Raw genomic sequence first — 235,616 nt, forward strand, 5'->3', positions numbered from 1 at the left:
TGTTCTGCAGGCTGGGATCTGCGAAGGTGCGCGAAGGTGACTCGTGGGCACTGTGGGGCTGCGGCCGCGCGCAGGCGCACTGGGGCCCGCCCGCCGGCCGGTCCCGGGGTACAAAGAAGCGTCGGGGAGTAGCGGGTATCCTGGAGGTTTCGGGGGCCGCCTGGGGTTCCCTCCCGCCTCGCTCCGGGAGGCTGCTACAGTCATTTCCCACCCGGCGTTTGAGGCTTACTAATCTCCCCCGACTTCGCTTTGCCGTGGTTGCAGGGCCCGGGTAGATACCCTGTGTTTCGGAGTTTAATTCTGGCGCTGGCCAGACGGGGCCGGCTCCGCCCCCTCCGCTCCTCCGCCCCGCCCCTCCTCCGAGCTCCGGGAGCCTGGCTGAGCCTGCGAGCCGCCGGCCCGGCGCGGCAGGTTGGGAGGAGCGCTTGGAGGTAAGTGGGTAGGGGGTCTACGCTGCGCTCTTTTCACCGGCGCGGTGGGCGCGGGAGCGCCCAGGCCCCCATCTCTGCCCTGGGTCGGCCTCAGCCCCGCCAGGCAAACTTGGCGCGCGCCGGGGGCGCACGGCGGCCGTGGCGGGGGCGGAGAGCAGCCCCGCGGACTCCCTCGCACTCCTTTCCCTCGGCGGCTTCGGAGCGGGACTAGGGACTGGGTCATCTGTGTCTGGCGCGCGCTGCGGCCGCGGGACTCGGCCTGTGTGGAAGGGGAGCGCGGCGCACCGGTCTCGAGGCAGCGGGAAAGTCCGGCCCCTGGCCGGGGCGCACTCCCTTTGGTGCCCCCAAGCCCTTTAATTGGCTCGGGACGGTGCGACTGATTCTCTCGGAGACGTCTCCCCTTGAGTTCTCGGCCACAGGAGGGACTGGCGGTCGGCCCCTTTATCCCTCTGTCCCAGAGCAGCAGGTGGCCTCGAATCGCTCTCAGCCAACTCGGAGATTACTCGGGCCAGGGTTGGAGGGGCCGGGAGGTGGGGGAGGGGTGTGGGAACTTTGGGCCTCCGGGGCTCGCGGAACCCGGTAGGGACAGCGTGGGCTTTTGGAGGATCCGCAGCAAGACGAGGGAAGGGGCGAGTGCCCTTAAGCGGACTTGGTCCCTGAACACCCCCCCTGCCCAACATGCCACTCAGGCAAACACGCAGGGAATGCTGCGCTCAGGGCAGCTGCCGCCTCCTCTTGACCGTTCATCCCCTGCACCTGGATCTCCGTGGCACTTTCGGAGGCAACGCCTCACGGTGAGTCCTGCCGGTCAGCCAGAGCTGTGCTGCTCCGGGGGGACTTGGTAGGTGCTTTGGCCGAGTGAGCATGAAAAACAATCTATGGCGTCCCCCAGCGCTCGCTCTCTGCACATTGTTTCCACGGAGGTTCATCTTGTATTCAATATTAATGAAATAGTGTATCAGAAACAGGATGCCAAACTAACAGGAAGGTTAATGATCCAGATCTATAATTATGCAGTTTCTTGCCTCACCTTCATCCCCCCGCGCCCCCCCCCCCCCCGCCCCACCTCTGAGCTGGATTGAAATCAGGGCCGGTGTTCTCATTTTTCACTCATGAGTTTATTCAATTTGATTTTAATTTTTAATTTTTTTTAGTTTTATTAATTTGAGAGAGAGAGAGAGAGAGAGATTGATCGATCTGTTCCATCTATGCACGCACTCACGGGTTGACCCGTGTATGATCCCTGACGGGAACGAACCCCCAGCCTTGGCATCAGGTCGTTCCAATCATCGGAGCTACGCGGCCAGGGCTCCACTTGAGTTTTAGGTGGTATTTAGCATTTTACCTGGTAGTTGTTCCTTTCATCTAACTTTTTCTAAAAAAGTTGGGCGTTGGGCACTCTTCCACCTTTAATTTATTTTAAAAAGAGATATAATAAACATGCCATACATTTACCCTTTTAAAATGTGCAATTCAGTGGTTTTTTAAAATCATATTCACAAAGTTACTCAGTCATCATTACTACCTAATTCCAGACATTTCCAAGAAGATACCCCATACCCATTACCAGTTACCCATTAGTAGTCACTCGCCATTTCCCCCTCCCCCAGCCTAGTACGCCTTCATTTTAAGGTGAAATTTTCCCAAGATAGGGATTTAAAAACTCAGAAATTATTAACTTCAATCCTTTTCCATTTAATAAATTTGGGAGAAGGTGCTGCTGCTGAGGCACTGGAAGAAAAATTAAGTATGGGCAGACCTATGTTAAGATTAAAATGTCTAAGGATGTAAGAGAAGCCATTTCCTAAGACATTTTAATCTTGATACACAAATTAGGAATGTGATTTATCTTCATAGGGTACGGGGGTGCTTTGGGACACTCTTTCTGCACTCTAGATTTGCCGAGTCTGCAAATTATTCTAGTTGAAGTTCTGCCTCAGCAAGAGTGAGTTCTTCGCGGGGGAGGGAGGGTATGTTTGCATTTGCATTGTGGAGGAGGAAGATGTTAGAGGGGAAAAAAAGACTGTAGATTTAAAAATAGTTTTGTTTTAAATCATCGAAAATGGCCCCAAATAAAGAAATTACAAACAAATGGCCACTAAAATCAATGGCATTCAGGCCTTAGGTTCATTTCGTGAGTATCAACATCTGCTCACATTTAGTCACATGAACTCAGCTGCTCACGTATTAATCCCTAGTCCAGGGGGAGGAGGATGGGAACGGGTCTAGCTGAAGGAAGTTAAAGGAATTAGGGAAGGGGTAGGAGGAGGGCTGAAAGGGGAGTGTTTGTGGGAGCTGAGGTCTGTTAAAATGGAGTAGCTGTAGGATGAGCAGATTCAGAAGCAGCAAAAGGGGTCTCAGTGAAAAATTAACAGATAAATTTACACAGGCATTTGTTGGATTATTTGTGCGTGTTTTTAAAATCACATTTTAGTGAGCAGAGTTGAAGCTAGGTAAATTACGCAACAACCACCACACTTGTCTTCTGCTCTCCAATCAAATAAAGAAGCCAACTTGGTTTCAAATGTTACAGGAAATTTTATGCCTCTAGTGTGGGTGGCTTGGCATATGCCATCTTTTTTTTATTTGAAGTAATTAAAAACATTGAAATATACACTGACAAATTTTTACAAAATGAGGGTAAGCTTATAACTAGCACAAAGATCAAGAAACAGAACATTGCCTTATTGCAGAAGGCCCCTCAGGCTCTTTTCCCATCATCATCTCTCCCGAAGGGCTAATCTGACCGAAGGGCTAATCTGACTGTAGATTAGTTTTGCCTGTTTTCGTGCTCAGTCTACATGGGATCAGTGGGATCGTGGAGTGAGTGCGTATGTGCGTATCTTGTTTTTTTCCTCAACATTGCCTGTTAGATTTAGCCATGTTGTTGTATGTGGCTATAGTTTAATCATTATCATTGCTGGTCAATATTCCATTGTGTAATTATACCCTGATTTATTTATCCATTCTACGGTTGATGGGAATTTGAGTCATTACTAAATTTTGTCAATGTTGAATTGTGTGACTGTGAACATTCCAGTACATGTCTTGATACACATGTAGACATGTACATGTTTGTATTGGGTATGTACTCGGCAGTGGAATTGCTGAGTTCTAAACTAGTGTTCAGTTTAGAAGATATTGCTAAACAGATTGCAAAGTAATTGTATAGTTTATACTTCGACTAGGGGTGTATGAGATCCCTGTCCTATCCTTTTTTTAAACTGCAGAAGCAGTAGACTTACAAGGAATTTGGCAAGTGAGCAAAAGGTGACCCATGCTAACCCATCTCAGCAGACTGATTATTTCCATTGTGTTCAATTCCAGTGCTTTTCTGTGTCCGTTCATATTTTTATGTAGTCATAATCCTAATAGTCAATTTTGAATCTTGGTTATATCCTGATACTGTATCTTTCTTAAAAAAGATTTTATTTATTTCTAGAGAGAGGGGAAGGGAGAGAAAAAGAAAGGGAAACATTGGTGTGAGAGGGAAACATCAGTGTTGGAGAGAAACATTGATTGGTTGGTTGTCTCTCGCACGCCCCGAACTGGGGAGCTGGCCGACAGCCCAGGCATGTGCCCTGACTGGGCATCCATCTGGCGACTTTTCAAACTGGTGACCTTTTCAATTTATGTGACAACGCCCAACCCACTGAGCCACATCAATCAGGGCTTGATACTGTATTTTAATGTTGCTCCTGTCTCCATGACTTTTTAATTCGTGTATAGGTCCATAGTCACATTCATTTAATAGTCTACCTAACATTGCAAATGTGTTAAATTTTGTAGTTTCACTGGTATACAGGGTGGAATAAAAAAGTAGGTTTATAGCTGTGAGAGCGTGAACTAGTTTTTCTCGTATTATTTATTAATTATTGTATTTCCTATACGAACAACTGTAAACCTACTTTTGCCCCATCCTGTATATTTCTGCAGGAGCCATCTTTGTATATATAGTTTTTCCACTTCTTTTGGATTACTTCATAAACTAGAGAGTTTCCTTTTGACAAATCCGGATCCTTATTATTAAACTGCTACCTGCAGAATGAAGTTCTCCATGAATCTAGTATAGAATTCATTAAAGAAATCTTAAATTGTTAATATGTTACTTTAAAAAGGTGTTTCATTAGTTTAACTTGCAAATTTTCAAAATAATGGTGAGGTTGACTGTGATATCTTCTTGATAAATAGCGAAAATATAATTTTTGTTGTAATTTCATTTACCAATCATGTAGTAGTTTGCTTTCTAGGATAGTTATTTGCAAAGTTACTGAGCTAGGAGCTTTAGGAGATATAAGAAGGATCATACCATTAAGTAGTTTATGGTTTAGAAATTCTGTATAAAAATTAATAATACCACCTAGGTAGAATTCTTATATGAGAACAAAGGAGTATTTAGTTCAGTTAACAGATGCTGAGTGTTTATATAAGTTCTGAGTCACTAACAAGGTCTTTTTTGCCCGGTTGGTTAGGATTTGCTTCCATAAATAATAAGACTTGAGCTTTAAAGAGGTCTTAAGAAAATGGCTTGGGGGTGGGGGGTGCAGGTATCTCTGAAGGAAAAGAGACCACTGAGCCATCTCACGGTGGGGGAGATGAAGGCCCACAGGCCGCTCTGGCCAATGGGGATGATGCTGCCTCCTTACCATTCTTTGTCTGGAAGGTGTTGAAAATAAGCAAACTAATATAAAGGAAGAAAAAATGTTTAGAGCAAAGAGCCTCACAGAGTTCCTAGCAAGTGGGGAGACAGAAAGAGAATTGTAGTAGGAGTCAGAAGGATGAAAATAGCTGATATAAATGGCTCATTCTGAAATGTAGGGGTTGGAGAAATTAATGCTCATTAGAGAGATTTGTGTGATATTTAGGGACATTGAGCCTTGAAAACTGTACAGGTGGAAATTAAATGGCATTAGTGTTGAGGCTGTAGTTCTGAAGAAGCAAGGTGGTCCCGCAGAGCTCAGCGTATAGTGAGTGTGGTCAGTCACCTGCTTAGATACCCAGGTGAATGGCGATTTGAGATTGTACCTTTACTCAGTGGCTTGTGACTGCTGAATGAGCCTGGTGATCTTTGTCGACATGTAGCTCTGGACCCAGACTGACTAGTTTGAATCTAAGTTCTGCTGCTTGGTATGTGGTCTTGGTATAGTTACTGAACTTCTCTGTGCCTCAACTTTCCATCTCTAAAGTGGGCATATAAAATCACCCCCCTCCTGGGAATATTGTGAGGATGAAATGAATTAAAACTCATGGAGTACTTAGAAGACTGCCTGATACACAGTAAGTGCTAAATTTGTTTTCTTTAGTTTTTAAATAATTCCTTTTTTCCAGCTTTATTGAAGTATATTTAACAAAATTGTAAGATATTTAAAGTTTACATCATGATGATTTGATATATGTATACACCGTGAAAGAATTCCTCTCATCTAGTTAATTAACACATCATCACTATATTTTGTATGTGTTAGAACACTTAAGTTCTGTCTTAGCTAATTTCAGTTTTACAATACAGTGTTACTGAATTTCTGAAGTCATATCTGCACATCATAAGAATTCAATAAACAAAGAAGGATTTAAAATGAAAACTGAAGCATAATCATTTTTCTCTGATCCCAGTTCAGAGTATAGTCTCTTTTCAAGTGTCTTAACCGATGACTGTTTGTTTGTTTATTTTAGTTCTTCTTGTGGTTATCATTAAACAAGTTACCTTGAAATTTCATGGCCTACATGATTGTTTCATGGTATGATGGATTCTGTGGCTCTGGGATCCAGGTGGGGCTTGGCTGTGTGCTTCTGCTTCATATGATGTTGACTGGGGTCACTGCGGCACTGAGCCACCATGGTGAGTGGGCTGGTCTGGAGGGTCCAAGAAGGCTTTGCTGCCATGTTGCATGCCTTGGCTAGAAGGCTGGGCTCAGTGTTGACTGTTGGCCAGAGCACCTACGTATGATAACATAAGCATGGTGGTCCTAGATAGTCAGACTACTTACATGTCTACCAGATTTCTTCCATGTACAGTCGTGCTCCACTTAACGATGGGGATACATTCTAAGACGTGTGTCACTGGGCGATTTCGTTGTGCAAACGTCAAAGAGTGTACCTGCACAAACCTAGGTGGATAGCCTACTACACACCTAGGCTGTATGGCTACTGCTCCTGGGCTACAAACACCTGTATAGCAGGTTACTGTTACAAATCATGAGATTAAATCAAGCACAAGAGAAAGTGATACAACCAAGAGATAAAGTAAACCTCAGGTGTATGAGGCTACTGCTGGTGTAATCTGGCATAGTTATGAAGACCACCCAAATTAAGGAGGGCAATCTGCTTTACCCAAAGTCACTGATTAAAATGTTAATCTCATCTCGAAACACCCTTCCTGTTGACACGAACAATTAAGTCAAGCAATGAGCCTCTCAAGTGAGCCAGTTGGAAGCTTCGTGACCTTTTATGACCTTGCCTCAGAAGTTACTTAACTTCCCTTTTACTATTGGGTGGAGCAGGCACAAAGCCTGTTCGGCCTCAAGGAGAGGGACGTAGACCCACCACTTGACTGGAGGAATGGCAGAGAATTTGCCGCCTTCATTTTAAACCACCAGTGTATACTACTTGATTTTGTAAATTTGACAATAGCTTTTAACTCTCTAAGGAGGGAGGGAATTTATATCACATCTCACCTCTCTTTGCTTCCTCTCCCCTCTGCCTCCCAATGTCCTCTTATTTTTATCTTATTATTTTTAGTTCTCTTTTTTTAGTTACCTTTATAATTATAAATAAAGCATGTCATGCTTGGCAGGGCCATGGAGAGGAGGAAAACTAAGGTTTGCTGGGGCGTGTGTTTGGAAGGGGCCGTGAGGGAGAACACAGAGCGGCCTGGAGTAAGGGAAGCCCGGCTGTGGGCGTCCTAATGCAACACCGCAGCCACTAGACGCGTGAATTGCCTGTGAGCGGGTCCTCTGTGGGAGCATAGCAGGCCACTTAATCCGACAGTTTTTATTTTCTCTCCTTGGCTTTCAAAGTCAGATACCTGTTTGCCTTTTCCAGTCTTGGGCTTTGCATGTAAAGTATGGATGCTGGGAGCAAGTGCTGTTCTCAGCGATGAAGAATCTTAAAACAGATAACCTGTCAGAAATAAGTATTCTCATGCTTTTTTCATTACAGAAGCAATCAGTTAATTGGAAACAGTTATATATTTCAAACAGTGTCGGGAGGCCTGAAGCTCTGTTTTTTTTAAATTCATTTAGTTAATGGAATTGAGCAATGGGGCTTAGTTTAACTCTCAGAAGACATACTAATCCCTTTTTATAATTATCTGATCCCCTGAGAAGCACACAAGGACCTCTGTTCATGTTGGTTTAACATTTTTTTAAAGAGACAAATAGTTTATTTGGGAACAAGGAGTGAAAAAAAGAATTCTTAATTCCTTTTCCCTCTTCTGGTGACTGAACTGTGAGAGTCAAATGGATAGCAACACAAAAGAATTCTGTTGGAATCTTCTTTTTTTTGAGTTTTAAAATCTATTTTATGAATGAAGAGCTACATTATGAATCAAAATCCATGGGAAATTTTCCAACATACACATAAAAGGAAGTAAAGAGACACAATGAAGGTAGACCACAAAGAGGCTCAGAAATAACTTAAAATTTCTTCTTAAAACATTATCAAAATTTGTAACCAATATGCACGTCCATACATACAAAAATCCTAGACTAATGGAAGAAGCATAATTCAGACAATTTCCTCACTGTTTGCTCAGAATTCCTATTGTATCTTTTAAAGAAAGATTTTACTTATTTATTTTTAGAGAGGGGGAACGATGGGAGAGAGGGAGAGAAACATCCACGTGCTAGAGAAACATTGTTTGGTTGCCTCTTGGATGCACCTAACTGGGGACCCGGCCCGCAACCCGGGCATGGGCCTGACCAGGCATGGAACCAGCGACCTTTTGGTTTGTGGACAATGCCCAACCCACTGAGCCACACCAGTTAGGGCTACGTTCCATACTCTTCATGTTTCAAATGATCCAAGAAAACATTTCAAGGTATTATAGACTTAACACCTGTAAGTCCATTATTTACAAAGTTTAAACTTGTATTTGTTCCAGCACTGAAAACTAGATAAAAACTCACTGTTTTGAACTCATCTGTTCAAGATCTGTAACATCTGGCAAGTCCTTGATCTTCTGTGGAAATGCAAAAGGGGATGAAGGAAGGGGACAAGGGACATCTATGAACATGGCCTCATCATCGTGAGCGGCCTTGGCCTGTTCTTCAAATAGCTGCCACATGGGGTCATTCAGCTCTTGTAGGTGTTGCATATTTCCTTCTTCATGGCAAATGGTTCAAAGAGCTCAGTCAGACCCTTTTCAGAGTGATGCCATTTTGCCAAAGGGCTCTTTATCTAGAGTTGGTCACAGATTAACATAGGATTGATGTGTATCACTTCCAAGCTTCTCACGGAGCCTTGCTGTGGTCCCAGGAATAGAGCATTCATCAGCTTTTGCCACACAGATATCATCAAGAATTTTGTTCATTTCTTCAGTTTCAAAGAGTTAATTTCTGGCAGCGTCTCCCCCAGGGCTTGCTTAAGCTCTTTTATCATGCTGACTCTCCAGAACGGTAGGGCGAAGTCACCCTCCTAGGCTTGGCCTTCCTGGCCCTCTGGGTGGTCGGTGACCTTGTAACTGCCTGACCTGTGCTCCACCATCCCTAAAATCCTCCGTGACTTCTGTGAGATCATGGTAGTCTGCGTAGGCCATGTAGAACTCACGGATGCTGAGCTCAGAATTGTGAATCCGATCAATTCCTTTATCCCAGAACTGGCGTCCAGTTTCCTAAACCCAGACAGTGGCACCAACCGCCAGCGTCTTGTGGTAGAGTTCTGGAGCAATTTTCATGTGTTAAGTTCAGGTCCAGCTCGTTATGGTAGGTGATAGAAGGCTTGGCCTCCTAGGATGATGTTCATCATGGGGTGATGTTCTCTAGGAATCCCAGTACCTCCAAGAAACTTCTTATCTATGTGATGATCTCAGAGTGGATGATAAAATTTTGCCTCACGAAGTCATTCAGGATCCAGTCTAAGTGTCTCTGATGGTGTGTGTTTACATTTATTGTGTATTGTAGATAAAGGTTCTTTTGATATTTTATGGAATTTTTGGCTTGATTAGAAGCAAAGAATGTACATTTTTGATATCTACGTAGATTTTTGGTTAACTATTCAAGACTTCTTTTGGTAATTCTGACTGCTTTCCCCTTTGACCTTGGGGAAAACATGAACAAATAATTAGAGCAAAAGTAGAAATCAGACTTGAATTCATTCATCCTCATTCATTCTCTCTTTCTCCCCCACCCCCTTTCTCTCATATTCTTCTCAACAGACCTGCTTGTTTCTATTTAAAAACTGATTAGAAGAGGCCCCCTTTAGGGGCAGTGATTGTTCATATTCTGTGATGCTACAACTCACTTTTCTGCCAAACACTCCATCCCCAAGATAGAGCCACTGGGCCAAGCTTAATGATCTTTGTAACCCCCCTTTCACTCACTGCTCTTGCCCAAAGGCTCTCCTTTGAACGTTAAGAAATTACTTTTGTCAATTTTTTATTTTATATGTGTCGTATCACAGAATGTATACTCTTTCGTGTTTGGCTTTTCTCACTCCATGCTAATGTTTTTAAGATTGTTCCATGTTGTTTTATGTGGCTGCGGTTTGTCATTTCAGACGTTCGTTCGCTGCTATATTGTATTCCTTTGTGTGACTATTCTACTGTTTATCCATCCTACTGGAGATGCACGTTAGGTTGTTTCCAGTTTTGGACCAATATGAACAGTGCTGTCATGAACACATTTGTACATGTTTTCTGGTGCACATATGTTGACATTTATATTGGAAATGTATTTGGTAGTGGAATTGTTGGGCCACACAGTTCAGCTGTAGTAGAGTCTGCCAAAGAGGTTTTATTAATTTATATTTCCAACAGTGGTATGTGAGTTTCAGTTGCTCCATATTCTAGCCAATACTTACTATCTGTTGTCTTATTTTATTAGCCAATTGGGTAAATGTGTGTTACCGAATTCTTCAGACTAATGAAAATGGGCACCTCAAAAAAAAAAAGGCTTATATTTTTTATTTTATAGCATAGTGAAATCGAAAGGCTAGACCAGTTAAAGGAATTCTTATGGAGACTAAATATCAGTTTTTAAGTTGGTCTAGCTTTTCTGTTTCTCCATTGCTGTAAAATTCATTCTCTGTGGGTTTTTTTTTTTTTCTTTTAATCTGGCGGGAGATGCATCTCAAGAGACTTACTAATAGAAGTCAAAAGAACAGAAGTTTGTGAATAAACTCTACTGGTTCTGAGAACCGGTATTCAGTATATTTGAAGACTGAAATTCTGCTCATGCTGTCTCACTCTTTCAACCTGTCCGACTCGTTAGTCTATTGATTTTTTTTTTTTTTTTTTTGCCATTCGCTGTGATATTTTTAGGTGGGAATTGGTCTGAGTCATGCTCTGCAGTTGGGCAGGAGTTAACTTTCCACATAAAAAATATAAAAGAAAATTTGAGTTCTTGGTGCCTAATTTTTAAAAGGAAAAAAAAAAGAAAGGTGGCTGTCACCACAGGGATAAGTGGGACACTGACACTTTGGTGGCAGTCCTCCAAATTTTTGCCATTTCTGAAATGAATAGTTTTTATGAAACATAAGGTTTGGTGTGCTTGAGTTTGTTCTGGTTTATTTCCTGTTGGCCCTTTGAAATTTCACCCTTCAGCTTCCATGGAGGGCACTTATTTTATCTTCTCAGTTGTTTCCTTTTGAGGATTGTTCGGCTGCTTTAAGGATGCAGACTAGTTTACTCCTTGTTCCGGGTAAACGTTCCATCTTCCCGTGAATATTATTAGAGGTTCTGCTGATCAAGGGATAGACACTGTTGGCCTTACATACCTTTAAGATACCTGTGGGACTGGGTCACCTCTTGGGGGCAGGGTGAAATCCTGGATGGCACACCCCAAGTGTCTTTGGGGAATCGGGCTTCTGACCTTGAGGACCGGGTAGGATTTCTCTGCCTCTAGAACCACCACACTGGGATCTCCATTCAGAATTATAATCCAGGAGTGCAAGAGGAGTTTGCTGAATCCCTATCAAGGAGAGGCGTTTGGGAGAGACATTACTGAAATGTATTTAACGGCAGCTCAAAGTTGCTTAGTCCCTGCGGGGTTTCAGTAACAGTTTGGAGAAGCGATTCAATTAGTTACTGATACTAAAGTTTTGTCCATTTGAAAGAGGGTTTTTTTTGTTTTTTTTTTAAATATTGAGGGAATTTAGGGTCGTGTGAAAATATTTGTGTCCTCATAAGGTTTTACTGTGGGGGAAGGGGGGCCGTCGTGCCTGCAGAGTGGGGTCTGAGAACCGTTCCCCGCGCCGGGACGGCCGCAGTGTGGGCGGGAGGCGCAGGGCAGAGGCTGGAGGCAGAGCGGGGGCTCTGGGGAGGGGTCGCCAGGTGGGAGGCGAGGGGCTGGGTTATGCTTGGAGGGGTTAAAAAACAGTTGTTGCATGAATATGTATAATTTCACCAGTAGCGTACTAAAGCTGCCACAGCTACGTGAAGGGACAGATTCATCCGTTGTCATAGCGGTTTAGGTGCCTGCTGCTCGGTAACCTACCCTGAAGGTGATCGGGAATCCCACGCTTCTGTCAGCTAAAGTGTAAACACTTGGTTATAAAGAGATTTGTCCTTATAGGATCCGACCCCGCCTGCTGGGTGTCTGTCCGAGTTGGGCGCCTGTTCTCCACCCATCTTCTGCAGTCACACCTTTTCTTGCCTGTGAGCTTCAAGCCATGAGGGTACTATAAGTTATCCTCCCCAAATTCAGTAGGTTCTTTTTTTTTTTTTAGGAGATTTTTAATCAATTTTTAGCCTAAGAGAGAAAGAGAACTGTTTCCTTCCTTCCTTCCTTCCTTCCTTCCTTTCCTGGTGGGGGCGGAGAGGTGTGGGGTTGCCAGTCTTGGGAGACAAATCTGGATGCTCTTGGAAACCAGGAAAGCCTCATTGGAAGGCCTTCGTTTTCCTGTCCTGGACTTCCATGTGCTCATGTAGCTTTTCCACGCCTCCCAGAGAACCAAAGCATCTGTCACTCACACACAGTGCCCGTGTGTCCGGGCTCAGGTCTGCTTGTCACTGGGAAGGGTGTGCCAGTGGTTCACCTCTTGAAGTCAAGAATGAGTGAGAAGACCTTTAGCACTCTTAGCCCATAATGCTTCGGTGAAGTATTTGCTTTAGTACAATAGAAAAAAAACTGTCACTTTTTTCCTGCTCTGTCAACTTTCCTTGCAAAAGGAGGAAATACTGTTTAAGGGACTTGAAGTTTATATGGTTTAATCAATCATTTTCTTTCAAAGAAAAAAGTGTTGTGACTCTCTGGCCTCACATCCAATTTGATCAAATAACTATGTTCACCTGTTTGCCTGATCCGAGTCCTTACTCACATGTGTCTGTATTGAAGCCGACGTCCAAGGCCAGGTTTGGGGGTGCCCAGTCCATGGAAACTGCTTCATTCTGAGCGCCTCTTTTTCCTCTGCTTGAACCTCATTGACCTAGAAGAGCTTTTTCTTTTCCATTTCTTCCCCATTTTTTACCTTTATTTTTGCTCTGGTCATTTTGAGGGGAGGAGGTTCAGTATAGGGCAGTGGGTAGACTCTTGGGCTCTCTAGAGTCTCAACTCTACTGCTTCCTGCCGGCTGTGTTTCCTTTGCCTCTGTTGGTCTGAAAAGAAACATTAATATCATTAAACCATTATGTTTGTATCTTAGTGTGTTTGGGGGGGGGGCGGTGTAGAGATAGTGGAATGGGGAGAGCAAGGAGGGAAGATAAAGAAACATCCAGGATATAGTATTTCCTGACCATAAAACTCCCTGGGAGGATAAATTTTAAAGAGCTGCCTTGTTTTCTTCTATGGCCAGAGGAGCAGAGAAAGGGCTGTTATCTTAGGTAGCCCACAGTGGATGGAGGAAGAACCCTGGGAGCACAGGAAAGGGCAAAGGTGGGCTCAGGGACCTGGGGCCAGGGGAAACCCCAGCTCCGTGAAGTGCCACCAGCCTTCTCCCTTCTCCTCAGGAGGATCAATGAGGTAATAGATGTGTGAGCCTTACCCACATTTTGTTGAAATCTGGTCACTCCTGAGAAGCTTGTTGTTCCTCCTGCTGCCCCAGACCAAGGAAACTTTCACTGGTTGTTTAGAATAATGGGATCCTGGTAATTGCTGGGAGGTTGTTGAGCTGTTGGGTACTTGTCTCTGGGGGAACATCTCTTCTGGGAAATACTCTGTGGGACTGCCGGTTATGTTGAGCTGTGCTGGAAGCATGCTACGGGACTTACAGGGGCTGCTGTTGCAAACTATTCACCATTTATAACAATGCTTCCAGGGTGTAGTGCATAAATACGGATGATTATTGTTAAGTTGGTGAGTCCTTGTATCTGAAGCTTTGGGGAGTGAGGATAGGAACATTTTACTTACAGTCCAAGGCAATGCAAAGGCTGGGTCCCATATAGTTCACTTTCCTTAAATCAGAGACTTACAGATGAAGTATATAGACCAAATGTCTAGACTAAGAGAATTGAGTCTATTTCTCACAGCAACATGTACTATTTTGCCTATTCTCCAGTTCATTACAATTAAGAACTTTTATTCAGTAGTATGAATTAAGAGTGAAAAGGTAAATCACAAAGTAGAATATATTTGTCACCCATATATCCAATAGGCAACTTGTACGGAATCTGTAGAGAACATCTTCAAGCCAAAAAAACACACAAAAAAACCCTAGTTTTAAAAAGAGAAAAAATCATCAGGAAAATGCAAATTAAAAACTACTATAAAACACCAATACATACTCACACAAATGCTAAAATTAACAACAACAGAATAACCAAACATTAATGGATATACAGAAAAGCTCAAACTCTCATACACTGGTGGTAGAAGTATAAATTGATTTAACTTTGGATAGCTATTTGGATATCATTAATACATTATGTTTATAATGGAATAATAGACACATATTAGAAACAACCCAAATACCCATGAACGGGTAAGTAAATAAATTGTGGTATAATTATGTAATGAAACGACACCAAATTGCAATAAAAAAGAACAAAGTGTTGCTACACAGAACAACATGATGAATCTCATAGATATTACATTGAGTGAAAGAAGTGAGAGACAAGTGTGTATGTTATATGATTTCACTTATATGAAGCTAAAAAGAGGCAAAAAATTAGGAGTGGGCACACGCCTGAACAGGGCAGGCGGTGGAGCAAGGGCTGTGGTTCCTGGGAGGCCCGGGGCCTCCGGGGTCCTGGTCAGGCTCCCTGCCTTTGGTCGAGTTGCTGATGATGTAGATATGTTCATTTTAAAAATTCATTATGATAAATATTTAAGATGTATGTGTTTTACTATATGTATGCTATTTCTTAATTTAGAAAGTTTGCTAAGATCAAGCATAAAATAAATAAACCAATAAGGCTTATTGGCTGCAAAAAAACCCCAAACCATTTAAACTGGCTTAAACAAATTAGCATCAACAATAAGGAATTTGTTGGAAGGAACCTAGTGAAACCCAAGACCATTAGAGCCCAGCCAGTCCTCCTGGGTATTTGGGGAGTTAGGGCCTAAGTTACGGTTTCCTTGGGGCACACATGGTGTCCTATCTCCAGCATTTGCACAATTCCTTGACTTTTCTCTAGAGACCATCTTTCTCTGCTCCCATTCTCCTGTGGTAGAAAATGGCAGCCCAGCCCTTGCTTATTGGGACTTCCCATTTCAAGCCTATTTCCTTTTCTTATTGTAATTAACTCTTTCTAGCCCTTTCTCCCTCCCTGTTGGTTGGCTTAGCCTGTGCTTCCTTTTTCCCCCTGTGGTCCAGTCAGCTGCCTCCAGGAGGCTGCAATCAATGTAGGAAACAGAGCAACCAAGGTTAAGAATGGACGGGTTTTTCTAGAAAGGGAAATGTGTGTGAGAAAAAAATGGTTGCCATCTTAGAATGTGTTCTTCTACTGAATGTCTGCTTCTCCCATATTTCCCAGCTAGTATTTGGAGCAGAGGGGGAAGAAAGTCCCCAGAAATTCTTTGAACCCTACCAACCACATCAGACTCAAATGCCTGCTTCCAGACAGGACACTCCGGCAGCCCTACCCTAAGAGTCTCCCTGAGTTCTGGTTTTACCAAGATCCACCCAAAACTTGCCTTGCAGAGGGAGCTGTTGTTACCTTGTACCATTTTGGGATTATGGAACAATTGCCAAACTACATGATGAGGACACACATGCTGGGTATTAACTTTGTTGCAAATCATAGGAAATACTGTTCCTAACTTGATTGAAATTTTGCAGTGCAAATAGCCTTTTTGAGACCTGTGGGCTTGCTGAGGCTTGTAGAGAGAACCAAGGGCTTCAGATTCAGGACTTCTCAAGGCAGAGTATACAGTATTATCTCCCTCCCAGGCTCTTGGGTAAACTGTAGATTTACAGTTTACAAGGTCTGTAAACCTTGACTTAGGTTATGCCTCTATGGGACTTCTTAGCATCACCCTTTACCTTTGACTTGGCACCTTTTCACTGTGCCTTTTTTTTTCATTTGTTTCCTCCAAATTAAATTCTCACCACAGCCCCTGGATAAAACAACCTTTCAGCTTAGTCTTAGTAAGTTTCTAAATTTCTCTGGACTTCCAGCTCGTGAAGACCTCATCACAAGTTTGCAAGATGTGGTGTTGAATATTTTTCCTTCAGAAACTAAGTTTCAAATGAATTTACATTTGTCATTAGAGTATCTATGAAAGGAGGCTTATCTCTGGGCATTGTTTCTCCTTGGCTTCTAAGAAAAAAATTGAGAGTTCTAGTAGTTTTATCAAGATCTGTTTTAATCGATCATTGGAAAAACTATTTGTATCAGGTCTTATTGGTAAGATTTCCAGGCAGGGACTGATACTAAAAAGCTAACATGAACCTAGATTTTGGGGGGGAATGATTTCTACACCCCATAAAATCCCAGGCAATTACGTTTCCTTGTTTTGCTAGGACACGACTATGCAGGTTAAGTTTATAACCTTGATTCTTATTTTATCCCCCTATCAGTTAGAGATTAATTAATTACAAGACTGTGGAAGGGTGAGCTATTGAACTTTACCATCTTGATCCTACCATTGTTCTCACGAAGGTCTTCTAAAGGTCAGTAACTTAGGGTTTCCCCTTCTCCCAAAACACAGTGTTTATGAGGCAAAAACTTGAATTAGAAGAAGGCAGATGTTATTTTCAGGTTATTATATTTGTTATGTAGACGGCTAGCCTGAAAATTCACGGGCAGTAAGACCTGTATGTCCGTCTACCTTCATTAGGCTGCTTGCTCTAGGTGTTAATCATTTCACTGAGCGTCAAAACATTTTAAAAAATAAAGTGTTGGTCTCATTTCTCAGTTTAGATGCTCAGTGGCTTAAAACAACATATTTTAATTTCTTGTTCCCATTACATGCCAGCTGTGGCTCGGCTTCGAGGGTGGTCTTTACTCTCGGTCAAGACCAAATGGGTCACCCTCGTCTGGGATATAACCTCATGGCAGTAAGAAAGGGCAAGAAAGGAAATGACCAATTGCTGAAGCAAGTCATATGGCTGAACCTACCGACACTGAAGTAGGGAAGTGGAATTAGTTCTTCCATCTGGAGACATTCTGTCACATGGCAACCGAGGCGTAATCCTCTTATGGGGAGGGCAGCAAGTAATTGAAACAATGTAATCTACCGCAAGGGCAGACTATATTTAATTCAGAGAGGTTTAATGGCCTGTATGTGGATGCAGAAACAGTTTTTAGAATTGATTAAATCTGTATTTCAGGGTTTATTTTGAAAAGGTTATGCTTCAGAAATCTGCCTAGGTATGGAGAACAGGGTCTAATTTTTGTATACAGGACTGATTAATTTTTTATGATCTGGAAAGCTGTACCCAGTTTGGTAACTTTCCACTCATTGTTTCTCAGAGGTCTAGAGCTGTATTTTAATTAAGAAATTATTCTTACTGCCTTCTTGACTTGTAGTTCTTGATTTTTCATGTATTACTGCTATCTCATTAGTCATTATTTTTTGTTTAATTCCTTGATTAATATGGTCTTGGCTCCAATTGAAGGCAGATGATTCTGTCAAGAGATAGGTAGAGAAATGGGGGCTTTTGGTGAAAGTAAAATTTTTTAGGGCCTAGTAAATATGTCCTGGTATTCTTCTTTCAAAAGTGAAATTACTGAGCTATTGCTAATATCCTTACTGGGAAGTTTCTGTGTTATCATTTAAAAATTAAAAAGTCAGAATCTCTTAAAGAAGGATAACAAATTATAATTACACTTACTGGGAGATGTAGTACTTCAGTGCCTTGATCGACCATTCACTACCTACATGTTGGGTCGATTCAGGACTCTTGTGTGTGTGGGAAGGGATCTTGGCCATTCCCACACGGTCCCCCTCACAACTTTTTGCAGGAATTGGGGGTTATCGGTTGAGTCAGGAGTCTTGGGTAGGTTCTGTATTTTTATGTGAATGTTGACATTTCTGCTTGGCTGCCTTTTACAGTAGCTGGACCAGCCCTCAGTTGGTGACGTTGAGCGCTGCACTCTGGGTTCTTCCCGAGCACTTGACCTGCCCCAGCTATTACTGAAAACTTGTTCTGGAGAAATAGTGTTAATTCACAAAATTCTAAAGGATTTTACACACTAGTTCCATCAAAATATTGGGTACATGGGACACTGTACTTGCCTTTCCCTCTACTTTCTTCTGAGTTAGTATGTATGGTGTCCTCAGTTTACATTATTGAGGGATTGGAAATGGTTTAAGAAACAGTCACAGGAAACTCATGCTTCGTGATCCCTTTTGTGTCTCAGCAGCCCCTGTTTTGAAGAATCATTAGAAAAGTTGCTCTTGGCCTCGGTAACAGGCAATGCTGGGATGTTTCTTGAGAAAATATTTGATTGGTTGAACAGTGTGAATCTTGTAAGAAATGGTGATTTCCATATGGCCAAATTTATATTCCACTATTAAACAGCCATGTTGAATTCTACAATAGTCATTTTTGCTTAGCTAACTTAGGCCTCATTTACTATTCCATTGTATTTTTCCCTTGTTCTAAATGTAATCATTTTTTTTCTGTTTTTAAAATTAAGGTAAATATAGTTCAATTTAATTTTAAAACTTGCCTGAAACCCTTTTTGGAACAAGGTTAGATATAAATATATATATTGGAGCATCTGAGAATTTTAAGAGGGTCCTGCTCATCTTAAGTATGGAGAGAGAGAGAGAGAGAGAGAGAGAGAGAGAGAGAGAGAGAGAATGAACACTATGTAACACTCCTTTATGCGCTCTCCTTATCTGCTTTGTTGTGTGCTGGGTGGGGGGGACACTGGGTTCTCTGTTCTCTTTATTCAGACTCAGGGCAAGAGCCTCCTTCTGAGCCCTTTGGCTAATGAGGAGAGGACGGCTGCTGTGCACAAGTACCTGCTCTCCAGGCCTAGGACCGAGGGTGGGATTGAACTGGCAGAAGGCGAATGCTGTAATGGGCACTTCTTCAGGGCAGATCAGGAGAGGACTGCATACTCACTTTTGGATTTGGAGATGGTATTTCCCAGTGAGCTACTTTGGCATAAAACCCAGCTTACTCTGCAAACGCATGTGCTTCTCTGGCCGGCGATGAGTGCCTGCCTGTGCTCTCCTGACCTCCAGCCTTTGACCTGCCCTGGCTTTCCCTTCACTACCCTCCCTTGGTGCTGACAGCTTGTAATCAAGCCAGAATTGACCAGAAGCTAAAGTTCTGGACCATTGTGCAGTAGCTTCCCACAGAAGCATCTTCCCTGAACTTTGCCGTGATATTGTTCCTTTTGCTCTTATTGATGGATACTATAAAGCATGATCATACTAACTTTTTCTATACCTGCTGGTCCTCCTTGCTCACAGGCAGCTCCTTCTTGGTTCCCTTTTCTGATTACCCATCTCCTTGGGTTCGGAGGGCCTCAGGTCTCAGCCCTTGTTTTGTTTCTTTTCTGTAGACACTCCCTTGGTGACCTCCTCCCATCCCATGGCTTTGGTTATTTTCAGTTTGGGTCCGGTTATTCTCACATTGACTCCCCCAGCCCTGACTCCTGACTTCTTTTCCCAACTTCATGCCTACATGTCCACTTGCTCCTTGTATTTCCATCTGAACGTCTGACAGCCGCCTCAAACTCAACGTGGCCAAGACAATTTGTGCTTTTCCCCCTGTGTCATTCTTTCCAGGTTTCCCTGTCTTCTTGGATGGAAAACCCGAAAGCTGTGTGTTCATCTTCACTCTCCTTCCTCTCATACTCCACCTTCATTCTGGTAACAGATCATGTTGCCGATGCCTTAGAAATAATATCCAAATTCCGTCCCCTTCTCTCCCCCACCTCCTTCCCGCTGCTACCTTCCTCTCTACCTGGATAACTGCAATAGCCTCATAATTGGTTTCCCTGCCTCAGTCCTTGCAGTGCATTCTCAGCAATGGTCCTTTAAAAACATAAGTCAGATGGTGGACTTCTCTGCTCAAACCCTCTGTTGGCGTCCTGTTTCCATAAGAGGAAAGAGTTTTTTTTACCATGAACTCCATGGCTTTCTTGACCTGGTCCCTTAGTTACTCTCTGACTTCCTGTCCTCGCCCCCTGCTCCCTCTTCCCACTCTCGTGTTTGGCCTCCTGCTGTTCAGCAAATGTGCCTGTGCTTCCCTTTAGGGCCCTGGCACTGGGTGCTTCCTCTGTCTGAAGCAGACCTCTCCTCTCCCTGCTTAGGCATGCTCAGTCCTTACCGAGGTGCCGTCGGCTCAGTACCTTACAATTCAGAACTATAACCTGCATTCTCCTGCTACTTCTGACCTCCCTTATCTAGCCCTTCCTTTTCTTTTGTCCCATAGTATAACAATACAGTATGATTTACATATTACGTTTAATGTCCATCTACTCCAGTAGGCCGTGGGCTTCCCCAGGACAGAGACCTTTATCTGGTTTGTCCCTTTATCTGGTTTGTCCCTTTATCGTGTTTGTTGGCCGATACTTAACCTGTTCCTAGGGCAGAGCCTGAGAAGATAGAAGGCACTTAATAGATATTTGTTTTTGAATGAACTGCTGATAAGGATTCACCATCCCGCCTTCAGAATCCCCCTTGTGAGAAAGTATGTGTGTTTCAGTTCACTGTTAGGAAAACATTTATTTCCCTGATGAACAAGGACATTTTATTTTATTTTTTCCCCAGTTATCAAAGTTGTGTAAGTTGTATTTCCATTTTTGCTTTGGCGACCAGGATGCCGAAAGCTCTTTTATGCTCAGTTGTGATAGTAACTCTTTGCTTCAATCTGTAGGTAAACTAATACAACCCTTACCCTCCTTTCCCCTCTCCCCAGCCTTCACTTGATTTAAACTTGTTCTGTAGTTATTTTTGTTTATATTTTGACAGTATCTGTGCCTTTTAATTGTTAAACTTTTAAAGTAACCTTTGGAACTGAATGGTTATAAGAATTCAAAACCATTTTCCAAAGAGAAGTAGTTTATGAAAGAGAATTGTTTGTCTTACTAGCTTATAGCTGGTTTTCTTTTGAACTTAAGGCAGGTCAGCACCATTGTTTCAGGTAGTATGCAACTTACTAGTTTGATCAGTGTTCTGAAACAGGAATTTTGGGTATGCATCTCTCTCTAGGCTTTTATTTGATTAAATCACACTTAGGCAAACATTAATGTACTTGTAAACTATCTTTGTCAGTCCCACAGTCTTGCTTTTTTAAACCCAAGAACCCTAATTTTGAACAGAATATCCTTAGAAGAATTTCTTGCCACTGTTCAATAAAAGGAGTTGTTGGCTAAAACCCAAAAGGATTAAATTAATGGTAGGTTTTCAGTCTGAACACATAAGAATTGAAATCCTACTGCGTGCTTTTCAGATGGGTCATTTGAGGGGGTATTCAAAGCCAAATGCTCAAATGTCTTCCCAGAACTTTAATTTTGCTTGAAGTTTTTGGAGAACTCTCTTGAATTTGAACAGACTTCTGTCACCCAGATTACAAATATCTGTAGAATTTCCCATTTCTGAGCTGGCCAAATTTGAGTTAAGGACTAGTGAATGGCGGGCCTTTATTGGAGCCCGATGGAGGAGAGGAAGCGGCACAGGGTTCTGCCCGCCCCCTGCTCCCGCGGCGGCTGCTCGGCCCCTGGAAGTGGAATTGGGGATTTCTCAGTGACTCCTTAGAAACTGCACAGCTAGTTTACCAGCAAATTCAATTTGTCACCTGAAGGATCAGTGATTTTAGTCTGTTCTTTAGATTGCCAAAAGCCATGGGTTTTTATAAATTACTTCAGTTTTCTGTTCACCCAGCTTTAAATTAAGTTCTGCATTCCAAGCCACACAGATCTCTAACTCCACTCCTCGCAAGAATACAAACACAAATGTACTAGGAATTTTGTTTGTGTTGAGGACACAAACGTATCGGGGATTTTGATTTTATTTTGTGATCTTAGTTATTTTAAAATTATAAAAATGATCAAGTTCATGAGAAAATTAGAAATCCTGCACTCTTTGAGGACTATGACTATCCTAGCATGTGCCTGAGGCATTTATCCAACAAAATGAGTCAGTGTCATGAACAAAGGAGCATCCCCGAAAGGAGTCAGCCACTCACCCATGTTTATGTCTTTCCACAGTGCCAGGTTCATTAGGAGACCTTCCCAGTGAGCCAGTAGGGTCACGCACAGGTCACACTGAGGGGGAGCTGGCATGATAGAAGAGAGCAAAGCAAGCATCCTGTGCGAAGTCCCAGTCATTGGAGGCATCCACAGGTGGAGAGGCAGGCGTTAGTCTCAAGCCAGGCGTCTGCAGCAGCAGCACGTGTCTGGTGGAGTGGAAGCCCAGCAGGGCTCCGAACATGAACCCTGGTACAGCCAAGTGTGAACATGGGGTGGTCAGAGCTCTGAGTTCTTAGAGCCCATGACAGGTGCTGGTCTCACTCATATCGGTGTCCAGATGGGATCTTTATCTGAGTGTCCAGACTTGTGGTTTTGGGTGTTCCGGGTCCTTCCAAGCATGTTCCTGTTATAGCCCGTTAGCTCAGTCTTGACATAGCACTTGACGTAACTCTCATGGTTGACAGTGACTCCATATTGGATTCTCGAAAGTATTCAAAAAGTCCATTTTGCTCTTATTCCATACAGTTATCAAGGTCCCCCATCCACAAGTGGTAGTAGCTGGTGGTCAGTACTAGCAGCAGTCGACCTAAAAACCACAGGCTGTTCCTAGATGCTGTTTGAAGTATGGGTTTTATTACTGTGCTATGCAAATTAGCCCATCATTGATTCTCAGGTATGGAAAACCTTGAATATCAATTCTGTGAGAAATTTTAACAATGTTTTTATGTGTTTGTATCCTTTAAAACATCAAGTTGTTCTACAGCATTTGTAAATGAAAACAGTAGCTTCTGCCCACCTCTTCCCACCTCGGATTCCTTCTCCTTACCAGTATCTACTTATAAATCATTTATCTCCTAATGTTGTTGAACTAGAAGAAAAGGCCGGCATGTGACTGGTTTTGACCTGTGGAAATGCAATAATTTGATAAAACATACTTATAATGATCATTTTTTGATTTTTAAAAATCCAGATTTGGGTAGTTACTGTGTTCATACTGTGGACGATGAGACTATAACTCATAACTTCTCCCAGCACTTTTCTCAGATTCTTCTAATGTGCCGTTTTTTGTTTGATTAAGATGGAAAGTTTATGTTGTTGTGACTGTGGAAGTAATTCACAGCTGAGACATGTAATTTGAATATTTTCTTCCTCATGAGCTTGTTCTCACCCAGAGGTAATAATTTGGTATGTTAGCCTTACATGCCTTTCAGTGATTCACCCTCAAATTGAAGCCTAACCCTAAAACCCCAGGGTGGTTATCTGTTTGATTGGTTCCCAGAGGTTCCCTCATTTCTCTCCTGGATCCCCTGGTGTTCTTTTCCTCATGGCCTCTCTTGGTCTATTACCTTGGAAAAGGGCGTTGACCAGCAGCTTCTGAGAGAGGTTACGTGGGATAGACAGTTTTTGAGATTTGGCGTGTTTAAAGTGTCTCCCCTTTCCTCCGCAATAGTTGAGTGAAGTATATACACTTTTAGGTTGGAAATCCTTTCCCCATAGGAATTTGAAAAGATTCCTTAACATTTTCCCATCTTCTCTTTAAAAGCTTTTAGGGTCTTGTCTTTGCCCCAAGGCTTCAGATTGGTCTGTTTTCATTGATTTTTCTGGGTACAGAGAGATCCTAATCTAGAAATTTATGTTTTTTAGTTATCGAAAAACTTCTTGAATTATCTTTGATACTTTCTCTCTTTTCTCTAGATTGAATTCCTTTTTTCAAGCGTTGATCCTTCTGGAGCAATCCTCTGATTTTCTTACCTTTTTCTCTTGTATTTTCTAGGTTGTGGTCTTTCTATTCTATTTTCTGGTGAATTTCTTTAGCTTTAGTTACAGTTATTTTGCTGAATTAAAAATAATCTTCAAATGGATAATACATGGCTCAAATTGAAAAGATTTTAAAAGGCAAAATAAAAAGACTCTTACTTCCTGCTACAAGCTACCATATTCCTTCCTCAGAGGCAATCAGTGCTCTTTTCCAGAGAGATACTCTGTTCTTGTATAAAAAAGTATGGGTGTGTATTATTATATTCTTCCCTCTTTAAAATCACAAATAATAACATACTTTACATATTGTTATGCACCCTGCTTTTTTTCATGTAACCATACTTCTTGAGACTTCTCTACACAGGTACAGTTTTTCCTTGATTTTTATAGTTTTAAACAACAGCATAGTACTTCTTTTTACAGATATTCCATATTTTGTTGAATCAGTTTCCACTTGATTTTACCATTTGCAGCAGCACTGCCAGGGAGCACTGTGTCCACACATTATTTTGCTTACATATGATAAAACCCTAAATGTGGAATTAATGGGTGAAAGGCTCTGTGCTCTCGTTCTTATAACAGGTACCACCCCAAGTGTCTTCCATAGAAGCTGTGCTAATATGTATACTCTTACCAGCAAGGTACAGAAGTACCTGTCACTCTGCATCCTTGCCAACATGGGATGTTAGGAAACTTTTAATCTCTGCCAATCTGATAAGTGAAAAATGGTATCTCATGTGGTTTTAATTTGCATTTCTCATAGGAGGTTGAGCATCTTTTGATGAATTTGTAAAAGCCTTTCTGTGAACTGTTGGGCTATTAGTTATCAAGTTTTGTCACTTTATATATAAGGAAATAAGCCCTTATCTATGATGAGAATTGGAGTTGTTCCCAGCTTATTGTTCATCTTTTGACTTAGATTATGTTGTATTTCTCCATGTAGACAAATTAATCAGCTGCTTCTTAAAAAAAAAAAATCCTCACCTGAGGACATTTTTTTTTTCATTGCTTTTTAGACAGAGAGAGGGAGAGAGAAACATCGATGCAAGAGAGAAGCATCGATTGGTTGCCTCCCTGTACATGCCCAGATCGGGTATTGTACGTTCCTGCGCTGGAGGCAGAACCTGCAACCTCGGTATGTGCCCTGAACAGGAATTGAACCTGCAATCTTTTGATTATGGGACAATGCTCCAACGCACTGGGCCACACCGACCAGGGCCACCAGCTGCTTATTTTAAGGCCTTTGAATTTAATGCCGTGAAGAGAGGAAGGCCTTCCTCCCTCTAAAATTATTTTTTTAATCATCGAGGGTTTCTTCTGATACTTCTTTGGTTTCAATTTTTATATTTAAATTATTAAGCCATGTTAAATTAATTTTAGTAAGTAGGCATACCAGTTTACTTTTTTAGAGATGGCTGCTGGTTCTCTCAACCATTTATTTAATAATTCATTTATCCCTTTTGATTGGAAAGGCCACCTTTATCATATACAAATACCACAGGCTTGTGCTTCCATTTCTTGACTTCTGTGTTCTGTTGATCTGCCTATCCATGTTTTGACTGTAATACTGTTGTAATTGTTAAGGGTTTTGTAACATGTTTTAGTGTTAGGATCAGGTTTTTATTTTATTGTTGATGTTGATATTAACCACAAATTTCATGGTGACATTTAAAAATGAATTATTCAGAAGTTAAGAAAACCAATCTGCATTTTATGTAATGAAGTACGCTGACCTAGGTTGGTATAGGTCAGAGTTTTCTAACTCAAGGCTTACTAGTTATTTTTCCAATGAGGGGGAAACAAGATGCCAAAACAGAGGTAAGAAGTACTTAATTATTCACTTTGGGGATTAAGATTGGCTTACAAATCAGACTTTGACCTTGTGGGAGGAAAAAAAATGATTAAATAGGTCAATAATTGCAAAGCAAAACTCTTCTGTTTGAGAGTAGGATGAAGAGACTCAATTGCGGGGACTCTGCGTCACCTGAGCCGCAGCTCTTGGCCCGCCCTCAGGTGATGAGAGCAGCATCAGTAGTCAGCTGGAGTGTAGCCGCACTGGTGGTTTTCTCTCCGTGAAAAGCCTTTATTTGTCTGAGATGAAAAAGAGACTGCAGTGAACCACAAACCTTTTCATTCTAAACCATGACGGCCTTCTGGCATCTCTCCTCAGTGTGTTCCTCTGAAATAGCCTATAAAGTGGAAAAAACAGTAGCCACTTCTGTGTGTGTCTGTGTCTGTGTGAGCCAGACTGTTGACATATGATAATGTGACACCAAGGGAGAGAAGAGAACCTGTCTAAATGCCCACCTGGGCTCTGGTGCCCAAAATGTATGGTCATGATTGAGTCATATTGGAAACCGTTTTTCTCCTGAAGGTAATAAATTTAAACGCTTACCTGCAAAAGGCCATACCTCAGGTACCATTAAATTGGGGTTAAGGCTTTACCATATGAGTTGGGGCGGGGGATGAAAACATTCAGTCCATAACAAGACTGTGAAATACTGGATGGGAGACCTGGCCTGGTGATTCAGTTGGTTGGCATGTCATCTCATGCCCCAAAAGGTCGTGGGTTTGTTGCCTGATCAGGGTACACAGTAGGTTGAGGGTTTGATCCCTGGTTGGGATACGTACTGGAGGCATCCAGTTGATGTTTCTCTCACACATCAATGTCTCCCCGTCCCCCCATCCTTCCTCTTTCTCTAAGGCTCAAGGAGCATATCCTCAGGTGAGGATTAAAAAGGATAATAATTAAAATAATGGGTGGGCTACTCTGAGCCCCCATGGTCAGTCCTTTCCTCAGAAGCCCCTAAGGGGACTTTGGCTCCACTTAGGCATTCAGTGTATACAGATCAAAAAAGTAACTTAAGACAGAACATTAATCTTTTTTTAGGAGCTCTGGGACTAAAGCTTGTGTTTAAAGTGTTCCCAGTAGTGGTTAAAATGGATTCAAGCTCTTTCAGTGATTTTTTTCCTGGGATTTTATTTTTAGTTATTTTTAGAGAGAAGGGAAGGGAGGGAGAAAGAGAGGGAGAGAAACATCGATCAGTTGCCTCTCATACATCTCCAACTGGTGGCCGGCCCACAACCCAGCCATGTGCCCTGACTGGGAATTGGACTGGTGAGCCTTCATTTTGCAGGCTGGTGCTCAATCCACTGAGCCACACCAGCCAGGCTGTTGCAGTGATTTATTTTAAAAGGTGCCGTGGTCTCATTTCATTTTGAGAGGTTTAAAGAAAGAAACATCCATTTCAATGGTACTGTAAGATTTTTTGTTGTTTTCATTTAAACCATTTTAGTGTACAACTCAGTGGTATTAAGTACATTTACGTTGTTGTACAACTATCACTACCATCTATCTCCAGAAGTTTTTCATCTTCCCAAACAAACTCAGCACCCATTAAAAACTGTCCCCATTTCCCCCTCCCTCTAGCTCCTGGCAACCACTATTTCACTTTGTCTAATTGTTTTACTTTTAGTTTTAGATACATGATACTCAGAAGCTAAACCTTGCTCATTTGAAAATCTTCATCAGCTTCTTGGCTTGGGCATATAGCTTACTGGTTAAGCCTGGGACTAAAATGCAGTCTTACTCACTGATTTTGGAACATCTTGGAAGAGGGTAAAAGTGCCTGGGTTTAGAATACAGAAATGCACTTCCAGGTTTCTGGAGTGGACCACATTTCCTTACCAACAGTGGCATCTCAGTCAACCATGTGTTTCTTATCTCTTGGCCAGAAAACAAAACCGGAGGTTGTGGTATAATAAGCCTTGTGTACACAGCTGCCGGAGGGAGCTGAGAGGTGGCTGTGTTCTGAGGCCTGGTGGCTTGCCGCAGATAATGGGGCCTCTGGCACCATGCAGTTGCTGGTCACAACAGTTTTGGAATTGGAGTTTGTCCTGCAGTGATGGCGACCCTTTGAAGAAAAAGGCACTTGTGAATATTCACATTGCTTTGAAACCAGTGCCAGAAAGATACTGAAGCTTATTGCTAGTCAAGAGTCAGAACTGGGTGTGTGAGGCTTCTCCTGTGCAGGAACAAAAGTTGTTGAAAAAGGAGGTAATCATTAATTTCATCAGTGAAATTTATTGAGCTCCTAGGGCAATTTGGAGGAGTCCTAGCTGTTTTTAAAATCTGTCAGTAATCGTGGTACATCCTAAAAGTTCATCCCAGGTTAAGAGCATGAATTTGGGTTTAGAGTTTAGGTATGCCAGTTTTTGACTTCCGGCGTACTGTTTAACCTTTGTAAGCCTCAGTTTCCTCATCTGAGAAATGAACGCTGAGGCAGTCTGCTACTGGGTTCTTTGTGAGGAACACATCAAATAATGCACAGTCATAATGCATTTAAAGTGTCTGGCGCAGTCCAAGTACTTAATGTAGGAAACCTCTTATGCTCCTGGACAAGGCACATAAAATGGAAAATTTTATACATACCATATACGTTTTTATCCTTCAAAACACTGTTAAGATTTTCCGATCCTGAATTAGTTGACTGACTTGAATCCCAGGTAGTTTTTACTGGGTCCCATTCAGATATCTGGCCCGTCCTGGCTGAAGGTGAACACTGACCCATAGGAAGTCAGGGATAACGGGCTGGTTCTTCCAGCCCCGTCAGTCAAAACTGGGCTGCTTTTCTAGTTCCTGATAGAGTGAATGAGGCACATGCCAAGAAAGCTTTGGGCAGTCCCTACCCATTATGTTGTTTTGCTCTTCAAAAAAGGAGGCAGGAATTTGTTTTCAGTAGCTAAGTTCATTATCTGTCTCCAAGCCATACCTCCCTTTTCCATGTTTATGAAAAGCAAAACAAAATTACTAAGTGCTCACATCATCCTTTTAGAAGGATCTGGAGAATCACTAGCTGACACTCCCAGATGTACAGATTTGGGTTGAGATAAGGAGAAGAAAAGTCACCCAGTACCTTTTAGGACTCTGCTTTTTCATTCACAGGGGTTAGCACAGGTATGCAGCAGAGGGAGCACGGGAAAGGGGTGGGCGCAGGTAGGATCCAGTTTTGTTGTCTTACGCACCCCCAAAATGCATCTGCTCTGATAACTGCCTATCTGCGTTTACTTGGAAAGGGCATTGAGTAGTAAGTAGTGGGAGTGTGAAGAATGAGCCTTTAGACCTATCCAGCTGGTAGAAATTTAGAAAATGTAATGCAGAAATGTACGTTTTCCCAGCTTGTGAATCCCAAACAATGGGATTGTTGGAAGAACTCTTGAGACTTGTTCTTTTTTTGAAAGCATTATTGTGTTTAGTGGGTACATGTGCTTTGCTCATAAAAATTTATGCTTTAATCACATTGCTGGGAGGGGTGGGGGAGCTGTGGATTTTACTACCAATAGAAAGTAATGTAAGATGTGATGTGTTCTTAGGCACTAGGAGATCTTTTTTTTTTAAATGAAGGGGGAAAATACAGCTCTTAAGCAGAAAATGCTGACTGTGTTGGCAGACATGTATGTTTTATAAACATACTAGCAGGGAATGATTTAATTCTTCACCACTTGGTTTTATCTTAATCATTCCTAAGGTGATTTTCCCCTGCTCGTAGTTACGCAGCAGCCGGCTGGCTGACATTTAACTATTGACTGTTAATCCTGGGGAATGAACCACTGTAATTTATGGTCAAGTATACAGATGTAAAGAGGCAGAAAAGATATTCAAATGCTTTTAGTGCCTTTTTTTTTTTTTTTTTGTCCCATGATGTCTTCTCCCAGGAACCTCATGAAAGCACTGAAACGTTTTAAACAAGTTTTATAATAGAGGAAAAAAAAAACCCTCTCATTCTTCTTAATAGGAAAATTCTGTGAATTTCTGTAAAATTGAGCTTCGCCTGTGCAGGAACAATTGTAGTCTTTTAATTTTTGATGTGTATTGTAATTCCATGGACGGAGATGGGTGGAGGCGGGGGAGCGGGGAGGCTGAGGTAGGGCACCAGGCTGGAGAATCGATGTCTTTCTTTGGATGCCCCCGTCGCCCCCTCCTGCTGGCTTCTCGACCGTGGGACCCAGCGCATCACTTCCTGTCCAAGTTGGCACTAACAGCAGCACAATATCTCTGCCCAATGTTCTCAAAATGCAGCTGGCAAGTTTCCAGCAATAGAGTCACCCAGAGAAACAACTTGCCCTCCTTTTTTTCTTTCTCTGCAGCCTCGGGCAGCCTCCCCAGGCCTCAGTCCATTTGTCTCTTGCATTTTGGAATAGCCCCATCGAGTTCCCAAACCGTGCCTTAGATTTATATAGCAGTGGCTTTCTGAACAAGCCACCAGCTTGCTCTGTTTCCTTCTTTTATGCTTAGGCCCCAGATCTCCCTAGGGAAGACTCAGAAAATGCGTTCATATGGGAGAAAGGAAGGATATATTCCTCTCCAGTCATTTCCCCTTCTAGACTAGGTCAGAAAAAGAGCTCACGTTTGTGAGTGTCTCCTATATCTGAGGTGCTGCTAGGGTTTCCATGCATGACCTCATTAGTCCCCATAACAGTCCCATGAGGCAGTGCGAGGGTCATTCCCAAGGGAGGTTCAGAGAGGTTGCCTGCGCTGGGTCACATGCTAGGATGCAGTGGCATTCTAGAGACAGCAGCTTGACCCCCTGTAAAGTGAGGTGTACTTTATAGTAAAGCTGGGAGGGGGGAGAGTTGCCCCCCGACCACTCCTCCCCCACTTTGGGGCTTCACGTTCTTGGGGCACAGTAGTGTGGTAGAACGGAAGCGTCTGTGGGATCCTCCATTCTTGGCAGTTTAGGTATCTCCAAGATAAAACGTGTCCCCTTTACCATGCTCTTTGCTTCCTTCCGAGTCCTCCCCAGCGGCCCTCAGCGTCCATGTGTCTATTAACAGGTCTCCCCAAGGCAGTCGGGCTTTGCCTCATCCTCCTCAGAGGTCTTCCAGGCTCCCCCAGTCCAGAGCCGCTTCACAGTTCTTTGCGTTTGCTACAGCTGCACCCACTTCCAGGCACCAAAATCTGTATGTTTTTAATCACTCCTACAACAACGCCCACACATTTAATGCTTGAAATAACACAAATGTATAATCTTTTAGTTCTGTAGGTCAGAAGGTTAACACAGGACTCACTGGAATCAAATCCAGGGGTGGGCAGGGCTGGTCCTAGGAGGTAATCCCTTTCCTCATTGCTCCCAGCTTCTAGAGGCCACCTGCATCCCATGGCTCGTGACTCCGTTCCTCCATCTTCACAGCCATCGATGACAAGTTGAGTCCCTTTCATGCTTCCGATTTCTCATGCTGCTACTTCTGTCATCCATCGCTCTCTGACCACAGCCAGAAAAGGCTCTGTGTTTTTAAGGACTCGTATAATTACATTGGAACCATCTGGATAACCCAGGGAAATCTGCTCATCTCAGAGATCCTTAACCTTAATCACATCTTCAAAGTCCTTATGTAACATACTCATAGGATTGCGGGTGCTGTGTATCTGCCTGCCCGCCAGCCTGCGTGTGTTATTCTGCCTACCACATAAGGTAAGGGGTAAATACATAGCAAAATTAATCTCTGGTCTTCATTTGCACCCAGCATTCCTTTAGGCCAAGCATGTGGTTTCTAATACGACAAGCACTTTATTCAAGGCTTATCTGTTCCATCTGGCTGGACGCGCATACCTTGCAGGACAGGTGCGAGATGAGCAAGCTATGGGAAGGCTGAAAGCTCCCTCCTTCCCTCTTTTAGTGAAAACAAGGCCACTTGGGTTGTGACTCTCCTCCTTATTGTGAAATTAAGAAATAAAACTGAAACAGCAACAAAATCCTTTCATAATGGATATACTAGTGCCGAGATGTAAAACTGACCCACTTCCTAAAAGGCCCTTTCTCTTTTGAACACAAAGCTAAGCTGCATTGTAGTTTGGACTTTTTTTCATGGGAAAATCGGACCCCTCCGTGGCATTTGTTGTGTTACTGAGTAGGGTCCCTTTGGGGAGGATGGGAAGCCTCCTCTCTGCTCGCCACCTGGAATTTGATGCGGGTTCCACTCTGACAGCTGGTTAGCCTGCAAGGCCCTTACAAGTTAAATCTTGTCTCAGGAAATAATTTGCTAGAAGATCAAAGCATGGCTGGGGTAAATTAATTTTTCAACAAACCACAGGTCTGGGAGAATGTAAACCTTGTCTCTTAAGTGCTGCTGATGTCCTTGATGAACGAGTAATTTTGGGGGCTCTTTTTTCTGAGAGTGTAATTCTGCATTTGATTGCTTCATGTCTTCCTGTATTGAAAAAGAACCCTGAACACTTGTGCCTCCAATGAGGCCCTGATATAACCAGTTAATTCCATGTATCAGCACCTATCTCATTTCGAGTAACGGGTCTCTAGGGGCTTTGTGGGGAGAGGGTGAGTTTTGCCCCCTGGGGACATTTGGCAGTGCCTGAGATGTTTCTGGTTGTCGTGATCAGGGGAGGGGTGCTGCTGGCATCTAGTGGTTCGAGGCCAAGGACGCTGCTGACCACCTCCACGACAAGGTTATCCAGCCCAGATTGTCAGCAGCGCTGAGCTGAGAAGCCTTTGAAGGGGCCGTTTTCTGTTTTTCACTAATTTAGATGTGCCTTTCACAAGGCACATGGGTTTAACTTCTCCGAGGATCCATTTCTTCTCTCGCTCATCACAGCATCTTGCCTACTTTGGCTCAAACACTTAAGAATTGGGTTGATTCCCCCACCCCTCACCATTGTTAAGGAATTCATTGTTTTTTGTTGTTGTGTTTTGTTGTTGTTTTTTGTTGTCTCGGCACAGCTCTCAGGGCAGCGCTGACAGGCGCACTGTGGCCGCGTCAGCCTGGTATGGAGAGTTGGCCCTTCTGTCAGTCTCTGCCTTCTTGTCTGTCCAGCGGAGGTAATAAAGCACCCAGTTTAGGATGATTGCATGTAAGAGGGATGGTATTGCAAAGTGTCTGCGATACCCACAGAACTGATTATGAGAACTTACGCAAAGTCCAACTTTTCACCCAACCTCTTTATTAGTATTTCTATCCAGTTGTATCTATTTTGAGAACATTGATGTTTAAAAAACCCCTTGCCTTGGACCCGCCGCCCCTTGTCCTTTGGGAGAGGGTGAGTCAGCTCGGCTCCCTGTGACTTGGACTCTCCTGCCCCCAGAGCCGCTGTTCTACATCATGCTGTCAGCACCTCCGGAAAACTAGCAGAAGAGAGTTTTTACAAGGTTTTCATTTGGGAAAAAACATAAATCCAAATAATTAAAAAAGCAGTTTGATTGTTGCAGAATTTAACATTTCTGTTGTTAATTTCTGTGCCTGTCACTCTGTCCCTCACCACCTTCAAAATTCAAGTTCCAATCCTTCTCTAGAAGGAGGCTCCAGATTGTCTGTAGTTCATCCTGGTGATTTCTTCTGCATTTTACGTCTCCTAAGTACTGGTTTTCTCAGGCTGCCTTTACTAACATGCATTTGTAGACATACTGCTTAGTAAGTATAACATTTCATGTTATGTTATTTCTTCACCTTGATATTTTTCTTGAAAACTAGTTTCATGTCTCATGTGTTTTGGTACCCCCTATAGTACTGGGTGCACAGGGACATTCCATAGGCTCGGTACTTACATTTGCTACTGATGATGAGCTATAACACATTTGAATTAAGCAGTTAGATAGAGGATCAGCTAACCCTGTCTAGAGAATTAAGTAAGTTGAGAATAAAGCTGATGGGTGGAGAGGAGAGATAGCATGTGTAGTTGGGCAGTTGGGCGAATCAACAGAATAAGGGCTCTGAAAGGGAAGTATAGGCCATTATGGGCCCATAATACTGGAAACATTAGTGGGAGGTGGGGGTCAGAGAAGTTTATACTGAAACCTGTTGGGTGAGGTGGAGTTAGCCAGGTGAAGTGGCAGATTTGGGGAAGAGGCTGAGGGGGGAGAGCAACCTGTGTTTAGCACCAGAGAGAGCTTAGTGTATGACTTCCAATTGGAGGATGGAGTTGGGTATGGGGTAAGGTGTGTGTGTGTGTCGGGGGGGGGATAATAGCATAAAGGCCTGGTAAAGTATCTTAATAAATTTTATTTATTATTTATTAATGTTTAGAGAGAGAGAAACACTGATTGATTGTTCTACTTATTTATGCATTCATTGATTGATTTTTGTATGTGTCCTGACTGGGGATTGAACCCACAATGTTGGGATACTGGGATGATGCTCTAAACCAACCAACCTGCGTGGCCAGGGCCATGTTAATAAATTTTAGACTTTATCTCATAGGTGGTAGGAAATTGTTGGAGAGTTTTAAGCTGGTGAGTGACGGAATTAGAAGTTCCGGTTGGAAAGTTTCCTCTGGCTTGGGGATGTGAGGATGGCCTGAGGACTGAGGTACCTGCAGTAACACCCAGGTGAAAGAAACCATAGCCTGGGCTACGGTGCCAGGGAAGCGTGGGCAGAGTGGAGGTTTAGGATAGGATCTCTGTGAGCTGGCTGACTGGGGAGAGGGAAGTGCCTGTCAAGCGCAGTGCCCAGGCTTCTGGGAGGCCCCGCTGCTGCTCTGTGACAGGAAGCCTCAGAGGTTTTGGGGGGGAGGACGGTGAGCTTAGTTTTAGACAGACGGCATTCTAGGGTGTGCAGGATGTCAAAAGGGAAATGTGCATTTAAAGTTTAGAAAAGAGAGAAAGAGCACATTGAGTGGGTTCTGTGAGTCTCCCCCACCTTGATGATCATTGCAGCTGTGAGTAGTGAGACCACCAGGTTGGGCGTGGTGTGGAGAGTGGGACTAGGTCTCAGGGCACAACCCTGAAGAGCAGCCGGCAGAGGAGACTGAGGAGGTTGGCCAGAGAGGTCAGAGGAAACCTGTAAGTGTGCATTTCAAAGAAGGAACAGTTACCAGTGTCTAGCCCTATGGAGCCATGAGCATTGAGTCACATCTGGGGATCTGGCAGCAAGGACAGTTCCAGGGGCGTGATGGCTGCTGGGCTCAGAGTGGGGCGGGGCGGGGCAGGTGGGATGTGAGGAAGGTGCTTCTGCTGGCCTGTGTGACCCTCTGAGGGCATTAAAAAAAGGTGTGCTCCCTCTGGGTGGGCACAGCCCCCTGGGTGTATAACTTGGTGGGTGGACCGTGGATGAAATTTCAGCTCCCACACGCCACCTTAGCTGGTGCTTTTGTTTAGTGTGCAAAGTGCACCCCCATGCATGGTGGCTTAGGGTACTCAATCCAGGACAGTTTTGCTTCCTAACCCCCTGGGGATATTTGGCTCTGTCTGGAGATGTTTTCGTGGTTACAGCTGAATCAAAGAGGGTGAGTATTACTGTCACCTGGTGGGCAGAGGCCAGAGGTGCTACTGAATACTGTACGATGCACCGGGCAGCCCGCATCAAAGAACTATCCATCCCCCGATGTCAAATGTGCCAAGGTTGAGAATCGCTGGTGTAGGTGAACCTTTCAGGATCTTGGTCTGTGAAGAGGAGGGGATGGGAGGGTGGTACCTAAAGGTGAACTGGGCAACAGTGTTCTTTGATACTTTGCCACAGTTTCATTTGTGCCAGTTTTCATCTTCTTCGCCTCTCTACCACCCACATAATTCTTATTCATCAGGTTCTAGTTCTTCAACTGTTTATTCTTCTGTAGCCATTTTTACTAGCCCACACCCCCAATAATTGCCATAGTGCAAGGTAACCTTGTGTCCTAATTTCTCTTTCTGGGCCGTTTGTATACTATCTACATTTTAATACCATTGGTCAGGGAATTCTGTTTTGGCAACCAAGAGAGGGCAGAGCTTTGGCTAATCTAAAGTAGCCCACAATTCAGCGTCAGGTTGATAAGGCTTTAGAGCAGGGTCAGTCAGCCCCTGGACTGTCCAGCTTGGAGAAGAGACAGGAAGTATTCCTTGTCTTTGGAAGCAAGCCTTGCTTCTGGCTTTGGGAAGAAAAGAGTGCATACGGTTCTCACCAGATAGGGTTGCAGTAGCTCTCCCAGCATTTTGGGAACAAATCAAGTGATTATCTCAACTATGTCAAAACTGTGTTCCCAGATCCGTTGTTGTCTGAAACATTTGGGGCTGGCTGATGAGGAGGAAAAGAATTAATTAGCAGCGCCTTCTCGGGGTGTCCTTTTTCAGCCTTCTCAAATTGCAGCACGAGAGTCCCTCAGACATGCTGGCTGCTCTTTGGTAATCTGTGTTTTACACAGTACAAAACGTTGGTGGCTAAATTTGGTGAGCCCTCTAACGTGATGTGGACAGTGTCCTGGGTCCAATGAACAAGAAAACTTACTGTAACGTGTTGCAATGGGGAAGCACTTGAATTCACAGAACAGCCTTGGACAGTTCTGGGTAAGTTTGAAGAGCAAAGTTGCATTCTCTGTTTTCAAAAATATTTTATGCTGCAACAGTGGGTGAATCTGAACTCCTTGGACAAATGGAAACAAGCTTAATACTAAGTTTTGGCAAAGAGTGTGTTCAAGACAATGAGAATGTATGGGCTAATAATGGGAAGTGTCAGAATCTTAAAGTGATAGTAGCAGAGATGGTTTAAAATGAGCTGCTGGCCATACTGAATGTGAGATACGCCTTGGTTGCGGGCATGCTCTTTCTGAATAAATTGGAATGTTGTCCCATACACCAATAGGTTAGGGTTGGATTCCCAATCAGGGCACATACCTAGGCTTGTGTTTGATTCCTCCCTCCTTCCTTCTCTAAAACCAATAAACATATCTTTGGGTGAGGATTAAAAAAAAAAAAAAAAAAAGATAGGGCTGATGACAGAAATTCTCTTCCCGCGTGGTAAGTACCATTATACAAACAGTGCAAGAGGTTTTTTTTGCATATCTGTGTACATACAGCCTAACAAACTACAGCCTTGCAAAATAGTAAAACACACTGTAGCTTTTAAATTTCTGTAGTAGACTAGTCCATTTTATGAAAGAGGAAAGTGGGCAAGAAACAGGAAGTTTGGGGCTTAAAGAATGTTGATGTAAAATGTTATGTCCAATTATGGCAAAGTCTTTGATCATATAGTTAAGAAAGAGCTTGAAATCATCTCACATTTTCAAATTTTTCCCTAATCAGGACTGTGGGAAATATTGATAAACATCCTGTTTTTAAAGTGCTCCATACTATGACATTTGTAATCTTTATAACTTCAGTAGCATATGGCTCTAGTTAAGAAAACTATTTCTCATTTGTTGTTTGGTTTGGCCAAAACCTTCTATTACGTGTATTAAAATTTCTTTATTTAGTTTAGGAAAGAATATTTTTCATGGATAATTTAAGATAATTCTTATACTTTCATAATATCAATAGTCATTTTAAACCATATTGCAAGTCCCCAGTGAAAATGATTATTAAAGGTTTTTCTCACTTCAGGCCACCCAAAGAAGATATCTAGGAAAGAATCCAAACTCCTTTCTTAGCATCATTTTAGTTTTTAACTGAGGAGGGCTTTCTAAAGGTTTGTCAGTGATATACAGAGGATTCCTGATTTTGTGATTGCTGCAGGTGAACTTGGTACTTCCTCAGCAGCACATATAGATGCTCCTGTTTGCTTCCTAGGACCATTTTAACAGCAAATAGTAGAAATACATGCTAAAAATCTTTTTTAAAGAATGCAAACAAATTTATATTTATTTGAACAAATATTTGCACGTAGGTGAAAAAAATCCAACACATAGGTGTACGAGGAAATTTTTATAAACTAACATCTCCCCAACCAACTCACCATGTATTTATTTATATGTCTATGTTTGCATAGAAATTCTCTCTCTCTCTCTCTCTCTCACACACACACACACACACACACACACACACACAGTTACACCAAAATGTTAACAGTGGTAAAGTTTCTTTTGGAATTCTAGTAATTTAATTTAAATTTTTCTGATCAGGACTTTAAAACACTTTACGATAATCATGTTATATTTATGCAATAAAAATATAGAGGGGGAAGGTTAACGTAAATATATAAATGGCAGGAATTTTATAGTCTGGTTACAGACTATACATGGCATGAAAATTATAGATCATGAAAAATAAATATTTTTGTTTCAATTCCACTAATAACTGCAAAGAAGTTTTCTTTTTCCACTTATTCCATAGGAAAACAGAACGGAAAATTCACATATGCGAATTTCCACTTTTCTTCTCTCTGTTTTTATTTCTTCCCCTCTCTTATTTGATAGTCCTTTTCCCAGGCCTCTTGTTCCAGAGCCTTTTAGAGGGAGTAGAGAATGTCCCATCAAAGCCCTTTTGCAAGATCTGTCCCCTAACTTCTCCCATAGTAGGTGTAACTGCAGGCCACTTTCCTCCCTAACACCCCGCTCAGCCCTATGGGAAGAGTGCTTCACTTAGTAAACCATGATCCTGCCTCTTTCTGTGGTTGACTTAGTTTATTTTAAGGTTCTTCAGTTTATCAGTGAAGAAGATTGCCAAGGAGTTGTTCATGGCAAAATCAAACTAAACTGACAGAGGACAGACAGCTCCATGTGTTTCAAGACAGGCTCTGCTTCATGTTTAGCAGTTTTTGTTCCTTTGGATAAAAGGCTAGGCAGTCCTTAGAAAGGACTGTTTTTCCTTCCTTTTCCTATTCCAGCTCAGACAGCTGTCTCAGCACATAGCTCGATACGGGGAGCAACCGGGCTTCCACAAGCCCCATGCTGCCCTGTGGGGGTGTGAGAAGGAAGCCACCCCACTCTTCTGCCTCGGCCACCTGGCTCCATTGTTTCTTTCGCCTCCTCTTGTTCCCTGGGGTACAAGCGGCAGTGACTCCATGACTCCATGACACAGGAACTCGGAAGCTGGTGACTAAATCCCCAAGCAGGTGGCTGCCTATTGTCTGTCTGGAGGAAGCAAGCAGGGACCGCTTTCATCTTCTGATACTTCTAGCGGGCAAAACGATCCTTAATTGGGGTTGGGGGATTGCACGCACACACAGTCCGGGGGTTGGAAAGTTCCCTGGGGAAGGCCTCCTTGCTGGGTTTTCTCTGTCTTTCTCTCCACATAACTCTGAGGCCTTTGGGAGCAAGGCCTTGTTTTCTGATGTGAGAATGTCTGAATGTCAGCAGTTTTTGTAACACCGGCTTGGGTTGCAGATATTCATAATAATGAGTTCGTATTTGGAAAAAAAAAATGCAGGTGGGATAAATAGTCTGAATCTGTGGTAGATTCCGCTCAAGGCCGTAATTTTTAGTATCTTTTTAGATATCGGTAATTCTGAAGAGAAGCTCCAATCTTTAACTGGGCTCTGTGATAGCCATTAGGGTGTTTATTACCAAAAAACACTCATTATGTAATAACACGGTGCTAGTCACCTGTTCCTCCCACAGCTCTACATATGGCTGACTACAGATCTTTAACAATATATTTTTTCAGGCTGAGCGGCAAGAACAGACAGGTCGTCTTCCTAAAACACCATTGTCAGAAAGTAACCTAGAGTCCTTTATCAGATTAAGTTTCCTCAGAACTGGGAGGCAGTAGCTGTAAGCCTGGGAAGATACACAAGCGTCGTACTCGGACTCCAGGGTTGTGAGAGGCAGGGGCTTAATTGTAAGAAAAAGGCCCAGCAGTCACCCGTTCCACTTTATCCAGTTTCTTTTTCCATTCTTCCCCTGACCTGTCTATCTTTGGACTTCTTTTTCTTTAACCCTTCTTCCCCTTTTTCCAGACTCCAGGGAATTTCCTGCTCTGTGTTTAAGGGTTTCTCGAAGAGAATGCAGCTCCTGGAGTCTTGTTTACATCCAGTCCCTCTCATTTTGCCGGCCACTGTGCCTCACAACTTGACAGGGGCTGAGTGGGCGGGAAGGCTGGAGAAGAGATGAGGGGCCAGGGCAGAAAGAAAAACTGGAAATGGATAAGGACCCTGGCATGAAGGGGAATGGCTGCTCATGGTTAGTACCACGTGTGGCTCAGTATAACCAAGATTGTGATAAGAAAACCATGAAGCTTCTCCTTCTCCCCAGGGCTTTGCTCAAGTTATAATAAAAGTAGAATGATAAAGTGAGAAGGAAGGCAAGTTGGGGGGGGGGAGAGAAGGAAAACACACATTTGCATATTTTCCTCTTTATCCAGATTGACTAGATGTGGGAGAAAATAGTCATCACCCATAATGGTATTTAATACCAGACTTACTAGGTTATTTGATTTTATAAGCACAAGTCCCAGAATTTTGAATCTGAAGTTAGCTTTCTCTTTAAACTCAGAAAGTCCGAAGTTGTTTATTCAGCTTTTACCAGATTCTGTCTTCATAAACCAGAAAAAAATGTTGAAAGAATTTACTTTTTCATCTGACAATATTGCATGTCTGAAAACCTAACTGATCCAAAGGTGTGTTTACCTGAAGGACAAATAGAATTGGCTGGGTGAGGGTTGGGAGTAAATGTTCTGAGTGGTGGCCCAGCATGTGCCAAGGCCCTGAGGCAGAAACCGGGCTTTATAGCCTGCTTGAGGAACAGATGAGGATCTTTGACTGCTTAGGAGAATGGACCGGAGGACAAAAGTGGAAGCTGGAAGATTTATTAGGAAGCTCTGGGACTTGCCCAAGGTCTGTTAACTGGTGAATGAATGGCCAAGCTAGGACTTAGACCCAGGTCTGGAGTAAGGTAAGGTGTCATCTCCTCAGTGTTCGCTAATCAATATGATGTTAAACAATAATGATGATCATGTTAACGCCGAATATATGTAAAAGATTCTTAACTGACAGGTTTCTTTTGACATGGCTTATCGATCTTTTAATTATTATATAGAATGTGTGTTAAATTATCAGCTGTAAAAAGGAAGGAAAGTACTCATTTCAGTGAACCAGCAGAAACTTGAAATTTTGCCTGCCTTCTTCTTCAGCCTTGCCAAAACGTAATTTCTTTAATTCATCCAATCACATTCCTGACTAATCTGCGCAAGTCTGTACTATGCCTTGGCTTTCCCCCACAGAACAGCTTTGGGATCTTTCAAGTAAATATTTTGAAATGTTTTTTCTTGATCAGAGTGTTTGTGGTAAGATATTGTGTACACTGCTTTTATTGCATTGTAGAAGAGCTGTTTTTCAATCATGGGATCCTTTGTTAGGAATGAATGTGACTGTAATTTTGTCACCTTTTAAAAAATCATTTATTAGGTGCTTTTCTATAGAAAGTGATTTAGGTGTTTACAACCTTTATTTTCTTGAGACTTAAGGATGTTCAAAAGTATTTAAAATTGAGTAGTTTTGTTAGCTAATGAAATTACTGTTGTGGACTGAGGGCTGCTTTATGCTAGGCAGTGTGCTTTTTTAAAAAAGTGAGTATTTTTTTATTACAGTTGACATACAATATTATTAGTTTCTGGTGTACAACATAGTGATTAGACATTTATGTACCTTATGAATTGATCACCCCAGTAACTCCAGTACCCACCTGACACTATACATAGTTATTACAATATTATTGACCGTATTACCTATGCCTTACTTTACATTGCTGTGCTTATTTTTATAATTGCCAATTTGTGCTTTTTAATCCCTTCACCTTTTTCATCCATCCCTCAAACCCCCTCCCATTTGTAGACTATCAATTTGTTCTCTGTATCTGTGAGTTTATTTTATTTTAGATTTCACATATAAGAGAAATAGTATGGTGTTTGTCTTTGTCTGACTTATTTCACTTAGCATAATATCCTCTAGAGCTATTCATGTTTTCACAAATGATAAGGTTTTGTTTTTTATGGCTAATATTTCATTGTATCTATACTACCACTTTTTTATCCATTCACCTGCTAATGAACACTTAGGTTGTTTTCATATCTTGACTATGGTAAATATGCCTGCAGTGAACATAGGGGTGCAAATATGTTTTTGAGTTAGTGTTTTGGATTTCTTCAGATAAATATCCAGAAGTGGAATTGGTGGGTAATACAGTATGTTTTCAGCATGTTTGCTTTTCATGACTTCCCTCTGCTTGTAACCGAGCAAAGCGGGGCCCGTGCATGTGGCACCCTGATGCACGACCCAGTGATTGGTGTTGGAAGAAACAGGTTTTTGTTTACAGGGGTGAAACCTTGGGGGTGCTAAGAGCACTCTGGTGTGGAGCCCTTTTTTTTCCATGGATCCAGCCCTTCCCTTGCTCCCCACCAGGCTATAAGACAAAAATAAGCCCAGTAGTTCCCTGTAACCTTATTTTATGCCAGCTGTGCAAACAGTTCTCCAGTCTCTCTGGAACATACACTTATGGGCTTCAAAGTCACCATTCTGTCGCAGCAGCTTCCTCCTTCAGGACCTGGGGTACGTTATCCTCAGACTCGGTGTAATAGTCGAGAAAAGCATATGCCATGTTGCACTGGGTCATGGTGGAGTCTGGGAAGGTGCAAGTCCCACAAGAGTGGTCTCTTCTTATGTCCAAGTCCCAAGAGTCCAGATAGAGTATGGGTCTGCAAGGCGGCCGGTCAGTGTCTTGCAAGGCTGAGTCCTTGGTGGCTTCGGAGTGAGCTGGAGCGGGCACGGTCAGAGCAGCAACATGCCGTTCTCTCCCTTACCACACCAGGCTGTGTGGCCGGATCCTGGCTACAAGCTGCCTGGCTGCTACATCATGGCCCTTTGTCCTCTATACTCACTCCACCTGCATGGCTCCTGTCTCACTACTGGCAGCATGGCTGAATTCTTTCTGGTTTACAGCTCCTTCCTCACAGCTACTCTTCCTCCTTTCCTTTCCTCATTCTGCCCACATGGCTCTCCCCCATGGCGGACAGCTTTCCTACAAACTACCTAGTTGCTACATCATGGCTCTCCTACCTCATGGCTGCCCACGCTGCTTTTAAATCCTGCCCTGGAGCTTCCAGGGTGACCTCATACTCAGCTTCCTCCACCATGAACTACATTTGCCAGTTGCCCTATATGTTCTACCTTCTTTTGGCTGCCATCTTTAGTCAGGGCAAGAGTTCTTGTGACACAGGGGCTTCTGGGAAGGGTATTCACCTTCCCCAGCTATGTCACGAGTCCCTGAATACTTTCTGAAAGTCACGTAGCTATCAATTTGCCATAGTTATGCAAAGTATTTTAAGCCGTATGGTCCACTTCCCCTCCCCCCCAACCAAGGGGTATGGGGGTTTTCTGGGGACCCCCCTCGCTTTGAATCCCTTTTCATGCTGAAGATTGTACTGTATTCTCTCTTGTTTGTTATTGCTTTTGTTGCCTTTGCTTTGGCATCAGATCCAAAAAATCATCACCAAGAATGATGTCAAGGAGTTTACTGCCTACGTTTCCTTCTAGCAATTGATTATACTATAATTTCTACTTTACACTTGGGAAAACTGAGGCTTCAGGTGAACAAGTGGGTTTTCCAAGGCGGGAAGTGACAACTGAGACTTGAGCTGAGGTCTTCGTAGGGTCCTTACTCTTCATCCCCATCCAGTTCTGCTTTCAAGGTCGAGCTTCTTTTAGGCAGTTTTTGGTAGTCATTTCAAATGCTGAGAAATGGTGTAACGGAGATTGAATAAATTTGAGCATTGTAATGAAATATTTTCTTATAAACTATTTTAAGGATTTTGTTCTAGAGACCATGTTTGAGAAAAGTAGAAGCTAATTCCCAGCTTTCACATTAGCAACTCTCTTAGCCTGAACTTTTGGTAGATTCAAAATTTTCCTCTATTTGAATTTACTTTCATGGGAATATTGGAAGATCAATGAGCTATTCTTAATGGGCTTAATGTAAATTAAATCCAGACATAATGGCACTCTTAAGGAATGATCACTTTAAAAACAGCATTTATAGCTGTGGTTCTCAAACTGTAATGTTTATTGAAATCCCGGGGACTAAACTGAAACAAAATGCAGGGCCGGATCCCCAGACTGTGATTCCAGAGGTCTGGCAACGGTCTGAGACTTTACATTTCTGACAACTTCCCAGGTGCTGCTGCTGGTCTAGGGGACCACACTTCAAGAATCACTCATTATGGGGGCATTAATAAGTGCTAATGAAATTAGATGGACCAGTAGCTAGTTCTAGAGAAAACCATTTCCCAGTCTCAAACCACATCCACGACCCAAGGCAGAAATGGTGTCCTGATGTCCACCAGGGTGGAGGGTGGGACAGAGACTCCATGGAATCATTTTGACTATTGGGAAAACAGAGGGGTCACCTGCCTCCTCACCCCTCCCCACCGTGTGTGTGATGTCACGTGACTTGGATATATCAAATGTGCACATTGTTTGCCCTCCAGTGATTAAACTCTTCCACTTTGCTAGGTGTATGACAGTTGCCCTCACTGTTAAATTAAATGAATCAAATGGATAAACATCAATCAGGATTCAAAAACCAATTAGTGAGAATATTAATTCTAATGAGTTTATGGTGGAGATTGACCTTCCTCTGGGATGTTTCAGTGCCAGGAGCTTTGATGGGTTTCCCCTTCTCTCCTTGCTGTGACTGTTAGCTGCAATAATCTGAAAGTTCAGATTCCTATTTGGCTGGAAATTAAATCTTAAGTAAGCCTAAGAAATTCTTTCAGATTTGATGTGTCCAGACTTGTACTGGAATATGAAATATTTGACTTAACAAAATCTGTAGATTCCCAATGCATAAATGTTTTTGAAAATATGTTTCTCAAAATACGATTAGGAAAAAATGCCTTTGAAATGCCAAAATTACCCTTTAGTGGTGATAAAGGTGCTGACAAAACTTTCTATTAAAAAAAACAAAGAAACCCAAAACACAATTTTTAATCTTCATTATGTCATAACATCATTAACTTATTTGTAGACAAACATCACTGACCATATTTAAAGTAATCATTAAAATTTTTCAGAGCTATGCTTAAAACAACTTTTTAAATCATCATACTACTGTAATTAAAATATTACTGCAGAGTTGATCGGGGTTAAGTTGCAATTTTTCTTCTTCAAGGTCTCTTTTAGTTAGGCAAGGAAGAAATAAAAAATTTTAACAGCATTTTTAAAAGTCTTATTTTAATGAGAAAGGGAAATTTTGGAGCCACTTCTGATAATGAACCTCTAAAAAATAATTGAGACATATTATTATTTGTTATTGAGCTTATATTTAATTTTTTAATGTGTTCATGAATGGACATTGAATTGCTTCTGTAAAAAATTCCCTTGGTGGTGTGTGTGTATGTATCTGCCGCAGAGAGGAGTTCAGTGTACATTTAGTGATTCGCAACGGAGCACTTAGGAACACTGGTTTCTTAATCGTGCTCTCCTCTGATGGAGGGTTGGTTGAGTCTTAGGCTCTAGAGTTGTCGTGGCCAGCTGTCAAGTCCCTGGGCTTCCAGTTACTTGAAGTGAGCCTAACAGTATCATTAAACCATAAAGTCTCAGTTTCCACATCTGTAAAATAGGCATTAAAAATAGGTAGTATCATGTGGTTGTAGAGTACCTGGCTTAGTAAGTAATCTGATTGTTAGTTATCATTCTGATAGAATGCATGGCCATATTCATGTTCTTTTTGCAAGGAAAATAAGGATTCTGAATATGTTGAGCAATGCATATAACAACCCAGGAGACAGAGATAGTTGGTTGCTCCAGTGTCATCTACTTATATGGTATTTTAGGTTTATTTCATTTTGGTCTCTTTGATGAAATAAAATATAAACTTATACCCTAGATCATTTTAAACTTACAGTGTAATTATGGAGGTGTCATAATGTAGAAAGGCGCTAGAGAAACTAAGGTGTGGGGAATTAATTAGGTAAAATGACTGTAAGTCCCCCTGCCCCTACTGTCTACAGTGCTTCCTAATTGTGTGTTTATCAAGAGAAACTATTCCTTAGCTCAGATATTCATTCTGTGTTCAGGAACACAGGTTTGTGACTAACGTCTATGGAACTCAACCCAAAGAAATTCTTTGCATTCCAAAAATCCCTTTGCACTCTGAAAGATACCAGCCTTCCCATCTCCTCAGGATCTTTCATGAAATCATAATTTCTGTAGAAATCTGCATCTGCCTTCTTTCTTGGTTCAGGCACAGCAAGCACACCCCAGAACTCCAATAATATGAAATCACAGGCGCTTGGCTGGACAGCCACACGTCTGAGGTTTTGTCAGAGCCCTGAAAACGTGGTAGTTACAGTCTCCTCAACACCATCATCTTTCCTGATGGAGAAATGGAGCAGGTTTCCTTTTTAATAGCTGTTTTTTTTTTTTCATTACTCTATTGATCCAAAGTGGGATTTTAAAATCTAATGTCTTTTTCCATTAAGATAATTAAATCATTCATCCTATTACTTTCCTTACTCAAATTAAGCTTTTCGCTCCTTTCCTGCTAAGCTTTCTCTCCAGCTAGTGCCCTGTTTCATGACTTTCAAGCACAGTTTTAGTTTTGTTTATTTTTCCACTTTCATGGGCTAGGTTTTTAATTTAATTCTTTTAGTTGAATGAGCTCTTTCTCCTTTGCTCCAAACTCTGCTGTAGCCTCATATATGGTCTCAGCTAATGAGATGCAGTGTGGAGACCTTGTTTTCATTCTTATTGGAACAAACCACCTGCAAAAAGGCACTTTTGAGACAATTTCAAAAATTTCAATATGGACTGCGTTCTTAGTGATGAGAAAAATATAGTTAATTTTGTGAGGATTTGATTGTGACATATGGGTATGTTAAGAATCAGTGTGCTGGTCTGTTATAAATGTTTTTTTATGGGTGAGAAAGAGCTATCTTGGTTTTGCTCCAATATTCCAGCAAAAGTAGAACAAGAAAAGAAAGGGAGAGTACCTGAAAAGATTGGCAAAATGTTAATAATTGCTGAAGCTCAGTAATGGGTATATTGGATTCATTCTAGCATTTTCTCCACCTCTGTGTATATTTGATGTTTTCCATAATGTTTGAAAAACTGAAAGGAAAAATGAACGTATAGTTTCGGGATCCTACCAGGTGTTTCCAAAGGCACCTTGAATGTCAATGGGGAAAAATGTCCATGTCATCCTGAGAGTTTAAGGCAGGGAATTTTTGGCAGGTGGCTCCTAAAAAATGAGTTTCAAACAATTAGGCAAAAATGTAGGTGTGATCTGATGGCCAACTCTCTTTAATGTATAAAATTGTTGATGAAAGAGATGTAATCCTTGAGTAAGGAAGGCCAAGAAGTCACTGAGCGCCACCAGGAACTGCCTGAGGAGCTCTGTTTTGTAGAGAAACCTGTGCAAAAGGTGGTAGGATGTCAGGGAACCAATGCACAGAAGGCCAGTCTGGTGCTCTTTGCCAACTCTCAGATGGGCCAACACCACTGAAAAGCCTAGAGCAGACATTAAAAAGGGCCTCTAGGTAGAGAATAGCAAGAAAGGGTCGATTTAGGACTTGGAGTTGTTCTATAATATTGGAGACCCAGAGGTAGCAAAACTGCTTATTTTAGGAAATATGGGGAATATAGAAAATTTGAGAGGAACCCCCATGTCCCCTGATTGTTAACACAGTCGGTTCACATAATTTGTGGTAGTTTCTGTTCTGTAAAGTAACATGAACACCGAGTTAGTGAATACTGAACCACTTCTACTAGGGATTTAAGAAGGAAAAAAAAAGCTTAGATTCCTGTGAGCTTCTGGTCATAATAGTTCACCAACCTATCAAATATATACCCTTGTTTTATTGTGTGTTTCTGTTTAAAGATACCTTGGTTAGGGTGTATTGTTGATTCATTAACAATGAACTCAGGCCCTATAGCACTATAACTCATACCTGAATGAAGCTTACCTAACGTACGTGTTTTCTCTGTAAGGCACATCCTAGCCTTTTGGCACTTAGAAACACTAGGCAGTGTTTCAACACTACATTTGGGGGCTATTTTAAGCAATAAAATTACCAACAAAAAGTACACAAATGCAAACTGTGAAAAGGAGTATGAGGGCTAGAACAGAAATGCATCCCTGATCGGTGTGGCTCAGTGGGATGGACATCATGCCACAAACTGAAAGGTCGCCCATTCAATTCCCAGTCGGGCACATGCCTGGGTTGCGAGCCAGGTCCCCGGTTGGGGGCGTGCGAGAGGCAACCAGCCAGTGTTTCTCTGGTACATTGATGTCTGTCTCTGTCTCTGTCTCTCTCTCATTCCCTCTCCCTCTCCTTCTCTTCTCCTCTGTCTAAACATAAATAAAATCTTTAAAACAAGAATGCGTCAGAGTGTTGTCTTGTTTGACCGCTGCCAGGAATGTGAGCATAGGGTGACTAACATTTCCCCACTCTGCACATGTCCACTGATGGCCAGGAGTATTGATTTTGGAGTTACAAATGAATTTTAGTGACTAGGTCAATTTACAGATACAGAATCCATGATTAATGAAGATCTACTGTGTTTTTAACAAGTCTTTTTTGGGTAACTTACCCATGGCTGTTGAATATTTTGTCCAGGGACTTGTCAGCTTCTTGTAAATTATCTAGCCTGTTATTGTGCCCATTTAGAATTTCTTGCAAGTATGTTTGCAGTGGTTATTTCTTAAAATTTTTGTGCACTGCACTCAACACTTAATTATACAGTCAGCAGTATTACTCACTAGTGTGATTTGTTTCGTTTTCCCCCTAAGCTTAGAAAACTTCAGGATGATGATTTTTAATCACAAAAGGGCAAAGCAAATGTAGGTAAAAGTAGGCGGATGCCTAGGCTGGAGTAGGTGACCCACGTATGTAGGTTCTTGAATCTGAGTGGCCAGGCCCAGTTTAATCATATCTTAGGATACTTCAAAATCTTGCCAGATATAATCCATTTGAAAATGCTTTGTAAACTTAAAAATACCATCAAAAGGGTAAGGGTTAATTTGTAGGCTTCTGCTGACAATCTCAAAGGACAGGAGAAAGAACAAAAAGACTGAAAATACAGGCAAATGTTCTTCAGAAATTGAACACATTTTAGTCCTCTGAAACAGAAAATGATAGATTTTTCACATCTGGCCCAGAAAGCTTTAGGTGATTCCCTAGCAAAATTGAAGGCTTCTTAGGGTGGATATGTTTGTGACTGTCCACCACGTGCCCTATTTTTATGTTTGTTACCGCCCTTCACACATACTGTGGTCCAGCCACCTAGAGCTCTTCCCCTTGCAGGTCAGGGCTTCCCTGTCCCTGGAACTTTCTTAAAGCAGTTTTACTTTGTGTTGTAGTTAATGTGAATGTGTATCAGCTCTCTCCTTCCTGCAAGATAAGTTTCTGTCTGGCTCATCTTTTTGTCTCTCACAGACCCAGTTAAGTGTCTTCTAAATAGTTAAGTGTGAAACCATCTTGGGATGGAATAGAGGGAAGAAGGGATGGTTTGTGATTATGGAGGAAAGAGGCAGTGGTTGTAAGAAGTCAGAACGAGTTCTCCAAGGACAAGCTTTTCTGAAACTCACCTTGTTTCTTTTTTAAAATCAATTATTAATTACGAGAGTTTGAATTAATGTCACTGTTGGAGATATCAGAATCAAGCCAGGTGTCTAAGTTTTTGGGGATTCTTTTATGGATACATTGAAAAAATGTGGACTTGATTATAATAAGATAATAGGTGTGTTGCAGGTCGATCACTATTGGGTGTTGTGTAGTTACTGCCTTGGCAGTGCTATTCCCATTTTTCCATTAAAGAAGAGGGAAGTTTATGCTTAACGTTTTGGAGAGAGTGGTGGAGTGGCAGGTGCAGGGGTAGACTCTTTGCCAGGGGTGTTGGGGGGACTTGGGAAGCATAACCAGGAGCTAAGTGCCTTTGAAAGTCTCACATGTTTATACAAAGATAACTCTACTTTGTATTTTATTTATAGCATACCCATTTTTGTTTTAATATAAAGTATTTAAAGTTACCATAATAAAATGGTTTTGAGTATCCCCTCCAAAATTACTAGCTTGAGAAAATGGTCTTTGATAAAGAATAGTGGATCAAATTTGTGTCCCTCCCGGTGAAGGGAGGGAGGAAAGCTAACCAAATGGGTGTCAGAAGTCAGGACAGAAAAGGACTTCAAAACTTGACGGTGATCAACATGAGCAAATACGCAATTAAGCTCCACCGAATGCAACTTCCTTATTCCTAGGATAGAAATAAAAAGAGTTGTGTATTTGTGGAAGGGGGAGGCCTGGGTCAATAGCAGCTCATATTGAAAAGATATAAGGTCTTGGCTGCCCATCTGCCATGGCTGGCATCTCCGGTAGCGTTACTGCCACAGCGTTCCGAACAAGGAGGTGACCATCCTATTGTTTTCTGTCTTGGCCAGGCTGCCTCAGAGGGAGAGCTTGCTTTCGGTTCTGAGCAATACATTTAAGAGGGCAAACTGAGGAGGTAAATGGACGAGAAACTCTGCCCTACCAGGAATGGTTGAAAGACCTTTGGGTAGAAAAGAGAACAAACATTTCTCAGCTTCAGGGGGCAGAATTGGAACTTTCAGATAGAAGAACATTCTATGCCAATTAATTCAAGATTTTCTTCTACGTATACACATAAAATGACAATCATATATAATGTTTAGTAATTGCCTTTTTTCACCAAAAGTAACATGCATCATTTCATGTTAATATTTGTGGATTTATATTATTATTTCTAATGGCTGCATAGCCTCTCATTTTATGAATGTACACTTGTTTTGTTAAAACCATCCATAACAGGTAGTCATTTTGGTTGTTTCCAATTTCTTAATATCATCAACAACTCTACAGTGAACATTTTTGAAATACTTTCATCACTGTGTACTTGTCAAGTTATTTCTTTAGGACAAATTTTCAGAAATGGAATGACTAGGTCAAAGTTAGTCCTTTTAATTAATTAATTAATTTATTTTTAGAGAGAGGAGAAGGGAAGGAGAAAGAGAGGGAGGGAAACAAGGATGCGAGAGAGAAACATCAATCAGTTGCCTCTCTTATGTGCCCTGACTGGGAATTGAACTGGTGAACTCTCGCCTTGTGGGACAACACCCTACCGACTGAGCCACACCGGTCAGGGCTAAAATTTTTTATATTTTCAAGGGTTTTATATTTATTGCTAAACTCCCTTGCTAGCAGAACCAGATATATTGAAGAAGTTGCATTACCGCAAAGCAGACATGTTGTAGAAGGGATTTTGGCATTGGGTTGTATATTGGACAGTGATCTGAGATCCTTTCAAGAATGGCACAAACATTTTCACTAGGTGATTGTCTTATCTTGAGATGTCACATTTCAGTCTTAGTATGTCTGTGATACTGTTGTAGCAAACTAATTGTTAAAAGCCTGTAGGAAAAATAATTCAGAATATTTCTACGATCTGAAGCACTGTAGAGAGATCAGACTGATGGTTGTCAGAGGAGAGTGGGGTTGAGGGGCTGGGTGAAAAAGGTGAAAGGGTAAAGAAGTACAAATTGGTAGTCACAAAATAGTCACAGGGATATGAAGTTCAGCATAGGGAGTATCGTCAATGACATTGTAATAATGACGTATGGTGCCAGGTTGGTACTAGACTTACCACGAGCATCACTTCGTAAGTTATATAAATGTCTGACCACTATGCTGTACACCTGAAATACAAAATAATATTGACTGTCAACTGTAATTGAAAAATGAAATTTAAAGATTTTAAACATAAGTAATTATGTTTAAAAAACTGTAGAAATCAACTAGTGAAGGAAGGCATATCTCAGGCTGCCATTCCATGTTATTAGGTTAGGTTGCATGTATGATAGAAATAACAGGGTCAGGCCCCTATAGCTCAGTTGGTTAGAGTGTCATCCCAATAGGCCAGGGTTGCAGGTTCAAATCTGGTCAAGGCACATACAAGAAGCTTCCAATGAATACATAAATAAGTAGAACAACAAATCGATGTCACTGTCTCTCTCCCCCTACTTCCTCTCTCTCTCTCTCTCTCAAAAAGTAAATAAAATACAATTTTTTTAATTAAAAAATTAAACTGTAGTTCAAGAAAAAGAAAGAGGAAAAGGTCATTCAGCCCTGGGATCCCATGTAACAACTGGCAAGTTAACCATTTTATAACATCTAAGTAGAGCTTTCCCAATCTAAGTAAGTAAATTGCATATCCTACATACTCTTTGAGCTGGGTAAACTTTGCTTCTGGGGAGGACAGGAGCAGGCAGAACGCTGCTCTTGGTGCTGTTTCCAATAAAGAGCTCAAAGTGATTGAGCACATGTTTTATCCTCATGACCCAAAGCCTCACTCCACTGGACGAGGTGGTGTATTGAAATCGTCAGGGCTGGTGGTGTATTGAAATCATCGTGCTGGGTTAAGCCACACGATGTCTCAAGCCTTAACCTGTAAAAGGAGATCAATCACTATCAATAATCAATACTTCTTAAAGCGTTATTGCGAGGGTTACATAAAATGATATATAGGATAGTACTTTATAAATCTGCCAAATGCTATATGAGTATTAGCTGTCATTATCAGTGCATGGAACTTTCAGCCTTAAATCTTTCTAATGGATGAAGGAGCTAATAAGCTTCATCAAGAAAGAAACTGGATCTGATTTCTCTTGATTTGTGCTCTTAATGTTTGGTGCATATCTGCAACTCAAGAAATGTTGGTTGAATGAATGAACGAAAATATTTGTGTAATATAGGCTGATCTGGCATAGAACGTTTTTCCCCTTGAAAATGCGTGCTTCTCATCTTTGGGGAATAAGGACTGTTATTCATATCTTACAAATGGGAAACCGAGATCCATGGATTCTCAAATCACTCTGATAGCAAGTGCCTGCATTTTTGGATGATTTCTAATCAAGTACTTTCTTTGATTGTTTGAGAAGAGATAAAACAAGCTTGTACTATAGCTCTGTTGTGTAAAGCAAACTGATGAAATATTTTTTGTCAGACTTTATTATTTACTGACCATTATAGAAAATAATTTTGTTTGTTACTTTTCTGCCCTCATCAAAGTCTCTGTTGCCAGGAAGGTAATTCTGTTATCGACGTCCCTAATATGGAAACTTTGTCTGTATTTCTGTCCTTTGTGCATTGTGTTTGGTCTTAAACTGTGAATATTCTATTAACTGAGAACTCTGAATGGCCATTGTGTAACTGGAGTGATATTCTGTCAGTTCCACTCATTGTGTTTGAGAATAAATGTGCCGTTTTATTTCTGATGGGACTTCTCTCATTGCCACTAATAATATGATATTGAAAAGATAAGCCTATGAATAAACCTCATAAGTGCTTTCATTGTTGAAACAAACAGGCTTTCATTGTAGGATCACATGATTATATATATTTTTCTGTATTTTCAAATAGGAGGTAGAACCATCAATGTCTTATCCTTAGGGTTTTAGGTAAGAGTTGTCAGTAAAATTAAATCCAGAATTATGTGTGTGTGTGTGTGTGTGTGATTGTGTGTGTGTGTGTGTGTGTGTGTGTGTATATGTATATATATATGCGTGTGCTTAACTAGGGAGAGGTTCCATATTTTTTATCAGAATCTCAAACTAGTGGATGGTCCAGAAATGTTTAGGAACCACTGACCCAGCAAATTCAATTCAACCCTGGTAGGTTGCTTGATGAATAGTGGCCGTGTGTCACTAGAAAGTGATGTAAAGTACCTAGACTGGTACAGAGTACTCATAGGTGCTGAATAAATATTTGTTGGAGACCTGATGAAAGTCACAGGTTCTCTTCTTTTATCTATAACACGTTATGGTCTGTGAGCTTCTAGAAGACAGGTCTGTGTTTTACTCATTCTTTGGCATCCTGATTTCACGTCTGTCTCCCAGTGTAATGCAGTGTGTACTTTATGTGTCAAAGTAGACATCTTTAAACTTTTTTGAGTAGATGTCCCCATTTATACAAAACAGTTTGAGCACATGTCCTCAACATAGACACACAGAAGTAATATATGTGTGCATGTCTATGTTCAGGATTTGTACTCAGATTGTTTTATACTGATAATATAAAGTACACAGAATAGCAGTGTTAAACTAAAGATGAAAAGCAGTGTTTCAAAGTGTATTGATTAACATGATGGCTTCATATTAACATTAGCTAGTATTTTAAAAGGCACAATCTACTCTTCTGCTCATTCCTACTTTTGCCCTCCTCATACCTGTCCTTGCACCCACTTCTGACTTTTCGTGGCTCCTCTCCTGCATCCTGACACCCATTTTGCAGATGCCCTTACTGTTAAGCATTCTCTATGCCTACTTCAAATTCTTGAGACTCGGGATCTCATTGATCCTGTTCACCTTATGCCAGCTCAGCTCATGTCAATCTCTTTGATAAACAGTGTTGGTTTTGGCTTCTCTTGGAAAGTACTTCACTGTGGTCCCCACAGGTGGCCGGGACGAGTGGGAGACAGAGTCACTTGGCGCAAACATAGCTGCTCAGGTAGCAAGGAGTGTGGGTGGGACAGCTTTATGGAGAAGGGGCCTAGTGAGGTTGGAATGGCAACTGGCCTCACCCTATGCAAATGTCTTCGGATGTAGAAGAGACACTGAAGTCTGACTTCCTCCGTTTTTCCTTTGGATGCGTATGTCCTGTTAAAGCCCGCTAGGTAGCCCTGGATGGATGACTCAGGTGATTGGAGCCTTGTCCTGTACACCGAAATGTTGCAGGTTCGATCTCTAGTCAGGCACATGCCTGGGTTGCAGGTTCAGTCCCCTGTTGGGTTTTGTATGGGAGACGACTAATCAGTGATTCTCCTTCTCTCTCTGTCAGCCTCTCTCCCTCTCCCTCTTCCCTACCCCTTTCCTGTCTCTCTAAAAAAGAAAAGAAAAAGTCAATAAAACTTGTCCTTGGGTGAAGGTTAAAGAAAACCAACAAGAAACATAGTAAGCAAAGTTTTTGTAATTTAAATAAACCAGAGAGCTGGAGACCATTTACATCTTCCCCACCCATCCATTTACTTTCTTATCTCAATACTTCTGGGGAGAAAACAGTAGCAGGGCCATCTTTAAAGGTGTAACCCATAGTTCTTGCAGTAGGAAAGAATGGTTTCATGTTTGCTTCCATTCAGCCTTGTGCAGATAGGTTTAAAGATTTCTTGTGCAGAATACAACTAATTTAAGTCCCTTGTGCATAGAGTGGAGCCAACAAGGAAAGCTCCTGCAACATTTCCTAGTTTGGCAGTACCATATAAATGAAGCACATGTTTGGGATTGTGAAAGCTATTTATGCATCCATGGGAATGCTGTCTTTGGGAAAGCATGCTCTAAGTCCCTTGTAGAACTTCAGTGCCATATTGGCACATTTTAAAGCCTGTTGGGCACCTGGAACAATGTATGAGCTTGTCAGTACGACCTCATCGGAGTATGTTCCTGTAGTTCTAGAACTTTAAGTGGCCATGCATATTGAATTTGCAGTTAATTTTTAAAAGTGGCTCAAGACTCTCCAGCGTGAAATAAATGTATAGTCTTCTAAAGAGAGAAAGAAAGAAACCTAACATTTTATCGGGTGCCAAAGTTCAGCATTTTGTTATTTTTTGTTTTATTTAATCTTCATGCCCTAGTGAGGTAACTATGATTATTCCACTTTACAGAGAGGAAAACAAAGCTCAGAAGCTGTGATTTGGCTAAAGACATAGAACCAGCCAATCAGGTGTGAGGCAGAAGGTGGTCTTGTGTGATGATAGGTTACATTTCTGTTAGCCACCTATGGGCCAGGCATGGTGGTGAGCTTTCTAACACACATTACCTTATTCATTTTCATCACATTTAACCTCAGAAGTTTTAAAATCAGTCTCCTAAGATTGTTTTTCGACCAAGAACAAACACTATTAAAATGTTGATATATTTCCTTCCAACTAGTTACATATTTTTATATAAACTCTTCAAACTACATAACCAGTTTTCACAACTTTATTATTTCCTCACCTTAATAAACTTCATAAATGTTTAATATCTGCTGAAAAATTTAATAACAATTTAATGACAATTTAAATGTCTGGCTTTTGCTCTTGTAATAGTTGGGCAGTGAATGTATTTGTGTCCAAATCTATGGATTTTATTTTTAAACATTGTTATCTTAGTGTGTATTATTAGAAGTAAAATTATGGGGTCAGAAGTTAACATAGTATTTTTAAAACTGTAACCACTTTAAAGGCCCTTGATGCATTTTGCCAATTTGATTTCATTTAAAAATGGGACCCGTGTTCACCCCCATGGTGCGGTCGCCCCATAGCCCAGCCCCCCTGGGGGGTGGGTGGTTCTGTGCTCCTCCACCCGGCTGCAGGGCTCCCTCCTGGACCCACTCTTCTTGGGGTGTTTGTGTGACAAGGTGGTGTCATGTGTCTTCTCCACAAGAAAAGGCATTGTTACCAAGGCAAACAGGGATACTTGATACAGCTGTGTGCTCTCCAGAGCCAGAGAAAACCTTCACCAGAGGGATTGTTGACAATTGCTAGAGGTTGTGGTAATGGAGAAGTTACAAAGTGTCCGTCAGTCCGTTCCCCCGCCCCGCACCCCCCAACACATGTCAATGGATTTGTCCTAAAGTTAGAGCCCTTCTTAAATGAAAATTTTGAACACCCAACGTAGAAAAATATAATAAAATAAAAAGCCTTAGTCAGGAATGTCTTGCTTGTTCAAATTTAGTAAAGGAGATCACATGTAGTAGAGCAAGACATGATTAAAAGGCAGTAGACAGATTATTCAGAGAAGAAACAATGGGTTTATAGGAAAGTGTTTGGTCAGGACCCAGAGTTTGGTCTTAAGCTTCTTGGCTCATAAAATCACATCCTAAATTCACCTCGAGATACTCTTCCCAGTTTACCTGTGGGTGTAGGCACAGCACACCTTGGGAGCATGTGTGTTTGCATTCCACCCAGGAGGTCGCTGGGAGGACATGTCCGTTTTTCTTTCGTCAGGTATTTCAGTTTAAAACAAGTTGAAACTGGAAAGTCAATGTTTTCCCTCCACTTATACATCTCTAGCTTGTATTTGCAATTAGTAGTGGTTACAAGTACATGTATATGTGTGTCTATATATACATATGTATGTTTTAAAGGACATATATGTCAAGCAGGAATTTTTAATATGCCAGTGCATTCTTTGCCTCAGTATGTTTTTTAAAATATACCTTATTGATTGTGCTATTACAGTTGTCCCAATTTTCCCCTTTGCTCCACCTCCGTCCAGTACCCCCATTTCCTCCAGCAATACCCCCCTTAGTTCATGTCCATGGGTCATGCATATAAGTTCTTTGGCTTTTCCATTTCCCATACTGTTCTTAACATACCCCTGTCTGTTTTATACCTCCCAATTATGCTTCTTAATTCCTGCACCTTTTCCCCCATTCTCCTCCTTCCCCCTCCCAGATGATAACCATCCAAAGGAGCTCTGTACCTATGATTCTGTTTCTGTTTTGCATGTTTGCTTAGTTTGTTTTTTAGATTCAATTATTGATAGTTGTGAATTTATTGCCATTTTAATGTTCATAGTTTTTATCTTCATTTTCATATAATAATGGTTAGGTGATGATGAACTCCTTTAATTTTACTTTGTTGGGGAAGCACTTTATTTGCCTTTCCATTGTAAATGATAGCTTTGCTAGACAGAGTAATCTAGGTTGTAGGTCCAAGCTTTTCATCACTTGAATACTTCTTGCCAGTCCCTTCTAGCCTGCAAAGTTTCTTTTGAGAAATCAGCTGACGGTCTTATGGGAACTTCTTTGTAGGTAACTCTCTGCTTTAATCTTTCTGCTTTTAAGATTCTCTCTCTATCTTTAACTTTGGCATTTTAATTATGATGTGTCTTGGTGTGGTCCTCTTTGGGTCCATCTTGTTTGGGACTCTCTGTGCTTCCTGGACTTGTATGTCTATTTCCTTCACCAAATTAGGGAAGTATTCTTTCATTATTTTTTTAAATACATTTTCAATTTCTTGCTCTTTGTCTTCTTCTTCTGAAACCCCTATGATTTGGGTGTTGGTACGTTTGTAGATGTCCCAGAGGCTCCTTATCCTATTGTCACTTTTTTGAATTCCTTTTTCTTCTTGCTTTTCTGATTGAATGCTTTTTCCTTACTTATGTTCCAAATGATTGATTTGATTTCCAGCTTCATCCCCTCCACTGTTGGTTCCCTGTAGATTTTTCTTTATTTAACTTAATCTAATCTTTATTTCTGCCTGGGTTGTTTTTATACAGTTGAAGTACCCAGTGAGTTCCTTGAGCATCCTGATAAGCATGTTTTAAACTCTGCATCTAATAGGTTGCTTATCTCCATTTCATTTAGTTCTTTTTCTGGAATTTTATTCTGTTCTTTCATTTGGGCCATATTTCTTTATCTCCTCATTTTGTCAGCCTCCCTAGGTTTGTTTTCTGTGTATTAGGTAGAGCTGCTTTGAGTCTCCGTCCAAATAGCGTGGCCCGTTGTAGAAAAGCACACCTGTAAGTTTAATGGAGCAGAGCCATAGGTAATCGCCAGGGAGGGACAACCTGTGTTACCACTCGGTGGCCCTGTGTGGTCAAGGCTCAGAGAGGGGACAGTGCCGCTGCCTGGCCTCTGCAGTTTTGCCCGGGAGGAATCTTGTCTCCCTGCACTGACCCCGATGCTTACCATTTCAGATTCTCCGTGTATGCCGCTGGTGTCCTTCAGGCTGATGCCCTGGTGCTGAACCCCAGGGGAAGTGAAAATCCAAAGCCTGTTGCAGGCCCTTTAAGAGTCTCCTAAGAATCCCACAGTTTCTTCTGCCCCAACTCCCACTGGATTTTACAGCCAGAAGTTATGGGGGCTTATCTTCCTGGTGCTGGACCATCTTGTCTGGGGCTGGGATCACTCAAATTGCGAGACATCCCTCCTGATTTTTATCCACCACACATGGATGTGGGAGTGCCCGTTCCACATCTCCATGCCTCTCTGTGTCACTCCATGCTCTCAGCAGCGCCTCTGCATGCCTCTCTACTTCTCTGTGCACCTCTGCCCCTTCTACCCGTCTGGATGAATATGGCTTCTTTAAATCCTTGGTTGTCAGACTTCCGTACCGCTCGATTTTCTGATTATTCTGGGTGTTATTTGTTTTGTAGTCTAGTTGTAATTTTTTCTGTAGTTGTTTAAGGAGGCAAGGTGTGTTTACCTATTCCTCCATCTTGACCAGAAGTCTCCCTCAGTATATTTTAATTGATGAGGTAACAATGGCTGTTTCTGACAGAATGATCTTCCTATCATTCTGTCTTACTATTAGAGAATTTTTGAAATATGATTTCTTTTCGATCAGGGACATGGTAAGGTTGTATAAAGTGACAGATCTCTTTTGAACTTTTTCATCCTTTCCCATCTTGTTAAACATTACCACAGTATGCAAGGTCTGTCCAGAAGGTATCTAACCATGTAATATGAAAAACAGCCATTTCTTGAAGAAGATACAAGTAACATTGTACATAGAACAATGATACCTTAGTTCCCTTAAAAGTAGGTACCTTGGGACCTCACAGAGTTCTCCCAGTTGCCATCAGCTGCCCTGTCATATTTTCCTGAATCTCACTGACAGTCTGAAATCTCTTCCCTTTCAAAGGTGATTTTATTTATTTATTTAATTTATTTATTTTTAGACAGAGGGGGAGGGAAGGAGAGAGGGAGAGAAACATAAATGTGTGGTTGCTTCTTGCATGCCCCATACTGGGGACCTGGCCTGCAATCCAGACATGTGCCCTGACTGGGAATTGAACCGGTGACCCTTTGGTTTGCAGGCGAGCACTCAGTCCACTGAGCCACACCAGCTAGGACTCAAAGGTGATTTTGGTTTTGGGGAAAGCCAGAAGGCACCAAATCTGGACTGCTGGGGGCCTGAGTCACCTGAGTGATTTGATGTTTCTTCAGAAAACTCCACACAAGATGTGATGCATGAGCAGGCACCTTGTCATGATGAAGCTGCCAATCACCAGTGGCCCATAGTTGCGGCCTTCTGAATCATCCAAATAGTTTCCATGGAGGAATGATCAAGCTTAACACAAAATTTGATGCAGAATCACTGCTCTACTCAGTCATTTTGAATGTGACAGCCACACAGTACATATGCTCACTCAATGGGAAGGTTTTGAGGGTAACAGGGATTAGAGAAGTCAAAGACATTGTTTTCTTCTTATTTTAAAGAAAATACGAAAACGGTTGACAGTGTTTTCTAACTCACCCCTCTCCCCTCACTCCTCTCTGTCATTTGATATTTGCTTTAAAAATGCAGAGACAGGAATTAATTCCTTGTAAGAATGGTTGATGCAGAAATATCAGTCTTCCTCCGTTACAAGGTGAGGAAAATACATACACCTTTTGAGAATGTTTAATATCAGCCTGGGTTAACAATAGATGAACAATGCACTTTTTGCCTTTGTAATAGAATCTAGTTTCCATTGGAGGCTCAGAGGAGAAAGCTAGGAGTTGCTTGGAGGGGTCAGGCAGGAGGATTAATGGGACTCTGCTCATCTATCTCTGCTCTGTGCTTCCTGGGTCTTTGCCATAGTAACCTCGGTTTATCTTGATAGTGGAAGGAGTCATCTTGTTCGACAGAAGTGGGAATCTCTGATGCCTCACTAGCATCACTACCACTGGCCTTGGCCCTTGGGCTGCAGTAATTTGAGTGGCTCACCTCAAACCTGTTCCTCCTTTGGGGAAGGTGACAGAAGTTCTGTATCTGTAACATTCCATAAAGGCTAAGGAGCAGTAGGATGGTGACTGGGCAGGGCACCAGCTGTCTGTGCTGAAATCCAGAGCCCGCGCGCTGATAATTAATGAGGTTTGAGAGAACATTTCCTTGGCATACTTTATTGCTTGACCCAGCTGGCTGGGGCATCCTGGGGAAGCCGGCCTCTGTTCCTTCTCTTTCTTCCCTAGAATGACATGTGACGTTTACGTGATTGTTAATATTGAAATGAGCACCTGTGCCATTCCTTCCTCAAAAGGGAAGGAGCCTTTGTTTTGTAATTTGTTATTGAAAATACTACTACTGTCTTCTGAAAGTGTATATGTTTTTTTAAATTGAAACCTGTGTGTGTTCTGTCTTTACACACACAGTAGAATTTGATTAAATTTTTTTCACAGGAAAGAATCAATGCATCTTTTCAGATTATTTATAATTTTGAGAAGGCTAACATTTGCTAGGCTTTATCTTTTTTTTTTTAAATTTAAAGTTTTCTCCTATCTTGCCTGGTAGATGAGAGGTCTCTGGTACTTGTTTTAAATGTTACAAATTATTTTGATTCAGGAAATGAACAATATTCTAAAAGACAAGGTAGCAGCTGATAATTTGGTAGCATCTTTAAAATTACAAAGTAATGAACTCAGATTAGATTTTCAATGTTATGGGCGCAGGTATTCGCAGTTAACGTATGGAAAGTGAAAAACACAAGAGAAAGTTAGTACAGCACTTGCCTGAGGTAAGTCACATGTTTGATAACAAAAGCCACATTCTTCATCTTGTACTAAGCGCCTTCTGTATTATGCAATAAATTAATTGGAGAAGATAGTATTCCAGATAATAACAAAGGATAAGCTTAATGAATGGTTCTCAAACTATAGTGCCTGGGCCAGTACCATTCATCATCTGAAAGCTTGTTAGAAATTTAAATTTTTAGGCCTTACTGAGAATTATTGTATTAGGCTAAGGAGGACAACAATTTGTTTAAAAAAAAAAAAAAAAAAAAAGCCCTCCACAGATTTGTGATGCTCTCTAAAGTTTGAGAATCACTGGCTTTATACAATCTTCCTACAACTGTTGATGTAGTTTAAGTGCTTTGGGTTGCTGAGGGGATGCAGGGAGGAAGCAGTGGGCAGCCCCGTTGGGGCCCCCAGGACCTGACTTTTCAGGGTGCAGAGAGAAGACGGGTAAGGAATCAGGAGAGGGACTAATTTCTGAGTTGCCTCTGCTATGCCGGGAACGGGGTCTGGCTGTCCACGGCTCTCCTGCCTTCAGGCCTCTCCCCAAGTGACTGTGTGCCATTAGTGTGCTCCTTGGTGCCTCATTCATCATTTTCTCCTTGCAGTCAATACCAACAGCAGTCTGTGCCATCTCTTTTGGTTCTTTGACTGATAATCACTGACAGTTGATACTCCGTTTCATCTTGGGAGCTGTCCTTGGCCCCTGGGGCGTACAGTTTGTGTTCGTGCAGCTAGGAAGCTCCCTGCTAAACTTGGTGGGTCTTTCTGGAATAGTAATTTTGTTTCAGGCGTATGGGAGAGTGGGAGCAGGACCTTGTCTTTCTCATAAAGCATTAAATTCCCTTATCTAAGGTGAGCTCCTGCTTGCCCGTCAGATTGTTGTTTCTGTTTTATAAGGCTTTTGGTTCTCAAAATGCGGCCCCCTGATCACCAGCAGCAGAAACGGGGAACTTAGTAGAAATGCACGTTCTCAGGCTCCACTCCAGACCTACTGAATCCGAAACTCTGAAGCCAGCAACGTGTAAGCCCTTAAGATGGTTGCAGTTTATGCTGACATTGTAGAACCACTGGTTTTAGGCATGAGGAGTATGTGTGAGTGTCTCTGTGTGTTTTATCAGTACCTTTTATAAATAATTCTCTGGAAAAGTAAAGATATTTCTTATTTAAACTTTGGGGATAAAGAGCACCCTGACGTTCATTATGGCATCTTCCAAAGCACCCAACTGAGCACTGACGGACTGCTGACTGTCCTGCAGAATGTCCGCCTGCTCCCTCATCCCAGGGCACCTCCAGATGTGGTCACTTCCTCCCCAGGGAACAGAATGAGGAGAAGCACTGGAGAATACAGAACTTTCCATCCTGGGGCTCATGGTTTAAGGGGCAGAGCAAGCCAAATGGTAACCCCATCAGAGAAGAAATCATTTTCTGATCTGATCATTTAAAGGAAAAAAAAAAAAAGCATTGACCTTTGTTTTCTTTGCTTTAAGTGGAAATAGCCTTCCTACTTAATATATCTAGATAGCAAGCAAGGAAGTGTCTTTGGGTGACTGAGTGCCCTTTATTCCCTTTATAATCTCTCAAGTGTGGTCTTTTTTTTTTTTTTCAGTCTTTGCTAAGCAGTTGAGGGGGAAATAAATAATGAGTATTAGCAGCATAGTTTACATGGCTAGCAGTCAGTCAGCTATGTCTGGTTGATTTCATCCTAAAGGAGAAAAACTCTTGAGCCCTCTATACAAATGTTTAAAAATTAACATATTATTTATGTTTTCCCTGGGACCATATCACACTTTAAGAGTATATATCATTGTTGATTTTTTTAAAAAAAAAAATACATAGATGTATAAATCTAGCATTGTTACAACATTAGTGCAAGTTTTTAAAGAAAAATTAAGTATGACAATTGGAAATATCCATTACCAAGTTAGATTATTCTTTTCCATTTTAAGAAATTGTACTTGGATGTTCATGGGGAAAATTATTCCAAATCCTACTGTTACCTGTCAGAGAACTGATAGCTCTCTAGACAACTGTTTTCCCTCACCCCTGTATAATATGTAACTTTTTTTTTTTAAACGTAGGCCCAACTATGCTAAAAATTCCATCACTAAGATGACAAGCCTTTCCAAGGGGAGGGACTGAGAGCAGAGCACTCTAACTCCTGGAGTTTCACTATCATACTGTGATTTAATAAAACGTCTGCAGCTGGAACAGGAGTCAAGATGGTGAAGCTTGCACACAGCATGAATTCTAAAACGTGCTAACTGGGCAACCGGCATGTTTACGGAGGATCTGTGAATGCCTGTTCATCTAGAATTTCAGCACAGGCAGTACATAAAATATTTATACAGCAGAGTGCTGCTTCACCCCTGACAAAAGCTTCGGTTTGAGTGTATATGGTTACTACAGACAGCGCCAAGGTATAAACCGCTGAAGAACCTTTAAGGGTATTTGGAGTGTTAGAAAGTCAAGTACCTGTCATGGGGTTAAGTTTATAGTGACTGATAAAATGGCTCTGTTTCCTAAACATAAATATTTATCTCGTTGCCAGAATGGCACTTAACAGTGAAGACACATCACAGAGGAGGGAAAAGGAGAGAGTATACTAACGTGAAATTTAAAAGAATGGCCGGTGCAGAAGCTGGTCACCTGGTTTACTGTTGGAAGAGAGCGTGGAGTAGTCCCTGGGATTGCTGTTAGAAAGAAATGTTGCTAAAAACACAGCTGGGAATAATTCTGTTACCAGGTCTTTTTAACGATCAATACAAAGCTTATTTGTAAAATAAAAATATAATTATAAATTTACTAACTGTGGATCCCATTACCTTTTACCTGTAATAGAGGAATGATAACATCTGTCTAACGGGTTCATTGTAAGGTATCTTATTAAGTACTTTGTGACGACTTCCACTCATGACTTTTCCTGCATTTTCTTTGACCCTCAGAGTAGACCAGTGAAGTACTGGTATTTCCATTTTAGAGATAAAATTTTAAAAACTGAGGAAACTATTTGCAACACATAGGACAAAGTTTGTATATTGTATCCTGATACAAGGATACCTCTGTATCCTTATGGTAAGGGTCCTCTATGACTCTGATAGGCTTGAGTGGGTTTTGTTCCTTGTGGAAGCCAAAGGTTCCGGATGAATACGCCCTGTTTTCGCTATTATTAGGATACCAAGTTAATTATATCCCTGAAAGACAAAGATGTACTACAAATAAGATGACCATTCTAACAGAAAAATAAAGGACATACACAAAAAGTGCAACAAGTAAAAAATGTTCAACCTCAGATATGCTAATGAAAATGAACTTTTAAAATCTAATAGGATAGATAAAAAAATAATGAAGCCCACATACTTTCCATACATCTGACCCATGACTATTTCTAGCAAATACTTAATGGTGTGTTCGAGGATATCCATCTCACTATTATCTATATAGTCAAAAATTGTAGATGTAGATGACCTAAATGCTTCAATGGGATTTATTAAAATGGATTCTTGGACAGTCATTGAAAATAAAGGTATAGTAGACTATGAAGTGACACAATACTTCGGTCAGAATAAATGAAAAAAGCAGGTTTCAAATAATGTCAAATGATTCACTTCTAATAAAAATTATATATGCTTACACATTTGTGTATTGGGTTTATAAATGTGTCATGCATACATACCAAAGTGGAAGGAGATTTAAAAAATGCTAATATGCTTTACTTTTTAATTTCTATTTGATTTTTCTAAACTTACAGTAAAAAGCAAGCACTGCTTTGAAAGAAGAAAAAATGTTTCAAGTTATCTTTTGGATAATTTAGCATAATTTAGATTACCCACAGGTGGTAATATCTGACCTGAATCTGGACTTTTGCTCTGTTGATCAGACATATTTTAGTGTTTTTTCTTTTTTCTCTGTTAAATGAATAATTGTCATTTACCTAAAGCAGGAAAATGTAATTTAGATGTTTAGACTTGATAGCATATAGCCATTGAATAGTTCTGTAAGGTTTCTTGGAGAACAAAAATCAGGCGCACAGGGTGGTGTTGGGAGAGAGAGGCTGCAGGGTGAGCAGTCACTTATTTTTACTTGAGCTCCATGTGCATGGAGAGGTGAGGAGCAGGGAACGGTGAGACAATGTTTTTATTGGGCTGTTCAGTCAGGTAAACTTCAGGGTAGAAAAGGACCAGCGCAAACTTTTTGGCTTCCTTACCACAGTTTGTTAATTTTGTTTTGTTACTTTGTTTATTAAATTTATTGGCAATGAGACTGGTTCATAGGGTCATATAAATTTCAAGCGTATATTTTATGATACATGATCTGTGTGTTGCATTGTGTTTCGTCTCTGTTTGTCTTCAGGTTGCTCTTCCAGTTTCTCCTCAGTCCCCTGCAGTCTACATCCCGTACCAGCAGCATTGAAAATTGCCCTCAGGTGTCACCAGTGACCTCCTTACTAATTGTTAAGTCCAGTGATATCTTTTCAGTCCCCATTCACAGCATTTGACCTCACTCATCTTCCTTCAGGCTGCTGTGCCTCTCGACTCTCAAGGTTATTTTCCTCCTCCTGCAACCCCTCCCCCCACCCCATCCTCCTTTATCCGCTCTTCCTCTGTCTCCCTTCAGCCTTCACTGGGTCTTCTACTCATTTTCCTTCAAATTTTCATTTAGTCTTGAGGCGGCAACTAACTTTTTAGAGGTAAAAGTCTAGGAAACAGCCTTTCCCCACCGTGAGTCATCCCTGTTGTTGCTGGGAGTTGGGTCATAAAACGTTTTTTTGAAATTAGAACACGTTCACTTTAACACGAGATCTGCACACGCAGCGGACGTATGTGAGCCCTCCTGGCTCCACAGAGGAGCCCCTCGATTACCTGTGAGGCTCCGCCCTTGATAGTGGGAGAAGTTTCTTGTGTGAACTTGGTTGCACAACAATGGAGTGTATACCACTGAACTGTGTATTTTAAAAATGGTTAAGATGTTAAATTTTATGTTGCGTGTATTTTACCATGATAAATTTTTTTAAAGAGAAAAGACAATGGTGGAGTTAATAAGAGACTCTTAACCTCAAGACACAAAAGCTTATAAATTTCAAAAAGCATTTGCTGAGCTGATGCAAAAAATACTGGATTTGTAAAAACTCTAAAATTGTCCATGCTGAAGGGAGAAACTAACTAAAAATAATCAGCATAGTTCCGTTCCAGCTGGACAACTAAGCTGAATAAATGCAAAACAGTGGACAGTACAGTTAACCCCCACTGTGTGAGGACTAATTGTCTGAAAGGTGGGCACTGCCAGGACCACGGACTGGAGCTGCGTCTCGCCAGAAGGGGTAGGAAAAGCTGGACTTCGCACAGGGAATGGTAGGCCTGAAGGGAGAGTGTGTACATTCTTTGGAACATAAAACTTATCTGATTAAAACAGAAGGTCTTTGTTGGAAATTGGAAGAAGATAAGATAAAGTAGATCTAGACTGGAAGAACATGAAAGTTAGTAGCGGAAATTTTTTTTGTTTGCTGTTTTTTTGTTGTTGTTGTTCTTATGGAAGAGAAATGTATTACCACCATAGATAAGGAAATAGCAGAATGCTAGACTTGGAAATTAGAACAGAGAACTTCAGAGTTGGAGATAATCCTGTAAGGTGGGAATGACTATTTGTTGAGTACCTGCTGTATGTCAGGTGCAAGATCTCATAGTTTTTATTTTTACAGCAATGTTAAGGGCAGATGCTATTATTCCCATTTTATATATAACACACTGAGTTCTGAGGAAATACAATTTGGCAAGATGTGCAGAGTGCCTGGGCCAGGATCCAAGCCCAGGGAGATCTGACTTAAAGCACAGTGAGGATGGAGAACATTGAAACCAATTCTCCATTTTATAGGAAAGGGAACTGAGGCCCAGGAGAGAGGGAACCTGCTCAAGGTTATACAGGTAGTAGGATGAAAGCAATTGTTCTGTAAGAGAGAGTAGATCGGTGGCGATCTGCAGAGAGAGACCAGCTCAGAGCCTGTTGTTAGAAACAGGTAAGGGTGTCAAAGAATTTGGTAATGGTGGTGGATTGGAGTGAAAAAGAAGAGGTGGAAAGTGGTAGGACATACAAGGAAAAGTTGTGGTGGCCTGATCTTGGAATGAAGGATGATGGGGAGGGAGGGATGACTTGACAATAATCCCACGATTTTAATCCCAAGGGGCTGCCATTTAAGGAGAAAATCTTCAGTGGAGCTAGTTTTACGAGAAAAGCCAACCATGCATTTCTCAATGGAGTGGTCCGACTGAAGTAACAGATGCTCAAAGATAAAAATCGACAGTATGCATGAGCTTCTGAGGTGCATGTGCAGAACAGCAGTGGAAGGGCAAGGGAAAGGCTGTGAGGGGCCCGCCCTTTTCTTTGACGTGATGGTGAGAGAGACACCCCAAGAGCAAGCGACTTGCTTTTACCTACAGCAAAGGAGATTTGCATTTGCATGCCATCCCAGGTTGTCTTCCACTCCGGCCTGTCCCCTTCCTCTCCAACAGGAAAACGGCTTAGCTGGACGTGGACTCCTGCACTGCATGGCTGTCTCAATCAGTTCCTCTTTCCTGCAGGTCTCAAGCCTAGAAAGGAATATTTCTCCATCACATTTCCCTCAGTGAGATTCTTTTGTCTTTCAGAATGATTGTCGCTGTGCTGGATGGACTGCTGAATTATTGAATTACTTCCATCTTTTGAGCCCACTAGGAAGTTGTCCATGGAGCTGAAATATTTATTGCAGTAATTCCTGGCCATACATAATTGAGGTAAGGTATACTTTTTTCCTGCATACCTATCATGAAGTTGTCATGCCTGTCTCTTTTTACGTTGGCTTTTTAAGAGACATTAATCCATTCCTCCCCTACCTTTTGTGCTCCAGTAATCCCTCAGAGTGCTCCTAATCTGCAAATGTATATATGGGTGCAGAAAAGACATTTATAGGATGAAATATGAGCAAGCTGTTTGACTCTGTAGAATAAAGGGGAAAATGTATTACTCTTTATAAAGTCAATAAAATATCCCATTTCCATAAACACAATATGTATGCTAGAGAAAATCAATAGATTGAAAGGAGTATTATTAAGGCTACTTGGAAAAAAATGGAGATACTTAAATATTACTATATCACTGGCTTTATTCAAGTAAAGAAAATCTAGAAAGTTCAGAGAATTTAAAAGAAAAAAAAAATCTGGCGCTCCATATCCAGAGATAATCAGTGTTAAAACGGTGCTGCATCATCTGCAGTATTTGTAACAATATGTGTGTGTTAATTTGCTAGGTGTTTGGGAATGAGCAACATCACAAGCCTCGGTGCCAGGCTCTGTAGCGAGCATTTTACGTACATTAATTCTCACTACCCTGCGAGGATGGTACATTTCCTATCCCCATTTAAACATAACAGAATTGGGGTTCAGAGAAATCACATGACTTGCCCCTGCTCACGCAGCCGGTGAACCCACTCAGAACTTGAAGTAGTCAGTGACCAAAGCCTAGACCATGGGAGTTTTTTACACACTTCTTTTCCTTAACAAGACGCCTGTTTCCTTTTTGCTATAGCATCATTTTAAATGATTTCACCATGTTCACTTACGTGGGAGTGCAGTGGTTTCTCCACCCCATCTCCTTTTGTTGGACATTTATTTGTTTTTCTATATTTACTTTTAGAAATAACATTGCAATGAACATCTTTTATGCACATCCACAATTTGCCTAAGACAAAGTACTACAAGCAGCACTGTTGCATCAGTGGGCATGTGGGACTTCACTGTCGAGGTTTTGGTACACTCTGCCAATTGTCTTCTCAGAAGGGCGTAGCGGTTCATAGTCTCCCTAGCAGTATATGCCAATGCCTGATGCCCCAAGCCCTCAGCAATATTGGTAGTTAGCAATTTGGCTACTTTTTTAGCCTTTTAAAAAGATTCTAGGTGCCCTTGTTCAGGTCCATATTCTTGCCTCTAATACTCTAGAGCAGTGGTCTCCTGACTGGTTCCTTTCTCTCCACTCTAGACTTCACTTTGTCACAAAGGGAATTGTAGGACAATGGGCTCTAGAGTTTGATGGCTGGGTTCAAATCATGGCTGTACTACTCTGCCTCAATTTCCCCATCAATAAAATGATAATAAAAATCAAACCTCTCTTGTAGTGGTGCTAGATGAGAGTTGATGTAAAGTACTTTAGAATAGTCCTTGATTCTTGCTACATGCTCATTCATTGTTTGCTACCATGATTGTCTTCCAGAAGTTCATGCTCATATAATTAAAAAACCAGAGGTTACGCTTGGTTTGAATGAAATATGATTACCAAATTTGTAGAAACCAAAGCTCTGCCATTGTAGTATTGTTAGTATTAACACAGGTCACAGATAATCGTCCCTGCCTGAGTTGATGCTGAGAGGTCAAGGATAATGAATCAGGAAACAGTAGTAACAGGAATAACTAGAATGTTAAAGTGCTTTATAATCTCACAGAGCACTTTCTCTCGCATTATGGTGTCCGATCCTCACAGCACAGCTTTGAGGGAGGCGGAGCAGCAGTTATTAACCTCATTTTACAGAGGAGAAAGTTGACTGGGAGGAATTCAGTGACTTGCTCATCCCTAAGGGCACAGAAATGGTCAGTGGCAGAGTGGGGTGTGCACTCTAGGCTGGCTGGCTGTCAAGTCCACACTCTTGATGCCTCAAGACAATGATGAACCGAGGAGGTGCAGGTGTAGATACCCAGGTCTAGAAGTCTAATCTCCCTACAGTTTCTACATAGACTAATGAGGAATCAGGAATGCCTCTATAGTATTCCCCCGAATCTGCTCTTCACCTAGCAGAGTGATCTCTTTGATGTGCAGTCACGTCTTGGCACACTCCTGCCTGAGCCCACATGACATTCTCCCTACCATGGCCGGCAAGGCCAGGCATGATCTGGCTTTGCCTGCTCTCCAGCCTCACTCTGTCACTCACTCTAGAACACTATGTTCCATCCCCACTGGCCTCTTTTCAATTCAAGATACATGCCAACCTCTTTCTTGCCCCCAGGATTCTGCAGGTGCTGTTCCTTTGCTCAGAACGTGTGCCTGTGCATGTGTGTGCTTGCACACATGTGCGCACACACCTTCTTTATGGCTGACTCCTTCCCTTTCAGGGAGGCAGTTCCCAGGGAGCCCTGGAGCAGGCTGCTCGGGTTCACTTGGCTTCCTCATTTACTAGCTCTGTATCCTTGGGCAGGTTCCCGCACCTCTACCTTACCTGAAACATAAGAATTGTAATCACAATAGTACCTTTTCCAGAGTTCTTGGGAGGTCTAAGTGGGTTAATTCATGCAAAGCTCACAGAAAACTACTCTGTGCAAAGAAGTGCACATCTGTGCTTAGCTGTTATCAAGATTGTCATTTTTCAGGTGTCAGGTTAAATCTCACCTCAGTCAGAGAGCCATCCAACATTGGTTATTCTCTCCAATATTCTCTTGCTCATCCCCTGCAGCATGTCTCGGTATGCAGTTATTTTTATTTCCTTTTTCTGTTTCCTGCTCTAGCCTGTGACTCCACAGAAATGGGGACTGTGATTGTGTTGCCCACGGCTAGGTCTCTGCTGCTTAGCATATAGTGTTTCTAGAAAGAATGAACGAATATTAACCTACCACAAGATTGCAGAGAAATTCTACCTCCGTTTTCTTGCTGTAGTTTGATGGTTTCATTTCACGTTATCAAATATTTCATCGGTATGAAACCTTGTTTGAAGCGTGATTTGAGATGTGAATGAAAACTAATTTTTTCCCAAATGAGTAGCCAATTGCAGTGTTTGTAATTTCTTTTAAAGAAGGCTCAACCCAAATTACAGTCCTTTGGAACTTTGATCTTTCTTTTGCTTTTCTCTCCTTGGGCAATTCTTTTGCAAAATGTCAGTGCAGAAACTCTTCATCTAGGTGAGTCAAATTCCTCATGAGCATGTTCCCCGGTTCCCAGAAGGATACTCCTAGGGTCCGCTACCACGGCCGAGCTTTCTAAAGGAAGACCGAACGTTACCACCTCGGGACTTTTTCTCATCTGCTCAATACTTAATGCTGTAAAACCAGCCGGATATTTTAGACAATCTTATTTTAGATATTCTGTCTGTCCTTTTTCAAAAACTATTGAACCCCAGCTGGTATGGCCCAGTAGGTTGGGTGTTGTCTACAAACCTAAAGGTCCAAGGTTCCATTCCTGGTCAGGGCACATGCCTGGGTTGTGGGCCAGGTCCCTGGGTCGGGGCGTGCGAAGGGCAACTGATTGATGTTTCTTGCACATCAATGTTTCTCTCTCTCTTTCTCTTTTCTTCCTTCCCCTCTCTCTAAAAATAAATAATAAAATCTTTACAAACACTTTTAAGAAAATTCTCACCCAAGGACATTTTTTCATTGCTTGAGAGAGAGAGAGAGAGAGAGAGAGAGAGATGAGAGGTGAGAGAATCATTGATTGGTTGCCTTTTCATAGGCGCCCTGACTGGGAATCAAACCTACAACCTAGGTATGTGCCCTAACTGGGAATTGAACCTGCAGCCTTTTGGTTACTGGGTGACACTTCAACAACTGAGGCACACCAGCCAGACCCTAAATAAAAATCTTTAAAAAATGATTGAAACCTAGAAACTTCAACATTTCAATGACTATATTACTTTTCCTTAACTGCTTCTTGTGTTTAGTTGAGGGACAAAAATCCTTTGGCACAGACCATTTATTGTAGTTTGGAAAACTTGGTCACCATTCTTTTCCATATTTTAACTTTAGAAGTTAAAATTAATGACAAAAATAATACATGCCCATTGTGACACATTCTAGCCATAAAAGATATATACAGAAAAAAGGTGACTCTTGCATCTTACTTTCTGGTCAACCCCTTAATATAATCACTGCTGAGTTTATTATATATTCTTGTAGACTTTTTTGTGCTTAGTAAATATGGGGGGTGGGGCAAAAGTAGGTTTACAGTTGTGAGTATACAAAACCCAGTTTATTCTTATATTACTGTTTACTAATTATTGTATTATTTTCTATGTGAACAATTGTAAACCTACTTTTACACCACCCTGTACTATATATTATATGCTTTCCCTTTCTCTCTCTCTCTCTCTCTCTCTCTCTCTCGCGTGCTCGTCCATGCTTTTTTGGACAGTGTCATAAACCGACTTTGTTTTACACATCAGTGGGCTTTGAACATACTTGAAGCCTTTGTTTTCTGGCTGGCAGCCTCTTAGAGAGGTCACTACGTGCCATCTTCCCAGGCCTTTAGACACCAAGTCCTGCTTAGTCTGTGTGAAGCACTGGATGTAATCTTCTGGAGGGCAGGGCTCGCGCACGATCGGGAACATGGTGTAACCTGATGATGATTTTCCCACTACAGAAGAAAAAATGAAGCCTTAAAAGGGGAGCCAGTGGAACGGGAAAGAAGAAAATTCTTCTGAGTTCATGAGGGTGTACATTTAGCAAAATGTTTTTCACTGGGTGACATAAGAAGTACTTTGAGTTCCAGGGATGGCAGATGGGGTGCTCGCAGGTTATAAAATTTTTCTTAACGTTATCTCTAATCAGTCTCTTCCGCCTTTTCGTTGTTGTCACTGGTCCATGAGAACAGGAGATCACATGTGGGATGGAGCAGGGTGGAGGGCGGTGACCCCCGGGCTGTGCCCTTCACACTGGCGTGAGAAAGCCCGCAGCCGGCGGGCCGGCCGCTTCTGATCTATGGCACCGCATTCCGGAGAACTGACTGTAAGGGTTTCTGGAAGTGATGGCGGCTCTGGACTTGGCAGGATTGCCCTTGTCAGGGTTTTCACAGTGCCCACCTTATTACACTAGAGAGGCAAGTTTCATTACTTAAGGGGACAATTTACGGCAGTGCGCTTATCTCCTGGTTTAGCTCTTTATGTTTTTCTGCCTCTTAATAAAATGTGAAGTCACAAAGCAATTAAATAGTAGTGTAGTTTTCAGGCAGGAGGTGGAGAAAGGCTAACCAAAGGAAAAGGCTAACATGATTGACAGAGGCTGGCTGGAGATTTACATTGAGAATAACTCGTTCTTCAAAACTTTTCTTCATTTTCTTGTGGGAACTATGGGGTAAATCATACACCAGGAGGATGGATGATTAAAAATTGAGGAGTTATGATTTCTTTTTGACTTTGTAAGTCTTTAAATCCTCCACCTTAGCCTAGAGTTCTCATTTCAAGAACTCGATGAAATGGTGGGAACCATCCCTGCCACGGATTGAAGTGAAGCAGAAATACTATAAAATCTTAAATGGTTAATAAGCTTGGGATTATTTATATTTTGTAAAATGTCTTAAGATTCAATGAAATGAAGTAGAGAATTCATGAGTGGTTTTTTTCCCCTTTAAACTCAGATTCACAAGTGTAGATATTTTCCAATAGTCAAAAATATTGAATGGGCCTTCAACTGTTAGGTTCTAGAATTTTTAAAACAACATTAGTAATTTTTAACAATGAGGAAAAATCAGAAAGAAATTGAACATAAAAATCTAGAGACTTAGATTCCCTGTCCCTCTTCCTCCAGCCTCCTTTAACATATAAATACTTTTGATATAGCCATGTTGTATTGATGATGGCCTATTTGTTCCAATCAAGAGAATTAAATAAAGATAAGTTCTACATGTCATTTTTTTATTGCAGAAAAAATTTGATTTTAAGAAGCATTGAAAAGCTGCCTCTTGAAGTTCTTTTGTTTGTTCCCTAATAATCACATTGAAATGGGGGAAACCAATAAATTAAAATGCCATTGTTGGCACCAGTCGAGAGAAGGATTAACTAACAGTTAATTTACGGGACCCAGAAAGTAAGTGGCTAAGAGGACACTTCTTTTTCTGGTGGCTGGAAAGCACTCTGAAGGGAAGACTTAATGCCTTAGCTAAAGCACCTCTACCCGCAACTTGACCTTCACAAAAAGAACAAGAACCAGAGAATAAACTGCAGAATGATTCTGCTGTTCTTTAGGACGTGCTTCCAGATAGGCTACTCTTGAGATTTTTGCTAAGCGAATAGAAGGAAAATGTTCATTTCTAGAGCTACGTAAAATGGTAGCAAACAACTTTTATACCGAATCAGTACATCCTTTTTAGGTCCCTGCTCAGGGTCCTGTGCATGAGCCATGGCTCAGTTTCCTCAATGGGGAAGGAGAGTGTGGGACTTCTTTGAATGCCCTATTGCTTGTAGCTTGTTTGGATAGCGGGGAGAGGAATGGCAGCCAGGGCTGATGTCCGCCCTCCCAGACTCCACTCTAGGCTGCTTCTCAGGGGGTTGGGGGTGGGTCCTTTTGCTGCCCTGGGGCCAGTGCTCCTGTGCAGTCCCTGGTTTTGGATATGTTCCCTTTCCCCTGGCAGGAGTTCTTTATCCAGAGTGTTCCACGGAGAGGCATCTGGGTGCTCGGGGTGCTCATCTGCCCTGGTACCACTGCCCCCGCTTCCATGGTAAAGTAACTCAGTGAGGCCTTGGAGTTTTGGTCTTAACCTAGAGTATATTATTTCTTTTTAATTTGTACTTACCGATAATGAGATGAAATTCACATAATAAAAATTAACAGTGTAAAAATGAACAGTTCAACGACATTGAATACATTCAGTGTTAAGTAGTTGCCACCTCTGTTTAGTCCCAAAACACTGTCATTTTCCTCCAAAGAAAACCCTGCATCCATTAAACACTAGTAATTCTTGTTCCTTCCTCCAGCAGCCCCTGGCAACTACCAACCTGCTTTTGTCTCTCTGAATTTATGGTTCTGGATATCTCATTTATTGTAAATGGAATCATATGCTATGTAACTTTTTGTGTCTGGCTTCTTTTACTTAGCATGTTGTCGCATGTATTAGCCATTTTATGACAGTAGTATTCTAGTGCATGGATATGCTGTCATTTCTTTATCCATTCACCCATTTGGGCCTTTTCTACCTTTTGGTTATTGTGAATAATGCTGCTATGAACATGAGTGTATAGTACTTGAGTTCTTGTCTTCAGTTCTTTTGGGTCCGTATCTAGAGGTGAAATTGCTGTGTCATATGGTAATTCTATTTAACTTTTTTGAGAAACTGCCAAACTATTTTCCATAGGAGTGGAACAATTTACATTTCTACCAGCAATGCAGAAGGGTTCCAATTTCTCCACATTCTTGCCAACACCTGTTATTTTAACCTTTTTTAAAAAATTAAATCCATCTTTGTGAGTATGAAGTAGTATTTCATTGTGATTTTGATTGCACTTCCTCAGTGACTAATGACCTTGATCAAGTTTTCATGTGCTTACTGGCCATTTTTATATGTTCTTTGGAAAAATATCTATTCAAGTCCTTTGCTCATTTTTAATTGGGTTTGTTTTTTGTTATTGATTTGTTTCTCCCATTCTTTAGGTTGTCTTTTCACTTTCTTAATAATGCCTTTTGATGCACAAAAGTTTTTGATTTTGATGCATAAAAGTTTTTTTATTTTGATGGAAGTTCAGATGATCTATCTTTTGTTTGTTTTCACTCATGCTTTTGGTGTCATACCTAAGAATCCTTCACTGTGAACCCAAAGTTGGGAGGATTTACCCCTACGTTTTCTCTGAGAATTTCATGTACAGGGGTGGGGCAAAAAGATGTTTACAGTTGTGAGTATGCAAAACACAGTTTATTCTTGTATTATTAATTATTGTATTATTTTCCATATGAACAACTGTAAACCTCCTTTTGCCCCACCCTTTATTCAGTTTGTTCATCTACTTTGAATTAATGTTTCATATTGTGTGAGGTAGGAGTCTGACTTCATTCTTTTGTATGTGAATATCCATCCCAGCACCATTTATTGAAGAACCTGTGTTTCCTCGTTGAATGGTCTTTCTTCCCTTTTGTACAACATGATTTGGTCATATATGTGTGGGTTTACTTCTGGACTCTTAGTTCTTCTTCATTGGTCTTTATGTCTATTCTTATGCCAGTACTGTCCTCTTTCAATTACTGTAGCTTTGTGGTAAGTTTTGAAACTAGGAAATGTGAGTCCTCCAACTTTGTCCTTCAGTTACCATTTTAGCTATTCAGAGTCCATTGCAGTTTCATATGGACTCAAGGATCACTTTTCCATTTCTGCAAAAAGACTGTGGGAATTTTGATGGAGATTGCATTGAATCTCTTAGATACCGTATTTTGCCATGCATATTGTATACTCTTTTGCCTTAATTTTTGAGGGAAAAATATGGATGTGTATTATACATGGGTAGTACCTGAAATACCTTCTATCTGTTCGTGTGTTTTGTAATTATTTGTTACATAAAAGTTTTTGCACCATAATATGTTAAAAAATAAATGCCTAAAATTCCTTTATAATACAAAAATAAGTATCTAAATAAAAATAAATAACAAATTGAATTAAAAATTAAAATGAAAGCTCTTTTTTCCCTGAAAGTTCGTGCCAAAATCATAGGTGCGCATTCAACATGGAAGCGCATTATGCATGGCAAAATACGGTAATATTGCCATCTTACCAATATTAAGGTTTCTGACCATGAACATGGATGTCTTTCCGTTTATTTGGGTCTTACTTAATTTCTTTCAGCAATGTTTTGTAGTCTTCAGCGTACAGGTATTTTTCCTTTTTAATTAAGTTTATTCTTATGTATTTTATTCTTTGGATGCAGTTGTAAATGGAATTGTTTTCTTGATTTCCCTGTTAGATTGTTCATTCCTGGTGCACTGAAACACAACTGGCTATTCATTATTTTTAGTTTTTTTAAAATTTAAAATTAAAAATGTAGTCTTTACTGGTTATTTAAAAAGAAGGTAAGAAAGAACTCCACTATCCCTTCAAATGCTCCCTAGTATGGTCCCTGTTATGTTTGATATATATCCTTTTATATATTTTCTATACATATATGTTCAAACACATTTTCTTCCTTTGAGTAGAATCATAATATACTTTGTCTGTATTTTAACTTGTTTATTTTTTACTTCATTATACATTATATTTTTCTGTTTCAGCACATCTAGAATTACCTTCTTCCTCTTAACTGCTGCAGATTGTACAGATGTAGTATACTTCAAGGTTTTGTTTTGTTTTTAATGAGCGGTGAGTGCATTTTCAGCTTTTTGCTATTCTAAACAATGCAACAATTAACTATCTTGTTCCTATATCAATGTACGCTTGTGTATTTCTTTCAGGTAGTTTCCTATGAGTTACTAAGGCAAAAAATATACACATATTACCTTTTGATGGACAGCAAGAGATCTTGTTTTGTTTTGAACTGCTTATTTATGCCTGTTTATTATAGTCATAGATGCTAGCCACTATTACCTAAGAACATCACAGTGAGTAATTAAGCGCTTGGAAAAAATGGAGAAAAGAGGGTGTGTCTAACCCTTTTTATTCTCAGACAATGTGGTAGCACATATAATAATCTAAATAGAATATAGTAACAAATTCCTTTTGGGTACATTTATGAACTGTGGAAACAATGTATTTTTAAATGCATTGTTAGTCCAACTTAATATTGTTAGGTGAAGAAGAAACTAGTAGCACATAGGTGCCTCTTGGGCTTTTCTCTCTCTTTCCCTCTGTGCAGCCCACCCCGCTACTAACCTATCTTTCATTATCTCCCCCACCCCCATTGCTGGCAGTCATTCTTAAATAGCTTTGGATTTTATACCAAAAGATCTTTTGCTTGTTGACAGATTCTGTGAAATACCCAGTGTTCCAATCCGATACTATCATTATTTTGTTTTATTGCTCAGGGTGTTCCAGAATTGTTCATTGAGGCTTCCTTCAGATTGACCCCAATGCCTTTTGACGTGTTCCCATCCTTCCTCATTTTGTGGCACCCCCAGATATTTCAGGCTTATCTTTTTTCGTGCCCTAACCCTGGAATCAATAGTATTCCTCAGGCACCCTGGATCCTTTTATTGGAGAATGACATTTATAAACCAGTGTCTGTGTGTTTGGTGTGTACACCGCAACTGGGGTGCCATTGCTTCTGTCTCCCACCAGTTTTAAAGTGATCTCTTCCCTGTGAACATGAATGTAGTGGGACTGAAAGTTGCTCCTGATGCTGCTGGGTAATAAATCATTTTGATTATGCCACTTATTGCGGAGTTGTTAAAAATCAGTGCACATTGGGAGGCCTGTAGACAAATAAGTATTTTGACTAGAAATGGAATGGGTTAACTTTTTTTGCAAAGTGCTTTTATATTGAAAGACTTATGTTAGCATTCAGAGATCCCTAACATTCTTATTTTTTTGCATCGTGTTTGTAGTCCACTCCATATTTTGAGGTCATATTTTACCTCTATTTGTTATAGAAGATAAAAATCTGATGAATACCTATTAGAGTGTTTTACTCAGTGTCTAAGTACAGATTGATCATTCTATAATTAGCTAATCTTTTTTGTGTAAGTCATTATATAGCACAAAACTTGATAAATTATTTATGTCCTTATAATTTTATTTCTGCAGTTTTACAGTCAGAGGACATTGATAAAACATTTATATTACTTATAAGCATTGAGGACCTCTTTTCCTTGGAGATTCAACATAATGTTTTCGACTGCTGCTTTTAATTCTTACAAGGTAAATCTTGCCTAGATCAAATTACAGTGTGACTATTCTTTTCCTCTGTAATTTTCCGTATTTCTTATATCTCAAATTTTGGTCAGCAGTTTCTGTGATAATTAAGCATGAAGTTAAGGCATTTTATGTGTGATTGATAGGATTATAATAGTTGCAAGGTGTATATCATCTACAGTGATAATGATCTTTCTAAGCATTTTGCTCTATTTCAAAACTCATTCTTGGGTCTTGCTACCTGTTTCTTATAAACAGAGAGTCTCTTGTTCCTCTTTCAAAATATAGATGGAAGAGCAGTTTTATATCAGAAGTTAAAGACAAATCTTTTTCAAGGGCATTTTGTAAGAAATTTCCATATGCTTGCCACCGCGGTACATTTTAATTTGGGAGTGGGGTTAGGTGCAATATGGTACAAACCATGGCTGACAAATAAAGCTTGGTGTTGTAATGTTTAGAAAATGATGTTTAGAAAATCCGACCTCTAAATGCATAAATTATCTTTACCGGCAGTAAGAGACCTTGAAGGCCTTGTTTTCATAAGTAATCATTGTATGATTATTCAGAAGAATTTACTAAGTACAACTTTGTGTGTCTTGCATTGAATTTAAAAATTATAGTGTAAGAGTTGTTCCTGGAGCCTATAGATTCTAGTTATGTAGAGAGACACCACATTCACATTTAGTATTTCTTTACTTGTAATACTTCTTAAATCAATCATTATCTTCTCTTCCTTTCCCTAGTTCTAGAACAGAGATGTATTTTACTTATTAAGTATTAATGTGTGTACTATTATTAATTAAAAGAATAAATGCACTTGTTTACATTTTTCTCTTTGAAAAATTCCCAAATTATTTTGAACTTACCATGCTTGATTTTTTTAATTTAAGTTATGGTTGAGGAGGCAGGTAGAGTAGCAGTGACTCTTGATTTCAGCAAAAAGCCACCTTGTCCTATAGCATCTTGACTTTGGAGTACCAGCTTATAGATACATTAGTGTCTAAGCTAAATGTTAGAGCTAATATTCAAAGCACCAAACAAATATTGTTCTGATTATTCTCATTCTAAATAATGATGACGATGATGCTAGTAGTAACTATTTATTGAATAGGCACTGTTTGCCAGGCCTTGCATTGGATAGTTTGCAAATACCATATAATTCAGTCCTATTAGAAACCTTTTAATGTTTTAGAAATGGAACCCATGGTCAAAAGGTTAAATGGCTTACCTAAGGTTGCACAGCTAGCAAGTCAGAAAACCATCTGGATTTTGTTTGAGTTCAGTGTTCATTCCATGTAATATACCATGGCTGTCCTCATGTTACAAAGATAAGAGTGCCTTTATGATTGCCTTTCCTTCAAAGTATTTTTAAATTTGTAAAATACTTAAGAATATTTTAAAATAATTTTAAAATGTTAGTTTTGGGGGGTTCAGCTTTTGTCAGGCTTTTGGTGTCTAGATGTAAAATACTAAATATGAGGCAAGGTAATTTTGCTCCCATATGGTAAAATCGTGACTTTTCTTAAAGCTGAATATGACTTTTCTCTTGGACTTTCTTACTTTCTGTAAGTGGAAACATCAGGCTTTGGGCTGATGGCATATAATATTTAATGACAGAGAAAATAAGGCACTAAACTGACAGTATGTAGACTGTGAAGATGAGTTAGTTGTAATGGCTTTGACCTTTATTGTGAGTGCCCCTGGCTTCCGCCTGTACCCGGTGACCTTGTATGGAGTTTGAATTTAGGAAGCTCATCAAAAGGATGCAGTTGGGAACTTACCTGGGATAAATGCAAAGCCCTCCTCTAACACCTCTTCTATTTATCCTTCCTAAATCTCTAAGGTGTGAGTTTCTGTTTATACTGTGCTCATGATGAGATCTTCCTTTGAAAGAAGGGAGACTTGAGAAAAGGAGGAGAGTGGATCTTCATCTGGGATATAATTAAAAACCTGTCTTACAAGTTCTGGACAAGTAGGGTCATAGGTGTTGGGCTTTAGATGTAAAAAGGGTTTTGCTGTGATTTGGGATGATCGGGGACTTAAAAGGAGCTATCCACCTAACACAATCTGAAAACGCCCTTCTTGGGCTAAGAAGAGAAATTGTGGAGATCATAAACACAGCAATCACAAATAACTTAAATGCTGAAAGGCACTATCTGGCTCTTGAGTTTAAGTATTAATTAAAAGAATCACATGACGTTCGTGTGAGTGATGGTTAGAATATGAGACAGAAGACTAATTGTCAGAGTATTGTATTTACTGTACGGATTCTGAGGTGGATAACAAAACCACCTACTTAAAACTAATCTTTTAGAGAAAGTTCTTCTCATTGTATTAACAGACTGTTGGCAAGAAGCAATTATTCCTCTGTTTTTTGATACTACTGGGAAGTATCTTATTACCAATTTGTATCCTAAATCACACCTAAAGAAGGAACTAGAAAATGAAATAGCAGGAAAAAGGTTGTTATAATCAAATATGTGCTATTTGTAGACTCTAAACATTTGGGGGGAATTGACAAAAGTAGAACTTACTGGAGCCTGCCTCCCTGAAGTCAGACATATTGTGATATGGGATTCATCTTTTATCATTAGAATTTCCTTGTTGTAGAACATTTGGATTCATTTACCCCAGTGCAGGTTGAAAATCAAACGTTCACCGAAGGAGCATGAATTCTGCGCTTCTTTCTGTGTGTGGATATTGTGAGGGGAAGGCCCCAGAAAATAGTCAGTCATAGAATGACAGAGGCTCTCTCCTCTGCCCCCTTTTGGTTCTTATCCTTTCCTCTTTGGTTTGTTGGTGCTCTTTGCTTGGCCTAACACCCCTAGTCACTGAATCCGTTGCTCTTAACAAAACCAGGGGTACAGAGGTCAGCTTTGAGGGTAGGCTTTTTGTGAATGACTTGGTCTGATGGTTTCAGACTGGGTATGTTTCAAGGAGGTATGGAATAGCGAGTAATGCTTCTCTGAGTCCATTTTTGAGATTTGGACTTAAAACAATGCTGCATTAAAGCTCTTAAGAGGATTCCCAGCCATTGATCATTGGAGGTGCTTTTTGATGATTTCTAAGATAGTAATTTCTAAGATAGATCATTGAGAGAGAGAGAGAGAGAGAGAGAGAGAGAGCGCACACGCGCGTGTACACGTGCGTGTGTGTGTAATTACACGTTGCAGTGTATTTAATGTGTGGCCCAACACAACTCTTCTTCCAGTGGGGCACAGAGATGCCAAAAGGTTGGACAGCCCTGGTAGGCCATGACCAGGATGGGAAAGAGGAATGGTAACAGGATTAAGTTGTTTCTGTACCCCATATGGCATTTGGGGGGAACACCGGGCCCACATGTCCTGACTGCCTAATAGAATGGTTGATGGTTAAACAAGCTTTACCACACAGTGAGTTCTGGTCCTGGGTTTTAACCATTCAGCTAATTTTATCAAATTAGTGCAAGTATGATTTCCTCTTTAAAGACCATAGTGGGTAGAAAAACAACAACAACAAGTCAAACAAAACAACCCCCCCCCCCCAAACAAAAACAAAGTAGAAAACCTCAGAGGTAGAAAACCTATGGAGCTTTTTCCTGTATGTAACAGTGAATTTTATGTATAGAATATTTGGTTTAAATGTACTATGTATGTTATATATAAAAATAAAAGATGCCATGTAAGTCACTGCTTTCACATGACCACTGCAGCTGAAAAGGAGGACCCAGATAGTGAGCTTTTAAAAAACAAAGTCCCTGCTTTCATCAAATTGACTTCCTGGTGGTTGGATGAGACATGGTAGGCTAATGAGTTGTTTTAAAAACTAAGGAGAAATGGGTAAAATGTAGGTGTCCCCTGAGATTTCTCTTTTGAAATGCTTTATGCCCAGGGAAAACGTTGGAGCTGAGATTTAAATTTTAATTTTTATGAGTTTTTATGGGGCATGCTTTAAAACTGAGTTTTAGACTAATGATCAGTAAATGATACCCTCTTTCATATTCCTTAATTTTTTTTCATGCTGTTGGGCCATTCAGAATGGCACTAAGGTTAAATCTGGTATATCATAGGCCACTTGGAAACAGATGGTTAAGTCTGCTAAACACAGGTTCGATTGGGTGCCTCTCCTGTGGGCTTGTTGGTTCTTGTACAGATTCCTGCATCCACCCACCTCCAGGATCAGCTGCACATACCTGCCTCACCCTAGTCCAGGAGGGTAGCCTGTTTTCTTCATCCAGCCCAGAGATAGACTTCTGGAAAAATTTGCTTCCAGGGCTGTAAGAACCTCTACCTTCACCCTTTCCTTGTTCTCTTAACTTACTGTGCTGGGAAGAAGTACCATGGTAGGATGATTTTAAGCAAAAAATTACTGAAATGGATGTGGTGTTGAATTTAGGTTGCTCTCTAGGAAGCACCATAACAATCCTCTTTCATGGTCCTGGCCCCCTTACTCAGTTGTCTGCTGTGTAACTTTTGTTTTTCTTGTCAGAAATCTCAGGGCGGGTGGAGAGGAGAGATCAATACCATGGAATCTTTGAGGGAAAGAGAATAAAAATTTAAAAACTCTAACAATAATGACTTCATTCGATGTGTATCACTTGCTACAGGACAATAGACCAGTTCTCCTTTATTAATTTTGTGTATTCTCTTAAAACCTGTAAGAACTATTTTGTCTTTATAAAATCTCTATTGACCAATATTATAATAGAAAAATATCATTGTTTTAGAGCACGTGAAATGAGGATGGTTAACCTGAGGGCACTTGCATGTGGGCACTATGAAGAGAGTTCCAGTTGAAAAGGGTGGGTTACAGCGATAGTCTTTACTTCAGCAACAGTGCCCTCATCCCCCGGGCTGATGTGGTCAGTCTGTTTTTCCTCAAACCAATGGATACAGACTTCACAAACTGTTTATAAAAGGTTGTCAGTTTTTAGGGTGTGACTGTTGAACCACACCTGAGAGGCTAGCTAGATGAAGCCAACTCATAAAGTTACTTAACAGCCTCCACCCCACTTGATGGTCCAGATTGTCTCCAAGGGAGGTGAACTAAGCCAGTGTTAAGACTTTGAGTGGGATAGGCAGTGGTGGTAATGCATAAAGGGTGCATTCATACACATCACTTCAGTACAGCATTTCCTTGATAAGGCAGTGGTGGTAATGCATAAAGGGTGCATTCATACACATCACTTCAGTACAGCATTTCCTTGGATGGAAGCATGGGAAGTAGCACAGGAGCACTGACTCACGCTTCTTATTAGCTTTCTGGGTCACTGCTGGCTGCCTACCGTACTTCCTTGCCCAGCTACCCATTGAGACTTGAGCCTTTTTTGTAAGATCATTGAAAATTCTTATGTTCTGCCCTGGCCGGTGTGGCTCAGTTGGTTGGAACGTCGTCCTGTGCACCAAAAGTTTGCAGGTTCGATTCCCGATCAGGGCACAAGCCTAGGTTGCTGGTTTGATCCCCAGTCGGGGAGCCTATGGGAGGCTGCCAGTCGATGTTTCTCTCTGTCCTCCTCCCCTTCTTCTCTCTCTGGAAAAAAAAAAAAGAGAAGAAGAAGAAAGTTCTTATGTTCTGAGAACCCTAAGGGGGAAAAAAACTTGACCTCTAATTCTTCAGAAAGTTGGTTGAAACAATAAAAAAAAATTTTAAAAAGGCCATCCACATATATAAATAGTTGGCTTTGACATGTTATGAAACGGATAATTGTGGTGGTGTTACTGTAACAGTGTTTTAATTTAGGAAGTGCTTTGATATGTTTATTGCTTATAAGTTCACTGGGTTTGTTTGTAAATTCTTAGGGAATTCCTTAAACTTCTGATTGATACCTCAAATCCATTTAAAATAGATAAAATAGACACTGATCCCAATACCATATTTTGCCTTTTAACCTATTGGAACTACTTTTATTTCCTTTAGTGGACTTAAGTAAAATTTAGGAAAGCTTATAAATTCCCAAAAAAGTCAACTCTAAATAAAGGAGAGGTAGGTCAATATCTTAATTTGGAACTATGGCAAAATTAATTTTTTCCAGGAGCAAGTGTTTTATGTTCATTTGTTAGTGAAAATCAGTAAAATATTTAAATTGCATATAAATTCTATCACTCTAACACTTCCTCATCCTTTTTATATATTTTAGTTACATTTTATTTATGTGGTATGTTTTCTATTTGAAACACTATTTTTACTTTAGTTATCACAGTTTTCCACTCATTTTCAAAAAGCCTTTACAATTATAATGATAAGTAATTTAGTTACATTAATGTACCATAATCTATAAACCATCTTTCTCATGTTTAAAATGTAGATTGTCTCTAATTCTTTGCTACTTCAGACATCATTGTAGTGAAACCATTAGGCCGTAATAAATTATTTCCTTGGTATTAATTCACAAAAATAACTAGGTCAAAGGTATGAACAGGTTTTGATTTGGTGAGTTTATCAAAGACTCTTTCTTGATTATAAAAATAATACATAATCATCCTAATAAATTAGAATGGTATGGAAGTATATAAAGTACAAATTAAAATTCTCTGTGGGACCTCAGTCCCACTCCCCAGTGAGAGCAAAGGTTGTTTAGAAGGGGGAGAAAGAGTTCTTAGCAGAGGTATGATGTGCAAGTGCTGACGGTCAACTAGATAATTAAAAAATAAAACAAAGTACTGGTTTACCAGTATGATTTTAAAAATGGAATCTAAGGAGTTCCCTCTTTGGACAAGACATAGAGATATCCAGTGTTGGTTTCCCAACAGCTGGTTTGACAAAATGCAGTTCCCTGTGTCAGATGATGGTAAATGATATCTGTGCCCCCTTGACTCTGATTAAGGAGCATTAAGGACTCCTTGGAGATAGAGGAAGAACTGCATACTCCAGGCCTTGGCATAACGACTAGGCGTGGAAAGCGGGGAGGGCCTGTGGAGGCAGCTCAAGTGTGCTGAGGAGTGAATAGGCTTCTGGCTGCATATCTGGGACCTGAATATCTTTGAAATTTGATTTCATCTTCTAGACCCATGAAAAATCATGTTTATGAACTTTCCTATTTTTATGAGCATTGTGGCTGAACAGAAGGGAAAAAGGCAAATACCTCAGACCACTCTTTACAAGTGTGTTAATTCCCTCCCCAGCCCTTAGAAGAATAATGACAGTGGTGTTCTCCCATACGACTGTTTCATTAAATTGTTTTGAATTATTTGTCTCTAAAAGGCGGCATCTCCTATGTCCTGCACGTGCCCACTTTGCTACTCTGACCAGAGTATAATCAGGTTACCTTATCGCTCTCCCACCAGCCGTGTCTCCATCCCCATATCTGGAGGCAAGGTTGGCCTGGCATGCATGGTGATTTGGGGGCCTTTAGAGATGTTAACTGTTAGTCCCCAGAGTCCCATTTGCTAGTTTTGGGTCCAGTCTATAGTTTTCTACCTGTAAAAACAACATGCAAACTAGGGAATCTTATGGTACTGCTGCCACGGAGTCAGGAGTCCTGCTAACTGGGCCAAGTTCCTCATTGACTCTGCATTCGTTTCCCATTTTTTAAATTGGGTATGTAGACTTATCTCCAAGATTCTGTCTTAAGTCATAGATGGGAGGAGGGCGGAGGCCTCAAGTGATTGCTAAAATTAGAATAAGAATCACAAGGCCTATGTTCCCTGTCTTCATACTTTTCAGACGCGTCTTAGCACCTGCTCCCTGCACAGAAGCTGGATTCCTAACAAAGAAGTCACTGAGAAGTTATGCTTCACTTCACTTTTTAATAAAATAGAGTGTCTATTTCATTAGATAGCGGTATGTCTAAAATTCAGAAGCTCAGACACTAATTCTCTGACCTTCAGATGATAACATCATTTAATTTCCCAGGCAGTTTTTAAAAACTGAATATTTAATACATTTGTAGGAGTAGAAGGAATACAACAAAGACTAGAATTTTATAGTATACATTGGACACTTATATGAAAGGTGTTGCATTTTTCAGAGATGTTTCCCCTATTTCCCTGTCTTTTCTCTCTTCCTCAGAGCAATAAACAGTAATGACTACTCTCATAGATGAGCTGCTCCATTTTGGTGGACAGTAGTTATATCTTCAGCTTTCCAATCATTATCATCTCCAAAAACCACCTTTTATTTGACTGCAAAGTCTCACTATACTGTTTTACAGTAAAATTGCATTCTCCTGAAATTAGAAGAACCTGAATAAAAGCTAAAGGCCCCAGGACTTTTAGGTACTAATTTAGTAACAGGGTCTATTGGCACAAACATGCTCTTTATTCATATTATTACAAGTGCAGTAATAGAATTGAAAGCTACTTTAATGAAAAAGAAACCAGGAATGAGATCATTCAACATAATTAAATACATTTTAAATTTAAGTATAAATGCCATGTATTTCCTGTTTAGTATCAGGTAAATATCTAAAGTATCCTGAATTCTGGTCTCAGAGGAAAAGGTGATTGTTTCAAAGAAGATACTTACGGTAATATTACCATGCCCATTTTAAAAACAGTAAGATCCTTTAGGACAATACCTTAGTCTTTTCTTTTTTCCCTTTTTTTTTTTTAAATCAGAGATCTCCCTGGGTGCTTCTGTTAGTAATCCATTTATGCTGCACTCTTATCCTCTACTCTGCCTTTGTTTTGATCGCATTGGAGTCTTTGTAGCTTGTCTAGGCCGAATGTGACTAACAAAAAGGGAAATCAGAGGGTACCTGTGTAGATCCAGAGCGGAACTGAAACGCACACAGTTGTGCCAGGGTTGAGGAGCGCACAGGCCGGCCTTGAGGAGGGAGGCCTCCGCTCAGCCCCCCAGGCTCTTTGGCTCATTGGGCGCACTCACTCACCTCCCAAGGCATTTGCAATAGCTTATGCTCCCAGTCATATTTCAGCTGGATCTTCATCACCTTGACCATTTAACTAGTATGTGCACATGCCTATACATAGAAGAATACAATGTTTAAAAATAAAATCTGCTCCTATTTGCAAATTGAACATGTATTACCTCCCACACCAGCCCACCCACACTTGCTGCACTCTGCTTTGCTAAGAAGAAACAGTTGGGGGTGGTGGAGCGGTGGTGTGTGTGTGCGCGTGCGTCTTTGGCAGTTCAGAGCCAAGTGTTGTGACTCTTGGGTATAGGGCTGAGAATATAATTTTTATAATATGTATTTTTAAAATAGCCAAATAAGAAAGGGAGTTTTGGTATGAAGTCTGAGATGTCCCAGTGATGAACTCTCCTTGTGCTGCACAACAGTGATTGAATGTAGTCCACAGCGTGAGGCAGGACTTACTAGATAAGCGCAGTGAATGCTGAAGTGATGATAAGGTAGCCAACCTCGGCCTGCATATTTCTGAGGGGGAGAGGAGACCCTTTGGGATTTCAGTATTGTCGTCTTCATGCCTCTTGCCTTAGCAGTTTATACTCTGCCTTCGAACAAACTAATATATTTTTTTAAATGATATAAAAATGTATAATTTTAAAGCATAAATCATTTATCTAGAAATGGGACAAAGTGTAAAAACAGTGCAGCACAGTGTTTTTGTGGATGGGAAATGAAGAAGTAGTCCCTTCAGCTGGGGAATCTGCAGGCATTTGACCAGACCTCTTAGGAGGTCATCCTGGAGCATGAAGAAGTCAGCAGCTATAAGTGATAATGTACCTTTGATGATGACAGTGATTTCAGCCCCAGTTTAGACCATCAGCAGTTCTGATAACAAGGAGTTAACAGATGGAAAGGGGACCCTAAGATCTTGTCACCTAAGGCAGGAGTCTCCATGGACTGGTTTGTCTTTCACGTACCTGGGGTTACATGATCAGGGTCCCAACGTACGATCACAGCCAATGATTTTTGTTTATATGTGCCCAGTCTTGTTTCAGAGGAAAAAGAATTTATGGTGGCTTAAAAGGTTATACAAAGTAAAGCTAAGAGTCAGTAGGTGAGGAGGATATCGGGACAGAGGGCAATAGCAAGAAGAGGGAATGAGGGCTGAAGATAGAGACAGCATGTACTGCGGAAGTTCTTGTAAATACCCTGGAAGTAGACCACTGGTTTGGCTCCGTGTTCTCTAGCAGTCAAGGCAGAGGGAATCGTGGCCAGACACTTAGTTCACAGGGCCTTTAGGATTCAGTATGCTAGTTACTCGTGAAAAGCACGAGGACCCACAGCACAGGGACAAGCGGGTCATGCTGTCGACAGCACACTGATAGCAAGTACTGCTGTAACAGTCGTTTGCCGGTTTGTGACCCTACTGTGCTCATTTTTATGTACCAATTACATGGAACAGTGCATAGGCTGCAGACTTACTCTTAGTAACATTCTCCCTCTTCTCCATGTGAGATAAGTGATACTTCAAATGAAAGTAAAATCAGGACACTTACTATACTTCCCAAACTCTACCTTAGAAATAAATAATGGGCCCATAGCTCTTACGTTTTTGTGACTTTCTGGTGTAAAAAGGGCTGCATTCACTAGATGGCAGTGTCAACAGTCTTTTGGGGAGTTGAAAACGATCATGAATCTAAGTACTGACACTGTGGAAAAGTAGGAAAATCATTTCATTAAGCATACAGAATCTCACTTACAGACCCTACACGAGAGAGAATTTCCCACTCCCCCCTCCCTTTTTCTTCCAGGGCCCGGGAGGAGGTGCAGCACGAAGGAGCTGCAGGCGAGTCTGGGTGGCACTTCTCCCGCGGAGCGAGTCTCCCAGCAGGGTGTGCAGCTCGCCTGCTCGCCAGGCGCAGCAGGGGCTTTCCGGCCGCCTCTCTTAGCTGCTTTCTGTTTGAACCTTCAGACGTTACAGGGCAGGAGTTGCAAAAGTTTGGGGGCGAGCTGTGGGATCATGGTGTATTGATAAGGTGCAAACATGCGTAATAAGTAGGGGTAATTTTTAGACCCTCCGTGTTTGCTCATTTAGCATTTCTAGCATCAAAGCAATGTGACGTCTCTCAGGAAATGAAGTGGTTTCTTTACATTTATAGAAAAATCTTTTGCCCATTTCCACCTTTGAGGAGAGATTACATACTGTTTCATAGTTTTTCTAATGAGAAGGTTAAACTTATTTTTAAATCATAATGGTATAAAATTAATGGTATTTGTTGACTTTGAGATTTCTGTAGTGCACCTTGGGTAGCGCAGGAGAAGTCATAGAAAAATTGGTCTCGGTCCTGTTCCTCCTGGCACCTAACGGCAGTGCTGCTGGTGCTATGAGGAGGACAGCTCTTCCTTCTGGGGACCTGGGCTGCATCTCTGGCTCCTGTTCACTTCTAAATGTCAAGGGCCCCTCAGGCATTGTGACTACACAGTAACACAGATCTCCAAGGTCTCCTTGGAGGGAGGGAGGTGGGGGAGGTGGTGGCGCTGTCCAGAGCTGGAAACTGCTGGGACTAGAGGATTTGGCATAAGTAAAGGAACTTGTGGAATTCATTGGGCAGAGTCTTTTTAAAAGAGTGTACATGAATAACTTTATATTTAAAAAAATCACAACAACAACCCTGGTACCTTAAACTTCTACTCATTTACGTTTATTTATGGGTTGTGATTTTGATTAAATCTTCATAAACACAATTTTTACATAGTAAAAACTTGTAAATATATCATTTTAGAGTATACTTTTTATGTGACTGTATCAGCTACTTTTTTAAAGAAAGATTTTATTTATTTATTTTTAGAGAGAGGAGAAGGGAGGGAGAAAGAGGGGGAGAGAAACATCAGTGTGTGGTTGCCTCACAACTGCCCCCTACTGGGGACCTGGCCCGCAACCCAGGCATGTGCCCTGACTGGGAATCAAACCGGCGACCCTTTGCTTCGTAGTCCAGTGCTCAATCCACTGAGCAACACCAGCCAGGGCTGACCGTATCAACTACTTTTTCTTGTACTCCTTATTGTTTTTCTGTTAGTCCACACATCATGTCCAGGTAGTCCATTCTCCTCCACCTTGCTTCTCCCTCCCCTTTCACAATAACTTTCTTTGAAAGTTAAACCATTTTTGTCTCGTATGAGTTTTAGTATCATTTTCTTGAGATCTATAAAGTATCTCTTTTTTTGCATTTTCATTGGACTTATTAACATACAAATGTCCTAGGGTTGAATTGTATTATTTGCTATTTTAGTCCATCTGGCATCATTCGTTCTCTTTTTGCTCAAGTTCCCTTTTTTCCTCCCTTAAAATTTTTATTTGGTGGGAGGAAGCCTTGCCTTTGTTCTCCGACCCTTACTGATTTCACCGGCCCTTAAGCATGGTTTGCATACCCACATGCTGTTCATTTTTTATTGTGCTAATTGAAAAGAGGAGTAATTTGTTTCTTTTCTTTTTCTTTTCCCATCACCTAGACTAAAAATGCCACTTTAGCTTAAGGCCTGGGCCTTAGAATTTCTCTTTGCTTTCAAGGTCCCTAACAGAAATGGGTCCTCCAGGTAAAGCCTTAGTTGATTGGTGTGTTCCCAGTTTACTTTCCCTGGTTGGTCTTTGCTTTGGTAGAGTTAACATCAGCTTCTAGATATAGGTTAGGTTATTATGAAGTAAGTCCAAGACATTAGGAGCAAATTTTGTATCTTGCCTTTGATGTCTAAGGACAAAAGATAGGGGTAGAAGAGATCCCAAGTGGCACCTAACCTAAGAAAAGCTCCATGAGTAATGAAAGAGAGAAGAAGGAAGACAACTGCTGAGTCCAGGTGGGAGAATGCCAGCCTGTTTTGGTCATTGGTGTGCCACCGTCCAAAGGCAATGCCAGCTGACAGTACATGCTGTGCACCTGCATTGATGCCATTTGCTTGCCCAGACAAGCCTCTTCAGGCTCAAAGCCCAAGGAAAGTTTCTCATGATAAGGAGCAGCAAGGAATCTTCTGTTCCCATTATTCCAGCGTTGTCTCACCACCCAGCACCAGCCTAGCACTTCCCACCCTGCTCCCAGCTGCCGGTCAATAAAGAAATGCTGTTTAATGCTAAAGGGTTCGATCAACAAGATGGAATTTCAAAGTTTAGGTAATCTTGGGGACTTGTTTGAGTTACTAGGCTTTTAACCAGTCCCCAGAACTGCCTTATTGCAAGATACATCCATGGGACTAAAGTGAAGCTGTCTTGCCAATCACTTCAATGACTTCTCAGGGGCCAGTTGATACTGTCTGTCCATGTTAGGAGCAACTGGATTAAAGATGTCAGATCTCGTGCTGACTCTTACACTAGATACTTTACACGTTGAGTAAATTGCTAAGAAGCTTCACAGCCCAGATCTTTATTTTACTTTACAAAACTTTTATTTCGTTTGCCACTTCTCCAAGCTGTCATTTAACCTAAAAGCTGGTTGTCCCCACACCCTATAAAGAAATATTTGATTCATATAGTCAATTGATACCTACCAAATTTTACCATTGAATACTTCCTACAATTTATCCATCCACACCATCATCCATCCAAGCTTTATTAAGTGCCCTATATGACATTCAATATCAATCAAGGTAGTAATGATACTACGTAACCCCAAATCTTTGTGGCTCTCAAAAGAAGGTTGATTTGCCAATTGTCCAGCACATGCCTTGTGGGGCAGCCGCAGGTCTGCTCTGTGTTGGCCTCAGTCTTTCAATAAGGCAGCTCTGTCTCCATCATTAAGAGCAGAGGCGGGAAAGAGAACAAGGTGAAGTTCTGTGCTAGCACTTTGAGCTTCCTCCTGGAACTGATACATGGTCATCACCCAAAGCAAAGCACATGGCCATACTTGAGTTCAACAGGGTGGGGATATGTAATTTTCCCTTGGGAAGGGACCTGAAATTTTGATGAATGGTGATATAATCTACTGTATGTCTAAAAATGCAGTTCCCACCCTGGAAGATCTTAATATTCTGAGAGTAGTTTTTGTTCAGTTTTCAAAATGTAGTAAAATAAGTGAGTGGTGAGTCAGACTGATTTTTTTTTCCCCTCTCTTGCAAGGAATATACTATTATGTTTAATAAAGCATGTTATAATAAGTCATAATATATTTGAGCTATCTTTATAAAGTTATTTCACTGTGGTTTAATTTATCAATTGTGAGTAGCTTCATTTAACAATTTGTATTCTACAACTGTCACTTGTTGGCTTTGCTGTTAAACATTTATTTTTCAAAACCAGACATGTCTTTTGTCTTCAAAAGCTAAATGGAATCAGTTGAGGGAAGGGATTAGGAAGAAGGAATGAGGGATGGCAAATGTCTAATATCTTAGGTTTTATTTCCTTAATAACCACCTCCCCACAAATAAATGTCAGCACTTACTCATGTGGGTATATCTGTTTAGTTTTGAAAGTTACTTTTGCTCTTGGCCAGAAGCCAGCTGGGCAGGAAGAGCCCAGTGTCTCTGTTACAGCTACTGGAGGGTGATAAGGAGCCAATGACTCTTCTTTCATCTGGCTGGGGTGGGGGACGGGTGCAAGCAAGATGGGCTGGTTGGAAAAATTGCTTCCTGGGCTGAGTTTTTCCCACCATCAGCTTAGGCAGATAGGCTGACGCTCCGCACCTATCTTCTTTGGCAGAAACTCAGATCAGCAGGCCAGTTCCTGGCACATACCTATATGCACTGAATTGCTTGTCCTGTTTTCCTCTTTTCTTCTCAAGTTTCTTCAGGAGTAGGCTACACTTAAGACTTATCACTTTTGTCAAAAAGAAAACACATGTTTATAGAATGGAGTATCTTACGGAAAGAGGGTGTGGGCAGAGTAGAGGAAGAAATGAATCCTGGCTGTTGTCAGTCAACAGTATTTATGGAACCACCCTCCGGATTCCAAGCGTATTGTGGGCAGTTATGAAAGAAATGTTTGGCCCCACCTGCCTTCTGTTATCCACCCTGCACACAAAACTTCATCCCAAAGATTATTTCTCTCAGTTCTACTTGTGAAGTTCAGCTTCCTTTGGATAAAGAAAAATATTTCTGAGAATAAAATAAATGTAGACCTCATATGGTGTAAAATTGTGACATTCATTGAGAATGGTAGAGTGTTTTCAGTTCCAGATCACATTTTTAATGCAAGAAACAGGTATTGTCTTATTGTCAAAATATTTATCAGGACATATATGTGTATTTTTTTTTACACAAAGTGCAATTTTTTTAAAAGCATGTTCACTCCTAGGCACCTAAGTCAGTGTTTCACACACACACAGTAGGCCTCCATGAAATAATTTTTTAAATGAGAGTTAATGAGAGAGGTTGCTCAATTAAAAAAAAAAAAATCTCCAAGTACAACCACCCCTGTTTGTCATCTGGGAAAGGATGCTTTGATTCAGCAGGAACACTTGTACACAACTGGGTGGGGAGGCAGCCTTTTATCTTTTGGCTCCTAACATTTCTTATCTGTCCTGAGGCAAAATTGGCTCCACCTTATTATCCCAAGAAGAATCTGACTTCAAAATGTTTGAAAAATTTACCTGCTACCTTAAAATAGAGAATAAACTTGTTGAAGAAGAGAAGTAGAGAATTAATGAACAACCTCTGCCTGTTTGGTTACATTGTGACTTAAAGAAAGTATTTTTAAGTGTAGACTTAACATTTTCTGAACTTACACTCACTGTTGGTGGAAATCCACATCACCCTTAGGAGGGAAAAAAAGATGGTTGTAAATAAATGCAGGGCTATCTCTTTTTAAAGAAATGCTTACCCTCATCAGTTAGAAGAAGCCCCCTTGTAGGGCTGAATTGAATCTGAGTTCTTCAGAGTCAATCTTTGTCTCAAAGGAGTAAGGGAGACTTACAGTGCTTTTGAATTTGGGGGGTTGGGGGTGGGTGTCTTATCTATGCCTCTAAAATAGTTTTTATAAATGTTATTTTTCAAGCCATACTTAGAGGTATCACGATGCATACTCTCATTTGTCTAATTGGGTAGAAGGTGAGAGAACAAGGTAGGTAGAAATCAAGACTTCAGCATCAGTAATGAGCTGGTGACATAGCAACTTCTTCCTTGGGACGGGTAGCTATACATCATTTTCCCGTTACATATCATAATATTTGGTTTGGCCCAGCTGCTTTAAATTTTGAAAATGTGTATTTATACAAAGAGCTGAGAGTAGTTCAGGATAGCTAAATCTGCCATTCTTTTAGAATCAAATAAGCTACTATGTAATTATCATAGCTTTCCAGCATTTAACAAGGGACAGAGTAGGTAATGATATTATTTGATGATCCAAAAGTAATTTTGCCTTTAATTTATGGGATGCACATGGAATACAGAACGCAGATTTCCTGGAGTCAGCCTTACTGTAATTTTCATATACTGTATATTTGCATGTTAAAATTTATTAAAGCATTGTTCATTTGCTATAATTTTAAAATACATGAAACAGAATCTTCCTCGGGTGGTGTTGTTTTTCCAATATATGTAGCTGGTTTAAATTCTTTTGTTGTATTCTCAGTCATGTGGTTCAGGTCTAGGCAGGCCAGAAGACTTAGTTCAGGCAGTAATGTCTTCTGAAATGCTCTTACCCTCCATTACTCAGTGTCATTAACACCTCCCGGTCCTTTCCCACTCTTTCTTGGAATGGGAAATCGCGAACCACCCATCTCCAAAAACCTTGTCGGGCCAAGGTGAGCCACAAGTAATTCTTTGCAAGAAAGAAAAAGATTTTTAATTAACTAAGGGGACAGAGCAGACTTGGGGATATAGGGTGTGAAGGAATAAGAAGTGGCATTTCATTTTTCAGGACTACAGCCCTATGGACAGTTTTACTTTTGACCTGAATATAGGGCACCAGTTTGCTAATTGAATTGATCAAATTCCAAATTGAAATTAGTCATCACTTCATTTACCAGAGTTAAGCCTCCTGGGCCAAATTCTTTAATTTGTTTTCTCCCATCTGTTCTATCTGAATCCCTGTTTAAGGGCCAAACTGCCAAAATGCCCAGTACCAGAATGGTATTCAATTCCTTCTCCTCTCTTTTCAGGCTTCTTACCTAAAGTCCACTTAAGAATTTTTCCTTTGGGTCTCCTCCGGTAAGGGTAATTGAACAGTGCACAGCTCTCAGATAACATGTGAGCAGGCTGGAAATTCTCAAGTTGTGACAAAAAGAGAATCCGAGTCCACACAGGAATTTCTGATCATTTGACACATTATCCTGAGGGGGAAAAAACAAAAACAAAAACAAAAACACACAAGACTTAAAGGCCTAAGACCTCGGTTATTTCATACCGATGAATCTACTCTGTTCTTAAATTTTGAAGGAACAGCAATTCTAGGCAATTCGAGATGAAAAATCTGAAAGTCCATGATAATCTATTCCTTTCTTTCCATGACTAATAGGCATTTTTCCAGCCAGACTTGGTTTCCACCCCTTCCCTCCCAGGGGGGCTAGGGCCCCCCTAGCCCAGTCAAGAGCATCAGTTGTCCTCTTCTCTCCTAAACAGTTGCTTCTACGAGTGCAGCTCAAATCTCACTTTCCAGCCCAAGCCTGCTCGCTGCCTTACTCCCCCACTACATAATATGGCCTCTTGCTGTCGACTTCACATACGCGCTCTGCCCTCACCAGTGAAGGAGATGTAGTCCAGACGTGGGGGATGGAGAAACGCAAATGCTCTGCCAGATGACTTTGGTTTGTCCTGGGGACCGCTGCTGTTGTTTAAGCCTCTTGGGAAGAAAGAAAACAAACCCAGAAAACTGCCTTAAGAAACTTCTGACAAGAATAAATGATAGGCATGCATTGAACATCCCCTGTGTGCTTGGTGTTGTGTATAGGATTTCATGCTTTATCATCGCCTTGCAAAGGCTGGGAAGCCTCAGAGAGGTAAAACTACGTATCCAAAGTCTCAGGCCAACTAGTGGCAGAGTGGAGTATTTAACATAGTCCTGTCAGGCATCAAAGCCTGTGTCCAGCCCTCCAGGGACTCCTCAGATTACTGAGATTCTGTCACTCACACATTTTAGCAAACCTAGTTTGACTTCATGTACCCATGGATCCTGTAGCGCGTTTTTCAGTATCATGAGATTCTTCATTTGTCTAAAACCTGTTTTCTTCATTTTTTCCTTTCACTTAAAGTCAGCATTTTAAAAATAAAACAATTGATTTGGTAAAAATAACACATGTACATGTTAACAAATTTCATCAATATAGAAAAATAGAGAGGGGAAGATTAAAATAATTCCTGGAATTCCACCAAACTGTTTATTTGTTGAATGGGTATTTCAGGATAGCCTACTCTATCACTCATGCATTTTGCAAGAGTAAGAGTCTAAATCAAATTTCATATTTTGAAGCATTGTATAGCTCAAAGTATTAGATTTCTTCATAGTTATCTGAGGTTAAAAAAATGAGGAGGTGTCTTCAAATAAAGAGGTAAGTGGTTTTCCCAGGTTCAGATGTTTAGTTATTGATAGGTTTCTATTGACAAATCTGAGACCACATAGCTGGGGTCTTTGGACTTCCTACCCACTGCTTGGCAACCTTGGAGGCCTGTACCTAAAACGCTTATTATGAAAGGGGGAGAGAGAGAATACGAATCTTACACTCTGTTCAGACAAATGCTGAATTGTAATTTCCCCCACACATAGGATTCTTAAATCTGCCAATGTTAACTGTCTGAATTTTGAACGTATTCTTGGCCTGGGGGCTCATGTCCATCAGCTCATTCAACTTGAGCACCTGTCTCATCCCTGGGAGCTTTTCCAAAGCTCTGCCTTCACCATGAAGCTCCATGGGTTGTCCCCAGTTCAAACTTGGGCTTTATCAGCATTTTGACTTTTCTCATAAAAACAACAGTAAGAGGATAAATAGATTGGCAAGCCTTTTCTGTGTCTTTCTCAGTGCTGTCTGGAATCAGTTTATTGACCGTTTCTTCCAAGTCATTTGTCTGCACCTCTTGGGTCAGGATTTCCATTATCTTCTTCCAGAGTTGGCAGACCTGTTGAGGCTGAGCACGGGAGGCCTTCTGAATCTGACTGTTGTGTTTTTTTAGTAAAACCAACACAGAATAGACAAAGCAAATACCCATCGGTAGTCTTAACATCACCATGAGCTTCGATCCTGGTCTGCCACTTTTGACCATGGAGCACATTTTGTCCTAGGTAAGGTCCATGCCATGGAAATTAGTCAGGCAGTTTTTGCCCTGAAAGCCCTCAGCAATTAACTTCAATTTTCTAAATGCAACTTCATCATTCTGCAGATCAGCCAGGTCAACTTCAAAAACACGACACGTGAGACCCTCAGATGCAATTTTGGTTTCTTGAGTTCCCGTGACTAGTGGTTTTCCGTATTTCTTGTATTGAATATAGCTGGTGCTTTCACACCATACCAACCAACTGCTTTTTTCTTGGCTCCTTTTTTGCTGCCTTTCCTAAGGTGTTTGCTCTTGCCAATAGCCATGGTGCTGCTCAGAGAGCAAAAGGCTTAATCGTAATTTTCCAAGACTGAAATTTACTCTTCTTTGTGAAGTTCACTTTTCATTAAAATTGTTTTCAGACGTTCTTTAAGCTTCTAGATACAGTTTGCTTTTAAAGCCTTTGTTGTCCTACTGTGCCATGGGAGTTTAGAAAGTACGGGAAGAAGAAGGGGATAAGGGGGTAGTCTTATTTTGAGCAAGTTGCAGAATACCTGAAACCTGGTTAAATTTATTTGGAGTTGATTACTGTGCTTTCAGCCTCTATAAAAGATTTCCCTTGGAGCAAAAAGAAGCTAGTCATCTGTCTGTGTCATCAGCTCATGCCCCTCGCGGCCCTGTGTGATGGGGCACTGCTCTAGGTGTGGGGGAAGCCAGCTACAAGGATAAGGTAGTGGGTCCTTTCCTGAAAGAGGCTTAAAATCCATTGGGAGCAGTGATCAACGTATAAATAATTATTTAAACCTCAAATGAATCCAGTGTGAACCTGGAGAGCTGCCTAGAGGCATCCTAAAAGTTCCATTAACAAACAACAATCTAGTGTCTATTTCTTTTAAAAGATGACTAAAAACAAACAAAATAAACTTCTTACCAAACCACCAATGAGAACTCCTCTCGAAGCAGGAGTCCAGGCATGTGCATCCGGATGGTCCTTGGTTTAAAGCTTAAATCTTGACATGGACTTTATGCCCTGGAGCAGACTATTCAACTTTTGTATTTCTTAATTTCCAAATGATAAAATCGCAACGGAGCCTAACATGAATGCCTAAGAAACTGGCATTTATATGGTGTTCTGGAGTCTGGCAGGTGCTATCACGGGTATACGCAATTAGGATTGTTAATGTCCAGGGAGGACCCCATAACCCCACAGGGGTGTCTTTTCTTTGGCAGCAAATTCCTGCAGATTAGCAATAAAAGTCAAATTTCCTCATGGAGGACAAGCCCACTGTCATGAGAAAGATTTGTTTTAAGCATTTTTAAAGTGTGCTTTCCTAAGTCTTTATCAAGTATGGCCCCCAGATAAGAACTCTTAAGGATTTAGCTGTAAGCCAATGGTTGAAAATAGGAAACATTTAAGTGTTTAAGAATTTGAGTCCAACAAAAATGCTGGCTGACAGCCTAGCTGAGGTGCAATAAACCTTGTTTCCAAGTTTCCCAGAAAAATTGTTTATTACTGGGCAAAGCTCAGGCCTTCATGTTTTTGTTTTTCTTCTCTCTAAATCTGCCGGAAACTTGCAGGCCGGGTCTTCTGATAATCACTCATTGTTGAATGTTCTATATTTCTACAATGCCTGCTTCTCTAAGGAATGTCCAGAAAATAGAAGTTGAAATTGTTTAATCAGGTTTTAAAAATTAGTGTTTTGGATAGGACTCTGCCTTCCCCTGGTTTGTTAACTAAAATAGCCCTCAAGAAACATTCTGAAATAGAGTTACACTTACAAGTGTTCAGAATGAAATGAATGGAAAGAAGCTTTGGGTCTCTGTGGCCAAACATGGGCCCCATGCTTTAAAGTGATTAGTCTGCTGAGTTACTAGCTTAGGGAGATACTTGTATACTTGAAGACTCTGGGAGAATTCGACCCTCTTTCTAGACTGCTCATATCTCCCACCACTCGGTTCCTTTCCCAGTTTTACCCACTCTCCGTTGTCCCAAACTATCCTTTTCATCCTGAGCCTGTTAAGCCCGCCCTTAAATTACTTCAGAAACCTTCCTGTATCCAATTCTGGTCTCTGGAGCTCCGCTTTAATTCCATGCATTCTGCGTGAGGACACCAGTGTTTCCCAGTCTCTTCCCAGTGTATTCCTTTTACTGTTCTGGGTAGCCATTTTTATGTGTATTCATTCTCATTTATTTGACTTGTACTTTCCTTAGCACCCATACCTTATTCCCAGCCAGAAAGAGGGATGGGCAGCAGAGAATGAACAGAAGAGTAATACTGTGCCTTAAATACTGCCGTCATTAAATACCTAAAATCATGAAATGTGAGATACAGATTGTGCCTTAGATCATCCTCTCCTGGTCTTCAGTTTGTGAACAAGCCTACCCAGAGTCATGTGATGGGTGAGGACAGTCCCTGGGTGACCCCAAGCCTCCGTTTCCTTCTCCTCCTCTTCCTAAACTGTAGACTCCCTTAGAGTACCCAGGACCATGGACATTGGAAATGGAAGTCCTCTTCCTTAACCCCCGTTTATCACTCAACCTAGGACCTTCTCTCTCCTCCCAGTTCAAGCATGTGCCTTGGCCATGACCTTCTTTCCCTATTGATCCCTTTTATTAAGCTTGACCAGAAGATGCCAGAATATTCCAGGAAATCTAGTCATTGTTTCCTTCTCCCAAAGATGCTCTTGGATGATGCCAGGGGTCTTTTTTGCCCGCCCCCGCGCCTGCCACTTTTTGAAGTGGCCTGTCTTCTCTCCGGTTCGATTCCACTATAAAGTTGCCTCAGTCTGTTGCTATGCAAACCTCCTGTCATGCCAGCTAGTATTTTGATTTGTTGTAGGCGCGATGCGTTTCCGGGAGACTGGGATGGGTGGGTAGGATCTGTGCACTTGTTTGAGCATAAATACATTGTGTTCCAGATGGTGTTTTTTGCTTTTTCTCCCCTTTCTATTTTCAGCAGTAGAGGTAACCAGCCCATAGGAATTTAGGGCTGAGACCAGAAGTTAGCAGTATTTATTTATTCACTTAATAAGGACTTACTAATTTTCTGATTTATGCACAATCCACTGCTAAATGAAAAGTATGCACACACACAGAAAAAAAAGAAGACAGGATCTGACTAAAGGAGCCTTCCAAATATGTATCTCAAGAATAATCACTATACTTTTTATTGGTACAGTGCTTTTGTAGTATACAAAAAATGCTTTTAAAATACAGTTGCTTTTTTCATTTCCTAGTAATCCTAGAGAAGGTATTTTCTGCATTTTATTGATGAGTTGAAGCTGGGAGGAGGCCTCTGCTGGTTCTTGAAGCCGGAAGAACAAGTGAACAGAAGCTTAGCCGTGGGCCCAGCCCGCGTGGCCAGAGCTGTTCCTGGTTGCGGAGCGCTGGCCGCCCTGCCTGACACCTCTGTGTGCTTTCATGCCCTACCGTGTGTTACCCGTTGGATCCTGTCATACTTTGTGGACTTGGCTTTCTGTTTTGACCTCTTCTTGGTTTTGGTATTCTCAGCTCCAGACCCTAAATAACTCCCAGGATGGTACTCATCGTGGGTGGAGGTCCTCTGTATTTCTGTGTCCAGGTGCACATATTTTTATGCATTAACATATCTAAAATTGGGATGTACTTTGTTGTCACCATTGAGGTTCACTTTTTCCAGTTAGCCTCTGGTGTCGTGGGCCACTTCCAAACTGAGACCATGGCTTGGAGCTCCTGCCTGAGGGCATTTGGAATACCCTGGTGGTGAGAATTCAGAATGCCAGCCCTCACCAGTGCTCTCCTGTGGTTCAGACCCTCGGGAGGTTTCCTCATTCCTCCACCCAGCTCCAAGGGCTCCTTGCCACCTTTACCTGCATGGCCGGGTTTACTCCTTCATGGCCTTTTGGTGCCCAAGCTTCATGTGGGGCTCCCCATTCAACTCCCCATCTTGGCTGCTTTTGCTTTCTCAGTGACACGTAAAAACTGTCCCTCGTGCCCTGCCTGGGGGGGTCAGTTGGTTGGAGTGTCATTCTGTGCACCAAAAGGTTGTGGATTCGATCCCTGGTCAGAGGCAACGAATCGATGTCTGTCTCTCCGTCTGTCTCTTTCTTCCTCTCGAAACAATAAACATATCCTCCGGTGAGAATTTTATTTTTTTTAACTGTTCATCTTGTGATAAGGGTATCTCAGAATTGATGAAACATGACTTTATGTGGTCAGAGTAACTCGATGTCTGTCTGTGTTGCCTTGCTTAGTCCTTTTTGGCTTCAGGGGAGTCAGTGGGTGCTCCTTGCTCCTCCCCTCGCCTCTCCGGCTGAAGCTTGCTCACCTGAGACATTCAGTCTCCCTCCCCCCAGCCTTCTGGCAGCTGCCTGACTTGGCTTCTTGCTGTTTGCACACATGTGACAGAAAATACAATGTTAATAAATATTTCTACATGTAATAGAGAAACAAGCCATAAAAAATAATCACTTGCCACCTGCTCTGATGAGTTGCTAGGAAAAACAGTGACATTTTCTGATTCACTAACTTAACTATTCTTGTTCGTCCTGGAAGGTACATCACAGACAAACAAATTATAAATATCCAAACACATGTCCCCAGAGAAAATGCACTGGTCTCTGAAGCAAAGATGAATAACAAAGGATACCTGAGTCTCCCTTGGTCTAGTGAAGGTCTGGAACAGCTACTCAGTTCTTACTGTGCATTACACAGCTGCAATCTACAGTAAAAACACGTAGATAAAACACCTCCAATGTGTCTATAGGGAGAATGAGTATAACAAAGTGGAGAGGAGAATTGGGCCGCTGGACTTCCATTTGGGAGAGGAAGGGAATGGAAAGTGTTGTAAACAGCAGACAAGAATAATAACTTGCTGAGTGCCTGCTATGTCTGTCAGTACTGGGTACTTTGCATACATTAGCTCATCTGTTAGTGGAGTATGAGTGCTTATTTTAACAACAAAGGGAATAATGATAGGAATAAAAGGTAATGATTAATTGACGGTATAAACAAGTTTCAGGTGAAAGATAATAAGAGGAAGCTGAGAGGCTGCAGAAGGCTTAATCAAGGTCTGGTTGGTGAATGTTGCCTAACAAAAAAGCAAAGTCAGGGTGTGAGTGGTTGGTGGGAACAAATATCTTGGTATAAGCAGCTCTAGGAGTGACGTGTCTGTTGTTGTTTCTGCTCAGTGTAAATGTGTTTGCATGCCATCCACAAATATTTTCTTACACCTTCGCTTTGAAACAAAGGGCGTGAACTCATAAGCTGAGTTGGAGACAGATTAAATACACAATACAGTTTTCTGCCCAGCAGACATCATTACCAGCAAAAGTCATTGGTCCACACAAAAATGGCCTTAAATAGCACCTCAGGATTCATGGGGCTTTCCCCTGGGTAGCCTTAACCGGAAGAGTCCCATGGTCTTCACAGTATTTCACCCCAAGAATCAAGACTTCTCCGTTCCTTTCTCTTGGAGGGCTGTCAGCGGTTCCCTTGGGGGGCTCAGCCGTCCCACACTGCCTTGCTCCTCGCCTGCACCTCCAACCCGGCCCTCCCTCTGATCCCGCCGCTGCTGTCCCCCCTGCACCAGGCAAGTCCTTGCTTCATCCAGAGCAGCAATTCCTAAGAACTAACCCAGTCCTGTGGCTTCAGAGTTCAGAGGATTTTCAGTGACTCCTGTTGCTTTCAGTGGAAAATCCAGATTCCTTGGCTTGGCATACAAAGCCCTTAGTGATCCAGCCTTGGCATATTTACTTTCCCACAACTCCCTCCTACGCACCCCATCCTGTGGCCTTTTCTTGCCTGTGCATCTGCTGCAGGTCTTCTTTGAACACTACACTTCCTCCCGCTCAGGGCCAACTTACTCATCTTTAAAACTCACTGAGACAGTGATGTCCTCTGATAACCTTTCTCCACATCCCACTTTGGGCTGCCTCCCTCTCCTCTGTGTCTCTGCAGTTCTCAGCTCACATCAGTAGGATAGTGTTGAACATACAGTTAAAGTACAGTATGCCATAGTAGCTTCTGTTCCATCACGCTGTTCCATGAGTGGAGAGGCTGTCTCATTGATCCCTGTCTCCCTAGGATGAGCACTGTGTCTAGCCCTTAATAGCCACTTAATAAAGATTTGAATGAAAAGAAAGGGATACTTGACCCTCAAGTTAAGGATGACTAGTCATTGATCAAACTTTAGAAAGTACCAATGAAATGGTGTTAAAGTCAGATTTTACACTTTCCTTTAATATCAGATATCAGCAACCAGCTTTTCTAGATTTGCGTGGCCAAAAATAACGCTGAAATTCCATACTTTCAGATTTTGATCTCTGGGATGATACATTCACAGCATATAATTATTTGCCTGAATAATTACGCATTACTTCGGGATTCTAAGAGAGGAGGTTAAAGGAATCAATGGTTTAGTAATTGTGTTGTTAATCTTAAAAGGAGAATTGAATGGGAAATATTTTAAAAACTGGTTAGAGAAGATAATTATTGGGAGCATGGAGAAGATAATTGCTTATTACATGTACTGTAACCGGTATGGATGGAGATTTCATGCAAAGTGAAGCAGCTTGTGTATGAGCTTTTTTTTGTTTTTTAACAACTACTTCCCTATGCAGGTTTAGCATCCTTTGGGACACAGCACACAGCCTGCCTTTTGAATAGGGCTTCAATATTCTGTAGCTGCACATTGACTGTCTCTGTGTATGTGAAGGGAGAGGGACATTTCCATTCTGATGAGCTACTTTGAGTGTTTAACTTTGAATTGATTAGCACAGGGAGGTTGCCTGGGTGCCTCATCAAAAAAGATAATGATGCCCTGTCTGGGTAGCTCAGCTCCGTTGGTTAGAATGTCATCCTTGTAACACCACGGTTGCAGGTTCGATCTCTGGTCAGGGCACATACAAGAAGCAACCAATACATGCATAAAATAACAAATTGCGCTCGTTCTCTCTCTCTCTCTCTCTCTCCCCCCCACAAAATCAATAAATAAAATTTTTTTAAAAAAGGTATGAAAGTATTTTAGCAAAGCAAAAAGGTCAAGGCGACCCAGCTCTTTCCCTCATATGTTTTGAGCTTCTGTACCATTTTCTGCCCGATCTTGACTTTTTTACGCACTCATTTTTAGTGTCTCATAAGACAATTAGGGAATGAAAGGTTTTATGGACAATTAAGTAATAATACTTATTACACTTTTTCCTACTATTCAGGTTACTACCAGTAGTGCCACTCTTACTCCCAAGATGCCTAGTTAATAAAGTCTCTTTGCCCATAGTGCAAAACCCAGATCACTGAACCCAGCCTGCGAGCCCTCAAGAATCCAGTTTTAAGTGCAAGTTTAAATAGTTATAGGTGCAAGTAAAAACCCAAGAACACCCCAAAATCAATTGCTTTATACAGTAAGGAAAGGTCATCTTTTTTGTAACAGAAGTCCAGAGAGCAGCTCTTGAGGTTGATTCAGTGCCTTAACGATATCAGAAGCCCAGGTTGTTACTGCCACTCCACTCTGCTGTATGCCATACCATCTGCTGGTGTGCTCCCTGTATGGTGGCAGAATGGCTGCAGAAGTACCAGGTGTCATGTCCAGGTGGCATTGTGTGTTTCTCTCAGGAGCGAGGAAGCCTTTCCCAGAAGTGTCCCAGAGAACATCTCCTTATATGTCACTGGTGAGAATTGAGTCACATGTCCTTTCCTAAACCAGTCACTGGCAAGGGGAGTGAGGTTACTGTGGTAACCAACCTCACTGGGACGGAAGTGGAGAGTCAACCATTAGGACTGGATTACCGCTTCCCACTGTGTACCCCACCTTCCCGTACCTACCCCAGCCATTTTGGCCTTTCTGTGGTAGCCCTGCAAAGCTTTGTGCCTGCCTACCACCACTCCGCACCCCCGGACCTAGCCCTCCCCTTTTCCCCACTCCCAGTCCTCACCCCAGTTCGCTCTGCCTCATGGAACAGCCCTTGCCCACCTCTGCTCTGCTCGTTGGGCACCTGTGTGAAGGTCGCATCTCTCCAACTAGGGCCTTAGGTCCTGGGGGCCTGTCTGTGCTTCTCTCTGTTCCCTGGTATCCTTTTCAGAGAACCGCAGACCCTGACTGGACTCATGTAGGCCTTTCCCCCAAAACACAATTAAGACTGATACAACCCACAGAGGGATGTTCTTAACATTTTATTCATAAGAAGCCCCTTTAAGACTAGAGCCAGTTCTTAAAATAGAATATCCTTTCCCTCTATAATTAGTAAAGTGAGATTTCCGTATAAGTAGAAGAGGTAAATGTAAAAGCAGCTTTGCAATTTATTAATATTCTATTTTCATTCACCCACATCCCTTTTTATCCCTTTTATAAGGACTCACAAACTCAGTTTCTGCGTGGTACATAGAGACTTTAGATGGTCTCAGTTTCACTGTTTTTCTACTACTCTCAGACAGTGATTCTCAGTTCTCCCTGTACATCAGAATTATTGGCGTTTTTAAAAATAGTATATGCATATTCAAGCACCATTTTCAGAGATTCAGTGTCAAGTAGTCTGGGGTGGGACCCAGTCTGTTCTCATAAAATGGGACCTAGGGCTTCCCCACGGGACTGTAGTGGGCAGCCAAGGTTGAGAGCTCTGCGTTTAGCTGTCCATACACAAAACGCTACTTGGTGAGAATTATCAGAATTGTATTAAACTTTTTGGGATTCTTGTCCCAGTTGTCATCATATTTTACTGTTTCTCACCATATGCATGCCAAACCATGCAAGATAGATGCTTATTTCTGGTGTGTTTCTTAGCCACCTTCCCCTTTTCTTCTTTCCCACCTGTATTGTAAGCATCTCTCCATTTTCCGTCTGCTCCACAGCATTCAAGGTGGTGTTAAGGATGTCGTGGAGGCTCGGTCATTTTCCACCAGCAGAGTAGTTTTGCCCAGATCCTGAACATCACAGGTCAGCTTCCTGTACCTGTACGCCCTCGTATCCTGTACGCCCTTCATCGAACGTCCGTCCGCCTTCCTCTAGGCCCAGAAAGCCACCCTCTTAGAGCCTGCCCCAAGCTGCTTCCCACTTGCCCAGCCTTTCTCTAGTCCCCTGTTGAAACCGTCGTGCATTTCAGGAATATTTTACCTGGAGCTTTCTTTAATCCACTTATGTGCCCCTTGAAATTTCTACTTTATTCCACTCTTCCAACAACTCCTTAATTTTACTTTTATCAGAAAAAATAAATTGATTTTGGTTCATTGGAATAGTTGTCCCTTCAACCCCATTTTTTTCCCCAAGTTTGCTGTCCCCAGGTCTCCTGTCTTCTTCAGACACTAACACACAGTGCTATTTTCTCTACACAATTACTATGTGAAAGCTTTTGTTTGAGACTTTGTTGAATGTTCTTTTGTCTCTTTTGCTTTTCTTTATATATGATAACACTTGCTTTGTGTAGAAAATGCAGAGTAGGATGGTACCTATTGAACCCATTTTGTATGGTTAAATATTTATTATGACTAATGATGACTGATACTTGATGTCATAAGTAGAGTTTCCTGCAGCAGTGGTCCTTACATTTTATAAGGCATCAGAATCAGTAGACATGCTTATTTAAATATGCACTGTTGGGCCCTACCACAAGGAATTTCTCATTCAGTGAGTCTGGGGTGAGGCCTGAGAATTTGCATTTCTATTAAGCTCCCTAGTGATGGTGATATTTCTTATCTGGGGACCACATTTTGAGAACCACTGTCCTGTTGGGACCAAGAGACCGCCCAGGAATTTTCTCGTTATATGTTTAATGTCAAAATATTTAGAATTTTTTAGATAATGCTTTGTAGATACTTTTTCTAATGGTCGGTACTCAGTATTTCATAGGGGACCCATAATATATTATAGGTTTGTTTTTTTTTTAAGATTTTATTTATTTTTAGATTGAGGGAAGGGAGGGAGAAAGAGAAGAAGAAAAACATCGATGTATGAGAGATACATGCCCCCACATATGGACCTGGCCTGCAACCCAGGCATGTGCCCTGACTGGACATCAAACTGGCCATCTTTTGGTTCATAGGCTGGCACTCAAACCACACCAGCCAGGGTAAGATTTAAAAAGGAACCTTGAAGTTAGAACAGATGGGAAGTTGCCTTAAGCATAGAGAAAGTTAATATTGTTCATAACATAAGTTCAGAGAGCAGCTTTTGGAGGTTAATGATTGACTCAATGATATCATCAAAGACCTGGGTTCTTATTATCATTTCACTCAGCTCTTCACCGTGTGCCGGTGTGTCCTCAGATTTGCTCTGTATGGTGACCAAATGGCTGCAGAAGTGCCAGGCATCACATCCAGATTACATACAAATACACACTGGTCTGTGTCCTAGTTTAGGTAGCCGAGTACTGTTGGGGAAACTGAAATTAAAAATCCAGAGGTTCTTATCGAAGGCAGTGATTAAGGGAAAAGCACAGCAGTCATTGGCAGGCAAGTTAATTCAGCTCTGTGGTCTTCATCATTAGTGGTGGAGAAGACGTTGCTCATCCAAGAAGTGTGCTGTTGTAGTCCTCTCTCCACCTACACTGTAATTATTGGGAGCTTTTCATCACCTTCTTAAACCTCTTCATACTTTGAGGGTATACCATAGAACCTTCCTGTTCCAGTGATTCTTTGGACAGAGCAATATCATGAAGAAAAATATCAATATTATAACACGTCTGGAACCCTCACTTATCTAACATGACAACTTGAAACTGCAGACGACCCCAGCATTTGTGTCAGAGTCTAGTGGCACCCAGGACTCGACCGAATGTGAACGGGCATGAGTTCACTCAGCAGGCCCCCTGCTCCTACTGCATTTCTTACCGGTGGTGTCCGTGGAGCCTCGTCGTCCCAAGTCACACTTGCACCATATGACCCACTTCTGTTTTCTTCGCTTCTGCACCTTTCTCGAGGTTTGCTCTCCTGGCTCTACCACCTTGCATTTCAAGAAGGTAACTATTAACTCAGCCTCTTCTCCTGTGTGAGGAATATTCTGATTTTGTTCAGGATAAGCTTATAAACAGAGTCTCACATATATATTTCCTGACCATTGGTCCTCAAATATGTTGGCACCAGCTCTATAAAGTGTCCCAATGTGTCTTGTCAGCTGGAGGCAAAGTAATTGGCAGAGAATGTGTTGATTCTTTACTCCCAAGTTCTGGGCAAAATTTAACTTGTTAATTCTTTCAAGGTGGGTTGACCTTGTTTTTCATTAAGCTTGTTGAATTTGGCTTCTGCCATTGAAGAAGTGCTTCGTTCCTTTTCATTCTCTGCTGTAGATTCCTGTAATCCTCGAATGAACAGGAGTATTGAAATTTTCGTTCTGACTCCTTCATGGAGTGAGTCTGTTCTCTGCCATTCCGTGTGACTGCCAATGCCAGGGACAGATAGAAAGGGGCACAACAATGTCCACAGTATAGGGGCAATTTACTCCTTTTAACTTAAGGCTGAGCAAATGGATTTGACTACGTTTATTTTTGTGTATTGTAATACATCCACCTAGACTTCATAAAATGCATACTATATAAAAAGCTATTCCTCAGTGTAAGCCCTACATTCCTAAAGGAGTCCCATAAAAACACTCTTAAGAGGTACTTTCCCCCACAGATCTGACGGTAAACACTTGGTTTCAGCAGGCTTCAAGCGTTGCTTCCGAGCTGTTATTTTACTTGAGCTGGGATTGTATCCACTCTATTTTACTTAACTATACATCTCCCTTATCATTTTCTCTCATTCTTATTGTTGGCAGGAATCATTTTCTCTAGAGCCCACCTTCTTTCCATATGCAGATTTGATCTTGGATGATTTTACCGGTATCCCTCCCTTCTGCCTTTTGTCTGGCTGTCTGTCTATCTGGCTGTCTAGGTGTAAGGTCTCCAGAGCTCATGGTACACAGCTTCATTTTAGAATAATTCCACACCTGAGTTAGGGACCCATAGCTCCCATCCCCAATCCTATGCTTTGTGAAATACAAGACTCTTGGCCGTTCAGCTATAGCTTGACTGCTCAGGCAGGTGAAGTTCATTTGAATGGAAAGTCCTCTCTGGGACACACATCAGCATTTTAAGATGTCTGCCTGTACTGCAAAGACATTTTAAAAGGGAGCGCTCAATTTTGAGGTCAGTTTTCTAATAGATGTTGCCCCGCGCTGTGGTGATAGCCCGCACCGCTTTTCTGTTTACCACCAATGGTACTTGAAGCCTGAAAAATGTAGTCCTGCTAGGGGGAAATTCCTGCGACGGTGAGAAATTCAGCTGTAAGAACCCAGGTTCCCCCTGGAAGTGATAATTAACGCAATTAGATGTGTGCAGTGTGTTTAGAGGTAGTCTGGGCCTCTATGTATATACTCTGTCTTTATCAGATAAACAAATGAAAGTCTTTTACCTAATTGTTTCCTGTGTTAGAATCCACCTCATCACATGTTGGCTTTGGTCATGGGAAGTAAAGTAGAATATCCATGTTGGTAATTCTCCCTTTTTGTTAATACTCTTTCCATCCGTTCCAAGAGATAGATGGGTTTGGTTTGTGAAATGGCTACTGAGAGCATCACCACCAGTATTGTTAACACACAAACGGGACAGCATTAAGCATGTTCTAAACATGGAGATTTCAAAGGATTTTAAGGCTTATGGCAGCACTTACCGACCTTGGGACAAAGGCATCCTCAAGCCACCTCGCTTGTGCTTTACAAAGGTAGTGAGAGGGAGTAACCTTTCTGAGGGTAACATGCACAGACCCACTTCTTTCTCTCTTACCTTAAAAAGTAGACATTTTTACAGCAATGTCTCTGAATTAATTTACACTGGGGCAAACTGAAAACTAGAAGGAAGAGAGAGTTTAGTTTTGGCAGGTCTGGTTCTGAACAGTTGTTTGATTTCACTAATCTTGGTAGTGCCTGTTTATTTTTGTAAATTTCCTACCCAAAATTTTGACCTCATGGACACACGCAGTCACCAGAACTGAGAGGTGGTTAGCATTTCCATGGACAGCCACCTGGTAGGATTCACTATCTCTGAGAGGGGGAGAAATTCCAGACAGACAGAACTCTGTGTGTGTGCGCGTGCACGTGTGTTAGTTCTAACTTGAAATTTATTTGAATTTCCAAAGAGAAAGAGAAATTAATTTCTCTACGTCCTTTATAGTAAATAAGTACTTGTCATCTTTTCTCTTCCATCTGATGAGCTTCTGCGATCGATGGAAGAAAGGTAGTGCTTCCTTTTGGTGTTTTGAGAGTTTCATTTTTGTGCCTGGGCTTGACGGCCTGTCCTCTCCGTTAAGCCAGTGTCGACGTGGTGGCCAGGGTAAGTATACTTGGTGTTCTAGAATGTCTTTTTGTTGCATGTTTACATGAGTAAATTTACCTTTTTTTCTCCTCTTTTAGCCCCATATTTAATATATAGGAACCTTTTTATAAGCAAAACAAAAGAAGAAGGGAGCCTATTTGGAGGCATATAAAAACAGTGAAGGCAAGGCCATTTTTAAGCATCTGGTTAGACCACATTTTGGAAAGATCTTACACTTTAAAACAAAAATTTTGAACCATGGATTTGTTGGGACGGGGGTGACAGTCCTCCATCTCTATCTTTCTTTGAACTCTCAGGCAGATTTGTATGTGTGTTTGTGTGTCTGTACATATTTGAATTTTCTGATGAAAAGTTCTGTTATGTTCATACGTTTTTAAAAGCCACTGTCTTATAATATTTTTTTGTTGACTAACTTTTACTAGTTTCTTTTTTTTCTTTGGCTCTCAATATTTTTTTTTTTTGTGGTTGTTTTAAGACCTGCTTTTTACTATTTAAAAATAACTTTCAATATTAGTTAATTCTTTAAATGTTTCTTTTGCTGAATAAAATCCCTTTTGTGATATATATTTTTCATTTAATTTATTGTCCACTCAAAATTTTGGTCCAAATTCTAGGGGGCTTCTCCTAAGAGAATTTGGTTTAAAAGCAAAGGATTTTAACATAGATGAACTAGACCTAGCTTTGATTTGTTTTGCATGTAGGAGAATGTATATTCTAGTGCAGTGTGTGATGTGTCATTCCATAAAGCATGTATTGTTTTTACCATGGTTGCATTGTTTCTTCATCATATCATGTTTGTGATAAAAGCCAGTCTTTTTTTTAACCTCTGAAATAGAGGGAACAGAAGTAGTATAGACCCTGACCTATTAGGTCTGGAGACTGAGCTATATTGTCCTTTGGGAAAACAGTTAAAGCACATATTTTTAAGATCAGTGTGGTCATATGGTTTCAATCAAGATGAGTACCTAGGATTTTATTGTATTTGCTACTAAAGAAGCATCAGTTACTGCTAACCCAGGTAAAAAGGAACTGAGTTCTATTCTGCTATTTTTAGGAGTTTAAGAATTAGGCTGTGAGTTAATTAACAATGAAGTGAGAGATCACATTTTAAAGACATGAAGTCCCTAATGCTTAAAATGTCACATATATACATTAATCTGTGCAATGAAAACAAAGTAAAGGGTTGAGAAAGTATTTCATTATTTGACCACAGATTATATTTTTGGCTTTAATATAACTTGGCCGCAAACTTAAGTATTTATTTTGGTAAGCGTTTATTAAATGCTTACTATGTGCTGAGCACTAGACCGAACTTGCGCAGGAGGAACAAGAGGACCGGAAGCCTGATGGTTGGTCCCTGGAGCTAACAGTGCAGGGCAGGACAGGCACCTAACGACACCATCCCTTGCCTCTCTGCTTTATGCTTTTCTAAGTTTGTATAGAATACCTGTTTGGACCGTCATACAGACCTTTGGAAAATAGGACTATCTCCAGGCGCCACAAGGAAATATTTTTTAATGTTTAAAAGTAAATTATGCTAAAAATGTAAATTCTGTTTCTCCATCAGAGAATAAGCTATTGCTGATGGTTTCGCTTTCCAGGTGGCACGGGATTTGTCCCTCTAATTTTGTCTTCTCTGCTCCTCCCTCACTTTAAACATTTCCATTGGAAAACTTTGTGAAATTGATTGCACACTTGGACTTTCTTTGTCTTTTTTTGTGGAGAATAAAGTTTTTATTCACTCTCCAAGAAAGGAGAGGGGCACGGTGTGGACAGATACGCCAAAAGGCCTTCTTCTCCCCATCAGGCCTGACAGGGTGTTGACCTGGGCCGCATCCGTGTCATGGAGCTTCTTCACAGCCTGTTTGATCTGGTGCTTGTTGGCCTTGACACCCACAGTGGACTCAAGGGTACCGTTGTCTTCGAGCTTCTCTCTTCATGGCTGACTCCATGGTCAGGGGGAACTGGATGAGGGCAGAGTGGTCAAGCTCGTTTCTTTTGGGGGCGCTCTTCCAAGGATATGTAGGCCGCCAGAAGGTGGGTGGCAGGCAGATCTCCATTTTCTATGGCTGCGGATACCTTTCAGCACTGCTTTCTTTGCCTTGGCTTCAGATTTGGGAGGGGCAGGGCGCAGCCTGGCCAAAACCGGAGGAGCAGCTCCGGAGCTGACACCCCAAGTCTTAGCCCGGCCACTGTCCTTTCAGTTCATTCACTCTGCAGGGATCCCAGGCCAGCCAGCTGTGTTCCTCCCAAGCCCAGCACACACCTTCCTTCTTCACTTTGGGCTCCATCTTCGTGAAAAGGCTAATCCCTAAACTTTTAAAAAATCATTTCAGTTTGCTTTCAGGGGGTGGTCTTGAGGCAAAAACAATTACTGTAGTTGTATGCACCTGTGGTGTCAAATGAGGAGACGCTCCCTAAGGGAAAGGTCAGGAACAGAGTTTTTGCTGTGATCTCATGAAGTGTTCCAAGCTGTTTTTTCCTTGTTGACTCAGAAGAACAAAGACTGAAGAAGACACCAAGCAGCCTTAGTTTTTCTTCTGACCCACACACATATAGCAGGACAGGAAGTATATACCCAATTGAAGGCCTTCTGAGGGTAGTTTAGGCAAGTGTTTTTTACAGAACTATTGTTGAGGTCCAAGGAAATCAAGTCTAAAACTCAAATATCTCAATTATTTAGTACATTTCAACCTCCTACTTTCATACACACCTGACACAGGTAATCTGCCTATTGGAGACCTCCATTCCTGGATGTTCCTTCTCCTTTACACTGTGCTAATGACACAGTGGTAGTAAATTCCTTGTTTCTTTTATCTTTCTCTAACAGGATTATACCACTATATTTTTAAAAATTCTATATATATGATTTATCTTCACTGGGTCATAAAGTGAGAACATATTGGGCTGGCCAAAAAGTCCATGTGGTTTTTTCCATAAAATAAAAGACACATTTTTCATTTTCACCAATACCTTTACTGATTTGGATATTTGAGTAGGTCAGCTATCCCCTGCTCTTGGCTTCTAGTGGGTAGAGGCCAGAGGTGCTGGTAAACGCGCCTGTGTTTATAAGATATCTTACACATCTTCCAGTGCATAAGACAGCCCCACAGCAAACGAGTATTTGGCCAAAATGACAGTAGTGCCAAGAAACTTTGCAAACCGCTTTTGACACGTTTGGTCAGTCATAACACCCCTATACACTGCGCAAATCTCCTTTTATGTTTCAGTTGCATTTTTACCTTTTTTGAAATATTAAAGCATAATACACCAAAAATCTTGCGTATATTCTTCCCTCTTCAATATTAAAATGGCTGCACAAAAATCCCCCTGTTTTGATGAGTTTTTTTTTAAATGCACACTGATAGGACAGCTGTCACAATATCTAACAAAATTGTTTCGAATGAAGTTAAAGACAACTAAGCGGTACAAGAGCCGTCACCTGGAAAAAAATAAATCTTTTTGGCCAACCCAGTACACACAGGAATAGAAATATACCTGTCCTTTTCTTACAGAATTAATACATTCACTCAAAAGTAATTTTAATGAGTAGATTACAAATAATTTTAAACATGGGTTATCCTAGGCTCTGAGTGCTAGATACTCAGAAAACCAGAACCCACGGCACTTGTAAAGCCTGGGGGAGGAGTGGCGTCCGGGGCGGAACGTCCAGTCCAGGAAGTGCTGTCTCGGGGGCACGTGCCCAGTGGCGCTCACTCTCTGAGCTTCAGTCTGCTTATCTGTTACTGGGGGAAGGTATCCGCCAAAGCTGTTTTGATGCTGAGCTAAGATAGCACATGTGAAAACATTGTGAAACTGTAAAGCTGTGGACGTGCCCGTTGTATTATTTGGTTTAAAATGGAAGGTAGGAGAATTTTTATTCTGAACTTACTTAGATAATCCAGTTATGAGACAGTGGGTAAAGGGAAATGATGCACTTTAATTTGAGTGCAGCTCCCAGAGGAATGTTTGAGATTGTATTATTAAGAAAAAACCTTTTCATTGTCATCTATGCTAAATGGTGATGACATTGGGAATAACAAACACATTTGACATCATACATTACTCTCAGCCTTTCTTGGCACTCACGGTGCATGTTTACTGCATCTCGTTCATAAGAATGTACTGAGTCTCCTGGCATTGCGATGCATATAACATGCCTGTTTTTATAGTTGGTTTCTAGACTGTCTTTATAAAGCAGTCTCCCAGTGTGTCTCTTTATTATTATTCTCCCTCACCCTTTTCTCTGTTCTTTAAAGATAGGGAGATTATATATGTCTCAGTTTGTCTGGGACAGTCTTGGTATTTGCCTGTTGTTCCTGCATCCCATCTATTTACCATTTTAGCACTCTTAAAAGTGTCCCAGTTTGGACCACAAGTTATTGTTGCCCGGGCTTTAGGCATAAAAGAAAAGAAAGATAAAATGAGGAGGCAGCAAATTAGTGGAATTGTAAAGATCTGTGATAACTGACTTCAGCCACTGAACAGACTGTTATAGGGTGTCGATTTGGTCCAATAATATCCTGGAATGCAGCTTACAGATTTAAGTCCTTGGTGTCTGACTATTAGTACCACATCACAGCAGGTTTCCTCATGAGCTATTGAGACTAAAACCTGTGTTTGTTCACTCTGGCTCCGAATAGTAGCTTTGACACTTCAACAGTTTTCACTCTGGCAGGGCTTGTTGGAGCTTGAAGGTTGGCATTCCTCCTCCTCCTTCTTCTTCTTTTTAATCCTCACCCCAGGACATGCTTATTGATTTTAGAGAGGGGGGGAGGGCAGGAGAGAAACATCAGTCAGTTGCCTCTTGTACATGCCCCTACTAGGGACCGAACCCACAACCTAGGCATATGCCCTAACCAGGAATTGAACCCACAGCCTTTTGGTATGTGGATCAACACCCAGCCAACTGAGCCGCACCTGCCAGGACCTGACATTCCTTCTTAAAGGCTCATCAGAGTTTTCATTCATTGTGAGCATGTGCATTAACATGATATCGATCCTGTTTTTGACCGTTTTTCACTCATGGCAGCCAGCGGGCATGGCGGGGATTGGGGCGGCAGCGGCGTGTAAAACATGTCTTGGGCCCCCTCCCCATCTGTGCAGCTCTGGTGGTGAGACCCAAGGGCTGAGGAAGATGCAGCTTAGAGGGACCCGCCTACATTGTGGCATCTCTGCCATCCCCTCCTTCCTTTTTAGAATGAGAAGGCAGGACTGAAATGCCCAAAAAGGAGAAAAGTGCCACTTCGTGTGTCTGCTTGCATTCTCCAATATAATGGAATGAAATTGTTTCTTCCTGCTGGTGTTACTATGAAATGTATCAAGATTAAGGGGATATTTAAGTATGTGCAGTCTTAGTATTTTCATAGCAGGGCAGTTTGAAAAAAGTTTCAGTGCAGGTTATGCTTGGTTAAGAGCAAATGCATACGTCGGCCTTTCTCTGTTGTTGGCTGTATTAGAATTTGGGCTTGGCCTTTGTGTTTATGAGCTCTAAAGAAATGACTTAGGTTTGTAAAGTGAAAGTGGAAAGTCAGAAAATAAATATCATTGGAATGGGTCATTTTACTGCTGCTCCCACTTTACTTTTCCAGAGAAGCAAGTGTGGTATAAAGATCTCTGTTAAAACAGGGCTTTTCACACTTCAGCATGGGGCTCTTGTTGAAATGCAGATTCTGAGACGGTAGGTGTGGGTTGAGGGCCAAAGATTCGGCATTGCTGACCAGCTCCAGGGGTCCGGTGCTGCTGGGCCGAGCGCCCCGCCTGGAGTGGAGGGTTGTCAGGATCAGTGTGCACTGCCACTGGCTCTGACTCTGGATGTCACCATTGCACCACAGGCAAGTTAGGGTGACACAGCTGGGAGCCCCGCTGTCAGGGGCTGATTTAGTGAGAGGTTAGAGCACCAGGACCTGTTTTCAATATTCTCAGTTTCTTTAGATATCTTAATGTATCCTTTGCGGAGGCCTGGTGTTCCGCTAATGAAAAAAATAAAGAAATACACATTTCATGGACTTGGAATTCTAGTAATTGGCTTCGCTTCTATCAAGTAAGGGCTATAAGAAAGAGAAATATTAAGGAACTAAATAGGAAACTGGAGGAAGTTCAGAAAAGAGAATTTTTTTTCCCTTCTGCTTGCATCATAGGAAAAAAGAGCTGTGATATACCTTTTTCTCGTTGGGCAATCAGAAAATATCCTCATCTACAAAAGCATGATTTGAATGTAGATGGTTTTCAGAACCCTTTAGATTGTTAAAGCATAGCAACTAAGAGTTTCATGGTCATACAACACTATACATAATATAGTTATGTCTTGTCTTTAACGATGTGGTTTTATTTCTGTAAAGGCACCTCCAAAATAATGTGTTAGTGTGCAGTGTTGGGCAAAAGGAGGCTGGCAGTTGTTTGTATGGAAAAAGACGTGCAGGTTATGATTAATGCAATAGCTTTAATAACTCTGTTTTATGTACTCACAACTGTAAACCTACTTTTGCCTATCCCACTGTATAAATTTGATATTTCCCCCTATATTCCTGGTTCTCTTTCTTTAAAAAAACAAAAACAAACAAACAACATTATTTGAGGGAACCAAAGTTTTGCCAGTGCAAAATGTATGCCTTTTGGGGTATTGATTTTTGAGCTGGTTATCAAGAAACAAAAAACTCAGAAAGAACCTTTGACTCTCACTCTTTACCTGCCTAGAGGCATTCAGATAGAAAAGCTTGTTTAAAGAAAGGGAGCATCACGTTAGCATCATATTATCAACTAAACGTGGCAGATGGGGAAAAATGTAGCAAAGCCTGTTTGTTCTTTTTTTCCCCCTGTGTCCTGTTGTTTCTGGGTGGCCCAGCAAGAATTCATTTACCACATGTTTGCTTTCTCAACTACCTGTGAATTACCTGCTTTCCCTTTGAAATTCTAGACCCCTGCTCCCCTTCCCTTTGTCCAAAATAACATATAAGCCTCAACGTCCCAGTGCCTCCTTGGGTCTCATATTCTTATGGCACCTTGGCGTAAATATCCATAATTAATTTTGGACATTTTCTCCTGTGAATCTTTATCATGCCAATTTGATTACTTGCCGAGCTAGAAGATCTTAGAAGGTGTGAGGAAAATTATTTTTACAACCTCCATAATTTCATAGCCTCAAAGAATTTTTTAAATCGAATCACTAGTTTGCTGTATGTATTTCCGCTTTCGTATCACTAATTTCAGGAATCTGCCTCACAGTGGCAGCAACAGCTAGAAAAGTTTATTAGCATTTATTCTAAGCATCTGCTTGTTTCAGGGGGTATTTGTGTAGTAGATACCCCTTTTGAGAGGATAAAGGAGAGCTTGTTTCAGAAAGTAACCTTGGGCCCAACTGTGTGTGCTCTGTAATTGTCATCTCCAGCACAATGACCACTTCAGCCTTAGGACAGAAGTCTGGAATTTAGTCACATCTCTGTTCTGACTAAGTGGTTAAACAGCAAGCCCTATACAGTGTAGTGGGTAATGGAGTAATCTAAGTCAGTCAAGAAATCCTCATTCTCCGACTTCTGGATGAGGAAAATAAAATTTTTCTCTAAATCTACCCCCAGAGGAAATGTTCATATTATACACAGGAGCTGGGTTTTAGAAAATATAAATTACTCTAAGCCAAAAATGAAGAGTAGACACAAAATCCCATGTTGAACACCTAAAATTGCTATATTGAATTCAAACTTAATGAAAACATACTAATTGCATACAGAGGGATTTCCATGCATTGTCCTGAGGGCGTGTTTACTGTACTAAAAGTGGTGAATTTAGGCAGGGATTCCAGTCTCAGTGGCCCTCCCACGTGGTTTAGGTGAGTTTAAATGGGTACCTTTCTGCAGGGCAACCTGACAGTAGCCATCAGACTGCATAGGCTCAATGTCTTTCTCTCTCAAATCAACTTCTTGGAATTGTTCCAGGGCAAATTACCGGATAAATATACAAAGCTCAATGAGAAAGTATCTCCTTCAAAGGGTTTGTAATATGAACAAATTGGAAATAACCTAAATATTCAGAAATAAAGGAAGATCAAAATACGGCACAAATATGAAAGGGGACACCATGCAGCCATTAAAAAGAAGAGATATTGGTATTATCTTACAAAGATGGTCATAATAATAATGTTAGAAGCTATAAAGAAAATGAATTGGAAAAAACATGTATGTATCCATGTGTCTATAAAAACAGGGAAGAATTGGAAGCTACATACCAAAATGTTGATAGTCGTGGAATCATATGGGAGTTTTCACTTTCTCTCTCTCTTGTTGGAAATTTAGTATTACATTGAGGAGGAAGTTCTGATCATTTGAAAGGCATCAGAAAAAAGCAGCCATCCTGTGGGCTGAGTTGGAAGAGAAACCAGAGCCCTACAGTTTCATACTGTCCTCGGTGTTAACTGGTCATCGCCAGGAGGAGCATCCAGAGGCAGTGGGGACCTGTGAGGCAAGACCTGTGTCCTGCTGACTCACTCATACACAGTGTTCCCTATAGTCTTTGTTTGTTATAGGGGCCCTAGGGAGCCTTGCGTTCTCTTTGGGCTCAGGAGCTAGACACACGGAGTCACAGAATGCCTGTCAGGCCTGGAAGTGTCATTAGGGCTGTCCCACTCCAACTGCAAGGAATTGAAGGCCCAGGCCATTTAAGTAACTTTCCCAGAGCCCTGGAGATAGTTCAAAGCCAAGTCTAAATGAAAACATGGTTCCCAGGCTGCTACTTTGCTTTTTATCCCAGGTTTCTGCTGTGGTGGATGAGCCCCCAGTTGTAACAAGCAGCTTTTAAGGCCAGAGGAAAAAAAAGTTTCCACGTAGGAGAATTCATTTTCTCTCATACCTTTGATATTATATTGTTAGGTATTTTGTCTTGATTTTTTTTCAGTGAAGTATGTGGAAATTCAGGGGTTCTTGATTTCCCCAGGGCCCTGGCCTCTTTTTAGTCTCTAACAAAGGCTGCAGAGCCCTCCCTTGAACAATGTGTGTTTCCTGAAGACCACAAGACTTTGCATTTGATTATTGCAGGTTCTGACAACCTGCTGGAACCTATCCCTATTTTGTAAATGTTTTTTGTCCTGCATTCCCCCAGTGTTCAAGTGGTTCTCGTGCATTTGGACATAATGGAACTATGAATAGGTGTTCATACCTTTGTGGTAAATACGTTTCTTGCCAAAACAACAGTCTGGAAAGAGAGAAGGAAAGGATGGGAACTAGGAAGATGAACACGCCTCACCACATTAGTGTGTTCTTTGGTTCCTGTTGCTTCAGATTGTCTTTCCAATAAAAGTAAATTTTTAGGATATTTTGAAAATGCCCACCATACTAGCATTTCAGCAGCATGCTCAACTCTGTTCCTAGCCACGTGAATAGTTCATGATTACATCCAAAGACTCGTCAGCACTTTCCAAAGAACAGGACTATCCCTTTCATAAGAAAGACACAGGCCAGGACCCAAGAGGAGGATGCATTTCTTTGTGCTTCTCGCCAAAAATTAGGTGTCTGAGTAAGAGCAAGTAGTTTCCACTTTAACAGTGTAGGAGTTTAGAAAATGGCCAAGTGCCATGGTTTTCAAATCCGCTGGAAGACTTGTGAACGCCCTGACCATGGGTCCCCTCTGCAGGGCCTCCGATTCAGTGGTCCACGTTGGGGCCCAGCAATAGCATTTCTAGTAAGTTCCCGGGTGGTGCTCACACTGCTGGTCCAGGCCACGCTTTGAGAAACAGCAACCTGGGGAGTAGGATTCCTGCAAGGCGATGTGTTTTCCAGACTTCTCTGGTAACAAGGATCGCTTGGGGATGTGTGCAAAAAGTACAAATGTCAACTCCATGCCAGATTCACCGAATCAGAGTCTCTGGGGAGTGTCTTGGGATGCTGTATGGTCTGATTTGGGGAAACGTTACTGCTATAGTGTGAACCCTGCACACCATCCATGGGACAGTAGAATACACTTACTGTTCGAAACTATAAGTCTCCTTCGCCGTCGCATGCTTTGACCCTGTGAACCCCTCTGCCCCTGGAAGTGTATTTTCCTGGCTTCACCCTCATTTTAAAATGAATTTTAAGCCATCATTCTGAAACATACTTTTTAAAAAATTCCAGGTGCCAAATTATGGTGCAAAAGAGATGCCAAGAATACCTGTCTTCTGAGAATAAGCATCTGAGAAGTTATTACTGAGTTCCTTTTCTATAAGCATAGTCTCTGGGGGGGGGGGGGGGGCGGGGCAGAGGCAGGGCAGGGAGGGAAGGAGAGAATATGAATATAGAAGGGAGGGAGGAAAGAAAGAAATGTACATTTCAAGCAATTTCCAGGTGTTGGTGATACTGCTAGTTTAGGGAGCACACTTTGAAAACCACTGGACTAAGACCAGTGACTCTCAAGCATAGTGCATTACAATCTCCTGGGGGAGCTTTAAAAAATACTTCTGCCTGAGTCCCACCCAAGAGGAGGATTTAATTGGTCTGTCATCGGATCTGGGCATTAATTTCAATGATTGGCCAAGGTCATGAACCACTGCTTGTGGGTCCCTCAGGATAGGGGGTATCCGATTAGGAAGCATAAGGCCTGTTGGGCAAACAGGGCTGAACCAGTACCTCTCAAACTTCACGATGTATGATCACTTGGGCATCTTGTTAGGGTGAAGATTCTGATTCAGTAGGTCTGGAGTGGGACCCAAGATTCTGCCTTTTAAACAAGTCAAGCAGATGCTGCTGCTGTCAGCCTAGGTACCACATTTTGAATAGCAAGGTGCTTGCAAGGTGCTTACAAGGTGTTAACAAACACATGTAAGTGCCTGTCAACACAGTTTATACATATTTTTTTAAAAATAAAGAACAAATAAGGGCAATGTCAGTGAGATGGTAGATATGTTGAATTAGAAATAATAGATACTTTGCCATTCGTGAACATTTATAATTTTTGTTTTTGTTTCTTCCTACCCCCTACCTATAGTTTCAAACAAACGTTTGTGAATTAATTTTACTTCAGTGTGATACACATAGACCAAAAGGCCTCCTCGCACCCTCATCCCTGCAGCTAGAGCTCAGTGTTCTCCCTGAGTTGGGATCTCGCCTTCCAGCTTCCTCATGGCCTCACACTCAGCCAGCTAGATCACCCCGGAGGCCAAATGTTTAGTAATGCACCAAGGCCCACATTTCAGGAGCTGATGGTGTTTGGCTCTAGGGCTATCCGTTTGCACACTCGGGCAGCCAGCGTTCTGGGGACATGGCTTCAGCCCATGTTTCTGGCTTGGGTCCAACCTTTCTGTCCCGGGTTAGGGGTGAAGCTTTTCCCCTGGCAGGTTCCTCGTGTGGCACTTTCCTAGTGTGGGGGAGTTGAGACATTGTTGTCAGGTTTTTAGAATGGGGAATGAAAGGAGAGGCAAGGGAGAGGCAGGACCTCCTGGTGAGGAGGAAGAGACTGAGGTCTCCGCTGCTGAGTCAGCTTCCCCCAGCCTGTTGCATTTCCCAGCAGAGCACGGCTTGGCAGAAGCGTTAGATGATTGCCAGCATTTGGAGTCAGTGTGAGTGACCCCAGGGGCCCTCCCTGCCCGTGCTGGCCGGGGGGCAAGGCTCTCCCTACCGGGTGTGGCCTGCCAGTGGTCAGGCGGTCACTGCTACCCGAAGCATTCCCCCAGTGGAATGGGACGCCAATAGGAAACAGGGATTTTAGTCATTTCCTCTTTTTAAATGAAATCTTTGTGGCAGATGCCCACGCCCCTACCCGAGCCCAGGCCTTGGAATTGGCCTGCCTTGCAAGGGTCGACAAATACCAAATCAGCACGACTTTTGCGCAGCCGTGAAAGTGGTATGCTAGTCCCAAGAGGGAAGCCATGGCAGTAAAAAAGCACAGACTGTTCTGAGTCTCCTGTATTAAAAAGGGAAAAGCTTAAGTGAGATTTATTTTAACGAAGGGAAAGCAACATTCAGGATTTGCTTGAACAGCTTGTATGACATGTGAAGGGCAACTTGAACTTGAGTGTGGTTGGGACACAGTAGAAGCTAGTTCCGCCTTTTTAAATCTCTGGATTCAGTTTCTGGTCTCAGCCTTTCCTGTAACCGTTTTCCATTGCAGTTCACATGCTATACCGATAACACATCTTAACATTTGGAGAACATTTGCTAGGCAACAAATTATAAAGTAGCCCCTGAGCTGGGTACTTGACCTCTTTTAAGTTTCTCTTAAATAAGTGTAGGAACTTGCAGGTCCTGAGGAAACACAAGAACACCTGGGAAGTTTCTGTTTAGGTATAGCTGCGCCTTTCTGCTATAAACAGTGGGAAACAAATTTTTTAAAATCAAAGGGCTGGTTCTATCTTCAAGGTGAAATTCTCCAAGTGAGGATTGAATAAACCATTCCTGGAATGTCCAGTGTGCTTTCCCCATGATTATATAAAATAAAGAAGCCCCGACCTACCTCTCCTTAAAGATGGTAGGAAGCCTAAGCAAAATACTTAGAAATAAGATCATTTACTTTGTGTTCCTCGTTGGCTTTAAAACTCTCGATGACTTGACTTCGCACTTAGAATAACAACCCATTCTCTTTCGTCTGGCCAACAGGCCCAGCCAGGCTCATCGTTTAGCCTCTGTTCACCTCTCCTCTTGGCCCCGTTGTCCCTTTGCATGTCTTCATAAACTCAGTTGCTCAAATGCATAGGGCTTTACCCTGCCCGACTTTTCAGACCATTTTTTTTAATATAAAAAAAGATTTTAATTTTGATGAAGACCACTTGATCAGTTTTTTACTTTTATTGATCATCCTTTTGGTATTATGTCTAGTACTAGAGGACTAGAATTGGAGAGCTCTGTTTTCTTCTAAAAGTTTTATAGTTTTTTGTTTTACATTCAAGACTATGACTCATTTCAAATTAATTTTCGTATAAGGCGAAAGGTTAAGATCAAGAATCATTATTTTGCCAATACATGGACAGTTGCTGTAGCACAATATTTTTTTTTAAAGATTTTTATTTATTAGAGAGAGGGAAAGGGAGAGAAACATTGATGCGTGAGAGAGAAACATTGATCTGTTGCCTCTTGTATGCACCCCTACCAGGGACCAAACCCGCAACCCAGGCATGTGCCCTGACTGGGAATCAAACCAGTAACCTTTTGCTTTACAGGATGATGCCCAACCAACTCAGCCACACCAGTCAGGGCTGTAGCATCATTTTTAAAAAAGACTTTCCTTCCTTTATTGTGTTGTTTTCTATGCCATTGTGGAAAATCGTGTGGAAGCGTTGTGTAGGTCTGGACGGAGCTCCATTCTGTCCCTGGACCGTGCTCAGCGCCCGCACTCCTCAGCTCAGGTCTAGGTGTCTCTCAGGTCTCGCCTTCGATGTCATTTCCTAGAGAAGCCTGCAAAGATCACCCATTCCCATTGGTCTCTGTATCCTCAACTTGAGTCCTGAGGAGTTTAGCCTCCATTATTCTCACTCCACACCTGTTTTCTCCTCCTCATGGTATTTAGAATGATTTGCTAATTGGCTGTTGTGTATGTATGTAATTCCTGCCTTTAAGCTCCAAGAAGGCTGGGACTAAGTCTCTTTTGTTTATCACTGTAGCACCCAAAAGGGTCCCTGTTACATACTGAGTGCCTAACCAGTATCTTTTGAATAAGTTATTGGAAGAAAGCAAATTCTTCTTGGGTGACAGTTTCTAAATCAATGGGTACCATTTTCATAAAATTAGAGGGCATTCCTGGTTCTTGGTGCCATATGACTTAATTTTTCACAATTAACCAATTAATATTGAAAGGCAGTGGTTTTGAGAACCTTCGGCCTTTAGTCACCTGGAGGGCTGGTTAAACTGCACCCTGCCCGGCCGCACCCCCAGAGGTCGTTCTTCAGTGGGTCTTGGGTGGCCCGAGAATCTGCACTTCTAACAAGTTTCCAAAAGACCTTGCTGCTGGTCTGGTTACCACACTTTGACAACCACTGTTTGAAGGTCATGATCTCTTTTACTTAGTGATAGTCCCAGGTGCCCTTGAACTTGTCACGAAAAGTATTAATCAATTTAAGAGTAATCATAGGAAAAAGAAAAGAGAAATCGCAGAGAATATACAAGAATCCAGTCCCAGAGGAGTTAAAGGGAAAATGTTCGCTATAGTAGTAAATAATAAGAACTGGCCATTTTAAATAATTTAAATAGGAAATGAACAAAAGCCTTTCAGACTACACTGAACTAATAATTCTCTCACATCTATGGCTGCTGCATTTTGGTTCTTTAATATTTGAACAAGCCAAAGCACTGATATTTTACCTCATAAACTATTACCAGAGATGCTTGCTAAGTAAGAGCAAGACCACTAATGTGGACAAATTTATAAAATCAAAGATTAGGTTCTGCTATGATCTTGTTTTCCCTAAGCCCTTCAGAGGTGAACCAAAGCAAGTCAATAAAAACTATTTCATGTGCTTATACTGAGTCATAAAAATTACTTTCCATTGAAGTAAACAAAAAATAAAAAGGTAGCAAAGTTTATTAAGAAACTTCAGTAATTCTAATTTCATTTGTCTGTTCTCTTCTAGTCTGTTTCCCCTTTCTTTTGGAGAAGAGTAGTTAGTTTTCAGCCTAGGTTGCTATTATCTGATAAACTTTCATCACAAAAAATTCCCTGGAAAGAAAATCTGCCAGCATCAGTTCTTTTTAAGTGTTCAGGAAGCTATGTGGGGCCAGCAACCCGCCTGGAGCAGAGCCAGTGCAGGGCTCCAAAAGTATTTACAGGCTCTGAGATGGTCTTAACCCGTTTGTTGGCAGCATGGCCCTATGTACCCTCTTGGAAAGATCTGGATGCACTTCCGTGGTGCAGAGAGCACGTGGATGGGCAGGCAGAGTCTGCGGGAGGGCTGGACACACCCGGTCCACTGTGGTGCACAAGGAGACAGATCTCAACATGGGAACTCTTCAAATGAGGCAGAAAAGATAAGTAAAGAATTGACTTTTAGTACAGCTAATCTGTGAGGCACACTGTGACCTAAATTAGGGCCGAAAGCACAGATCTCCTTAGATTATTTTGGGAAAGGAATGAGGTGGGTATCTGCTTTGTTTGTTACTCTGTCCTCAGTGCCAAAAACAGTACCGGGCATATCATAGGCTCTCACTTGTTCAATGAATGAATTAATTTATTTACTGTTGTTTTTCCATATTTTTTCTTTATTGTTTGCATTTTAACTTGTTCCAGTGGTATAAGTACTTCCTTCAGCCTCTTAAATATGTTACTCCAAGGAATAAGTTTGAAAATGTAACAGCAAACATAGCATAAAAGTTCTCCAATGAGCAAAACCCAACCCTTTTCCTACAATATAAGTGAAAGCAAGTGTCCAGGTAAAACTTTAATTTAGATCGTGAATGATAATTGAGATTTCTCTTGACCTATATACCCCACCCATACCAAGTAAAGTATCTATTATATTTGAGGAGGCCAAATGGAGTTGGGTCATAATTAGGCAATTTGGTTGCAAAATAACCAGGAGTTGGTTAATATTACCCCACGATTCTTGTAGTAGAAGCCAATATTCGAAATCACCAGAGGATAATCTGATGATGAACTGTGGCCAGAGTTTGCACTAAAAATATGCTTTTAATTAAATTACTTTTAATTACAATCTTGACGAAATATGTAGACAGTCATAGATGGTATATATATAGTAAGTTAGGCTTTGGAATACATCTTTGAAAGACTGACTTATTCAAAGAAATAAATGAACTTTGCATTTTTTTATTAGGTTAAAAATGGGGGGGGGGATTTTTCAGTTTGTTGGGTTTTGTGGGGTTTTTATGCAGAGCCTACTTCCTTCAGATTTCTCTTTAGCACCCAGCCTTCTGAGGTCATCTCGCTCAGGCAGTCACATTCCTTACAACTGCGCCCTCATCAGAGCACACAGACGGCCACAGCACTGCTGCACATTGGCCGCGCACTTTCTCTTCTGCCTTTGCGCGTGCTGTTCCTTCTGCCTAGAATGACCTTCCGTTCTCATCCTGAAAAAGACTCATTTATCCTTTGCTACTTAGGCCTAGTGGTCTCTTGTGAATACTTTTTTTTGGCCACTCCCATACTTTTTGGGCAAAGGTAAGACCACCTTACTATGGATTGGAATTGAACTGTGTGTTCACAGCTGTTCTAGGCTTTCTCCTTTTATTGTGTCTCTGTCTGCTTCTAGCGCTAGTGTGTGAGCTTCTGGGAATGGCTCAGTGCTTTAGTTTATCTTATATCTCAAAAAAAAAAAAAATGACCGGTACACATTCTAGAATGTTACAGGTCTTTAAAACATGTTAATGTAATTAAAATATACATAGTCAAATAATATATTGAAAATAAATAGCCTCAGGTGGTAACAATAGCTACATTAGGACTGTGAGATAATAAATCACCTTATTTTTTGCATGTTCTGTCTTTTCCAGATTTTAGGTAAAGCTATTTATATTGCTTCCTTAATTTTATTAAGTGACGAAAAATACTATGATATGGTATAAAAGAGATTCTAGAACTTCAACATCAAAACTCTTGTTTCCCTGTCGTAATTGTCCTTTGGAGCAGCAAGGTTCTTCTAATTATGCTGCCCTAATTCTATCCATTTTTGAAAATCCTGTGATTCCGCTGAGAGCCTCCCGCCTGTCCTCAGTGGTGGAACATTTTTTTCCATTGAAAAAGTACAATACTTAATTTTTTGAAACAGTCAAATGACATTGATAGCAGGATGTAAGGAACAAAGCTAAGAGGAGAGTGTGATGGTTAAGTACCGAGACATTTCCTGAGTCATACCTCTTCAGGCTCTTTAAAACATGTAACCTCCAGGAATAAAATTGGGAATGCAATTGCTTGAAAAACAATATTACATAACACTTTGAAACTTAACTTTCTCTCTAAAAGAGGTTTGAGTGATCAGCACATGCATCCCTCAGGTGACTGCCTTGAAGAGGACCCCACTCACTCGGGCACATTTTACTTAAAGCAGTGGTGCCCTCACTCTAAATCCCACGCCCCCGGGGCTGCAGCATGAGCCAGAGGGCTCCCTGAGCCCTGAATGTAGCTCTGTCCCTTACTGGCTGTGTGGCCTCGGCAAGGTCTACACCTCCCTTTGCCTCAGTTTCCTTTGTATAAAATGGGGAAAGAGGATTTTAATACTTAATAGGGTGGTTCTGAGTTTTCAATAGGGAAATACCTCAGTGCCTTAAAAAGTAAGTGCCTTGCATGTAACGTAATTTCGCCAGTTCTAAGATACACGTATTTCACATTTTAACATTTCTGAAATGAGGATGCAGCTTATAATTCATGTAATTTTTTAAAATGCATCTATTATCACCATTTAGTTAGCAATAACCTTTTTGATTTAAATAATGGGGCACCTTGAAGTAGATTGTTTTAGGTTTCAATAATGGATAGTAGTAAGAACTCTATAAATAGCAGCTGCCATCAGCCAAGGCAGCATCGCCATTGTTGTGGTTCTAACCAGGACAGTGGCATTTGATTGGCTGGCAGTGCTAGCCAACTCAGTTTCATCTATTTGTTTTTGTTGATGTGTTCTTAGAAAAGATCTGCTCAGCTATTTTTTAAATTATTTGTTTTGAATTAAACTAACGGAAAGTATTTAGGAGTTAATGTATATAATGTCTGCATTATTCTCCTCATTATACTTGGGAAGCTAACTAACATGTTTTTCAATGCGGATCAGTCTCTTGAAATAAACAGAGAAGACAAATTCTTTATTTTCTCTATTGATGTATTTTCCTAAATCCTTTCGAAGAATTGCTCTTTCTTACTAAGCAGAGCTAAGCCACCATTGTACCACTTAAGATTTACTGGTTTGCAGGTTTTCTCTGAGGGAGAAAAGAAGCAGTTTATTGATCTGTAACAGAGAATGGATTGTGGCCAGACCTTTTCTGGTTTGTACAATACACCGACATAAGAATCTGCATGTCATTAAGAAGACCGAGTCCTCCCAATTTGAGGCCACCTGTCAGGCATGAACAATAACTGGGGAAAATCGATACGCAATATAAAACTTGTTTTTGCACAAACACTGCCAGGATCCATGCACAGTGATAAGCATGTCTTTCTTGTTATTTTACACTGGCAGGCTTGTAGTTCCTCATTTTAGGCTCCCCCACATTTTGATTTTATTGTTCAGTTTGCAGGAGGGTGGGAGAGATCAAACAATCTGAAATAAGGATCTTCTGCCAGGTGGAAGGGGTTCTATAACGGCAAGAACCTTGGACCAAAGTTTATGAAGCTTGACAAGGAAGGTTCTGGGCACATCTCCATCCAGATACCTTGACAAATACTTCATGCACCCATAGCACATGCAGCTTGTTTCTTCTTGCCTTCTGCTTGCCCTCCAGAGGTTAAATCGTGGTATTTACACACCACTATGAAGCAAGAGTACAAACACACCAGGCTAGAAAGGGGCTAGTAAACAGGGATTTCACTTAGGTTTTTGATGTTGGCTTTTAAAAGTAAATTAGTTGAATAATTCCAGAAGCTGGGCTTCTTTGCTTTGCCTCTGAACCTCCCCACTCCTCCTCCTCCAGTCCTCCGAGTCCCCATTTGTTTCTTTTCTTTTTACATAGTCATTCTTGTGCTTAAAGATAATACTCACTCTATCCCTAAAGCCTGCCTTTGATTCAGCTAGCTCTGCCTGTGCACAGAGGTATTGCTGTCCAAGTTCAATGCCCTGGACCTGAACCAGCGCCCCTTTCCAACAGGAGCTCAGGTGATTGCCACATAGTCAGAGGGATTAGAGCCATCCTGCCTTCTGCATACTGCCCGGCAGACTGGGGACCAGCAAGGAACAGGGAGGCCTCCCGTGGAAGGTGGAGAATTCACTCTCCGCCTGTCAGCCAAGCAGTAGTCTTCGTAGCTGGAAGAGCCATGCAGGGGAATGCGCCTGTCACAAGCAGCCTGTGGAAGAACCGATCCTGTGCCGTTAGCTCTGAACTATCCTACAAACCCATTCAAACAGTGAGGAAAATTTCACAAGCTAAGCAGCAAGAAATTCTCACCCCGTGTGATCAAAGTGATCAGCCATTTCCTCTTCTTCCTTTTTATTTACTTATATTTCTGACCTTTAAGCATCTCCATGAGTGGGGTCTGATAGTTTCCTTTTGCATAGCATTGTTAAAATACTTTTTCCTTTCTTCAGTGCATTCTAAAGCAAATAAAACCAAAGTTGACAGGATGTAGCTAATGTTTCTTTTTAATAATTATTATTACTAAAGTAGTAAAGGAGCTAAAATCATAATTGCACACCCCTTGGGCAACCACAGTGAACATTTTGGTGTATTCTGATTGTTTTAAATAAATGTCTAAATATGTACATAAGTATTTTTAACAAAATTAGGTTTATGATAGAATAGCTTTTTAATCAATGTACTTGGAGTATTTTTCTGTATTATTAAAAACTTGTGAACAATTTCAGTGGCTGCTTTGGATTCCAGTGTGTATAGATATATTATTTTAGCATTCTGCTCTTGTTGGGAAGTCATGTAGATATTTGAATTGATACTTCAGTTCTGAGCTTGGACTTTGCTAGGCTCAATTTCTTCTCATTTTGTGGGTTTGAGGTTAAAATTTGGGCACAGGAGACATGGAATATTTCTGTCTGTATCATTGTTTGGTTTGCAAAGGTTGGAGCAATGTGTTTTTCCTATTTTCTTTTTTTAATTTGTTTTAAATTTTGTGATTGTAGCAATCTCAGTTAACATTATAGTAATCTCAGTTAACCTTTAAATAATCAATCAATATAAAGTAAGAAATATGTTGCCCAATATAAACCCTAATATTTCAGAACTGCCATTTGATGTTTATCCAACAGGACAATGGGAAATATTGAAGATTTTTTTGTTTTTAAGAGAGGAACTAACTAGATTAGATTTGTGTTTTACATGAAAGACTTGAACTATCTCAAAAAAATGCCATGAACTTAATCATTTTTAAAAATGTGAACATTTGGTGTAACAACTGCTTTCAAATTGAAATTGAGTAAATGAAATTAGTGAACCTACAGTGGAAGGAAGAATAACCTTAAAAACCAAGTTTGTGAAGTGCTACCGAATCATCCACATTAGGAAGCCATTTGTGATTGCAAACCACCTTCCTAAAAGTCCCATTTCTGGATAAGCAGTTTTGTTTCCCGTAAGAGTATTATGTGTAGAGACCCGCTCTCAGCGCCTGTTCATGGCTGAGCCCAGGGCATCCACCCCCTTGATCCACAGGCCGTCTCCCTGCGTTTGGATTTGCTTTCTCCATTAGCAGTCACCTTTATAAACAGAAGTCTAAGATTTAGTGTTGTACATATTTTTAAATGATCCATTTTGATGGGGTTCTCTTTATTGTTTCAGGTTGACTGCGTTTGGGAAGTTGATGCATAAAATTTGCATGACTCCTCACTCCTTTCTAGATCTATCATTGGATTCACGCCATCATGGCTCATACCACAAAGGTTAACGGCTGTGCTTCAGGTAACTGTTCTGGAGTGTGTGCGTGTTAGTGTGTATCTGTGCTCAGACTACTCTAACTTCTCTTTTAGTGAGTGGATGTGTAATAGCAAGTTACCTAGATAACTAGAATTTCAAAGCAATTTTCTATTCATTAAAGTTGGGGGATTTTTTGTTTTGTTTTTTAATCTCTTAGAGAATTTCCTTTTATCTTCAGAGTCTTCATGTACAGAAATCAGTTAGGTAAATTATTACCTAAGTCAATTCTATTGAAGTGTTGAAAGATAAATGTAAAATCCTGAATGCTGATGCAAGTATAAGGTATACTCCCCTGGCATTTCTTTATGAGGGATTGAAGAATGAGAGGAAATGAGTTTGGATGCTTAAAACCAATTCCTAGTATCTACTCCCAAGCAGTTTTGTTTGATGTTCATACACAGAGGGAAAGGGAGTGGGGAAGAGAAGGGTATATTCTCTAAAGTGACTTTCCAAGACAGTCACTTGCAACAAGCCATATTATGAATCATGAAACTTGCATTCTACTACTTATTTTGGTTATGTTAGAGACCTATATAGTTTGCGTATCTATCCCAATATTACTTTTATAAAATTTGGGAGAAATTGATGGAACAAATACAGTATGTAAACCGTAAAACAACAACAACAACAACAACACGGGGCAGTAAGCCCTGGCTGGTGTGGCTCAGTGGATTGAGCGCCAGCCTGTAAACCAAAGGGACTTCAGTTCAATTGCCAGTCACGGCGCGTGCCTGGGTTGCGCGCCAGGTCCCCAGAAGCGGGCAAGTGAGAGGCAGCCACACAGTGATGTTTCTCTCCCTCTCCTTCTCCTTCCCTTCCTCTCTGTCCAAAAATAAATAAATAAAATCTTTTTTAAAAGGGGAGAGAGGTCTTCTAAAGCTAACAACAGGAGGAAGAGACCTCTAAAGTGGGCACACCCAGCCCATGTATGTGACTTTTCTTTTAAAAAAGTCTTTTTTTATTATAGTTGGCATATAATATTGTATTAGTTTCAGGTACACAACATAGTGATTCAACATTTATATATCTTAAGATGTGCTCACCACACTACACAGTAACCACCTATGCAAATTTATCACACTATTATTGACTATATTCCCCTTCATTTTTTTTACGCATCTCTCCACTTCTCTCCTCTCTGGCAACCATCAGTTTGTTCTTTGATTCTATGAGTCTGTGTTTGTTTTTGTTTGTTTGTTTGTTTGTTTTAATTCCGCATATGGGTCAAATCATGTGATACTTGTCTCTCACTCTGACTTATCTCACTTAGCATAATAGTACCCTCTAGGTCCCGCTCTGTTGCTGCAAGTAGCAGGATTTCATTCTTTTTTATTGATGGATAATATTCCACCATATGAATCTTGGCTATTATAAATAATGCTGCGATGAACATAGGAGAGCATATATCATTTCAAATCAGTGTTTTCCTTTTTTTAGGATGAATACCAACAAATGGAATTGCTGGGTCATATGGTACTTTTTTTTAGTTTTTTGAGGAATCTCCGTACTGTTTTCTATAATAGCTGCTTCCATTTCCAGTTCCATCGACATTGCACCAGGGTTCCCTTTTCTCCACATTCTCATCAACACTTGCTGTTTGTTGACTTTTTAATAATATCCGTTCTGACTGGTATGAGGTGGTATCTCGTGATTTTTAATTGCATTTCCCTGATGATTAGTGATATTGCACATCTTTTCATCTGTCTCTTGGCCATCTATATGTCTTCTTTGAAGAAATGTCTCTTCAGGTTGTCTGCCCATTTTTTGATCCGATTGTTTATTTTTTCGTTATTTAGTTGTGTGAGCTCCTTATATATTTTGGATATCATCCTCTGATCAGATAAATCATTTGTGACTATATTCTCCCATTCAGTAGGGGTTTTTTTGTTTGGTTTGTTGGTTTCCTTTGCTGTGCAGAAGCTTTTTAGTTTGATGAAGTTCCATTTGTTTATGTTGTTTACCTTGCTTGAGACATACCCAAATATATATTACTAAGACTGATATCAAATAGTTTACTATATATGTTTTCTTCTGGGAGTTTTATGGTTTTAGGTCTTACATTTAGGTCCTTAGTATATTTTGAGTTAAAGTTTTGTATTTGGTGTACATGTACGAGCGAGGACCCAAAAAACGGAATTTATGTATAAAAAAATTGTGTATTCATTCTTACATGTTTAAATTTCAGTAGCCGTCAGAGTACTCTCCATTTGATGTAGGATACCTTATCGAGACATTTTTTTCCACTGCTCAAAACAGTTTTTGAACTCATCAATTTTGAAGCCTTTTAGTGCTTCTGCCATTTTTTGTTTCACCTTTTCCACGTTGGCAAACCTTTCCCTTTAAGGGCCTTTTTTTATCCAGGCAAACAAACAAACAAACAAAATCACTGGGGTAGAGAGGGAGGGACAAAGGGGGTCATGCCGTTTTTGGTCAAAAACTGCTGAACACTCAGCACGGTGTGAGCAGGTGTGCACTTGTAAATCACCCGTCATGAAATGGGCAAATGCACTGAGAGAGTCTTCCAAAAAAAAAAAAAATCACTGAAGCTAAACAGCCTCTCACAGCAATGCCAACTGGTACACTGATACAGATGGGTTTCCTAGAACACTCACCTAGCAGAAGAAGGCTGTACTACAAGGAACCTGCCCTCCAGAAGATAATTTTGGGTTTTTTGGCGGGGAGTCCCACCTCATATGTGACTTTGTATTCCAACCATCCCAGCTGCAGCTATCTGCTCTGGCAAGAATGTGATAGTTTGCCAAAGACCAAACCCAAATAAACTCAACTTTTTATTTCATTCATTCTTTTGCTTGTCCTTTCTGTTGTCCAACTTCTTGGGACTTCTCTAAATTCTGCTCAGGAGAATACCTAACATTTAATGGACACTCACTGGGTACTGTGGTGCCCAAGATGCTTTCCCTGTGTTACCATCATCGTAATCTTCACAATGATCTTGAGATCACGCTGTTAGCGCCATCATCAGCATGACCGTCCCTGTGCAGCACAGGGTACCTGTTTCTCTAGTGAAATATTTGATAAGGAAGGAGCCTGAAAGAAACATTGTGAAATTTCTTGAGAGTTGTGGGCGAGTTTCAGTCAATCCTGTGATGCTGCGATCTCCCTCCCCTGTCCTGCCCTCTCTTCTGTTCACACACTCAGAGGGAGCGGGGGCTTGGAATTGTCGGGGCCTCAGATCTCCACCCTCTGGGGTCTCTGACAAGATCTGACTGCACGGGTTTAATATATCTACCCCATTTGTCCCTCATTCCTTTTATAACTTGCTGGTCCTGGAGAGTCTCTTTTCTCTTTGTTCCTGAAGTCTGATGATCTGGCTGTAACTTCCACTCTTCACTTGTGTCCTGCCTTTATGGGTCTGGGCGCTGAGTTTGAATGCAAAGGAAAGCTCTCTACTTCTGGGTGACTTCTGGGTTTCAGGGTATGGCTCATTAACGTACACAGGTATCTGGACCAGGCAAGGGAAGGTTTTTGTTTATTCTAGTCACCATGACCTTTGTAAGCCTGTAAGCAAATCTGATTAGAGGCTCAGTCATACACAATTAATTACACACGCGCATAGATAACTAAACATATATGCAGTATATTTATGTATACATACCACAGTATATATGTGCATATATATGATAGTATAGAACATTTTAAAGTATAGACATATAGTATTGTATAAAAAGCAAGAATTATTGATAATACTATCACTCAGAAATGAATGTTTTGCTCATTTTGCATACACTATTTAAATTTTATATATTTCACGTAGCTGAGATGGTGCTTATAAAAATCATTTTAAGCTTTTTTTTAAAGCCAAATTCAAACAATATGAAAGTATTTGCTGGTTATAAATATACTATTTTGAAATATAATTAACATAGCATTTACAGGCTCCAGATTAAGATGGGATGAAGAGGGCTTTGTGGCAGCTAATGAATACTGGTGATTACTCTTTCCCATGAGAAAAAGATAAATTATTTGGGAGTTTTAAATGTGGAGTAAATGATACAGTTTTTTTTTTTTTTTTCATTCTCCAAAGATAAAGTATACTATTAAATACGCATTTTAAAACTATACTTCCCCTAGATGTGTTATGACCGAAAGGGGTCCTCCTCCCTTCTCCCCAGAAAAATCACAGTTTTGGGCTCCACAGGACATGAGGAGAAATCCCTTGTGAAGCTGGGGTCAGGGCATCAGCAAAAGAGGCACAAGAGGCACTGTTCATGGTTTTAGGAGTAAAGCAAAAGCAAAAGTAGAGCAGGTGAAAAAAACACCACCTGGCTGCACTGTGCCCTTGGCTACGGAAACCGGCTGAGGACTGACCATCCCATGTTCACGTCCCAGTTTAGAGTTTAAATTGGGAAAGGGACGAGTCACACACGCCTTTTATACTCTGACTTCCCCAGTGAGTCCTTCAGTTAGAAGATGCTGATTAGAAAATAAGAGTAGTTAGAAAATAATACTGTGCTTTGTAAAGAGTAGAAAATAATACTGTGCTTTGTAAAATTTGTTACGGTACATTTCAGACATACAGAATGTGTAAAGGTTAGATAATAAGCACCACGTACCTACCACCGAGCCTAGGAAATAAACCGCACCAGTACACGGGCAACGTCACTGGGCCGCTGCAGCGAGCCAGGCGATGTTCTCGGCCCAGGGGCGAGATGCAGCAGGAGCAAACCAGGCAGAAACCCCTGCCCTCAAGAACCTTACCTTCTGGTGGAAGTGACGATCTCCTGGGGACGGAGTCTCCAGATAAAATAGGGGGCATATTTATACTTTAAAAGTATTTTTCTTTATCTGAAATTCAAATTTAACTGTGGTTCCTCTTTTTATTTGCTAAACCTGGCAACTGTGGCATCCCATTTGCTACTGCACACCCTGTCGGTATCGGTCGTTTGTCAGTCTTACCTACTTTCACCAGGTCCTTCATCTGACTCCCGAAGACTGATACAGTTTTTTAGTAATTTAAAAAAAAATTGTTATGATATTACTATGAGTATCCTGACATCATTTGTTAATGTAATGAATATGAGCATCATAAATTGATCATGTGTATTCTCTTTTCTCGTAGCTCACTAGGCAATAAGTGGGGGTCATTGGTTAGGTAAATTGCTGTATTTCTCTGTGGAGTTTAGGGATGGGGACAGTCGACTTTTTCCAAGTTCCTGAATCACATTGTAAACTGGATATACTGATTGATACCTCTCTAAACACTAATTAATGTTGTGAAACTTTAATTATAGCTTAGAATCTCTTTAGAAGCCAAATAATAAGTAGCTTATTTGTCAGATGGAGATAATAATATCTGCCCTATCTTCTCCACAGGGTTGTTGTGAGAAAAAATAAAACAATGGCCATAAAGAAAACACTTTGTAAGATGTAAGGCGCTGGTCAGATGTCAGAGGACATTACTGTTCTTCTCCTGCTTGCTCTCATGTGCTCCTGATCTAATAAACACCCGTACAGGTGCCATTGTGCCAGGCCCTGGCAGCTACTGTGGCATTGGGACAAGAATTGTATCACTGTCCTGAGTTTCACAGTTAAATGAAATAAATAAATGAGCATTATGGAGCAACTTTCTATGCCTGCCATCACCTTCTTTATTTTTGTTAATACTTGCCTTGGCTAGTTTATGCAGTTTTTCTTCTCTTACTATTTCTCTTTCACAGCCTAAATATATATAAATTTTTTTTCCCTAACAGATACCTTGTTTACTTACTAAAGTCCTTATTGAATTATTGAATTGCATTAAAATGTGGTTGTCATTTTTAATTAATGTAGTACATTTCATAAGACCCTTGTGACCCTTGTCAGTTGGTGGCTCCAGGTTTTGTCTCCATGCTGATCTTAAATGAGGTACAAAGGCCACCGATACCCCTGGTCAATGAGACAGAGCCCGAGACTCCTGGCAGAGCAGGTGGAGCGCCGCGGCGCAGTGCGGCCCCACTCTCGGTTGTGTAAATATTTTTTCTGGGCAAGAGCAATTCTCAAACAGAACCCTGAGCCCGCTGCGGTGACCCTGGCAGCAGGAATTGCGTGCTGTTCGTCAGCTACAAGACCAGTCTGCGCTGACTGGTCTGGCTGGAGCCGACCTGCTGCTTTCTGAGACCATCTGTAAAGAAAGTCCTGGAGCACAGCAGAGGTGGTGTGTTCTTGGTGGTGAGTCTCAGGCTCGTCATCTGCATCAGCAGTAGTTCAAAGGCCGAGGGTGAGCTGATTAGAAACCAGGCCACTTTTGTTTGTGGGGACCTGTCATGACCTTCCAGGGTCTCCTGATTCAATTTGCAAAGGAATTAACTGTGTGCTCACACTTGTGCTTTGCATTCTTCCGTGAGTGGTGTGTTCAGTGATGTACCAGAAGAGCTGACAGGATAGACCATAAACCTGTAAGAGCTACAGGAGCGGGTCTTTTTGATTTTACCTGTGCCCTACTCTCAGATGACAAAAACTATTTGTCCAGCTTACACAGTTAATGGCTAAGCCAGAAGTTCAATATGGAGAAGGTTTCTTCTTTGTTTAAGGCATTCTGTTGACATTAAAAATCAGAAGTGTGGTGTCTGTGAAATTATGATTAAACAGATCAAGGGAAAGTATGTACGTTCAGAAAATTTATAAAATCCAAAATTAGAATGGTTAAGAATAAAATGCCGTTTGTGATAGGGGTTATGTTGATAAGCTGTTTTTTCTTAGTGTAAATTATTTGGTAGAGACAAATGAACAAACATCTAATACCTTACGTGCATTTAGTGTATCATGCAGTTTCATCCTGTTATTTGATGTATTTAAAAATTGAATTAGATTAGATTGTACATTTCAACTTTAAAAGGAGTTATTAGTTTATTGAAGGACAACTTTACACTGAAGTTTATAAATGAAGTAATTTCTTTTCTTACAGTCATGGTATATGAGAAGGTAGTTTTTTTAAGTAAGAAATAGTTACATTTGAATTTCAAAACTGTTGAAATGCTGACAAATAGGAGACCCTGGGTTTCGGAGTGCTGCCTGTCTGGTTAAACAAAACCCCGGAATTCACCCAGTCCCCGCAGAGGTTCTGAAGGGTCTCTCCCTGACATGGGGTTGCCTGTTTACAAGGCTTGGGTTTTAACCCAAGCTGTAGCCAGCTTTACCTTACAAGCTTTCTTGCTTCAGACCTTGAGCGAGTTGTAATGGGTTAAGCATCAGGTTTCAGACAGGCGATTAGCTCTCCAGCTATGCAGAGGAAGGACGACTTACCTTCCAGCAAGTACCAGCCTCCTGGGGTGTAGGGAGGATGGAGTGTGGGTGCTGGGCGAAAAGATGCCCTTTGGTTGGGGACTTCTGCCCAGATGGCTTTGTGGGTGCAAACAAGAAAGAAAAAACACAAAATTAAAACCCAAAAGGCAGATTTACTGTGTTAAGAACTTGAGCTGTTACTGTCATTCTAAGACTGCACAGGGAGGCAAAGGATTAAATCAGCCCTTCCTACAAGGATTTGAATGTCCTGTGCCCTGCTCACCCGCAGACTTCCCTCCGTGAGTATTGGCATTGATTTCTGATTATGCACTTCCTCTCTTTCTTAAAGGACCTGGGTGGGCTAGCTCAGCCCATCAAAAGTATAGCTCATTGGCTTCCTTTTCCAGAGTTTGCCTTCTTCCTGTGTCCTGGATAATTTCAGTTTATCTCCTTTGTGTAGTTTCTGAGAAAGGTTTGCATGGGCTCGGAAAATGAGTGACTAAAGCTCTCAGTCTGCTTTGGAGTCCTTCCCTATTAAAAAACTGTTTGTTTTGGTCTGGCATGAAAAGTATTAGCATAGTTCTCATTCACAGAAGTTGTAAATTCTTGCTCTTTTCTTGGCAACAGATTTTAATTAAAATTACATTGAGCAGACTTCTCTAACAAAAACCTCAAGGAAGACCCAATCAAGAAATCAGATTTAATAAGAGTCATTTGAACACTTCTAGAAATTCTAAGTCCAAAAAAAATTGATGTTTCCCTTTTTCCTCTCTTGGCTTCTCGGCTGGATATTTTTGGAGTGAGCTGTAACTGATTTACTCATTTCCATATGCTTTAGAAAAAGTATGTTGGTGTGTTAGAGCCTAAGCCTGGTTCTGCTTTTGGGTTGCAGTTCATTGTGAAGCCTGAAAATGAGAAGTGTTAAACTATGCAGCCCATTTGTATTTGTATACATAACGGTAGTGATCTCTCAACTTAAAAATGAGTATGATGCTATTTTGAGAATTTAAAAAAACAAAACAAACAAACAAACAGTGACTAGATTTCTAATCCTAGCAGTTTTTGGAGCAAGCCATGGCTGAAAATTCAGATTAAATATTATTCTATAATGTTCAGAAGGCCTTTCTGAGCAACGGATAGAAAGGCGGAACTATAGACATGAGGGAGAACTGGGCCAAAGGACAAATGGTTGGATTCATATTTGTTCTTATCCTGAAATTTGAACCTTTGTACCACTCTTACTCCTTCTTGTTTGTGACAAGCTAGGTTTGAGTGATCTGTGCCACTTCTCCAGGCTGGATCAAAGGTTGTGGACATGGTTACAATTTGACCATGTGAACCTTTATTTAGAGGAGCTGGTACTAGAGTAATAGTTTATGGAAGCCATTAGCTATTCATAATCATGAGTACCAAGTTTATTTTAGGTTCTTTTTCATGATTTTATTTAATTGGAAGAGTATTCTCTCTGAGGGATCTTTTATATTTGGGACATGATTTCTGTTGGGCAGAATCAAGAGATAGTCATGTGATTTTCTAAATTTAGTCTCATAATGTTTGGTTTAGTTGATAAATCCCATCAGCTTTGCAAATACTTTTGTAAAAACATTGATTCAGCTTGTCCTGCCAGATTTTCCCATCCCTGCCCGTTTTTTTGAGTGCTCTTTTCTCTTGCATCAAATGTCCATTGCACCAAGACATTTTTAGCATTTCTGTCCAGTAGGTGCATTTAAGAGTCTCCTAGAAGAAATAAAGGGGAGAATGTTCCCAGACTACACATATAAAAGAGGGAGGCAGATGTGATATTTCTAATAATTAATAATCCAGCTGCCTAATATCTTTAAAACCTAGTCATGTGCATCAGTGCTTACGTTTTTATAACTAAAACCCCCAAAAAACCTCACTCTCTCTGCTCTCAGTATCCTCCTCATCTAATTCCACGCACCCACCAAGGTACATGGCTCATTTATTTCCTTTGCCCCAGCACTTCAGATCGAGCGGTTGGGATGCTTTATTCAAATCAGGAAGGCACCAGGGAAGTGTGTTTTGAGGCAGCCCGTTTGGCGTGTTCCCCTCCAACCAGAGGACAAAGACTGATTTGTCTTCCGCTGACCTGGTAGAGGAGGCAGAATACCTGCCGGCTTTATGCAGCCTATATCCACACCAGGACTCCACCTCTTCCAGCGGTGAATCAGCCCGATGATACACAGGTTTTTATAGCACACCGGGGTGGAGACCTGGAAGTGTGTAGGCCGAGAGGGGAGGAGGGAATGGTTTGCATGTCAGACCATTCCAGCAATGCAGCCTACAGGAAAAAATTGCAAAACACTGAGGTCCTGTGCCACCAGATTTTTCCATTAGCGCTACGCTTTCCACGGCTTCCAAGTCTGTTCCAGGGACGGCTGTTTGGCCATATGAGGGGAAACAGTCACATCACTTCACAAGCTCTGTCAGCTTGTCCCGTAAGGAATCCCGGCAGGCCCTGAGTGCTGCCGTCCACCCTCTCCTGCCTCTCTCTCTCTCACACACACAGAAGCTGTGGCTTCTCTGAGGGGTGCTCGGACGTTCTCTGGGCACTGGAAAACAGCTGCTAGGACTGCCGCTGTCTCGGGATACTGATTTTCAGTGAAGAAACCTAAGACCAGATACTCTTCAGAAAGGTAAAAGGGGCTTAGAGGAGGGGCCTTTTCCTCTGGGGCATTATTCTGTAGTGTTCTGTCCTCTGGACACTTGGCTGATAAAAAAAGTAACCTTTCCAGGAGTGGTGAATTTAAATCGGGATGTCATTTTGGGGACTCCCAGAAGGAGTGACTCAAAACTCAGTAGAAATAACTTCAGTTCAGCCAGCTCATTCATTCAGTAGCTCACTATTAAATGACCGCACAGAAATTTATTTGGCAGAAAAGCACTTGTTTTCATCTTTTGTGTAATGGACCAACCCTTAGGTCCTGTGAAAGTTGGTCTTTCTTTGCCTTATTCTCACTACTTTGTGATTTTGTTTTGTTAAGGATGGCTGGCAAGATTAAGGATCATTCAGCTTTCTATACTTTTGTTATTTTTTCCCTAGCTTTAATCTCTGTTCCCTGAACTCTGAGGTGTTGTTTTTGGCCCTATTGTGATAGAATTCAGAGTTTATTTGTTTGTTCAATCATGATGCTTGCAGAAATCATATTGGGCCTTCCCAGCTCTCTATGGCTCCGGTAGCAAGATACCAGCTCTGTCCAAAAAGTTATAAAAGAAGGGGGGTCTTCTGCACCCCCAGCTGCTGTTCCCCAGCCCCACTCTGCCCTGTTCTCCTCTTAGTGGCTTCACTCAAGGCACTGTTCTCTTGATCTGGATGTCTTTCCCTATCCATTAATAGACGCCCTTCTTATCCTTCAAGTCCTGCTCCCTCTCTTAACCTTTTCTCACAAGTGTTCTCACATACTCCCAGTGGAATGTTACCCCTTCCTCTTCGTTATTCCTGGAGAGCTTTGTATCCTATTAAACAGTTGCCATCACTTGCTTTTAGTTAAGAGTTGTAGTTGTATGTCTCACTTACCTGGAAGCTTTAAGGTCTTCAGAGGCAAGACTCCATGGCATCTTCATCTTGGTCTGCCCAGCGTGGCTTGCTTAGTACTAAACACAGAGTCAGCGTGCTCAGTGTTCGGCAATGCAGCGCACCAGCTGTGCACTGGCGTAATGCTGGGCATCTAACATGGAGTGCCCCACAGTGCCTGCTTAAGAGTGTGGGATGGAATCGAGCCCTGCCAGTTGTCAGTTTTACACTGTGATGCCCTTCGCCGTTTTCTCCCAGCCTGTTCTCCTGCGTATTTTCTCTGAAGGAACAGGTGGCTTTCACTTGGTCAGAACACGCTTGCTTCCTTCTCTTACCTCTGGCTAATTGGAAGGTGCAGTATCTGCTGTCTCTCCATCACATGCTCTAAGGAGGCTTAAAATTGTGCTGTCTGTTAAATGCTTTGGGTTTCAGGGAGAGGTGACCAGATGCAATGTTGTCCAGGCAGGGTATTGTCATAGGTCATTTGGAAAGTTCTTTCTAGCCCCCATGGCCTCTTCCTTTCCTCTTTTCTGTGCTTGTTGGCAACCCAGCCAGAAAGAGAAGAGGTGGAACTCTGGTTGGTTTCTTTGGTCCCAGACCTATTATCTGGTCTGGTTTGGTGGGCGGTTGAAACTCTGGGTGAGAACCTGAGTTGGTGACGTCTCAGGTGGGAGTGTGGCCGGTCGGTCTGCCCTCCTCTGCTCCCACGGTTTTCTTGGGACTGTCTCTACAGATCTTGCACCTGTTTTAGACGGGAAGAAACACACTGTGCCTGTTACCATTTACTATGTACAGCCTTGTAGTCTTCGTGGTAATCTAATGTCACGTTGTAATTCCCTTATTTGGCTTCGCTCTCCAACTCATTTTGCCATTTGGCTTTTTTAAATGTTGACTTCATATCTCTGGTGAAAACATATTGTATAACAGTCTCTTGCTTAAATTTGATGAAAGTAATAATCCTGGGGCAACCCAGATTGAAAAGAAAGCCTAACATATAAATCCATTGTGGCTCCCGTGTTAAGGCTTAAATATGTTTGGGGAAACGCACTGTTTAGTAAGGTGTAAGGAAGACAAGATTTTTTTTCTGGCCATTTAAGGTAGCCCCATCATCCTTAGCATCCTCTTCGTGATTTCACTTTCCTGCCTAGAATCACACGCCTCCAGCGGGGCACACACCCTCCTCATGTCGATGGCGGCCCCTCCTTGGAGAAAACCCCTAGCGTTAAGTTTTAGGAGCAGGTTCTTCGGAGCCAGTCATGCGCAGGAGGCGCCCTCCTCCAACGCCCAACGCCGTACACACCTAGCAGGACAAGAAAGAGCGGGGAGCCCTTGCTGGACCTGTCCCTGTAATCCCCTGCAAGTCCTGTCAGCCCGTGGGCTGTGATGGATGTGGGTGGAGAGGCAGGTGGTGACATGGACAGGAACTACACCCACGTTTCTCCCTCCCTGCGGTCCCCTTGGATGCCCAGCTTTTGGTGCCACACCCCACTGCAGGTCTGAGGAAGGGTGGGTAAAGCGGCATGAGGAGGCATTTGAATTCTGTGGGGGCTGGGGGACGCCTCTGAGACAGCAGAAGTCACTCAGGCCCGCTTTAAAAGCGGCAGCGGAGCATCCTGCTTTCAGTCTGTTTCTTTTTAAAATGAATACGCACCAGGTAGGGAGTTTGTACGTGAAGTTCACCTGTGAAGGAAATGGTGCTGGGGATCCTGGGCTGTTGGTTTGGGTTTGCCTTTGTCTGTATTTTTTAAATGAGACATCTTACTAGGAAAAGAACCTAATATAAAACATAAGAGATTAATATGCACCGGAATTAAAATTCCTTTTCTAATTTGTTTTATCATTTCTTGCAAGAAGGAATGGACTTAAAAACTTTAAAATGAAAAGAAGTTGGTCATTTAGAAAGTGGGAAAAGAAAAAGGATAGGAACAGGAGTGAAATTGGATCCCAAATGAATATCTTTGCTGGGTGCCACCTGAGGTGCCACCCTGAGACCTGGAAGTGAGTTCTGTTTGACCAACTCAAAGCTTTGCTTTAATTTGAATTACCAACAATTTTTTAAATAGGTGATTTCATATAAAAATACCAATTTCTTCAGCTTCTCTTTTTCTTTTTAAAATATTTTATTGATTATGTCTTCAGCTTCTCTTGAGAGTCAAAAGATCTGTCATATCCCTGCGTGTGTATTTCCATCAGGCCACAGTCCCCTGGAAAGGACGAGTATTCCTGGTCTCCCCCGAGTCCCTCTAGACTCCCTCTTTTCAGTTACTGGCCTGGACTCTAAAGGTATTTGAACTCGTGATCTGGACCCTGAAGACACTTGAATTGCCTAAAGAGCTGCCCCCAGTTTGGCTCTCAGCTTCCTCAAAGCCTAAAAGGAAGAACGCATTTTGAGTTGCAGGTTTTGCTTGGTTTCAAGCCCAGACTCTCATCCCAGGCTGTGGCCTAGACTCATTTGGGGAGCTTCTAAAATTGCTGGTGCCTCTGGCCCCAACCCAGGAGATTCTGATTCATTGGGGTGGGGATGGGGGGGGGTGACTCAGCATTTTTAGAGGCAGCCCCAGGCTGGATGATCATGCAGCGGAGCTGAGAATTTATGGCATTGAGGTGCTTGCTCTGGAAGGTCCCAGCCTTGGCAGCTTCATCTTGAAAGCAAAGGCGATATTAGTCCCCTCACCCTTCTGGGCCAGTGTCCTGCTTCCTCTGTAAAATGAGGACATGGGCTCAGAGTCCTTGACATTTTAATACAGCTCTTTAAACGGAAACAAACACTCAAAGTTAAGTTGACCGAATGGGTCCTGGGTACCTACAGTGCTATAGTTGAGATGAAAAAAGACAAAGCTCCTGTAGCTTTGGAGGGGTGTAAAGTATGTGCACAAATTGAACAGAGGGAAAATCGAGCTGCTCTGAGAGCATAGATGGAAGAGGTGGCTGGGAAGATGAGACGACTTCAGACAGAACTGGTATTTTAGCTGATCCTTGCAAACTAGAAGAATTTCGTCTGAGAAGGTTTGGTGTGGGGTGTCCATCAGAAGGGAAAGGAACGGTACAAGCGAAAGCATTGAAATAGCGTGCTCTTTCTCTTCCCCACCCATCAGGAATGTTGGCTCCTGTCTCCTTCCCCAGCTTCCTTTGCCCCATAGGGACTAGAGGAAAGAATGTGCCTTGCCCGTGGCTTTTCGGTGCTATGTAATGTCAGTGTAGCAGTCGAGCAGGTGGTAGCAGCAGAGGAGCAGTATGGATGACATGAGATTCAGCTGTGAACTGTCAGTAATCATACCTACCTCGTACAGTTGTGAAGATTAAATGAGTGCACATATGTAATGACGGGCTTGGAACAGTGTGGTCCAGAAGAACCGTGCACAGGTCATGCCGGGGAAAGAAGGGGGAGGGCCCTGGCTGGTGTGGCTCAGTTGGTTGGAGCATTGTCCCCTTACTGGAAGGTTGTGGTTTCAGTTTCTGGTCAGGGCACATACCTAGGTTGCGGGTATGATCCTCAGTCCGGGGCTTGTACGGTCTGGGCACGTAGGTGAGGCAAACAATCAGTGCTTCTCTCTCACATCAGTGTTTCTCTCTCTAGAAGCAATGGGGAAATGTCCTTGGGGGAGGGGAGGGGGAGAGGGGAAGGAGGAGAGGAGGGAGGAGGGGCAGGAATCGGGGAGAGGAGGAGGAAGGTAAATTCAGGGTATGTCAGGATATGTGCACCCTAAATTCATTGTTACCAGTCACCACTTCATTTAATTTGGGTTTTATCTGTAGACCTGAGGTCAGGCCGTCTGGAGAAAGAGTCCTGATGCAGTGACCCTGTTTAGTAAGTAAGCATCGAGGAAGAAGGGGTTCAGGTGTGCTTGATGGCAGGCTCAGAACTCCGTAGCCACCATCGAGCAGAGAAGGACTGTCAGCGCACTCAGCCAGCCTGGGAACACAAGCCTTTTCTTTCCAGTCCATTGCCCTTCTCGCTGGGAGTCACCGTTTCTGCCAGCTCCCCACCTATCAGGAGAAAAACCTTGCGTTCATCTTCACCCTCCCTGGCTGCACTTGGCTTCTCCTTGTGCACGTAAATCAGGAGAGAGTAAAGGCAGACAGGTGTGTCTCTCCTTACAGTGGGAACCTCAGTGACTGACAGTTTCCAGGCCGGAGGAGCTCCTATTTTTAACTCTTCTCCCATTCCAACCTTTGTCATCCTCTCCGTAGAAGGACTAGACATTTATTGGCACACAATGACTTTTTCTGCTAGACCTCTCCTTCACAGATGCATACATATAAGATAGTTACCTTCAACGGCTTTATGGAATTAAGCTCTATTCTTACCAGAACACAATATGATATAAAGAAAAACTTAGGATTTTTCTTTGCAGGATTAAGAAACATGACATCCTTCCACTTTCCTCAGTTTAATTCTTAAGAATAAGTCTTTTGATATTAATACCTAATATGGAATATAATAATGTGACTAAATAGTACCAGAATAATTCCAAAAGTACAGAGGAGAAAATTTCTCTGTTAAAAGCCAATGATAAAACAGGCCCAAAGGAATTTTAAGGATGATGGATGTTTTCTGCAATTGGATTGTGGTGTAACATGCACAACTGTATATATTTACTAAAACTCATCAAACTGCACACTTAAAATGGGTGAATTTTATGATATGTAAATATCTCAGTAAAACTTTTTTAACTCCCCCCAAAAAAGGTAAAAATAGGCCTAACTTAAATCTCTTCTCTAATGTTGGTGTTACTGGGTAAAATAATTTGGAATTATGTGAGCCCTATATTTCAAAGTATCTGGCACTTTGTTCTTAGTTTGTTTCTCTTTGGATCAGTTTATTTATTTGGTGTAAAACAAACCGAAATGAGTCCCACATCTTCTTAAAAAAGTTTAATCTTTGTAGTTTCACACAGAAAAATGTCCCAAAGATAATCACTGAAGGTATCCGGCCACCAGATGGCTACTGGGAGAGTGGAATGAGAAGATAAATGGAGTGATGGGGTGGGGGGAGGGGTGCGGGCACTAAAATGAACCCCTCACACCAGGCAAACCCAGTGGATTCTTGTAAACTTTGTCCCTCTCCACATAGCTGTCCCCTGTTTTGAACTTTACAAAGCAGACCATTTAGAGTCATCCCTAATCTTTGTTAATCTCCGCTTCATTGTTTAGAACTGGCTTTGCGTGTTTGTCCTGTAGACGAAGTTAAGGAAATCTTGTTCCTCTAGATTCACATTTACCCAGTGTATTTAGGAATAGGTGATGAACGGTTTAAAAGAAACTTTTCTTTTTCTTTCTCTTTCTTACTTTTTTTTTTTTTAAGGTGACGAACTGAAATCATTAGAGGGGCATATCATCCTTATGAACTTTTTAAACAAACAAAAGTTCGTTCAGAGATATTATCACCCTAAAACAGAATGCATTTGTCTGGGAACCAATTCTGTGTCTTAGAAAGTCACATGATCTAATTTGGATAAAATGTGTAAGGGAATATTTTTAAAAAGAGAGAGAAAAGTTTGGGTCTGCAGTTTACAAATGGGAGTGTTTTTAGCCTTCAGATTGCATGTTGCATTAAATAAGAATACACTAAAAAAACACCAAGAAAAGGAGCCACTCGCCTTCAGCCCAGCCTGCGTTCAGCATAACACTGAATCATTTCCTTCATAAGAGGGCTGCTGCCATAGAGCTCAAATTATAACAGTGGGCCTTTCTGAGCCCTGGAGGGCTTGGGGGGAGGGAATAAGTCAGCTGGAAGAATAAGAAAACATTTTGCTGCCTTTCTAAGTCTTCCTAGAATTAGCAGGTTTACAGCTGCATTTCTAGGTTAGCATTTCATGTAGTGTAGTTTGAAAAGTCAGAGGGGGCATGGGAGAGTTCTGTCTTCACCTCTTTTGTTTTTAAGATCCTTGCTAGCAGCTTCTTTCCTTGGTAGTTTTTGCTGTCTCACTGACGCCTAGAGTTCTGGGATTAAGCCCCGTGGCCAGCAGGCTGCTAGTTGGTCAGGAAATTCCAAATGGGTATAAATAAATTCTCCGCAGTAGCTCCTGGGCTCTTTGCCTGCTAACGTGTGTAGTCCCTTTAATGCCGAGGGAAGTATGCCTGAGACTTGGCTTCCTGCTTTCTGAAAATCACAGTTATTTTGTTTCTGGGTGGGTAAGTAAGAAAGCCCCAAAGAAGAAAAATAGAGGATAGTGTGACGTTCCAGGTGGGGGTTGATGAAATATAAACTAAAGCTCTGTATGTTATGTAAAATATTGGCTTTTATTACAAGTTGGAAAGGATAATTCAGTACTCGATTTTTGGTTCAGTGAAAATTTCAGCTTTAGCTGTGGCTTTAACATAGAGACATCATTGTTATAGGAGTGGAAAAAGGTTGTACGCATACGCTAAGGTTTGAGTTTTTGAGTTTCTGGTTTGATTAAATTCCAGAATTTCCTTTTTTGTTACTAAATCCATTTTTGGTCATTTGTTTTCAGCTCAGCTTTTCTAATGAGGGACTGCTCAGTGTGCTCGAAAGCTGGTTTCCTTTTCTTATATAAACACTACAAAACAGAATAAGGGCTGAGATTCATAAAATTACTTCAGCCTCCCTCCACACCCCCCCCCCCCAGATTTTTTTCTGTTGTGTTAGAAAAGCCCTTTCTGTCCCGAAGTCCCATTTATGCTCCTTCTCAGCTTTTCACAAAATTGCCCTTTGAACTGGCACATTTTCCTATTTATGTTTAGAGCAGCATGTTAGCTTTGAAGGAAGTCTGGAAAACAGCATGTTCCCGAGCTAGTTCTCTCGAGTGCATGCATGAAAATGTAGGCTATATTTCAGCGGTAATTTTTAGAATCAGACAGTGGGCATTGGAGAGCAGCTCCACCTAAACTGGTGAAGGGCAAGTACTGAAGAGCCTGCGGCATCTTGGCTGTTTCAGACAGATTTGGGGTAAAGAGTTACTGCATCTTGTAGTTGACACCGAACACTGGAGAAGAGAGCCATTGTGTTAACTTCAAGTGCTCTATAATGTCAAGGGCCTCCATAATACAATGCATCCTTTATTAAGGCATAGCTCCTTCCATTCCCAGGGACAATAACCCTTTCCTCTTTCTTCTCTCTCAACTGCTCACCTGCAGCTTGGCTTCTGGACTCTAAGACGCACCCAGAGTAGAACTGATGATACAGCAAAGGGAAGCTGCACTTGGGGATTGTGAGGTGGTGCCAGTTGTAATGGCGCAACGGGCAAGGTGGTGCCAAATGACATGGGAAGAGAGCAAGGTCATGGGCCCTGCCCACACGAGCATCTGGTCTGACAGCTGCTGCAATTAACTTCTTTTTTCACTCGATCACATAGCATGCAATGTTACGAAATTTTGTATAACGTGTAATCGAAGAGTCAGAGGCTGGAAGCAACCTTTAGAAATCATTGAGTCCCACCAGCCACCTCATATCATGCATACAAACCTTGTTGCTGCATCGAGTGATTCCAGATCCCTACAGCTCATTGCATGTCTATGAACTAGGACATAGTTATAGCTGCTGTTCTTGTGTTACGAAAAGAATTGTACATCCCTACTGTTTAGGCGAGTCATTCCGGGTGACTGCGTGGAAAGGTGTTCGGTGCATCTGAAGCGCACATCTCTGCATGGTGTGTCAAAGAGTGCTTTACTCTCATGACTTTGGTAGAAGTGCAGGAATGAGATGGTTCGGGATAATCAGTGTGTACCTTTGTCCTCCTATTGTGAGAATGAACTATTTTAACATGGCCATAATATACTTGTAAAGGTTGGAGGCTACTTTTTCTTTGTTTTATTTGACCTCCTTCCTATGCAAGATTGATGCTGGCGTCAGGCTCCCTCTATGCCTAACCGGCCCCTACAGCCCACTCTCCCTGAGCCCTGGGGTGTACACAGGCACCTGGGCACGTTCTCCTACAGGGCCCAGCCAGCATCTCCCTCAACCACTCGAGGAAGCAGAAACCAACTTAGACCTCAAGATTTTAGCAGACTCACTTGATGTTGAATAAACATTTCAACACTTCAAACCCTAGAGACAGGAAGCAGGGGCAGGTCAGGTGGAGGAGAGGAGCTCTGGATCATGTCTGGGATGCCAGGGCTACTCGTTTTATCAAACTACAGGGGGTGATCAACGATAGTAATCAGTAGGCATTGTTCTCAGTGGTCCACAGCAACACTGTGTAGCAGGTCGTTATATTTCCCAAGTGGGATAGAATCTTATCTTGCCAACAGCTGGAAAGTGGCAAAGCCAGGATTCAAACTCAGGCAGTGCGGCCCTAGAGTGCCTGATTTTAATCATTACATCTGTTTCTCCACCATATCTATTAATTGGTACATGGGGTTTCTCATTTCAAAAAATATTGAATATGCTGCATGCCAAGCACCATGCTGGGTACTGAGGGATAGAAAAAAATGACTTGGTTCCTGCCCCGCAAGATACCTACAGTGTGTTAGGGGAAGAAAGTCGTGTGCCTACTAACTATAACACATGTCAGTAAGTACAGGGAAAGTATTTTAGGGAAATGGAGGGAAGAAGGGGACCCGTTCTTCCCAGGACAGGGCAGTTGGAGCTAAGTGAAGCCTTTACAGAGGTTGAGATATTTGGGTTGATACAGCTAATTCCAACAGATGGCAGAGGCCAGGGAAGGGTGTGTGTCCTGGTAGCAGAAACAGAATGGGCAAAGCCAAATAGGCTTGAAAGTTACTCCCGTAGATTGAGGTTCAGGGTGGAGAGGAAACTGGGAAGTGCTGGACTGCAGCTAAATTCTGTAAGACTTTTAATGCCACAGAAAGGATCTTTTAGACTTTATTCTCTCAGTAATGGGGCTCCTGGCACATCAATCTGCAGAGATTAATAATTGAGAAGTGCTACAAGTTTCCAGGGATACCTCAAACAAAAGTAAAATTCCTCAAAGAATATGTCATGCAGGAGAGCAGGACATCAGCCCCTGTTTAAAAAAAAAGAAAAGAAAAAGCAGCTTTATTTACATATGAGCAACAGTGGATTGTTGGCTGTGCTCCCTGGGGACTGGCTGACTGCACTCCGTACCCCAGAGACACTGAAGGCACGAGGGAAGGGGGGTTTATATACAGGGTGTGGCAGAAGTAGGTTTACAGTTCATATGGATGCACACACACACACACATGTAGTGATTAAAATTGTTATTTTGATACTCAAACTGTCCCAGATTGGAACAGTGAGAGCCCCAGAGAGAGTTTCCCAGCCACAGAGACACCCTATACTGTCTTTCAATAGCTGACATGGTGTGTGCTGACATATATTGATGTGTGTACGTGTAGGCACACAGGTAGGCAAAAGTAGGTTAAATTACCAGCCATCATTACCGTAAAGATAAATCATAATATGAACATGAAATAATAACCATAATATAATAATAAGACAAATAACACTATAATTAAAAAATACTCAAAAATAAACTATTTCATGACTCAAAACTATAAACTTACACTTTCCCACCCATGTATATATGTACGTATGTGTGTGTATGTATAAAATTCGTTTTGAAATAACTTGTAACAATTTAGAGGAAATTTGTGAAGGCACTTTCACACCTTTCACCCAGATTCAGATTCCCCGGTGGTTAACGTTCTGCTGCATCTGCCCTGCCGTTGCCGCATCTGTATGTGCGTAGGTGCGTGTGACGCTTCTGTCCTTTCTCTTTAATCTCCTTCAGTGGAGAACAGTCTTCAACCTAAGCCTTCCTTTTCTCCGAAGGCCTTGGCAGTTTTAAAAAGAGGCCTTTTACTTTGTGGGGTGTCTTTCAGATAGAACCCATCGAGGTTTCCAGACTCAGGCCATGCCTTCCAGGCAGGAACACCACAGAAATGATGCTGGGCTCTTCTCAGAGCATGACCGCAGGGGCTCGTGATGTTAGCCTTGGTCACCTGGTCCAGGTGGTTATCGGTCAGCTCTCTGCACTGCAGAGAGTCACCCTGTTTCCCTTTGTGATTGATTAGCACTTTGTGGGGAGGTATTCTGAGGCCACACCAATATCTTCTTAAATAGGAAGTCTCTCCCCACTAGCCTTAGCATCCACTGATGATTCCTGCACGAATAAGCCACTGTTATAATGGTTGTTAAACGGTGATTTTCTGTTTCTATAATTCCATTATTTATTAGCTGGCACACTACTGTATCTATTTAATAATATTATAGACTCAAGATACCTAATTTACTCACTGGATTGTAATCTGTTACTATCATTAATCATATTAGGTTGGTGCTCAAATTATCCTAGATGTGAACAGTAAGAGCCCAAAAACAGAGTTTCTGAGCCAGCTAGAGTCCTGCCAGTGTCTCTCGGTAGCTAACGTGATGTGTGCCCTGACAGTTGAGAATAACAGCTAGTAGGTAGCATATGTTATCTGAGTGCCGGGTCACGTATGCACCACAGGCGACCAGGGTCACCTGCAGCGAGATCCTTGTCAGTGTCTGTAGAGACCTGAAATGCAGATGGTCGGAGACCACCTAGTGCGTAGAAGTCCTAACTGTTGGGAGCATATTGCTTACACTCCCCCAGCCCCGTCCTCTGTCTTCAGCCCTCCCTGTTGGGTAGCTTGGCCCCTCGTCAGGTGCGGGTGGAGGAGCAAGGACTGGGGCCCGGGGCACTAGGCGTTGGCGGAAGCATGCTGCACATCTTTCTCTCCTTTTCCACGGAGGCACTCGCTGGCTGCCGGGGTCAGTGCTGTCTTTGCTGCACAGACAGTCTCAGTCCCTGCTGTTCCCATCCTGGTCTCCACACGGAGTGAGTTGGCCCTGTGCCTCTCCATGTGCTGATCGAGAGCCTGCACTCCCTAAAATGTCCTCTCGTCTTCCTGCCACACTTGTCCCTCCCAGATCAAGTTTATCATGCTTTAATGCCCTCCAGAAAAGGAAATCTCATCATTTTTCTCTGCCGTGAGTCATCCATTGGTTTAAAGAGAAGTATTTTCTTTTTTATTAGTAGGATGAGGTCATGGATAGAAAGAGCCCCGAAGGCCTGGTTCTGGCCTCCAGCTCGGCCCTGAGAAGCTCGGATATGCCCCGCCTTCTTCAGTATTTTGGGGAAGGTGTAGACCACAGGGTCCCCAAATTTTGTCAGGTTCTACCTGCCCTCTGGTGGTTTTAACACTATGGCTATCATAAATAAAACTCAGACGATGCAGGGAAATTTGTGATACCAAGAGAAAAATTCATGGGGACTTGAACAACTCATAGAAAGCCAAATGGAGGCTTTCCAAATGGAGTATGTATGAAAGAGAATTTTCATACATACTCCAGCACACAGCCATAGCAGTCTTATTAAAATGCAAATGCGATCATTTCACTGCCTTGCTAATAGCCCTTCATAGCTACTCAATGCACTTGAGGCCCAAAAACCTGACTCCAGGGCCCTGTGTGATGGGGATTTTGTCCCCTCTCGGCATCACCTTGGGTTTTCCTTATCATCATGAGAAGCCCCCTTTTCAGTTCTTAAAAGTGTCAGGTTTTGTGTATGCTGTTTCCTTGGTCTAGAATGTCTTGTATACCAGTCTCCCCACCAAACGCACGCCCCCCCCCTCCCCGCCCCATGGACATGCTTTGCCCCATGGACCCCTGAAATACAGCACTGGCAGAAGACTCCCTGTGCTGGCCCAGCTGGGGTCCCTGCGCAGTTCTAGGATACCTCCTGTATTTTTCCTTTCAAAGCATTTAATGACAGTTGTTACTTATTTCTGCAAATGTCTTTCTCCTCCTGTAGTTCGCAGGTTTGTGCAGGGGGCTCTGTGTCCCATTTGCTTACCTCTTAGCAGTATTTGGCACATGGTGGCTACTTAATAGTTACTGAAGAAAGAATATAACCGTGTTGCATGCAGTCTGCTAGCTATTTCTTCCATGGATCAGCATTCCCCCTATGGGGTGTGGGAATCGGTAGGCTTAGAATGTGGAGCCAGTTTGGAAGGGGTGGTGACGGGAGACATTGGAGGTGTAGAGAAAGTGTGCAGGTTAAGGTCTGTGGAGACTGGTTAAAGAAGCGGAGGTAAGATAAGCTAGGGGAGGAAATCTAAAGATCTAGGGGGCAGAGCTCAATGGAGTTACGGAGAGGGCCAGATAGGAGAAACAATATATAGCTTAGCCATATAAACAAATCATGCAGTTATGTAACCCAGTGCATGTCAATTGGCCCAGCATTTCCTTTGAACTTCGGACATACACTTTTGCTTTCCTTACTGTTGTCATTTTATGTGCATGAAGCATTTAGTTGCCTGTTTGAAACACCTGCAACCTGACGAGAGGTCCAGGTGAAATCAGGCAGGGGGTAGAAGCTCCATGGAACAGGGGTACAGGCTTCACAGAGCAGGCCCTCACACCCGTAGGTCCTCATCATTGGTGTGAATGACTGGATGGGTTTGTTAGCTGGGTGGGGTGGAGAGCAGGTTTAAAACGACTCTTTGGTGCATGAAAGAGCTAGGGGAAAATCTCACCTGCCCTACGTTATTTTAAAGCAGAACGAGGGACACTTAACGTGGTTCTCCTTTTTATTGTGTGTTCTCTAAGAAGTTGTGTTTCTCACGCAGACTTGGCACAAGGAAGCTCCTTGGGTCTAAAAGTCTTAATGCTAACAGTGCCGTCAGGGGAACTTTCCTGTTAAACCTGTTCACAGGGACCTGTTCCGCTTCTCTGTCTTCTCTATCCCACTGGTCTGTGTCTAGAAAAGTTGATTTGCTAACTTGGTTACTTTGACACTGTGAGTAATTAACTTCGTGGGAACTTACCTTTCTCACCCAGTTCATCCTACCGTTTTTCCTCCCCTGCTTCTCAGCCTTAGCTGATTTGGGATCTTTCTGACTGTTCCGAACAGCAGGATGCTTGCACTCTGCTGGTTTTAAATATGGGAACCTGTGATACTTATGTGATTCTCGGGGACTGACTCAGCTCTTGAAGCCCAGTCTTCATGCTTTTTGTGAGAGGAGACTACAGTTTGGGGGATTAGCAAAGTTCTTCAGTTTCGACAGCCAGGTAGAACATCTGGTGAAGAAAAACACCGAGTGTGTGGAAGTTGTGGCACATGGGTGTAATTATTTCTCATGGCGCCATTAGTTGGTAGTAATTGGGCCTAGAGTGTACAGCAGTGAAATCAGAACAAAGAAGTCATTGTATCCTAATTAATAGATAAAATAATAACAAAGTTTTATCCATTTAAAAGTCCACCAGGACACATTATTCCAGAAACTTTCAGTGCTTCTGCTCATGTTAAAGAATGGTTCATTGTGGTGGAGTGTGTAGAAAAGTATTTAGTGTTTTCTTACTCAGGAAGTGGCATTTTTATCACCCTGTCGCTTGTGCATGATGTTCTGGTCCCACTGAGAAGTGGAAGACCTGAAGTCCACAACTTATATGGCCAAATTCCCAGTTGCTATATGTGAATTTTTTTACCCTGCTCACTGTCTTTAGCGTAGGCATTCTCAGCTGAGACATTTAGACTGGATCATTCATTGCTGAAGGCGGGGTGGGGGTGGGGGATGCTGATGCGGGGAGGACTGCCCTTTGCATTGTGGGGCGTTTATAGCAGCATCCCTGGCCTCTGCCCACTAGATGTCAGTAGCAGCCCCCTTCTGGTTGTGACAGCTAAAAATGTCTCCAAACATTGTCAGATGTCCCTGGAGGGCAAACAGGTGTGAATCCCCCTAGCAGGTTAGTACTCTATTTTCCACCTCCCAGTGAGTACATTTTTTGTTTTTCTAAACCAAGTATTGTTTGGACAGTAAGCTTAGTTTCCTTGAGAAGTTAAAAATCATATAATACTTTATGAACTTAAATGATAGGATTCTTTAAATATTCATATCTTCATTTCACTTTGTTAATTCAAAAAAATGGCAAGGAAATTCCAAATTGTTCTTGAGTCCATAAACTGAACCGCTCTCCCACATGCAGGCAGTTTTACCCGGTGGTAAATATATGAATAAAGAATAGAATTGCCATCGGTTTGTTGATTGCATCTTCCTTTTGAACACATGGGAATTTGGTCTGCACATTGAGCGTTGTCTCTAGTTGCAACTGCCACATTTGGTATGTGTTTACCCCAAATTCAGACTGTAAAAACGGCTGGGAGAGAGAAGGGGGGAGAGGGACTCTGAGGCCCTTGGCGTCTAGGAAGTGGGCATTTTGATGATGACGCCAACCACAGAAGCCATGTGGCCCACTGTTCGCAGCCCATCCACTTACTTGGACCCTGGCATAAATTCTGGTGATTCTACCTCTTTGCTTCACTTCTGCCTTGCATTATATTTGAGTTCCGTTTTTCATGCCCCACATCCTTCACAAGACGTGAGCTTTGTGAGAGGGCTGCCATTGTCCCTTTGGTTCACACTGTGTCCCCAGCTCCTAGAACAGTGCCTGATAAAGAGAGAGCAAGAGAGGCAGGAGAGGGGGGATTACTAAGATCGCTTTTTTATCGATAGTGATTATGAACATAGGTTGAATGTATTAATAAAATTATTTGGCCCTCATTTCATACTTGGGGATTTTAACATTTTAACTTGAATTTAATCTACTGGCTTACCTGAGGGTAATGAACACAGTTATCAAGACAATATCCATTAATGCCCTTTAGTCCTTAGTGCAGGGCAGGTATGCACTGTAACAGTGACTAAGTGGGCAAAATTCCCCTGGTCCAGGACCCAAATCCAGTGGCCCCTTCTCTACTCAGGCATTCCCCTCTCTTTTACGTGTTTCTTAGAGCTTTCCCAACAGGCTCTGCTCTGGCTCTTCTCCACCATTTACCTGTCTTTTCCTTTTTCCATCATCACTTACCTTACCTTGTCTTCAGAACTCATGTGCTGGATCACTCAGTTATGTTTTGATCGCTCATTCACATACTATCATATTGTTCTTGTTGATAATGTGCCTTTGTAAACTGATCTCAATTAGTGTTATGTTTAAGGTGTTTGGCATTTATCTCCCAGCTTGACTATACCTCATTTTATTTCTTATAAATCTTTCCTCCTACTCTTTGTACTGAATAGAACCATTTTCTGCACCCAATTAAGCTTTCGGTAAATGCTGTATAATGAAGGTAGGGGTGGTGCCAGGAGCAGTCTCCACCGCTGGATTTCCAGACATTCAGAAAATTCTTGTAAACACCAGGGACAGCCCTCTGATTCCAGAAGGTTTAGTTGAAAGCTGTTACTTTCAGGATTCTGGTTGCAGACAGAGCCAGTGGTTTGTGACTGTGTATGAGCAGGCATAGCTCTGTTAGTCCAAAAAAAGGCTTTTAGTAAGTTAAGTGTCCTTACTACCCACTTAGACATTTTTTACACTGTTGTTTTTGTTACACTTCTGTAATTGTTGAATTCATCAAACTTTGTAATTAAAAAAAAAATTGTTATTGTACCATCTGCCCAGTTTATTATTTAGTATTTTTCTTCTTTTCAAGATCTGGTCTTAATTTTTTTTTTTTTTTTTTTTTGATGGGGGGGATGGAGACATGGAATTCAGTTTGGCTCCAAGTAACAGAGACCCAAAACATACAATAGCTATACAAAATAGAAGTTATTCTTTCACACACAAGTATAGAGGTAAGCTTTCCGGAAGTAGTGTAGCAGCTTTGATCCACAAAGATCTTAGAGACCTGGGTTCCATCTAGCACATTGTTCCTCTCTCCCTGTGTATGAACTCATGGTCCAAAAGAGCAGCTAGAGCTCCAGTCATCACATCTGCATTCCAGGTAGCAGGATGGAGGAAGGATCAAAGAAGAAAGGAGGTCATAGAGGTATTCCTGTGCCTTTTAAGGGAGGTTTCTGGTGGTTGCTCCATGACATTTCTGCTTATGGCCATACTAACAGTAAAGAAGGCTGGGTAAATATAGCCTGTATATTCGCCCAGCTAAATGTAGGAGTTCTGTTAGTGTGGAGAATGGGATAACACATATGGCGGAACATTTAACTGTGTCTGCCATGGCCGCCTCATTCATCCACCTCCAAATGAACTTTCTTGGAGTATCCTTCAGTCTATCTGTCTTGCTTTCCAAATAGTGACTTCTTGTAATCATATTTTTAAAAGACAAATACCTATGTGTTATAAAAATTTATAAAATACAAGTATGAACATTAAACACACCCATGATTCCACAACCTAAAGATAACAACTGAAACAACATCATGCAAGAATTGTCCTTAACACTAATATAGAACAAGCAACTCTGTCTGCAAAGCATTTAGATATTTTTTTAAAGCTCACTATGTTATACTGTATATTCCGTTATTCCTTCAGGAAATATTTTTAAACATATACTTTGTTCCCAGCATCTTCTTAATTGATGTGTATGGTTGGAAAGGGGAAACAATGAAGGGCATTTTAAATGTTAAATTTGTTTCTCTTAAGATAGTTAGTCTTGCATAGGGAGATAAGACTATGTACATGACAAGTTGGGAGGTCAGTCAGGGCCCTGTTAGTGCCATATTTGTGTTGATGTATGTAAAGGTACACGATAAACAGATATAAAAGTAATGACACTGGATATCTTTAATCATAGACTAGTCCATACTGTGGACAGTTGTTTGTAAAAACGACACCTTGAGAACACAGCTTGCTTTTTTTGTTGCTGGAGCATGAAATTTGAAGTACAAAGCCTTAGAATAGTCCGATTCAAGCAGTATGAGCCAATCATCAAGCATAACATGGTAAAATTCTGACCTCTACCAACTCCCAGATTTAGGAGTCTAGTCCGTGTGAGGGGAATTCGCCATGACCATGCCTTTTGTAAGCTGCAGAAATAACTTATATGTGACTGTTAAAGTTTACTGGAAAATGTGGTGTTTTTTATTGTGTTCTAAATCTTGATGTTAAAGCAGTGCATTAAATTTCCCTCCAAAAATTTTTTTTGGAGGAAAACAGTTAAAAATTAACCTTTCATATTGAAAATGCTTAACTAGGAAAAGTAAAAACGTTTAGAAACAGAAAAAGCTAGGAGTTACAACGAAATGTTAACAGTTGCCACTAGGGGGTGAGATGAGTGACTTCCCCTTGCTTAATCGTGCGTGGCCTTTTTTTTTTTCTTTTTCTTTTTTTCCTTACAAATATGTACTACTTTTGTAACTGGAAAGAGATGTTTAAAAAAATTTTTTTGAAGAAGCTTTTGCCAACAAAAGCTGAGTTGAGATTCATGTTAAAGGATAACATGATAAAGGATGCTTATCACTGGTTACGAGCCAAGTGCTGAGAAGGGTCCCTCAGTGCTCTGGAACCTCTGGGTGCTGCTGAGGACTTGGAGAACCTGCAGAGAACAGTGGGACCGATTGTGCCTCCCTTGCTCAGGTGACTGAGGGCTAAGGCTGCTTAGTTTCCACACAAGAACACAAACTCTTTCATGAAGAAGTGACTGGGCTGGCAGACAGAGGGCCTCTCTGTGGACATGGTTAAATTGCTGGCTTAATTTTTACTTGCGGCAGCGCTGGAACGAAGCGCACACATTTTCAAAAGATCCCAGTTTCCTGTTTTCTTTAAGAAAGCAGGGAATGCCGAACAGCTGAGTGTGCTGGGGGTGGTGTCACCGAAGGCGGAGGGAGACTTCATTGGTGAGCGCTCGGCCTATGGTATGTGCGTGTGGCCCGGCTAAGTTTATACGAATGTTGAATCTCCTTCCCTTATGGGGTGAAGAGCCCGAGCGTCCGAGCAGCAGAGCCGGGCGTGCGGTGCCGCGGGGCCGACCAGCGGGGGAGCGCAGCAGACGCCTGGTAGGTGGGCGGAGAGCGAGCCGGGGGGGCGGTCGAGTGGGCGGGCCGCGAAATCCGGCCGGCACGCGGGGCCCCATCCCGGGGGCTGAAGTCCCCGTGGCCTGCGGGAGCGCCGAGAGCCACGGCCCCGCAGGGTCCGGAGCTGCCTTATTTAGAATCCCGGCTGGTGGTGTCTGTGAGATTTGTCTGCCGCTGTCTGACACCCGAGCCTGCAGTTTCTCTTTGCTTGTGGAATTTCAGACAGCGCTAGAAACAGGTCCGGCCGCATATTTGGAGTGACTGTGTTGTCCATGTGGTGTTTAAAAAAAGGGAGAGACGGGAAGACGCGGTCTGCTAGCATTAGCACAGATTTCCAGGCACAGGCGCTCTTCATCAGCTCGCCCTTCCTTTGGTTAGAAAACGATGGGTGCTGTGTGCACCTCTTTGAAAGAGAAGCCTTTCCCGCATGTTGTAGAATTGAAAAGTGCTTGAATTCCGGAAGCTGCAACAACCTAATAATGTTTTCAATCAGGACACGAAAGATACACACCTTTTTACTTCCCTCCTTGGCGATCTTCTTTTTGTACTTTTTTCCTAACATATCAGAGGAAAGAGGGCTAATGGAGGCAAAAGGTTTACAAAGAACACTCACCTTATCAGGTATAAATGTGCGGCAGTGTGGGGGGCTGGGAAGAGCAGGCTGGCAACCCAAACTGCTGAAAATATTTGGGCTTTGACAGCAGTCAGGTGGGGTTTTTTACCCATGGCCTGTGTTTTCACTCATTGCTTTTTGGGTCCTTTCCATGGCTCTCAAAATGCAGAGCTTCTCATTGTGATTCTAGAAGAACACATTGCTTTATCCTACAATTTAAACAAACAAAAATGGTCTTGCTTTTCAGTTTGAAATGCATAGCTCAGGCCAGCAGCAGGGTCTGTGCCTTGAAAGGTTCTTGTGTTTCCTTTTCTAAATGTTTGATTTAGACAGAAGTAGCATTTACCAAATACCGCATGATCCAGTGTTTGGATAGAGGTTTGCCCCTATTTCCATTTTCCTTTGCATCTGTTTGCATACAGCACAGCTACAAAACAAGGTATTCTTGGGATAGCAAATGTTTTGTCCAAAAGAGGTCAAAGTGGAGAAAACTTTTCCTTTAGTTGACACAGGGTTTGGTTTTGTTTTTAAACCGGAAGACACAAAATAGAGTTGAAATTTGCCCTCTGCTCTTGCACCCCTGCTGCTGGAGTTAATCACTCAGCGTCCCTGGCCCTGTGTCACAGCGTTCTTAGCAAGGGAAAAGTCAAAGCCAGTTGTGACCTTGTGGAGGCGATCAGGCACTGTGACTCCTTGGGCACCATTTAGAAAGGCTGCATGAGCTGCACTAGGTGGCCGAACTCCCGTCCCAGGCTTCCTGCACTGGCTTGGTCCGTTAGTCTAAGGTTTTTTGTTTTGTTTTGTTTTACTTTTTGTGCCTCAGAGTAAGTTTATAAAGTAAGAGTCTTAATGATTGCTATCAAGGGACTATGGACAACAAAAGAAATTACCTACTTGAAACGCTTTTGAGACCTTGAGGTTGTGGCTCAGCTGTATGGTTGGAGCATCACCTGGTAACAGAAGGGTTGTGGGTTCGATTCCCACCTAGGTTATGGATTCAATTCCTGGTCCAGGTGCATAACAGTTTCCAGTCTGGGTGCGTATGGGTGCAGCAATCAGTGTTTCTCTCCACATCAATGCTTTTCTCTTCCTCTCTCTTCAAAAAGCAATGGGAAAACGTACTCAGGTGAGGAAGGCAGGAAGGAAAGGAGGGAAGGAAATGCTTTTAAATCTTTTAATGCAGTCTTTAAAAAAAAGTATTTAGCCCTGGCCAGGTGGCTCAGTTGGTTTCAGCATTGTCCTGTACACCAAAAGGTGGCGGTTCGATTCCCAGTCAGGACACCCAGCTATATTGTAGGTTCGATCCCTGGTTATGGCACATACAGGAGGCAACCAGTCAATGTTTCTCTCTCGCATCGAAGTCTTCCCTCCCCCTCGAAAATCAATAAACATATCCTCATGTGAGGGTTTAAAAAAATAAATAAGTATAAACAATGTATTAGCAAGGACTTGCTATGTGCTTGGCTCTTTAAAATTATTAACGCATTACATTCTTTTAACAACTTCATTCGTGAAATGCTTGTATTTTCATATTTTACTCAGGGAAACTGCAGTTTCAGGAGGTTTATTAACTCATTCACCCAGCTGTTAAGTTGTAAATCCAGGTTTAGAACATAGGTCTGTCAACTCAGATCATACCAGTTTGCCACATTGCAACTACATCCTTAGCTGTTGCCATTATTACATGGCATTAAAATATAATCTGCTCTCTCTCCCTCAGGAAAAGCAAATGATGTTCTAAACGGAGACCATGACAAGGAACAGAGAGATCCTTATTTTGTGGAGACTCCCTATGGTTATCAACTAGACTTAGATTTCCTCAAATACGTGGATGACATACAGAAAGGAAACACCATCAAGAAACTGAACATCCAGAAGAGGCGGAAGCCATCCGTGCCATGCCCAGAAAGCACTGCCACACCAGGCCAGCAAGGTATATGGACTTCCACTGAATCTTTGTCATCTTCCAATAGTGATGACAACAAGCAGTGCCCCAGCTTCCTCGTAGCCAGAAGCCAAGTTACATCAACTCCAATCCCAAGGCTACCTGCCCCTCTGGAGCTCTCACCCACTTTTCTTACCAACCCAGAAAGTCGACAGCTGCCACCACCCTCACCACAACTCCCAAAGCACAACCTTCATGTCACCAAGACACTGATGGAGACCCGGAGAAGGCTGGAACAGGAGAGAATCACCATGCAGGCGACATCAGGTGACTTCCGAAGGCCCAGGCTGGCCAGTTTTGGAGGCCTGGGCTCCACAGGCTCTCTCTCCTCCTTTATGGGTTCTGGAAACCACAATCCTGCCATCTACCAGCTTCAGAATGGATACCAGGGCAATGGGGATTACAGTAGCTATGCCCCAGCTGCTGCCACTTCTTCCATGGGGAGCTCTATCCGCCACAGTCCCTTGAGCTCAGGGATCTCCACTCCTGTGACCAACGTGAGCCCCATGCACCTGCAGCACATCCGGGAGCAGATGGCCATCGCCCTGAAACGCCTGAAGGAGCTGGAGGAACAGGTACGAACAATCCCTGTGCTCCAGGTAAAGATTGCGGTCTTGCAAGAAGAGAAAAGACAGCTGGCCTCACAGCTGAAAAACCAAAGAACGGCATTGCAGAATGATGCCTGTGGTGTGAGGAAGCGGTCCTACAGTGCTGGGAACACGTCCCAGCTAGAAGACCTCTCCAGGGCCCGGAGAGGTGGCGGGGAATTATACATTGGCGAAGGAGAAGACATAGAGAGCGTAGAGCAGAGCACACAGAGGATAAAAGAGTTCCGGCAGCTCACAGCAGACATGCAGGCCCTGGAGCAGAAGATCCAGGACAGCAGCTCGGAGGCCTCCTTGGAGCTCAGGGAGAATGGGGAGTGTCGGCCTCGAGAGTGCCGGTCTGTGGCTGTGGGTGCCAACGAGAACATGAATGACATTGTCATGTACCACAGAGGCTCCAGGTCCTTCAAGGATGCTGCTGTAGGGACAGTCACTGAGACGAGGAATTCTGGGGTCAGTGTGACAGAGGCCATGCTTGGGGTGACCACTGAAGCTGACAAAGAAATTGAGCTGCAACAGCAGACCATAGAAGCCTTAAAGGAAAAGATCTATCGCCTGGAAGTACAACTTAAAGAAACTACCCATGACCGAGAGATGACTAAACTCAAGCAAGAGCTGCAGGCTGCTGGATCGAGGAAAAAAGCTGACAAAGCCATGATGGCCCAGCCGCTTGTTTTCAGCAAGATGGTGGAGGCAGTGGTGCAGATGAGAGACCAGATGGTGGGCAGTCACGTGGATGTAGGTGACTCATGTGTTGGGACCTCTGTGCAAACAAGCAGCCTAGGCATCTCCTGCCAGCCCAGTTCAGAGAATAAACTCGTGGGGCCAGAGCTGCCCATGAATTGGTGGATTGTTAAAGAAAGGGTGGACATGCGTGACCAATGTACGGGAAGGTCTGTGGAGATGTGCGATGAGAGCGTGGGTGTGGAAATCAGTGTCTGTGAAACAGGCAGCAACACGGAAGAGTCTGTGAATGACTTGACACTCCTCAAGACCAACCTGAATCTCAAAGAAGTGCGCTCCATTGGGTGTGGAGATTGTTCTGTCGATGTGATTGTCTGCTCTGCAAAGGAGTGCATCTCCCGGAGTGTGAGCACCGACGCTGTTGGCCAGGCGGAAGCCGCTGTCATGGCAGTGCCTCAGACCACAAGCCAGCACACCAGCACAGCTTTGGAACAAGTGAACCAGTTCACCAACACCGAGACGGCCACCCTTACGGAATCCTGCACCAACACTTCCCTCAGCACTTTGGACAAGCAGACCAGCACCAGGACTGTGGAAACGCGGACGGTGGCTATAGGAGAAGGCCTTGTCAAGGACATTAATTCTTCCACCAAGACACGGTCCGTCGGAGTTGGAACAGTGCTTTCTGGCACTTCTGGGTTTGACAAGCCATCAGCTGTAAAGACCAAAGAGTCAGGTGTGGGGCAGATAAATATTAATGACAACTATCTGGTTGGCCTCAAAATGAGAACCATCGCTTGTGGGCCTCCCCAGTTGGCTGTGGGGCTGACGGCAAGCAGGAGGAGCGTAGGTGTTGGGGATGAGCCTGTGGGAGAGTTCACGGAGGGCCCCCAGCCGCAGGCTCCGTCTGGAACGATGACGGGCCTGGATCACTACATTGAGCGCGTCCAGAAGCTGCTGGCGGAACAGCAGACGCTGCTGGCTGAGAACTATAGTGAACTGGCAGAAGCTTTTGGGGAACCTCACTCACAGATTGGCTCTCTCAACTCCCAGCTCATCAGCACCCTCTCTTCACTCAGTTCTGTCATGAAGTCTGCAAGCACCGAAGAGCTGAGGAACCCCGACTTCCCCAAAATGAGTCCAGGCAAAGTTGCAGGTAGGTGGCACTCTGAGGGACCTGGAGATGAGGAAGGGTAAGGACAGTGTATTTCTAGGAGATGCAGGTTTTTTAAATGCTGGAACCATTTTTTGGAACCATGGAGAAAGCTTTAGAATGGTAATTGGTAGAATGAAAACCAAGATTGAAAACTGTGATCAAATTTGCTGTTTCTCATTGTCCAGTAGCTTCTTTGGCCTCTGGCTGAGGACTAAGGCTAGAAGAAGAAAAGCAAACTAATTCTGGGGAGCGTGGGGGCTGTCTCCGGGACTGCTGGTTTGATGCGATGTCTTCCAGTTATTTATTAGTCAGGTTTGAAAAAAGTCCTTCGCATTTGTAATCACAATTACCCGTACATTATCGATAAAAAATACTGGTGTAAAATATTTTCAATCAAAACTTTGATGAGGGGCGGGAGACTCCTTTAGTTCATTTATGAATTTGGCACATAATGATTGAATTCCTGCCATTTCAAGCATAGGTATAGGTCCCTGTGTGTACACTCCAGTTGGGGGCACAGGCAGTAAACAACAGACCTAAACTGTGTCAGGTGGTGATAGGCACTATGAAGAACAGAACTCCAGTTATGGTAATAGTGAGCGGTGATAGTCAGAGCGGAGGCTGTTTGAGATACACCGGTCTGGAAGGCCTCCCTGATAAGGGGCCCTGAGCCAGAACTCTGAGGGGAGGGAGCCCTTTCCCCCTGTTCATTTTGATAGGTGCTTACCTTTTTGTCTTCCTCACCCTTGCCCTTATTCATTGGGATTCCTGCTCACCCCCCGACTTTTTTTAACTGAAGTTAATAGAGAAATTACCCGGGGAGAATGTATGACAAAAAAAATATTTCCCTGCAAGCGTCACTAACATGACTTCCTCTAGTATCGGCTGCGTGCTCTCTAGGAGGGCATAGTGTCATCCTAGGACTGGGTTTCCTTCTGGGCTCTCCAGGTCTCACGAACCAGCGTGACCTGGGAAGCAAAGTCCCACTTTTCTGCATGTCATTGTAAAACACACACTAGAAGGGCACCTGTCCTATAAGGCTGGCAGTGCGTTGGTCGCTGGCATGTGGGGAGCACAGGGTAGCCTTTTTTGTCATCGGTGGTCATACTAGTAAGCATGTTGCCTGTGTTTTCCTTTGTTAAGATGCTAACCTATAGGGAGGCTACTACAGACATACTCTCCACTGTGACCCAAGGCTACATGCACAACAAATGTTAATGCTTCCAGTGATTTGTATAATATGCATTAAACTTCATTGTAATGTGAAAATTTGCAGTATTACAAACTTAAATGGAAATAAGCCATTAACAAAAATTTTAGTCTTTCTGTTTCCCTTTATAGGGTAAAGGGTAGTGGTTGGAATGGATCAAAATATATCTTTTGTATCTTCCTAGGTTGCCACTTTCAGTACTGAATTAGTACGAGCTTTTAGTAACTGTGCTGTGGAACAACAGATAGTTTATTGTAGGGAAAAAAATGGACGTGACCATGACAGCTGACATGTGGCCTTTTTTGCCTTTTAGAATCAAAGGAGTCTAATAAATGTTCAGGGGAGTCATTTTAGTGTAAGTAGGATTAAATTGATTTGTAGACTGAAGCAGAGTCTTAAATAACTAATAATATGTCTGTTTTTGCTTCTTTTTAAAAATCATGATGTCAGATGTTGAAGTCAAAATAAAACCCTTAAATACCTCCAGACACAGATGGTCCAGTAGATCATCCTTTATAAAAGCATTTTCCTACCAGCCTTCCTCTCTCCTCCCCAAACTGGGGTTTCTATTTCACATTCTTGCCAAAAATATGCAGCTGAACCATTGGAGCAATCTCGGTGACACCCTGAACAGCAAGAGCAGGGAGAAAGTTTTGTCTGGCAGTGTTGAAGTGGTTTTTGGTCTGTTTCCAGTCACCCTGACATTCCACACATCTCTGTTTAGATCTGACCTGGCACATGAACACCTAATTAATCAGCTAAAATGCACAAAAAGCTACAGCATTCATGAAAAAAAAGTATAAATATCTTTAATAGCATTTGCTTGGTCATAGTGGCAGCCCCCTCTCAAGAGTGCACAAGAACACCTTTAAAGTATCTCTGTAATTCCCATCACATTTATATTTTAAACATTTTGCTTTTAAAGTTCCAGTGAAGAAGGAATTCAGTTAGGGTATTAAATTTTTGTTGTCGAGTGTTTGTTATAGGAACTGAAGATGAAAGCAGCTTGATCTATGATCGAGAGAGATTCTCAGTACCTGCAAGCTGTGAAGATTAAAGGTGTGTCAAAATGCACTGCAGTTTACTGTGAACACCATATAATAGAGAGTGTTGCTCACACTCAGTATTTCATGCATTTCTGTACCAAAAGGCATCCTAGAGTATAGAAAGGTACTCATTTCAACTTTCTCCTCCAAATAAAACGATGGGGAATTTGAGTTTGATGTCTACCAAGAAGATCATAGAAATGATCACATGTCAACCTGGTACTTTCGTTGAAAGAAGTTCAGTATGGACCCTGAAGCCAGACATTCTGGGTTCAAATTCTTTCTCTGCCATTAGGACAGGTTGTCTTTGTTCCCTCACAGGGCTGAAATGAAGATTTAGTGACTTAATAAGAGTAAAGCATCTGGAACTGTATGCAGCACAGAGTAGAAATGCTCAATAAATGCTGGCTGTCATTGCTGTTACTATTTTTAGTACCTCCAGAAATGGAAATGTGGATATAGAACTAGTTGTCAAACAGAAAGTGTACAAATGATCTTTTGTTCTCCATCCAAAATTTTCTCTTCATAATTCTGGCTGGCCGTCATCACCTCCTTCCCCCAATTATTATGCACCCCAACAAATAATTTTATCAAGATAAAAAAATATAGATAGATAGATAGATAAAAATGGGAAAACACAAAGTGAGTAAAATAGATTTTCACCTTAGGCTCATTCAGGATCTGCGTGAAAGCTCAAAATGAAGCCAAAATTAAGTATATTAGCGTCCACTTCAGAAAATTCTCTTAACTTTGCCAGTGGTTGAAGTTTTGAAGATACCGCTTTTTGGTATGCATCATTATGCCTAAACTACTATTCACTTTCTTGAAATTACAATAAGTATGTGCTTATAGCAAACTAGCGTCCAGAAGAACATGAAACAGTGACAGCCTCTTCATTGCGCCCTCGTTGGGTAACCTCATGTGTGCTCGGTGTGTACAAGCGTGTGTGTGAGCGGGTCTGTATTTTAGAGACATAACATTTTTAAACAAAAGTTGAACCATACTTGTTCTATGTATTTTTCACATACAAGGTTACAAACAGTTTTCCAGGAGTTGGAGACAATGTCATGGTTTAATGTAGCTGGAATTTGGTGGTGTCCAAAGATGCACTCTACTTTTTTAAAAACATTCCTGGTAGTTGAAGTTACATATATATATGTAATTTTGGAATTAAGTTAAGAGGAAATAGGTTTCTGTTCTCACAAACAACCTTAAGAAAAAATGTTTCTGCTTCCTGCAAATAATTGGATTGTTTTGGTTTGAAAAGTGGGTTATTTTTTTCCCCCTTTCCCTCTGGAAGAGGAAAGAAGAGAGAAAATTCTAGACAAATGACTTGCCATTACAAATGCTCTTAATATATATAACTGTCTCTGAGGAAATACAAACAAAACTATATAACGGTGGAACTTAACTGCTGCCACATGATTTATAGAATATTCATCTGTCATACTCAAACAAAGGAACTACATTTTAAATCAGCTTCCATATTTGCACTGTTAGTTATCTTGGGATTGGTAAAAAGTTTCTGACTTGAGGTCATTCCTATAATTGTGAAAGCAATTTTGTAGACAGAGATGTGAGCCAAAGCAAAAGCGGGGAAACGCATCATTGCAAAAGACCATTTCCAGTTAGTTTTCTCCTAGTTCAAGTAATTACCATTTGCTTGTCCTGGTAGCTATTTTTTAGTGTAATTTTCTTTTAATAAATGCCTCGAGCATCCAGATAAGCCAGACAAAACATTTCTGGAACCTTGTAGTGCCTACGGGCCTGGTGCTTTGGGGGGCGGCGGGGGGCAGGCCTGCTGCTGGAGGTTGGGAGCGCTGCGCTGCCTTCAGTTCTGGCTGCACTGGAACTTGGCGTATCACTTTAGAGAGGGAGAATTTCAGCTGCCATGCCCTCCTGTGTCAGGAGAAGGGTGGCTTAGATTTTTCTTGCTTGAGGTTCTTTCAGCAGAATTGTTTTGTAAAAGTAGCTTTTCACCACGCCGCCCATCAGAATCCGGTGGGGAACTTTTCCCAAATGGATAAATTTTCTGCTGCCATCCACTGCCACCATCCTCAGCCACCCAATGGTCACATCCCAAGCCCTGTTTCAGGGAAATATTGTTGAAGTAGCCAGCCTTAGAGTGAGGCTTCTTAACCTGGGGCCCATAGCTTTGTGACTGCTTTTGTGTTTGGAATTACTATGAAGAAAGTGCATAATTTTCATCAGAGTCCCAAAAGGGATAGCTGACCACTCAGAAGGCTCGAAATTACAGATCTGTTTCAGCCCTTGGGAAAAAGAACTTCGGCCCTGAGGAAAATCTTTTACCAAGTTTAAAATCTGTTCACCGCCTTTGTGAGCCCTTTAGTTGACACTTAGGTAATAATCTTCCTCTTTTTAAACTGAGGCCTTATCATTTTCAGTGGGTATTAGTGAAATGCCCATGCAGCCTGGGGGAAAGATGCAGGTTTACTTTGACACTTATGCTCTAAAATATGCAGTTCCCTTCTGGCTAAAGTGTAGAAATTGGTAGTTTTTGAGAACTGAAGTGGCTTTGAGTTCCTGTACGCCTAAGCCCATTCATAAATGGCAAAGGGAGTTGTTGAGTGTGGGTGACGGCTGCAGCTCTTTATTCTCCGTTTAAGCATAAGTCGTTCATTCGTATCTCAGTAAAGCTGTTCCAAGTCTGCCCTGTACCCTTGGCCATTCAAGTCAGGTGACAGCTATGCAAAGTGTGGTACTGCAGCAAAGATAGAAAGGTGTACCTTGAACTTGGGAAGCCAAGACATATGGCAGAAATATGAACGATAACCTATTGTGGTGCAGGTTAGCCACCAAATAATCTGCAAACAGAAAGTGCTCCAAAGAGTTCAGCTGAAATCAATTCCTTTGAGGTGAAGGGAAAAGATGAGCTTAGGGAGCAGAGAAGGATTTTAGCTGTATCTAAAGAACACAGAACATCTGCTTAACCCAACTTCAGTTAATGCAGCATGTCAGTGTGGGTTTTCTGGGTTGTCTTAGGATGGTATGTAATTACATGTGGGTGGGGTTATGGTGGGGCAGAGTCTGATTCTCAATCTACTCTAGCATTTTAATTTCTAACTACCCACTTTTAGGTATATTAATAACAGCTGTTTGGCATTTTCCCAGGAAAATACTAAAATGGCCCCAGAAATTATTAAACTACAGCTCTGACCATTTAAGTTGACTGTTTACGTGTTAGTGACCACATGTACTGGCATTCAGGCAGTGCTTGGGAAGTGATACTAGGAGTAGGAAAGGATTGTCCTTTCTCCATCAGTCATGTTAAGTACCCTAAAAAAAAGTAATCCTGCATAAATCTCCAAAAAGAGTGAATTTGTGCTCAAGCCCTTTTCTTCATAGAAAAACTAGTATCATTATTTCAGATCCCTTTGAATTCCTATACTTTGGGAACATACCTAAATCATTGAATGGCTCCATAATGATTCAGAAATGTCAGTCCTACCTCTTCTTGACAAGTAAGCGAGGTATTCTTTAAAAATGATATCATAGTGTCTAGCTCAAAACTGGCTCAATAACATGGTTAATTAGCTGACCACACTGCTCCTAATTGGGTTTTCAGAAAGCACTTGACATTATAAATAAAAATATGAGTTAGCATGCCAGAAGAGTTGGAATGTGTGAATGTAGCAACTTTCAAAATCTATTTTAATAGCTTTTTAACAAACTTAGGAACACATTGCTGTATTCCAACAACTAATACCCATTGTAGATGAATATACATCTCAGGAAACTGTAGAAGGTGATCTCTTTAAAACTCCCCTAGTTCTATTTTTCATTGAATTATATTCTTATCAAATCATTTGCTTTTAATATGTTTAAAGGAATTTTAAAATGTTTTCAAGTTACTTTTTTTTCATTATAGTTTACCTTAGCTATTATCATTATCCATATATTAATCACTAAGTATAGTTGAGAATTAGAATGAAGGCTTCGAAGATGTTCTTATTCTCCAGAACACTGAGATCTCTGTTGCTGTCCTTCGGTCATCACTAATCTGATCAAGACACAAAATGAGTCTCCTGCATGAGTAGCATTTATGGCAATTTTGAGTTCTTGACAAGACCACACAGTTGCCCGCTCCAGTTGCTGACTCTCCAGTGGCGTTTGGGAAAACCAGTGCCACCTGGTGGGAGTCTTGAGCACGGAGGCCAGCCTGCCAGGATTCTGAAGGCAGTTCATGGTATTCCTGTTGTTTCACCTGTATCATTTGAGCAGTATTTACTGTTTGTCATGGGCCTGGTAACTAAATTATCAGTAATTTCTAAAAATTCACGTGATCCATGTTGATGGACTGAAACCAGCAATCACCTTTTATTTTTATACCGGTTACTTTAATTCAGTGGTTCTCAGTCCTGGGAGCTCATTAGAATCATTTGGGGAGATACTAAAAAAAAAACAAAAAAACCCACAGTAACTAATATTTGGTCCCACTTGCAGATAGTTCGTTACATCTGTGTTTTTAAAAGCTCCACCTCCAACTCAGGTGATTTTAAAGAGTGGCCGAGGTCGAGACCAATGAATTTGCGTGCCTGCTTTATTTCTGGCTTTCTTGGCTGTACTTTCCCTGTGCCTCACAGAGACATAACAGTCAATGCATCAGTCTGTGCTAGCGCATGTGTCATCTCACGTGTGCCCTGTAACTACGGTGGGTCTTACCGAGTTCACACCATGGTTTATGGGCCATTTAAGACCAGCCAGAGTTTCAGTACTGTCTGAAAAACATTTTCTGGCAATAAAGGTGACAAATGCCATCTGATTTTAGTGAATGAGAATAGTTTAACATTTTATGTTGTTCTTTGCCTTGCTGGTTAGCCTAAACAGGATCCCTGTGACTTCTAGTGTAATTACGTAGGCACTTATTAAGGGCTTTCCATTGTCTAGTGTTGGTCTGAGCCGTGAAGAGGACACTAGGGAAGAACATGGCATGAAGGGACTCAAGGAGCTTACATCCTCAGGGAGGGGACTCACGTAGAAGAGCGTAGGGTATAATACTTGGGTCAGGACAATGAAGGGAATGAAAGAGATCTCAGTGGAATCGTGTCATAAGGAAAAATCTATAGAGGACAGAGAATTGGCGCCAAGGTCTTGATTAGTGTGGGTGGAATTTAACTGGCAAAGGCAGCTGAAATGCTAGGCCTGTAGAACAATCTAATAATGAAGGGCACCAAAGTGGGAGTGATTATATCACCAGACCACTTAATGAGTGGACGGTAGTGGCTGAGCAGGAAAAAAAATCCCACAGGCAAGAAGAATCTATCCACAATCATCAAGAAGGACCCTCAGATGCCTGCCTTAGGGGTTGGACCTTGATTGGAGAAGCTTTACAAAGCCCTAGTTTACAAAAGCGAGCTATGGTGGTGAAGAGAAGTGGTTGCCTCTGGTTGGGCAGATGATCTGGAAGGATCTGCTGGCGGGGAACATGGATTTATTGGATTGTTGGAAATGTTCTGTATCTTAATTAGGGAGGTGGTCACACAGGTATTTGCCAAAACTCAGCAACTCTGCACTTAAAATCTTTTCATTTTATTGTATATAAATTAGACTTGGAGGCCAGGTGCTATTTGTTTGGCATTTGAGAAGCTTTGAGAGATTTTAGGAAAGTCTGCGACACATAAACCATAGGCCATTTGCATGGAAAAGCCGCTGGAATTGGCTGGGTAGGCCTACAAGTTGAGTGGGACAGGGTCTCAGGAACCACCAGGACGAGGTTAACAGTGTTAGCCAGGTTAATGGAGGCTCAGATATGGTGCAGTTCTGTCTGGGAAAAAGCTGTCCTTCCAACCCTCCCCACGCCCAAGTCAGACAATTCAGTTTCCCCCTGCGTGTCCCTGGTGCCTTTCCAGCTGCTGCTCCAGCACTGAATGAACACAGGGATTTCTTATACTATTGTCTACTTTTGTATATGTTTAAGATTTCAATAATAAAAGCTATTAATGTACTTGCACTTTAAAAATCATTGTTTTTGAATGCAAACATGCTTAGTGAAGGTGTTTCTCTAGGCTGTACTGGCCCTGAGGATTAACTACTGAGACTTTTTAGCGGTTACTGTAGTAATTTCAAAATAATGATGAATGTACTTAGAGGAGGAATGAAGATAAACACTCTTTTGTTTATTTTGCTTAACATAAGTCAAGGGCATTTTAGAAGGCTTATATTTGCCATTGGGGGACAGACACATCAGGTCATGGGGCAATAAATGCTCTTTGGAGAGCTGCAGTCAGTATAGTGTGTGTGTTGCAGAGGGAGGTGCATCTGTGAAGGAATCACCGGGATGCTCCCGTGCCTTCAGAGGCAGAGGAGGGAGCGCTGTGCTGGTGGCTCATGGGCACAGTGCTGTTCACAGAGTTACAAAATCTGAGTCGAGTGTTGCTCTGTGGCCTCCGGCAAGTCACTAAACCTCCCTGGCCTTAAGAATTCTTAGCTTGAAAAGACAAGAATTAAAATTTAGATGATTTCTAATCCCTCATATTGAATATTCTTCTTCCCTGTACCGCCTTTTTAAAATCACAGTATCATTGTTTTAAACTAGTAGTTTCCAAAGTGGAACATATGCATCAAAGTCTCTTGTGAGTGGGTCAGTGGAGGGTGTCAGAAATGCCCAGATCTGCAGAATGATTTCCTGGCAAGTGCCTGGGAACCTGCATTTTAACACACACCCTGGAAGAGTCTGTGAACAATATAGTTTGAAGAGAACAGTTTTATAGGCTATCACAGTTCTTTTTCTTCTGATTGCCTTGAAATGCAGTCAGTACTTAAATTTCTTCTAAGTATTTAAGGAATTTCAAAGATTTTCTTTAAAAGAATGTTGTGATTTAATTCTCATCATATGACATTATTATGGGTAACATTTAGTTTTGTGTCTGTGTTAGTGACTTATGTATATAATACATAATTTAGAAAATATAGAGATACAAAGAAGAAAAAACTACAAAAACCTGTAATTCTTTAGCCTTACAAAAGCAGTGTTAAACAGGTTTGTTGCACATCCTCCCAGACTTTTTCTCATATGAATACATATAAATGTAATTATTTACCAAAATAGGTTTATTTTCTCTATATTATTTTATAACCTATTTTTAAAATTCACAAGTTATGCTCATCATTCTTTGTTAATAAATGTCTACGCACATCAACATTTTGAATGGCTGCCTGGGGTTCCTTTATATAAATGTACCAGAGCTTATTTCACTAGTTTCTTACTGGTACTCTCTGATACCCGCCTCTTTTTATTGTTTTACCCATGGAAATAATGAACATTTTTCTATATTTTTTGTATATCCTCAGGATAAAGTTTCTAGAAATCAAATTGCTAAGTAAAAGAATTTTTAATTCATTTTATAAAAGTGATTTTGAACACAGTGAATCAATATTCACTGTAGGAAAAAAAAATGGCAAATACAGGGAAAAGTTAAAATCCCCATAGCTTTCAGATAACTTTTCTACTTTGGTGTGTAAATATATTGATATGTTTTAACATATAGGATTATACTATACAGAGAATTTTAATATCTGCTTTTCTCATTGAACCATATATTATAAACATTTTTCCACGTCAGCCATATTGAAAATTCTGTGATATATCTATATACATTAATTGCATAATATTTCATCCAGTTGTTCAGCTTCAGATATAAAGTACCTAACATGCAAAAGCAATCTAATAGACGTGATGAGAGAAACAAAGTTGATTAAAACTGTTTAATGCCCTTAAAATATTTACAGACTAGAAGGGAGTTCTAACACAGTTAGACAATTCATCAGTACCTGGTTTTGTTGATCTGGTCAGAAGGTAGGAAAGATGGGCTGTGAGATTTCAGAGAAAGGCAAGTAAGTTTCGGTTAGGGAGGTGAGGGAAGGCTCAGAAGAGGAAGTGACTGGAGGGTTTGGCCACATGGAGGTGGGGAAGAAGGAGCACGGCCAGGTAGAGAAGAGCATATCGGCAGTAGTTCCATCTATTGGGATGCAGGCCCCATCCCAAAAAGGACCACAGGTGTAGAGGGAAATAAACTTGGAGGGGTAAGCTGGTGCCAGGATGCAACGATCTGGAATATCTGGCTAAGCAGTGTGGACTGTTTCCTGAGTGGTGGGAGCTCTTTAGGCTTTGTCGTAGCTGGAGTAAGGGCGGGATTGGAGCCGAGCGGCAGCTCTCTGCAGCAGTGCACAGGGAGGGGAGAGTGGGAGGAAGCGGGACAGTCAGGATGCTACGCTGCTGGCGCAGAGTAAGGCTAGGTGTAGCAGCCAGAACAGAGAGAATGACAGGCTTTGGCAGATCCGGATATGGCGATAAAGGAAAAGATTGAAAGTCAAGAAGGCCTTTGGGGGTTTGAGTTTGGGTGGCTTGGAGAGCAGTTCCGTTTGTGCAGAAAGAAATAGTGGGGGAAAGCACTTGAGAAAATGATGAGTTGCAAGAATTCTTTTTTTTCTTTTTTTTTCTTTTTTTTCTTTTTTTTTACCATTTAGCCCATTTTGTTTGGTTCCAGCATCACACACTTCTACACCTTTCTCCTTTTTGACAGGAAATAATTTGGAATATGCCTGTAAGTACAGAGGCCTACAGTCCGGAGGACCATTAAATGCTCAGACATCCCGACAAGGGCGAGAGGTGGGGTTCACAGAAGCGGAGCCCATCGGCAGCCAGGATTCCTTCCCCTCTCAGGAAAGCACGCTGTCTCCGGTGAACCTGACAGATGACCAGATAGCTGCTGGCCTCTACGGTAACTGCTCCCCCACAGTCCTTCTCAGTGTCAGGATTCCAGGGCCAGCACTGCCAACATTCCAGTCTCACGTCAGTGCCCTTATACACTGACCGAGAAGAGCGCTATGCGGTTGTTGGGAAGGCAGGCCTAGAATAGTTGTACGGTTACTAAAGAAAGAGCTGTGATACTCTGAAGAACACTCACCTGATTTTTCTGAATTACGAAATATTTTAAACAGCATTTCATTCTTTCACAGTCCAGAAGGCATAAATTGTTTCCAGGTTATTTCAATGGAAGAAAAACAACAATAATCCTTATTTTAATGCCTAAGTGGTCTTTTAAGATTAAATGAGATAAGACATCCCTTTATATACAGTAAAATCTGATACAAATGCTAGTTGTCACTACTTTTGCTATGTTCGAAAGTACTAATGGTTTGTCTTTTCCATAAAGAATGTTATTAATGGAACTTGGAATTATTTTCTTTGCATGCACACAAGTTTCCAATGATTTTGTAGAGGTTTCTTATATATGCATATCAAGATGTATATTTACATGAATTAGGGAAAATAATAAATGTACATGAAGAAAGATTACCTGTTCACTTGTATGGATATGAGTTATATTAATTTTGATCACCTTGATTTACTTTACCACAGTATGTACAAATAGTGAAAGTACGCTGAAGTCCATCATGAAGAAGAAAGACGGTAACAAAGATTCAAATGGAGCGAAAAAGAATCTTCAGTTTGTTGGCATTAATGGAGGGTAAGGACAAGATGGTGGTGCTAGCGTTTACACATGGTCTGTCTGTCTCCTTTGCCTTCTGCCTACTCAAGTTATATTTAAAGATGCCTAGCCTGGGATGCTGCCACATCTTGGTGATGGAAGATTCCCTCCTCAGAAAGGTGCATTTGGGCTTCTCTCCTCTCCTCTTCTTGCTATCTTTAAGGATATGTCACTCTTGAAAGGATACTGAAGAAGATGAGCCATTTACATCTCATCTCTGATCTGAAAAAAATAGTCTTCATCTAAAGCAGCAGGTTTCCTGCACTATTGGACACCTTGTACTTACCTGTGTGAGAACTCAGAAACAAACAGAAAGAGACTGAGAGCGTCACTCCATGGCCAGTGATAGTCACTCACTCCTTCAGAACGGGTTGTGTTGCTTGGCTCTCCATGTTTACAAACAAAATTGTAGGGCCTTTTCCCGAAGAGCAGCCTGGCCCTGCCATCAGTTCTTCGCTTTCCAAGTAGAATGTTTATTAGCTATTTATTCCTTCTCTTCTAATTGCCACAGGTAAATAGCTAAGCCTGCTCGTCCTCTGGTAATTAAATCAAAGCCAATTAATCTATTAATCGGTACTTAGTCTCGAGAAGAAAGCAATAGTGCAAAGTTATTTGAGATAATATTTATAGTAAAGTGCATCACAAAGATTTAACTTCATGGTAGCTGTTTTCCCAGTCTGAAATTTTATTGGGTGATGCAGCCCAGGAGGTTTTGGAGGACGTACACTAGAGAAACTGTTGGTTATTGTGTAATCTGTTTACCTTGACACTGGGAGATTAATGGAGCAAAAAGGAAAAATAAAAGAGGGGGGAGAAGGAACAGAAAGAAATGAACAACTGTGGACCTGGTTTTACTAAGATAAATTTCCTTTGATTTATACTAAACTAGAGGTGCTCTCTCTATATGTAGTATTTTTTTTCTGCAAGTGGTATATGATCCCAGTTGGCACCCCACGTTCCCTCTCAAATCAGAACCCATTCAAAACCACCAGGCTTTTAAATAGACCTTACTTTGAACATCTCAGTGCACAGTCTAAAAATACTGGTGAAATTTCTGCAGTCAGTCCGCAGCTTTCTCTTCATAGAAATTTCTGTCGCTGGGTCTTTATGGGCATACCTTGCATCTCCTGAACTCCCAATTGCCACCTAGGTATGAAACAACTTCAAGTGATGATTCCAGCTCAGATGAAAGCTCTTCTTCCGAGTCAGATGACGAGTGTGATGTCATTGAGTATCCTCCTGAAGAAGAGGAGGAAGAGGAGGACGAAGACAGTCGGGGAATGGCGGAAGGGCACCATGCAGTTAATATGGAAGGTTGCAAGTCTGCCAGGGTGGAAGATGAAATGCAGGTTCAAGAATGTGAACCTGAGAAGGTGGAAATCAGAGAGAGGTGTGGTACATTCCCCTCCCCTCCCCTAACCCCTTCTACGTTTAATGTACTTTGGCAGTAGAATTGGCCAGTTAGGATCCTGATTTTGCAGTTGTATGCATTTGTTTGGTCTTTCCAGTCTCCAAAGGAAAGCTAAACTTTATCTGTTCCTCAGATACACATACATCTTGTCGTGATACTAATAAGTACAAGTGCAGAAGAAGTTGATAACTCTTACATCTCTTGCAGTAGCAAAGAGAAAACCTTGATATATTTGGTCACCTTTATTTCCTTTAACTATTTATGTTATCTAATTGTAGGCGTTGGGCCACCATCCGCAGACCTATTAAGCACCACTGAAGTTTCCATTATTTGAACAACTCACCTTGTATTTAAAAGCATGTTAGAATTTTTGGTGATCAGCACATTTCTTTTGAGGTTTTAGATTTTACCATTAGTCATTTATCTTGGTACAGTTTGTCAGTACTGGTATTACAGGGCCATTGGGTGTGAGAGGGACAGTTTTTTGGCCTCAGCCAAAGATCACATTGGCCATAAAGATGATGTAATCCATCACACGCCTCTTTTTTGTTGCTCATTGAGCAATTGGGAACACTACAAGAAAGGATTTGGGAATTTCATAAACAGCAGCTGAAATATCAAATAAAAACTGGTTGGCTGAAACGGGTACCAAAAAATGTAGTAAACTTTAAAGACTATTAGTAAATATAGAATCAGTGCTTATAAAACAGGAAAGAACGGACAGATGGAAATTTCAGTATGGCTTTTCACTATGTGAGAAATAAATACAACATTTCGGAACACTTAACTCTTTAATTGGTTAAATGAAAGTTTAACTGCATTAACACAAGGTAAGTATTTTTAGTTTATATGTCCAAGTATTTTCAAATGGCTCAATGTCTTGTCATCTTTTTTTAACAGCTTTATTGAGTATAATTTCTATATCATATGTCATCTGATTTTTAAGTTTATATTTTCATGTGGGTTCAACAAACACTTCCTGAGCCACCAAATGTGAGTTCAAATATGTGGCTCCTGAGCAGCAGAGCGGGAATGTGGTAATTCTGACCTCTTCAACCACTTAAGAATAAAAAATACGTTTAAGAACTTAGAACAAAAGGAATGAAAAAATCTCCAAATGTTACTCCATCATAATGTCATAAAGGTCAAACTAGTGAAGCCAAAAGCTACCCTCCTGCAAAGGAAGGGTTAGCTCTGTGTGATAGCATCAGCCCTTGGCTGCCTCGGGACACCTGGACTGCCCTCGGCTTGGCCTGGGGCCTCTTGTCTTTCATTGCGTTCTGGAGTTTGAGGAAAAAATGCCTTTCCTTTTGCGGCCAATCATGAGCTGCTTTCTTTTGTTTCTTCCCCCCTTGCAGGTATGAGTTAAGTGAAAAGATGTTGTCTGCATGCCACGTACTGAAAAATAACATAAATGACCCCAAAGCTTTGACCAGCAAGGATATGGTGAGTCTGACCTACAGTGCTGTCCCCTGTCTGCAGAAGTGCCCAAGGGGACGCCATTGTCCAGGCAGCTGTGGCCGTCCCCTGGCCTGCTATTGCGGGCATGCTTTCCTCCAGACTATTTCTAGAATGTGTGGGCAGAGTGAGCATCTTGCCACCCTGCTCACTGGGCCACACTGTGAACCTTTCCCTGAGCCCAGCCTCAGATCTTCTCTACCCTGTACTTTTCTCGGGGGTGGTGCATCTGTGAAGCATATACTTGCACATGGCAGGGAGGGCTAACTGGCAGGCAGTCCTCGCCTTTCCGTGTGTTCTGCTTCTACTTACAAAACCTTGTGATCCCGGGAGCAGAATCCCAGAATTTTATTTTTTAAGTTAGCATATGTTGTTGTTGTTTTTAAACCTATTTGGGCCATCGTCAACATTCCTTCTAATTAGGAAACTGCATATTATGTTCTGATGTGGAATGCAGGCTGCCACTATTTTGAAACCTAGAAATAAATGCACTTGCCATCTTCTCACAGTTTGAGAGATTCAGAAGCAAATAGCAAAGAGGTTGATGGTTGCCATAGTAAGGGTGATGGCACAACACAGGACAGAGAAACATTTCTGTGGCAGTGGCGAGGCTGGCCCATTGCCAAGTCTGTCACTCTCTCGTGCATTGGAGAAGTTTGCCTGTGATGTGTGGCTTCTTTCGTAGGTCAGACCAACCCTCTGGTTGGCAGCTCTATTCAGTGCATTGAGAAAATGTAGTTTTTTGTGTTATTTTAGATAGTAATGTGCATTTGAATCTGCGTTTTAGCAGTAGATTTAATATGAAGCTTTACACTGGTTAACTTTAGTTGGCAGCTAGTAAGAAAGTTGATTTGTAAGGTTCACAATATGATAGAGTTATAAAACCAAAATGTTATAGCAAGACGGGATTTAAGGAACTATCTAACGCTGAAAAGGCAACTAGTTTTCCTCTTGTACTACAAACACAATCTGAAGAAGAATTGGTGGTGACCGTCACAGGCGTGAGAAGCGCATGGGCATGTGTGCCTGGGAGGCCACACTCTCCTGGTTTATCCTGCTTTAACTGAGGCCCTACAGATCACAAGTCTTGTCTAGAGTGTCAGCTACCAGTTAGTGCTGGGATTGGATTTTACTTGTCTTGAATACTGGTCCATGTTGTTGTTGTTACTTTTAATCCCAACTAAATCATATTACCTTATTATATGGTGTCTTTAAAAAAAAAAAAGTGTCATCTCATGTTTGTTTATGTTGCTATAGAAACTTAAATTCATCAGAACCCGCTGAGTCTTGACATTCAGTTTTGTGTCCTGAAAAAGGAGCGTGGCAGTGATGTTTACAGAAGGAAATGCTCCATAACATTCCTGGCCTGGGGGGTCATAGAACCCCGTGCGGAACACTCAAGTCCCTCAGCGATACACTAAATGCTGGTCTGCACCTTGGTCACAAACAGTAAAACTGTGAAACATGACTGCTGTGGTAATATTTCCCATTAGGTTTAAACTGAACTGAAACTGGTGCTTTCAGGCCCCAGATTTTATAGCTATAATATACTTTTTCTTTAATCATTCTCAAAATACTAGATTATGTGGTCTTCAGGGAGGACTTGGCATTTCCACGACCCCAGATTGCTAAGCGTATTGTCAAGCACATTCTGGGTTCAGTACATTTTTGTTTAATTAATATTCATTTAGTGAAAAAAAGTGCTGAAAGTATTGTGCTGTGGAAAGTAGTGGATGCGTGAATGGTCACAGTGTCAGGGCCATATAACCCATATAGGACACTGAATATTTAGCAGTAACAGTCATGACAACCAGATGCCGTAATTTTCCTTCCTTCCATGTGGGAATGAAGAAATAGAAATCTGAATATATTGGAGAGAGAGCAGAAGAAAAAAAAATGGATGAATTCTTTCTTGGGCAAGACCTCTTTCATGAGTGATCAGAAATATGTGAATGGGCCAAAACTGAATTATCAGTAGCAAGAAGATAAAGGGAGAAGCTCTACAATCCCAGCCTTTCCATAGAAAGAGGATTTCTTGGGTTATGGTTACATAGGCGTTCCATCTTTCTTTGATATATTTTTAACCCTATGAAGAGCAAGCAAAGCACAAATGAATGATAAACTCATGTGAAAGAGAGCCCCTGAAAAAAAAGTATCGTAGTTATTACCCCCGCCTCCAACACTGGCTGTGCCCAATCTACCTTGCACTTAATGTGGTGCAAGTTTGACCTGATCATCCATGCAACTCATGCCACATTCACGTGTTCACACCCAGAAGGAGGTGAGTGGGGCTGATGATCAAATACAAGTGATCCTACTGGGAAATGCAAATTGCCTCAGATCAGCTTTTTACCTCCTTTCTGTGGCTGAACATTTGTATTTATTATTGGAGTGGGAATTGAGTTGGCTGCATGCTTACGGTCACCCAGCCCAGTGCTGTGGAGACGTTGAAGGAGTTGAGGTTGGTCAGATTAGGAGAGAAGCAGCAAATTAAGTGTGGGTTAAGTAATTTCTTCTGTCCCAGTTAATGAAAACCATTTGCGACGCCAATGTAACTACATGATATTAATAATTCAGTGATAGAGCCAGGCCTAAGAGTTTTGCATGTATTGCCTCCTTTGTTCTCACCATAAACACTGTGAAGGAATGCTATTTTTATTGTCCCCATTTTGCAGATGAGGAAACTGAGACACAGAATAATTATCTTTCCCAGGGTCTGAAACAGCTCCTAAGTAGCAGAGCCAGATTTTGAACTCTTGTACAGTGCTTAAATTGCCTCTTTTATAGAAGTTGGAATATGTGTGTGCTTTAAAATCAGAAAGGATGTTCCAGTTTGGAATTTGAGGCTTCCCTTAGCACTCTGGGTTTCGGTAGTTGTTTCTGCAAGCCAATTCTAACTGCATATACTTTGACTATAAAAGGGTTGGTTTCTTGGGCTTTCAGCTAAGGCTCAGAAAGTCTATAAATAGAAGAACTCAGGAGGAAGGCAGTGGGGGAGGACTGGTTGAAAGAGGGTGAAAGGGTGAGCCAAAGAGCATTTACACATGACCCATAGACACAGAAAATAGTTGGCAGTGGCCAGGGAGGGTAGGGGGACAGGGCTGGGTGGAGGTAGGCCAAGGCGGGGGAAGTGGGGACATCTGTAATAGTGTAAACAATAAAAAGAAAGTTAAAAAAAAAAAAGGAACTAATGGCACTCGCTTGGTGTCTTGGCAGAGGTTCTGTCTGAACACCCTCCAGCACGAGTGGTTCCGCGTGTCCAGCCAGAAGTCGGCCATCCCAGCCATGGTCGGAGACTACATAACTGCCTTTGCGGCCATCTCCCCAGACGTCCTGCGTCACATCATCAACATGGCCGATGGCAACGGCAACACAGCCCTTCACTACAGCGTGTCTCACTCCAACTTTGAGATTGTGAAGCTGCTCTTGGATGCTGGTACGTCAGCTTTCCCCGTGTCTTCTCTAACAGCCCTCAGGTCGTGACTCCTTGAAGAAGCTGGTTAATCTGCTTCTCAATTCTGTAACCATCCTCCATTGCTTTTCCACATGAGGTGGCAAGGATGTCGTTCTTGACTCATCATGGGAGGCTTGATGTTTCAACAGAACTAGGTGACACAGATTCCAGATCTGTTTTGAAAGGAGGTTTGGGGGATATTCTTGCTGCAGTTGAGTTACCTTCAAATGAGGTGTGTCCCTAGGAATGACCATAACTCATATTCCCTCCGCAGCTGAATCACGGAGCCCTGGCGGGCTGACTCTCTGGAGGCAGAGTGTGGCTCGTGGGGCCAGAGCCTCGGCTTCGGTGTTTATGGGCTGTCTGTCCTGGCCCCACGACCTCCGTTCCACTGTCTGTGGTTAGTCAAGGTGGGGACCAGGCAAAGGCACTGCAACAGATTATGGTGGAGTCACCTCATTTCTGCCAAATACACCCAATTATGGTGAAATCAGCATAAAGCAAGAAAGTATTATTCTTGTATCTGAACTGTAGTAATGAGAATTGTGGAAGTTCTTGTTTATAATTGGAACTTGTCATCCCAGCATACTGCCCATGGCTGTATTAAAGATGAAGTGAGGTAGTGCTACATAGAAGGGTCCCTTTGAGAAATAACTGAGCTTTTGACTTCTTCAAATGGAACCACCCAGTGATACACATAGTTCCCAGATTATTTGTATTTATTTTTGAGATACCTATTTTTACTTCAAGTATGTAACTGATAACAATTCACAGTGCCTTGGTCTAAGTAATGAAAGCACGGTGTGGACATCTGATTTAGAATATGACTATAAAGTTGTCCAGGTTTCTCATACTGTTCCTTGACCCAAAAGTCCACTTTTTTCTTCTGTTTTATGGGTGTTGGATTAACACACAGGAGAAACCAAGCAGATTTGTTCATTTTTTTTCTAAGTTTGCTTGTTCCCAGTGTAGGGGTCCCGTTAGGATAAAACGGCTCCCGTCTTTCAGGAAGGAATTCCAAGCCTCCTTCCCTTCAGACATTCCAGACTGTGAACAGAGCTGGTGATCCTGTCAGACCAAGTTATGGTTTAAACAGAAAAGTGGATAGGACCCAGGAAAGCAAAAAACAAGATTTCAGGATTATTCCTGAAGGAAAGATTTAACCTGTCCTTGGAAAGTACACGTGGGCAAATATTTTGGTAAATGAAATGATTTTAATTAATTCCATTATTAGATTGCTTTGGTTAATCACTTTTCTGGATTTACTTAATAGTTTCACCACTCACCGTTATAGGCTGAGATTATGGCTCCATCAAGCGTGTTTGTGAATCTTAAGAAACACGGCATCTGTGGAGAACTGAACGTCACAGACAGCGAGGAGCCTCAGAGAGCACATCTGCTCACTTGCATCTCCGTCACACAGCTTCTTCCTTTTCTTCATTAAAAGATAGGCAGTGTAGTAAATGCCATGTGTCCCCAGTGTGCAGTTTTAGAACCCAAGGGAGGTTTTCGTGGTACCTTCTCTCCTCATCCTGTATGATGGGAACATCCTAAACACTTTCACTGTATTTGATCACACATGAAAGTATCTGTTCTGCACCTTCCATCCCTTTCCTTTTATTAGAAAGTGCTGAAGGAATTTAAAAATGCCACAGGATAATTTCACCCCAGAAGACCTCCCAGGAATTACAGGAACAGACAAGGTCTGGTTTATAGGGTCTGTTAGACCCAGGCAGTTCCCTGGGGGACTTGACTGCGTTTGCTCAGACTAGTTTCCAGAGTAAGTGTCATGTGACTGAAATTCTGCTTCTAAGGGCCTCAAACAAATCAGATTAGTAAACCCAGGGTCCTGGAACGAGTAGTGGTGTCTTAAGCGGGTAATGCCGTATTCAAGAGTTCCATGCACAAACCTTTACAAATCTTTCCCACTTGCAGCTCTCACTGACTTCCTTACTCCAAAACAGTGATTTCCTAAACACAGGTTAATGTCTGGTTCCCACATTATTGTTTATTCTTCACAGCAACCATTACTTAGAATAGCCTCCCAGACCTCCAGGCTAGTACACTTCAACCACCAGCTGCTAACAAGACATGCTATGAAAGCTCACCATTGCTTCAGGCCTCATGAAATACAAAAAATACATATTTTTTTGTTTGATATAAAAACACCTCTCACATTTCTTTCCAATTCATTCATGTACTTGGACCACCTGGGGCCATTTCATTGGATTCTTCCAAACACCCTGTCTTCAGTTCATGTTAGAAGATGGCTTCTCCCTACAAAAACCCCTTGTCTTTGCAGACGTGTGTAACGTGAATCACCAGAACAAGGCAGGATACACGCCCATCATGCTGGCAGCACTCGCCGCCGTGGAAGCAGAGAAAGACATGCGGGTTGTGGAAGAGCTCTTTGGCTGTGGGGATGTGAATGCCAAGGCCAGCCAGGTGAGCACACTTCCTTCCCAGGCGCGCATGCTTGCTCACGCCGCTGTGACGTGCATGGGTCCCCACACCGCATTTCCTGCCACTGAGCACGTACTTGCTGGCGCAGCCTGGAGTCCAGGTGGCTTACCAGGCAGTCCTAGATGACCAAGCACACTGATGAAATGCTGGCTTATACTTCCCATTGGAATCTTCTTTGTCTTTTGCTTCATGGTGCCCCTGTTTGAGCAGTGTGTACATACACTATAGGTCAGCCCGCATAAAAGTGACTGGGAGTCCCCAGCATCTACCAGGTGACTAGTGTCTTCACACCGGGTACTAAATGCCCATAGTTCAGATAATGTTCATTGTTTGGCTTGGTTAACCAGCTTCTGACTTTCTAACTCCTTGAGGCAGAGCCTCCAAGCTAAGGGGAAAAATTGACTCATTACTTTGTGATCTAACTTACCAACTTATCTCATTGCTCACAAGAAGCTGGTTGGTCCATGCCTGCCACCAGCTGCCCCCTAGTGAACCGCACGTCCACTTCCCCCCTCTGCCATCACATTCCCTCCTCCCCCTCCTGCCCCCAGCACAGCACCACTCTAGGCCACAGCCTGCCAGCCCGGTATGTCCTTCTGAGGTTCACTGTCATTTTTGCCACAGGCAGGACAGACAGCCCTCATGCTGGCGGTCAGTCATGGGCGGATAGACATGGTGAAGGGCCTGTTGGCCTGTGGTGCTGATGTCAACATCCAGGACGATGAGGGCTCCACCGCCCTGATGTGTGCCAGCGAGCACGGGCACGTGGAGATCGTCAAGCTGCTACTGGCCCAGCCGGGCTGCAACGGCCACCTGGAGGACAACGTAAGCTGTCTCCCCTGGGCCCGCATGCCAGGCGCTCTCAGGGACACAGGAGGGAGCTGGGAGTGCTTCTCAGCAAGGGAGAGAAATCACGGCCTCCTCGATTCTCCTTGGGGATTTGTGTGGGGATCTGTGGCCACCTCGCTTCATGGCCCAGCTTGGCAGCACTTGCTGTGTGTCAGCTAATACTCCACTAACTACAGCCAAAGACAGAGAAATAGGCTCATCCCCAATGTACTACAGGAGGAAGGCGATGGGCATGTACGGGAACCAGCATATTAAAGAGAAATAAACAGATTTTCAGTACAGAATCAGAACTTCTGAGTCCACTGAGAGGACTAGTCCCTGATGGATTTGGAAATCTGGATTCCGAGCCATACAAGCTGGGGTTATTGGGCCACTAGAACCATTATTACTACAGTGAAGCACTTGCCCACGCAAGTGGAATTAAGGCAGGTGTGCCCTTCACTGGGGCCCATGGAAGTGATGTTCCATCAGCTCGAGGATCTGGACTATCTTGGCTTCCTTAAGCACATCTTCCCGCTCCTGCTCAGGCTGTTCCCATCGCGGTCGCTCTAATCTCCTCCCAGGCCCTAAGCTGTCCCCATTCGCAGACAAGCCCTTGACTGCGAAACATCCTAAGGGAAGCTGCTTCTCTGGATGTCTGCAGGCCAAAGAGGAGCAGCACCAGTAGGGGAAGGCACAGGAACTAACACGTGGGGGGTGAAAGGGTTGAAAAGTCCAAAGGTCACAGAGGTCGGGCTGGGTTGGTTCTGTTTTTGAAAGTTTATTTCTGTGAAGCACAGGTTTGGACCAGGGCGTCCTTTAACTCAAAACACTAAAAAGTCAGTAGGAAAACATCTTCCTTCGCAGTAAAGGTCAGGTGCCCCAGGGCCCGGTCAGCAGGAAGAGCACCTCAGTGCAGGTATTTCCTGGCACGAAGGGCTGACGGGCCTCCCACAGCAGCAGTGACTGAGCTGCAGCCAGACCACATGGCCTCCACGCCGGAGCGCAGGGAGCGTTTCCAGCCTTCTTCCCTCGAGAACAGTTTGTTTCATGTGTCTTTTGTTGGTTTGTTGGCTTTTACTCATACCCTCTCAGCAAAGAACAGCTTGTGGATATAGTAAGAGGAGGCCAGAGAGCCACAGTGACTTCCAGTCACCGCAGCTAATTGTCTACTTCCTCCTCCTTAGAGGAGTAGGAGGGCGTGCAGCTGGCCTCCGGAAGAAAGCTGGCCTCCCAGAATTCACAGAGTGGGAGGGAGACCCATACCATTCAAACCACATGCAAATTGTTTGCAGCTAGCAACCCAAAGGGAGTCCTTATTCCAGGACTATACAGAAAACAAATTGTATTGTATTTCACCTTGATGCTTCTTCATATCCATCTAAATCCCTACAGTTTCATGGAAACCAAACATTTAATTGACAGTTTTTCCTTCCCATATTTAGTGTTTCCCTCATAGTTCCACACGATACATTTCTGCAAGCCAGCAGGACTCAGTGCTTCCACAGTGATGTTACTCAAAGTGTTCCATAGGGGTGGTTAGGATACAGGATCAGCTCTCTCCCCAGGAAGAAAATTAAGATCTTTGACATATTGCATGATGTCAACACCTACACCATGGTACAAGCCTGCTCATTTGTAATTATAAGAAAAAAACTAAAGTATGTTTCTATCCCCGTCATCTCCTGCTGTTCCTTACTTGGTGGGTACAGTGGTTGAGTGAGAATTCTTCACGGGCAGCCTGCATTTGTTGAGGACCCACAGACTTGCTCACTAACCTCTGTGAGACAAAGACAGGAAACGGGGCGATTGTCCGCTTGACTGTGATTTCCTTATGGTGGGGGCTGTGCCTCATTCATCCTTGTATCTGTAGGGCTTAGCACATAGAGGTCCAGAAAAGTTCCCAGAAGGACTGAGCAAATCACTCGATCTGGGGGTACATATCAATTACTGGAGGGTATTTTGTTTTGTTACTTTTTGGTTGTCTGGACATTTGAGAAATCCAACGTGGCTTGTTCTTTTCACCTTAAGGATGGCAGCACTGCGCTCTCCATCGCTCTGGAAGCAGGGCACAAGGACATCGCTGTTCTCCTCTATGCCCACGTCAACTTCGCCAAAGCCCAATCTCCGGTCAGTGTTGTGCATTTGGCATTTGTTAGCAGGCAGAAATCCACCAGACCGGTGGACCCCTTCTCTGGGAGCTGACAGGAGGCACAGGTTTTAGGATGATTCTGAAAGTGGGAGTTTTAGTCTGGAATGTGAGTCCATCACTTTCACCCCTTCCAGAAGGCCAGGGGCTCGTGGTTAGCACAGCGGAGGTTGGACCTGTTTGTCCTCGGGAGACAGACACTCTCACACCCTCACATGATGGCTGATTCTGGGCAGAATTACTCAAATGGCATATCCTGAACCCACAAATACATTTTGCCATGTTCCTGGCATTTTTCCTAATACAGATAGTGTGAAGAGCAACCTGTGGTCCCAGAGCCCACTCCTAGCAGGAAGTTGCTCTCCCAGGACAGCTGACATGGTCCTGCTGAGCTCGGCTGGCTCCGGAGCGCCACCTCCTGGTGGGCCTGTGTTCTGTGGTCCAGCTCTCCATGCTCTTCTGGCTCAAAGGTGGTTGTCAGCTATGGTGACAAAGTTCCTATGTTAGAGAGGACACCTCTGCCTGAGGTCACTTATTAACCCCGTTTTTTTTTCCTTTCCTGGTCTCTAGGGCACCCCTAGGCTTGGAAGGAAGACATCTCCTGGTCCCACCCACCGAGGTTCATTTGATTGATTATGTGTAAATAACCAGCCATTTACATGCCACCATTAAGCTGCTAATTGTTCCTGTTGGGGGTGACAGATACTGAATGTATACACACTGTGCCTGAGGGCACCGGCAAACAATGCAGAAAGCCACGGACTGAAGGCTGGAGCTGTCACAGTGGAAGCTGAGCCAGCGAGAGGTTGCCAGCGGACACACACGGCCTCCCTGCCGGCCACCTTCCCTCTGTGTAGGACACACTTGACCCCAGTCACTGTTGCTGTTGAGTCTCTGCTCCATTATGTACAGTTGTAGGAAACTGTAACCAGACCTGACCGGGCAACTTCTATTTCTTCTCTCCACCACCCGCCCCCACCGCCTCCACTGCTGAGAAGTGTCAGGTTCTCGCTGGCATGGTGTTTTAAATTTTTCCACAAGTATTTATATTTACTAATGTGGAACCATTGGAAAGCTCTTCAAAAATTCCATTCCAGGATGGTTTTGTTGATATTTCTGTTGTCTTTATTATTTTAAAATATGTAAGTTAGATGAATGCAGTCATCAGCAACTTGCACTTGGGCTGATAGGTTTCTGGGTTAAAATTAAAAGATGGGACTCTAAAAAAGTATAACACTACAAAAGGAAATCTTTTCAGTTGGTTTTATCTGGGTGGATGTATTATATGACTTTATATAAAAGGTATCTATATAAAATCGACACAGTATTTTCAACTTTTATATTCCATGGTAATAAAAGACATGAAGAACTACATGTAACAGTACCATATTTTTATTAATAATTGCACAGCTCTATATCTAATGACAAAGGTTGAATTGTGTTAGAGGAATTGGCTATATATTTCCCTCTAGAGAAACAGTGTAGTTCTCCACATATTTATGGATTCCTTCACACCATGTCACATTTATTTTGGTCTTATATGTATTTAAATGTTTGAAGTGCCTTAGATTCTTGCCATATTTTCAAAATAAAATTTTATTAAGCTCTTTGCTTGCCCCTGCTTCATCTCTGACAGCCCTCTGCCCCGACCCTACTGTCTTACAGCAGCAGCTGACAAGCTGACGGGTGGATTGTGCAGGGAGGCTCAGTGCCCGGTCCGCCGGTCCTGCACTCCGGCAAGAGAAGGCATCTTCTGAGAGCACCACAGCGCTGCTCGTTACTCAGGTTGCATGTCACGAGCCTGAAATTTAAGACCTAAATAGGTAAACAGTACATCAGACAGGTAATCTCCATGGGGAGCCAGTGAGTTAACTCTTCTCACGTGCAGCAGCACTAGACCTTGATTCTAATTTTGAGCGCAACTGGTTGAAACCCGTAACGATGAGAAAGGAGAGATGGAGCTAGACAGACCTTTTATTTCAGACTGCCATTCGCCCAACAGCCCATTTTCAAGTCCTTTTTAAAAAGTAAAGGGGATCAAGTCCATCTCATTAAAATGAAGAAACATGGTGGCCACATTGCACACTGGGTGTGAGAGTTGCTGGTAGTAGATTTTGTAACCCGGCTCATTTGTGAGAGTCAGGTGCAATGGAAAATATCACAGGCTTTTCTTAAACCTTTCCTCCTTTTCTTTTCTTCCTGTCCTTCCTTCCTTCCATTTATTCATTACCGAGCTCAAGAAAAGTCCAGAGGCTAGATTTCCCAGCAGGTGTGTGCCATCACAGTGCTTGCAGCAGAAAGCCTGTTCGGGAGCTCAGACGTTTGCATCTTGTAGAGAGAAATTTTGTTTGCTCCGTGGAAAGCATTGCTGGCCATTCAGGCCGTCTCGGGGCAGTAACAGACACTCTCTCAGTTCACACGCAGGCCTCTGGGGAGGAGGAGCCGTCCTCTTCCAATAAATTTAAGCAGAAGAGTGTTTGTGTTTAAAGAAAAGTGGGACAGGTAGTTTTCTGCCCCTTAATGGCATCACATGCCTTTTGAGCAAGTAGGCCTGTATCCTGAGGTGGTTTGTGGTTTGGGAATTTTTTTTGGTCCACTTGAGCAAGGAAGGTGATATTGTCGGTGCTGAAGAAAACAAATTCCTACATCTGTGTGCTGTATTTCAGATTCCTTGTGCTAAATTTTGCACAAGAAAATGAGTTGTTTGTTTCATCACGGAGTGAGGTCTTATTCAGTGTGCATCTAACTCCTGGATGACAGATGCTGCCTTGTGCCTTACTTGCTTTACTAACACTGGGTACGTCAGGTGTTCTTATCTTGGGATTGTGGCACACTGTATAGACCAGCCTGATTCTCCCCATGGCACAGCCGTGATCTTTTTGAGGCACAAATCCATTTGTTGTGGGACACTTAGGCAAGGTCCCCAAGAGACACCTGCAGAGGGCTGAAGGCTCCTGATTTTATTTTCTAGCTTCAGTGAAAAGAAGCCTAAAACTCTAGGTGACAGAGAGTCAGCTTTCCAGACACTCTAGCCCTGGAAACTAAGAAGCTAAAGGTCAGACTCCACCCCAAGACGAAAGGAATAGAGCAATGGGAACTCAGAGACTTTAATGTTAACAAACAAAAACTGACAGCTTGTCCTGCCGTGAGGCCACATGGAATAAAGCCCATTCTTCCCACAGCGGAGGGCCTTGCTTCTGCAGAAAGTTACCCAGAACACACTTTCCCTTTCTAGTCGCCCAAATAAATGCCATGTTGGGTCCCTACCTGTAATTTTCCAATTCTCCAATGAAAATAACTTTAGCCCTGACTTATGTAACACTCAAATACTGCAGATAGCTGATAATGCTTGCGGACAGAATCAAGTAGGAAAACGGAATTTTCTCCTCACGGGAAATAATGAGCAGAGTAGCCATAATTTTCTTTAAATGCTCATGGGTCCTTTTGAAGTGAAGCCCAGCTGCAAGCAGAGGTATCTTTATTTTTGTGGTACTCTGTGTGAGCTTCCCCCTTCACAGCAGGCATAGAATTTTCTGAGAGAGCTGGTGAAAATGCACATTCTGGGCCCCACCCTGCAGATTCTGGTTCTTCAGGTCTGGGGCTCTGCGTAGTTGAGGAGCATCCCTGGCGTTTCGTAGTGTGACCTTCAGTCCACCCTGAGAATTGCATTACTCCTAAATTATGACCCTTTACCCTTACATATTATTTTTTAAACAAGGTAAGCGGGGTAGGGAGGGCTGTAACAAAAAAGAAACATTATGTTTAGTGTTTTATCTTGGATGCCTAAGGAGCCAGCATAGTCTCTGAGTGGTGTTTATCCATGCTCAGTGGCATTTCTGCATCTCCTAGAGAAGTCACTTCTAGAAGCCCAGGAACCTGGCTACTCCGATTCACGTTCCTGTGTTTATGGGGAAGGGAGGTGGGGGCAGCCCTGCACATGGGTGACAGTGGCAGAGTAGGCAGGCAGCTCTGGGAGTGTTGTCCTAAGTCGATCTTTCCCTTCCCTGTGTCCTTGTGGAGCAGGACTGTTCCTGCGCAGGAAGAAGGCCGTGACCCGTTGCTTTGGCTTTGGAATAAAGACAGTTTTCTATTTTCTTTTTTTACTGAGAGCACAATTTTTTTTAAAACTTTGGCCTTAACCAGGGACTATCTAATTCTACTTTGTGCCATAAAGAATTACTAATCATATGTTAACTCTGTTCTGATTTAGCATGGCTGTAATTTAGAAACCAGCTGATTGTAAAAATATATGTAAAGTACATCTTGCTGAAGACGGTCACCACAAAAGGATGTGGCTGAATCGTTGGCCACAGTGTCCCAGAGCTGCTCACACTCACACTCCCTGCCAAAGTCACTGGCCAATTCCTGTGGGGAAGGAATGGGAAGTCACAGTCAGCTCTTCAAGTGTGAAAGATGGAATTGGTCAGCATTTCTAATGATGTCCCAAGACGTATGTCCTGAGTTCTGGCAGAGATTTTGTAGAGAAATTGGAAAGCAAAAGACCCATGTTTTATGGTTGTGTGCCTGTACAGATGTGTCTGGTTTTGAGGACCTTTGGGGAGGAGCTAGCATTTAGGAAACCAGGCGCCCACTGCCTCTCCATGAAGACCTTTGATCATTTAATAGGCAAGAAAATGGAGACCGGACGCCTGATTTTCAGATCATGGAAGCTGCATAGGAATATTCCAAAAACCAAATGCCAGTCTTGTATTTGGGCCAACAAAAATTGTATACTTGTTCCTCATTCCCGGGCCCAGAAAGATCCAGTTAACCCAGCCCTAGACCCACCGGAAAGGGCGTGGCTTTATGAAGGGAAGAAAGAGAAATACCTGAGCTGCCGATGGGCAGGAGGTGCCTTGCCGCCCGTGGCATCAGCTCAGCACTGCGCGAAAGCTGGCTGTAGGAGACCAAGTGGCAGCTGGGCGGGCCACTTACTTGTCATGCCAAGCAGCAAAGAGATTCTGGCCATGATCCCACCTGCTCTGTTATGAAATACTGAATGTGCTTAAGTAAACAGATATTAAAGACAATATTCATTCATTTGGTTGTGTCCCTGAGAGTTCAGAGAGCTCACAACACATTCCTATCTAAATGTGTTTCTCCCACTCCCCCTAAAAAGCCAGTCTTCCTACAGGAAGCTCACTAAGATCAGCTATTGTGCTTAGGTTTGTACCACCACCTGCCAGGACCGGGAAGCTCTGGTGCCTGGCTGATACATAATAGTTGAATGAATGATTGTAAAACAGTAATCGAAGTATGGTGTTGGAAGTACCATTAGGAAAAGGGGAGGAGATGACTGGGAAGGAGCCTGAGAGGGGCTGCTGAGTGCCTGGTAATGATCTGTTTCTTAGCCAGAGGTAGCTCTGCTGTTGTGTTCATGTTGTGGTGATTCATTGGACTCTATACTCAGGATTTGTGCATTTTCCTGTGTGTATATTAACTTTTTTTCATATAAAAAATGAAAACGTTTGGTCCAAAAAGACCTAGGGAGGAAGGTGTAGATTTTGTTTATTTGAAAGTCAATGGGAACAAAAAGATAGTGAATATTAAACTGAGAAGTGTTGGCCTTGCCATTTCTTTACTGTTAATATACAGCTTTGCCTACAATGGCTGTTGTGGCCCATGTCCAACCTTGATAGTAGTCATTCAGGCTGTTCTCAGGTACTCTGATTCTTTTTCTGGGTACTACCTGCTTACTTTTTAATTTTTTATTTATTGATTTGAGAGAGGGAAACATCAATTTCTTGTTCCACTTATGTATTCATTGGTTGCTTCTTACATGCACACTGACCAGAGGCAAATCTGCCACCTTGGTGTATTGGGACAACACTAACCAAGTAAGCTACCTGCCCGGGGCTTTACCCGCCTACTTTTGAAGTTAGGCTTGGCCATGGGACTTCCTTTGTCAAGGAAACATCAGTGCACATGACATGAGTCAATTCCAGGTGAGAGCTTTAAAAGCCAGTGTGCAGTTCACCATCATGTTGCTCATGGAAGCAAGTGCTGAGATGGCCGTTCCGCCAGCCTGGGTTCCTGAGGGACTGTGGAGTCGAGTTCCCTTGCTGATTTGTGTTACAAGTGTATGAGGAGCAAGAAATAACCCTTTGTCATGTTAAGCTGGGGAAGTCTGCCAGTGATTTGTTACCACAGCATAACTCAGGTTTTCTTTATTGGTATAGAAATTGGTTCTAGGACATGGGTACTGCTGTAACTGACTGGCTTAGTGCTTTGTGGCCAGCGAGGACGCTGGCATTGGGAATTCGATCACAGAACACAGAAAAACACTTGAATTATGCTTTTCCTAATTTTCCTGAGGACAGTGTGTATCAGTACCATCATAGATGCACAGGAGAGAAGGTAATACGTTATGTAGATGGCTTAAGGCACGAAGGACTAAATCTCTTTGGGAAGCATAGCCATTTCCTGTGTATCTTGTGAGGCAGATTGTATCTTAGGAACTTGTAGTCCTCAAACTTGAACTCACATCATAATCCCCCAGGGAGCTGTGACAACACAGATTGCTGGGCCCCACCCCCAGAGTTTCTGACTCAGTGTGTCTGGGAAGAAGCCCAAGAATGGGCCTTTCCAACAAGTTCCCAGGTGTGGTGCTGATGCTGCTGGTCCACAGAACCACTGCCCAAAGGGAAGGAGTATTGAGTATTATAGATAGACTCCCCAAATCTCAACCACAGGTACCTGCCAGATAGGCATCCTCGGTGTCAGATTCTTCACAGGGTTTTGTTTGTTTGCGCTTTCCAGTGATTAAGCCTTACAGTCAGCCAGTTTTCTGTGGATGTTTTGCTCCCCAATTTAAAAACTAAATTTTACAAAGATGCAATTGTTTAATGGAAAATCTTTCTTTCTACAACTTGTATAATATATCAAGTGTTTATAATCCTGCATGTATCCAGGATTGGGTTTTAGAACTTGGCCAGAGGACGTGATTTGAATCACAGCCGTTATGTATGAAAAATGACCCACATATTACACTTAGAAAGAAAATCTTTATTTATGCTAATCCCACTGAGTCTCTCTTTGTGTCTGCTCACTCCCTCATGAATGCTTATTTCAAAATCGCTGTCGGGTCCCCAAACCCCAGTCAGGCATAGAGGAGAGGGTGCCCTGCATCGTAACTGGCTCAGCTGCTGCCTCTGAATCCCATCTCTATGCTCTTGTTCTGCCACCGGGCACAGGCACACAATGGTTTCCCTTTACAGAGCCAGAGACAGGCATTCACCACGGAAAGCTACAGGGGCTCGCAGGGCCAGGAACCAACTTGAGGGATATCCTGCCTCAAGGCACGTAGTGTGTGTCTGTAGCTCTGGGGTCAGAGACTGAACTGAGTAAGAAGAAGGTGGGAAAATCAGTGTTTCACTGGGAAACTGGAGGCAACTTGTTTATATCCTCCCCCAACTATAAATTCGCCTCTGCAAGACAAGACTCACTTTTAGAAAGTACACCTGCTGACACTGATTGACAGCAGCCTTGGCTGACCAGAGAACATTAATGAAGTCCTTCCACACACTTCACTCCATCATTGTCAGGATACATGACCAAATGTATAATCAAATAGCCAGGAGCTTGGTGACTAGCATAAAAAAAAACCCTGCTGTATGGTCTGGTCTATGCCACATTTAAAAAGGTGGAACAGAGTACTTTTATGTACCTTCATGTGTCAGAGTTCAGTTATTGCAGCTTAAGAAGCCAATAATCCTACAATTGCTAGAGCACAACAGACTTTGATTCATGAACATTGTTTTACTGTATTCTTATCTGTGCTTCTAATCCACAATGAAATTAAGGAAGCCAAACACTGGCATTACTCGCCAAGAAGTTTTATAAAGATGACCTTTCAATGATATGTACATACACTGACCTCTACATGTACAGGACTTTTTCCAGATGCCACATGAGCAACATTAACCAGTTCAAACAATCCTCCCCCATCTGTATAGGAAAGTCCTATAGTATCCGAAGTCAATGGAAATATAAGTAGATTTTCTTGGCTTCGCTTTTCCCACCTATGTTTATTTGATGCCTAATAAAAAATGACTTTTAAGTTCTTGTGCTTAATTTCTGGTTTCTACCACAATACTAAATATATCTAGAGTTGAAGACCACAAGATATTAAGCTCTCACCTCCAAGCAATGCAAGTGAAGGAAAGAGTCTACAGGAACCCATTTTATTTAAAGGTGAAAGTTGCTTCTAATAATTTCTTCAAGGGGTGCATCATTCTCTAGCGTCTGAGTGGATGTGCCAGTTAACCATGGCCACAATAATGCTGTGTAACACACAGCCCTGAAAGCCTCAGTGACTTACAACAAGCATTTATTACTCACCTGTCTGGGTGGTCAGTGAGGCGGCCCTGCTGACCTTGGCCAGTCTCACTCCCAGCTGTCAGCTGTTATAGGCTGGCTTTGATTAGGGGCCGGACGCGATTCAGCTCGATTCTGCATGGCTCTCATTGTGCATCTGAAGAGCCCAAGCACATTCTCACAGCTATTACAAAGACGCAAGAAGAACAAGTGGGCAAAGCTCCTTGAGACTTAGGCTCAAGACTGGCACCTCATCATTTCCATGGCATTCTGTTGGCCCAAGCAAGTTACAAGGCCACCTAGGATTCAAGGAGATGGGGAAACAAAAGGTTTGGAGCAATCAAATGCAATAAATACATCATAGCGAGGTCCTCCCCTAGGAGTAGTTCTAACCAGTATTTTGGAAGATACTGAAGAGCCATGTTTCTATTAACCCTTACATATCCGTGGGCAAGGGTACAGAGTTACATCTTGCAGAGCCTTTTTCCACAGTGGAGGCCTTAACTGTTGCCAGGGGATGCCCCTAACTAGAGCAATCTGCCACAAAGTACCCAGTGATGGTGAACTTAAGCAGTGGACAGAAAATGGTAACCTGGAAGCCATGGGGGTGGTAGCCCAAAGCAGCTGAGCGAGGAGCCTTATCATAAGAGTCTGGGGAGCAAGTTTTAAGTGGTGTTTTCAAGGAGCTTCAGGGGAGGTGCACTGAGTGAGGAGCCCAATTTCTCCAGCCTGCCCTCACCGAAGAGCCTCCACTAGAGAGTAGAGAGCAGGGGAACTGGACCTTCACAGTCTTGGCTCCTACTGACGGAATCAAAGGGGAGACTGGCATGAGTTGAGTAAGAATCCCCTTCAGCTCTTAAGATTGGTGAGTATGATTTTCACCGCAAGCTATTCCAACTGCCCACAGGGAGGGGCTCCACAATCATTGCTGAATTCTTGTCCATGAAATTGCCCTGAGGCAGTCTCACCAACTGTCTGGCTCATGTCTGGGCACTTACTAAAAGGCTAACCCCTAAGGGCACAGCTCCTCGCACAGTGAGGCAGAGTCTACAAGGTGTTCACAAGTCTCAAGGCAGTTGGTCACACATCTGAAGGATGGAAAGGGATAATTTGAGTTTGCGCTGCTTCAGGAAGAAGAGGGTCTGAGTACTGAGCCAAAAGTCCAACAACCAGCACCAATGCTACATTGAAATCATTCCCCCAGGAGACAATGAGCCAGGAAAAGTTTGTTCACCTAAATCTACTAAAGAGATGTTTGTTCAACTAAATAAACTCTGGCCAAGAGCCTCTGGTCCCCCTGTGGGGGCCTTATTAAGGGGTGTGTGAGCTTGCGTGGGCATCCTGAGGTCTCCGCTAGCACTGAGAGCACTTGCTCCAGGCCCTTGGACAGTTTACCTGATTCCTCTGTGCAGCCCGACCTATCAGCTCCCCCTAGCGGCCAGCAGTGGGCACACCCAAGCATGAGCCAGTTTTCAAATAAGTGTTTCTTAAACAAGAATTCATGGGTTATAAAAATCAATGTAATGTTACTAATCCCACTGTGCTGTAGTGTTAAGGCAGAAAGCTGGGTAGATGGCTGTTAGCAAGACCTCTACATACATTAGTCCTCAGTGCCAACGGATCCCATAGAGAGTGATGACTCTCTGGGCTGAATTATAAATTATAACTCGGAAAGTTATTTGAAAATGTTAAGTGTAACTTAAGTTCACCAAACAGAATGAGGCCAGTCTCTTTGTTTTTCTTTTCACAGACAATTTCAAGAACTAAAATGTTGCAAACAGAAAAAGTCCATCTATCTACAAGCATTTAAAAAAATCAAATCAGAAATCTAAGATTGTACTATATATAGCAATGCTAGATATCACTTCATAAAACTGTGTGTGCATGTTCTGGGTCACAAGGTAAGATATATTTGTTGGTAGGTAGAGTGTAAGTTTACAAAGTTTGTAAAACCCAGATCCAGAACATGATGCAACAAGGTCCTTTGTACGCTTAGTCCATCATGGCAAGAAATGCTGGGAGGAATCATCTTTAAGCACCCATTTTGACTCATCCTAAGTCCAGGACTTGGGGGAGGGGGCAGCACAGAAGCAGAGGAAGATACAGTCCTTGGTTGTTGAGGGGTTAAGACAGTTGATAAACAGCCACATGCACATGAAGAACAGTCATAGTGTCAGTTGTAGCACAGCAGACACCTAAGAAAGGACAGGGCAGGTAGAGCCGAGGATAGGTCGGAGAGCTGTGGGAACAGAAATCGGGAGTAGGGGCCTGGGAAGAATTGTCCCAAGCTGTGTTCTGAAGGAAAAGGGTGTGAGAGTGCTGGAAAAAAGGAGGCTGGAGCTGGAAAGGATTTTCAAATTAATGTCATTACCAGCTCTGCTCTTCAGATAAACCATGTTTATAGCTTCATGAACTATAAATGCTTCAAAGGTTGTAACACCTTTCTTTTTCAAAGTTAGCTTACTTCTCCCTCTTTTTAACTTGTTTTAATTTTTTATTGCAGTAAAATATATATAACATGAAGTTTGCCATTTTAACTATTTTAAGTGTACAGTTCAGTGGCACTAAGTGCATTCATATCATTGAGTAACCATCACCACCATCCATCTCCAGAACTTTTTCATTGGCTGTAACAGAAACGGTAACCATCAAGCATTAACTACCCATTTCCCACTTCCCCTCCATTGAGAGCCCCAGTTCTACTTTCTGCCTCTGAATTTACCTTTCTGGATATCTCACATAAGCAAAGTCATACAATATTTGTCCTTTTGTGTATGGTTTATTTCACTTAGCATATCTTCAAGGTTCATTCATGTTATAGCATGTGTGAGAATTTCATTCTTTTTTATGACTGAACGAATACATTGTATGTGTATGCTACATTTTATTTACCCATCTGGAGAGGACACTTGGGTTGCTATCAGCACCTTATATTAAACTGAAGGAGATGGACCTAAGATGGTGGAGAAGCAAGTGGAAGCTACACTCACCTCCTCCCAGGACCAAACTGGAATTACAAGTAAATTGTAGAGAAATCACTCTTAATAACCAACTGAACACTAGCTGGAAAGAAGCCTTATAACCAAGGACATATATAAGAAACACCATCACCACAATGAGACTGGTAGAGAGCACACAGGCACAAGAGAGCTGGCTGGGCTTCCATGGGCAGCAACTAAAGTTCTGGAGGGTTATTTCAGTGGCCATGGGTTCCCCCTGAGAAGTGTGGGGTCTAAACACAAATCTGGGCTCCCACGCCTACAGCACCAGAACTGGGAAAGGAACCCAAATAACATCAGGCTGTGGAAAGCAGTGGGGTTTCTGTCTGCCAGGGAGAGAGAGCTAGAGACACAGAAAGCCTCTTAAAGGGGCAATGCACAAAATTCCATTTGCAGCCACTTACCCTGGGCTCTGGTAGAGGGAGGGAAGAGTGGACTACAGACACGTGAAGAGAGTCTGGGGCTGGTGCCTCTGGGAAAAGAACTGAAGGAATAGCCATCAGGATCTCTATGTTAAGTCATTCCCCATACTGCAGAGTCCATCTTAGGCAGAGCACACCCCTCCAAGTGGCATCAGCCCAAGGGGAAACAATAGCCTTGCCTACAGGAATTACTCTGTCCCACCCTGTGAAGCTTAAGCCAGGGCTACTGAGTATAGCTTGAGGCTATATCAGTGATCAAGTTTAACAACTAAGGTTGATCTCTCTTTCAAAGTTTAGCTGAACCTCCCCTGGGCCTGATGCTCATAAAAGCTGGCCTTGGTACACAGCCTGTTTCTTTCTGCACACACCCAGGCCCAGCAGAGGGAGCCACAAGCTGTGCATCACTGATAGTGCCAAACAGATTGCCCAAGGCCAGTTACAGGCAGCATTCAACATAGGTCTGCACCAGAGTCTTTGCAGATCTACCAAATGCATAGAAACAAACACAAAGAAGCAGCCAAATGGGAAGACTAATAAACAGGCTCCAAATAAAAGAATAAGAGAATCCAGCAGGGGAACTAGATGCATGGAGACAAGAAATTTATCAGAGAGTTTAGAGTAATGATTGTAAGAATACTCAACAACATGAAAAAAGATAGAAACCCTAAAAAGGCCCACTCAAATAAATAATGCAATATCTGAAATAAATAATACACTGGAAGGAACGAACAGTAGGTTAGATGAAGCAGAAGATCAAATCAGCGATTTGAAAGACAAGGTAGAAAAAAATAACTAAGCAGAGCAGTAATAAAAAAACAGAATTGAAAAGAATGAGGAGAGCTTAAGAAACCTTTGAGACAACATGAAGCACAACAACATCCACATCATGGGAATACCAGAGGAGAAAAGAGTGAGCAAGGGATTGAGAACCTATTTGAAGAAAAAAAAATAAGCAAAAACTTCCCTAATATGGTGAAACAAAAAGACACACAAGTCCAGGAAGCACAGGGAGCCCCACACAAAATGAACCCAATGAAGCCTACACCAAGACACATCATAATTAAAATAGCAAAGCTGAAATATCCTAAAAGCCACAAGAAAAAAGCAGGAAGTTACCTACAAAGAAGCTCCAATTAGATTGTCATCTGATTTCTCAACAGAAACATTTCAGGCCAGAATGGATTGGCATGAAATTTGAGGTGATGAAAAACAAGGACCTACAACCTAGATTACTCTATCCAGCAAAACTATCATTTAGAATGGAAGGACAGATAAAGTGCTTCCTAGACAAGGTAAAGCTAAAGGAGTTCATCATCACCTAGTTCATCCCTTTCACAATAGGAGTGTTTAGCCATTGCATAATTGGGGAGCGGGAGGGGATGCAAATAGCTCATCTTTCTAGTTCACTGGTTTCCAGATCAAGAGGAGCCATACTCCAGGTCAACGTAACTGCATCTTATTCACTAAAGTAGAGATTGTCATGAGACCTGAACCTTTTGCTTAATACTAAAACTGGATAGGACTTTGGACTCCAAGGGGAATGAGAGATGAGTACACATGTGTACAGAGGGAGAGTGAGCTGAAGTCTGGGTTACCAGATGGACACACTGTTTTAGCCTTTAGTACTATTCACCAAGTGTTCTAGTTCTCTCCTGACCTGGGCATACAGTAAGACCGTACTTCCTGCCCCTACCGCCTTGTAGTTGGAAGACACTGAGTGACTAGTTCAGTTCTTTGCTTTTTGTTTTCTGGCACACATGCTACAAAGAAAGTGGTCTGTGGATCAATATTTTAGAAACTACAAATACAGTTTTCAATTAAACAGTCAAAAGAAAAGAAAGAAGGTAGACAAAAGGGATTGTTGGCCTAATAAAGGCCTGGAGCAGATGGGAGAGGATATTAAGAGAATAGGGGCCAGTGTTGGCACCAGACAGGAAAAGAGCCACTTTGGTCTCCACAGTCGGTGACAGGCTGAGGACTGGTGGACTGACATGCTTTGGTTCGTTTATCTGCTCAGTTTCACTATCTCCAGCCCATCACTGACTCTCCAGCGACTTGCATGGAGGCTACAGAGCAATCACATGAACAGCTTAATCCATTCTCGGGCATGACGCTAAGAATGAGACTTTGTGTTTTTCATAACATGTGTTTGGTGGCACTAACTCACTAACTCCAGGTTAGCACAGAATCACAGACCTGCCAGCCTTTCCTGGAGGAAAAGGTCCATCAGAAGGATCCACTGGACAGTGCTCAGATGTACTAAATTATGTTGATACAAACCGACCACAGAAACATTTTTATAAGGTATTCTAGGATCTAGGGATTCATCATTTTATAGCCATTCTGGTGGGGTAAGAAAGCTCGAGGGAGAAGGATATTAAGACAGCGGTAATAGCTTCACAGTTACCAAGGATCCCAAAGGAATGAGGCAAGGTATATGAATCGGTCAAGTCACCACTTTGACCCAGAAAGGAAACAACACTCTCTTCAAAGCTACCCTGGCGCCTTGGGCAGGTGCCCTGGTTTCTGCCATGGACCTCAAAGAGAGAGGTCTTTGTAATCAGGAAGCTGAAAACCTTAGCAGGGTCCAGAAAGGGGCAGCTGGCTTTCTGGATAGGCACGCTTCTTCCATTCCACTAAAATTATCAGCCCGGACTGTAAGCTTGAATTTATTCTTGAAAAATTAGAAGAGCTTGGCTTTTCATCCCTGAATTTCTCTAATCACACTCTGTTGTTATCATGTCCATCTTCTCCACACCTGGATTTCTCTGTCCCTCCAATATTGGCCTCTCATTTGGCTGCTCCAGCTTATACTTGGAAGCAGATCTTCTTCCAAATGGGATGTCACCACTCAGTGGTACTCTACAGCTGGGTGGCAAGCAAATGAACGCACAGACATCACGAGTGCTGGAGACCAGGCCGGCTGTCATGGTAGGGACAGCAGCTCCATGGCCTCTGCATGTAGCCTGCAGGCCAGGGCACAGGGGGACTACAGATGTGGTGGGCCCCTCGGCACCACGCTGGGTGGTGCTGGCTTTTTACTGGGTCTCCGTTAGTGAGCACTGTGTGCAGTGAAGGAGCCTCACTGCGCGGTGCTGCTCTGATGCCTGTGAGTCACAGCAAAAGCAGTGATGGTGTTCCAGCTGCTGCTGAAATACTTTTCTGAGTCCAAGAGTGATTGATGCCTTTTCTATTGTCCTCCTTAATCTCCTCTCATGCCTAATAACCTGATAAGGTATCAGCTACAGACCATTTTTCCAAACTCTAAAGTCTTCTTCTGCTAAGCTCATTCATGCTAAAATTTCTAAGAAAGCAGGAGGATTTAGCTGATGACAAGGAATAAGACCCACCCAATACAGTGTGGTCTCTGCAAAGTGATTACTACATTAGTTTGCCAGGACTGTCGTAATGAATTACCACACTCTGACTATCTTAAAAGAACAGAAATTTATTTTATCACTGTTCTGGAGGCCAGAAGTCCAAAATCAAGGTGTTGTCAGGGTCGTGCTCTCTCTGAAGGCTCTAGGGGTGGATCCTTTCTGTCTCTTCTAGCTTGGTGGTTGCCAGCAATCTTGGCATTCCTTGGCTTATAGACAAATCACTCCAATCTCTGCCTCTGTCTTCACATGGCTGTTTTCTCCATGTGTGTCTATGTGAATATCTCCCTCTTCTTATAAGGACACGAGCCATTGAGTCAGGGCCCTCCCAGGGCAGCAGAGTGTTCAGGTTAAAGACATGGCACAGGGATGGTCTGGTGCATCTCGCTGGTCCATTTGCAAATCACTTAACTTCTTTGATTCACTAATCTCTCACTTTAACTTGACTTATTACATTTACAAATGCCCTATTTCCAAATAAGGTCACATTCTGATGTTCTAGATAAACATGAATTTGGGGGAATATTAGGCAACCCAGGACAATGACTAAACACAGGAATGGAAGTATTTCTGCCTGGGAGTTGGGGGCATGTCCCAAGGGCCTGATTAGTTCCTTCTCCCAAACATACTTACCTTAGCCTCTGTTCTGCCACTAGGGAGCTCTAACAGTCGAACACTTATCCTGGGCCAGGCCCTATGTAGTTTTACATTCAGGAGCTCATTGCATTGCCACAAAAATCCCAAGACTACTGTCATCATCTCTGTTTGAAAAAAATAGAGCACTAAAGATGCTGAGTGAATTGCAGATGGACCCCCACAAATGCACCAGACCACCTCAGCACCCATGCCTTTAACCCGGACCCTCTGCTGCTCTTAGGAGCAGAATAAACAATCAGAGCATTTAGGTCTGGAAAAGGTTTGCTTTTGTCTGTTTATTTTGCTTTTTGTATTTCTAAGGAAAATAAAACTATGGTGCATAGGGAACTACAATATCAATATCCAGATATTTTAAATAATAAAAGTACTTGAAAAGTGAATTAGCCACGATAATTCAAACAACCATATAGCAATGAGAAACCAAAAGCCTACCTAACAGCATAAGTCTCTTCAAATTGATTATGTACAGCCAATTTAAACCAAGTCCAGGGGTTAGATACCTTAGTGCTATGAGCTTGGTTTTTACCAGGAGCAATGAGCACTATGTTAAGAAAGCACCAGACCTGCCTTTTCCTTGATCATGAGAGAGGCTACTCTCATCTTTCAGGTGCAGGCTGGAAGAAGCAGCGGTCCTTCTGGCCCAATAACATCCTTTCTACCTAAGCATCTGAAATGCCTCTTCCATGGGGTGCATCCTGCCCCGCTACGCACTATGAGGCTGGTAGAGCCATCTCTAGAGACGCCGAACAACCAGACATTGCAGAGGAACCACATTCCCTAACGTCATCCCTCGCCCCTGCAGGGTAAGCCATAGCTTCCCACCCCACTCTAGTGACATCAGCACTGTGGCCCTGGGGCCACCTAAAGCCACTTAGTCATTCTTCCTTTATATTTACTGAGGGCCTACTAGGCCATAGGTAGAGAAGGCATGGATATGCCATGGTGACAAGATGGACAAGTCACTGTCCTCCCGGACCTTACGTTCTGCTGGGGAGACAGACATTAAAAAAATAAATAAATGAGTCCATCAGAGAGTGAGAAGGATGAGAAGATGATGACTTGCAGTGACATGATGGGCAGTGCCTTCTGGGAGGGCAACACGAATTTGGGGTGCTCAAGGAGAACCTCTTTAAGGAGACGATGTTTGAATTAAGAGCTCACCCAGCAGAAGGTAAGCCTTTGTCAGGCTGAATCAAGCCTGAGAAACATGATCCCACCAAGTAAACAGACTTCTGCTGTTGATATTCAGTGCCCTGATATACCTTACAATCAGCACTGTCATTGCAATGTCATTTAATAGGTCAAATGTAATTTATTTGTGAAGCTCTTACTCTGATTGTAAATAAATGTGTACAAAAACTTGGATGTGGCCTTGTTAAGTGTTCAGTATTGGGAAGCAAGGCACTCCACCAAGGCCGTGGAGGGGCTTCCCTTTAGGAACACCTTCTACTTTAATTTACAATTAAATAAAGGGAACTAGGAAGGAAATTATTATTATTATTATTATTATTATTATTATTATTATTATTCCTCACCCAAGGACACTTTTTCATTGCTTTGAGAGAGAGAGAGAGACACCAACCAGCTGCCCCCCAACCCTGTAACCGCCCCGACTGGGGATCAAATCTGAAACCCCGGCATGTGCCCTGACTGATTGAACTGGCAAACTTCTGATTCACGGGACAATGCTCCAACCTAGACACACTGGCCAGGGCAGAAAATTATTTTCTTTAAACCAAAGGCTACCTCTGTCATTCTTCTGCAACACTTACAGTGAGCCCAGACTATATGCAAGTTAAGGCTCCCTGAAGCCAGAGAAAATCTGGATTGCAGACGATGGCTGCGGAGGAGCTCCCAGAACGGAGGGCTGTCCTATGTTGGGAAAGGCTGGGCGACCAGCCTCAAGCTTTCACTTGCTTCCCCCTTCTGCTGTAAAAGCCTGGCTAATGTGTAGAGTCATTGGGCATCCACAGGGGACATCAGGTTAATGGCAGAGACAGAGGTTGGCTCTCCCAACATCCATTTCGATCACCTCTAGCTTATTCCTGTTCTATAACCTGGAAAGCTAAACTATGTTTCTTCATGTCCTTTGCAGATAGGGTGCTAGCAGTAACGTATGTGGTTCTGCTTCTACCTGAAGGATGACTTACAGCTGTCCCTGAGCTGGAGGTGAGCAATAGGAGGCAGCAGCCACGTGCAAAGGGGCTTTCTACCTGGTTCTTCTGGGGCTGCTGTGACAGAGTTTTTGGTATCTCGTCCCTAAATTCCCAGGTGCTGAAGAATAGGGAGCAGCAGCCATGGCTCTTCTGCTGGTACTGGTACTAAACCAGGGATTTTCAAACTTCACTGTCGATCAGCATTCCCTGGAAGACTTGGGTAAGGCACAGATTGCTGGGTCTCATCCTTGGTGTTTCTCATTCAGTGGATCTGTGGTGGGGCCTGAGAATTTGCATTTCTACCAAATGCCCACGTGATATTGATGCTGCTGGTCTGAGAACACACTTTGAGAACCACTCTTTTAAAGTCTGATTTCTCATTTTTTCCTGGCTGCACTATCTTTGGCGGCATTGTTCTTACATATAACTTCCAAAGCTGTGTGGTCTTCCTGGAGACTGTCAATCAGTTAATACCCTGTGGTTAAAACCTTTCTCCTTACACTAGCTTGAAGTGCATTCTGTTGTCTGCAACTAAGAACCTTGATCCAAGGACTACAAGGTCCTTGGTCTTATTTACCAATACTCTGAACATTCTTGTAATTCTCTACTGAATCTTCCCTTTCTTTCTGTTGGGATCTCCATGTCACTTCTCTGTCCTGGCCCTATTTCTTTTTTTCTTTTTTCTTTTTTTAAATTGATTTGAGAGAGAGAGAGAAACAGAGAGAGGGGAATGTTGATCTGTTGTTTCACCAATATATGCACTCATTGGTTGATTCTTGTATGTGCCCTCACCAGGGATTGAACTCTCAACCTTGGCATATCAGGACGACACTCTAACCAAATGAGCTACCCAGCCAGGGCCCTGGCCTTATTTCTTATAGTAGCACATGACTCATGAAGACCCAAACCCTGTCCTCCCTGGTGGGCTTCCATTTCGCAGCCCTACCTAAAGAACTGTCCCTTGTTCTGCAACATTCCCAACCTCCCACCTTCTCCAAAAATGATCAAACCAGGAATGTCCACGGAAGAACAGGGTTAGGGTCTGTTGTTACAAAGGCAAAAACATGTCTTGAATTTAGCACTGAAACTGAAGTAGCCCCACAGAAAATAATAAAGTTGTAAGAAAGTCTTTTTATCTACCAAAAGAAAAAAAAAGTCAGAGGCCAGATACCTGCTTCAGACTCAGTTTTTAAAGATTTGATCCTTTTTTTTTGTTTGTTTGTTTTTAGTAAAGTAACTTAATGTGAAGTCTAAAATTAAAAAAAACAAACCAAAAAACCTAAAGGAGCCCTCTTGGAAAGTTATGAGGGTGGATAAGATTGATAAAATGGCATCTTGCTAGACATGTCTATTTTAAAAATTGCTTAAAAGATATTATTTACCCAATGAACCATAGGGCTCAGCGGGAAAAAAAAAAACACCTCACAATAATAACAGTCCCTCAGGTAAATGCCGCTTCCGACAGTTTTTTAAATGTGTATCATTTATTTGATAAAGCATAGCAGCCTATCTGGAGAGGAGTTATGGTCTGCTGCATAAATAGGCATTTGGACAGCTTTAAAAATGCATACTCTTTACACCCAAGTGCCAAGTGAAAATCCCCACAAAAACTGCTTATTATGAGCAAAGAGCTACCACTTTTCAAAACCAAGGGTGATCTGGTTAAATGGTGTCTTTCAAACTTTTCTCCTCCAAGAGCTACGTAAACACCTACTTACTCCCTTGTTGAAATGACCCACTAGCAGCTTCAGGGCCTGGGTTAAGAGAGAGGGTGCGTGAACTGGCCCTCCCTGAGCTCAGGCTGCGCAAAGTTCTCACCCTTGTCTGAGCACCAGAACCCCCTGGAAGCCTGTCCAAGCCCCACTCCACACAGGCCAAGACACAGAGTATTCGATAAGCTCCCCAGGTGGTTCCGATGTGCAGTCAGCGTTGAAAAATTCCACGCTGGATAAAGAATCTGAAGCCCAGAGAGGTCAAGCGACTTGCTCATGACCATACAGCAAGCTGGGCAGAACCCAGGTATCCGAGTCCTGGGCTTCACTTTTAACCGCTACTCCACACTCACTCCTTTTCTTTCAGAGTTGCCTTTGGCTTTCTTTTTTAATGTGATTTCATGCTTTCTTATCTCTACATTTAAAGTATATAATGGTGTGAACAGTAATTATACAATTACATTACTAAACATTTAGGAAACACAAGGCCAAAAATATTATTTCCATTCCCCAGATATCAGTTCAATTAGTATTTTTGTACTAATTGTACTAGATTCCCTTATCTTCTCCCTATATTTTCCCTATTTGTAAATATGAATTCATAGGTTTGTATATTTTACAATTTTATACTCAAAGTATTCTATGTTACTATAAAGTGTTGGTTTTATATTGCAGTTGACTCTTGAACAATGTGGGAGTTAGGAGTGCAGACTCACTGCAGAGTAAAAAATCCACTTACAATTTTTGACTCCCCCAAAACTTAGTTGTTTCTTTTTTTTTTTAAATTAATTTATTTACTTTTTAAATACATTTGTCTCTGCCTTCCCCCCACCTCTTTCCCTTGCCCCCTCCCACCTTCCCTCCCTCAGCTCTTCCCCTTTGGTTTTGTCCATGAGTCCTTGCTATATGTTCCTTGACTTTCCCCTTCCCTTCCCTTTCCCGGCCCCCCCTTCCCTCTTGTCTCTGTTGATTTCTTTTCCTTTCAGTGTTGCTGGTCATATTTTCCTTGCTTCTTTGCATTGTTGGTTAGGTTCCGCTTATAGGTGAGATCATATGGTATTTGTCTTTCGCCCCCTGGCTTATTTTGCTTAGCATGATGCTCTCCAGTTCCATCCATGCTGTCGCAAAGTTTAGTACTTCTTTTTTTCTTTCTTGGTATCCATGGGACACTGGTTTCAGGACCCCTCACAGATACTAAAATCTGTGGATGCTCATCTCCTTTATAAAATGGCATAAAACAACACATACAGTCATCCCACCATATCTGCAGACTCTCCATCTCGGATCAAAAGCTGTATAGGTATTTATTGAAAAAAAACACATGTATGAGTGGACCTGTGCAATTCAAACTCATGTTGTTCAAAGATCAACAGTAATTTTAAAAGTAATATCTGTTCCCCGGCTGGGTATCCCCATTGGCCAGAGTGTCATCACAATACACCCAAGTTGTGAGTCCAATCTCTGGTCAAGGCACATACAAGAAGCAACCAATGAATGCATAAATAAGTGGAACAACAAATCAATGTTTCTCTCTTTCCTCTCTTCCTTTCTCTTTCTCCCCCTTCCTTTCTCTCAAATCAATAAATAAAAATTTTTTTTAAGTAGTAAATGTTCACTGAAAATTTCAAGGAATATAAATATGCACAGGATAGAAAATAGAAAGCCCTAAACCCTCCCCATCACAGTTTCTAGAGGAATCTTTCTTCTACACATATTCCAAAAATGGGATTGTATGATGGGTCCAGTTCTGTAACTTGTTCGTGTTTTCTTTTTTGTTTTTTCTACATAAAAGAATGCTTTGGGCATCTTTCCAAGTTAGTACACAATCTACCTCATTTGAATGGATATTCCAAAATTTAGTTAACCACTTGAATGATTATTCCAAAATTTAATTAACCAATAGGTTAACCAGTAGGTTGCATTTCCTACTGAAACATTTTTTAGAAGATATTTTACTTATTTATTTTCAGAGAGAGGGGAAGGAAGGGAGAAAGAGAGAGAGAGAAACATCGATGTGTGGTTGCCTCTTGCACATCCCCTATAGGGGACCTGGCCTGTAACCCAGGCATGCGCCCTGACCAGGAATCAAACCAGCAACCCTGTGGTTCATAGGCCGGCACTCAATCCACTGAGCCACACCAGCCAGGGCTCTTACCGAAACATTTAGAAGCCTTCTTTATCAAACACAGATAGGCATATGAACAACTAACCAAGTGAGTATCTGGGCTTTCTGGCTCAGGCTAGAATCTGGTCTGACTGGCACTCTGAGGGGCACCTCCCGACGCCAGCGTCCCAGTGCACACCCTGTGCTCTGAAGATAGAGGGCTGGGGAGGACTCCTCTCATTGATGCCCAGACCGTGGAAAAGGAAAGGAAAAAAGCAGCCCACAAGGAGTGACTCTGATAATTCACCTCATATCCAAGGCAACTCAAAGAACAGGGAGGCTGGGCCCAGGACGCGCCTGATCTAAATGTTCTTTCAGAAATCCCTAGAGCTGCCGTAGTTCAAGGACTTCAAGTCTCCAGAGCAGGCTAACCTTTGTTTCCCGGGTTCCTCCTTCCACTGACAGCCCGGGAGGGGAGGCAAATTGTAAACAGAGCCATTCAGCTACAGCAACACAGGTGTTTTGGGTTTTGGTTTTTGCTTTTTTAAAAAATATCAAGGAAGGATGAAAATAGAAACTATTTGCCAGAAGAGTGAATTTTACAGAAAGTAATTTAGCCATGTTTCAAGGGTCTTAAAAATACTGCTGAACCTTTGACCCAGAGATTCTACTCCTAGGGAAACGAACCTAAGAAAAGAAACAGGTTTGTAGAGAGGGAGTTAGAGCCCGGGCCCTGGGGGGGTGTGACTTCGGACCCGTATCTCTCAGTGCCTGTTCCCTCATCTCTAAAATGGGGATAGTACCTGTACCTCCTCACTGGGCTTTGGTGAAGCTGGAATGAATTAAGTGACATAAGGCAGTTAGAAAAGGACATAGAGAGATTTGTAAATGCTGGCTAGTAACATTTGTAACAGCAAAGTTACAAAGTTGATGGGGAACTGGTTAAATAAATCATGGGATAACACAGCTATGAAAAATCACCATGGATGAATGCTCACAACATAACTTTATTTTTTTAATAGTTTAATGTATTTTAATAGCAAACTTACAGGAACAGCACAGAAGACAGACAACATTAAAAACATACTTGCCCGTAGGACAACTCAGCTGGAAAAGTATAATGAATGGATGGAATCTACTGTACGATAAAAATGCTACAAACAACATCTAGTTGCCATCAATAAAAAATTTACTTGTTTTTAAAAAACCCAAATGCTGGCATTGTCCAGAAAAATTTAACAGGTTTATTTATATTGTTATAAAGTTGAACTGCTTAAAACTTGTTCACTGAAACATCTTGACTTGCATTAATGCTTTATGTCCCCGCATTTATATTTAAAAAATGTACACACAAATGAAAATGGGAAAACTGCCAATACCTGATTTCTGTCCCTTATTTTCCACTTGCAATCATATACTTAGGTACCTTTTGACCCCACTGGAAAAAAAAAAAAACCAAACATCTAACGTTCAGAACTACCAATAACAGAAAGAATCGAATTTTTTTTTTTAAGAATGAAATGTTTCCCATCATAGTGCATTCTTAAGCACGTTCCCCACATATGCAGCGTGCTAGCTGGATATCTTTTGGCATAATTGTTACACGTTTGGCATGGAGAGCACACAGGTTGGTGCCTTCAAAAAGGCCAACCAGATAGGCTTCACTTGCCTCCTGCAAAGCACCAATAGCTGCACTCTGGAAGCGCAGATCTGTTTTTGAAGTCCTGAGTAATTTCTCACACCAGACTCTGGAAGGGAAGTTTGCGAATCAGAAGTCCAGTGAACTTCTGATAACGTCTAATTTCACGAAGTGCCACAGTACCAGGCCTGTAACGATGAGGTTTCTTTGTCCCTCCAGTAGAGGGCGCACTCTTGAGAGCAGCTGTGGTAGCCCGTGGCTTCCTCGGTGCTTTACCATTGGTCAATTTGCAAGCCGACTGCTTTGTACGAGCCATGGTACAGAGACCTCTTTACTTACCCACTTCTCCTTCGGCTGGAGCTCCTCACAATACCATTTTAGTTAAGAAAAACAGAACAAAAAACAACTTTACGTAAAGCATGACATCAATTACACACAATTGTATCAAAATATTAGATATGTTTAATTGTAAGATTATGAGCATTTTTATATTTTTTACATATCTTATGAGGTTTACATATTTTATGTCTACAATAAACATCAATGTCTTTTATAAGCCGGAATGATTATGTATGTTTTGCCAGGGAATGAAGACAAAGGACAAGATCCCTAACAGTAGAATTTGAGGCAACATCAAAACAATGGAGAAAACTGTTTAGTAAACAGGAAAGAAAATGGTTTCCTAATACCCCTCAAGTCAAATTCTGTTGATTCAGTAGGTTGGCGCAGCTCAAACCCACAAATGGTCCCAAGTGAAAAAACCCTTATCTCCTGAGTGGTAAAAGACCCCGATCAAACGAACAGACATGAATAAACCAAGTCAGAGGTGACAAGGAAGCGGGCTGTAGGAAGGGCTAGTTCATACAAGAGTTTTACTATTTTTTAATATAATATAGGTCTTTAATGAACTTTTAGGGTATCAAGAAGGAGTCCCTGGGAATTTTGCTAATTCCTTACTCAGGGCAAGAAAAAGACCAGGAACCGCTAAGATCTCCACATGCCTGACTCCGTGCACATTATGGGTAGAAGAAAGGGAAACAGTGCCCTCTCCAAACTCAGAGATTGCTGTGCTGGGAAAAATAAATGATTAGATTTACATGGTGTGAACCCAGGTTTGTCACCAAAAAGTGCTTCATAATTAAAAAATTATTCATTCCCACCCATACTGTGGCCTCGTCCCAGGAAGTAGCAGGTCAACTGTATCCAATGAGGGATTAAAAATAATAAATAAAGGAGTAGCAATTACTTATGTATTCTGATTTAAGAGGCTGGGCCGCCTGGGTCATACTTGAGTGGCTTATCAAATTTAGCTCTAGTATGACTGTCTTGTATTTCAAGTGATGCTTGTGCTCACCTCTAAAGACATTGTTATCACAAGGCTTTTTAAATATGAAAGAACTTAAATGTATAGATTGTTTTAAGATTATGTTTTTATAGCATGAGACAAAAATGTTGAAATTAGCAGTTTAATGAGTCATGCAAAGCGGCACCACATTCCAAGTCACGGATTCAATTATTTTTTCCCCTTCCAAAGACCATGTGAGGCAGAGTAATATGGTTGTTTTCTAAATGCCATGGTTCTAACTTGCTTTTTTGTAATTCTTGGTAATTTCTTTGCTTTCTGAGAAGCAAAGGCATTCCAGAGGCCAAAACCTGAGGCGGTCTGATAACCAAAATCATTTCTGGAGCCAAATGAGGGAAAAAACCAACAAAGGTACAGAAATCCGCCTGGGGACTTGAGCTGCAGCGCTCACGATGAACCCACCCCTGCCCGAACTGTTGCCAGAGCAGAATGTGGAGGTGGGTGCGGGAAGGCACTCTTGCTGGGATGCAGGGGAACCCCCCCTTCCCGGCGTCCTTGGCCAGAGACCTCTGAAGGTGCCCTGACAGCCCAACACACAATGAACGACGATCTAATTTTAACTGTGCACTAATTCTTCCATTTGCTGTCCTCCACGTTTCCACTTCCAGGCCATAATTTTACCTGCCAACTCGGGTAAATAGCCTTTAATAGGACAAGACTTTAAAAGGTTATACGGTACTTGATTTTGTGCTGAGACTTTGTATTTTTTTGTTGAGTCCTCAGAAAAGAGATTTTGCCACAGAGGCCAAGTGTCAGTCTCCCCCAGGGGTCACCTCCTCGCAGTGCCTTGGGGAAGGGAAGCGGGTTAGAGCTGCGCTTTCCAGCTGGGCTTTCCTCCGTCCAGGTGTGAGTGGACCAAGAGGAAAATGAATGTCCCTCTCGCTGCCCACGTCACATTTCCCTTGGTAATGTCACTATACGCGGCTACCCAGTGATGGGCTGGGGACGACTAAAGGAAACGCCAGCTTAGGAGAGAAAGATTTAAAATTGAACAAAAACAGGATTTCCCCCATACCACAAGGATTAGCTTTCAAGAAAGAAAAGGACAAAATTTAAAATCATGCCCTGACCCATGGGGCTCAGTTGGTTGGCGTGTCGCCTCATAACCAAAAGGTTGCAGGTTTGATGCCCAGTCAGGGCAGTAGGTTGCGGGTTCGACCCCTGATCAGGGTGTGTGCAGGAGGAAACTGATCAATGTTTCTCTCTCACATCAATGTTTCTGTCTGTCTGTCTCTCTTTTTTTCCTCTCCTCTCTCTCTAAAATCAGTAAAGCACGTCCTTGGGTGAGGATAAAAAAAATCACTATCATATACTGTACTACATAGAAGTAAGAACACGTAAAACCCATGAAAATACAAAGGATTAACCAGAATGCTTAAATTTGGTCCTTAGCTACTTCTGACAGCATTACATAAGGCAGCACAATTTGTCTATAACACACCATGGTGGAGTCAGGCCAGACAGTGCAAGGTCTCCAGAAACCCCTTAGGCTTTAAGAGTTGGATTTTAGGAAACTTGTAATTTTTAGTTTGGCAATTTGTAGCACTCAAGTCCACAGCCACAAATTGGTTTGATATAAATACTATGTATTTGTGGGCTTAATGAGGCTTTATACATTTTTTTACAGGGACAATCACATTGTTTTTAGGCTCCCTAATTCACCAGATAACCAGCAGGCCCAGGTATTCCATTAGTTTGCTGAATTGTATACAAAGTACCACAAAGTGGGTAGGTTAAATAACAGAAATGTATTGGCTCACATTTCTGAAGGCTGGAAGTTCAAGGTCAAGAGCAGACACACAGAGGTGAGGTTCGTTCCTTCTGAGGGCTATGAGGGAAGGCTCTGTCCCATGCCTGCACTTAACTTCTGGTGTTTTACTTGCAATCTTTGCTGTAACCAAGCCGAGTCCTGAACTACATACTGTCTGCAAATAAACTTCCTTAAGAGAAGCAAGACCTATCTTAACTAACTCAAATCACTAGCAACTAAAACCAATAACAACCAAGCAACTTGTTTAAAAGAAGATAAATTTGCAATAAGGACATATTGCCACCTGGAATATTTGTTAACAGGATATGCCTTTTGTAGGCAAAATAGTTAAGTAAATTATTAAAGATCTATCTGATGGCATTTTATGTATTGATTTTAAGCGAAGGCTTTGAAGTATATGTGATGACATGAGGAAAAGTATACTAATAACATCACAGGGAAACATCAGGATGACAAACGTGTTCTCACAAATGTATATACAGTGATGAATAGAATAAGTCTCAGGTTCTTGCCAACATAATCTGGTCCCCTGCCGGACTCTCGGACCACATCTCTCTCTCTCCTTGTCCCATACTCTGCTCCAGCCACCCAGCGCCTCTTCAGAGCCCTCACAAAGGCCAGTTGGTTTGCAGGACCTTTGCATGTGCTCTTCTCACTGTCTGGAATGCTCTTTCCCCTCCTTCACATGCTAGCTCCTTCCTGACAACTCAAGTCATAGCTCAACATTGCCACCTTGTGAGGCTCTCCCTAAGCACCTGATCTAGAGACGAGTTCTCGTGTGTCCTTATCACCTGTTCAACTTTCTCCCCAGTGCCAGTGATGGGCTGAAGTTATTTTTATTTCACCTACTCATTCATTGTTTTTCTTGTGTACTTAATGGTATCAGGAGCTTTGCTTATCATTTACTACTAGAACGCCAGGTTTCAGAATAGACATTGATCAGGTACTATCTGTTCTATAAATGAATGTGCATAAGAAAAAAAAAGGCAATGCATCAAATCTCTGGGACTCTTTACAACAGTACTGGGGTTAGGGTGATTTCTTTTTCCTTCTTTTAAAAAATTTTCTGTGTTTGCTATAATATTCTGTTTTATCATGAAAACATTTTTTGAAAATTATTTACCTTCCAGCCCTGGCTGGTGTGGCTTAGTTGGGAGGAACGTCGTTCCATAACAAAAAGGTTGTAGGTTCAGTTCTCAGTACAGCACGTGTTCGATCCCCAGTATGGACGTGTACGAGAGGCAACCAATGGATGCTTCGCTCTCACATTGATATTTCTGTCTCTCCCTTCCTCTCTCTCTAAAAGCAATAGAAAAATGTCCTCTGGTGAAGATTACAAAAATTATTTACCTTCCAAAATGCCCAAGTGAACATAAAAGGGACAGTCCTACTGTATACTCCAAACTGATAAATTCATAAATTGTTCCCTTAGGAAACCAACTCCATAGACCCCAAAGAAAGTCAGAACACTTGCATCTGCTTTGAGAAATTTTTGATCTAATTCAAAGAGAAGTTGATCATGTTAAATCATGCAAGAGTATTCTATTTTTAATCTTTCGTCTGGGAAATTATATAATGAAAATTAGTTTCAGAAGGGCCACCTCAGTGTAAATCGACCTTTCAGTAAATACCATGGGCTCATACTTGCACTTGGCTTTCTGGCAAGTGCTTAGCTGTTGTATCAAGTATAAGGAGCTCGCTTTGTTTTTTTTAAATAACCTAACTTCCTATAAAAAAATCTAACATTATATAAAACTTCTAGTCACTGTGTTGGTGAAATGAGCAACGTATATTTGGTAAAATGGATGTTTAGTGCACACAGAAATGCCTGGAAACCATAAATTTTGACCCACGAATCCTGGGGAAGTGGGGATAAGAAAAAAACACATTTTAATTGTTCAGTGGGTCTTTGATAAGGATTTTCCTTGTTCTGTAGTTAAATAAGGGGAGTGAAAAGGAAAGAAAAAATATTCCCAAATCTCAAAAGAAAATGCCGAGTGGAAGTCCCTCCAAATGAATGGCCTGTTTGTGCCACCTACTGGATTGTTGTTGCGCCGCTTCGTCAGGCCCTGACCTCGAGACAGATTGATCCCCATTCTCCCAGTCTACGAATCCTCTCATCTATTTAATCCCCAGTTGGTTTGCCTCCCTCTCTCCCTCTCTCCCTCCCTCCTTCCCTCCCTCCCTCCCAGACCTGGGACTATCAACTGCTGTTCACTGAACAGGAGTTCTGGCTCTATCAGTAAAAAGGACCTTCTGAAAATCAAGTCTTCTGTAATAACTTTCTCAAGGCTCCTCCTCTGCGAATCCCTGCTTGACCCACCCCAGGGGAGTCTTTCCGGGTTGACAGCGAACCTCATCTTCGTGCTGTGAGGGCCAGTGTGCTTGTCTCCTCCCTTGCTTCTTTACGTGAATCTGAGGTGGGATAAAGATGGCAATAATTGACGCTGATTTTGTTCAAAAGCTGTAACTCATTTAATTCTCACAACCCTGTAAGCAGATATTATCCCTGTTTCATAAATGAGGACACTAAGGCACGGAGAGGTTAAGTAACTTGTCCACGCCACGAAGGTTGGAAGTGACAGGCAGTCTAGCTCCATCGTCTGTGCCCTTTGCTGCTATTCTATCAGCCACCTGAGGAACACTGAGGTGTCTTGTGTGCTTCATTTATGAAACTGGCCTCGGGTTCATCTGCTACAGAGGGCCACTGTGTTAGGTCACAGCACTGCCTTCCAGGTCCCCTGTCCTCTCCGCCCCGCTGTGCTCTCTGTCCTTCTGGCCTCTGTGGAAGGCATCAGTGGGCCCCCTTACCCTCTGGCCTCAGTTTAGACGTGATCGACGGGAAGCACTCGTAGCTCCTGTGAGGGCAGGAGAATGGCAAGTATGTCTTTTCACGGTGTTTCTCCCTGTTGGGTGGCCAGGGGCTGGCTTGGCGCCTCTGCTGAAGGCACAGCCCCTATTGTCCTCTCCATCCTCCCTAACGCTTCAGCAACTCTCTTGGGTTCCCAGCATCACGATCACTCCTCCCTTGCTCTTTCAGGGTTAGGGTGGCAGTGGCTCTTGCTGACACCATCCCCTGTTGGTTTCTGAGCCCTCCTCACACCTCTGTTAATTGTCCCTCACAGCAAAGGGCACAGACGATGGAGCTAGACTGCCTGTCACTTCCAACCTTCTTGGCGTGGACAAGTTACTTAACCTCTCTGTGCCTTAGTGTCCTCATTTATGAAACAGGGATAATATCTGCTTACAGGGTTGTGAGGATTAAATGAGTTATTCAATTCTCCTGCATTTCCCACCTGAGGATGTCATCCACTTCTTGGTCAGTGCCTTAAGCCACCTACTGAAATTCCTCCCACCTGTGAAATCTCTCTCTGTTCAGTCTTGTGGGTTATGGTTTTATGTTTCCAGGTATTTTTTGTTGAAAGGCAAATGCTAGGCATTGCAAACCAATAATAACGACTGTTTATCAGATTGTTTCCCATCCTGGCTGAAGACAAGTAAGTTTTATAGTGAGGAATGGGAACAAGGAATGTGGGAAGAATAAACCAGGAGGGGAAGAGAAGGGGAGAGGGGGAGGGAGATTATGTGATCCCAAGGACAACATCAGAGATAGTTTTCTACGGCAGTCATGGCAGCTGAGCACTGGCGGGGACAGATAAAAGTAGGAGCCATAGCTCTGCTGCTTAAAAGCTGGGAGCATTTATCCTCTCAAAATTTATTTAAATAACCTGTAATTTATAAAAGGTGAAGAGAAATCATATTTACTTCATAAGGTTGCTATGAGGATTAGATGAATAATGCAAGCACAACACTTCTTGCAGCATTGGCCATGTGTTCTGTAGTCATTAGCGCTATGGGCTCCATCAGGGAAGCATTTGTGTGTTCTCAGTGGCTTGTGAGTTCACCTGAAACCATGTACTTTGTGATTAGTGAGCTATGGAAAGGTTCATGGAGGGAAAGTGCGTGCTGTCTGGAAAGTGGGGAGCTCCCAAGTCAGGATCCTGGGTTCAAATATTGGTTCTGTCAATCATAGTTACGTGAGCTTGAGCAAATTTACTTAAACTTTCTGTGTCTCAGTTTCCTTATCCACGAAGTAGAGGTGATTATACTTACCTCAAAGCATTATTATGAGGGTCAAATGATGGTGAATGACTATCACATCAGGTACACTCTATTTTCCTCCTTTTATACCAAGAGGATTTTGGACAAATATATCGCTGAGAGAGTGAATGAGAGGGAGAGAGAGGGATTGAGAGGAAGAGAGGGACAGAAAGAAAGTGAGAGAGAGAGAGAGAGAGAGAGAGAGAGAGGAGAGAGGGAAGGAGGGAGGGAGAGAGAGAGAAATAAATTTTTTTTAAGATAGTGGAGAATGCACCTGTGGAAGTTGGTGAGTCTGAAATCTGCAGAGCAGGCCCATAGGTTGGACACTTCACAGGATTTCTGTTACAGCCTTTAAACAGAATTCCTTCTTGGGGAAACCTGTGTTTGCTCTTATTGCCCTCAACTGATTGGATGGGCTCCATGCGTACTAAGAAGGGTAATCTACTTAAAGTCAACTGATTGGAGATATTAATTACATTTACAAAATACTTTCACAGCAATATCTAGACTAGACTTTGATCAAATAACTGGGCACCATAGCCTAGCCAAGTTGACACATAAAATTAACTAGCACAATAACAATTTGAGTTTCATTTAGATTTAGTATAGTCCTTTAAAGACGATAGGACAATGTAGCTCTATGATATGTATATATGTGTGTATGTGTGTGTGTGTGTTTGTGTGTTCTTGTTGTGCTTCTCCTTTAGCCTGTGAATTTTCAGCAGGAGGAAAGGTGAAAATTGGTTCTTGAGTAACAAAAAAAAATCCTAGATATTACAATGACTTGTGGTCTTCCAAACTCAAACCCTATCTGACAAAAATCTTATTCCTTAGTATTTAATTTCTTCTACTAGGAAGAAATTAAACTAAATTATGTATTATAGAATTTAACTTTATTTAAGCTTAATAGATTGACTTAAATGCATTTAATTAAAATACTCCCCTTAGGGGGTGATAGTGAACAGAAAGGGTGAGGAACGCTGCTCTAGGTCCTTTTGTAGAACATATTGATGCATCTCTAGCAACAAAAGGAAAGACCCAACACAGTGGGTTTTTTTCATTGATTAGGTTGGTTTCCAGCCTTTTTGCTGTTCCATCTTTAATTTTATGAAAGATGAGAGGGATTCATGTTCTTTTATTTAGCCAATGTTTTTTTTTTAAATGTGTCCATTACGTTGTAGTAACTCTATATTAAAAGGCACTTCCATAGAAGTTTGTCCTGGTGTCACCAGCTGTAGCACTAGCATTGCATTACCCAATTTCTGACAGCCACGCCTGCACACCCCGCCGCGGCACCGCAGTCCACACCACCCGGAGGAGCCCCATTGCAGCCCTGATGGAACGAGTTATATCTATGCTGATGACTTACTGTTAAATCTGTAGCCAGGATCTCTTCCTCCTGAGCCCTGTCCTATTCAAAATGCCATTTATTTCAAGAAACCACTAGTTATATCTGTTGATTGTCAAATATGCTGCTGGGCTGCTGCGTGAAATAAACCCGCTTGTTTCTGGGGAACTTGCAAAATTTCCATTCAAATGTGAGCTACTTAAACAGCCAGAGCACATCCTCCAGCTGCATCCCTTTTTAAAATCTGTGACTGGGCAGGTACCTTAACAACTCAGAGCCGTGGTTCCCTCATCTTGAAAGTTGGAATAATGATGCAGCCTGCTCAACTTCAGAAAAACACTCAGTAAGCCACAAAGTGCCACCAAATGTCAGGTCTTATTATAATGAAATAAAAACTCCAGTTCCCTTAGATAAGTATACTATTAACGAGAAGATGCGCACATGCTGTTCCCTCTGGGCTGCTGCTCTTTGCACACTCTTGGCCTGACTGCTTGAGCTCCTCCTTCAGAGAAACCCTTGATCTCCCAACAAGAAGAGCCCGTCATAGTCTGTCACCACACCTGTCAATGGACTTTCACTTGTAACACCCCTCACAATCTGTACATACCCATTTGTTTCTATGATTGTTCGTAACATGGGAGCTCCCAAGAGCCAGTTTCTCATCTACCCGTTCACGCCTGTAGCCCTGGTGTCCTGCACAGGGCTCCGCACTTATGTACAGGGCCCAGCTCAACAAATGTAACTTATTAAAAGTGCAGAAACACGGCTCTCTCCTCCAAGACTCTTCTCCAAAATTTGGAGAGAATGGCTGGGGTTTGTTGTCTCTTACTAATTTTCCCCAATGGGCTCTTTTTCTTTAGAAAAAAAAAGAAAAGATGAAAAGAAGAAAGAGAGCTTAACTTCTTTTCACACATTTCTAAATCTTCTTACCAAACCTTTAGAGACTCTATGAGCGGAAAACTGATACTCAAGAAACTGCTCTCCATATAATAAATTGCAAAAGTTGGAACAGGGTTGACATTAAGCTCCTTTCTTGAACTACAGTGACCTGCCTTCTGATAAACCCAACCTTTCCCTGGGGAATCGGCCATGACCGTGGCTTTCTTGAGCACTTCCCTTTGCTCTTGAACCTTGGCACTTACCCATTTCTTCCCTATTCCCCGTTAGAACTCCCCTATCATGCACTGCCTCCCTTTGTAGAATGAATTTGGCATTCATCTGAGATTAAAATATGATATACAGCCTGTCTGGCGTGGCTTGGTGGATTGAGTGCTGGCCTGTGAATCAAAGGGTTGCCAGTTCAATTCCCAGTCAGGACACATGCCTGGGTTGCAGGCAGGTTCCCAGTCGGGGATGTGCAAGGAGCAACCAGTTGATGTATCTCTTGCACGTCGATGTTTCTCTCCTTTTCTTTCTCCATCCCTTCCCCTCTCTCAAAAAATAAATAAAATATTTTTTAAAAATATGACATACAAATCAATTTTCATATGCTCAAATGTTTTCCCGTGTGCATAGCACATTCATACAACTATTATTTATGATTAAGCATCTATGTTCTATATAATAATACTGTGTTAGGAATTTAGGAAAATGCAAAAGTTAATAAAAACATGGTTCTTGACTGACTTCCATTTCCAAAAATAACTGGCAGGATAGATATTTTGAGCAACTTCCCACAACAGAAGACTTATCAATTCTGAAAAAAATATTATAAAAATCCTTTAAATTCATAGCTGACAAAAATTAAGGGAGAAGAAAAGGGTCTGGTTTCATTTGGGGGCATGTATCTGTTCAGTTTTCCCAGCACCATTTATCAAAGAGATTGTCTTTACCCCACTGCAAGTTCTTGCCTCCTTTGTTATAGATTAATTGACCATATAAGCATGGGTTTGTTTCTGGGCTCTCTAGTCTGTTCCATTGATCTATGTGTCTGTTTTCATGCCAGTACTATGCTGTTTTGATTTCTACCTGATAGTTTGATATCAGGTATTGTGATCCCTCCAACGTTCTTCTTTCTCAAGGTTTCTTTGGCTTTTTGGGGTCTTTTGTGGTTCCATATACATTTCAGGATTATTTGTTTTAATTCTGTGAAATATGCTATTGGTGTTTTGATAGGGATTACATTGAACCTGTAGATTCAACAGGGAGTATGGACATTTCCCCAGAGGTAAAAAAGAAAAAAAGAAAAAAGAAAAAAAAAGTTAAAAAACTGAGGGTAAGAGGATGGACTCTTTGGGAACCCTGGTGTGGGCTGCTCCTATCTTAGTGATCCAGAAGCTTGGCTTTTGAAAGACCCTCCCAGGGCCAGGACACAAGACTTCTGGCTGTTCTTGAAAACTCAGTTGTAATTGATACCCCAACACAAAGCTGGGGCTTTTAGGATATACCCAAGCCCTGACTGATGTGGCTCAGTTGGTTGGGTATCACCCTGCAAACCTAAAGGTAGCCAGTTCAGTTTTGATCAAGGCACATGCCTGTGTTGTGGGTTCAGTTCCTGATGGGGCATGTACAAGAGGCAACCAATCGATGTTTCTCTCTCACATCAATGTTTTTCTCCCTTTCTTTCTTTCTTCCTTCCCATCTCTCTAAAAATTAATAAACAAAATCTTTTTTAAAAAAGGATATATCTGAAAGAAAGTGTGGTCCAGAAAATCACACTCCTTGACCAAGATGACAGGGAAACTTGTTTGGCTGGGCCTTCGTTTTGGGTGCAGGGAACGGGTGTAAGGAAGATATTTTCTATGAGAATTTGTAACCACAAACTGTCCTTGCAGAATTTGGAGTGGGAATTTATTCCCTGTGAGGGCTGGGAACCCCTGTGCAGAGATATTAATATAATATAATATAATATAATATAATATGTCAGAGAAGAGGTGGTTCTGAACTATTTGCACCCTTGGGGGTGTCTGGCAGGTTGTCCTTGCCACAGAGAAAGCCCCACTGACTATGAGCCCAAAGACCCAAATTTCAAAACACATGCAAAAATAAAACATGCTCTTAGCCATCTTGGATTTTATAATTATTTAGAAAAACAAGGCACATATTCAGAGAAATGTTATGCTGAGATCAAGTTCACCAAGCATGTTGCAGAGCAATAGCTTCACCCTAAAATGAATGACCCTGCAAGGCAAAAATTCCAGGTACCACAGAGAGCTAACGAAGAAAACTTTTGTACAGCTGCACCTTTTCTATGCCCCTTAAAATCACTTAAGACTTGTGGATCCCACAGCCAGCTCCCAGCAAGCAGCTGAGAATCAGAAGGCTTGTATTTGCACAGTCAGATGAGGCTCATCGGAATTCTGGACAGGTGCTTACGTGCTGCCCGCTAAGGAGGGACTGAGAGTGGGCTCTCAGTTCAGATTATCTCAGTTACAATCCTTACTTTACCACTTAACTTATTCTCTCTGTGCCTCTGTTTCCCCATCTTTTAAACAATGATAGTAACAGTGCTTACTTCACAGGTGTGGTGTAAGGATTAAGTGAGATTCATTCATTTAAAGAATTCAGCCGTGTGCCTAGCACTTAGTGTTCAATTAATGTTAGCTGTTAGTATTCTCATTACTAATTGATAACCAAATTTAAATGATTTCTCATCAAATATGTACTCGAATACCTCAAAAAGCATTCAGAAAGCTAGTTCTAAAAATCACATCAGTACATAAAATCAAGCCTCCTATAGTGGACAACTTAGCTCCCTTCTCCAACTTTATGAAGCCTGTCTTCCCTCGGGCTAGGCAAAGAAGTCTCAGCTATAACATTCTTAAAGCACAATCACTCTAAAAGCAAATCCCTAACAGAAAAAAAAATGTATGATTTCTACTTGATCAAAATTCAAAACTTTTACACTTCCAAAGGCACCATTAAGAAAATGAAAAGACAAGTCACAGACTGGGTGAAAATATTTCCATACCATGTGTTTGATAAAGGACTTGCATCAAGAGTATGAACTCTTAAAACTCATTAATAAAAAGACAACCCCATTAAAAATGAGCAAATTAGTTGAATAGGTATTACACCAAAGATGATGAAGACATAATTAAATGCACATAAAGGTGCACATGCACATAAAATACTCAACATTAGTCATTAGGGAAATGCAAATTAAAAGCACAGTGAGCTATACTTCACAATCACTAGTGTCGATTTAAAGAAAAGCCTTTTTCATCATATTCCCTAGGCAATTCTGTCTCATTCCTTTTAAGTGTTTACTTCCCTTGATTTTTAAAAAAATCAACACATAATTGCCATATATTATATCATATTAATTATGCTATATTGTAGTGTCATGTGTACAATATGAGTCAAAATTTGTATATATTTTGAAATGACCACCACAATAGGTCTAGTTAACACTATTTACCTTGAATACTTACACATTTTTTTTCTTGTGTTCCATTGCTTAAAAAAAAAATTTGCCCTGGCTGGTGTGGCTTAGTGGATTGAGTACTGACGTGCAAACCAAAGGATTGTGGGTTCCATTTCCAGTCAGGGCACATGGCTGGGTTGTGGGCCAGGTCCCTAGTAGGGGGGTGCACGAGAGGCAACCACACATTGATGTTTTTCTCCCTCTCTTTCTCCCTCCACTCCCCTCCCTCTAAAAATAAATAAATAAAATCTTAAAAAACAAAATTCCCTTTAGGTTTATTTCCTTCTTGTCCCTTGTGCCTACCCTGGGAAACACCAGCACTAGTACATATCACTCTGAGTAGGTGACTGTTTCCCTGGCGACTCTTCCTCCTTGCCACCCCCCTCTCCCTGTCTTGCCCATTGTTTCCAATTAGAAATGGGCCTTTCTAGCTGATAAGTCCATATTCATTTCCTAGTTTTTAAATTTTTTTTTACACTTTACTTTCAATTCTATTTTGTATTTGTTTCAGGTGGTTAGTTTAGTGGTTAAATAATCATATACCTTACATAGTGATCCCCTCCATATTTCTAGTACACAACTGGCACCGTATGTAGTTATCGCAGTATTATGGACTATATTCCCTACCTTTTACCTTAGATCCCCGTGACTATCTTATAACTACCAGTTAGTACTTCGTAATCCCTTCACCTCTTTCACCCAGTCACCCCACCCCACTCCCCTCTGGCAACCACTAGTCTGCTCTCTGTATCTATGAGTCTGTTTCAATTTTGTTTATTTTGTTCTTTAGATTCCACATATCCAGTGGATAAAAAAAAAGCTGTGGTACACATGTATACAACAGAATGTTACTCAGCCATAAAAAAGAATGAATGTTTGCGAACAGCAAGGATGGACCTAAAGGGTATTATGCTCAGTGAAATAAGTCAGAGAAAAACAAATAGCATATGATTTTACTTATATGCATCCTGGTTCTTGACTGTCATGTGCCAGGCACTCGTGTTGCGCTCAGGAGCAACAGTGGTGAACAAAACATATGGGCTTTCACAGGTCTTCCGGCCAAGGTAAAAAAAAATGCAGGAAGCCAGCTTTGCAGGTAAGAATGCTGAAGGTCAGCAGGGTTTATTTGTGTGTTTTTGCCTTCTTCTGGACTTCCCGAATGGAACTATGTAATCTCCTCCTCTCTTTGGGATTGATATGGTCCTTTTCCAATTTTTCCTTTTCAAATTTCCTTCATTATTTATCCTCCCTAGTTTCCTATTGGCTGCTTTCTTAGTCTGATGAATTATAATGAAGGTCCTGTGCTTCTTCATCCACAAGCAAACAGTCTAGGTTTAAATACTGGAAAAAAAAAAAAAAAGGATGGAGGTGGTCAAAAGGTATAAACTTCCAGTTATAAAGTAAATGTATCCTGGAGGTGTAATGTACAGCGTGACGACTATAGTTAACAATATTATATATCGGAAAGTTATTAAGAGAATAGATCTTAAAATTCTCATCACCAGAAAAAAAAGTGTAACTATGTGTGGTGATGGGTGTTAACCAGACCTATTATAGTGATTATTTCACAATATATACACATATTGAATCATTATGTTAGACACATGAAACTACTATGTTATATGTCCCAATAAAAATTAAGTTTAATTTAAATTTAAAATCTAAAAAAAATGGGCTGATGCTAACCTTGTTTAGCTTTCAACGTCTGCTACAGAATGATAAAGTAGACTAGGCTATATCATTTTTAATCCAGCTACAGAACCAGCTGACATTTTGATCTCATTGATGGGCATATGTTTGGATGCTTTACCCAACCAATTAGGTGGCAGCAAGTAGAAAATATCCTTGCATTCAGTTTAGCAGAAGGAGTGTCCCCTCTGTCTCATCTGCAGTGAGAATTTAGAGCGCATTCCAATGAGAATTTTCCAATCCGTGAACTGCCCCTGGGATGTGCAACAACGAAACTCCAGCTGGCTGGGGGAGAGCAGACCTTCTGTAGAACAACATGTTCGCTGTGCTAGCACAGTGCCTTCCTGCCCAAGTACACTGGCACTTGAACCTTAAGGAATGAAACATTAAGATACTGACTATGAAATTTGCAAAACCAAGTTGTTTGTGAAACAGCCATGTTTTTTTTTCAATCAAAGAGTTAAATTTAGAAAAAAATAAATAAACCTTCAAATGTAATTGCTGGGATGGGGCCCAAGGGAGCCTTCTGGAGCGCTATAAGTGGTCTGTATTTTGACTGAAATGGCTGGTAAATGCAAATGTAGAAGTGCATGGAGCAAATCACAGGATTCTTGCACTTTATGTTTGTTATACTTCAACTGAAAAATTTTTAAATGGAGATGGGTGGTGGTGACGGTTGCACAACAATGTGAATATACTTAATGCCACTGAACTACACACTTAAAATGGTCAAAATGGTACGTTTTATGCATCTTTTACCACAATAAAAAATTACAATGCACATGCTTGAGTACAGCTCACTAGTATGCATTAAAGGATGCTAATCAACCTGAATGATGACAGAGTTATCCTTATGAGTAGATGGAGAACCGCCTCTCTGCCTAGAGGATTTACCTTGAATCTACGTTTATTTTCCCAGGTTGCTTCCTTCCCAAGGTCTATAATCTCTTCTAGAAAATGGAATAATATCTATAAGCATGGCTCCTGACTGGGCCTTCTATGACCCTGACCTGACCCAACCCACACACTCTCCAGTGCATGCTGCACGCACTTTCAGGGTTGGGGGAAGCTGAACAAAGACCTAGGGTTCAAGGGGAGGGCAGGGTGCAGAGCAGGGCAAAGAGGAGAGGAGAGCCCCAGCCAGGATATCTCTGCTTTCCTCTTATCTCTGGCTTCCCCTCACCTCTCCTCCCCCACGCTGGGGCAGGAGGCAAATTGTAGACATTTAGATGAGAAAGAGACCCTAGGACAACAAGTTCTACCTCCTTTTTAAATTTCATTTTATTTTATTCCTTAATGAGGTAGCAAAGCCCAGAGGGATGAAGGGGATTTTCCAAGGCCACACAGCCAGCTGGAGGCTGAGCCAGGACTAAAGTTGAGGTCCTTTGTTGCTCATTCCTCTGCTAGACCTACAAGCCGAGGACAGCCCTTTCTCTTTGCAACTTGTAGGTCTTTCTATCTCTTCCTCCTCTACCTCGCCTTCCTGCCAGGACATTTTTGAAATAACAACTTCATTGAGATATAATTCACATGTCATAAAATTTGCCCATTTAAAGTGTGCAATCCAATGGTTTTTGCCATACTGAGACTTGTGCAACCACATCAGCTTTAAAACATTTTCATCACCCCACAAAAACCCCTGTATCCATTAACAGTCACTCCACATACCTTCAAAAAACCCCAGCCCTTGGGAACCATTAACCTACACAGAGTTACCTTTTCTGCATATATTATATAAATGGACTCATACAATATGTGGTCTTTTGTGATTGGTTCCTTTTACTTAGCATATTGTTTCCAAGGCTCATCCATGTTGTAGCCCTTCAGATCATTATACAATTCTTTTCACACTAGGTGGAATAAAAGCGCGGAGGGAAGAATGAGTAAGAGAATTCGGAGGGTCACAGCACAGCCAAACAATGAAATGAAGGTGAGAACTGATTCCCTCCTAGGTACCACACACCTGGGCAGGCTATTTATATTCATTACCTCAATTCATTTAATCTTCATATCCCTGCAGAATCACTACCCCCATTTCAGATGTAAACCCTAATAAGAGGAATTCCGTAATTTTCCCCAGGGAATACAGAACAAGGATAGGGATTCAAGTTTGTCTGGCCCCAAGGCCAGTCTTTCACTGCACCAGGCCACTTCTGGAGCTGTCAGATTCTGAGGGTGGGCTTTTCACATCCATCGTGGTGGGTGACTTCTGGCCAGTCTAAAAAGTGGTGATCACTGCAATAAATTTCAAAAAATTTAAAACCTCGTTGCCTCTGTGGAGGTGAGCTAGGTGACCGGGGACAACGGTGCAAAAAAACTTCATTTTTCAGATTTTTGAATCTTTTTGTTTTTGAATCATATGACTCTATTAGGTATTCAAAAGTAAATGTATATTTTAAAATGTACTCATTCATTCATTCAACAAAAATTAATGAGCCGCTGGAGTGTAACAGGTGCTGGGGATACAACGGTGAACAGGACAAAACAGAAAGATGGAAAAGACTCTTTCAGAAACACCCCTTTGTTTCTGACTGTCCAAAGGACGAGCTGAAAGGCCAGCTCCTCTGGCACTGGTCACCACTTCCTTAGAAGAAATCATCACCCTCTTTCCTCTCCGCTCTTCCAGAGCATCTTCAGTCTGCATCACACTTGATTACCTCTCCCTTTGTTTTGTTTGCTGTTTCTCTGAGAGTGCTCAACGTATATAGATCGCCTTAATTAAGTTGCTATCACCATTCACACAATTGTCTGCAATAGTCCCGGGACCCAAGGACTCTCCTCTCCATTCCTGCTACTCACTTGTTCCCACTGCCACTCTCTGAGGAGGAGGGATGCGCAACCTGACCTTTCTAGAATGAGGTTAAGAATGTGAGCCTGGGTCCACTTCCTGCTGTTCTCCCTTTTTTAGATAGAGAAGTCACTAGACCTCTGTGTACTGCAGATTTCTCATCTATAAAGTGGGGACAATGACAGGACCATTGTGATATTAGATAAAGTAATATAGAAAGCACTTATAACAATGTTAGGCACAGAGAACACTCTATGTAAACTCTGTTAAGTATTGCTGTTATCTTTAGTATTTCCCTACCCGGCCCACCTGCCATTCTGTGCCTCTCATGTTTAGCCAAACTTAACTTTCCTTGAATTCTGGAACACATCATACACTTGCTCGCATCTGTACCTTTATCTTCCTACTCAGCTGGAGCATTATAGATGCTCTTTCTTGTCTTCCTGCCTGTGTTCTAAGACCGGGTGCTCCTCTTAACTCTCTGCCCCAAACTTGATACTCCTCCTTGATATACTTCCAGCAGAACACCTCGCTTACACGGCCGTCTCCCCTGGCAATCATGAGCTCTGCCCGAGAGGGCCTATGTCCTGTTCAGCCTTTAACCCACCAGGCAGCAGGAGCCTGGAGTGAGGTTGGGAGTCTGACCATTTTAGACCCAGCCTTTGGGCATACCTCCAAATACATTACCCCACTTTGACATTTTTTAAAACATACTGGGAGCTTCAAAAAATGCAAGTATGCAGCAGGGGTCCTCACAATTTTTAAAGGGCCAGGTAGTAAATGATAGGTTTTAGGGGCGATACAGCCTCTGCCACAGCTCCTGAGCCCTGCCTTTCCATCTCCAAAGCAGCTCACTACAAACATCAAGGAATGGGCGTTCCAAAAAACTTTTTTACTTAATTTATGGACACTGGCATTTGAATTTTATATAATTTTCACTTATCAAAAAAATTCTACTTTAGTTTTCTTTCAACTGTTTAAAAATGTAAAACCCATTCTTAGTTTGCAGGCCCCATAGAAACTGTGGCGGGTCAGGCTTGGGTTCCAGAGCTGCAGCGGAAGGGCTCATGGCCCACAGGGTCTTTTTCTGCTTCTAAGAGACCATGGGAAAATGGTGCGTCCAAGGTCCCTTAAAAGTAGGGTCAGCATATTTTGCGGATAAAGATACAGCACACCCAGTTAAGCTCGAATTTCAGTAAACAGGAATAATCTTTTTAGTCTGCGGCAGTCAATATGTATGTGTCATGTGGCATCCTGGTTCACTAGATATAAGGATTTCCATCCCTCCCTGTGCCCCCATGACCCTGCCACGCCAACGCCACTGTGCTAGGGTCCACCCACCCCCCATAAGAACTCAGTGTGCACACTCCCACATGGAGATCACTCTGAGTTCCCAGAAGGCAAGAGGACGTTCCCTGTCCATCACTGCAGAGGGGGCGGGCTTTCCAGGAAGGAAATCCGGCCTGAAAAAGGGCGGGGAGACTCCTCCTTGGCCGTCCCAGGGCCTGCGTCTGTGGACGTGGGCAGGATGGCGCCAGTCACGTGGGACAACCCACTGGTTGGCGGGGGTGGGGTGGGGCGGTGGTTGGAGGGGATTGGTGCATAAAGATGGCCCCTGCGTTGCGGGTGGGGGCGGGGGAGAAGAGGTAAACTTGGCTGCAGGCTGGGAGGGCCCCAGCCAAGATCTTTTCGACTCGAGGTCCCCAGGTAGAATAGGAGTTTACACTTTGCAAGCCAGAGTGTGTCAATTCTTGGCACTCAGTGATTATTTCCTTGTTGTTCTTCCCAGCTTTTAGTAATATTTATAAATAATAGTAATAATTAAAAATACTCCAGGCTTGTCTCAGTAAGAATTTCTCGAAGCAAAGAAAGGTTTCGTATTCCTCCTGAGCCTATTAAAGCAGGAGGAATGCTTCCACTACGGACAAGGGAGGGCAGCAAGGAGTGGTGACGGATGGAGAAAACAGATACCCCAGGGCCGGAAATTTCAGAGACAGAGTCAAGGACGCATGCGAATCCCCATCGTGAGACCATCCCAGTCCCCGCTTGGAAGATCTAATTGTAGTTTGCCTCAGTTTACCACCCTTTTATGATTTGGTTCATTAATCTGAATACTACTTTCTGAAAGCTGGCTTCTTGCAGGAAGCCTCCCTCTCTGCTCCAGTCATTAGTGTTTTCCTATTCTAAACCCCGTAGCATAAAACGACACCTTTCATTTGGCAATGAATCCTGCACTAACTGAAAACTTGCCTTGAACTTAACTGTTACTGATATTTTCTATGGTGAAATTGTTCATTTGTCTTTTCCAAGGCCTAGGAACATCTTTATAGTATTTCTGAAGTCACATTTGGTTAAGGGTGTTTTTCTGACCCCTCAAGACCCAGCAGCCAACTCTGACAATAACCACACAGACAACTCAAATATAGAGATGTATGAGTGGTTATAATCAATTTTTTGTCATTTTATAGTTGCACATGGTTTTAAAACAACCTGTGCTAATAATTGCATCAATACCACAGTCACCCTCACTGTTTGGCTTCCTGGCTCATCATTCTTTCTTTTGGAATTAAGTGAATTTGTGTTTTTATAATGTATCTCTCAAACTAAGTGCAGTTTTCTTCTAGTCTCTGGTAAAGTGGAAAACTGGCAAGGCCTTCTTTGGGAGGAAAAAAAGCTTGATAAAATACATAATAGCTGATATTTATGTGTCTATGAAAGGTTTCAATTTTTAAACTTTGAATCAGCCACAAAATATTAATCTTGCTATTCCCAAGTCTCTACCTCATATAAATAGCCTATGGTAAAAATTCAGGCATACTTACATTGTTATTAGCACTGCTAATCTATCTGTTTGTTTTGGTTTTATCTTGTTAGCAAACCAAGTGTCAGCAAGAGAGTGACTATTGAACCCAATGGGGGGTGTATCTGAGCACCTTTGTTGATAGACATTTTAACTTTCAATTTATTTGAAACACTTAAATGAAATTTTATTTCAGGATGTTTTCACTGTTTCCTCTGCTCTTTTAAGTCTATTATAGCAGACGGCACAGGAAAACCCTTGAGAGAGCTTCAATTTACCAGAGAATCAATTGTTTAGAAAGTACTTAAGTAAATAGATTATCAAATTTTTTAAGCAATTATTTTTATTTATAAATGGTCAGTTAACATAAGGCATTTGTAAATTAGAATCTAAAATAGTGATTTGACATTTTTTCACTCTTCATAAATATCAAACAGTAAAACCATGTAGTTACTTTTTCTCCATCAAATTTAGCTTTGTAAGATGCAAGGAAAATAAGACCAGCAACACTGAAAGGAAAAGAAATCAACAGAGACAAGAGGGAAGGAGGGAGGGGGGGTGGGGAAAAGGAAGGGAAAGGGAAAGTCAAGGAACATATAGCAAGGACTCATGGACAAAACCAAAGGGGAAGAGCTGAGGGAGGGAAGGAGGGAGGGGACAAGGAAAAGTGGTGGGGGGAGGCAGAGACAAATGTATTTGAAAAAATAAATTAAAATAAAATTAAATGAAAATGAAAACCCAATATAGCAAGATGGGTGACACAGCTAAAACAAGGCTTAGTAGGAAATTAAAAGGATAATAAGGTAATTTGAAGAACTTAATGTAATATAATGTAATAAATTTGATAAATTACAGGTGAAAAAAAATTTTAGCTTTGTAAAAATAAAAATTTTAAACCAGATTTTTTTCTTGAAATTTTAAGCAATCTTAGAAGAAAAATGTGTGATGGTAAGTCATTTGCTTTCCTTTAGATTGATGGAGAAGGGTCAGTATGCTGCTGATAATTTCTAACAGCATTTAATACTGAAAAGTCATCTACAATTATCTTTAAAATACATTTTAAAATTTTTCTGGATTATAGCATATCTGTTAGATTACTTCATTTAACTTGTATTCATTGGTTTTTCTAAATAATTTAAGCTTTCCCCTTTAAGTGTCAAAATTTTCACATTTTGACCATTTTTATTGGGAAGTATCCTAGGATATTTGTACTCTTACTGAACAGAGAGAAAGGTACTGGATGTGGATTATTTTTTGTTGGTAACTCCCGGGAATTACCTGTGAATACCCATCACTGTACAGTCTTATAAAGCAGCAATGCTCCTAGGGCCTCTGTCTTGAATGACACAAACCTGCTTCCCTGCTTGTGGCTGTGCTGCCTCCTCCTTGCCATCCGCTGTCACCTTTGCTGTTCTGCCATTATGCTGCTTATGATGTGCCACCTTGTGGTGTCTGTTTGTCTTCCTAAGAGGCAGAGACTGGCTCTAGATTCTCACATAGTGTGAGGATGATGTGCTTTGTGAGAGGTGTTTGCTACTCAGAGATCCTGCCACTTATTTCCATATTTCAGGCTGGGCTCCTAATTACTGACCTTCTTGGGAACAGTTTACTTGGGAGGAACTAGCAAATTGGCCAGATCCTAAAACCTGCCTCCTAGTCCGCTTGTGGTCAATATGTGCTTCCAAATTCTTCCTACAGAATTCTGAAATGACAATAGGTCAGAATTAGATGGTGCTTATTCTCTTGCATTATTTACACATGAGTCATTGCATCTTTACAATTCTCAGGTTATCTCTAATTTCCAGATTAAAAAAATGGAGGCACAGAGGGTAAGTGACGTACGCAACAGGGGCATAGCTGGTAAGTAAGTGGCAAAGCTGGGACTCTAACACAGGCAGCCTGGCTGCGAGGTCTGTACTCCTTACCTGCCACACTTCCCAGGATTCTGTCTGTGTGACCATTGGTGGGAACTGGAATGCATAGAGGGAGGTGGCTGGTAATTGAGTTTCGCTGCTGCATCCTCAGACAAACCCATCTTCCTGAGCAACCAGGTCTAGCATTTGCTGCTTTCAAATTTCTCCTGCTGCTCTGATCCAAACTGAAGTTAGCATCAACTACCAACAATGATCAATCATTTTCTGCGTGGCAGGCGTGGGTCTGGGCATTTTACTAATATCTTTGATTCCTATGACATTATCATCTCATAAGGACTGAAGGCTTAGAGATTTAAGTGTCTTGTTCAAATCATGCAATGATTGGCACACCCATCATTTTCATTCCTTAAATAGCTCAAGGACAAAAGCCTCCATCATTCCCCATTTGTCTATAGGATAGAAGCCAAACTCCTCACTGGCAGGCAAGGTGCCATGTTATCTCTCCAACCTTATCTGCCCCTGGGCTTCAGCTTGGCTCTTCTGTTCTACACTGGCATGTCTGTGCCCTCTCCCCCAACCCACAGGCTCACTCCCAGTGCCCAGCCATCTATCCGTTGTTCCCACGACCTAGAATGTCCTGTGTTTCCCTTCATGCCTACTCGAACCTGTGTGACAAAGGACACAGCTCAGCCTTCCCTCTCACACGTGAAATGCTCCAGGCCCTAGCAGTCTCACTTCACCCTAGACTCCTTGCACCAGTCACCGGGGCACACGGGGGCACAGAGCACACACAGTTGAACTCCAGATCATCAGTTCAGGCCGCTCACTCACAGCTCCACATTTGACACTTGAGCTGAATATTTGATTCATATGGTATCACATACAGGAGTGGACAAAAGTAGGTTAGTTACTAGCCATCATTACCTAAAAGATAAATCATAAGTATATGATATAATAAAAATAAAAACAACTAATAATTAACAAATAAACACAATTACAAGAATAAACTCTGTTTTGGGTACTCACAAAGTACAGAGTTCTGCAATCATTACCACAATTCAATTTTAGACTATTGCGTCACCCCGAGAAGATGCCTTATACTTTTCCATTTGTACTTACCCTGCGCTCACAACCCTGCCCCCTGGCAAGTAAAAATCATTTTCTGGACATTCTACATAAGTGGGAACATACAGTAGGTGGTATTTTGAATCTGGCTTTTTCACTTAGCATAATGTAGTCAAGGTCATTCTTGCTGTGGCACGTATCGCTACTTTGCCCCTTTTGATGGATAAATAATATTCCATTGTATGTGTATACCAATCACATTTTGCTTATTCATTCAACAGTTGATGAACATTTGGATTGTTTCAAATGAACAGTGCTGCTATGGATATTCATGTATAAGTCTTTGTGTGGACATAATACTTTTATTTCTCTGGGGTAGATATCTAGGAGTGGCATTGTTGGATCATATGGTAAAGTTTCTAAAATGGCTGTGCCATTTTACATTCCCACCAGCAATATATGAGAATCCTAGTTTCTCCACATCCTAGCTGATACTTCCTACTGTCTGTGTTTCTTATTATAGCCTTCCTAGTGGGTGTGAAGTGGTATCTCATTGTTTTTTTGATTTGCATTTCTCTAATGACCAATAATATTGAGCATCTTTCCATGTGCTTATTGGCCATTCAAATACTTTATTTGATGAAATGTTTATTCAAAGTTTTGCTCATATTTCAATTAGGTTGTCTTTTTATTGTATTATATACTCCCAGAGTTCTTTATGTATTCTAGATACAAGTCCTTTATTTTATATATGATTTCCAAATATGTTCCTCACAGTTTTGTGACTTGTCTTTTCACTTTCTTAATGGCATCTTCAGAAGCACAAAGGT

At 42.0% G+C, this 235,616-nt stretch overlaps 1 protein-coding gene and 1 pseudogene across 4 annotated transcripts; one reads left to right on the forward strand and one right to left on the reverse strand.

Moving 5' to 3' along the window:
• Nucleotides 1-367: 367 nt before the first annotated feature.
• Nucleotides 368-189,880, forward strand: KANK1 (KN motif and ankyrin repeat domains 1). 4 transcript variants are annotated; one of them, XM_054583057.1, is made up of 13 exons: nt 368-431; nt 67,634-67,759; nt 131,100-131,219; nt 162,039-164,708; nt 175,508-175,705; nt 176,347-176,455; nt 177,627-177,866; nt 179,246-179,333; nt 182,562-182,781; nt 185,102-185,244; nt 185,887-186,087; nt 188,122-188,220; nt 188,810-189,880. In XM_054583057.1, exons 3-13 carry the CDS (start codon nt 131,183-131,185, stop codon nt 188,870-188,872), a joined length of 4,068 nt encoding a protein of 1,355 aa, XP_054439032.1. In that variant the 5' UTR covers nt 368-431; nt 67,634-67,759; nt 131,100-131,182; the 3' UTR covers nt 188,873-189,880. The 4 variants fall into 4 exon arrangements, with proteins under 4 accessions (XP_054439032.1, XP_054439033.1, XP_054439034.1 ...); XM_054583058.1 differs by lacking the exons at nt 368-431; nt 67,634-67,759; nt 131,100-131,219 and adding an exon at nt 137,322-137,451; XM_054583059.1 differs by lacking the exons at nt 368-431; nt 67,634-67,759; nt 131,100-131,219 and adding an exon at nt 137,322-137,402.
• A 21,645-nt stretch (nt 189,881-211,525) lies between these two features.
• LOC129078430 (histone H3.3A-like) lies at nt 211,526-211,937 on the reverse strand (annotated as a pseudogene).
• Nucleotides 211,938-235,616: the final 23,679 nt, after the last annotated feature.

This window comes from Pteronotus mesoamericanus, unplaced genomic scaffold, assembly GCF_021234165.1.
Source record: "Pteronotus mesoamericanus isolate MK-2021 breed Mesoamerican mustached bat unplaced genomic scaffold, CSHL_Meso_final contig_73, whole genome shotgun sequence".
NCBI classification, from domain to species: domain Eukaryota; kingdom Metazoa; phylum Chordata; class Mammalia; order Chiroptera; family Mormoopidae; genus Pteronotus; species Pteronotus mesoamericanus.

Excerpts from the sequence above, each read along its gene's own strand:
- KANK1 (XM_054583057.1), top strand. The coding sequence starts at position 131,183 with ATGGCTCATACCACAAAGGTTAACGGCTGTGCTTCAG. Across the intron at positions 177,867-179,245 it reads AAGGTGGAAATCAGAGAGAG|GTATGAGTTAAGTGAAAAGA; the intron begins GTGTGGTACATT and ends CCCCCCTTGCAG. Across the intron at positions 188,221-188,809 it reads TCGCCAAAGCCCAATCTCCG|GGCACCCCTAGGCTTGGAAG; the intron begins GTCAGTGTTGTG and ends CCTGGTCTCTAG.